This window comes from Centrocercus urophasianus, unplaced genomic scaffold, assembly GCF_019232065.1.
Source record: "Centrocercus urophasianus isolate 14NV4802_14NV808 unplaced genomic scaffold, USGS_Curo_1.0 seq_5, whole genome shotgun sequence".
In the NCBI taxonomy this organism is placed as follows: domain Eukaryota; kingdom Metazoa; phylum Chordata; class Aves; order Galliformes; family Phasianidae; genus Centrocercus; species Centrocercus urophasianus.
In genome coordinates this window covers 8115011-8403368 of record NW_024885088.1, presented here as the reverse complement: position 1 = coordinate 8403368, position 288358 = coordinate 8115011, and the positions used below count along the sequence as shown (strand labels likewise).

At 37.7% G+C, this 288358-nt stretch overlaps 1 protein-coding gene across 7 annotated transcripts; it reads right to left on the bottom strand.

Annotated features, from left to right (window-relative positions):
- Nucleotides 1–105018: 105018 nt before the first annotated feature.
- On the bottom strand, nt 105019–247252 carry CCDC91 (coiled-coil domain containing 91). 7 transcript variants are annotated; one of them, XM_042835008.1, is made up of 15 exons: nt 247206–247225; nt 226927–227092; nt 225638–225687; nt 218934–218995; nt 218214–218292; nt 214813–214982; nt 212501–212689; nt 209878–209982; nt 180257–180334; nt 167621–167728; nt 154328–154420; nt 154080–154148; nt 152460–152636; nt 136707–136820; nt 128059–128676 (listed from the first exon to the last, which is right to left on the bottom strand). In XM_042835008.1, the coding sequence occupies exons 4-15, from the start codon at nt 218961–218963 to the stop codon at nt 128539–128541; spliced, it is 1350 nt and encodes a 449-aa protein (XP_042690942.1). In that variant the 5' UTR covers nt 218964–218995; nt 225638–225687; nt 226927–227092; nt 247206–247225; the 3' UTR covers nt 128059–128538. The 7 variants fall into 7 exon arrangements, with proteins under 7 accessions (XP_042690944.1, XP_042690942.1, XP_042690939.1 ...); XM_042835010.1 differs by lacking the exons at nt 128059–128676; nt 226927–227092 and adding an exon at nt 105019–106504 and having other exon boundaries at nt 247217–247252; XM_042835005.1 differs by lacking the exon at nt 226927–227092 and having other exon boundaries at nt 247217–247252.
- Between the last annotated feature and the right edge of the window lie 41106 nt (nt 247253–288358).

The window sequence follows — 288358 nt, the reverse complement described above, 5'->3', positions numbered from 1 at the left end:
AATTAAGAAAAGAGCTACATTTCAAGCTGTACTGTTTTAGGAAAATTTTGCTTATCAGTATTGTGTTTATCTTATAATCTTTCTTGAAGATACCTACGAGTCTGTGGTTAAAACAGATAGAGATTTCTTTATAGAGTTTCACATATCCTTACGTTACTGACTCAGATTTTTATTTTCTTTTTCTGGGGGTTTGGTTCCTACTTGCATTTTTGAAAACAATGTGCATAGATGTTGTGAAACAGATGTAGGATGAAGGAAAAATCAGACAGGCAGTCACACAACAGTAAAGCATTTCTATCTATTTGCAAGCAAGAGGAATCTGTCTGAAGGCTTCTTTGCAGGTAGCTCATTTGAAAAAGTTGACTTTCTAGTTATTCAGGGGAGAATTAATTCAACACTTCCATGTTTTTTCTGGTTTTGATAATTTTGTTGAAATCTAGAACCTACTTCGGACATTTTAGCTGAATACCGTTTATATAATGGTTTTCCTGCTGAGAAAGCTCAAAGATCTTCTCCCTGTTGATTTGTTAATATTATTAACAGTTCTGAGGAACTGTAGCAAGTCAGCCAGGCTCAAACGAAGCAACTTAGTAATCTTGGAATTTTAATATGCTGTAACTCGTACAAGGTCTATTGGTTAGGGAAACAAATGGTCTGAGGTGAACCTGGTTTTGTAGTTAAACAGGAAAAGCTAACTTCCCTTCTATAAACAGATGGGAAGATGGTCTTTGGAACAGACAAGAGATCAAACAGAGAATGGCTCAATTTAAAGACTTCTAAATAAAACAGAAAGTATGGTCGTGGTGAGAAATGCTTTCTGGTTCCACAGGTACATCTTCACAAGAAATTCCCTGTGTTTTGCTTAGCAAAACATCCATTCAAAGAAAATAAAATTAGAATTCAGTGGTGGCTTCACTGTGCTAGGAATTATTCCCACAGCTGAAGAGGTGAGAAACTTTTAGAATGTAACAAAATGGCATACTTTTATAGAGTTAAAGTAATCCGTGATCATCCTGACATGCCAGATAACACTCTTGCTAAAATCCCAACTCCATATCAGCTAATTATAAGAAGCTGCTCTCTTTTGATTCAAGCCTCAGTGAGCTGTCTCAGCTGCTAGGCATTTGTATGTCTTCCATTTATGCAATATATTAATGCCTTGCCAATTTTTCCGTCATCGCTCTGAAGAAAGAATTTATCATTCCTATTCTGTAGCCGGGAGAAAGGGGAAACCTCTTAAAAGAGAACTGGACCAAACTTTGGGTAGGAACTTTCAGAAGTATCTAGCTTTGAAAGTTAGATAGATAGTCGGGTCCTCTTGGAACTGGTTCTAGAATTGTATGAGAATGATTGATATTAGAAACTATGCTTGAAATAAAATTACTACAGTTGTAGAGGAAGTTTTTAACATGACAAAGCAAAGAAGACAAGAAATCTTCCATGACCCTACTCACTTAGGCCATTATTCTCTGATGACATTATATCTAACAGAAAAGCAGAGCGTTTAGATAGATAATGCATCTGCCTATCTACATCTGCCCATGTCTGTAACCTGGATTTATAATATCTCGTTCAGAAACCCATGAATCTAATACATCACTGCCATACTTCATGAATCTGACATTGTTCGACAAGGAGTTAATAAAACCCAATAAACTCCAATAAATTTGCTTTATTATTGTTTCAAGTTTTCTTCTCCAGATTTTAATGCAATCTGGAGATATGTCAGCCTCTTTTATCCGTTCCACTTAAAGACTAAAAGATATCTAGGATTAGTGGGACACTCCCAGCTAGGTCAGAGCATGTTATTATGCGTCAAAGTCTGAAGCAGCAAGGAGAAGTAATTGCTGAGCTTTGACAGCATCTTCTCTGTGCTCTGGGCGATTGAGGATGTGTATACATGTATTTTTTTTTGTGCATGTCTGTCGTAACTTGCTTCAGGGATTCAACCAACCATTTGTCTGCAGCCTAACTTAATAATAACTAAGACAGCTGAAGAAGGGGGCTGAAGCATAAAGGTAAGGCTGTACAGAGCCTGGAAAGTATAAAACTAGAAGAGAGTGATAGTATTCAATTCAGAAGGGAAAACTGGTGAGGAATTACAGTATTCCTGTCACTAAAGGGACATTTGCAGACTGCTCCGGAAGGAAGTATTGGAATATGAAGTGTATGAAGCCAGTTTAAACAAGTAGCTTGATTCTTTATATAGCTTTATTATAATTATGGAGAGCTGTATTGAAACTTCTTTCTCATGGTCAAGCTATTCTGTTGCAGTTGTGCAATTGCTACATCATCCATCATTTTGTTTCATCATCCAGCCTTTACCCATGGCATATTTGCCAGTCAGTCCACGCTATGGAAAAACATGGGTTAGCATGCAACTCTTACCCTGCACAAAAAAGGCTCTGTGGTTTAGATGTTTTCAAACATACATGAGACATGGATTAAGTATCTTTCATTATTGCTGTTCCACTTGTCTGAGTCTCACACAAGAGCCTTGTAATTCCTCTATCTGTGTTGCAGGCCTTTTTCCATTGAGCAGCAATGCCGCTCTTGGCCCTTTTATAGCTGTTCTGACAGAACCCAGTAACAGTTCCAGGGGACAAGCAGGAAGCATGTGCTTCCTATTTCATGAACATATCCCGGTGAGTATCTTCATGGTCTGGGTGTCCTACACATTTGTTGATTACTGTCTACAACGTCAAAATAAACCAGGATTTTCTGGGAAAGCTTAAAAATCTCTGTGAATACGAAAGTGTAGTTCAGTGGATCTGACCTAGTATTTTGTCTTGACCAGTAGCCAAATTGCATGGCGAAGAATGGGTGTAGCACATATGCAGTCACACTTTCTCAGAACACTTTCCTTGTCTATCTGATTTGTGATGCAGGATCTTCCTTAGGCTAGAGGCAGAGGGGAATGCAGAAGCTCACAGCTGCCAGAAGTGGCAGTGGCACACCACAGCTCCTCAGGCACTCCAATGGAGGTAAGAGAAAACAGATGTCTTCCACTATAGCATGCAAAATAATAAAAATCTGGGGAAGTAAATGAAGGTAAAAGATGTGAGAAATGGTTGAGACTATTTGCGTATCTTATTTTCACCACTAAATATTTAAAATTTTAGCGTATTCATAAGCATAATAAATTCTTTTTTTCCTGTAGCTATTCTGGATTTGTTATCTTTCCTGCATCTTCACACATGAGAGCAAATGTACTCAGATATTTTAATCATACAGATATTATGTGTCATTCTTCCTGCCTAAACGGTGCTTTATCTGCATCATATTTTTCCCTCAATTTGTCGATGTTACAGAAAAGTAAGAAGTTTCTACTAAGTCTTTTGCAAATAACACAGTGTTTCAGATCAAAGGCAAAACAGAGTTACTCAGTGGAATTACAAAATGAAACCTTGCACAGGTTCAAGACTTCTCTAACTGTAAACACTTGACTTCAGAAGTAATAAATGCAGTTATGAAAAAATTCAAATCTAGGTGCTATCGAGATTTCTTGAATGACCCAAGGCAAAACTTTAGCTCTGACTGATGATTTGTGTGAGAAAAGCCTTTTGTGTCCAAAGCTGCATTTATCGCATGTTTATATTCATATAGAGAAAAAGTTAATGTATGAAGCAAAGCTCTTGTAAATTAATGGAAATATCCACACAAACCCAATAAATTTTGCTATTTTCCATCTAACATAGATCTGTAGAATTGTTTCCTTTCTGTGCTAGTTGACTGCATCTTGAGCTCAGAATTTCAGCCACCTGTGGCTAGAAAAAAGCAGAAGAAACTGGGAAATTCTTAACTGCCCCTTAATATTGTCTAGTCTACAGTTTGTTTAGGCAGTTTGTTCTAGTTGTCAGATATCTGCAACAACTTAAATTAAGACTGTGTAGAGACTTTATTTTTCTGTGCTCATGTATTTGTCATTTTGAGAAAGTGGCAGGTGAGTACTGGTGAGAAGAACTAGGTATTCTACAGATATGCTTGATGAGGGGAAATTCTCCTTAGAAGTGTATTGCAGCAACCTGAAACTGAGAATACTTGAGTTGAAACCAGGACTAAGATGATGGTAATCCGTCCTAGTTCAGCAGTCAGTAGTTTTCAGGACCTGGCTGATGCAAAACATGGGGCAAAAGTTTTGTCAAAGTGGGCGGCAGAAAAACTAGTCTAGAGTGCTGAGTCAGATTTAATTTAATTTAATTTAACCCATTACTTTTCTTAAAACACTTGAATATTGCAATAGCTGAAATCAGTAAAAGTAAAAATCAAACTTATTATTTGTTTCTATCTATATTGGCTTCTCTGTGAGGGCTCATTCAACCTCCCTTCATACTCAGTCACTTCCTAGGTACTTTACAACAGCCAGAAATAGATGCAGATGGCAGGTTTAAAGAGGGCAAGGAGAATGACTTCCTATTTCTACTGTTACAAGAACACTTTGAGTCCTACCATTCAGTAAGTAAAATAATATCTAGCAGGATCTTATGTTTCCCAACAAGCAGTCACAGAAACTTGGATATACATAAACAATCACTCCTGCTCTATATGGCGTGGCTTAACTTGATAGAACACTTCAAGATTAGACTGTCTGCCCGGCCAAACTCTCTGTGAGCATCTGGTGGCTGGCTCTCTCCCCAGCTCTTAAGGTTGCAAAGCTCAATAACAGTCAGTCATCACCTTAAACATCTTTTTTCTGTCTTGCAATTCATGGACATAAATATCAAGATAAAATAATGGCTGCATCAGTCTCACTGAATAGTACTCACTGAAAAGGAGTTTTTGTTTACTTAACTTTTTTCTCAGAAAGAAAAAATAAGGAATTAGGAAACATTACATTGAGTAACTGAGGTTTCTTCATCTGTTGTCTTGGCCAGAAATTATGCCCTAAAGCTGCATTTACAATCTATTCAGCCCTTCAATTAAAGCTGTGTAAGGACTTTATTTTTCTCTGCTCATGTCAGCTTGAGAAGAGGCAGGTGAGTACTGGTGAGAAGGAGAAATAGATATCCTCCTTTTGTTTAATTTAGAAATTGAACAAACCACTACCTTGCAGTGTGTTTCATTTCCATAAAATGGTTTGCTGAGACACAGAAAATACAGAGACAACATTATTAAAGTATTCTGTATTATAGACAAAGAATCATTATTTCTAAACTGGGATACATGCAGTTAATCTTCCGTAGTGCAGGTGATTTATTGGTTCCTCCCTCATTCCTAGCTGAATGAGTGAACTATTTTGCTATTAAAATATAAGGGAAAGCTCTCCAAATCTCCTGCACTATTAAAAGCTCTCACTCAGTGATACTGAAAATACCTCGGATTCCTCTTTATACATATAGAGCTCTTTAAATCAAAACTCAGATATTCAATAATGGGTTCTTCATTACAAGCACTAAATCTTACATTGTACTAATTAAACTCTAAGAGTCATACAATCACAGAATCACAGAATCACCAAGGTTGGAAAAGACCTTCAAGATCATTCAGTCCAACCATCTACCTATCACCAATAGTTCTCACTAAACCATGTCCCTCAACACAAAATCCAAAGGTTCCTTGAACACCTCCAGGGTCGGTGATTCCACCACCTCCCTGGGCAGCCCATGCCAGTGCCTGACCACTCTTTCAGAAAAGCAGTATTTCCTAACATCCAGCCTGAATCTCTCCTGGCGCAGCTTGAAGCCATTCCCTCTAGCTCTATCACCAGTTACAAGAGAGAAGAGGCCGACCCCCAGCTCACTACAGCGTCCCTTCAGGTAGTTACAGAGAGCAGTAAGGTCTCTCCTGAGTCTCCTCTTCTCCAGACTGAACATTCACAGCTCCTTCAGCCACTCCTCATATGGCCTGTGCTCCAGACCCCTCACCAGCTTTGTCGCCCTTCTTTGAACCTGCTCCAGGGCCTCAGTGTCTTTCTTGCAGTGAGGGGCCCAAAACTGGACACAGTACTCGAGATACGGCCTCACCAGAGCTGAGTCCAGGGGGACAATCACTGCCCTATTCCTGCTGGCAACACCATTCATGATGCAAGCCAGGATGCCATTGGCCTTGTTGGCCACCCAGGCACACTGCTGGCTCATGTTCAGCCAAGCATCAATCAACACCCGCAGGTCCATTTCCTCTGTGAGGTCTTCCAAACACTCTGCCCCAAGCCTGTAGTGTTGCCTGGGGTTGTTGCAGCCAAAGTGCAGGACCCGGCATTTGGCCTTGTTGAAACTCATCCCATTGGCTTCAGCCCATCCTGTCCAGATCCCTCTGTAGGGCCTTGCTACCCCCAGGCAGATCGACACTTCCAGCCAACTTGGTGTCATCCACAAACTTACTGAGGGAACATTCAATGCCCTCATCCAGGTCATCAGTAAAGATCTTGAAGAGGACAGGCCCCAGCATCGACCCCTGGGGAACGCGACAGGTCGCCAGCTGGATTTATCTCCATTCACTACCACTCTCTGGGTCTGGCCTTCCAGCCAGTCCCTTATCCAGCCAAGAGCATAGCTGTCTTGCTTAAGCATTCTTTGAACTTAACTAGCAGAAAATGGGAGGAATTGTCTTGATGGGCAATCATTTGTTTGACACATTCAAAGTCACATTCAGGGATTAAAAAGAGATACTGTGAACCTTACACTTAAAATATGAAATAACCATGTAATACCAGTTGGAAACATATCTCTGAGACACAACTGTGCTGTGTGAATGGGGAGACAGCAAATAAGTGTATTACTTTCATCATCCCAGCAGCAGTGTCACATGACACGGCTCTCTGGGGATTCAGTACACTAGAACAATTTGCAAAGACCTCTTTAGAGGTAGTCATTGATTTTCCTTCTTTTATTTCTGTGACAGGGAATCAAGGAGGGAGAATAAGGAGGTGGAAATAGCCATAAAATGTGATCTATCATAGAATTTTAGAATTGTAAAATATCCTGAGTTGGAAGGGACCCACAAGGATCAGTGGGTCCAACAACTGTTTAAGTAAAATTAAATTATTCTTTAGGAAAATGCCTAATTTATCATAAGTTCTGTGATATACTAATGCATCTTTTTATAATTCAAGGGTCATGACACACTGCACAGCACAATGAAATCTTTTAAGACTGCTTCCACAATTTAGCAACTCAAAAAATAAATTACTATACATCCTACTGGTAAAACCTTTGTCTCTGTGTATGTTAAAATGTCTGATCTGCCACTGGCACAGATGAAGAGGGTCTGATAGCATCCGCAGAAAGGAGGACACTAATTTTTTCATGCATATCACCACAAGTATTTTTGCCTATCTGTGTGTCCTGTGCTTAAACTCATAGTATTGCATACATTTGTAGCTGGAGATGCTGCTGCTGTAGCAATGGTTCTCCAACCTTCAGCTCACTGGCAAATTCAGAAACAGAGCATCAGCATGAGGTTCTATAGAGCTACTGTATATCAGAAAAACAGTCTTGAGACACCCCAAGGGGCAGTTTTTTAGAGGAACATGGATAATTACTTAGGATATTTAAGAGTAACTTCAAACATTTACTTCTCTTGAGAAAACATTTAAAGTGGCAGTACTTTATACAATTCCTGCAAATGCAAACACACACACAGAGCTTAAAGTTGTTTGCCAAATTTCTGTGAGTTTGGGAGAGTTTTGCTTCTGATCCACATGACAAGCTTTTTCTTTCCATTTTAGATGGAAATGAGTGTACCCTATAGCTATCTTTGTTCAATTGATTTTGATTCACTTCACTGATTTTACCTTGTCTTATCATGAGAGGGCATGTGGTAAAGTCATAAAGATCACTCCAAATAAATGTGATGCATCTGTAATTCTGAGTATGTGTACATGTGCACACAGCCCTTTGCTCCAGACAAAACTCACTGCTCCTTACAAGCCAAACCAGTACTCACTGCACTGTCTTCTCACACATTCCAAGAACTCAGTTTGACATGTTATCAATTCAGTTTCAGTTTTGAAAAACAACAACAACAAAAAACAAACTCAAAACCATTGTATTACACACATTAGTGATGAGTGTCTGTTGAGACAAGACAGCTGATGAGGAAGAATATCATAACCCTTCTATTATGCTCCTTCCCCCCTAGGAAGATCTATTTTTTTTTGTGACTTGGTCTATGAGGAAAGATTTAGGGAGTGTGAGACATGGAAAGTTACATCTCTAATTATCCAGAGGTCAGCCAAATTGTGTGCTTCCATTCCCACCTCTACACCCACTATGCTGTCCTACTGCTGACCTTGAAATGGAAAGACCACCCTCCTTCGAAATGAGATTAAATCCTCAAAACTTGCTCATCGTGGGGCCTCTCCCAAGTGTTCCTGAGGCCAAACACGCCTAATTCAGCAGTAGCTTCATAACTTGGTGAGCTTCTACTCTCTTGTGATCTCGATTGAGATCATTGCATTCATTTCCATTTACTAAGTTGTCTTGCATTTAAATCCATGTTGTCCCAGAGGCAAATGTACGTCTGGGTTTTTCCCACTATGTATGTGCTGCCCTCCTTGCACAGATGAGGGTTCTCTGGAAGCCTTCTCTCATGTTGTTATGCTTTGAATTACAACTTTTTACAAATTTCTCCAGTCTAAAGTTCTCTTTTTTCCATTCTCTCATGCTCTCCCCCCACCTGTGTTTTTTTACTCCATTGCCATCCTCTACCCCTCCAATCTATCTCTGTGTTATTTTTGGCTTGTTCAAGTGCTGCTTAGGAGCTAAGTTAATTTAGGCGCTTGTCAGCTTGCCTGTCAAGTTCTATCAAGTGTAAAAAGAATGGCAAATTAATAAACTCAAAATTACATCTGGCACAAAGCAGACTTTTGTTCTATGTTGTTTATCTGGCAGCAAGTGAAAAAAATACCAATAAAAAGGAAGAAGTACAATCTTTCACACACGCACATGCATACATGCATGTATACATACTTTAAAAGGAAAGCAAATGGCTCAGGTTTACTGTCAGGTAGCCAGCACAGAATTAACTGGTGGTCTCAGGCCAGACCACATGGGGCAGATGTCCACATTACAGAAACCACAAGTAACATTTGCAGGCTTCTTGACAACTGCAGTACAAGGACTCTCTTCCACTCAGGAAGGACAGTTGTTGAGAATTAGAGAACAGGATAGAAAGGAGAATTGAACAAGTGTGTCCAGCTGCGAATAAACTACTAATAAAAGACACATCCTTCACAGAAAGCAGACTGACCAGGACAGTGAATTGGCCATGTCCTCAGAAAGGTATGTTATAGATTCATGAAATCTGGAGTGAGTGCTATTGTACTAGAAAGAAAAACATCAACGAAGCTATAAAATAGAGCTGCTAGTATCCCGGGAATTTTGTTGAGCTTCCTTCCAAAAGTTAAGTTTCACCAGTATATTTAGGTAGCTCAGAAGAACAGAATATATTGGACCTAAATGTAGAAAAGTTCTGTTCATAGTTCCGTTTGAAATTTAGAATTTGTTAGGAATAAGTTAGCTTTGGAAAAGTCAAGAAATTTATCATTTCTTGAAGGAAAAAAAACACAATTATGTGAATGAGAGAAGGGGAAAACCTTTTGTTTTTTATCATTATTATTATTATTTTTATTTTGTAATTTCACTGTGTTTCACAGCACAACCCTTTCTTTCCACTCTAAGAAAACCTAAGTCGTGCCACTCAGGCTTCTTCAGGGCATGGTACTTTTCAGGCTTAAAGAAGCTTTTCCTCAACAAAGGTGATATCAATCTTTCTTTGTTAGCACCTTGTTTTCCTACTTTTGCTCCTGGAATTGAATGGAAAGTTGTATCTTCTCTTACAGCTTTCAACCAAGTCCCCAAAATTACCTTAGCTGAATGTATCCCTCCATCCTAAGGAAAAACCTATGCATTCAGATGAACAAAAAACTTCATTATATTTTTATTGCTGCATTTTGTCTCCCTTTCAGCATCTTTCTAGTTATCTGCAGTAATCCTAGGCAAATTACTTAAAAGTCATGCTGTTGTGGTTTAAGCCAGGGTGTGACTCAGCACCACGTACTCTTTTGCTCACTCCCCGCTTCCCAGTGGGATGGAAAAGGAAACAATAATAAAAAAAGAAGTAGAACTTGTGGATTAATATAAAACCATTTACTAAAATAGAGAAAAAGGATAATAATTATGACCAATATATATCTCTGTATTTAAAGAAATACATATTTCTTTTATATATAGAATTTCTTCATTCTTTATATAAAGAAATACAGGTATATAACAAGTATTGCACAAGGAATGTCTCACTGCCCCCCAACCAATGCCCATCTAGACCCTAAGCAGTGGGAGGAAGAGAGATGAACTCCCCCCCTTCCAATACTCCAAATTCTTGATGGCATAAGGTATGGAATATTCCTTTTACCAGTTTAAGTCAATGGTCCTTATTCTGTTCCCTTCCAGTCCTTTGGACCCTTTGCAGTGGCCTTGGCTCTATACAACACTGATTAAAAGGCAACTATAAAAATTGGTGTGTTATCAACATTGTTTTTCTCCAAACAAACAACAAAAAAAATAGCATCATACCAGACACTCTGAAGAAAACAATTCCATCCCAGCTGAAACTAAGACACACAGACTTGCAAATAAGTGAGAACATCTTAGTGATATCACATCTGATGCATTCAGCTTTTAAGGACTAAACTGCTGAACTGGATCCAAATTCCCAATGTCTGGTGGACTTAAATGAATCCAAGACCAGTGTTTAACACTGAGTAGTTACCGAAAAATTAAGATCCTGGCGTGAGACAGGAGTATATCTCAAAAGTATGATATTAGTAGTGGGTGGCAAAACACATATATAATTAATTCAAAAATCAAACATGCCTTTTAGCACTGTTGAATAACATGTTTGATTATGTATTTTATTTGGGTATTTGAGTATTTATAACTACATAAATCAAGTATATATAATTATTATATAATTACATATTTTGTTTACTAATGTGACAGGGAATTTCCCATAAATTCAGTGCTATGCTTCTGAAGTCACAAGTTTGATAAACATGTGAAAATTCCAACTCCCTCTAGAAGTTTATACATAATGTGCTTGATTTAGACACCAGAGAGACTCACTGGAAATATTACCATTGCATTTAGTGGCAATGGACAGTTGAATACAAACCAGAAAGAATATATACATTTTAGGTCTGTGTATATTAAGCTCTTACTTCTTATTAATATAATCATCAATATCTAAAATCTATTAAGAGCGAAATGGCCAGCAGTAATCCCAACAGTAAACCACAATCTAAGAAAAACTATATTTAAGAAAACATAGTATATTTATGCTTTTATTTTTGTTGTTTGTTTATTATGTGATTATTTTTGTCTAATAGGGTTAAGTAGGGGCTGAAAAGGCCTAAAAATATCATGGGAGTAGTAAGGAGTAGGCCAGGTGGAAGAAATTATTGTCACATTTGAGCAAAAAAATCAAAATAGTGGGGATGTTTAATATGAGAATGTAGAGCACGAAGAATATTCATGAGAAACTAGACTTCATCAGTCTTGCAGTTCATGGACCAACACTTATTTTCAAGCTGTTGGGCCCCAGTTCGTCACTGTATTATGGTGGGTTCTTGGCTTTATGCAACTGAATGACAGTAGTGGAATTGATGGGACTACTTCACTGCTTAAAAACTTGTAACTTTCAAAACTTATAACTTGTAACATAACTTTCAAAAGAACATTGTTAGATTATGGCCATAAATTACCACAGCAATGAGATGCAACCTATTCTACAGATAAAAGATAGTAGTTCAACATGTGTAAACAGGAACAGTAAGTTGCTTTGAATTCCACTCTGATTCATTTTCAGAAGCAAACCTCATCCCTGTGGAGCAATTTAGTTTCCAGTTGGCCTGCTTCTAATTAGTGTAAGAGAATGATGTACAGAAATGACACTCTAATAAAGATGATGGATGATCAATTAAGCGGCTGCAGAAAAGAAAGCTGACTTTTGAAGTTTGACTTAGTAGAAAACAAAGCAAAACAAACAGTAACAACTCACATATAAACAACAAAATAAAAATCAAATTCTGTGAATTCTGCACATAAAGTTTGGGGGACTAGATGTCTTCTAGAGCTGGTGTTTAAGTCAAAGGCTTAGCTTGAAATGTCTTCATCTTCTCTGGAATTTACATTTTGTAAGAGAACAGGGAAAAGGATGAAGACATTTTGAAAGAAGAAAATGACATTTTCTTTAGATAAAGCTTTAGACTAGAGTATTAGTAAGTCTGCAGCTTGTTTATGGTTATACACGGATTTTACAGACCAGGCTGAGTCAGTCTAGTGTGCAAATGACTGGATGACTTTATATACCTACTTCACTTTTGTTTCAATTGCTATTTTCCTTCCGATTGCAACTGATAAAAAGCTTGCAAGTGTTTGCAACACTTTCCAAGCAAACAAGATCAACTAAACAACTGTAACCTGGAATACTTAACACAGCTTTCAGTTCTGCAGTGATCTTGACAATAATTGCTTCATTTTAATCAGTTAGACTTTTGTCTAGAAGGTGGTCCAGTATGCTACTTCGAAAATTGGAGAGTGAAGTAGGGGAGAGGAAGAGATTGAAGTAGATAAGGACAAAAATTTTTCTTAATCAGTCAAATAATAAACATTTCCCTAAATGGGAAATGAGCTACCACAGAAAAGAATAGATTGTTCCACAGTTTTCCATAATATAACCCAAACAAACAATGGATCCCCTGCCCTGTGCTGTATTTATTCTCTGGCTACAGTATACTATAATACTTTAAGGACTTCACTGAGGTTCAAGGATTTTATATATGTTCATATATGGGCTTGATATTTTGTTCTGCAATTGAACTGAAGATGAGGATAACCCTCTCTCCAGTTCCGTTGCTCTTTTTAAACATTATCATTTTACTGAAATAACACAAGATCAATGTCATTACAAGCTCAGGATGCATTTAAGAAGCAAATCTTAAAGCAAATCTCCCCACAGTCAAAGAGAGGACATACAATATGGACAAGAATTATAAAGTTGTATTAAGTATATCTCTGTCAAGAAAATGTTTTAGTCTTTGGTAATCATCAAAGCATAATCATTAAAAAAAAAAAAAAATTAAAAAAACTTCGAATGACTCCATGCATCATTAATGAAAGTTTGGAGCCAAGATATCACAAGCATTTCATAATATTTAGAGATTGCTCTGGAATACAGAAATCAAAAAGAAGCAACTGATTGTTTAGTCTTTCAGTATGCAATTGCTTAGTGTTTGTTGTTGTATTCTGTGTCTTCTAATAAGACACGGAAACATGGATATTTCAACAAATAGGTCTGTCAGGAGTGGACTTTGCTATTAAACAACTTCATATGAAAATCACTGTAGGTGTGTATTTTCACCAACCAGCTTTAGGAGTATATGTGTTATGTTGCTAATTACCAATAAATCTGAAGAAGCTTGTATTTCATCAATGTAAGTTAATTTTGTAATTTTTACTTTTAGCCAGTTTCCTGTGCTGAGATGGAAGAAATGCTCTTTGATAATTCAAAAAAATATTCCTAGAACATTTCTTTTTCTTGAAAGAGACGTTTTTGTCAAAAAAAAGTAAATTTAAACTGAAATTCTTTAATTTTGTAGACAGACACTCATTACTAACTGTCACAACAGTGGACGAAGAATGGTGAAGAAATATACCTACTTTTTTAGGAAGGTTTGGGTTACACCCTTTTACAACTGCCTTGTTCTTCTGTCCAGTCTACTTTGAAGAAGACAATTGGAGTATTTTCCAGGGTAGCTATAGAAAATTTGACTCTGCCCTCCTGAGAAAGTTTATTCCAATAAACCCTCCCACCCAGTTCTGCGGAACCAAAAGGTATGAAAGCATCAGATAAACTCAAAAGCTGTTGAAACAAATATTTCAGTGATTCTTTAAGCTGTATCTTTAAATCTTTGTTGGGTTGTTAATTTTTGATACTTGCATGTGCTTGAGAACAGAATGGAACAAATTCCAATGGTTCAGTAAAATGTTTCTAATCCTAGGTTTCAACTCATTTTCCTTCAAAATATATTGCATGTGTCACTGGATAAGCTGTAGGCACACCATGACTTTGGAAAGTAAATAAGAGAGTTCCACGTTTTCTCATTATCATAAGAACATAAACTCTGCATCTCCTATAATGTCAAAATAATGCAAGACTGTTTGTTACTATTAACAGTGCTCTTAAAGAAGTATTCCTATACGGCTACTATTAAAAATATAGTCTACTTGTTAAAATGTAAAGATTTCCACTCTATTATAGAAAAACTGAAGGCAGGGGTAAAGCCACTGGTTTTCAGAGAGAAGAAATCTGACAATGGAGAGCTCAGCATGTATCAAATTCCTAACTGCCTGTCATGTGGTATTTAAGGTGTCAAGATCACTAGCAGCTGCTTAGGAATTGAACTACTTAGTAGCATGGAAAATGTTTAAGTATTTAAAGTAAAATTATTTGGTTCACATTTTTTAAAGCCTTGATTGATGACTACTGGTAAAAATGTTATGCTCTCAAGAAGGGAGGTGGAAAGGGTCGTAACTTGGTCATCAACCTTTGATGCATCCCAAAAGAGGACATAAAATGGTCTCACACTAGGAACGATCTGTTGTTGTTGGCTATCCTAGTTCCCAGATGTGATTGAAATTGATTCATGCTTTTAGGAGTGAGAATAAAAACATAAATTATAAGTTCCCTAACTATTTGGTGTTTGCTTTTAAAAATTATGAACTATCATGATTTTTTAGTTTGAGATGACACTATTTAGTCTATTTGATAACTTTAAATATTTGTTCTCTCAGTGAGAAAAAATACCATGGAAAATATATTATTTTACATAGTTGTACTTAAATACAAAGCAAAGTAAGACACCACTCTGTCATTCCAGACTCTCTGACACTCCCCATCTACAAGTAATCTGTGGGCAGCAGAGCAGCCAACAATCTAAAGCAGCAAAATATAATCCATCTTTTCCACTAAACCCCAAACTTCCCTAAAGTACTTTACTTTTCCTGTCTCTACTGTGGATAACAGAGAATCTTGTTTTTCACTACTACCTGGTTTCCTTTGGTGTCTTTAAAATAAAAAATAAAAAAAATTAAAGTTCTGTATTAATATGTTATTGACAAAAGATACAAAATTGAGAGTGATAAATGGTTTCACCTATCTACAGAATAGATGTGATCTTGATTTCTCTAGCAAGCTCAATTTTAGTTTTTGCATTTCAAAGTGATCATCTTAAATATCTTGAGCGTACCCTCCTTCTCTCATGATCTTCCACATAACTCTTTTTACCGTTTCAATCTCTTTAGCAAATTTGTCGTGTAAAGGCAAAAACAGCTTTGTCACAGCTGAGCCTAATACTCACATTATGACCTTGCTGCACACATCCCAGAAGATAGTTTTAAATCAGAAGTTTGGTCATTCTTCTTATTCCTCTAGTCAAAGCCATCCATGATGGTGGGTAGAAAGATACTATTCATCTATCTATTCAGATGGAACCAGCTAGAAGCTGCTAATTAACTTATCAGAAACCAAACAAACCAGTCTTCAGACTGTCAGTAGCTTTTGACCAGTCTAAGTAGGTCAAGATTTAAAGCTGAAAAAGTTTCTTCTACTCCCGTATGGAAGTCTTGCTTCACCATCTAGTCTATTTCTAAGCAACAGGATGGCTGTGGCTCTGTGGACTAGTGAAGTGACAGGGGTGAGAGTTTACTTGGGAGAGAAAACTGATTTATCTCAATAGAAGTTTTCAATAGAACTGATTTATCTCAATTAGAAGGTACTACTATCCATTCTGGATGGTAGCCAATCCATTTCTGGATAGATCAATTTTAATATTAGATACATTGACATTAATATGGAGGAAACCATCAAATTTTCAAAGACCTCTTTCTATTTATTTATCAGTATTTGAGAACTGAGCTCAGTGTGACTATCTACACTACATAATACTAGTTCAGAATATTCAGAATGACCTCTCTTCTTTTAAAATTGAGTGAAATCTTTTTAGGAAAATTACAGTTACTATGGGAATGCACTGCTCATTTTGATAAAAAGATTCTATAAATTATACTTAGTACTTGAAATGCTATATTTTAATCAAAAGAATGAACACTCAGATGGATTTACTGAGTCTTTTAGTAACATTCCTGGGCATTAATGTTAGCAGTAAAGTACAGTGTGTTGGAGTTTGCCTTGGAGGCCAAATGATGACATATATTTAGTTGGTTTGTCAGATCTGAAGAGATCAGGAAGGATGTAAAACAAACTACTTTGACATTTTTCATTTGAATCACAGAAAAAAAGCAATATAAAGTTTGTTGCAGTATAATCCAGCAGGCAGTAAAGAACTACATAGTAATTCTCTCATTTGCCATCCGTCCCAGTAGGATGTGGGAGAGAATCAGAAAGAAAGTTGAATGCATGTGTTGAGAAAAAAACTATTTACTAAGACAGAAAAGGAAGAGAATAATAATAGTAATAACAGTCATTACATACAAATATATACATATCTACATGTGGGATGCTCTGAAAATATTGCATCCTATTATGTTGGCCTGTGACCAACACAAGGTGGATGCTGGTGGTATGGCAGTAGAAGTTGAACCTTCCCACCAACGTGCCATTTGCTGCTGTATGATGGTAGCAGAGTGGTGCTCAAACAAAATAGATTCTGACATAGAAGTGTATGTGAAGAAAAAGTTATGTCATTGAATTGCTCCGCATGAAAGAAATTGCTCCCATTGACATTCATCAACACTTGCTAAATGTTTATAGAGACTAAACAGTTGTTAGCACAGTGAGGAGGTGAGTTGTGGCATTTCAGCAGTGGTAATAGAAACATGAAAAACGAATCACATTCTGGGCAGCCATGAAGATTTTTGTGACTGTGGCATGCGGACTGTTGTTCATTGCATAACTGATGGTGCTGACTACATTGAAAGATAGTGTTTCGTAGCTGAGAATTTGCTCTATCAAATAGTGTTATTGTGCTCTTTGTATCTGTTGTGGTTTCCATGGAAATATATATTTCCATGGAAACTGTATTTTCAAAGCAAGAGATGCATAAGGCAATTGCTCACCACTCCTGACCAATGCCCAGTCAGTCAGTCAAAGACAGTCTTTGAGCAGCAGCCACCCCCCAGGCAGCTCCCCTCAGTTTTATAAATGTTTTTTTAGGTCAGCTGTTCTGGTTCTGTCCTTCCTCAGCATCTTGTGTTCCCCCCACTCCCCTTGCTGGCAGGACAGTATAAGAAGCCAAGAAACTGAAAAGTCCTTGGCTCTGTACTGCATTGCTCAGCATCAACTGAAACATTGGTTAGTTATCAACATTATTTTTTTCTCAAAGCCAAAACATAGCATCACACCAGACACTACAAAGAAAAGCAACTCTGAAACCAGGACAATTACGTATGCATTAAATTCATCTTTCACTATCTATGCACTAAAACATCTTTCATTGACCACCTCATCTGCCCAGAAACAATTGCCTCTTTCTGTGTGGGGAAGGGGAACAATTATTTTTTTCTATGCTAGTTGTTCATGATAGTACAAGTGCTGAGAGAACAGTAACTTTGAGATTCAGGTTAGCCATGTGTTTTCCCAAAAAACAATTGCATTCTCAGGGCTTTCAAGATTTTTTTTTAATTCATTGATGTGCATTGGATATTTGAAAGGACGGAAGGGGAGCAGGAAGACTTAATTTGGGTTAGATTTACTGCTGGACTCCATTTGGATATGTTGCCTTTTAGTCTTGCTTCTTTCACTGCTGACATGCTCAAATTAGAGTTTCCTTTGAGGGCTATTTCTTGTTTTGCAGACTTGTGTGCAACATGTAGGAGAATCACAGAGAAGACAAAAAGCTTAAAGTGAAAGAAGCTGCAGAGGTAGTCAGGAAAGTACAGGCTGGAGTGAGTGGTTGGAAAGTCTTGCTTGAGTCACTCATCATCAATGAAACCTGGCCAATCTGAATTCTACCAATCAGTACCTCTACACTGACCTCCGCCCCTGCTGTACTAATCCATTTGCTACCCCCATGTCTTCCTGCTATGCTATTTCACCACTGGAAAGCAAACAAAACAAAGCAGCAAGAATCAATAGCGAAATGAGCAATCTCTCTATGTCTCTGTGTCTGCAAGCATTCATTTTGCTCCCTGGGCAAAGCCAGGTGAACAATGATCCAACAGCCCAAAAAATATCCCAGGAAGGAAGAGTCACAGCAAGAGACAGCAATATGAAAACTGATTGCATGTCTGTGCATTGTCACAACTGTGTTTTCTAGCAGGAAACGATGAGCTCAAACGTGTCCACAAACAAGAGCGCAAAGATACAGCCTGGCAACAATAAACACAAGGAACTCCACTTCATAGCAAGAGTACCAGTAACTTCTGCAGGATTAGGATAATCCTTCAAACAGAAAGGAGAATATTGTAGACAATGTTATCTAAAATTACAGTTGTTTTCAGTCCTTTTTAACTTTCCTATCACTTTTCTGTAGCTTGCCTATTCAAAGAATACAAAGACCTTAAAGTATCAGCTGCAAGTAATTTCTTCATATTAAAAACAAATAGAAATTCTGAAATTAATCCCATAGCAGCACAAGGCTAAGAACTAAGATCTAGTTCAAAGAAGGATATCTATCTACTAATACAGACAGTTCAGCCAAAGTAAATCTTTATTTTCAACAGATGCCACGTGTGGCTTAAATATTCACACACACCCCTGTTAGAATAAATTTTAGAAATGTTCTCCACTCAACAAAACAAATGTAACTTTTGTGAGTTGATCTTAAGAAAAGACTATCATTTTTCTTCCCCAGTTTTATGTTACCCTTTGGCCTTTCAGGGATTAATGTTTTCAGCAAAGGTGGAAACCTCTACTAGATAAACTTTAGTGCCCAGATGAATGCAAAACATGGTATACATCAGCTACACAGTGCCAGCTAACATTTGGAGGTACAGATGAGTAAAGCAATGTGACAGGACCAGACTAATGATTTTGGCGTGTTAACACTTTTTTTTAAATTTTTGTTATTGTTTTGACTTCAAAAGCACCTTAATAGAATGCACAGTGGACAGAGGTTTGATGGAGGAGATAGTTACCTGAAAAATGTAGTGCCCTACTGAATAATCAGAATAATGAGAGTAGGAGAAAACTTAGCCAAATATTGAAGCCCTTCTGCAGTCTCGGATTTATAGATGATTCACTTACAGCCTCAATCTTTAGCACTTGTGCTCTTGGGGTAATCTTAAGCAAGACTGAGAGCAGTTCCTTACAGGCCATCATGGCTACATGAAAATAAAAATAGTAAAAATAAACAAAGCACATCCACACACACACACAAAACAAAATAAAACAAAACAAGACAAAAAACACACCCCAACCTAGATAACCTGAAGAAATAGGCTTAAAACATTAAAAAACAGCTCTGAAGTATATTTTCTATAAATCTAAAGTTCAAAAGCAAGAAATTTTTCTTGCTGGATGGAGCAAAAGAGGAGAGAACATGGGAAAATGTGTATTAAACTCATAAAAGAGGGAGTTGGAACAGAATTCAGTTATATTAAATAAGAGTATCCAAGACTTCCTGTTTATTTTAAACTGCCCTACTAGTTCTGAACTTTCACTTCCAGTGTAGCAACTGCTTGTTGCTTCTTGCTGTTTCACTGCAGATTTAAATGTGTTAGCACCTGTTTGCCATAGGAGGATGAAAAAGGAAATGAAGATCTCATTTAGACATAAAAGACATAAAGAAAGCTGAAAGTAAGATAAAAAAATATATACCTGACTACTGTGAGGGGAGATATTAATTTCAGACATGATGTTTGGAGCTATACTGTTTGAACGACATGGGCTTTGTCATCAATTTTAATCATGTGTACGGAGATGAGAGGATAGATTTCAGAAAAAAATCTTAAAACGAACAAACAAAAAAACAGCAATTTTGATTGACAGCTTTAGCATTGAATGAAAATCTCCAAATCTTCTTTGAGATGGGATGACTGGAAAAAATAAGTATTAATGGAAAACTTAGAATGAAGGACTTTAGGGAAAAGAGGTGGTTGTCATCTATCCGAAACGTCTATCGGGTATTTTGAAAATGCAAGTTTCAGAGTCCCCAAGCAAGACTTCCAAGCCTTTAGACTGGCCCAAGCCACATGAATGTTAGGGAAGTGTACAAAACCACTGCTTTCCTTTGGCTCATTCACCTAGAGTTGTTAGAGTTTCCTGACTAGAGAAAAAGAATCTGCTGCAGGGAATTCAGGACAAATAGTTGTCTGGGATCACTATGACTTTTTTTCCTTTTTTTTGTTTTTTTTTTTATTTTTGTTGTTTCCTAAAGCTGTAATGATGCCCAGTTCATCAAAAAAATAACTGAAGTATTTTAATCAACAGCATTGGATTTCATTGAAGCACAATAGCCAACAGAAAAACACTGTATTTGTTAGAAATGCTTCACAATAATTAGATTCTTTCCCATGACAATAACAAGGAAATTAACATTTAAATAAACTTTTTGCTCATAAAATATCGTCTATCAATCACTCTTCCTGTTTCGTACTTCTGCCTTGCAGAGTTATGAGTCCTCTTCCTCATAAATACGACACAGGATAAGGAAAAGGAGAGAGAAGATAGGCTGTAAGGAAATAAAATATCAAAATCTATGTTTTTACTGAATATACTTATTTGCTGCACTAATGCAGTATTTAGGAAAACAGAGCAGGAGTCTTGAGCATTTAACTTGTTCATAAATTACCATAAGCAAAGCAGTCCATTTTGCTAAACCCATTTTCTTCAATACAGTTCTTATAGCATTCATTCTTCCACTCATCCAAAGTTTAGTGAAAACAGAAAGTAAAAGTCATTATCTACACTTTGAGATTGCTTTTTTGTTTAGTTTTCTGTTTGTGATTCTTTTTCTGGATGGACAAATTGTCTGTATTTTTCCTATCTTCTATTTCTTGTCCACTCCAATCTACTCCATCACCAAAGCTTTCATCTTTTTCTATTTCTTTAACAATCTTCCTTTCCATCTCCCATGCCTTTTCACCTTTTCCTTGCCTTCCTGAGAGTACGTGTCTCCTCCAGGTTGTGCTTCAGGCAGCTCAGAAGTACTTGGGAACTATCCTCCCAAACCCTTTCCAACAAGGTGTTAAACTTGGGCAGCACTTCAGTTTCAAATGTAAAATTCTGCGTCATTCTACCCACTTTTGCCAAAGTGACTGAAAGAAAAAATTTGTTCAGAAAATAAGAGGCAGCACATGATAGCATTTGATTTCTTACTGGGAAATGCACGAACTACATCTGAAACAGAAAGTTACAGAGATGTGGCATCATGTTCTCTATGGAAATCTTATGTTTGCTGAAGGGGAAGTAAAGAAATTGCCAATAGCTCCCCACTGGCTATTGATACACAGTCAAACTTTTCACCCTCACAGTCCCACCACACCTTACTTTAAATCCCAGATCAGATTATTTTTATTTTTATAAAAATAGCTTATGATTTTATTGGGTCTACAACTCAAAGAGATTTTGTTTCCACTAAAAATACATAGCTAAACACAAGTGGGTAGAATTCAAAAGACTGAAGCAGATATATTTATTTGTAATTTATTAAAAATCTCTCAATACAGATAAATGTTCCTGACTTAATACTTTTTTATTGTTTCACCTGCTATACAGCAGGAATTGCAAAGGGGTTATCTAATCTGGCTGGAGCTGCTTGAAGTGTCTGAGGATCCTCTGAGGAAAAACAAACTAAGAAGCCACCCACACTAATAACTCCCAGCTGCCTTCTGAAGGTTGAGGCTCCCCGTATGAGCTTTGGACTCTGGGACCCATACAAGTCACAAGCAAGCTGCTTCCCTTGCGCACATACATTTGCTTGTGTGATCAGAGAAGGAGGCACAGATGCATTCTGCAAGAAGTCCTTATACAGTGCTCTGCGAAACTGTCACTTGAAGCCCTTGCTACATTTCTATTCATGTTTGTTTTTGGATGTTATAACAAATTTTCTTGCTATTCCCCGTGCTGTGAACTTGCTTCTGGATCAGATCACTTGGAGGCCAGAGGAAGTAAATTTAAATATGGTAGATGAAACATCTGCGGTGTTCCCACTTGTTCCAGCAGTCACACACAACAAACAGTGCAATATATGCTGATTCCATCTGAGTAGTGGGCCTTATTTGGAGGTCTTTTCTAATAATCCTGTGTTATGTTCTTGTTTCTTTCTTACAAGCTCTCTTGTTAATCAGTTCCATGTTATTAAAAGATGCTTCCTTTGTGTCTTTTTTGCCTTTCTAAGATATTAGCAAACTTCGTTTTTGCCCTTTCTACGTTCTCTTCATTAGCAAAATCTTTGCTGTAGTTTTCCTAAAGCTGAAGTACTCAGAATGTGATATATTATGTACAGTAGTGGAGTCCTATTTTTAGTATGATATTAAAAGGCGCTGCACACAGCAGTTTTATTTTGTGAACTCTGGCTGTGTAGAAAAAAGATTAATATTTCATTTCATAGTGACCTCTCTATCTGCCACACCAAAACCATCTAGATTTGTTGCCTGCTGGGCATGTATGAAGACTGTGCACTATTTTCATTTCCTAGTTTCAAGTGCCAGCTGTCACTTGATCTTGTGGCTTGCTGAATATTCCTGGCTTTGTCTGAAGAAGAATCTTCCCAGTGGTGAAGAGTGTTTCTCCATTATAGCAAGGAAACTTCAGCAACCAAAGTCATTAGATCTCATTCCACTAAAAAATAAAAATCATCAGTGGAATTCCACGTTACATAGCTCATTCTAGCAAAGCAAGGTTTTTGGCAAACAGACAATAACTCTCTTTTTCTTTTGCACTGAACACTGAACCTATAAATTCTTACTTTAGATAAGTTAGTATCACAGAAAATTATTTCAAACTATGGTACACTTTTTTTTTTCTTCTAACACAATAAATTCTCCAATGAACTTCTGAACCTTTTAACTTTTTTCGACAAAATATCTGTGTTAACAGGAAAAATAAAGTTCCTAAAAAAAGTCTTCCTCTAGGATGGCATTTTTCTCTTGCCAAATAAAACTAATCAAAACTTTTGTTTCTCTAGAAATTTAGCTTCCCAAGAAAAATACACCTGCAGCTATCAGAAGCCTTGCTTGAGCACGCAGACTTTCTTTTTCATGAACAACATTAGAGGGCACTTCTGCATTGCGGTCAGCTTCAGCCAAAGAAAGGGACAAGTCTGATCTTACTGCTTGAATTGTTTTTGAATTCAGTAACAACTTGAAATCTTTTTCAGCCTCATTCAAATTTTTATTCAGATCATTACGCAGGCAGCATCTTAAGTCTTGTTAAAGCTGCTCCTGGAACTGCTGCGGGGCAAGGTGGGCACATGTACTTTCTGCAGAGGTCAGCAGCCTGGGTGGTGGGCCTGGAGCATGGGCTTACCTCCCATCCCATATTCCTGCATCCCCTTACCCTGACGACCCTACCACTGTGCTCACCCAGGGGCTCACCCAGGGCTGGGATGTTGGATTAGAGGGGGCTGTGAGAGCTTTATTGCAGGAAGACGCTATGGGTTTGACAGCTCTATTGATTTTGAGTTTTTCTTCATTTAACGATCTTGCAATTTCAGCTGACAAAAACATGTGGTTATTATATAATCTCTGCTTTCTCTGAAAGAAAAACAAACAGCTTTCCAACCTGACTGATTACAGAAGGCAGCTTGAAAGAGAGATCTAAAACCTTAAATATCAGAAGGTCATTTGGAGGTAAAGTAAAAACTCGATATTTATTTGCTTATTTATTCTAGAAATGCCATGATTTTAAAACTAATTTTCTTATTTTGAGGGTTCTGTCTCACATTTTATGAAAGTTTCAGATTAGAAATGCTGACATAAGCAAACAAGAACTATCACTGTAACTAAATAGCTCTAGTTTATCCAAAAACCTTTATGAAGACATTTCAGTGTGTGATTTTCTTCTATTATAGAATCACAAAATATCCAGAGTTGGAGGAGTTCATCAAGTCCAAATCCTAATGACATGATCTCTTCAAAAGTTATGTAACATTATCAGCAGAGGAGGCTCACCAGGTGTGTTTTCTTATTTTTTGTTCTCCTGGGCCTGGCCAATGCAGTTGAGCTCCTGATCCCAGAACACCACTGAAATGTGATTACAATTTATCCTGTGCCTTTCTCTCCACTAGGAGGCAGGTTTTCACAACACGCTTTAAGAACAATCTTCAAAGTTTGATACTGTACAGATTTAGTAGGCAAAGCCTGCTTGCTTTTTTCAGATTACAGAGCTTTGATTTGAACCACCCCCTTCTCACTTATAACATCAGGGATAGGCTTTAGGAACCTCCAATCTTACCTTGGGGGTAAGGAAGTGAAAAAAGAGCAACAGAGCAGCATTTTGAAAATATCAGTCAATCTGGACTAAGTTTTCCCATAGAAAACTCAAAGTTTTGACCTAAATTTATTTTGTTCAGTCCTATCCAAAACTACACCGCTTTTTTATGAGGAATTATTTGTTCATCATTCAAGCTACACTGAATACTCAACCTTCTATCCAGCTCTGCAGGTAATCTAGTAATCAGGATCCCTCAAAGACTCCCAGATAGACTGTTTTCTTGTGTACTGTTTCATTTGCTGTAGGGGGCTGCATTTCACCTTGCATCACTTGTGCCACAACCATTCCATAAACAGAGTGCAACTTGCTGTAACAACTAGCTGGATCTGGGACTTTTCCTGAACAAATTATCTTGGTGTTTTTCACATTCACCCATACTTATGAGCACCAGAGGGACTGGCTTTGGACAAGCTCAGAAGTGAAGATCAGCTTTGTCGTTGTGTTGTTCAGGCTGAGTGGCACAAGACATATGCTTCTGTGGGAGCATGAACATTTGTGCATCTGTTCATCTCTCCCTCCCATTCAGGAGTCTGTATGCCTCTTGTCTTGGCAGCTCATCTATTCAAGTTTCAGCTACCTGATTCATGCAGTAAAAAGCCTTCCCACAGAAAACGTACTGGATGAACCACTTTGTTTTTCCTAGAGCAGTGCAAACAGTTATTGAAAGGGGAATTTTAGGCAGATTGTGCCTGGTAAGGAAAGCTCGCTAAATAAATATGCAATGTTAATTATTGTTTGCCTATTTCAAGTGAGCACTTCAAAGTGCTCTGCAAACCATTGTTTAAACTGAAATTTAGTACCATGATGTAGTTAAATATTATTAACTCTGCTTTTTTTTACAGGTGGGAGATTATGACAAGGAAGGTGAAATGTACTGCATTAAGTCTGACAGCAGCAGGCCTGAGAGCTGAACCTCTAAGCCTCATCTCACTAGCCCTTGTCCTATTAGACCTTTGTACTGTGAAAAGATGTGGTTACTTCAAAGAGTGTGGTGAGAGGAAGTGAAAATTTGAATGGCAGATCTAGAAACCATGTAAAGGGGGGACCCTTAACATAAGAGGGAACAGCAGGAGAAGTGATTGCCTGGGCTGTACCATAAACATGGCACTGTGTCCCATGTCCCACACTCTTTGGAGAAATTCTTGACTGACAGCAGCCTCTGTGGTTAATTATAACTGTGGATCTAGTCTGTTGCTAACATCCTTAGTGAGAGATTTCATAAATTAGTCCAACCTTCAAGTCAGCTCTACACTTCTGGAAATTTTTTTTGGTTTACGATTTCTCTGAAGTAGCTTTACCCATTCAAGTGTCTCACACAGCTTTTGTCCTCCTGCAGCATTAGACTCTCCTTGCTAGTAAGCAGCTGTACTAAAGTGTCTTGGCTGAACCTTGCACTGTTAGCCAGGAGCTGAGCCTCCCACACCACATATGCTAGTCTAGAGTCACAGCTAGAGGAGGAGTTATCTGAAGTCAGAAGGTGACTCTTTGGAAGGAGGTGCTGACCATCATTTCCCAAAAATGGAACATAGGTATTATGGATGTTTCACCAGCTCCTCATATGATTAATGTTTCATTATCCGCTCTTGACTCCTGCTGGAGACACTATATCTCCTATTAGTCTTATTCTTCTATTCTCTTAGCTGGTCTTCTTCCTTTGTTTAATCACCTTAGGCCTGTTTTCAATGGAAATTCTAAATGAATGAAAGAATAAGTGTGAAAAAAGGCTAAGAGTTCAGAACACCTGAGAAAAGGCTCACTTGAAGTAAATGGTGAAAGGAAGCAGAACTGTGCCATAGTGCTCCTGTATCTGAGACTGGTCAGAAAAGAAACGAAGGGTGGAAGTTGGGCTAACTGGGGAGGCAACTGACAAAGCATTCAAATTTGTATGGTTACATTTGGGAAGGACATTTGCAGAAAAGACAAGTATAAGTGCAAAAACCAGGGGGCAACTTCCTTTTTCAGCAATCTGGCTTTTCCTCTCCTAGCATAGCTTACACAGTCTTGGAAGATACTACTTTTCACTGCTTCTAAAATACATCCAATCATTCTTATCAGTTGTACTTGACAGCCACTCCTGACCTACTTGGCATGAGCTTTGTCAGGTCAGCTCCTTTGTGTGGCTAGCCTGTGAGGCAGCAGTGCAGATGGTTTTTAAGCAGGCTCAACTGGTGGCAGGACTATGCCCAGACACCTAGCAGGTGACCTGTTCCTGCGTCTTGAGGGCTGGGCTGCCTCAGCTCCCTGCCACCATAAGGCAAGGTGATTTTCCTTGCATGTAGAAGCTCTCTGGCTCTTAAATAATGCCCGAGTGATTCTAAATGCCTTTCAAATTCTGCCCTATACTTTGTATGCATGCAGGTGAAGCTGTGCATTTTTTATACACTACATCGGTGTGTACAACTATTTACACGTCATTCATATATGTATGTTGGTAGGATACATGGCACATGTACAGAGGCAGTGAGCCACTAGATGGGGCTGCACGAGGAAAGAGATAAAAGTGAGTCAGAATATAGGCAATTCATCATGATCAAGACGAGTTGTGTGTTTAGTATCCTTGCCTGTGCGGAATCTTTACTGAAAAGATTGACCATAATAGCAGCGTGCAGCACCTGTAACCTCACCACGGGAAGGGAAGCAAATATGCTTTTCAAGCCAAGATGCAGAGTATTTTACCAGGAAAAAAAAAAACATTGTATCCCTTCTATTGTAAACTATGGGTGAATGTGCTTATTATATATTCAGACCATGAGGCAGATGGTAACAAACCACATGCTTGTGGATTATCCCACTTTTTCCACATTTGCATTCTCAAAACCACTTTTGGTGCCCGTGGTTTAACCTCTGTTTCCCTAACTCCTGTTTATGAGTTGAGTGGTCACATGTCATCATGTGGAGTAGGAAAGTGTGTACTGGGAACAAGAAGGTAGAAGTAGTTCCATATGGTGAAAGATCTGACTATGTCGAAGGATTTAAAAAAATACAGAAAGAGGAAAAGGCAAGAGTAAACATTTCAAAGAGACTGAGAATCTAAGAAAATTTGACCTCTTACCAGAGAAACTTGTTTGTATGTGAAAGGGAAACTTCATGATTTTTTGGTGTTTGCATCAGACAGATTTACCTTCCACTGTTCTATGGAAAACTGAGTCTAAAACCTGAGAGATTTCAGTCAGGGTACAGGAGGCCCCTGAGTGAAACTGCCAACTTCTTCTGAAACTGCTGATTACAGTGAAAAAAATACAAACAAACTTTCCTTAGAGAACGTTAAGTCTGCCCATAACAGTGTTAAGAAGTGAAATGAGACTAAGTATGTTGTTCCAGTTTGATGAGACTATTCATCCAGCAAAGTCAGAACCCTTATGCTTTGGGGAAATGTGAACAAAACATAACACACATCCTTTATTCAAAATGAGTGTCAGAGATTAAATCTGTTACAATATTATGTAAGACATGAAATATCGCAAAATTATGGAACAAAAAATAAGAAATGATCTTTCACATTCCATGTTTGTATGAAAATACAACAGCGTGGACAAAACCCCATTGTTGGCCCAATGTGGGTATAGAAGTTATTAATTCAGGTATTTTTGTTTATAAAGATTAAACAAAGAAGGATGAACTGGAATTTAACTCTAAAGAATACTTCTACAGTTTTACCTTCCATGGGTGTCATGTTTAAGTATTTCATAAATGAAAGGATGTTTTACCCAATAAGTCTGTGGTATTTATATATATTTAATTATACAGCATGAAGCAGTTTTGTAAGTCAAGATCTCTAGTTCCTTGAATTCTTTTGAAAATTAAGGGTCTCTGAGAGATTTCTAATAGGGTTCCCAAAATGGAATATATTTCTTGATGTTTAGATTGAAGTTTTGAGAGCCATCTTTGGAATCCTAAGCCAGTAACAGAAAAAGTTTCATCGATTAGTTCAAACTGGCACTTATACTGTTTTTTATTAGTGGTTCTTAGGACTGCAGACTTGAGAGTTTTCAGAAGTCAGGCTAAGAAACCTGCATATCGCTCAAAAGCACTTAGCTCTGCCTTCAGGAGAAGAAGATGATCTTTGACAATGTACCAGATGATGCGTAGAAGCGGGGTTGAAATTCCAGCTTCTCTTTGCCATTAGCAAATTTAAAGCCAGTTGTTTTAGGAATATATCCAGTACACATTTTATCAACAAATTAACTTACTCATAATCACAACTCAGGAAAAAAAAAAAAAAGACATGTAATACGCCATCATTTCAGAAATGGAAGCAGAATGGAGAGGTCTGTAGAAGGGACAGTACAGAGTGATAGACACAGGACAGGACTACCCGGGTGGCAACACCAAGACTGCTTTACTCCCTTGAAAGAGGATTGGATTTCTCACAGAATGTCTGAAACTTTCCCTGAGTCAAGTTTAAACCTGCAAATTGTACAAAAACACTTTCTATCCAGCTAGACATCCTATCACAGACCTGTTCTTTATTCTGTAAAGCTGGTGGTGGGTGGTTTTCAGTTAACTTCCTCCCCACACACACTTACTGCCCTTTTCTGCCAAGTTAGAGAGATGAAAAATCATATATACTTGCATTTACCAAGTGATCTCCAAAGCAACTTAATACTGGTTCAAGTCTTCCTTGTCTTATAAATCTGATTTGTTCTGTAGATTATTTATCTACCACTTCTAGTGTGTCTCCAATAAATTAAAATCTGCTGAAGTGGTAAAATATATGAAAGATATAGTGGATGGTCTGCAGGCTGTACAGTGGAACCATTATTCTAAGAGGAAGTAGGAAAGGCAATCATAAAATTTTGAAAAATTATGCAATAATTTTGTAGTTATTGCCCATCTGTACACATTACAGTGATCTACTTCACAGATATATAAATAGAACTGGCAAGTAAAAGATGTACTTTTTGCCTCCAGTCACGGCACCAGGCTTCAGCAAATGAAATTCAATTAAAGACTTTAGAAAAATATTGTAAGCATTGATCAGCATATGGAATCTAATCAACTCTCTCTCCCAACCCCCTTCTCTTCACTCCTCCATGCTTGCACTCACCCCCATTTAGGACAATTTTGGAAGAAAGATGACAAAATTTAATTGCTTCATTTTCAAGGCAACTCTGATACACTGCATGACTTCATCCTCAGAAGGCAAAAAGTCCCATAAATCACACCTACTGAGTGTGCCCATTAGCGCTCCAGTCTGACAACTTTATGCCTAATACTCTCCAAACAAGGACCACACATAACTGAGACTTTAAAATTGCCTGTGACTCACAGTGGCTTTTATAACATGCACTCAGCTCAAAACGACTTAACTTACATGGTTTTTAATCATATTTAGGCATAGAATACCTTTCTCTAATTCCAGACAGCATGTATTAAAAAGACAAAAAAGCAAGGTACATTCAGCAGAGTTCTTTCTCTTGCAGTTCCCACAGAGAAAAATGTCGGTATAATGGAAAAGCAATTGTTTCATTTTGTAAAGAAAGTGGATCTTTGCTGGTGTGTTTTCCTAAAATTGGAAAAATGGTATTCTGTGTGTTACCATGGAGTGGGATAAAGGGCTAGGAAGTGATTTGTTCGGGGGTCAAATGTATATCTGCATAAATCCAAGGGAGCTGCTAAAGCTGCACTCTTTTCTTGGGAGTCTCGGTATTACAAAGACAAGTTCTGCCTCCAAAAATATTTACACTATCAGGCCCTTGAGCACTGCACTGTAATGATCCCATTTGTGTCAAATATGAACATATACATAATCACACTGACAAGATACTGTGGAGAGCTAGCACCAGCGAGCAGTGAACTCCAGTTCAAGAGCTGATTGATGATCTTCACAGAGTCAGATAAACAGCTGGTATTAAGCGATATATATTCAAAAATATCCTAGACTTTCTGCCCCACGGAGACTGGAAAGTTAGATGCAGAGGCTGCCACTGCAGGCTTCTGCAGGAACAATGGACACAGAAGAAGCTTGGCACTGGATCCAAATATTTTCATGTGCTTTAGACCAGGGGTCCTATTGCTTCTCTCCAACAGTGTGACACGCATCACTACATTTGACTGAGAATCAGTTATTTCTTCACACAATAGCTTTTTTTCCCTGACTTCCCTACGGCTACAAATGCAATGGAGGGAGTAAATCTTACACACTGTCTAATAGACTTTCCTGTATTTAGAAGACAAAACCAAGGGGGTTTATATAATCAGGCTGACAGGCAAACTAACTGAAATTACAATGGTACATTAGAGTACATTCCTTAAGTATTGAAACTGAAGTGAAAAAAATCCCCTCCACTAAAATAAGGGGGGCTAACTAAAATTCACAAAAGCTGAGAAGCACGGTAAGGAAAGCCTGTCCTTGTTTCACCCCTGAGGAAAAGACAAGAACCAGTATATAGAGCAGTATAGAGACAACACTGGCTACTTTTTGGTGGGCCCTATATGAACAGCAGGAATGTTAAGCCTCACAAACCAAACATGAGGTTTGTGAGCATATAATCTCTCCTCCTCCCAGACACGTTAGTCTCTACCTTACATGCTTCCAAGCATCACTTCTTTCTGCCCAGGACCTTCAGCAGCACAAGCCTCAGTCTTGGTTCTGCTTTTCAATATTACAATTAATATCACTCTGCTTACACTTGCCCTCACACAAAGAGGTTTAATTACATCAACTATCCCAAAACAACAGAAAAAAATAAAGTGAACAGAACAGCTCTGGATGCCTGGTTTCCTAAGGATTCATAGAATCCTAAGATGGCTTTGAGTTGGATGAGACCTTTAAGATCACCTAGTTCCAGCCCCCCTGCTAAAGGCAGGGACATCTCCCTCTAGACCAGGTTGTTCCAAGTCCCATCCAGCCTGGCCTTAAATGCTTCTAGGGAGGGGGCATTCACAACCTCACTAGGCAACTTGTTCCAGTGTATCAGCACCCTCACAGGAAAGGATTTTTTCCTAATATCTAGTTTAAATCTACCCTCTTAAAGCCATTTCCCTTCATGCTGTTGCTACCTGCTCTTCTGAAAATTTCCTTCCCAGCTTTCCTGTAGGCCTGGATATGATAAGAAGTTGGAGAAGAAGATCTGCCTAGTATAAATGAAGATCAGGTTCAAGACCACCTACAGAACCTGAAGGATCACAAGTCCATGAACTCAACAAGATCCATCCATGTGTTCTGAGAAACCGCAAAGTTTCTCAGGTACTGGAAATGTTATAAGGTCTCCTTGGAGCCTTCTCCTCTCCAGGCTGAAGAGCCCCAACTCTCTTAGCCTGCCCTCACAGAGGAGGTGCTCTATCCCTCTGATCATTTTCATGGCCCTCCTCTGGATCTGCTCCAACAATTCCATGTCCTTCCTGTGCTGGGGGCTCCAGAACTGGATGCAGTACTCCGGGTGGGGTCTCATAAAAGCAGAGTAGAGGAGCAGAATCACCTCCCTTGACCTGCTGGTCACAATTTTCTTGATGCAACCCAGTATACGATTGGCCTTCTGGGCTGTAAGTGCACAGCGTATTGCTGGTTCACCTTGAACCTTTCATCAACCAATATCTCAAATCCCTCTCCTCAGGGCTGATCTGAAGCTATGCTCTACCCAACCTGTATTTGTACTTGGGATTGCCCCCACCCAGGTGCAGGAACTTGCACTTGGCCTTGTTAAACTTCAGGAGGTTGACACAACCTCTCAAGCCCATCCAGGTCCCTCTAAGAGCATCCCTTCCCTCTAGCATGTCAACTTGCACCACTCAGCTTGGTGTCCATGTACAAACTTGCTGAGGAAGCACTTGATCCCACTGGCCATGTTGCCTACAAAAATCTTAAATAACACCAGCCCCAACACTAATCCTTGAGGAACACCACTTGTCACTGGTCTTCACCAGTTGACTACAACTCTCTGAGTGTGACCATCCAGCCAATTCCTTATCCATCAAATGGCCCATCCATCAGATCCATTTATTTTCAATTTGGTGACCAGGATGTGATGTGGGACAGTGCTTTGTGCAAGTCAAGTTGATGATGTCAATTGCTGTTGCTTTTTCCACTGACACAGTAACTTCATTATAAAAGGCTACCAACTTTGTCAGGAGTGACTTACCCTTGGTGGAGCCATGTTGGTTACCACCAATCACCTCATCTTTATTTTCCATGTGCCTTAATAGGGCCTTCAGGAGGATCTGCTCCATGATCTTGCCAGAAACAGAAGTGAGACCGACTGTCCTGTAGTTCCCTGGATCTTCTTTTTTTCCCTTCTTGAAAATGAGGGTTATGTTTCCCCTTTTCCTGTCAGTGGGAACTTCACCAGACTGCCATGGCCTTTCAAATATGATGAATAGCTGCTTTGCAAATTTACCCACCAGTTCTCTCAGAACCCATGGATGAATCTTGTTGAGTCCCATGGACTTGTGCTCCTTCAGGTTCTGTAGGTGGTCTTGGACCTGATCTTCATTTATATTAGGCAGATCTTCTTCTCCAAGTTCTTATCATATCTATCTGCAACTTGGGTGGTGCAGATAGAGCCATCGCCAGTGAAGATTGATGCAAGGAAGTAATTGAACACCTCAGCCTCCTCCATATCCTTCATCACAAGGTCTCCATTTTCCTTCCAGAGTGGGCCCACATCCTCCCTGACCTTTTTTTTATCACTAATATACCTGTAGAATGTTTTCTTGTTCCCCCTTTATGTCCCTGACTAGATTTAATTCTATCTGGGTTTTAGCTTTCCTTACCTGATCCCTGGCTGCTCAGACAACTCGTTTGTAATCCTTCCAAGTAATTCATTATCGAATCCACTCCCTATAGACTTTCTTTTTGCACAGTGTACAGTTTTATAATTCATTGTTTCAAATAATCTAGACTCAAACATACACTTTAAATCATCATGAAAAATCAACATGTCTAAGCTGATTTTGACATCTTATCTCCTCTCTAGCTACTACTATTTAAAGGACATTTAGTTCTAAGGCCAGTCAGCTTCTAAGCCTCAAAAGCTGATTAGCACTACTGGAATGTATTTTTTTCTATACTGCTATCTTCTGGAGGGGAAGCAACTTGCTATAAAAACGGGAACAGCTACAAAATCTTGGAGATTTTGAAGATGGGAAATAAAAGTTTCTTTGTAAATAAAGAAACAAACTAAATTTGAAAAGCAATGCTGCACATTCTTTATGGGTTGGCATGAGCCTACAGGCTGATGGTTTGGGACACTAAAGCTATGAGTGCACCGCATGAAAGACAAGCCAAATTTCTGATACTGCAGCATAATGGCTAGGGCTATTTAAATATTCTATCTGGTTTTTTTTTGTTGTTGTTTTTTTTTTTTTCAAATGAGTACATGTAAAACACTTTTTCCATCAATGTAAGAGAGGGTATTGTTTAGCTGTTAAACACCAGAGATGGGCAACCTTAGGACACATGGAATAAATAGTGAAGAAAATGGTATAGACACATCCCAAGTATAATCTGAACTACAGTCAGTTCTGCTACATCGAAGATATAAGCTAACTTCTGGGTTTAGAAAAAGAGAAAGGATTTATTCAGTTTAGATTTAGATAGTAACAAGCAGTGAACAGAAGAGTATAAGATATCATGGATGTTCTGAAAAGGGAAAATAGTCACATTCAGGGAAGTTAAAATTGTATGTATACGAGTAGCTGTTACTATTATTTATTGATACAATAGTCAATGGTAATATTTTAAAGTAGAAAAGGTGGATAATCAGTGAATTTTTACACATAAAGAAAATTCAAAACCCAGAAGAAAACATTAAATCATCCTATATGCTGCTGTTAGGCATCACCAAATCCCCTTAAACTAAGACCAGACACTTGAGCTGAAATATTTCTGTTCCCAGGAGATCAGACTGACTAAGACAAGTGGAGAACAGGTGAGTCTGAATAGCCACCATTTCCTGAGGCCCCTGCAACAACAAAGAATCAAGTGCTGAAATTGTATAAAATAGTGTCTGAAGAATTAAGACACATGATAGGAATGCGTTGGTGGATAACTTCTCTTTAAATATTTGGTCTTCAAAAATGTTCAAGTAAAGTGAGCCGGGACACGATATGTATTATAAATTTGTTCTTTACTGAAAACTCTAAGATTATTAGGATTTAGGGAGAGTTTTCAATATAAACATATTCGATAGAGATTTGATGCTGACAATTTTTTGATTGTTTTATCCATAACTTCTGGAAAATGAGAATTCATAATTTAGGAAGAATTTGCTCAACCATGCTTCCAGCTCCACTTCCTACCACTGTTCTTTGAGTACGCTTTTGTATGGGAACTGCTGAGTCACAGCATGAACAACTGATCACATGAGGCAAGCACTAGGTCATCTCCAGGACCACAGGTGAAGGCAATTCAGCTGTGTGACCTGAAGGGGTGGTTCTCTCTGAACTCGCTTAAGGGCTGACTGCCACTAGGGAAAGATCTTTTTCTGGTGATCCCTCTTTTTTGGAGTTTTCCACTGAAGAATTCTTGAATTCTTGAATCTGATAGATTCTTGGATCCGGTTTTTTTGGATTTAATCTTCTTTGATTATCTCTTTTCCATCATGATAATTTTTCCAACTATAACACCTGTAAAGTACCATTTGAACTATGGTATTCTTCCAACTGTGCATTTGTTGACTGTACCGTTTTCCTCTTCCATTAGCCTCAACTTCTATTTTTAACAGTGCCAATTGGAGCTGCGCACTATAATAATCCTTGTATGCAAACTAGGGAAGAAAGAATAAGAAAAGATTGGAAAAGTAGAAATGACTGGGAAAGATTCCAACCCGTACCACAAGCAGGGAAACAAACAAAAGAAGAACTCAAATTTTAGTCCAAAGTAATAAAAAAGAAAAAGAGATCATAAAGAATTATTACCTTTTTTTATCACTGGAGAGGTCTAAGTTTTTCTCAAGTTGCAGTGACTCTACAAATATCACTAGTGGAGTTCTAGGCAGAAAGCTTATCCACACAAAGTGCTCACTGTAGCTGCTCTTCCTCATTGCCTCAAGCCAATGAGAGGTGTTGCTGCTATTGTTGTTTTAATAGAACTTCATAGTAAAGGTGTGCCATGACACTATTTAAGATGGCACTAATATGATTAACTTAAGTCAGGAAGAACTGCCTTTTCCAGAGAATTTTACATATCAAATAAGAATTACACATTCACATTTACATACAAATAAGAATTTCACATCTTTGTATTTTATGCTAAATTTCACTGTAAAATGTTTATCTTGCTCTTAGTCTTGAGGAGGCTTGCCTTTTCCTGATTCTTTTTTTCCCATCTTTCATAGCTCTGGAGAAATCTTGATACTGTTTAAAACTCAAGACACATTGAAAAGGGCTGAACTTTTACCACTGAAGAAAACTTTATTGATAAAACTCAATGCTTTAGAGAGAATTGACATTCTTTATGCAGTAATTTAGAGATAGTAATATCTTTTTATATATAACTTACAATGCCACTCCGTCTCCCGAGATTCTCAACAAGAATGCCTGCAGGGCAAATAATTTTATATGAAGGACATTCAATACCATAAAGGAAACATCTATGCATGTATCTCAGTTTGTTCTCTGTAAGTTTATTACAATTGGCATGTATGCACATCTAAAGGTGTCTAGGTCCCTTAAAAGTTCTGTTCAATGTATAATTTCTCATTTTTTTCCATAAAGTAATGGGTATTAGAATCTTATTTCATCTTTTATCAATGACCCAGAGAAGAAGAGGGAAGGCAGCCTCATCAAGCTGCTGGATGACAGCTGATATATTCATCATACAGAGGGATCTAGAGAAGCTGAAGCAATGTACTGGCAGATTCCTTATGGAATTCATGAAAAACAATTGCAAAGTCCTTTATCCTGCATGTAATTGTAATTTATCCCATGTAATTGTAATGCCTCAGGATTGACTAGACAGATAGAAGTTCTGATGAAAAGAACCATAAATTCACGTGGTACTGATGGACAGAAGACTGAACAGGAAACAGAATTACATCCAATCAGAAAAGAAAGCTAACAATAAAATAGCTGAAACATGAGCATAGCCATTTAATTCGGAGAAGTGAGTGCTTGCTTGGACACATCTGAAGTTCTACGCCCATATTTGTCCTATGTTTCCCTATGCCATCCCTGAATCTCCCAAACCAGGAAGATTGTTATAAACTTGAAGTTATTTGAAGGCCACTAAGTTAGTCACAGAGCTGAGACCAACTAGGGCTATAAGGAGAGACTCAGAAAACATGGTGTATTTAGTTTGGAGATAAGAATCTGGGTTTGGTGATGGGGAGACCTAGTACCTTCCAATATCTGCAAGCTGGATGCATAGCTGTAACCAGAGGGTCAACTCAAAATCTTTTCACTCACAAATTAAGGAAAGGGGAAAGACTATTCTGAGGCTGGAAAAAAAGATAACTTTTTTTTTTTTTTTTTTTCTTCTGTAGTTGAGTCAATGCATCATCTCTGGAAATTAAAGGATTTGCACATAGTAGCTTCCCATCTCTTTGTCTCAGACAGGTTTTGTATTGCTAAGTTGGGAAATTCAAATTCTGGAAAATAGCAAAGCACCCCCCTCCATCATCCTCTACGCCTTCTTTCACTGTCACAACTGGTGAGTGTTTACAAGTGATCGCTCTTCAGAACCTGGTATGAGGCACAGCTGCCTTCTACAGGCAAGGAGCAAAATGCTTTAAGTGTCAGAGTCATATCAATGTAATTTATTATCTGTAAAACTGATGAAGGTTACTATTTTACCAGTTATTTTAAGACCCTTACTATGGTATTCTGGTACTTTCATATCCTTTATCTTTCTTCTTAAACAAACAATCTCAGTACTTAAGATGAATTTACTGCGAAGACTGCCTTGAGGAGAACTGAATTGTTAGTAATAGGGCATCATCAGGAATCTGCATGAGTTTCATATGCAATATTGTAAATTTGTGATGTTTATCCTAGCGCTAAGATGAAGCTCAAAATGAGTACTTAAAGCTGTGCCCATGTAGACATACATAGCAAGAGTAAATGCATCTCAGAAAGAAAAGGACAGTTATGACAAAGTATGTTGCATTTGCCATCAACAACAACCTGAGGTGAACTGGATCTGATTTACTGAATTTTTGTATGCTTTTAATCCAAGAAGGCAGATAAGCCTAAAAATGACAGATAAATGCCAGTTTATGGAAGTCTTTTCCTCCAATCATATGAGTATGACATTTCACTTTGAGAACATAGCTTTAACCAAAGCAAATATTATTCCATACAAGCCTCTCAAAGGTTAGATAATGGTGAGTTATGATTTATTGCTGACCAATTTCAAAATGCAGTTTGGGGAATGTCAGTGCTTTATAATTACTATCAATCTTCAAACAACAAACAAGGTTAGGAACTATCTAGTGAGCAAATAAATCTGATACTGTGTGAGGAACTGTCATGCCACTCCCTGATATTGCTGATATCAGAGGCTAATAATCGTGAGCTAGACTCCTAAGTCTCAGTCTTGCCTGAGTCCAAATCCACTTTCAGAAATTCTTCCAGTATTATGTTTGGGGATCAAATATAGTCCTTTTTCTAATTAAATTTTCAGAATTTATCAAGCTTGATGAAAATTAAGTGCATATTAATCTATTCATATGCAAAAAATAAAGCAGGTATTGATGGAAAATAATACTCTTGCCTTATTCATCTGAAACAGGGACTACAAGTATCTGACCCTCACAAAGGACAGTGCACTGTCTTCAGAGACTGAAGCTCTTCATACTCATTGCATTAAATAAGCAAAACAAATTCCTTATTCTTTCATCTTTTATTCCTTATTTCCTGGTAAATTTTATGTAATTCTGGGATTTTTTTTATAACACATTGTGATTTGAACACTCAGTTTATTAGCAAGTTTTATGTTGATAGAGAGATATTGTCAGTGCAAGTTCAAGTTTGAAAGAAATCTTGGTAAACACAACTTGTGTGTAAAACAACATATATAGTTGGTCTTATGAATAAGGAGATCAAATATTCCATTTCATTTAGAACAACATAACTGCTTTAAAGCATGTCTTTGTTTAGATAGCAACAATTGATGTACTTTGATCTCACACCTCACAGAACCATAGAGCCATAAAATAGTTTGCAAGGGACCTTAAGAATCATCTAGTTCCAACCCCAGTGTCATGGACAGGCTTGCCGAGCATCAGGATCAAGAGATCAAACTGCCCAGGGCCCCCTCAAATCTGGCTTTGAACACATCCAGGAATGGGACATCCACAACTTCTCTGGGTGACCTGTTTCAGTGCCTCATCCCCTCAATGAGTGATAAATTTCTGCCAAATATTTAACCTAAATCTCCCCTCTTATAATGTAAAACCATTCCCCATTTTCCTATCACTATCAGGCTGTGTAAAAAGTCAGTTTCTCTCTTGTTTAAAAACTCCCTTTAAGTACTGGAAGGTCTTGATGAAGTCTCCCTGGAATAGTGTCCTCTCCTAGCTAAACAACCCCAACTCCCTCAACCTCAGTTCAACTCACCTGCTCTCAAAGAATCAGCTCGGGAGCCAGCCTAATCGCAGCACATGTCCGTGAAGGATTAAAAAGAACAGTGGTAACTGAAAAGAAAGCATTTGTAGTAAATGTCTGTCAGAAGTGGAAAAGATACAAATGCTTAGCAGACTGGTGGTCTCTTCTACTCAGTCATATCAGTGAGACTAAGTTCCACATCTGCCCTCCATGGGTAACAGACTTCTTAAATTACGTTTTGCTTTAAGAGGAGGAAAAAAAAAATATCTTTCCCTCCTCATGCAAAACCATGATTTATCTGTCATGTCAGTAGCATCATATTCATAAATATACCACCATGCCTGGTGTTTTCCATTGAAATTGACAAAAGTACCTAGAAAAAATGAAATGAAAATTTCAGGAATTTCCGATTAGACTTAGCAAATTGTGAAAGAATAGTGATAACTGCTATCAGTTTAGAGTTATGTGCTGCCTGGTCCTTCTATTTTACAAAAGAGCTTAGCCATAGAGCATACCTACTTCATTACTTTATTGGCCTGGTCCTGGCCATGGTCTTAATATTTCTGAGGATGTTATTCATAAATGTTCGTTTAATCAAGCTCAGGCACAGAATTTTACTATACAGGTCAAACTAATTGCCAGGATACATGAGATGCCAAACCCTAGAAAGTAAAGCTAAAATCTGCGTGTCCTGGCTTGGGGAGCCACTATGTTTCAAACTTGAAATAAAATTGAGTTTTTACGTTCCTTAAACAGTTGTTTTTTCCAGCCCAACAACTAGAATTCTGTGCTTCTCAAAAAAATTTATACTGCAAATAAGTACGTGTCCTTGATTTTTTAATTCCGCCCCCTCCCCCCCCCCCCCCTTCAAGAAAACCCAACCCAAAACAACGACAAAAAAAAACAGCAAAAACCCCTCTCACTTTAAAGGATTATGCTTTTTATTATTAATGTTTTTATTCTAAAAGAGGAAGGACTAAAGATCTATTCCAAAATTATCATTGTCTAGTGTGCATGGTTACCACACCAAAACACAGGACTGTTTTCTGGGTGAAATTACCTTGGGTGCCAAGACCCACATAGAATGTATGCCAAGGACTCTGAAAATTTTTGTTTTCCCAGCCATCACAAAGAGGAATGGTACTCAACTGGGCAACTGGAAGGGTCCCTGTTGATTATACCCTTGTACTGAAAAAAAGAGAGATTCTTTTCTGATGAAGGGAGAAGAGGAGGCTGAGGGGAGATCGTATTGTTCCCTTCAAATATCTCAAAGGTGACTGCAGTGAGAGTGGGATTGGTCTCTTCTCATTGGTGACAGGATGAGGGGAAATGGCCTCAAGTTGCGGCGGGGAGTTTTACGTAGGATATCAGGAAAAACTTCTTTACAGAAAAGGTTGTTGAGCACTGGAATAGGCTCCCCAGGGAGAAGGCTGAGTCACCATCCCAGGATGTGTTTAAAAACCATTTGGATGTGTTGCTCAGGGACATGATTTAGTGGAGGGGTGTTAGAGTTAGGGTAGTATGGTTAGGTTCTAATTGGACTTGATGACTTTAAGGACTTTTCCAACCTGAGTGATTCTATCATTCTATGATTTTCTTAAGAAGACAGGAAATGTTACTCTTTGGCCATGGAAGTAAACATACATATTTGAGCTTACTACACAAATTGCAATAAACTCAAATAATCAATTACCCTATTTCTGTATTTCAAGATTCCTGAGGATAGTTTACAAAATCTTCATCTCTGTTCTAATTCAAAGCATTTGTGAGCTCATTCAATAAGCTATTACTCGAGTACTATATGAAATGCATGTGTCTTTAAATATCTAATTAGCTGCAGCGCACACTAGAAACTGCACATGTGAATCAAAAGTTGAAACATCATTGATTTTGACAACATGGCTGAAGATTTTTGGAAGGCAGTTCAAAATGCAAATTATAGTAAGAAGAAAGCATTTTCTACAAGGATTCTCCTAAGAAAGCTCTAATATTCCGTAAAAGCATGCAATGAATGAACTGAAATGCACTTTTGGAGCTAAATGACTAGCTATATGAAAGATAAATGTTATTCACTTAGTTCTATAAATCTAAATAAATTTATTATAAAAAATGGGTAAATACGAAAAATACTGGCTTGAGATTGTGGATAAGTGTTCAGACTGTCAATATTTGTCCAAATTATCAGGAACTTTTGGGCATGAAAAGCTGGGTGGGAACTGCATGAACTCAGCAAAGCAAAACAGAAATCTCATGAGAAAAAAGCCAGAAGGATTGCCACGTGTGGTTTTTTGGCAATTTCTCAACCTAGAAGCACACAATAAATGAAAAACAGCAATAACCAATTCCAGATAGTGTTGAGAATTAACTGAAGTCCCAAGAACAAGGCATTTTCTGGGACCCTACACATAGAGAGGGCTTGTGGAATGCCAGCCTCCACCCAGCTGCTCATGAAATTGTACAGGCAGAATGCTGAGTCATGCTGACGGACAGATTTTATTGATTTCAAGCAAGATACAAAAGGATTTGGAGTATGCTGTTAGAGGAGATGAAGCCTGCATCTCCAACAGAATATTCCCTCCAGAGAAGGGCTGGGAGAGATGTACTGTCTCAGCTATTATTACTATATAATATTGATAAAATTATTGAAAGAATAACTCAGAAAAGCTGAATGAAAGGCTGCATGTTGTCTTCCAGAAACCATTGTGCAACACACAAATTTGGAAGATTCTTGCTCAAGAGTAGCTGTTTTTGCTTCCATTTGTAGCTCCTTGAACCAGGACACACTATCTAAGTACACAGATTCAGACCTAAGCACCAAAAGAGTTGCCAACGTTTAAAATGCCCCTGCAGTCTTTGTTTTACGTTGAGTGGAAATGCAAACTCAGCAGAAGGAGTAATGTTTTACTTTGCTGGAGCGGATGGTGCTTTGCCAGCAAGTGACTGCATAATATAAAACATCACATTGTAGCCATCACATAACATGTTACACTGATGTCATGGCTACAAAGAAAGTGACAAACTGCTGCTGTTGGAGAGATACAGGCTTCCTAAACCACCTCTCAGAGACACCTGAGCAGAGGAAGCAAGGAACTTGATTACAAAATGTCCTTTTTTTTTTTTTTTTTTTTTACAAGTAGCCATGTACTGAAGTCACGTCAGCTTTGATGAAGACTTTCAAAGGTTATGTAATATAATTTTTATCCAAAATAAGTAAGTGAGCAAGAACAGTCTGTAATTAGGAGACAAGTCCAAATTCAGGATTTATTTTCAGGCAAAGACTTAATGCCAGCTTTTCAATGTCAATCAAGATCCTCCAAATTAGAAGTGAGTAGGGAATCAACTGGGCTGATCTATGACCAGTGTGAAGTAATTCCCTCCAGCAGACTACAGAGTCCTCCTCTAGATATACTAGATACACTATACTATTTCTATATTTACTTAGGTGTCACCAAGTAATAAAATAAGATAAAAAGTATATAATAAAATAAAATCAAGATTTTCAGTGTCTTCCAATATGAATCTACATCAAATGCCAGAAGGACCACTAATTTTTCAGAATCATTATTTGTCCAACTCTGCTGCTTCTGACAAGGACAGAAAGATGTAAATGTCTAAGTCCTACCCTGCCAGAGTTCAGGGCTGAACTGGTGACAACACAGCTAAGGGTGGACCCCTTTTCCAGATGAAATGTGGGGGGCAGCTCCCATAAAGCCTTGCTGTTGAACAGCGAAGAGAGTAAATTCTTTTCCCATGAAAGACGTTTTTAAGCTGAAATACCAATGCCTGGACCATGCCAAAACTATTGCTTCAGTTTAGAAATCTTTTATTTCAAGCTCATATTTAGACATCCAGTGATTCTACATAACAATCTGAGGTGATTTCATACAGGTCTTCTATTCTCCATACTGATTTGGGAAAAACAATGACACTGATGTTTTGTCCATCAGTATAACTAATGCGTTGATTTATTTTTTATAATGCATTGTAACAGCTAGTGTTATTTCAAACAAAGATTTATTTATCATTTTGGAACTCTAGTAAATCAGATTGAAGAATCTGTACCACACAGGACATCTCTTGTCCTATAGGCATCTAGCACCGATGTGCCTATGGTAGTACTCACAAGCACAGATGTGGCTGTTTCCAAGGAAAATGTAATGGATCTTTCTACCCCCCCACCAAGGTATGATGTTCTGTTTCCCTTGAGGTAAGACAGGTACATTTCCTTCAAATAAATCTAATTGAAGGGAAAAGGGTATTTCACTCCTTGGAATAAGTCTGCCCACACAAATTCCACTATGATTCAATAAAGAGATTCATATAGAGTAAAAATAATAGGGGAAAATAATAGAAATAACAACACTTTTGTTTTTTACACTGTATTACAGCCAATCACAGAAAAAACACAATGTGTTACAAGAGAAGTACGAGTTACAGGGATTTAGTACTTCAGCCAGTAGCATATGTAGTTATTTATACATGAAGATGGATATAATAATTCCTTTGATAGGCTCAAAGTAAAATTATTTCAAATATTGTAAACTCTCAATAGGAAAAGAATCAGGTAAACTGGATTTGGAGAGTAACAGCCGCAGATGAAAGGAGTTTACAAAAGTGACAAACAAAAAGAAGATTACTTACGGAAAATGTAGGGAAGATGAATCCAAAGAAGAGACAAGGGGAACAAAAGTATGGAAGATACAACTTAAAAATAAATTTAAGAAAGAAGCAGAATAAGGAGATGCAAGAAAACATTAAAAAAAAAAAAAAAAAAAAAAAAACAAAAAAAACACAAAGAAAATAGATCAGTGTTTTTATCATCCTAATGGTCAGAGCTAATTATCTTGATGTTAGGACTCCTCATCTTAATTTTACATGAGTCAGTTGTTTGTCTTTTGTATTTGCCTGTATACAGCACTGGGTTAGTGGCATTTCATGATTTGGAAGACACTTGAAAATCTCCAAATTCAGCTGAAGCTGAAGGTGAAGCCTTCTCTCTGCCAGAGTCACCCTGCAATATAGACAAACCTGATCAAAAAACAGTGAGGGATAAGTGTACTACATTAATTTGCTTGCTCAATCTCTCTAACCGAGGTGAGAAGGGGAGAGTAGGTGAGGAAATGCTCGGGACTAGGATAAATTATACTTTTTCTGTCATTCAAGTACACTATGATCTGAAATCAAAAGAGCATTTTTCATTTTCACCCTCTTCCCCAGATGGATAGGCATTTTAGTTTTAAGTGCTCTGTAAGCTGTTGATTTGTCAAAAAATGAGCCTTTTCATACAAAGTTTAGGAAGAGAAGATTTCTCAGACTAATGGTAAAGTTTCTGGACAGGACTAACTTCATGCTATGGCACAGTATCTTTTTGTTTAGATAAATGACGTGGATAGATGGCAGGCTTATCCTCTGATGGGGAATTAACTTGTTATCCTCAAACAAGCAGACTGAGAAAGATCCTGCCCATTCAGGATTATGATGATCAAGACATCTGCCATGCAGAAGCTTTTAGAGTGCAATCAGTATTTCATCTGAAATCTACTTCCTGCTAGATTACTTTATCCCTTTGACATCTAAGTTTTTGTGCTCTCACATGTAAATAAAAAAATAAATAAATAAATAAAAATTGATTTTGTCCCTCTTAGGAATACTTAGGAAATCTCAAGCATATTTCCAGGACAGAAATACCACTTTCTACTTAGTACTTACATTTACTCCTTTCATTATTTTTTCTCACTTTGTTCTGAAACTGGAATATTTCCATTTCCATGGATATGACATGTATTGCTATGACCTTTCCAGACATGATGACCAAGGCTGATTTGCCCTTCTTCATTGTCAGTTGCTGCACCTGGGTGAGTTTTGTACTTCTGCTAAATGCCAAGTCAAAGCTGAAAAACACTGTTATTTCTTCCTCAAGTAGAATAGAGTCAATTACTAGCTCTGCAGAGTAACAAGAAATCAACAAAATTTCTTACAATTATAAGTAGTAATAATTTCACCATTGGAGAAAGCTTTTAGAGCCATGACAGTCCAAATGCAAGATTTCTGGTGCAAATTCAACAGGTATTCACAGTTTGTTTAAATTAAAATCTCTAAAAGTTTTGACACCACTAGGTCTGGGGCATGAGAAAAGCTAAATTACTCGTGTTTTCAAAATATAGGAAGATCATATGAATTTCAGGTTGTCATGGAAGCAGATTGTTGTGCCAGTGGTACTGATGTGGTTGCAGATAATTAATCTAAATAACCCTGATATACTGTTAAAATATTATGTTACCCATGAGGCTTAGAGTGCATAAGATTGACAATTTTGCTCACACTGGGCTGTGTAATTTGATAGCAAAACATATTTCGCTAGTAAACTGGATACAGTAATTTGATTGTGTCACTTGATAGCATTTTAGCAGCTGTGCTCATCCCATCTTATAATAATCCTTCATCTGGACAAACTGAGCTCTATGTGCTGAGGCAAAATACTCGATTAGTATTCATTTAATATTTAATTTAATAGTTTAATTAATTAATTAGTTTAATAGTTTTATTTAATATTATTTATATAGTTTCCCAATAAATATACAGTACTTATAACCTAATTTGTCTTCTTAACTAGGTTGGCAGAATGAGGAGGAAAACAAATTTTCCAAGTTCTGAATACTGACACGAAAAGCCTGACAATCAAAATCCTTCTTTCTACAATATGAAAAATATCTATTTTATATTTAAATAATAGTGGGATAATGACACGAACAAAAAAAGCCACCAAATTCCCAGCTTTGTCAAACAACTTGCCCAATGCAACTGTGCCTGAAGATCTCATTCTTTTCCTTTTTCTCCCTGTTGCATAATATTGCATTTCAAATGCTGACATGTCACTCTTCATTCCAATTTTTGTTTTCTTTATGCAGAATTATAGCATAAATGCTACGTGAAATGAATAGATTTAAGATAAAAGAATTTAAGCTACTTCTTCCTTACTTCATTTTCTTCCTTCTCTTTAGAGTGGAGGATCCAGTAATAAAAATGCAAGCTTGGGATTCAGATCTCATTCCTGATACTTAAGACGTTAGACTAAAGAAAGAAGCACCTACTGATTTTAATAGAGTATTTTAGCTTCTGAGTCTCAGTTTGTTTTTCACTGCTTTCTAAAGAGTTTTGAACAGCAAATATGACTGTGCTTTCTGATGCATTCTGCAGTTTGAACTGAGATTATCACACTCATCTCTCCATCCAAGGATACCTATGACTATTTGCTTTTTTTTTTATTTTTTTTTTTTGCCACATAAGCAGATCAAGGCCCCGCCTGGTGAGTACCAAGGTAACTTATTCCTTCTGATGGCCATGGTACAATTGTCAATTGTAACCTTCTAGCCTGCAAAATAACAAAATTGATCTATGTCTTAATGAGAGGAGGATTAGCCTTGTCTTCAAGAGTCTGCCAATCCTTTCATGGATTTTAACAAACTCCTGAAAGAGTTCTGATGGATTGTAAATAACACGGTCTCAGAAATGGACTTACTTAGGACTCTGTATTAGAATTTTCATTATTTACACACTACAGGTTTTATGGCTTTATGGTAAACTTTTGTTAAAAAGGCTTCGGAGTTTGAAATCAAATTAGAATTTGGGAAATTAAGAGTATTAGAAAGATTTTAGTACAAGCCTTTTCTATGACAGAAAGGTTCTATCTGCTACTCACTGTTCGGTTCTAAATTCTACAGTTGACAACTGGCTGCTTTTTAAGAGAAAATATTGATAAGAACAAAGCATATTTTTGACTGTACTCTGGAATAAATATTGAATGTCTTGCTTTTGTCTATGCTTGCACTGAAATAATCTTGTGTTGCTTGTAGAATTAGGCAAAATTGAGAAATAATGATGAAAAACCCTGAAATGCATCCAGGAAATAAATAGTGAAGCAATACTCACATTATTTTCATTTTTATCTTTCTTGGGAAAGTAGCACACAGTATTGTAGTCTATCATTTCTGTGTATTTTATTTGAGGAAAGGACACTAAGTCTCTAGAATGTAGTGTTTTATAGCCATTTCTCACATGCTTTTTCTACAGAAACATTTAATGTCAGAGTATGAAGATCTGTCTTCGGAATCTGACCCTTATTTGGGCTTTCTACCTCCCTGTTCCCCAAACTCTCAAAGCTCTAATACATAATGCAGCTCTTCAAGGAATATTTTCAGTGATAATCTACCATCATAGATTATTTACAGGAAGAGGAAAAAAATGTATGTTTTAAAATCTTAAGCCTAAATTTTGACATAAACAAAGCCTCATTTACAGAAGGAAAGTAGTTATTGTGACATAAATTATTGTATGACACCATAATAACATAAAATGGACATCGTTCTGAAATGAAATACACTGTATCCCAGAAATAGAATAATTATGTGAAAGAAAGACTTCTAAGCCAGAGTGGCTCAGAAAAAAAACAAACAAACAAACAAACAAACAAAAACACTTTTTTTCTGCTGTTGTTATTTCAGCCAGTATCCTATGAAGATAAAAACTTCCATAAGAAAGAACGATGTCTTTAGTATGCAGTATATCAAAGATCTTTATTTCAGACTTGGACTGATGCCTTGCTGTGTTACAACAGTGTGACTGTGAAGCCTGAGTCTGAATGGTCTAAAAGCTATAAAACAGATTGACAAAAATCTCTGAAGTGAAACCTCTCTGGGGTATGAACTTTGTAATTGTTTAATGTTGCACAGTAGTGGGGAACACAGGCATTCGGATCAGAATAAAAGAGTGGTAATCTAGATCTGAAATAAGTAATATTTATGCAGATAAAAGGATTTGTGTTGGGAGTGGTGATGCCCATTTTTGTTCTTTCACATGAACATCACTGTGAAAAAACTTGCTGCTAGGAATGTTCTCAATAAATTTTAAGACACTGCAAGATAGTATTCATAAGCAGTAAACTCTTAATTCAGAGATGCCAAACGAATTCAGGATGAATTCAAATTTCTCATTTGGCGTAGAACTTCTCTAGGCTATGTAATGTCATGTGACACGCACACAGATAAAACTGAACAACACAGATTGTGTTTTGTCAGGGAGGAACTATCTAACCATTTATGGTTGTGACTTTATAGGCTAACAAAGCATCAAATGAATGGATGAACATTCAGAGTTTCTCATGGATGTACCGTAAACATTAAGAGAGAATAAACTAGTTTATGAGACATTGTTCACAAAAGAATAATAAAACAGTTAACAGAAATAATTTGTTTAAGAAGAAAAAAGTAGTTCTGTGCCAAGGGAAACAAAGAAAGCCCTGTTTCCTGCAGCCTTGTGTCACAGTTGAATTCCTTGCTGTTTCAGAAGGGAGGAGTTCACTTTTATCTACTGCTAGTCTCTGCCTATGCTCAGAATAAGATTTCTTAGTGAAATTGAAAGAGCACTGGCAAAATAATGGGGGAAAAAAAATTCATGCTTTTGACGCTGGACTATAATGCAACCATGAATAGTGCAAAATGTAGGAGAGACCTTGTTTAGGTGACATTCTTTCTATGGAAGCTTACTGCCAAGGTAGACGTTAGTTGCCTTGCATTTGCTTGATTCAGTGTTCATTTGTGCTGACACACAGTAATACATGAACCCCCCACATATTAGTTAAATTTCTTTTTGAGAAGTACAAATCATTCTGAGGAGCTGAACCAAGGTGTAAAAAAATGTGCATTTTAGATAAATTTATGAAGCTGAACTCTGAGCTGGCATGACCTCAAGCCTGGGAATTAGATATTACTGCTTTGGGGAGTCAGAAAGTGTTCATTCTCTGTTGGGTATTTCTAAGCATGTTCCAGGCAATAGAGTCTGTCATTATTATTCATTAGGTTGGTTGCTTCTTGGGAGGGCAGTTAATCCCTCCATATTCTCTTTCTTCCTCTCACCATCCTGTAGAGCTCTCTTCAGCCAGCTGGAATGTTCTGCTTAGGTGTTACCAGAGGAAAAGTCGTGGTATTCGCATACTTTTCTGTAAAAGCACAGGTAAGAGCAGGCATGATTTAAAGGTTGCAGTGTTACAGTTCTTGAGTGGGAGAGATGTGATGGAGTTTTTTTTCTCCTGGAGGTGATTAGAATATTTTCTACCACCTACCAGAGTCATGCTGGCTATCCTTGCCAGACAGGTTTTCTTTAGTATTTGTTTCCATGGTATTTATAAGGCCATCAGAGGCCTGCTAGCTAGCTAGAAAGAAAACTTAAATCACTGTGAATACTCTTAATTCTGGAAATAAATCAAAAGCAGATTTCAGAAAAGAAAAAAAAATAATGGCCGGAGTAACTACTGCCAGGTTCCTGAAGTTGCCCAAGCCTCAATGTCTTTAGTATTTCAGTGTATATTTTAACCACTGGAGGCTCAGCTTTTCAGTTAAAGATCAAAACAACAGCTTCAAATATTTAGCCTGCTTGTAACCAAAATCTTTGCTCATCTCTGGTACCAAATATTGTAAGAGTCTATATGAGACTTCTATCTCTGTTCCTTCAAAGGATTGACTGATGTATGTTAAGTAGCATAACATACAAAGAATATTCCCCATTTGTAGGGACTCAGGGATTCCAGGTTCATTATGAACTTTCCACTCTCCTTGCAAACTGGCCCACTATGCACATGAAATAAATCAGTGTTGCATGAAAAGCAATAGATAGTCTATAGTCTATATTTAATACTCATCATCAAGAGAAAATATTATCTATATAAATGATTACACATTGTCTATTTACTGTAGTTAATGAGGCAGGGAGATTAACGCGTGCCTTGGCACACTTTAAGAAAAACAAGCCTTTTTAGGACCCATATTAATGTGATTATACCATGGAAGATAATAAAATGTAAACAATAGATGTCAGAGTATAGACCAGATAGACAAACTTCCTTTTAGTTCAGTTTTCAAGAGCTTGCTAAAGTTTCTTAATTTTCTATAGAAAATACTGAGCATATATATAGAAAACTACTGAAAAAAAAATAAATTGTGCTTTTGAAAACTGGATTCTAGAAAGCAGAATACTCTGATCATTACTGTATGCAATTCAATGCAAATTTCCTTGTATAGTTACAGCATTCTTTTATTTTCCATGTCTTCTTTATTTACCAGATTTTTCAGAAAGATAGATAATTTGTCTAGAAAAAAGAAAAAATTGTGTACAAACTGAAACACGTACAGCATCCACAGTGTGACTTTAAGTGTAACAACTCAGCAAGGTCAAGGATATATTTTACTTACATTTTAGACCAATTCTCTGCATTAAAAAAGTCTTCTTCTGTGATCTCAACAGATCTTAGATGCATCTTCTTAGCAAAAGTGATGGTTAAATTGGATTTTTACATCAATGCGAATAAGAAAAACAAGCATTAAATGGACTCCTATTTTCCATAGTAGTTTACATTTATATTCTGTCTAGTTATTTTTCTTGATGTTGCCTACAGAGTTTAGGTCCCAAATATTTCATCCTCATTGTTTAAAACCCACAGGTCTCATTTATATAGCAGGTGCAGCAAGGAATTTTAAAGCACTGACTACTTTATCCTCTTTTACTTTCATTTCTGAAATATAAAATCAGATAATACAATTTTCATTTCCATCATAGCCTCTTGAATTTTATGGTTTAAATCACATCTCTTTTAAAACTGCTTAATATTGTAACTCAAAGCTATATATCACTATTCAGTTGGTACAGTAGCTGAGTACATTCAATGCATTAAAATGTTTGCTGATTATTTATAACTTAGTAGTCTAACCTAATGAGAAGCCTCAGGGAAACAGATGTTTTCTTTGAGGAAGAAAGTAAGAATCAGTTCAAGGTTAAGTCTAGTGATGTTAGTTAGTTCTAGTGATGGTCCCAATATGTGTACATAAAATTTCTGATTGTCAACAGCATTATATATAGTTTGCACCAAAAATAAAGCCTCCTATTTGTGTCCACAAAAACTGCAACAGATACAAAGAGCACAATGATGCTATTAGACAGAACAAATTTTTATCTATAAAACACTATTTCTCAACATAGTCACCACCATTAGCTACACATCTTCCCCAGCAATGAACAAGATCCTGCATAATACACTCGTAAAAATCCATATCTGAGGAGGTGACCCACTGTTACTACTGACACTGGTAAAATCCAGCACCCATTGTCTCACTGTGCTCACATCCACTGTCTGGTCTCTATAAACATCAAGTGTTAATGAATGTCAATGGGTAAAATTTTTACTGCATGGAGCAATTTGATAACACACCTTTGTTTCATATACTTCCATGTCAGATGCCATTTTGTCAGATGGCCCCTCTGCTATCATCTCACATAGCAACAAAAATGTAACAGAATACTGGCATGAAGGTTCAACCTCCACTGTCATACCAACATCTGCCTCTGGGGCATTGCGAAGTGATGGAAATCACTAACTGAGTCTATGAGATTCCAAGTAAATAACAGTGGTGCTCCAGCCTTTTTAGCATCCTGGTTAGTGGCAGAGCTCATAGACTCTTGTCATATCTAGTGAAATACTGTGAATTTTACAAGGAAGTGTATGAAATGTGCTTTTTTTTTTTTTTTTTTTGGAGTTTTCTTTCTTTGCATATCACTCTTATAAAAATAAGTAAACAACAAAGCAAACAGAAACATCTGTAATATTTGCATCTGCCTTGCATCTGCTACTGCTTTTCCCTCTTATAAGAATACTTTCCCCCTAATTTCTTCCATCTTTCCAAGAGAGCTGAATAGTTTTTAAATACAAGATAAAAAGGAAGTGGGAGGTGGGGGTGGAGGGGAAAGAAATAGCTGGACAACAAATCTACAAGGTCTGCTCCAAAAATAATGCCTTCTATTTTATTATGTTGGCTCACAATCAACTTCATGAATGTCTTGAACATCTGTTCCAACAGGTCCATGTCTTTCTTGTGCCTCAGAGCTGAATGCAGTGCTCCAGATGGGATCTCATGAGGGCAGATCAGAAGGAGACACCTCCCTTGACCTGAATGTTATGCTTCTACTAATGCACTCCAGGATACAGTGAGCCACAAAGTGCATGCTGCTGCACTCATGTTCAGTTCTTTGTCCACCAGAATCCCCAGTTCCTTCTCTTCAGGGCTTCTCTCAATTCATCACCCAGCCCTAATTCATGATTGGGATTGCTCCAGTTGGGTGCAGAACCTTGTATTTGTTGAACTTCATATGGATATATGCTGGGAAAATCACAGCAAGCTGCAGGAGATCCAGGAATCACCTGGGGTGCATGGATGATAACTTTCCCGTGCAAGTATTTGATAGATCAAAGAGATGAGACACGCTGGTGGCTCTGGTGCTCACCAGTGCAGAGGAGATCATTAAAGGCATTAAGTCTGAGGGCAGCCTAGGCTGCAGCAATCATGCCCTGATTGAGGTTGGGATCTCAAGGAACATGGGCCTGGAAAAGAGTGGGGTCAAGACCTTGAACTTAGGGAGAGCAATCTTCAGGCTGGTTAAGGGATTGTTGGGTGAGATCTCCTGGGAAGCTGTCCTTAGTGGCAAAGGAGTGGAAGAAAGTTGGCTACTCTTCAGGGATGCCTTTCTGAGAGCACAAGAGCTCTCCATCCCTCCAAACAAGAAAGTGGGCAGAGGAGGCAGGGAACTGACAGGACTTGGCAAGTCAGTCTGAGGGAAAAGAAGAGACTGTACTACTGTGGAAACCAGGGCATGTCACCTGGGGAGAAAACAGGGATGCTGTCTGAATTTGCAGAGAGGAGATTACAAAAGCAAAGGCATGGAAAAGAACTGAACTTGGTGAGGGATATAAAAAACAAGAGATTCTATAAGTACATTGGCCAAAAGAGGCAGGCCAAAGAGAGCATACCTCCTTTGGTAAATGAAAAAAAAGAACTAGCTATGATTGATATGGAGAAGGCTGAGGTACTAAATGAGTTTTTTGCCACAGCCTTCACTGGCAGCCAAGATTCTTGTATTTCTCATGTTTCTGAAGCTCACATCCCTGGGCCTCTAGGTGGGAGTTGGGAGTGTAAATTGCCCCTTCTGTAAGGGCAGAGCGAGTCCAAGACCCCTCATGAGACTGAATGTATACAAGTCTATGGGGCCAGATGACATACATTGCATGGTCCTAAAGGATCTGGCTAATGTGGTTGCTGAGCTGCTCTGCATCATATTTGAAAAGTCATGGCAGTTAGGTGAAATGCGCAGGGACTGGAAAAAAGGAAATGTCACTCCCATTTACATGAAAGGGAGGAAAGAGGACCCGGGGAGCAACAGGCCAGTGAGCCTCACCTCTGTGCATGGGAAGATCATGGAACAGATCCTCCTAGAAGACACGTGAATGTCTATGAGGGATAAGCAGGCAAACCGAGACAGCCAGCACAGGGGAAAGTTGTGCCTGATCAATCTGATGGCTTTCTATGATGGAGTGACATCATCAGTGGAAAAAAGCAAGGTGACCAATGTCATCTACCTGGACTCGTACAGGGTCTTTTACTTGGTCTCCCACAACATCCTCATCTCTAAGCTGGAATGATATGGATTTGAGGGATAGACTATTCAGTGGATAAGGAATTGGTTGGAAGGCCATAGACAGAGGGTTGTGTTGAATGGCACTATGTCCAGGTGCAGGCTGGTGACAAGCAGTGTCCTCCAGTGGTCTGTCTTGGGACCAGAGCTCTTCAACATCTTCATCAATGACATCGATGATGGGCTGGAGTGCACCCTCAGCAAGTTTGCTGATGACACCAAGATGAGTGGTGCAGTTGACATGATAGAAAGAAGTAAAGCCATCCAGAGGGCCCTCAACAAACTTGAAACGTGGGCCCGTGTGAACCTAATGAGAGGTTTTGCACTTGGAATGGAGTAATCCTAGATACTGGAAGAAGTCCTTGGGAGTAGCTCTGTGGAGAAGGACCTGGGGTTCCTGGTGGATGAAAAACTAAACATGAGCCAGCAGTGTGCTCTTGCAGCACAGAAGGTCAAGTGTATACTGGGCTCCATCTGAAGAGGGGTGGCCAGCAGGAACAGGGAGGTGATTGTCACTCTCTACTCTGTCTTCAGGAGGCTCCATCTGGAGTACTGCGTCCAGGTTTTGGGCCCCCGGTACAGGAAAGATGTGAAGCTGCTGGAGAGACTCCAGAGGAAGGCCACAGAGATGATCAGAGGGTGGAGCACCACTTCTGCAAAGACAGGCTGAAAGAGTTGGGCTTGTTCAGCCTGAAGAAGAGATGGCTGCAAGGAGACTTCACTGCAACCTTCCAGTATTTAAAAGGGGATTATAAAAAGGAGAATCCTTCTTACTTGGGTAGGCAGTGATAGGACAGGGGGGACGGTTGTGAGTGTCGATTTAGACTGGATGTCAGGGGGAAGTTCTTCACAGAGAGAGTGGTGAGGTGCTGAAACAGGCTGCCCAGGGAGGCTTGTGGATGCTCTGTTCCTGTAGATGTTCAAGACCAGGTTGGATGGGGCCCTGGGCAACCTGGTCTAGTACTAGATCTGTGGCAGAGGGATTGGAACTTGGGGATCCTTGGGGTCCCTTCCAATCCAAGACACTCTATGATTCTGTGATTCTATGATTTTATGATTCATGAGATTCCCATGGACCTGCTCAGGCCCTATAAATTGCAGACTGGAACAGTCCTGGGTGGTTCATCCATATGTTCTGTGAAGCCACCTGAACCCATCTGCCTGTGGAGCTATGTGTTTTCTCCCACTGAGCTACCAACAAGAGGGGACTTGCAAAATCTATCTGATGTGCAGTTTTAATTCTGCTTCTTTCAGTCTCACAGCTTTTTGCAAAGGGAGACATACCACCAACATATTGAGAGCCAGATGACAAGACTTTTTAAGAACTAATGTTGTGTATTGGTCTGGACATCTGACGTGAACTTCCAACTCCTCTGCTTAGCCTTATCATCTCACAAGTCATTTACAGAAGAAGGTTACAGAAGAAGCCTATTTGCTAAGAAGGTAGTTCCTCCTCAGGATACTTGTCTGGTATTGCCTGATGTCTTGTTAAAAACATTTTTTGACCTGAAAATTTTTTCTTTCGCTACATGCTGTTTCAGTGGCCACCTAATGAGTTTAGTAGATCAAGAAAACTAATAACATTAAAATGATGGTTTTCTTGGCAAAACCAGAATAACATAGAAAGGAAGAGTGTTTCTAACAGTAGGAGTAAGACCAAGCTACTCCTGGTGTCTAACAGTTAGTTTAGTAGACCACTAACATTTAATAGAAATGTATCCATAAAATTCAATCCTAATTTCCAGTGTTGTGGGTGAAATGGCAATGGGAATGGACTTTTTATTTAAGTCATGATTTCTGGAATATCTTAGAAATTGGCTATTTTCATATTTTCTTTAATAGATGTGAATTTCATGATGTCAAGACAAGTCTGATTGCTGTGGGGTGATAAAGAAAATCATTTACACAGCACCAAGACATTGGGCTCCTTCAGTGCTCCTTTCCTAATTATTCAAAGGTCTTTTGTTTTACTTTTTAATATACAGATATTTTCAAATTTTATTTTGGAGTGGAAGAAAAGGGAAGAAAATAGATGGCAATGTTCTCTAACTTCAGAGGAAGCTTACTTTATGACTGAACTTTAGTTATTAAATCTTAGAAGTTTTAATCAGGGCAGCATAAAGTGTTTGTAAGAGAGGAGCTCTGACTTACTCACAGTAGTCACTGAAGATCATGACCTTCATCTTGGAAGGACATGAAGGTAGTGAATTGTGCCTGGAATCAGAAATCAAAATTCTAGATTGTAAGTCAAGTTATGTCATAAAGTTATTTATTGAGAAAGAAAGTAGTTGTAATTCCTTCTGATAGGTAAAAACACCTTCATCATCCTACTGCTCAGTTTCTTCCTCTGCTCCTTGTGTCCATCAGCCTGGTTCTGCTTTTTCCACCCACATCTTCCAGTTTCTCTACCTTGCTTCTACTTTTCCTTGTATTTACCTTCTAATCCCTAGTATGATAGATTGCCTAGAGAGCATGTGAAAAAATCATTTCATGTGCTCTCTAGGCAATCTGCCATACTTGTCTTTGTATCTCATTCTTCTTTGTTCTAACCTTAGAAGTGATGGCTGCTGCTGTTGTCCTCAAAAATTCAGCATTACGGACTTAAGAAATAAAAAGATAAGAATTTATTGTAGATATTTAAATACATTAGAATATGGAAATTCACCAGGACACCAATGTTCTATTGCTTTATGTACTGACATATTGAAATATCCTTATTGGTTGGTAAGATTTTTTGTTACAGATACCTTGGCAAAATTTTCAGTGTGAGGATTTTTTAATCCTAGCATAGATTCATATAGGACGTTTGCTCTCTGTATGTCTTCAAAAAAGTAAACTGAGATTGTGTGGTTAAGTGAATGGATTATTTATTTTTCTCTCACTTTCTCATTGTTTAAAATATGAAATCTGGTGAGATTGGCATTGATTTTTTCCAAGCACTCTTTTATTTTGAAGTGGATGCTTAGAGAACCAAAGTCAAGCCTATAGGTGTGCATTCTAGAGAATCTAAGATGATCTACAGGAAAACTGGGGAGGGACTTTTTGTAAGGGCATGTACTGAGGGGAAGTGTATTTAAACTGGAAGAAGGTAGATTCAGACTAGCTATTAGGAAGAAATCCTTTATTGTGAGGATGCACTGAGTCTACAAAAAGGTTGTCCAAAAAGGTTGTGGATGCCCCTTCCCTGGAAGGCCAGGCTCGAAGGGGCTTTGACCAACCTGGTCTACTGCAAGGTGTCCCTGCCTAGAGCAGGGGGGTTGGAACTATGCAATCTTTAAGGTCCTTCCCAACCCAAACCATTCTGTGATTCTATCACCTCCTAGGAATCTGGCTATCATCTACAGACAGCATGTAGCCTCACAATTTTACTACATGTTGGAGAGACGGATTATTCCTGGAATCACCCTTTTCAATCTTCCCACTTCCATTTTCAGTCTTAAGAAACAGAACCATATTTTAACAGCGGAATGTCAACAATGAGAACAGTTGGGATCCTTCTGGCTGGTTTTCAGACAGAAATGAATGAATGGAAGTGGAAAAGAATTTCCCGAGTGAAAAGGAATTAAATCATAGCTGTCAGAAACAGAGTTTGAATTTGAAAATTGGATGTAAGACCTGAGCACCTGCTTTCTCATTAAGAATGGAAGCCAGACAGAAAAGATTCAAGAACCCAGCCGGGAAATCATAATCAATGCAGTATTTTTAAAAATAAGCCTAGGAAGGAAAAACAAAGTACAGCCTTGGCTCAGATGAAATCAAACACTGAGATTCTCCTTATCTTCACTCCTGCAATATTGTTTCTCGCAGACAATTCTAGGACAGTAAGAAATGGAACTGGGCACACTAGGTAAAACTGAGGGAAAACTCAAAAATTCCACTATATTAAAATGATATTACCTGTATGATTCTAGCAGATTTACTACAAATGAAGTTTAATTTTGTTTTCCTTTCCTACAATAAAACTAATGCATTGCTTGGAGAATTCCCTCCTTTTCCTGCAGCTGCTGTGACAAACTAACTTTTTAAAATGAGTTATGTGCCTGGAAGACTTAAAGGGAAGATGTTACAGAGTCACTGCTGCTTTTGGACCTTGCATCTGGTTAAAATAAGTCTGCCTTATTTTATTCACAGTGAAGTAGTTTATTCATTCATAGTAAAGTAGTTTGGTTAAGAAAAGTGTAGGCCTGAATCTTAGCTTAAAAATCAAATTCCATGTTGCTATGGTATCTCTGAATTTCCTGACTGAAGCAAGAAGGTAATGTTCAAGTTTTTCAGATAAATCCCTTTTTTGGAAAGTTCTTTATGTTGAAAAGTCCAGTGAGCATAAGCCACAGTTGTGGCTTAAGCAGGCAGATAAACAGCACATAGCCATTTGCTCACTCTTTCTTGCCCTGCTGAAGGATAGGGGAAATAATTGAAAGATGCAAGAACTTGTGGATTGATATAAAGGATAGTTTAATAGGAAAGGGAAAAGAAAAAAAGGACAGAACGTAAATAAACAAAAAAATCCACACCAACACAACATCAATCCAACAAAAAAGAAAAAAAAAAATAAGTAAAACAAGTATAAACAAGTAATAAATAAAACAATGTAATCTCTCACCATCAGTCAACCCGTAATTAATTGTTCAATCAATCCCTAAGCAATTGCAGTCCTCCCAGCCAACTTCCCCAGTTCTACCGTTCAGCGTGACGCCATGTGATACAGAGTATCCCTCTGGCCAGTCTGGATCAGAGCTCCTGGTTCTACTTTCACCCAACTCCTCATTGGCAGAGCAGTCACAGTGAGAAGCTGAAAATTCTTTAGCTCTGTGTAAGCACTGGTCTGCAATAACTAAAATGTTGTTAACATTATTCTCATTCTAAATACAAAACGTACTAATGTATCCACTACAGTGAAGAAAATTAACTCCAGCATAGCTGAAACCACAACAGCCATACAGTAAGTTTCCCAGACGGTCAGGGTGCTCTCCAATGATTTCTGTGCATATTCTTAGAAATTTGTATTGACTCTGGATGGGATGGAACTCATTTCCTCATAGCATTTCATATAGTGCTCTGTTTTATGTTGGTAGAAAAGAACAGTGTTGCTTACACCTGTGTTTGTGTCCCAGCAAGTAGCATGGTGGTGGGCAAGAGCCTAGGAGAGTGCATAGCCAGTGGTGGCAATTAGAATTGACCAAAGGAATATCCCATACCATATTATGTCACGGTCAGCAATAAATCTTTTAAGTTACTCCAAAGCAGCTGTTGCTGAGAGAGTGGCTGGCAGTGGGATGCTGGTCGTGTATGATTGCTTTTGCACTATTTCTTTCTTCTGTTTTTTCCTACAACCTTACTGAACTGCTCTTAACTTGACCCATGAATTCTTCTTCTTATTTTAGCCCTTCCAGTTCTCTCCTTCACCCAAATGGGGAGATGTGTGTGAGCAGTCAAGTGCAGGCCTACCTGACAGCCAGAGTTAACCCATCAAAAACTGAACATTCATAAAAGATTCTTCTAATGTTACTGAATGTGTTTGGTATGCAAAACCGTGTTTATCTGGCCTCTTATTGATTTAGGAATAGGTTAGATAGTAAACCAATTGTACAAATCACAAGGTGAATAGTGCTTTAGCAGTAGATGGATATTTTTGGCAGAGGTTCATCTGCTGCTGGATTTTTGAGGATGATTAGGAATAATTTCAGGAGATGTCATTAACACTGCTGTTGCTGGACAGCTACATGACTTCAGAGTAGCTCAGGAATTATAATATTCAGTGCAGGCATCTTTCTTTTATCAGAGGCTTAAAACAGAGATAATTCCAGAGCTGAGAAGAGCTGAGCTGGGAAAAGATCTTTCCATTCGAAAGTACATCTTGTTGAATGGGCAGCCTAGTCCTCTTCTTACCTACAGAACTGACAAAGTAGGGACAACACTTGTGTGAATCATCTCTAGTTTCAGCATATTTTACTGGTGACTCGAATGGAGAAGTTTCAAAGATGGTAAGACATTCCCTTTCATCAGAGAGAGACGCCTTTCATTTGCTCTCACCTGAATCAGATTTAAACCAGGAAGCCAAGATGTGACACATTCCTTACATCATGGCCCTTCTCATGGTTTTTTTGATCCCATTTGTTTTTCACCTCTTTCACGCTAGCAACATCAATAATGTATTTCTCTTCTTACATCAGAAATATAGCTTTTTTTTTTTTTTTTTTTTTTTTTTCTTAGAACAGCAAAGAACACGTGCCAGCAGTGGATAAGACACAGGCCAAAGTCCACAGGCTTCTGGCACTGTGTCTCTGCTTCTTACAGCTGAGGAGCAATAATCTGACTCTTCTGAAGTAGCAGGATCTTATACCCTGACAACTGCAGCCTTGTTCTACAGCTCCAAGCCATTCAAACACATGACAAAAATCACAGTCAGCAACATCCATAGTGGATTTTTTTCCCACCTTAGCAGTTCTTTCTCTCCTCTGATGTGGGCTTGGAGATATACTCTGTGGTATCACTGTTATGCTTTTCATTTATTTTTCCACACTTAGCCACACAGAATGAAACACTCCCTTTTAGACACCAGTCCAAATTATTCAAGAATACTTTTGACAGTTGCCAAGTAATTTAGTAGGATACCTTATTAACACCTTCTCAAAACAGACCTGACAACACAGAAGAGTAAAGCTTTCACTCACTTTTAACTATTCTGCACAGGCTGAATTTACCAGTTATTTAATTTCACCAAAGCACCAGTTTTCTTCCTCTTAGTCGGGTGAAGGGACTTCATGATTCTCTGGGTTAGAACACACATACTGCCATTTACAAATTGTTAGTTTTCTACCATTTATCACCACCAAAATCTACACTTCAGCTGATGAGACCTTAATAGAATGTCAAGTGTTTTAAAAGACACACTTATGTTCAGCAAATAACTCACTAAAATCCTTAATGGGTTCTTCAAAAAATATACTACCAAACCTGTCAAACAAAAGTCTTGCTTTCAAGGCCTTACTCGTATCATTGTTATATTTACAGTCCTGCAAATAATGATAATATAAAATCACCTGATTAGTTTGATTCACTTTCTAGGCTAGCCTTCACTTTTTAACCTTGCCTTTCTAGGTTGCAGCTTATTTTGGGAATAAGTTTTCTTGCATCAAGAATATTCTACCAAAAATTATGTGTGATGTTGGCTGGTATTTTTGCAGAAGTGCTCCATGGGTAGACTAGGAAAAGCCTGACATGAATTCAGAATGAAGGTCAAATCACAGAGTGAGGTTCACTTAAATATTAATAAAAAGTGTAATTCCAATTTAAATTCTTACAATTATATAATTAGAGGGAATATAGCCAGGAATGCTTTCAGATATGTGGCCTTCATTTAACGCATGTAGTGGAAACCCTGGGGACACGGGTTTTGATTCAGGAAATTCCCTCAAAGTTTTTTTAAAAGCAGCATCACTTACTTACCTAAAACAATATGTCCCTGTGAAATGCATGGATATTTAATACCTAGGCAGCATACACCATGTGTTCATCATTATGGATAAATACATCTCTCAGCACCAGACATTTTAGGAAGCAGAGTATAAAAGAAAGCCCTAGGCAGCATCAAAAAATCTAAACCAAACCAAAACAAAAAGCAGGAAGGACCTGTCATTGCTGCAGCAATTAACCTCTCTGCCTTATCCCTCAGTCGTAAGCCCCTGCTATAAGTCCAGGAATTAAAAAAAAAAAGCTAGTGATGAGGAGCTGGATCAGGCAAGTTTAGGCTTAATTTTTGTTGTAGTCGTTACTTACTTAGCCAGCCTCTTCCCTGGAGGAAGCTGTCAGAAGTGTCATGGAAGTGCTGGAAGAGCAAGACAGTAGTTTGCTCTCCAGTCTAGGTTGTTACTGCAAAGAGTGTTACAAACACAGTGCAAACCAAAGTGTACAGAACTCCCACGCTACACAAATGATAGCTACAGAGAGACCAGAGACAGGAAATTTCAAATGCTGCAGTTGAACAGATGTGACTGATCTCCAAGATCTGCTATTGACCACTGTCAATAGCAAATTGTCTCCATTGTCTACTCTGTATGGAGCTTAGCTGTTACAAATTACAAGGCTTCTCTTGTTTCACAACTTCAGCAGGGATCTTTTTCTGGGCTGGACGATATAGTTGCATTTGATTAATTCTTGACCTTCAGAAAACAGCTGAGGCAAGATGAAGCAAGAAGTAAGGTTAACAGTGCAGAAGGTGTCACTCTTTCTCTCACTTTTTGTGCCTCAACACCTCTTAGGCATGGCACTCATAGGCCTGGTGCTGTCAGCCTACAAAGCATGATGTTTGACATTTTAAAGTGACACAGAGATCGTGACTACTAGCAGTAGGGCAGTGAAACTGGTGAAGGATGTGGAGCACAAGTCTTACAAGGAGCAGCTGAGGAAATTGGGCTTGTTTAGTTCGGAGAAGAGGAGGCTCAGGGGAGACCTTATCACTCTCTACAACTCTTTGAAAGGAGATTGTGGAGAGATGGGGGTAGGCCTCTTCTCCTAGGTAACTAGGGAAAGAGAAAGAGCTGATGGCCTTCAGTTGTGCCAGGGGAGGTTTTGATTGGATATTAGGAAAAAATTCTTCTCACAAAGAGTAGCAATGTATTGGAATAAGCTGCTGAGGAAAGCAGTGGTGTCACAGTCCCTGGAAGTTTTCGAGAAAATGGTAGATGTGGCACTTAGGGACATGGTTTAGCGGGCATGGTGATGGGTTGACAGTTGGACTGGGTTATCTTAGTGGTCTTTTCCAAACTTAACAATTATATAATTCTAAATTCTGTCTCCCTTTCTAATCTAACCTGCAAATAAAGTCATAATAAGTAATTAGATTACTCCTCTCTTTCAAGAGTTCTGGCAGCCTGAGTGAAAAGGCTTCTTCAAGGGCCACAGTCTGCCAGGAATTTGGCCTCCTTTTCCACTAACTACTGAACTGATAAAAGCCAATTCAGGCCTATTATTCCTTCCTTCAAATTTAATTGGTTCTGTTTCCTTCCTCTGTAAACTGAATATAAAACCTCAACAGCACACTATTTTTAAAAGTAAATTTTTTGGTTTTGCCTTTGGCAAAAGGTAGATCACTCTATCTACAGGCAGCTATCCTAGTCTACAGCTACTAGTCCTTGAAGTCCAACATTAAATGTATTTGCCCTGACATCTAGGCAACGTCACAGATTGCCTCTAACTGGATAAGCTGTTATTTTCTGTATACTTCCAGATGTTGCATTCATATTGACTTCAGTAGACTTCATTAAAACCTACTGTTTTCAGTGATGAAGTGAATGGCTTTAAACTGGAAGAAGGTAGATTCAGACTAGACACTAGGAAGAAATCTTTTACTGTGAGGGTGGTGAGGCTCTGGAACAGGATATAGAGGTCCTGTACCTGGAAGTATTCAAAGCCTGGTTGGATGGGGCCTTGAGCAACCTGCTCTACTGGGAGGTGTCCCTGTGTATAGCAGGGGAGCTGAAACTAAATGATCTTAAATGCTGCTCTCAACCAAAAGCATTCTATGATTCTATGATACTATGAATTCTTTTTCAAATACCTTCTTATCCTTCCTGTATTTGCAAACCTTCATGACTACAAAACAAATATACACCAAGACCCGACACAAGGTGGTAGTGGAGAGAAGGGAAAAAGAAGAGTGAATGTATTTTAAAGTGCTGTAGATGTCAAGTAAGTCATGTGTTTTCCCTGTTGAAGGCCTCCTGTGGATGGCTGAAAACTGAGTCCAGAAGTATGAATAGTGAAAATGTTACATGACTTTTAAAGTACAAGAAAATCTTCAAAATGTTCAACCAGGAAAAAATATATTGATGAAAGGATAGACTGGGTGTCAATGTTCTGAACCATTTCTACTTCTGGAGAAGTAGCTTTGGGCAAGGACGAGAACCATACTCGTAGAGCACTGAGAAATGAAAATTAAATCATTACACAGAAAATTGGTGTAAGTTCTCCATGATACTTTTACTTTCATAAAAGAATGTGGATGAAAAAGGGAGAAACTGAGGATAGAGGTGAGAACATGGAAAGAACATCCTCAGTAGAAGAGGAATATCTCAGCAATGCCTTGAACAACTTTCTCAAACTACTCTGCATCTTGGAAGAGTAACATTGCCTAAAACTGTTAAGCATCACAACTATACATATCCCTATCAGAGAACTCCAAGTATATGTGTGTGAAAGCAGAACTTTTTTATTTATGCCACCAAAGTACAAGTTAGAGAATGAGGATGCTTAAGTCTGAGGATATACTTCATAGGTTTCTAAAAAAATGCAATAGAGGCTGACATCATTCTATGCAAGGTAATGGGAAGGGCTCATTTAATCCCTTGATGAGCATTAACCGATGTTCCTCTAGCAAGGAACAGGCAATGCTGAAGTAACTTATAGCCCTTCTATCCTTCTATTATCAATAAAGAAATGCTGTTAGATGAGGAAGGTGAAAACAGTGGACTTTGCACTTGAATTAGAATACAATGAAGATGATAACAAGTTTAGTTAATGTTCTGAAGTGAATTTAATGCTTTTTAGTTTATCTGATGACTAACTCACTACCTTGGAGTAGGTTCTAAGAAAGCTCTACATCTTGCTTAAACCAGCTATTTCAGTGCAGAACAACTGATCAGATGCTGCTAGAATGGCAGATGGAACCCAGCTTCAGCAAGTAGCTTGAAATATAGGCATAGCACCTGGTAAGTTATCAGTAGATTTCTTAAACAAAGCTAGATTTTTGTTTTTTAGCATTTTTCCCATTTTGTCTTACAACTCTTGCTCTTGCAGAGTCTAAAACTAAAAGGACCAAACACACCAGAATCAGGAGCTATCTTAAACTGAAATAATCAGAAACTGGGAGAGTGTTTGGACAAAATATAGCATAATGTGGTCTCAGCTTGGGTTGACCAGAGTTTAGCATCTGTTTATGGCTGTACTGGAGACTGGGTCATTGCTAGACTGTCTCAGACGACATTCTTACGGTGTTAGGCAAACTTGAAAAGCACCTTGTAAAAGCACCTGGTTGTAAAAACGACAACCAGTTCTATGATTCTATGATTCTTCCATGTTTAATAAATTACAAGATTAGGTCAGTAAAATAAGACATGTACGGATACACTAAAATATCTCAGGCCTTTCTATTTGCCAGTTGAGTTATTTTCTCCCACTATGTAGCTTCTAAACCAGGTGGAAAAAAGTTAATTTCCTAGTTAATAAAATCCTCATTGCTTCTCTTGGGAACTATGTCATATTTAATAGTTCACCATGCCTTGATACACCTTCTTTTTTCTGATATATAGGAATACCAGTTCCTTTCATCCCCTTTATTTAAGAATGATTGTTGTCTGAATTAGTTATTCCTTCTGACTCCTTCTGATTTTGCCCATTACATCTCTCTACAGTAAGAAAACATTGCTAACTTCTATTTATTTATAATATGGTGTAGAACAAAAATAGGATTTTTCATAAATTATATATAGAGTGTGAGCCAAAGGAAGTAACAGAACTCAGTTTCCCAGGTTTCAGACAAGTTTTGAGCTTCAAGTTTACCCATGCTCTGTTGCAAGTGAAGTAGTCAGTTCCATTTCCCTAAAGTCACAGAACCAACAAGGTTAGAAAAGGACTCCAAGGTCTTTTAGTCTAACAGTCCACCTACACCAATATTTTCCCACTATAACATGTTTCTTAGTACAACATCTAAACTCTTGAACGCTTCCAGTGACAATGATTCTACCACTTCCCTGGGTTCCATCACTTGACTAAGCTTTTGGAGAATAGATTTTTCCTAATATCTAGTGTGAATCCCCCCGGGTGCAACTTGAGGCCATTTGCTCCAGTCCTACTGCTAGTTACACAGCAGAAGAGACTGACTCAAGAAACCACTGAAAAGAGTTGGCCATGTCCCTTTGTCTCCTACACTTAAGGTATTTATAAACATTAATAAGATCCCATCTCAGTCTTCCTTTCTCAAGGATGAACAGACCCAGGTCTCTCATCCTTTGCTCATAAGGGAGATGCTCCTGGCTTTGTCGTCTTCTGTGGATATCATGTTAAAAGTCTTGCTGAAGTCCATTACATCCACTGCTCTTTTCTCACCTACTCAGCTGTTCATGACATCGTATAAAGCTAATATTTCCCTTTGGTGAATCCATGTTGGCTACTCCTGATAACTTTCTTGTCTTCCACATTCTTGGAGATGACCTCCAGAATAATTCGTTTTATCAACTTCAAAGGTTATCTTTACTACATAAGCAGGTAATCAAATGCTATTCTACCCTGTACTTCCCCATGTGAGAGACAATATCTTCCTATTAGATCCTCACGTTGTTGAAATTAGAATAAATCCCTGAACACAAGCTTTACTGTCTCAGAAGAAATAAAATCAGTGGTGTGATTTTATGCAGTAACCTTTTTGCTTGGGAAGACTTTTTCTTCAGACTCTTCTGTATTTGTCTGTCAACTGGATTTATTGCAATGGTCATTCTTTAAGAAAGATTTTGAGGGTGACAGGACATTTCTCACTGGATGCACACGAGAATTTTCTCTGTTGGAGTTTTCTCTGGTGGGAAGAAGTTGAGAAAGAGAGATAAGCTTTACTAAGTTGTTAATTTGGTTATAGTGATCTGTGATGGCTGGAACAATTGGTGTGCAGAAAACACTCTTCAAGTGAGATTTTAGTCAGTATGATGGCACTGATTAGTTTAGGACAGACAATTTTTTTAAAATTCAAACATTTGAATATGAAAAGAGCGTTTGATTAAAAACTATCTACTTAAGTAAACCTATGGACTGTGGTTTAGAGCATCCCTCTTGATCTTTTTAGCTTTAGAAAAAAAATAAGTTTTATCACAAGAAACTGAAATGTGAAGATTAAATGACTTTTCCAAAATCATATAGTTTGCAGCAGAACACAGAAATGAATCCACATCTTCTGAATGCTTGGTTATCATCTTAGCCACTCTTCTGCAAAACAAATCTTGTGTTAGAAATTAAACTTCTGCGTTCATTTCAAATCTCACTCAGAATCCAGCTCCATATATATGGCAAGGTTGTTGCAAATTTTCTCCCAAGTCAGAAGAAGACTCAGGAAAAATAAATTAGGTCTTTTTATGTAACTATGTCAAGAGAAAACTTACCAGCCAAACCTTCCAATGAAAGTAGATTTCCCTTGGGTATTCTGATTTACAAAGTCTATCTTCTTTATTTTTGGAGAATAATTGTTGCACCTTCTAAAACAACACTAAATAGCCAATAGCAACAGTGTCTTGTGTGCTTGTAAATGATCCTGGCCAATGAAAGAAAAGAGAAGCTGTTATCAAATTAATGAAGAAGGAAGACAGAAAAACAAAGCAATCAGTACAAACAACAGATTTGGCAAGAAATCATCTGTTGGTTCTACACGAATTAATATTTTTTTCTCTCTTTACAGAGAGAGAAAGTAGACCCTTCTAGATGCTTACTCAGTCTTCCTGAGATAGGTGATGAGTGGTTTTCTAGTAGATCCTGCCTCCACTGCCTCCCTCCACTGATTGTACAGTAGCTTACAGTAGATAGATGACTGATGACTAGTTTTAAGAGAAAACTCAAATATTACATCTCTTAGGTATGTTCTAGTTACAAAGATTTTCCTAAGACATATAGGCAGAGCAGCTAAGGCATCTTCTTATTCCTTTGTCCTGATTTACTCTACATCTACATATATTTCTTAAGATTTACAAAAAAAAAAAAAAAAAAAAAAAAAAAAAATCATGAGGGAATTTCCACAGACTTTAAGCTATGCTGCAGGCAAACATTTTCCTGTACATAAAGATCACTTCTTAAATCTATACACAGCCACAATTCTTGGTAAAAAAGAAATCTTTTGAGCAGCTCGTTTGCATTTCTTCATACAACTCCCAAGAACGCGATCAAAGAATGAAGGCAACTGAAAAACACTGAAGTCAAACTTGAAAGATACTTTGTTGTATAATCTTTCCTCTTCTGAAAATTCCTTCCTACTGTTTGACAATACAGAGAAACATCAAATGTTGCATTCTGTGACAAGGGCAGTGTCCAACTTCTGCTGCCTAAATGTAAAAGAGTTCATTTAAACCACGTTATAAAAATGAAAGAAATCAGAGGCAGTTAACTTCCTTTATCATTCCAATAATTTATTTTATCCTCAGGTCATCTTTTACCCAACAACATCTTTTTGTTGTCCATTTAGGACATTTTTCATTTCAGAACAGGTTTTTTTTTTCCAGCTGAGTGATTGGAGGATTATTTTATCATAGCACTGTCTAAAATCTAACACAACAGTGTCTAGATATTTCTGAGTGATACCTTCAGATTGTTTAGTAAAATCACAGCAGGAAACTAAAAGATCTCCTGAGTTAGAGTTTTTACCTGATATAGAAATCTTTTAAATCAAATTATCATCATATGGTTCAAATATGATGGAAGAAAACTAGGCTGTGAGTGTGACTATATGCAGTTTGTGCACCAACATGCATGTCCACATTAGCAAAAAAATAAGCAGTTTATAAACATCAGGCAAATAAAACAACTTCATAATATCTTTTCCTGAAACACAAGAACCTAACTTTTGCAACATCAAAATCCAGTTAAAGCCTGCTGCAGCCCATTCTGCAGTGCTGAAAGGCACTGAGAAAGAATGGGACTTTTCTAGTTGAAATTCTAAAGAGAATTGAAAAAACTCTGATTCTTTATAAAAAAATGTGCAATTGTATAGTAATGATATTCTCATATTCTTTACTACAAATTGTTTATTTTCCAGTAGCACTGATCTATTTCTTTACAGAGATCTATTTTATTTTGTTTTGTTTTTAATACTGCTAAGATTTTTTTGTTTTGCTTGGTTGTATTTTTTTTAGCTTCCGGTCTTAACAGTACTGGAAGCCCTCAGGCTATCTATGCTGCCTCTGATGACCTCACTAGTCAAAGTGTTGACCACCACACGGGCCCATTGGCAGTGTCAGAACTCATGTCATTGAGCAAAAAACAAATCAGGAATCTTGCTTAAAATAGTAGATGATGACATACAGATTGTCTGGGGTTTCACTTTTAACTGTGTCAACATTGTGCCAGTGAAAGAACCGCAGATGTCTAATTAGTCATGAAGAGATTAGAGCTTTCTGTTGACAATTATTTTCACCTGGACTGTGCCAGAGTACAATTATTTCTACCTGGACTCTGACCTTCCAGATTCATTGTCTAATGCCAATCTGTATTTTACTTTGATCATTTGCTACAGCCTTTGCAACACACCCCAGCCCCAGCTCATATCTTCTGCCTGCTTTTCCTGTCCTAGCCATCTCCCAGACCCCATCTACCTCCTGTAAATTCAGTATAGTGTTCACGCAACTGTATGAAGACACTTATTCCATAATGGGGTCATATGGGGTAAATAACACCCGGTTCTTTTGCTTTTAGCACCATGGATCACTTAGAGACTAAACTGAAATATTGCCGTATTGAAAGGAAGCCAGTTGAAGAGAAATCATATGTGTACAATAAATATAATCTGTCTTTTCTTCATTAGGAAATAAACAGGCTGATATAGTCCTTTTTCAATGAAAATTAAACACATCTACTTTGTTTAGACAATAGATATTCAAATACTGTGCTTAAAGGAAAAGGCATTTTTTACTTGTAGAAACAAACAAAAAACAATGCAGCTGAGAATATTGAGAACATTTCCAAGCCATTAGAAATGCTGTTTTTTTAAGAAAAAATAGGACACCGGGAAATTGCAGAGGATTGATAGAACATAAACATCGATAACAGCTATGAAGTAGGTTGGAGGGATTCATGGCAAGTATGAGAACAGCTTGATGCAGATGCTAGGCAGAGTCACAGACAGGCTGCTATGGGGAACTACACAAAATGAACAAAGAAACTATGATGGCAAGATGAAAGATATGCTATCATAAAAACTTGGGTTTGATTTCTAGATTTTTCCTCTCTTTTAAAGACAACACTTTTGATGGTTAAAGACACTGATGAAGGCATAATATTTTTACTACTATCTAAAGCATTTGGTAGAGTCCTGTATAACTACAATTTTAGCTGAAAAATTAGTAAATAATGGCAGTAAAAGTGAGTATCTGTGCAATTCACATTAAATATATCAAAGGTTAAGTGTTTACCACACTTGACTGTAAAAGTGTGGTAAACTGCATGATGGAGTTCATCATATAGAGTGGATCCACTGCCGTCCAAGGGGTTCGTCTTCCTGGCTGAGAATTTCTTATCACCAAGTTTTCAAAAGACCTCTAACATCATCCAGTCCAACCATCTACCTATCACCAATATTTCCCACTAAACTCTGTTCCTCAGTACAACAACTAAATGTTTCTTGAACACCTCCACCACCGTGGTAGCCTGTTCCAATGTCTGGCCACTCTTTTGGAGAAAAAGCTTCTCCTAATGGTCATCCTGAACCTCCCCTTGTGCTACTTGAGGCCATTACCTCTTGGCCAATTGCTAGTTACGTGGAAGAAGAGGCTGATTCCCATCTTACTACATCCTCTCTTCAGGTGGTTTTAAAGTGCAATAATGTCATCCCTGAGCTCCCTCTTCTCCAGACAAAATTCCAGTTCCCTCAGCCTCCCCTCATAAGACTTGTGGTCCAGTCTTCTCATCAGCTTAATTGCCCTTCTCTGAATGCCTCTCAAGGCCTCAATGTCCATGTATTGAGGGGCCCAAAACACAGTACTCCAGGTGCAGCCTCACCAGTGCTGAGTACAGGGGGATGATCACTTCCTTGCTCCTGCTAGCAACGCTATTTCTGATACAAGCTAGGATGCCATTGGCCTTCTTGGCCACCTGGGCATACTGCTGGCTCATGTTCAGCTGAGCATTGATCAACACTCTCAGGCCTGTTTCTTCTACACAATCATCCAGTCATTCTGCCCCCAGTCTGTAGCATTGCCTGGGATTGTTGTTGTCAAAGTGCAGGATTCAAGAATACTTAGTATTCTTGAAAGTAAAAATACATAAAGATAAACATATATATACATATAGTATATATAAATATATATAATTTTATATATATATGCACATGAATATATAAAGGTCACTTGAAAAGTAATGCCCCCTATTTGTTTCCACAGAAACTGCAACAGATACAAAGAGCAGAGTAACAGTATTTGACAGAGCAAATTCTCAGCTACAAAATGTTTTTCAACAATCACTACCATTAACTATGCATTTTTACCAGCAATGAACAACCTGAATGCTACACTCAAGAAAACCTGCAGCAGTGAATGTGATTCACTGTTTCAGAGCAGCTATGATGGCTTTGTTGCTAAGAAAATGTTGCCCATGTAATCCATCTTTCATCAACTCAAACAGATGGAAATCAAAAGTTGCCAAATTCGGACCATACAGTATGTATGATAGGACAGTCTAGTCAAGATTGGCAATGTGCTCCATGGTCTTCAAACTTGTATGGAGGCTGGCACTATCATTTTGCAAGAAAAAAAAGCTTTTTTTCTTCTTTGTCCTGATTTGAGCCTTCAGCTCAGTTAGTATCATGATGTAGCAAATAGAATTGATGGTTTGTCAATGTTCCAGAAAATCCAGAAGGATTCTATGATTCTAAGTAGAGAAAGAACAGGAATATTATCCCTCTCACATGAAGGAGAGATTTCCTGAAGTCTTCTATCCAATTTCATGTCTATTCTGCAAAAATAATATAGAAAAACTGGAAAGTGTTCTGAAAGATCTAAGAGAATGACTTGAGATTACTAACACACGTCTCAGAGTGTGAGTCTGGTTTAGAAATATCACAGTCTGAAAGTAATTTCATATCAGAGATAGCTTTCTAATCAAATAGAATAAGACAGAACATAAGATTCAGTGACTAGAATATGCAGATAAACAAAACCCAGACTATGGGAAAAACATGCCTCTTTTACCAGGGAGGGAAAGATTCCTCTGAGTTTAAGGTGATTTCTCTCTTAGTTAGAGCTTGCAGCTCATTCAGATCTGTGCACATGGACTCAGACAGCCAGAGATCCAGGCTTGAAGCAGAAATTTCTGGGTGAAATGCGTCAGCTTGCATTATGTGATGGTCAGACTAGATTATAATTGTCCCATGCAGTTCATTGTAGGGGAGTTGGACTAGATGACCTCTACAGATCCCTTCCAACTCACGTGATTCTATGACTTCAGTTTTAGTAACCTATTAAAAATTCATTATTTTTTATTGCAGAAAAAAGGACCAGAGGTCTTCTGTTTGCAGTAGAGAGATGGCCATCCACTGAAGTGCAGTTTGCAGACTGAGAGATATGAAATAGTAAGATGAGGAGGGTGTCCCAGTGGGTTGTTTATACTCAGTATATCTGTGTCTGATCTGAATGAAGTCTTGATGCACACTGAAATTATTCAATAGGCACTTAAATAAGTTAAATACATTCCCTTTCCTTTCCATTTAATCTCCCAAGTCCTAAGGCTTTCATTTATAGTAAAAAAACTTAGCCAGTGAATCTATACTACTCTATAATAAGGACAGCATAATGCTTGTTGAATTTTTGGACTATGTCTTTTAATCACACCTATTTAAGTAAAATTTACATGATCATTATGAACTGCTCTTGTGAATGGCTCTTTATCAGCCTACAGTGATTAGGACATTGTAGATGCCAAGACAAAATTCTGTCAGCACTACAAAAAGCAATTTCATCAGGTTTCTTTTTACACAGACTTGTGGCTTGCACTGGCCCTGCAGCCTGCCAGATTTTTTTAATCTTCCCTAGCCATTCCACATGATGCTTTATTCAGATGGAAATTAAAACAATTTCAAGAATGAATAGTTCTAGCCTGTTTTTAAAAATAGCCGTGCTTTTCAGCGGGGAATGTGATTCCTTATCCATGTGCAACGAAGGTGACCTCCTTGTCAGATCTAGCCTATAATAGGAGATGTCTGCTGCTGTTCTACTTTTACATTGGTTCAAAAATAAACAGCAAGTTCCTCTGGCTGGCCTCTGTCTTTAAATGCAGGCAAGGAACATTCTTTGAAAGGAAGCACTCAACTGTTTGAGGGACCAACTTTAATTGATACATCAATTATGTGTGTTAAGCATTAATGCTTTCCTAATATGTTTATGACTTGCACAACTACGTATAATATCAGTGCACAGTAAACACAGTCGTATACATTTAGGATATCCCACAGATGTGAGTTAAAAGAGAATGTATTTATTTTTGCAAAATTGAATCTTTGTGCTCAGATTTGAAATTTATGTAACGTGCCAGGGATATCACAGTAGATGATATACTTTTCCAAATACAGATGAATGAATCAGATGTGTGTGATATTTTACAGAAAAAAAAAAAAAATCCCAATAAAAAAATGGACTCCATCTTTTAAAAAAAAACAAAACAGAAAAGGGAAAATTCAGGAAGGGAAGTAGAAGATTAACCCCTGTTTTAACTGTCATTAATATCCAGGAGTTAAAAATCTACAGTACAGTGCAGTGCAGACATTGAAAGTATGAGACTTTAGGCAATTAACAGCAATATGCAGCAATGTAATTGCTACATTTACAGCAATGTAAAAGACTTAGATGGTATAAGGCAAAAATGTATAGCAAAACATATTTTCATCGTGAGATTAAGTACAATATTGTTAAAATGAGACTCTAGACCAATATCTTTGATTTTAATATAGCACATACACCAAAGAACCGAGTGAAGTGCAAACACTGGATACACTTCACTTTGTTCCAGCTGGATCACCATGTTGTGACTGATGGATTCAGAGACACAGAATAACACTGCTGATAATGTCTGGGCTGAGAATCCATCATTTTGTTTCAGAAGAGAAACGTCTGAGGAGAGACAGTGCAGTGTCTTTGTGTAATGATCTACTTCTGGCACAAGATATCAGCCGTTCAGCTATGTACAGTATAATGGCCTCCATAACAATGGACAAAGAGAAAAAGTTGCTTGGGAGGCACATCAGGATCTGAAGTCAGAGCAGTACTTCATATATTCCAGCTGTTAGATACTTTGAAACACATGGTAACACTAAAAATGTTTTTATTCCTGTTGTTAGATTGTGTGATAAAATCTCCACACATGTGAAGGTGAACAGAGACAAAGGCAAGTGGGGAAATCCAACTAATACCCTGATATGGACACATCCAGGCCCATAAAAGAAGTCATTAGCCCATCAGTGTCTCATCTCCACAAACATGAAGGAGAAGAGGGGCACAGCTGCACGTGGGAACACCCCAAAAAGATTGAAAGGACTGAGCACAGCCCTGCTGAAAAAGACCCGTGGGTACTAGTGGATGGGAAGCTGGACACAAGTGCTCTTGCAGCTCAGAAAAACAATTGTATCTGGGTCTGCATCAAAAGAAGCATGGCTAGCAGGTCAGGAGAGGTGATCCTGCCCTTGTACTACGTGCTGGTGAGGCCTTACCTGCAGTACTGCATCCAGATGCAGACTTCTCAGTACAGGAGAGATAGAGACCTATTGGATCATGTCCAGAGGAAGGCCACAGAAATGATCCAAGGGATGAAAAACCTCTCCTATGAGGACAGGCCAAAAGAGCTGAGGCTATTCAGCCTGGAGAAGACTGAGAGGTGACCTCATAGTGGCCTTCAAGCATCTAAAGGAGAGCAACAGGAAAGAAGGGGACAGACTCTTCAGCAGGGTCTGCAGTGATAGGAAAAGAGGAAATGGCTTCAAGCTCAAAGAGAGTAGATTAAGGTTAGATATCACCTTCTTTTACACTGAGGGTGTTGAGGCACTGGAACAGATTGCCCAGAGATATGGTTGATGTCCCATCCCAGGAGACTTTCAAGATGAGGCTGGATAAGACCCTGTTCAACCTGATCTAGCTGTAGATGTCCTTGTTCATTGCAGGGGAGCTGGATTAGATGGCCTTCAGAGATCTTTTCCAACTCTAAGGATTCTATAATTCTATGATTCTAAAAACCTGTAGAAATGAGCCCGTACCCTGGCCTTGTCCAGGGCTGTCACGGGAAAGACCAGCCCCATCGTTGAGCATCGATACTCATCTGTATATTTCAGTGGAAACATCTCTCTGGGTCACATCATAGAGTGAGTTTAGTCACTGTCTGAAGGCAAAGCAAGTTACAAATACAAAGGAGGACTATCTTAGGATTGTACAAACTCACAGTAGAATGTTTAATTAAGGAAACGAGAGAAAGGGAGTGGTCAAAGTGGTTTGGATAGGAAGAAGCATGGAAAACAGAAGAAAAAGAAAAGAAAAAGCCTCATGTAACAGCCACATGTCAGTACAATTGTTCAGCCATTCCTTGTATCTAACCATAGAATCATAGAATCATTAATGCTGGAAAAGACCACTGAACTCCTACCATCTACAACCAATATTAGCCACTGAACCCTGTCCCTAAGTACCACATTCACATGTTTCTTGAACATCTCCAGGAATAATGACTCAATCACCTCCTTGGACAGCCTGTTCCAACACTTGACAATCCTATTGGAGAAGAATTTTTTCCTGTTATCCAGCGTGAACCTCTCCTGGCACAACCTGAGGCTATTACTTCCCATCTTATCGTTAGTTACAGGGCGAATCTCTCCTTCACTACAACCTCCTTTTAGGTAGTTGTAAAGAGCTATAAGGTCTCCCCTGAGCCTCCTCTTTCCCAGACTAAACAAGCCCAGTCACCTCAGACCCTCTTCATGAGACTTGTGCTCCAGACCCTTCACCACTGTCACTGTCCTTCACTGAACATAGTCCATGGCCTTGATGTCTTTCTTGTAGTGAGGGGCCCCAAACTGAACACAGTACTCAAGGTGTGGCCTTGCCAGGGCTTAGTACAGAGGGATGATCACCTCCCTGCTTCCTACATTCTGTACAGTTTGTCCTATTTTCTTAATGAAACTCCACTTATATATAACACTCTGTTCTGTGAGCGTGTTTGTATATGGAGGTCCACATGCCAGCCACTTGAGAACAAACCACAGATGAGAAGGCCTGTATACCTGTGGTTCTGGCAGCTGAAACAAGTAAGGGTGTGCATAATCCTGGGTGATTAATAGCTCTCTTAGAAGGGATGGAATTGTTTTTTTTCAGAGTATCTGCTATGATACTATATTTTTTGTTCTTGAAGAAAAACAACATAACACACATGTTTATAGTTGCATGCAAAGCTGTGCTATGCAGAGCCAAGCACATTTGCAGCAAAAGGCCCAAGGAGCTGGGAGGGAACAGAATTAGTACAGCTGACTTAAACTGGCCAAAGGGATATTCCATACCATATGACATCATTGTGGAAAGAGTTTTGAATGGGGTTCATCTGGCTCTCTTCCACTGCCTGGGAGGCTAGCTGGGCATCAGCGGGGAGGTGGAGAGCAATTGCTTATGCATCACCTGTTATAAACATTCATATATATACATACGTAGTCATAAATATTACCCTTTTCCTTTTTTCAATCTTAGTAAGCAGTTTTATCTCAACTCATGAGTTCTATGACACCCTGACTGGAGAGATGGATTTGAAGGGCGAATGACTCAGTGGCTAAGGAATTGGTTGGAAGGTTGCAGCCAGAGGGTTGAGGTCAATGGCTCAATGTGCAGGTGGAGGCTGCTGACAAGCAATATACTACAGGGGTCCATCTTTGAGCTGGTACTTTTTAACATCTTTACCAATGACATAGATGATGGGATTGAGTGCACCCTCAGCAAGTTTGCTGATTATACCAAGCTGAGTGGTGCAGTTGATACAGTAGCAGGAAGGGATGGCATTCAGAGGGATCTTGATAAACTCAAAAGGTGGGCCCTTGAGAATCTAATGAGGTTCAACAGAGCAAAGTGCAAGGTTATGCACTTAGTCGAGGTACTCCCAGATACATGGACAGACTGTGAGAACTCCTAGACAGTAGCACTGCTCAGAAAGACTTAGGAACCCAGGTAGATGAAAACCTTGAGTCAGAAATGTGCACTTACAGCCTGGATGGCCAATGGTATCCTGGGTTCCATCAGAAGAATGGTGGCCATCCCTTTCCTCCCAAGAAGGGTAAGGGAGGTTCCTCTTCACTCTGCCCTTGTGAGGCCCTAGCTGGAGTATATTGTATTCCCCCAACACAGGGAAGATATCAAGGTTTTGAAGAGTGTCCAGACAAGGATCAAGAGATGATCAAAGGGCTGGAGCACCTCTCCTATGGAGACAGGCTGAAGGAACTGTGTCGCAAGACAAAGAGGCTTGAGGTTCAAGATATTGACCCCAATCTCTTTGAATTAAGACCTGGAATGGAGTCAAGGTGTTGATCAAGTAATAGTGTGCTTTTATTTACTAAAAGACAGGTGAGCAAGAGAGGGAAAAAAAAGAAAAGAGAAGAAAAGGAGGGAGAAAGGAAAAAGGAAAGAAAAGCAAGTCATCACTGTGGGTCCTGTGATGGAAGGTCCATACTCCTTTTTCTTCTGGGGTGGTTGAGGATGTGGTGGGGCAAGCACTGCCAGCTGTGTGGTTGGCAGTGCCTCTTATGCCATATGATGGTCCCTTCTGATCGGCCAGGAGTTGTTGCCAGGTGGAGAGAGTATCTAGTATCTTGTGCTGCGTGCATGCTGCGTGCTTCTCCCCTTCGCATGGTGGCTGTGGAGGCTGTGGGTGGGAGATGGGGAGTGACCCAAGACCACCTTAGAAGACAACTAACTTCTGGCTTCTCCGTTGTGTTTCCAAACAACTTGAGTTTGTTCTGCATTTTTCACAGCAGTGTTACAGTTTTTGCACTGAGGCCTTCACAAGATTGGTACAACTTTGTCTCCAGTCAGCAGTTAGCTGCAAGTCTGTCACTTAACCAATCAGAAAGAGAGTGACAATTCACAACGTCACAGTTCTGCAGTGTTGTCGCAGTCTGAGCCAGAAAGAAACACGTCACTTTGCCCCCACAGACCGGGCCAGTTGAGTCTGGAAGAGAAGGCTGTGGTCTTCCAGTGTTTAAAGCAGAATTTATAAATATGAGACAAAATAACTTTTTACAAGGGTAGATAGTAATAGGACAAGGAAGAATTATTTTAAGCTAAAGGAGAGTACATTTAGATTAGGAACCAGGGGAATGTTTTTTACTGAGAGATTGGTGAGGTGCTGGCACAGGCTGCCCAGAGTGGTTCTGGATGCCCCGTCCCTTGAGGTGCTCAAGGCCAGATTGGATGGGACCCTGGGCAATCTGATCTAGTACTTGATCTAGTGGCTGGCAACCCTGCCTCTGGCAGGGGTGTTAGAACTTGATGATCCTTGAGGTCCCCTCCAACACAAGCCATACTATTAATTCCATGATTCTGTACATTATTATTTTTTCTCAGTTCTCTCTGTCATCCCACTGGAAAGCAAGGAGTGAGTGAACAGCTATGTGGTGCTTAGCTACCTGGTGGATTAAACCATAACGACAGCAAACTTGACAAGTTGGATTAGGCAGATAATGGATGAAGTGCAGAAGATAATCAGGGAGAGAGAACATCCTGGAACGGCTTCTGGTGGACTCTGGGTGAGGCAAGTCTAGAGAGAAGCCTGTTAAAGGATGGCCCCATGTACAGAATGGGCAAGAATAACATTCATCTTTTCTCAGAATAGAGATGCAAGAAAACATCCACTGTTTTGAAACCTTTTTTGAAACCACTGTAACGAAAACTTTTGTTGTTACATGCAACATATTTCCTTGGGAAATTCGGAGTCAGTGCATTACTGAGGATAAGCGGTTACTGAACAGCCAAAAATAAAAAGGAAAAGGTAGTAAGTCTGTGGAGTCTCAGTCTTTAAGATGTAAGAGCTGGCCTTTAACTGACTAAAGCCAGGAAAAATATTTTCTTTCTCAGTGTGGTACACCATAATTCTCCATTATGAAAAGTCTTGACTTGCTCTCATGATTACCTGGTACTACAAGGAGTGAAAAGCAAAATCTGCTCTAAGAGTAGCAGGGCCTGTACCTTTCAAAATAGCATTGAAATGTGATATAGATCATGATAGCTCTTCCTTTTCTGGAGCACTGAAGAAATAAAGAACTTGACCATGGACTTCAGTGGAAGACGGTACAGGAAGAGATGCGGATAATTAAACCCTGAACAGTGTGACTACAGATGGATTGTTCAGTAATCTGCTGGCTCTTGGAAGTATGATTGTATGATTTTACAATTAAAAAGTTATAATTTTATATTAAAATATAGTAGTTTTATAATATAAATAAATCCTGGATGCTGAATCCTGAAAATTACCAGGCAATCTGAACATTGTCAAGTTGTACCTAAACTGAAAGAGCTGCATTCTGGTCATGTGTTTGTCTTGAGGTGAACATTCGGTATACCACATTTTAGCAGTTAAAATTGGCATCATCATTCAGACATTTGTACAGAGGGACTGGAAGAGTGAATCCTTCTTTTGCCATGGCCTTCTAGTGTGATCTAGGTTTGATGTTTAATTTCCCTGCACAGTGATTTTCCCATTTATAAAGTGAGAATTTACGCCCCTTCTTTAATCTGTAGAGCTTTTTCTGAACCTTAAAAATGTCATGGTGGTATGTTAAAAGACATGACACTAAGAATGACCAATATGGACAGGTAAAATGACAGTCTACCTAGAAAGCAACTTTTTAGCTAGTGAACTTTGCAGAAGAGATTCTTGGACAGATTGGACAAGACAAAAAAAGAGTTCCCATTGCTGATTATTATTTAGTAGGTTTTCTCACCACTTGTTCCGATTAGGGGTTCTAGCATGTTTCCTATGTTCTCCTTCCCACTTGTTCTGATATTGAAGCCACCATTAGATAGGCATTTTAGAAAGAGAATTCCAAATGTGAATTTTTTCAAAAACTGCAAGATGGGGGATGAAAACAGAGTATTGGCTCCTGATGTGTAAGTTCAACTGGGGATTCAAATTCCACCTAGTTTGGGGTTATGTTATTGTGAGATTCCAGTTCAAGCTCATCTCTCCAGTCATTATTTGGAATTCATGACATTAAAATTCTTTCCACAGGACGAAACGGATGTCATCACAAACACTACATTATGACTTCCCTAGAGGTTGCTGGAGAAGAAACTAGCCCAGAAACAGCAAAGATCTTTAAAAAAAATCATGACCTTTCAGCAACAGAACACATGGGAAAATCTAAGTCTTACAAAACCTCATTTGCTTATGGCTTGGCCCTCTGTGTAAATCTCTGTATAAAGAGAAATTTAGGGTAGGGATTTCTATGCTCCCTCCTTAACTGCAGGCACGTTTTTTACTTAAATATTCCATGCCTGAGATCTTCATGTATCCTAAGCCAGGTATTGATTCCAAAATGTAGGGACTAGTTATGAGACTGTCACTGTGAGAATGACAACCACAGTGACATCTAAATTCTGAATCTAGACATGGAAAAAATAAAGTAGAAACAAAAACAAAGAAAAGAAACATATTCTGTGTTGGAGTCTTTCTAAAAATCATATGCAAGGTTCCAGATGGAGAGAGTTCAGGATGCTGTTCATGCCTAACATGATCAGCAGATAAATGAGTGGCTTGGAGACAGAAGTAAGTGGGCTAGAGAAAGTCCCAGATTGCTAGCTGGGATTTCAGTGAATGTTTGTGGCAAACCATGCCTTAGATCTCTCTCTCTCTCTCTCTCTCTCTCTTATTTTTTTTTCCTCTCCCGTTGCCTAAATGCTGTCTTAGAGGCCATGAATGGAAATATAAGGACCAATCATTTGGGGGCTAGTTGTGATTTCCTAATAGTGATCCCATTTTCCAACCTGTAAGCCATTTCCTTCTCAAGACTTGAACACTATTAGAGCAATATCATGCCTTCAAGACAAGTCAGTCTCAGTTTACCAAAAGATGCATAAGATAAAGACCATTGTGTTAAGAATAGAAAGGGCTATACAAGTATTATTTCACTGAGCTTTACCCTCAACATTTTTCAGTTCTCCTCAGCTTAATCACTCCATGTTGGGGGCTGGGAAAATTCTCCTATGCATCTCTGTGTATCTCCTTCCCACTATTGACTCCCCATTCCTACTGACAGTACCATCATCTTCCTGTCTTCTTGTCCAAGTGGAAATTTTATTTTTCAGTGATCACTTTCTATACATGAACTTCATCCCAGGCTTGTCCAAGTGGTTTAGTCTTTTCCCTTTCACCACTACTGTTACATAAGAAAGCAGTGTTTGCTGCTTCCCTGAAAGACAAACCCTGCAAAATTCCTGAGGTGAACATGTGTGGTCAGGCTTTTGTGGACAGAAGTGGTGGTTTCCTACTCTTGGAGTTGTTGGAGTGTAGAGTAAAAAGGACAAGAAATTTTTATGCTAGGCAAAACATCTCAATTCTTCCGTTGGAATCAAGCACACTGATTCAGAAACAGACCATTTTTTCTTACTTGCTCAGATCCTTTGAGAGGTGACAATGATATCTCTCTTTCTTCCTCTGTTTTCTAGACCACATTCCCTTGCACTACAAAGACTTATCTTACTATCCCTGGTACACAGTCTGTCCTTACTCTAGTGCAGTTTCTCTGCACTAAAGTAAGGTCTGAAAAGAATTATTTGCTGTTCTGATTTGCAACAGAATCTGAACTAATCCAAAAAGTGAGGATTCAATTGGTCTGCAGCTTACTCTTTTTAATCTGCTCAAAAACATATATCAAATGGGAAACACCAGGAAAGGGCAGCTTCCCAGATGTTGGAATGCTTTAGAGCCCTTGGGAAAAAGAGTCATTAAGGCCTAAGTATGAACTGCAGATGTCAGGTTGTTTTATAGGCTGGTTTCAAAGCCCATTAAAGTGAAAGAGAATCTTTACTTTGTCTTTGATGGGTTTTGGATAAGACCTGTGGATATGAAGAAGTCTAAAATCAGGCTGAATAGGATTGACAGGACTAGGGCTAGAAGGAACGGCTTCAAACTGCACCAGGGGAGATTCCGGCTGGATGTCAGGAAATTTTACTTTTCTGAAAGAGTGGTCAGGCAGTGGAATGGGCTGCCCAGAGAGGTGGTGGAGTCACTGTCCCTGGAGGTGTTCAAGGAACATTTGGATTTTGTGCTGAGGCGTATGGGTCAGTGAGAACTATTGGTGGTAGGTGGATGGTTGGACTGGATGATCTTGCATGTTTTTTTCCAACCTTGGTCTTTCTGTGATTGTGTGATTCTGTGACAGAAATTCATTAGAAAATGGTGATAATGGAAAAGAATTTTCAAGCAGAATATTTCTGGAATATTTCTGTATTTATGTATACACTGCAGGTTAATATGTAATACATTTCAGAAAAGTGACCAGCATTCTGCCTCTTGCTGTTCCAGCATATGCTACCAGATGCATAGGGAGAAAAGCCCTTTTCCAATTGAATTTCTCCTTTAGGACAGCTTTATATGCTTGTATATAATATGAAGCAGCATTTTCTATTTCTCTTCAAACTCTGGAGGCTTGGATTTCTCCCAGAAGTTTTGATTAACAGATCAGCCTAAACCAAAGCTGCTTGGGGTCTCCTCTGCCTTCTTGACATGATAATTCTTCCATATGCTATGCCAACTCTGTACCTTTCCCTCTGTAAGACCTGACTGAAATGTTTCAAAGCAAGAATTCCACTACATAAGGGAAAAATTTATTGTTGGGTTGTCTCAGAACTGATCTCCCAACAACATTGGATTAAGGACTGCAGGACACAGAGTGGGTTTTGTTAAAGGTGGTCAGCTCCTGTATGCTCAGGCCCACTTCAGGCTCTTCTCAGGTGGTTCAGGGCCAAACCAGCACAGCCATACTTTCCTGCGTCTAGCATGAATTAAAGTACATTGGCAGTATCACCTTGGGTCTGCATGTTGCTTCTCACCACCAATCAAAAAGCTTAAGAAACCTCTATGTAGCTCAGCTGGTGAATAAATTGAATTCCTGAAAGTGACATGAAAGTTGATAGGACTAGCTTACAGTCTGAGTTGCAATTTAAGCATCCATTAATTAACTGAATCACACCACTCTGTTTTTATTTTTTTTTCTCTATTTTAAGAGACTTGGTGTCCTGATGGCATTGGTCACATCACAGCAAAAATTTTTGGTGTTAAACAGTAAAATTGTAAGATTTCATGTGCACTGTGTGCATGAGTAACTGTTCCTATCTGTACACTGGTGGAATAAAGGACAGAATGGAGACAATCACTCAGCAGGCCAAGGGATAGGCTGTAAGGAAAAAGGTGAGGTATTCAAAGCACGCTGTGGCTGAAGTTTCACACGTAAGGCTTATCCTTAGGCCGCCCAGTGAAACAGTATCCACAGGAGTTGAAAAAAGTTAGGGATTGCTTTACCCTCTTCGACATTCCCAAGTCCATCAGACCAGGTAGAGCGTATCCAAAGGTGCTGAAGGAGCTAGCTGATGTCATTGCAAGGATGAACTTTATAATCTTTGAAAGGCTATAACTATTAAAAAAGGTTCCTGATGTCTGGAAAAAAAAAGAAAAAAAAAAAAAGCAGATGTACTGCTTTCTAAGGGCAAGAAGGATACAGGCAACATTTTGGTCAACATAATCTCAACCCTTGAGAACGCTGAGGAGCAAATCTTAAAAGCCATTTCTAAACACAACAAAGATAAGAAGGTGATTAGGGGGAGTCAGCATAGATTTTTCTAAGGAAAACCATATCCAAACAATTTCAGTGGTATCTATGATGGTGTATATGAAACTGTGGGCAAGAGGAGGGTGGCAGATTTTGAATACCTTGATTTATGTACGGGCTTTGACACAGTCTCCCACAATTTCCTAATCACTATATTGGTGACAGATGTGTTGGATCAGTGGATAGAAAACTGGCTGAACTGTTGGGCTCTAAGAGTTGTGAGAACTACTGCAAAGTCCAGCTAAGTGACCAAAGTGGCAGGAGCAGTCCTTATCCTGGAAGGCAGGATTGCAATTCAAGGGGACTGAAATAGCAGAGATGGTATGAAGAACTGAGCTGACAATAAAACTCATGAGATTCAGAAAGAAAAAGCATAAGCATCTGGGACAGAATAGTCTCTTGAAATAGAATAGTCTCAGATTGATGACTAACTTTTATGAAACAGCTCTGTAGAAAGGCAACTGTAGGTCAGAGTGGGCAGCATTCATTTCCGAGTGTGTGTAATGCTGCTACTGGGCCACACTCTGCTGATGATTTTAGGAGATTCTCACTCCTTTCAGTAATAGTACTGTTCAAATGGCCTGAGAAAAGACTCCAGTTCTCTGTAAATAAAGGAGAAAAATTTGCATGCTTCTTCACTATTTCTTCACTATTGTTAAGGATAAATTTATGATTTTTTTGTCAATACCCACCCGCTTCTGTAAAAAAACCAACACCACAACTACTCGAATATCTCTTCATAGCAATTTTTGACAAATATCTACTATATTTTAAAAGTTGCAACCAAAGACAGTCTCTGAGAGTTACAAATTCTAGGACAAAATCTAGAAACAGAGATTGAACAAAATAGTGAGTGTCTTTAGAAACTGTCTTATAATCTAAGTTCAGCACTGGAAAGTTCAGCTGAAGTATGAAACTGAAAATAAATTTAAACAAAGTAGGTAGATGTTTTGTTAAGCAGTTTTAGGGCAACGTTCCATAACATAAACCTGTCATATTTGCACTTTTTTTCACTGATTGTTCATTTTTACATGAGTAAAAATCCATGTATGGTAGCAGAATATCTTAGAATCAAACTTATTAAATTTTTCCCTGGCAACTTATATTTTCTACTTCTAGAGTTTTCTGATTTCTTCTAAGTGGCACAATTGCCTTCAGTTTTTTTCTATCTCAATATCTTGCATGTAAACTATTTTTTTCTGTGCTTCAGACAGGGATTTTCTCCCTTGACCATGCAGTTTCCTCAACCACTACATCTCTTGCTGAAATTTCTGGACCACTGTCAGCCATTCATTTTCCTCTTCCTTGCAGCATAAGGGCAAGTTAGTTCCATGCACTTCCTATGATCCTTTGAATAAACACTTGCCAATAGTCCGGGAGCCATTGGTCAGAGATCTGAATTATCCTCCGGTCACGAGATCATTGTTTAGATTTCCATCTTAATATCCAACGATAACAATATAAATGCCATAGATAAGATATAGAGGTATCTGTGAAATGCAGCTAAGAAATGTAAGTAAACCTTTACTATTGCTCTCTGGCCTTGCTGGTTTCAAACTTGGTATATCAGACCTTGAAATATTCTCTGAATGACATGCTAGAGCAGTCTCCCTTCATTGCTCCCCTTTGTGAAACAAGATGAAGAGCAATTGCTCTCAGGAAAGCTAAGACCTTCCCATATTACTAGAGAGCCAATCAGAGTTGTTTCTTCAGACTCTTCAGGTGGAGACAGCAGTGGATAGGACAAGAAAGATATTAAAGCACATTGTCTTCCGATTATTCTCAGTGAAGACACAAGCTCAAAAGAATATTTATGCCAGAATAGTCTAAAGGGCTCTGACTGTCATCCAAACTCATTCTTACCTCAGTGTTAGTATCAGTTATAGTGGGGGAGACATAAAGATGCACAGGGGGGACACCTTATTTCCACCTTAATATCTTAAGTTACACAACCCCAGGCAATGCTACAGGCTTGAGGCAGAGTGGTTGGAAGACTGCATAGAGGAAACAGACCTGGGGGTATGGACCAATGTTCCGCTGAACATGAACTTACAGTGTGCACAGGTGGCCAAGAACGCCAGCGCCATCCTGGCTTGTATCAGAAATGGTGTTGGCAGTAGGAGCAGAGAAGTGATCATCCCTCTGTACTCAGCACTGATGAGGTCGTGCCTTGAGTACTGTGTTCACTTTGGGGTCCCTCAATACAAGAAGGACAATGAGGCCATGGAGTGTGTCCCTCTGGAAGGGCAATGAAGTTGATGAGGGAACTGGAGCACAAGTCTTATGAGGAGTGGCTGAAGGAGCTGAGATTGTTTAGTCTGGAGAAGAGGAGGCATGGGTTGATAGTATTGCTTTCTACAACTACCTGAAGGTTAGTGGCAAGATGGGAGTCTTCTCCCATTTAATTAGCAATAAGATTAGAGGGAATAGCCTCAGTTGAGTCAGGGCACACTCAGGTTGGATATTAGGAAATACTTCTTCTATGATGGAGTGGTCGGGCATTGGAATAGGCTGCCCAGGGAGGTGGTAGAGTCACTGTTCCTGGAGGTGTTCAAGAAACATTCAGATGCTGTACTGAGGGACACAGTTTAGTGGGAAATATTCATGATAGCTGGATGTTGGACTGGATTATCTTAGAGGTCTTTTCCAACCTTAGTGATTCTACGATAAGTTAATCCTTAAGAACAGCTTTGTCAACCCATGAACTGTTAACTACGTTGCATATTCTTCCAGAATGTCAGATTCATGCAACCACATTTTCTGATGTTTTTCTCAAAATATATACATCCTGTGATGGTAAGCAATCCTGCAGCATGTGTAGGATACATCTTTCCATCCTGCCTGTTAATGACTCTTGGAAGTATTGTATGTTTCATGAATAAATCTGTAATTTATAGTTACGCCACTGCTTTTAGACAAAAAGGACAATGAGGTAATTGACTTGCACATCATGTAGACCAAGCTAACTGGAATGTAAGCAGCAGAGACATTGGACAAAACTATGGAGCGGAAAAGAGGAATAGGGCATTACTGTAGTGTTAAGATTTGTCTGGTTATATAAACAGAAATAGTGTTGTTTTTTTTTTTAAGAAAAAAATCTGACTTCTCACTTCCTATTTAATACTTCCATTACATAAAGTAAATATGTCAAAACATCTCCAGATTCCTTCATGCTGGAAATCAAGTTATACTTAAACAAAGTTTGTGTGTGTCCTTCTCTGGCAGCTACCAATTAAATGTCAGGATTTTAAATACCACTTTTAGAACCAGCTTTTATATTTTGCCAGATGAGGTCACAACTACTTCCTTTTAATTGCTAGATGTTTTACTAAAATGTAGAAACGGGTAGCATAAGTTTTATGTTGTTTTCTTGTTTGATTTAAAAAGAAATAAGCATGTAGAGAAGAGAGGAAGACAGAAGGACATTGATCATGTGAAAAGAGAGGTTTGCATCCTCTATGCAGCCCCTTCAACAGGAAGCCATTCAATGTTAGATGTTTATGTAGATGTGTTTATGAAAACATTAGGATGTTTTATCACCAAGGACAGCCCTTGCCCCACAATACAGGCTTCACACAAGATCTTCACCCCATAACAAACTTCTCTATAACTCCCAACTACATGTGCAGAGAAGAAGTACTAGAGAAAAGCTGTAACCCTGTTGTGGTAGTAAGCCCTCAGGGTATGGTCCTGGGAAAGTGCTATGGTTGTCATATTTCCCCATCAATGAGGCTGAGGCACCCTATTACTTGCAGAGTAGACAGCAGGAAAGATCTCAGAATTTTCCCACTGATTCTTTCCAGGATCTTTTCACATAAGGATTCTGTTTATTCTCTGGAGTCTCTGTGTAAACCAACACCAACTCATGATCTCTTGTAATACCAGCAGCTCATAACTCCAACAGGACTTGGAATGAGCACAAGGAGAGAGCATTTGCCAGTTGATATCCATATCATAACTCTTACAGACCAGGTTAAGTGCAATATTGGCATCTATTACACCTGTGAAGCTTGTCAGAATCCTTTAAATAATCCAGACCATCAAGATTAGAAAAAAAATAGCATAAAAAAAAATCCTTTTGAGAGGATATATTTTCCACTGGAAAATGAGCTGATTCGTTCCACAGTACTTTATCATCTGAAAATGGCAGTTAAAGTATGTCTGTCAGCAAGTGAATAGAAATAACAATCACTAATGTGGGGACCACGTGATCCAAATCAATCCAACTAGAGCAGATTTTGCGGAATGTTATTGTGCACTTACAAGTTTTCCTATCTGATCTCTTTGCATGTACAGTACACAACTGTCCAAAATCTTTCACAGAATCATAGAAAATCCAGATTTGGAAGGAACTCAGGCCGATCACCAAGTCCAACTTTTGGCTCCACAGAGGACCACCTGAAATTCAAATCTTACGTCTGAGAGCATTGTTCAAATGCTCCTTGAATTCTGGCATGCTTGGGGTGTGTTCATGAGCCTGGGAAGCCTGTTTTAGTGCCCGATCAGGCACTCGTGAAGAACCTTTCTCTAATCCCCAACCTGATCCTCCCCTGACTCAGCACCAAGCTGTTCCCTTCAGTCCAGTCACTGTCACCAGAGAGCAGAGATCAGAACCTTACCCTCCAGTCCCCTTATGAGGAAGCTGTGGGCCAACATGAGCTCTCTCACAGCCCCCACTTCTCTAGACTGAACAAACCAAGTGATCTCAGTTGCTCCTCATCAAGCCTCATCCTCTAGACCCTTCCCCTTCTTTGTAGCTTTCCTTTCAGCACTAATAGTTTTATATCCTTTTTATATCGTGGCACCCAAACTTGCACACAATACTCAAGGTGAAGCCACACCAGGGCAGAGCAGAGTGGGACAATCCCTTCCCTCAAATAGCTGGCAGTGCTGGACCTGATGCACCCCAGGACGTGGTAGATATTATTGTCTGTCAGGGCACACTGTTAACTCAAATTCAACTTCTAATCAAACAGAACTTATAGATACCTTTTTCATGGGGTCCTTCATTCCTTCTGAGTGGTGGTCTTCCAAAGAATGCATTGGAGGAGCTTTCTCAGAAGTCAGAAAAACCAAGTACTATTTGTGTCATAATAGACAGCAATATAGTACTTGTCCTCAGAGTCCTCTGCAAAACTCTACAGCCAGTGAATCTTGTTCCCAGCACTCAACTCCATACTTGGAAGAGGATTCCATGAATCCAAACTTACTCTGAATGCAGAGGTAGTGGACTGCTAGTAGGATTACAAGAGTGAGCTGTTCAGCTATAAAGCCTGTCCAGAAGGCAGTCAGGCATGTAAGTTAGACTTAGAAGGGGGTTTGAGTGTAAGCAGCTGCCAGCAGACTTAGGGTGATACCTTCTGTGCATGTAAAAATGCATCCCAGAGCTTGATCCCTCTCATGCTGCTGGAGCTCAATTCAAATGGACACCTTGCACCAGCACAAGCTCCACTTCACCATCAATCAAGGATTCACTAACCAAAAGGATATGGCAGCTTGGATACTATGGAGTTTTAGGTCAAACACACCAGACTTCCTTCCAACTCCTCTTTGTGGTGGGAGTACATTGGCTGTTAAAGGACCACAGCTGTATGGTCATGTAAAGATCTAGCAAGCGATAAATCATGCTAAGCCTCCTTTGCTTCCAATACGTGCCAGTTTTTTTCCAAAAACTCCACTAAGACATTTTTAAAACTTATGAACCTGGGATTTTCAGAATATCAGGGATTGTCATGTCCAATCCTTCATTTACTAACTTCCTTGACAGCATCTCCCACAGTAGATCTGGATCTCTCACTGACCCTTTCCTGGGACCAGACAGAAGAAACGTTGGTTCTTTCACTTTTTCACAGGTCCTTTGGATATACTGGAAAAGCTCTTTTATTCTGAATATTTCCGCCTTGAATTTGTCTTTCCATTCACATCAGTCCTCATTCAATCTGGCCCCGACTTCATTTTGGAAGCACATGCAGTGACAGGGTGACTGAATGAAACACTCTTGCTCATCTGAACATCTGCTAGATGTGAGCAAAACAACAGAGAAAGTTCAAATTACCTCTCTTAAAAAAATGACAGATATGAGTAAGAGGCATCACTCATGAGACACCTCTGTGGAGTAAACATTTTGGAATAATATTCCAGGCAACAACTACAGAGGCTCTAACAACAGATTGACCAGCCACTTATTACATTTCAAACAAAGTGACTCAAAGGAAAATCTTCCAAACAGGCACCGCTGGGCATTTGACTCCGTCCAAGCAATGCTTAACTATTGCTCTGCCACAAAAAATACATGTTTCTTCTGTAAACCATGTCCTGGTCACTTCTGAATAAAAGCGTAGTGCATCTCACCTTTTTCTCCCCAGTTTTTGGTATTCAGTAGGCACTGAAGGGTGCCGCTGTATCCTCTTAGCATGTGATGCCAAGTTCAAATGAATTATTGAGGTATTTTAAACATTTTCTGTTGGTTTTTTTTTTTTTTTTTTTTTTTTTTTTTTGGCCTCCTTAAATAACAGAAGTTCTCCAAGTTAGCTGAAGGCCTAAAAGCTGGTTTTAATTTAAATATAAATAATATCCTGAGTGACTGTGTGATTTTTGTAAAAATAGATTGTTTTCTGTTCTAAATGTTTCTCTGATCTTAAAGCTGGGAGGGTGGGGAGGGGATAGGATGTCCAAACCTTTTCAGACTGAATGTGGCATTCTGTCTCCAGAGAAGTGATTCATTTCTGAGATACCAACAGTTTATCTGGAAATGTGTTTACCATCCTGTAGTACCAGCACATCTATTCAGAATGTGGTTCAGAAATCATGAGGGGAAATCACACAGTGTTAAAACTTAGCATTCTTGAATGAGCTTCAGCCATAGCTAGTTCAGTAGCACAAAAAGAAATTGTAATGAGTGCAGTTGCAGAAATTTTCCAAATAAATAAAGCAAACAAGCTTCTCCAGAAAGAAAGCCATACTTATAAGATTTATCATAGTCCATAAAAGCAAGATGAACGTGGTCAAATAGAAGTCACAGGCCACCCAAGGATTTCAGTATTCTCTGCATACCTTTGCTCATTCTAACCAGTCTGCAACAACTGGTATGGAGCTCATCCGATGTTAGGAATGTATCCTTCTAGCAACTTCCGAAAATTTCTATTGGCTTAAAGGCTGCTGATGAGATCCAGTGTGGGTTAGTATCAACAGTTTAAAATATAGGATCTTATTTACAGCCTCCTGGCAGCAGATTGATAAAAAAAAAAAACAACTCCAAAATCAGTTTGCTTTGCTGAGGGCCTCCTAAGGTGTACTTTGGAAACAATTCTGTCTGTCTTTCACCACAGTTAAGTCACCCTCTAGTTTGGCATGCCAGTCAGTAGCAGTTAGCAGTGCAGAGCCAACAAGTTTTATGGCTGAGCGGTACCAGACCATACAGCCAACAACAGATGGAAAATATTAAATGTGACGTGACACCTGATGAATGATGATTATGAACAAAAAATAGAATGGGGACAGATGGGTATCTTGACTGCTTTTCACCCTGCTTGCAATATGACGAAGTGACTGGCCTCACTGCTTGAGGGGTGTTTTTAGCAGCAGGACTCCTCCCATTCATCAGGAACCACCCCTTCCTGGGCTCCTTATCAACCAATGCTAGAAAAAGTAGCTCACATCATGGGTCTGATCATCTAGTCACAGGCACCCTGTGCAACCACTGCATCCCAGTCTATAAAACAAATCATCTTCATTGATAGGAAGAACTTTGTATCTTCTGTTCAAAACAGTGGAGCCATTCAATGCACAAAGCAATGAGGAAAGAGAAGTACAGCCTCTGAAGACAGGCTTAAAGCAGACCTCATATACTTTCTTACTAACTTGTCTAGATGTAGTTCTCTTGATCCTTGATCTCTGCACGAGAAGCTTTTTTTCCAGAGACAGTAATTGGGTGTTGAGATTTCAGACTGAAGTCATTTCTTTTCTCTTTACTGCTTCATGTCAAGTGATGAGGTTCAAGTCTCATATATTCCATGCCTGCTCTGACCTCATTCTTACAGATTCTAGGTGTCAGGGAAAGGTATTACTAAAGCTCTTGCTATGGGGTATCTGCTTTTTCTCACTGAGTCAGAGGAGTGACATTTCCAGAATCACAAATTGCTGTGTCAGTGTTGCTGCTCAGCTTTCCAGGCAGCAGAACGATAATGTTCCTCAGACACTGCGTTCTGTGAAAAAGCATTTCAGGAAGGCACAGCAGTCTCAGTGGCTAACACAATACTATAAGCCAGCAAAGTACCTGAAAACCAAACAGCTATGACTGTGTTAGAGATGTTGTGCTCTCCCTTTTGCTGCACAGTTCTAGGAGTTACATGTTGCTATTTGCTAGAAGTACACATGGAACAAAATGGATGTTGGGTTTCTGTAGCAGATTGTGAAGCCAAGCAGAACTGGGCAACGAAGGCAAGTGCTGATTTTGGTTGACTTGACTTCAATTGCTATTTGCCAGCATTAACTTCTCAGCCCTACTGCCTTCACTAGGGCTCATGGATATATGTGCCATTTTAAGGGCTGAGTAAAGCCAAAGGGATACTACTTCAGTATGAATCTGCCTTCAGGCAGAGCTAATTGCAAGATCAGGTCAAAAGAGGGATAGAGTATTTATGTCAGTACAGAAGGATGGAACTTAGGTCCATAAAGCGAGGAAAATTCCAAACACTGCAAGTTATCTTTTAGGAATAGCTTCCTCCTCTACACTAAGAATTTTTCCTTCACAATCTAACACCAAAGAAGCAAAAATACACTTCTGTGGACAGAGATACAGTACTGCTTAAATAGTTTTTTCATCTTGTACTAACTAATTGCACTGCAGACACCATTCCCTTGGTGTTCTGCTAGAGCTGCTGCTCACAAACAAAACTCACTTCAGGGTCTGACCTTCTGCAGGCTTACTAGTTCTGCCAGGATTTTGTTTACACACTTGGCGCATACTTCAATGAGTTATACTGGAGCAGGCAGCTCAAGTAGGTTTTTTTGCTCCTTAAAAACAGAAGCCTACATCTAGACAGAAGCTTCAGTATTATCAGAAACCTTTCTCCCATGCAACCCCAAATCTTATAAAAAAGAATCTGTGCATTATTATAACCATTCCATGTTGTCATAGTTGTATCCCCTAGAAAGTATGAAATGTGCTTTGACATATAATTTACTGTTTTCCTGTGATTCATGAAACCTCTTTTCACATGAATGGTCAGTCACTTCTTGTTTATATATCCCCATGCTACCTAGATACTCTGATGAGGCCAAAAAAAAAAAAAAAGACAAAAACAAATATTTAATTATTATGTCCATATACAACCTACTCCCCAAAACTCCTTAAAAAGAAGACATTGAATTTTTTATCAAATAATTGTTTCTTAAGGGTAAATCAGAAAGTTTTATATTCCCTAACACCGATTAGCAAATTATTTTGCTTTATGCTTGTTTTGTGCTTCATATTTTATAGTGTAAACAAAACAACAAGGAAGTCCAATAAACATCCAGAGATGATGGAGTAAAAGGAATGCTTAAGTGCATTGTTTCTGAAGCGACAGCTTTCTAAACATGCGTTAGTTGATTTCTCAGGGGAGATGGTCACAATGATGCTAACATCATCAGAGTTAGATAGCACATCAGTGTGTTCTCTGAACTCTGTTTCAACTTCTAAATGCTTCAGTGAACCCTCACTTTTACAGAGCAGTAAACTGAGGCACTATTTAATTTGTTTACAATGCTTACTCACTGAGTTAGTGCTCAAGTTACTCTGCAATGAAGTTCTGATCTGCAAAGCTCCTTCTCTGTCTTCCACAACAGCTTCCTAAACAGACAGTATGTGACAGATGGATGCGTATCTGTGGGTGCATATTTGTGTTTCCTGCATTAAATATGAAGGCCACCTTGTGAATTATTTTGACGGTGGATGAAAAAAACCAAACAACTATATTTCTGTTTAACAGCACTGTATCATGGCAATCCAAAAACATGTCAGAAAACACAAGTCATCAGGAACATTTATAGGAAAAAATATACTAGCATATGACCAGCTGTCAGTGTAGACCAGTAGGCTTTGTCCAACAAATGTCAGTGGTCAGAATCAATGCAAAACGAAAAAGAAAAGAAAATTCTTGTTGTTAAGAATACAAGAAGATATAAATCTCCTATTTACAAAAACAGAGAGCAACTTCAGGTTTTTAAGATGAGGGGGAATAAAAAGCTGAGCAGTTTTTACCTCATACAAACATGAGTCAAAACTAAAGCCTCAAAATTTGATCTTATTAAAAAACAGGATTGTGAGGCTTTTGTTTTTCTTGATTTTTTGGCAGAGAGGTTGAGACAGAAGGGAGTGAAACTTTGGCGAGTGGTGGAGTTCGGACAAGGGAGGAGAGAAGAGGACAAGAGAGAGAAAAACAACTGCTTAGAGTCTAGTTTTTTGATTCAAATGCACCTTAGCAGCACTGGTTGGAAAGCAGACTAAAAAGTGGAAAGAATTTCTGGATTCAGATCAAGACAGCAGAAACTTTTTAATCTTTGCCGGGCCATAATCCCTTGAGAAAGCTTGTGAGAATTTGATCCTGCCATTTCCAAACTAGAATCTTAAAACTGTTTTGGACCAGAACTACAGTCAGTTTGAAAATGTTACTCCTTCCTGTGGGAAGAAAGAAAGGGAAAAAAAAGAAAAAAAGAAAAAAAGGATCCAAGAAAACAAAGCAAAACAAAACAAAAGGAAAAAAAAAAATCAGCTAAACCCAAAGTGTATGAACTCATTACAAGCTCAGGAAATCAACTCCATTTAAATCTCTTTTAGAAGCACTCTCCAACTTCAGTCATGCTTGTGGGGAAACAAATGTTACACAGACGTTCACACTTCCCTCCTGGATCCCCTTCAGCTTTAGCTGTACATCTGAATAGTTGATAAGTCTCCTCAACACTTTCTCTCACTACCCATAGTTTTCATTCTTTTCAGAATTCCTTCCTCTTTCAGCTAATGATGCTGGGCTACTTGCTTCATCTTCCTTCTGATCTCCTCAGTACTGCTTCCTTTGGGAAACTCATAGGAGCAGAGCTCCTTGAAATGGCAATAAAAATGACAAGCTACAATGTAAATACTTATTATTTTGCAACGTCTTACATATCAAAGATTCTAGGGTTGGAAAAAAGAGCCTCCATTCTTAATAAACAATTCAGTCTTATTTCAGCATTAAATCTTTATTTTTTTAGTGCACTAAATGAGAATTCTTATAATGTCAATGGATCATTATTCTGACATGATCTAAGATCTCAGAAAGGGGAATGATGAAAACCAGAACATCTACTAGCTTTCCAGACACATAAGTGAAATACACTTAATACATTATGCTTATAAGGTGGGTTAAGACCATTGTGTTGTCTTTGCTTTAATGAACTATTAGATAGTTCATTAGTTAGATCTATGAGGATCCAACATACTTGTAGTATTTACATCTTTCTGTGAACCTGTGATTCACCACTTCTATTTATGTTCTTTATTTTTAATTTTAGTTTAGATATAGCTAGAGGAAGTTTATGTACAGCTTGACAGGAAAAAGAATTATTCTCTTCCATCTTTGGTACCAAGATCATCACTAGCTGTTGGCAATCAGATTTAAAAAGCAGTTGCCAAGATATAAATCACAAGTGCTGCAAATGTGTTTTGACTGCATCAGCTCTGCATGTTTTTATTAAGTTTTATTGTGTATCAAAATTAGGCAAGACAGACTCTCTAATGGGAGGAAACTTTCTCATAAGCAGGATCATTGATGGAATTTTGACACACTAAGCATAGTTGTTCGTGTCCACATTTTTGCCTTATCTGTATTCAAGCTGCCTTGAATTCAAGTCTGTCAGTTTGGTATGTAATAAGCCAAATAATGTGGGAGTGATTAATTTTGGGTCTGCATGACTTTATTCACTGTGGCAGACAAGAACTATTGAGGACTATATGCTTTCTTTAAGCACAGAAACTACTGCAGCAGTAACATAGAGGCACCAGTACACATGAGAACTTGTTGAGGAAAAATTATTCCAATAACTATACATACACATTTTTTCCATGATATTTGTATTATGTATTTCTTAATACAAATATCTTATATAAAAATACAATATACGTATTACATATGGATAACATCAGAGTAAGTGTAATTTAATTCTGATTTTGCTATCAGTTATTTTCAGTCTTCAGAGAAGTCTTGTCACTCATGAAATATGTAGCTCCCAGTCTTTTCTAGACCTTCTCTATTGCTGTTCCGAGCTACAATGAATTTATATTCCAACTTCTACAACATGTTCAAATTAAAAAGTATTTCATCTGCATATTTCTTATTCCTAAATAGATTAACAGATGACATATAATCTTCCAACACGATGCTGGATTTCATTTTGTTTGGCAGACATTTAAGGACCTCTCTCTTGTTTATATAATGTTTTTAATGCTAGTACAAGAGTCGAACAGGAATTTGTTAATAATCCTGATGCACCAGTATCCCCAGTAAGCACCATTCCTCTAGACAAGTTTCCAAAACATGGTGTTAAGGAATCCCTCTTGACATTTCTCAGACTAACATACTTGGATTTAAATATATTAGCACTGAAAGGCTTTTAAGCTTTGCAAAGCATAAGCTGTTCTACTTTATTTTTTGAGTTTTTAGATGTTTTCAATCACAGAACCATAGAATCATAGATTGGTTTGAGTTAGAAGGGACCTTTAAGATCATCTAGCTCCAACCCCCCTGCTATTGGCAGGGACACCTCCCACTAAACCAGGTTGCTCAAAGCCCCATCCAGCCTGGCCTTGAATGCTTCCAGGGAGGAGCATTCTCAATCTCACTGGGCAACCTGTTCCTTCACAGGAAATAATTTTTTCCTAATACCTAGTCTAAATCTCCTCTCTTCCAGTTTAAAGCCATTTCCCTTCATTCTGTCTCTACCTGCCCTTATAAAAAGTCCCTCCCCAGCTTTTTGTAGGCTCTCTTCAGGTTCTAGAAGGTATATGGTATATGGACCTCCAAGAGCCTTCTCTTCTCCAGGCTGAAAAGCCCCACTCTCTCAGCCTGTCCTCACAGGAGAGGTGTTGCAGCTCTGATCGTCTTTGTGGCCCTCCTCTGGACTTGCTGCAGCAGCTTGATGTCCTTCTTGTGCTGGGGGCCCCAGAATGAGACACATTTAGGCTTACATCTAAAACTGTTTTCTGGTAGAAACCACTGCTAAATCTGAGAAGTTCTGAAACAAGCTGCTATCTATCTAAACTACATAGGAAATAGTGAATCTTCCCCTTTCTTTTTTCTTTACTCGCTTTGCAGAGTGTATCAGAGAAGTTTGCAGGTTTAGATGGGTACTTTATTACAGATCCAGAACCTTCTTTCTGCACTTCTCATTTGACTCTGTCATCCCTCTCTATTCTGTGAAATAAGTTCTTTCCTTAATATACTACAAAAATGATAGCATCAAAGAACACCATTTCATCTTTTTTTCTTCATGAAATGCTTGTCAAATCACAGTACTATTATTACTTCTATCCTCCTTCTAGAGACCTTCTGTTGCAAATATTCTTTTCCTCAGTCTCAAAGGAGTACAGAGAGAATACAAGGATTGTTCTGAAAGTAATGCCTTCCATTTTATTATGTTGACAGTTGGCAGCAGAGGGATGGTCTGGCAAAATGGACAACTGACATGGAAGTATGTATGAAGCAAAGCTGTGTCACTGAATTACTCCATGTGGAAAAAATTGCACCTATTGACACTAAATTATTCTTGCTGAACATTTCTGGAGACCAGACAGTGGATGTGAGCACAGTGAGGCAGTGGGATGCTGTCATAGCAGCTGTGAAACTGCGGGTCACCTTCACTGGTGTAGATTTATAAAAGTGCAGCATGCAGGCTCTTGCTCATCACTGGCTTAGCTCATTGTGGTTACTATCGTGAAAAAATGTGTTTTGTAGCTGAGAATTTGCTCTATGAAATAGTGTTATTCTGCTCTTTGTATCTGTTAAATCTGTTAAAGTGGAAACTACAGATGGAGTCCACCTGGGTCAAAGAGGAAAAAGGATTCCAGTCAAGAGTTGGCAGTTTTCATTTAGAAGACTTTAAACTAGGTTTGAAGAGGTAAAGGAGAAAAGCATAGGGGCACATGCCAGGACTTGGAGTGAGACAAATAGCCCAGTTGAAGTGCATCTATATCAATGCATGCATCGTGGTCCACAAAAAGGAGGAACTAGAAGCCATTGTGCACCAGTAAAACTATGACATAAGTTGCCATCACCAAAACGTGGTGGGATCATTCTCCTGGAGTGCTGCATATAAACACTATCAAGTCTTCAAAAGGGATAGGTAAGGAAGGAGAGATGGTAGGGTGGCTCTCTGTTTTAGGGAGTGTTTTGATGATGTAGAGCTCAATGCTAGGAATGATAAGGCCAAGTCTTCATGGGTAAGGATCAGGGGAAAGGCCAACAAGGCTGACATCCTGGTGGAAGTCTCTTATAGGCTGCTCAACTAGGATGAAGAAGCAGACTCTATACACAGCTGTCAGAAGTCATAGAATCGCTAGCCCTTGTTTTCATGAGGGACTTCATCTTACCTGACTTTCACTGGAAATACAATACAGCAAAGAGAAAGCAATCTAGAGAGTTCCTGGAGTGTGTGGAAGATAACTTCCTGACATAGCTGCTATGAGAGTCTACCATGGGAAGCACCCTGCTACACCTGTTACCTACAAACAGAGGATTGGTGGGGCACAAGCTAGTTGAAAACTGTCTTGGGCATAGTTATCACAAAAAGAGTTCTCTATTCCTGATGAAGTTATGAAGGGAGTCAGCAAAACTGGAGTTCTACCTTGGAGTTTTGGGGGGCAGACTTTAAACTGTTTAGGACATTGGTTGGGAGAATCCCTTGGGATTCAGTCCAGAAGGGCAAAGAGGTCGAGTAAGGCTGGGCATTCCTTAAGAATGAAGTCTTATAGGGCACAGGAACGGGCAGAGATGTGTCGACAGGGATGAAGACCAGCCTGGATAAACAGAGTGATGTTGCTCAGACTCTGGGAAAAAACGTGTCTCCAAAGACCCTTTGGAAGAAAAGGTTTGAGAACTCAGGAAGAGTACAAGGATGTTGCTAGGATACACAGAGGGCAATGTAGAAAACTGAAAGTCCAGCAAGAACTTAATCTGGCCACCACCGTTTAAGATAATGAAAAATGCAAGAGGAGATGCAAGGAGAATCTCCATCCTTTATTGGATGCAGCAGTGAATCTTATAACCGAGAATGAGGAAGGGACTGAGGTTTTCAAAGCTTTCTTTGCTTCTGTCTTTAATAGTCAGACCAGTTATCCTTGTGGTACTCAGCCCCCTGAGCTGTAAGACCAGAATGCAGAGCAGAATAAACCTCCCATAATATAGGAGGAAGCAGTTAGCCACCTGTTTCTACATCTAAAGTCTATGGGGATGGATGGGATTCGCCTAAGAGTATTGAGGGAGCTGGTGGAAGTGCTTGCCAAAACATATTTATAAGCAGTTCTGGTCAACCAGGGTGGTTCCAGATGACTAGAGACTTGCTAATGTGACATCTATCTACAAGAATGGTCAGAAGGACAATCCAAGCAACTACAGACCTGTCAGAATGACCTTGTTATTAGGGAAAGCCATGGAGCAAATTGTCTTGAGTGTGATCACACAGTGTATGTAGGACAACAGGAGATTAGGCCTATCTAGCATGGGTTCACGAAAGACATGTCCTGCTTGATCAATCTGATCTTCTTCTATGACTAGGTAACCTGCCTAATGCATTAGGGAAATGCTGTGGATGTAATTTACCTAGACTTCAAAAAAGCCTTGGTCTGTTTACCACAGCATTCTCCTGGAGAAGCTGTCAGTCTATATTTCGGACAGGTGTCCTCTTTGCAGGCTAAAAACTGGCTGAACAGCTGGGCCCAGAGAGTGGTGGTGGATGCAGTTAAATCCAGCTGCCAACTGGCTATGAGTGGTCTATAATGGGGACAGAGCTGTTTAATATCCTTACTGATGATCTGGAAAAGAGGATTGAGTGCCCCTTTAGTAAGTTTGCAAATGACAACAACTTGGGAGAAAGTATCAATCTGCTTGAAGATAAGAAGGCCCTACATCTAGAGGGATCTGGATGGTCTGGATCCATGGGCTGAGCCCAGTTGTGTGAGGTTCAGTGAGACCAAGTGCCAGGTCCTGCACTTTGGTTACAACAACCCCATGCATTGCTACAGGCTTAAGGCACAGCGGCTGGAAAGTTGTGCAGAAGAAAAGGATCTGGGTTGACAGCCAGCTGAACATCAGCCAGCAGTGTGCTCAGGTGGCCAAGACAGCTAGTGGCATCCTGGCTTGTATCACTAATAGTGTAGTCAGCAGGATTAGTGAAGTGGTCATCCATCTCTCTGTTCTCAGCACTGGTGAGTCTGCAACTCAAGTTATGCATTCAGTTTTGGGGCCCCTCACTACAAGAAAGACACTGAGGTCTTGGAGCATGTCACAGGAAGGGCAACAAAGCTGGTGAAGGGTCTGGAACACAAGCCTTATGAGGAACCGTTAAGAGAACTGGCAATGTTTAATCTGGAGAAGAGGAGGCTCAGGGGGGACCTTATCCTCTCTAGGTGAAATAAGATTGTGGAAAGGTGGGGATGGGCCTCTTTTTCTAGGTACTTAGTGATAGGATGAGAGGGAATGGCCTCAAGTTGTATCAGGGGAGGTTCAGGTTGGATATCAGGAAAAATTTCACCTCAGATATAGTGGTAATGCATTGGAACAGGCTCTGCAGGGAAGTGGTGGAGTCACTGTCCCTGAAGTCTTTCAGCAAAAGGACAGATGCAGCACTTATGGACATGGTTTACTGGGTATGGTGGTGAATGGTTGACATGTGGACTAGACTAAGAGGTCGTTTCCAACATTAATGATTCCATGAAATAAATAGGAGGCATTACTTTCAGAGTGACTTATGTAAGTTCCCCTAGCTTACAATTACTCTTTTTGATCCACCATCATTTTCAAAAACATTTGCGAAAATACTGCTTCTTTTGCCCTAGAGTGTGAATCGTGACTAATACACAAAAAACCATAAAGACACAAGAGAGGAAAATTGCATTACAGATTGGTTTCTGAAATAATCATGCTTTCCAATGTCAATGTTAGTGTTTCAGACAGACCAAAAGTGTGTTTATTGTCTTTAGCCAAAGCACCTGCTGAAATTCTTGGATGCTGACACTCCAGGACAGATTTGGACCCATTCTAACAATAATCCAAAACTAAAGCAAAATGTTCTCATTTGTATGACTCTTTGACCCTGAGAAAACTAGTAAGACTCATCCTGTTTCAACTGGGATTTTTTAAATCAAAATACCATCCAGCTGTAAAGTTAGAAGCATAGCATCATAGAATTGTTTGAATTGGCAGGGACCTTTAAAGGTCATCTATTCCAATGACCATTCAGTGAACGAGTAATGAACTCTAGTCTGGTTACACTGAAATGCCACAGATACAGCATTTCAGAAAGACTCGATTTTCTCTATCACGTAAAAGTAGTAACAGAAGGAATATATAACAAGTAGTAACACATTATACTTACCTTCATGTTTTCTACTTCCATCAACCCTCATGACAGAATAGTCTGGTTTATATCTTTGTGATAGTCACTTTGCTGATACACCTCACAGTATGTATTTTTCACAAGGTTTTCAGTAGGGAAAACTGGAGTTGCTATTAGTTCTGATGAATCAAATGAGAAAAAACTTATTTCAAGAAGAATATAGAAATACATTATTTTTAGCAACATTACAGTATTGTGAAATGTAGCCCCTCTCCAAGGTCTCAGCCAGTAGCTCCCACCTCCTTCATACACAACAAACAGAACAAGTGCTGATACTTACTTTAGGAAAAAAGATTGTGAAATATGCTTTTGAAATACATTTCTCAGAACACTTTCAGGCCCACAGAAAGCTGTTTACATTTTATTACTCAGACACAATTGCAAAAAATGTGAGGAAGAACAATATTCTGAGCTGCAAGCAGCCAACAATTCTTGCTGAATTCCTGGGAGCCAGAACTTCACAATCACTCTTTAAATATGTAATCTCTGGTCATGATAAAAGAACTGGAGGTTTAAATAATGGAATTTTTAAAATTATTGTCATAGAAATAGAGCCTGGATATTTATCATGGTAATCAGCTATCTTTCAGAAAATTTATGTAGAAAGATTGATGTGTAGTTCCAGCTGATGACCTAATTTGGTAGCAGTACAAGAACTTCAGTGTTTAAACATCCTTCAGCGTTCACTTAGAAAAAACAAATCTCCTTTCACCAAAGGGCTTCATACCATCATAGTGTAGAGGGGAACTTGCTTTTAAACTCAGAAGTGCAAACCCTCTGAACTTTGTGAAAAGACAAAATATTTTAAATTGATGAAAGAGAATGAATGAAAATAACTATCCATCTGATGGTGATCTTTATCTACTGATACAGACTTGCTACTAAGTCCAGTAAAAAAAAAAAAGAAATTTATAGCATTTTGTTGATAGTTTTATTTCTGGATATGTTTATTAACTAACTTCTACTTTTCTTCCTTTTTGCTAGTTTTTGATGTTGAACTGTTTAAAAATACCATTAGAAAGACAGTAGAAGTTTTTATTCAATAGCACCTTCTTTGTTTATCACATTATTCATGCTGGACAATGGAAAGCATCACAAAAATGCCTAGTTTTAACTTTGAAATGCAAGGAATTGAAGGTGATATAAACAACTTTGAATCTCTGACATATTAAAACAGTTACAATTACTGTGAAAGATATTCTGATCACACTCATCACAGGAGATGACTGTTCAGAAAGATGATAGAAAAAATTTAAAATTTATACTCTACAATAAACGACTTCAAAAGAAAAAAGATCAATCTTTTTTTGGTGTTGCTAAATACTTACTGTCACCAGCACCTACAGATGATTTTAATCTTTCACAACATTACAATATACCTTTATAATGAAATGCTATAATGAAGTGCTTCCCACAGATATGTAATAATCATAATCTACAAACCTGCTTCAGATAGTATAAAACAAGCTTGACCTTTTGCTCTGCATGCAATAGAGCTTGGTGAGGATATTTTTAGCTACTGCATCACCATGACAAGCGAACTGCTTAGGTAATGTCTGCAATGAGAAGTGTACACATCTCTGTCCTTTCCTTTAACTAACAAACCAAACACAAACTCCGATCAACTCCACAAGTTCCTTGGTTTCCCCTTAATGTTCAGCCGTCCAAATATGACCCTGATTCATCAGCATCACTATTAGTTTTATGGAGGCTCTACAAGAAATACTCTAAAATAGACAATTGATTCTTGAAGCCTTAGGACAATGTTTTTGGAAACATCACAGAAAAAGATTTGTTTAGCCTATTCCTGAAGATCCAAATTATACCCATGAATAAGGTGTTTTCCACACTGAGCTTTCTTTGGCATGTTTGAAATCCACTGATGAAACAGGAATGACACAGGAGTTAAGAAGCCTTTCCAGACAATATTCAGAATGGCCATGTAAAAAATTTCAGGACAATCTTGTCAATAAGTTAGTCACTCCTGCATCAGCATTTACAGTACCTAAACCAGTTGAAGTAAATGATGGGAAACAGAAAAATGTCCATTTGATACTGCATCAATACTGTCCATTATCTGAAAGTAAGCATAAATTATATGTGTTGAGTAATTTTTAATCATTGGCTATTACCTGTTATGAAACAAAATGAAATCTCTGCATCCAAGGGGGAGGAAAAATTCTGCAAGCTCAAGTGTGTGGGCATCAATGCAGTGGAAGAGGAGGCTCCACCATTTTATATAGGAACTTCAGTATTGAATAGGAAACAGGCCCTTTAAGGTCATGCCTACACCACTAGTTTCAGACAGTCAGGAACTAACATTGCCATTTACTGAGCTGGCAGGAGATGAGGCAACTTTTGAGCAGAAGCCAGTGTAATGATGCACAAAAAATCTTAAAATGCTAGTGCAAACTCAGCCTTCAAAATGATTACTGCTTTTTCTTTGTTCAGCTGTGTTGTGATACAGTGAAGGAAATAAATGCTTTGTAAAAATGACTTTTATTTAACAAAGTTATTCCTCGAGCAAGGCAAAATTAAAATATTCCTTCACTTACCTCAGATATAGACACTGTACAAAACGAGAGTGGAAAATGACTTCTTTGTTAATTACTTATATATACATAATCTCAGAGCTAAACTATAATTCTGTAAAGGAAGCAGATTGAAAGCCAAAAGAAATGTGCAGAAATACAACACAGATGCATAGGTCTGTATGGTATCAAAATAGTCATTAGCAACATTAAATTATTGGCTAGAAATCTCACTTTTCTGATTTTCCCCGGTCTAGATCATCAAGCGAAAATTATCAAATAGGATGAGCCTGACTGATGCTAATAAAGACACCATTAGATACACTAGATCTATGACTACTGTTTTACTTAGCTTTTAGACACATTCTAATATAATCAGGTTTATAGCTAATTTCTAATATAAAGCCAATAATCATATACATGCATATAGTATGCATATTATACGACTGCAGACTGAAGAGCTTGAGCATTTTAGATTTTGTTGAACCTATGCATGAGTTCTAGGGCTTCTTGCTTCTCCCACTGCACATAATTCTTGTCAAAATTATTTATGTTATCTAGGATACAAAGAATATGGATTATTTATTATAGAAACTTAATTGCACTAGCAGTCATGCCTTGGAGGCAGATAAAGTTTGAACCTTTAGGCTTTCAACTTATCTAAAATGCTATTTTTCAGGATATCATAAATTTATTTATATAATGTGATTAAAAAAAAAATACCTGTGATATCACCTGCCATGAATTAGAATGGTTTTGCAAACTTTCCCCTGACATTCCTCTACCAAAGTTTCCACAAATTATTTTCCTATGATGTCATGGTTTTATGATTTTCGTTATTGGTATTCCACATCACAGCATCATGTAAAGCACTGAGAGTTAAAGAGTCAATGCCCCACTTCCATGGACCGACAATTTTCTGAATATACCTGGCTCTCAGAAGAGAACTACACACTACAGAGGACACTGTGTTCAGAAGGGAAGACAAAGCTGGCAAGTCACAGGACTCACTCTCTCTTGCTGCCTGGCAGTGTATGGGTATGCTCCCCAGCCATCGGTATCGGACACTCTCTCTCTCATTTGATGTATTAGCCTCAATTCCAATTATATATTGCATTATAGTGTGTTATCTTGCATTCTGATATAATATGTAGTAAATTAACTTTCCTCCTCAGATCACTGCCACTGTTCTGTTTTTAGGCCCATCTCCCTACCCTTCCCCCTTTCCTTTTCCATTTCCCAGGGCATGGATCCGTATGTGCCCTGCCCCATTAGTCACAGTACTGGGACAAACTGGCCTGTAAGCCATCAACACTCTCCCTTTTTCTGGGCCAGTGGGCTTGTGGGCCTGTCATGGACACAGACAGATCTAGAGATAACTCAGTGACGCTATGATTAGGCAGAAATAATGAAAACTAAAAATAATCTCTTGTGCATGACAAGGAGGAGATGGAGTTTAACACATAATGAAAAGTTTGTATACTACTTCGCTCTTTTTTTTTCCTGCTGCATATCTGAATTTCTTCTCTGAGACTTGCAGTTTTGAAAGCAGTCAGTGCTCCCAGTCTGATTTTGTATGTCTGTCATCTAATTCTTCATTTTTTCTCACAGGGTAGAGAGAACACCTAAAGCACTAGAAGTGCCAAAGGTAAGGAAAAAAAAAATCCCTGCTGTTCTATGTGATAATCACAATATTCAGGAGTGGAGACTAACACATGATGTTCCACTTGTTCCACTAGGGAAGATAGTTATCAGTAACATCTTACTGACAATAATCATAAGCTTCTCCCACTTCTCCATGACCACATCTTGCTGAAACACAATAAAACTCTTCTGTAGCAAAACTGATGAAGACAAATGGTAAGAACAAAGTGCAAGCAAATTCTACCATACTTTATTCCACCTAGGTAAACAAGATGGTTTGGACTCATCAACACTCAAATATCTTTTGGCTTACCAGATGAAAAGGAAACTGGTCAGTCAATCAAAAAGATCTGGATTTTCATACATTTGGAGGGAGAGATCATTAGCTAATAAAATCTGCATCATTTACTTATTCAGTGAAACCCCACAGCCATACAGAAGGCAAAAACTTTTGTCTGATTACAAAAAGTAAGCACGGAAAAAGATTTAAACAAAAACAAACTGTCTGCAATACACATTTCATATTAACAAACACATAGGAAACTATTTGGAATTTACAGCTATAAGGAAGCAATTTATGAAAAGTGACTGCCAGTGGAAAAACAAAAAAAAAAAGTGGAATAAAAAATCACAACCACCAGAAAATAACAAGAATTGCCCATGGGTCCCCACTGGATGACAAGCTCATCATCAGAGGTATCATTCTCAGTTTATTTATATTTCTAGGCATCATTTCATTCAGAACTTTAAAACTTAAGATTTCGGGTCTACAATCAATAGAGTGTAGGCACGGAGTTTCCCATTCACAGACTTGATCCAAAGCCCATTGTCAGCTGGCATTATTACTACTTCCTTCAATGGGTTTAAAAATGACATCTGAGGTCAGCATGACGCTCTCCTTATTCTGTCAGAAATTCCACTGCAGCAGTGCAGTATGCATATTCACATAATTACGTATATCTTATTCCTGAAACTGAGGTCTCTGAGCTTTGTAAAACAGAATGTATTCTATTTATACATACCAGACATTGGTTACAGTAATGTTTGGAACTATTCTAACATGATGCACTGCATGGTTTTTAATTTTTTTCTGTCAGTAGAGCTGGAGTTGTTTACAAATGTCTGAAGAAATGACTGTCAAAGCTCTTATCTTTCAACACGGATTCTTCCCTTATGCATCCAAAGTGATAAGAGCTAATAAGCTTCTCACACTCCTTTCAGTCAATGCACTTGGGCATATACTTGAGAAATAAAGATAGACTTGTGTGTATATTTAATTTTTTTTCAGTTTCTTTTAAAATTAGAAATACTAAAAAATTACATCAAGATATGATAACACCTTTAAACCAGAAATGAAAGGGAATTTTTTCATCATTGCTGTAGTTGCCTAGAGCTTCAATCACAGGCTACTAGAAAAGACAATAAAATTAAATCGTAAATTAAAACTATTTTTCACGTTAAAAGAAGAAACTGAATACACAGATACTTCTCTCAAGTATAGTTTCAGAGAAATCTTGAACCAATGATACACTCCCAAATGAAGACATTTGCCATTTTTTAAACTGAGATTTGCAAGTTCACAAATCATACTGTATCAGTGGTATAGAGAATGTCAGTCTCTCTTTTCCTGTGTTGCGGTTGGGTCTTCATTTAATAAACTGCTTAATTGTTTCTGTGCACATGAGAGGAAAAGTTCCAAACTAGACAGATTTCTCTGACGAATAACTTGATCAAGCTGTTGAAATAAGGAAAGAAAGAAAGAATAAGAGAACATAGAAATAAATGTTAGGATTTAATTAGCAAAAATTCATACATACTCACCAACAAAAATTCCAACTCCAAATTCAGCTACCACCCACAAAAAGAATTTTTAATACACACAGTTTAGTATCAGCTTTTATACAATTATTTCTTTCCAAAATAAAATGTATGTAGGTCACTTCAAAAGCAATGCCTTCTATTTATTTCCATGGAAACTACAACAGACAGGAAGAACATATAACACTATTTGATAGAGCAAAGTCTCAGCTACAAAACACTATTTTTCAACATACTGACCAACATTAGCTATGCATTTTTGCCTATGATGAACAAGAGCCTGCATGTTGTGCTCATAAAAGTCTGCACCAGCAGATGTGCCCCACTGTCACTGTTGTCACTACTGAAATGTACTACCTACTGTCTCACTGTGCTTACATTCACTGTTTGGTCTCCAGAAATGTTCAACAAGCATCAGCGAATGTTAGTGAGCTCCATTTTTTTCTGCATAGAGGAATTCTCTGAAACACTTTTGCTTCATATGCCATTTTGTCAGACCCCACTTTACTGCCATCTGTCACACAGCAACAAAATGGAAGGGAATACTAGCTGGGGAGGTTCGACCTCTACTGCCATACCACCAACATCTGCCTCTGACATTGTGGGCCAACATAATAAAATAGGAGGTATAACTTTCAGAGCAGCCCTCTTATTTAAATAACAGCTGCTACTGACAAGAAATTGAAAGACTTGGAAACGCTAAACCAAGCTCTAAAGAACCCGTATCTGTATAAAAGACAGTCGAGAACAAAGAACAAAATGGGCACACTGTTGCTGTGATGATGGATTTCTCCTGATATGAAAGGTATCTTGATTCTCTACTCCAAAATATAAAGAACACTTTGTATGAAGAAACTTGCAGATGTTTTTCTGCTTCTGACTTGACCATTCCCTCTGGGGAATGGATAGATACAGTCCAATTCATATAAAATCATATGTTACGTCTTTTGAAAGTTCTCGAGAATCCAATTTCTCTAAATATTATTATGTCATCAAATCCTATTGCTTTTGGTAGATATGTTGGATGAAATTGGAACGTGAAACTGATTTTCAGTGGTTTTCCTTTTATGGCATATTGCATCGTCTTGACTCTCTTACTAAGAGAGTCCTTTATTGAGCTTTGATAAAGAGCTTTGGCTAAGCTCTTTTTTATTATTTTTTTTTTTTTTGCAACTTTTCCTTGCAGATTCTTCAGAAATAGCTACTTCTTTAAAGTAGCTTACCAAATGTGTGTTCTGATATTGTGCTGTTAATTGTATCAAGACAGTGAACTCCAATTATACACTGTAAGTTTATTTCACTCAGAACTAAGTAAATGGTCAATGTGTGCAGCTATTGGCTGCAATATGAATTTATTCAGGCTTGAGATAGACTTTACACTTCATGAATTAATAACAAATTTGAGGAACCTTTGTTGAGGCTCAAGTAGTTAGTTGGAAGTCTCCCTTTGTAAATAAAGCCACTTGATTGTTAAAAGTTTATGTAAGTTCAATAACATAAAAGTTCAGAACTCGTCAGTTAAGCTTCACCTTGAAAGGTACATTTTAAAATTTTTCCATGCTGAAGTAGCTGACTAAACGGTCAGAAAAGACTGAGGATTTTTGCATGACACAAGACAAAACAATAGTGAAATGATACTGATTTTGAAAATAGTGCATTGAAATGGCTGTTCAAAAAGAGAGCATTGCCATTAATGGATAAGTTAACTGGGAAACAGAAAGAAATCCAGTGAAGCTTCATTATGTAATAGATTATTTAATGAAGTGTTTGGAACAGCCAGATTTTTTGAAGACTGCCGCAACATTACTGTGCTGCTCCTTGCATAATATATAATTAAACGAGCAGGTTTATTTAAACCTTGTTTTTCTAAACAGTCGTCCCTTTGTATTTAGAAGGCCCTGTTCACTTCATGGAATGATGTCATTACTTAAGCAAACATTCATGGAAATCTGGTAAATTCAAACTGAATGTGACTCATATGCAGACATAATCAGTATGAATAGCATATTAGGGATGGAGTATTCATATAACCAAATTAAGTTAGCTGTTTTAATCCTGCAGATACTGAAAAATGTACTGCATTGGTCTTGATCTACCACAAGAGAGGAGATTTTCTACATCCTACCAACACTGTATTTAGTATTAATGTTTTCAATCATATTAAATTTATCCAGTTCAGTGCTCCCAATTCTGTATGTCATGACCTAGAAGCATTCACATCCTTCACGTTTTCCCTTTCTAGCATAACTACTCACAAATAGACACATTTTCAGGGCATAAATTCTTAGTTCTTCCTCCACCAACTATTTCTCAAACATCTAAAAATTTCAAATGGCTAAAGTAGAAATGCAGTCAGAACTCTTTAAGTATTTACTATATATCAATTATTTTATCTCTTACTGGTAAATGCTAAAATATTTTACAGAAAACTCAAATTTAGGTTCAGGTATGAAGTTATAAGGACGAAGTTAGGATCTAATCATAGTAAAGATACATTTTATTATTAACCTCACAGTGGCTTAAAGTTCTGTCAGAGATGTAAAGAAAGCAAAATTGTTACATAAAGATCCTTTACTTTTCCCTGTTGTGTAAATATTAAGGTGTTTACATGAATATCTTTGAAAACTATTTGCCAGACAACATTATTTTCCAGTAGCAACAGATTTCAAGCTGTAGAAAATGGCAAATACATTTCTAAAAATGTACACTGAACAATTTATCAGTACTTCAAATGATAATCTGATGATTAGTGTAGCCAAATGCAATTCCACTCACTCTTCTGTCTCTGTAATTCTAAAAGGTTTTAATGTTTACAATGACTTGAGACTAAAAATGAGTGAAGATATTGAGTACTGTTGTTACTTTTTAACTGGAAGTTTTCAAAGTTGATCTCAATCATGCATGTTATAAAAATAAAGAATAAACATGGCATTACTATTTAATAAAGCAGAGCATCTTCTCTTAAACATCATGAAATCAGAAATCAGGTTTTCTCTCCTGCGAATTCTTTATGCAAAACAATGATGCAAAGTACTGAATACATCAATAAATCATTTTAATACATTCATATACTTGTTTTTATTTATCCTTAGAAGAGAATTAAAAACTTCAAATCCTGAAAAGTACCCTTGCCATTCAAAGAAAATCAAGTTCATGAAGAGACAGGAAATTTCAAATGTAAAATCAATACTTCACGTAATTGAAAATACTTAGATTGATGTGTAGCAGAATGTGTTCTGAAGATTGAGCTTGATAGGTCTAGATTAGTGGAGTTGATAAAAAGGCTTTTCACCTATTTCGTGCTTACAAGTAGCTGCTTGTTAGCTGTTGAATAGAATTTAATTCCAAGGTAATTCCTTTAAATTCAATAGTGATTAGCCACAAGGAATTATTTATAGACACTGTTATGATGTCATTACACATATTTTCCAAGTGACTAGTAATATGAACAATCCTACATATTTCACCATCTTCTTGTCCTCCAAGTCCTCCTCAGTAGAAAAAAAGACATTTCAGTACTGTAGGTAAAAGTAATCAAGATGATTTTATTGTATTTCTTGTAAATTTATCTTCTTTTATATTTAATTTGGTGTATAACTATAATTAATCTTGGTTATAATTCCATTTTAACCGAGTTCCTTTGTAAAAGTAACCGAGTTACTTTGAAAAGTATCTCCATGGAGAACACAATATTAGTCAAATGTGTTCATGATGAAAACTGCTTCTCCTAAACTCTTATGTCCTTAAAAATTAAGGACTAAAGGAAAAAAAAAAACTTAAAGACCTACTAGAATCAGAACATTATTTAATGGCTCATTCTACACACTTGATATAATATTAAAAGTACACTAGGTTGTTCATGGAGCAATTGCTCTAGATGTAAAACAACTTCTTTGTTGTTGTCAATCATTGCTGTGATCAAATTAAAACTTAGGTATTTCTGTTCTAATTGTATGTAAATCTGTACCTGTAATTGTATGTAAATCTTTAATAACTTGTAAAAAGTTCACTAAAACATCATATAACATCACTCTGCATTATGAAATACAGACAAAAAAATGGTCTTTCTAAAGAATGACCTGCACTTCAGTCCTAAGTGAATGAAATGACTGCATTTTAAATCTTACATAAATTTTTAACTGCAGTCACTTTTTATGAATAACATAATTCTTTCTGAAACATTGAGTTTTCTTGTGTAATTACAACCTCAGCTTTTGCAGAATTTTCCTGCTCCCATTCACAGTATGGAATAATCCATTCAAATGTACTACTGCAACTTAGTGCAAAAGTCGTTGTATATACTGTGCTGCATATTGGCTTACAAACTCAAGTGTTCAACAGAATATTGCAGTGTAATTATAAGACTCATAGGTGTCTTCTCACAGTCTGATTCGTAGACATTTCTCTTTGAGGAAAAATAAAAAATGAGGGTACAATTTTTGGTACAATTTTTATGATTTATGTTTTGTGGTCTTTTTTCTTTTTTTTTTTCTTTCACAGCTAATCCACACATGAGCCACAGACATGATTCTGAAAAATTCCACAGCTAGAGAAGTTCAGCAATGTAGTCATATTTTCTAATAAAACTATGGTTTCAGAAAGTTTTTGTAGTGAACTAACATGAGCTTCTCTCCATAGATTGAACGGAAGGCTTTAAAAATTTCCCTAGTGCATTAAATATAACACACAAAAAATTACTCAGTGGAACCTGCAAATCTGTGAGTTGGATGAGGAAACAATGAACTAGTTCCTCTCATTCCTTTAAAGGATGAGAAGGAAAACAGATCCATATGGTACATATGGGAAGCAGAGCCTATTTTCAAGTTAATCCCAGGACAGGACATTTTTGTCTGTTCACCTGTGAATTTCTACTATTGATAACACTTACTAAGTATACAAAAATGAGGTTCTTCATGGCTATAATTTATACAGTATCTGCTACTCATTAGAAGGTCATCAGTGTTCAAGACAGAATCTCTAGAAAGAGTCTGAAATGTGAAAATGTTTTTTCTCCTTATAATAAATAATGCTGCAACTTCTAATCCTTAAGGAATTTAGGCTCCAAACTTGATCAGTGAAACCATTAAAATAATCCCATATGTTGGAGACATCTTTAAAACAGATTTGCCTAGTCTGCTGAAAGTGGTGAGAAAACACCCTGTAAACCTCTCAGAATCTCCACTCTCTCCCAGTTGGACATAAGAATGTAAGAAAATGCCAACTTTCCTTCACATAAATAAAAGAAGAAAATTTACTCTCAATCAAGGAATGCATAAAGGAGCTAAAAATCATTGCAGCACCTGCTCAGACTACTGTAAAAGGTGAAAAAAGGGCATTATTTAGGAGAACAAAAATAATAATGGAAATATTCACTTGTAGCTGGGTAGATCTATCTATTGAATAGCTTAGCAACATAGGATTCCTTTACTAAACTATTTACAGGTTATTGCCATATACTAAGTATATAGAGTTACTGTACTGCTACTGTAATTGCTGATGGGTACAGCACTCAGATACAACATACTTAAGACAAACATACGGAAATACATTTAAGCAGTATTTAAGTATCTAGATATATTATACAATCAAATGCCCTTGTATAACCTTAAAGTCTGAGGTCCTGACTCTGCAAACTGATTTCAGATGCCTATAAAATCTTCAATACACTACTGACTCTCCCACTATTAAAGTCACTCATGTGTGTCATGTAGACATGCGCCTCATTTATTTTTAAAGGCTTCCAAAAGAAAAGCTTTTGGAAAAACTTGTTGATTTTGTAGAAAACAAGTGTCTTCCTTACAGCATAATATCCAAAGCATGAAAATGCTCGTTAAGTACGTGAAGTCAGATCTCTTTTTTTATAGTTTTCTATTTTTAAAGCAAAAATATCCCAATGCTGTCATATCCCACTGTTCTTCTCTTGTAGAATTACTGAAGAGCAGCAGAACTGCACAGATCAGTTCCACTAATAAAATAACAAAACAATTAAATTTGGCACCTGTATATTATGTGAAAACCGTATTTATTTCAATTAATGGAAAAGCATAATAGGGAGTTACTTTGAAGGCAAGGCTGCTTTCAATGTTTTATAGACGTGTTTAGTAATGCTCGCTTAGACTGGGCAGGTTTCAAATAAAACCCAACTTCCCACATGTTATGTCACACAGGACCAATTCTTATTTTCCTTTGGGCACTAGATTTTCTTTAATGTGGGGGAAAAAAAATAATTATTTGCAGTGGATACCAATCATCCTCTAGATAACTTTGTCATCCCTGTCAATACTCAGCACCTTAACTCAATTTGATAACTCTGTGAACGTCACTACAACTATGTTACAAATAGAGCTATGAGAGTGAATCTATGCTGTATCCACTCCTGAGCTGCATTTGATTCTATCCAGCATGGAACTCAGCAGTGTCCGCAAAATCTCTGAAAGAAAAATGGTTAGCATTTGTTTCTGCTACATAGTCCCTGATATGTACAGTACCTGCTCAAAATCTTCATCAATGACCTTGATGAGGGGATAGTGGCCACCCTCAACAAGTTTGCTGATGATACGAAGTTGGGAGGATTGGCTGACACGCCTGAAGGCCGTGCTGCCATTCAGTGAGACCTGGACAGGCTGGAGAGCTGGGCAGGTGCAAAGCAGAAGACAATAATGTAACTACAGGCCATCTTCATCAGATCACCTTCTCTGATACGGAAGTAGGAACTGGAAACATATAATAGCACCTAAACCATGGATACCTAAACAATCTGACAGGTTTCTATCCAGGCTTGCCAGATCCTGGGTCCTTACTGTTGTAAGTACCCAAGTTAGTTTTAGGCACTGTAAAATGCTGTTTTAATATGGCTGCTAAAGACTTGCTAGAAACTACACAGGGCTTCTGTGAAACATCATAACCACAGATTATAAGATGTGACGGGATGAAAACATACATACTTGAAGGCAGATCTAAAATTATACCTATATCTAAAATTACCTATATCTAGATCTAAAATTATATTACCATTGTAGATAGATTCTCAAAAAGAAACTCAACAAGGAATCAGGCTGCAGTAAATCTGGTAAATTAATTCAGCAGTAATCACATATGCATTGAAATAAGTAATTATGCATTAAGGTTTAGGGAATAGAAAACTAATTTTCTACTACCCAGACAGGCATTTCTGAGGCCACACTTAAAGGACTTCTTCAGTACTGATTGGATTGCTCATGTTTTCACGGTCAGATCCATTTTACTGAATATTTCCATTTGGAAGTTGAAGCCAAACTTCTGCAGCAAAATTCAGAGCAGCTGCTGCAGAAGCACCTTAAAAAGCTGCTGATGCAACAATGTAATCAAAAAAAAGAAATGATACCATAAAATCTAAAGATGTAAGAGATCTTGGCCAATCTACTGATTTTTGCTGATAATTCCATCTCCTGAGAATTACAATAAAGTTGATCACTGTGGAACGTCTCCCTTGCAGTTTGACAGCCTTGTATATGCCTGCTCAAAAAGATATCACTAGCCATGTTTTTTGCTTCAAGATTCCTAAGGATCCTCTTGTTGCCAATAGAGACTTGTAAAAGGACAAGGAGTTGGCCTATAACAACAAAAACAAAATTGCAGATTATTTTAGTTTCAGTTAATCCAAGTTGATCATATTGACCTGATTAATTTTCCCATCTAGTAAAAACTAAGGTGGATAACATCAACTTCATAAAATTTTTAACTGTTCCTACGCTATCAGTATACCTAACATTGAGAGATTGACTGGTGAAGTAACTCCCTGGCATGCCAGAGAAAAAGGCTATAGGGGGATAGAGATACCCCCTTGAAAATGATGGACCCCCTGCCCTGTCACTGTCTGACACAGGGAGGGCGGGCCTGAGAGATGGGGAGAGTTGGAAGACAGTCCCAGCTTGGACTCACGGGTGAACCCCTTTCCAACCAACCTCGCTTCCCCAGGTGCTCCCTGAGAAATAGGCTTGAGGCACTGGAAATTGAAAGGGAGGTGAGCGAGGAGGTGTGGAAAGGTTTTCCTGAGACATCACTGAGGGCAGGGCAGTCAACTGCATCTCCAGACATCCTCTGCCAAGAAAGAAAGAAGAGTCATTGTTGCAGGTGATTCCTTCCTCATGGGAACAGAGGGCACCATATGCAGACAGGACCTGACTTGCAGGGAAGTGTGCTGCCTCCCTGGGGCATGAGTCAAGGACATAACTCCCAGCTCTGGTTCACCCCTCTCATTACTACCCATTACTGATAGTTCAGGCAGGCAGTAGCTCAGATAAGCCTGCGAATGATCAAAAAAGACTTCAGGGCTTTAGGGCAGTTTGTGAGGGAGCGGGAGCACAACTGATATGTTCTCCTATCACTTCAGGGGCAGTGACGGACACAGAGTGGACTGGGAAAACCCAGGTAATAAATGAGCAGCTGAGAGACTGGTGCTGCCACGGGAACTTTGGGGTTTTTTGACCATGGAGCAATTTACTCAGCACCTGGTCTTAACGGCTGCAGATGGGTCTGCAGATCTTATCTCTAAGATCTAAGAAACAGATCCTAGCCCAACAGCTAGTGGGGCTCACTGAGAAAGCTTTAAACTAGGTAGGAAGGGGGTGCAATGAAACTTCCTAGGGTAGAGTGAGTAGTCTGGAGCTTTATACTTGATCAAATGAGTGAAGACTGTTGAGTGTGATGGGACAGAGAAAGGACTGGGGTTGTTGTCAGGCCAGGAGATTGCGGAGAAAAACCTCTGAACTGTCCTATAGGATTCTGTGGGAACTCCTCAGAGGAGGATATATTGCTGACCCGTTGTCTGAAAACTCCTCATGTCCCTTCAGGAAACAGTGGGGGAAAAATTTCTTCTGGAGATTTGAGGGTCCCTACATAAAGGTGATGTGTCAGAAAGGCCAACAGAAGTGCCTTTACAGTAAAGCAAGCTGCATGGGAAATAAGCATGAGAAGTTGGAAATCATGATGTGCTTGGAAAAATATGATCGGGTTGCTATCATGGAAATATGGTGGAATGACTCACAAAACCAGAATACCACTCTAGAGGGCTATCACCTTTATAGGAGAGAGAGGCTAGGTAGGACGGGTGGAGAGTTGCCCTCTACATTAAAGACTGGATAGACTGTGAGCTCCCTCTAAGAAATGGAGCAGGTTGAGAGCCTGTGGGTTAGAATTAGGGACAGAATTAATAAAGGACATCTGGTAGTAGGGGGTCTACTACAGGCCACCTGATCAAGGGTAGCCTGCTGATGAGCCGTTCTTCATTTAGCTTCAGGAGGTGGCGTGTTTGAAGGCACTACTCCTAATGGGAGATTTCAATCATCTGGATAACTGCAGGGAAAATCACACAGCAAGCTGCAAGAGTTCCAGGAATCATAGAGTCATAGAATGGCCTGAACTGAAAAGGACCATAAAGATCACCTAGTTTCAACCCCCCAGCTGTGGGCAGGGTCACTAACCACTAGCCCAGGCTGCCCAGAGCCACGTTCAGCTGGCTTTCAATGCCTCTGGCAATGGGGCATCCATAAGAATCCACGAGAAATCTCCTGAGTGCGTGGATGATAACTTTCCAGTTCAAGTATTGGATAGACCAACAAGAGGTGAAGTGTGGCTGGATGTGATGCACACCAGTGCAGAGGAGATCATTAAAGGCATTCAGTCTGAAGGCAGCCTAGGCTGCAGCAGTCATGCCCTGATTGAGGTTGGGATCTCAAGGAACATGGGCCTGGAAAAGAGTGGGGTCATGACTCTGAACTTAGGGAGAGCAAATTTCAGGCTGGTTAAGGGATTGTTGGGTGAGATCTCCTGGGAAGCTGTCCATAGAGGCAAAAGAGTGGAAGAAAGTTGGCTACTCTTCAGGGATGACTTTCTGAGAGCACATGAGCTCTCCATCTCTCCAAACAAGAAAGTGGGCAGGGGAAGCAGGAAACTGACAGGACTTGGCAAGTCAGTCTGAGGGAAAAGAAGAGACTGTACTACTGTGGAAACCAGGGCATGTCACCTGGGGAGAAAACAGGGATGCTGTCTGAATTTGCAGAGAGGAGATTACAAAAGCAAAGGCATGGACAAGAACTGAACTTGGTGAGGGATGTTAAAAACAAGAAGAGATTTTATAAGTACATTGGCCAAAAGAGGCAGGCCAAAGAGAGCATACCTCCTTTGGTAAATCAGAAAGGAGAACGAGCTACGACAGATATGGAGAAGGCTGAGGTACTAAATGAATTTTTTGCCACAGCCTTCACTGGCAGTCAGGATTCTTGTATTTCTCACATTCATGGAGACCAGAAAAAAGGAAACATCACTCTCGTTTACATGAAAGGAAGGAAGGAGGACTCAGGGAACAACAGGCCAGTGAGCCTCACCTCTGTGCCGGGAAGATCATGGAACAGATTCTCCTAAAAGATGTGTTAAGGCACATGAGGGATGAGCAGGTGATCCGAGACAGCCAGCAAGGCTTTCTCAAGGGAAGGTTGTGCCTGATCAATCTAATGGCTTTCTATGATGGAGTGACATCATCAGTGGAAAAAGGCAAGGTGACCAATGTCATCTACCTGGACTTGTACAAGGTCTTTGACTTGGTCTCCCACCACGTCCTCATCTCTAAATTGGAACAATATAGATTTGAGGGATAGACTATTCAGTGGATAAGGAATTGGTTGGAAGGCCATAGACAGAGGGTTGTGTTGAATGGCACTATGTCCAGGTGCAGGCTGGTGACAAGCAGTGTCCTCCAGTGGTCTGTCTTGGGACCAGAGCTCTTCAACATTTTCATCAATAACATCGATGATGGGTTGGAGTGCACCCTCAGCAAGTTTGCTGATGACACCAAGATGAGTGGTGCAGTTGACATGGTAGAAAGAAGTGAAGCCATCCAGAGGGCCCTCAACAAACTTGAAACGTGGGCCCGTGTGAACCTAATGAGAGGTTTTGCACTTGGAATGGAGTAATCCTAGATACTGGAAGAAGCCCTTGAGAGTAACCGTGTGGAGAAGGACCTGGGGTTCCTGGTGGATGAAAAACTAAACATGAGCCAGCAGTGTGCTTCTGCAGCACAGAAGGTCAAGTGTATACTGGGCTCCATCTGAAGAGGGGTGGCCAGCAGGAACAGGGAGGTGATTGTCACTCTCTACTCTGTCTTCAGGAGGCCCCATCTGGAGTACTGCGTCCAGGTTTTGGGCCCCCAGTACAGGAAAGATGTGAAGCTGCTGGAGAGACTCCAGAGGAAGGTCACAAAGATGATCAGAGGGTGGAGCACCACTCCTGCAAAGACAGGCTGAAAGAGCTGGGCTTGTTCAGCCTGAAGAAGAGATGGCTGCAAGGAGACTTCACTGCAACCTTCCAGTATTTAAAAGGGAATTATAAAAAGGAGAATCTTTTTTACTTGGGTAGGCAGTGAAAGGACAGGGGGAATGGTTCGAAGCTCAATGAGTGACGGTTTAGATTGGATGTCCGGGGGAAGTTCTTCACAGAGAGAGTGATGAGGTGCTGAAACAGGCTGCCCAGGGAGGCTTGTGGATGCTCTGTCCCTGTAGATGTTCAAGAGCAGGTTGGATGGGGCCCTAGTACTAGATCTAGTACTAGATCTGGACATTGATGCCCCTGCCTGTGGGAGGGAGGCTGGAACGTGATGATTCTTGGGGTCCCTTTCAACTCATGCCATTCTATGATTCCAATTACACATACACAAAAATTCTGAATTAAGAAACACCCATGGAATACAAATAATTGTAGTACAAACTTGTCCACAAAGACACAGATGAGTTCAAAAGAAAAAGGCAACAAATGAATAGTGTATATATTTCATTAAGAATAACTTCACCAAGTACTCTAAACATCCACTTAATTCATTCTAATGAAGTATTAAATGTTTAAACTCCATAATACATTTGTCCTTTGTCATTTTCTCATTAGGATGCTATAATAGGAGTACTTATGTTCATTCACACAAAGATGTACAGCCTTTGTTAGTGGAGTTTTGTTTGTTTTGATTATTTTTATCAGCTATTCTTAGTCAATCTTAAATTCTCTTCTGAAAGCTTAAGGAGAAGAGCCACATGTTGCTCTAAAAATGCCTAATTCTACTTATCTAGTAAAGAATTAATTTTATCTGTACTTAACTTGAAAACTTATTTTGAGTAAGTGTACAGTACACATAAGAAGCAATCTCAAAAGATATGATCTGGTTATAATTCTGATTTCCAAAAATATTATTTTAAAGTCTTGCACAATTATAGTACAAGAAGGATGGATCAGGAGTTACACAGAAGAGCCTCATTTACAGAGGACAGGAGGAATGTAAGGATGCCTCACTTCCTCTCATCACACAGAGCTTTCCTGATAAACAATAGAAAGAAATAAGGAACTCTTATTTTCTTGTCAAATTCTTGCATAATAAAAGGACCATGCATGTCAGACTTTGTGTATTCCTCAGGTATTGCTTAATCACCTAACGACACAGAAAAAAACACTGTCCAGTAATGGATACATCTGGGTGATGTTAATACTGCAAACCTTTGTTCATGTGAACAGAGTACTCCACAGAGAAATTTTAACAATTATGTGATTGCAGACAAAATCCAAAGTTGGTATATATCTTACCATTTGTATATATAATTATTTATGTATGTTGGATTAAAAGCAATATATCTAAGCACTTCTGAAAAATTGTAACAACTGGCCTTCTCACTGTTGAATGTGATAATTCATCCTGACATTTTTTTTTCCTTTTGGCTTAGATATCACAGTTTTTCTCATCTATAACACCACTTGACTTTGGTTTAAACTGGAATTTTGCCTGGATAAAGAATACAGGCATAACTTCGGTCTTTGAAGACTTAGACAGTGAAGCACAAAAGAAAATGTGAAACAGTTTCAACTTAAGGAAAGAATTTCAAACTCTTGTAATTTTACTACAGAATAATTGCAAAATACATACGATAGGTTATGTATTTCAACTAAATCACTTTCATCAACATACATGATTAATCAAGGAGAGTCAAAACTATAATTTTGCTTATTTTATATTTTCCTTTAGATTTTAATGAACATAAGTAAGTGGCAGAGAGTTGTATTTTTCCCCAATGCATTTTTAAACATTTAAACACAGTACTATAATTTCTAGGAAATTAAAAATTCTCTTCATTCATTACTGAGAAGTGGCAGAAAATGTCAGAAATCGCTCTTAAGGAGACTGTCCAATAGGATCAATAGAATGTAATATTCCTACATCATTTTAACATTTAGAAATGATACTTCAAAATATTAGAGAGATCAAAAGTTGAGGAAAAACACACATCTAATTTCTGTACCACATGCAGGACACTGCTTAATCACGTAATTCACAGAAGAGAAAATGGAGAGCAGGTGTACCAACTCATCTTACAGTACAATTTTACATGACCCTTTCTTAATTCTTTGGATTTATACTGCTTTTTGATTTGGGTAAAGGAGCAGTGTGAAAATGCTTCTAGAGCCTCAGTGTAAATGTTTCTTTAATCCTTTTAAAGGCCAAAAAACAGGCCCAGCTGAATGAGCAGGAAACTGAGCTGAAGAACTCTCAATGACCCTATCACACTACTGTCTCTCTTGGCACTGATCTGACGGCCGCAAGTTCATCCTGGGTGGGGCACAGATGTTCAAACATCAGGCTAATTTAAAGCACCAATATGTGAATCCTGGTAACAAATATGTGCCTATCTGATGGTGACATGCTTTGTAGTAACATGAAATTTTGCACTGGTAACTTGTAGCTAAATTATTAAAATAGTTGACACAAAACTATACAAAATATAGATACCAAAATAGATTATGTGATTAAATAGTTTTACATACAAGTTTGTTGTTTACACTGAATTTTGTGCTGCCAAAGCAAATCAATGAATTCAACCTCAAATTATACAGCTTTATTGTTTTTCTTTTAAAGTTGAAAGATAGGGGGATGGAATTTAAAAGAAAAATGTTCAAGGTGATACCAAATTTTAGAACCTAGGAAACTAGTCTGTTAAAACGTGTAACATGTAGGGTTTAGGCTCCCTTTAATGTGGCCTGAGGGAAAACATAAACACTTTTTCTGAAATTCTGAAATTAAACTTTGAGTTTGCCCTCTACAACATTCACAAACAAGAATAACAACTCCGTACTTTGTTCTAAGTCGCATTAAAATAAAGCAAGTTTATTCAAAAAAAAAAAAAAAAAAAATCACTAATTTGAGATTAATAGTTTAGGAGAAACTGATTTACAGACTTTCTCACTTGCCTTTGCCTTCAAATAATAAGCCTTCAGGTGAAAGCTGTGCTTGATTCTTGAAGTCAAGCACTTTTAAAAAGAATGCAAATCAAAATTTTGATAATCACTATCACTGAAAAGCATGATTTTTACATAGACAAAATGAATTCTCTGCTTCTGATGCAAGATTTTGTAAGTGACAAAACAAATGGATTAGTAAATGAAAGTTACCTAACTATAACACAAGTACTTCCTACCCATTCACAGCAATGGGACGTGCTATTACCATAAATCTTAAAAATCATTTTAGACCTAGTTATGCTTAAATTCTGACTCATATTCTCAGCACCTTTTCCCAAATAAACTGCCTACAAGGTGATAATGTGCTGCTGCAGGTGTTGCCTTTTTCTCTCTCCCCTGAGGTTGTAGCAGGAGCCCTCTTCAGTTGCACAATGGAGATGGGCTGACAAAAAATTAAATAAATAAATAAATGAGAAGGATATATAATCTAAATGTATATTTTTTTCTTCACCCTAAGAATCCATATTCTTACAATGTAATTTTTGTGGATTTGAAGTTATATTAAGAATCAAGTTTCAGGAGATTTTGCTTAACAGCAGTGGTTACTGCCAATAGATGTATCACAAAAGTGGATACATCCTGTAGAGAAGCACAGGCAGTAAAGCAAAGATGCAGTCAATGGGAGAAGTTGAAGGAATTCAGTCAAATGTAATTGAAAGAGGTTAACTACACAGCAAATGCCTAGAAAGCAACCATTCAGTCATTTCAGAAACAACAAAATGTAGACAAAACAACAACATAATAGTAGAACTTTATGCCAACTTTTGGTTGGACAGAAAGCCAAAATGCTACAAAAATTTCTTTAATTACTATGTGCCAAAAATATGATAATAAAGCTAAAGACTAATGTATGAGTAAAATGAAAATGATTCCAAACCTCATAACATTTCCTCAGAAGTAGAGACATCGATTACACAGATTTTTCTACAGAGAAAATGTAATTTTCTAAAATAGATATTTAAAAATCTTGAATGTGAGAAAAAAATCACACGTATGTCTGAAAATTGAGTCCAATAGGACATTTCTGATTTTGTAGATTTACTTACAATAATTTTGTTTTCAAATAACTATATCTCAAACTGTCTGATATCCAACCAAAGACATCATCTCTTGTCTGCTGATTTCCCCCTTAACTTGATTCAATTCAAAATAAAGAGTGCTATAAACTACAAAGTAGGCTACCTTTTCCATGCTAAGGTATTTTTCATATTCATACAAATAATGTAAAGAACTATCATTCTAATTGTAGTACTGAATTTTACTAATGGGAAATTATAGTCCAATTTGCTTAAGAAGAACTTAACATGATTTTGTGATGATTTTGATTGATGAATAACAGCAACTATATAGACATATAGGTAAGTCTCACCTGGCTAGCACTCAAAAGTAAATTACAGGCACTTCCTCAGAATTTCAATGACCAGGAGAAACTTCTGACCTTTACTCAACAGGGTAGAAAGCTTAATTCATGTGAACATTTACATTGACATGTAAGCATTCTCCTGTAGTCTTTACCTTGAGTAGTTTAAATGCGAGACATTAGTTTTCACAAAAAAACCATTCTAGGATTTTAAAGAATGATGAATCTTAGACAAACAGACCTTATGGCCAATGCATTTTAGGATAACTTGCACCTTAGGAACTGCTGTAAACATGTACTAAGGGAAACTCTAGTGTTTTCCAAACATACTCAGTCTTCTTCACCAGAGAGTAAAAATATCTCTAGTTCTTCTAGTCGTACCGTAGATACCTAAGCTGACTGTCCTAGCACATATCAGATTTACCAGAAAACTCCCACACATCTTTTTGTCTGGGCAAAACTGTACAGAAAGCATCTTGTCAAGGAAACTACAAAGCACAACTAGGATTCCAGCACCTAAAAGTAATCACAGCACTACCAAGTTAAAGTAATAATTTCTTTACACAATGCCAGAAAAGAAACTTTACAGCTTAGCTTTCATTGTTTTGCAGTAAGATAGATGTGGTTTATACCAGCTTGCCAGTGATTCTTAAATACAAATATAGTACAGTTTCTTAGTTTCTACAACACTGAAAAAAAAAAACAAGCTAATACTAACCCCACCTCCTCCCCCCAAAAAAATCTCATTTTAATATCTCCAATTATTAAGTGTGTATTTACATTTTGGTAAATATTGGTCATAAATACAGCATTTAACTATGTATCTTCTAAAAATTATGAGGCAAAACGTCACAATTCACATAGGAACACACAGCAGTACAGTGAATTTCTCTTACAATGGTTATATCCTTGCTCTCAGCTTCTGCCATGTAAATAGAGATGGGATGGCAGACAAGCGTCTGCAGACTGAACAAATGTAAGTCTGTTATTCAAGTGATTACTCAAGTCCCTTCATGTAAACTTATTTCTTAACCTCTGTAAGCCAAAATACGCCCTTTGAAGTCCACAAAAGCTGCATACATTAAGCAGTTGTCTGATACATGTAATTTGTTTGGTTTCCAGTAAACTTTCCCGAAGGAAGATCAATGCCAAACATTAAAATTTGCTTGCTGTCTATGTGGGGTAGTAGTTTAGCAACACATACAAACACAGAAAATGGTTACTATATGTATTTGCTTCACAAAGTACATCTTTGTCATTTAGAACATTTTTTTCAGTAACGTGTTCAGTACAAATGCTCAGTACAAGAACATTTACTTGGTAGAAAACTCTCTCCCAGCTTGGTTTTCCCTATGTATGTCAACTACAAGAATTCCTTTTTCTCTTTGCACAGCTAGTGGTCACTAAAACTAAGAATTACATAACGGTTTACATAGGTAAAATATTCAAGTACTGCATTTTTTCCTGCTCTAAACATGCAAATGATAACACTGAATGAGAACTTTATGAAGCACTCAATAGCAATAAATAGCAATAAGCAGTAAATTACTTAACTATGAGATTCATAAGTAACTTGAAATTAGTGGCTTACAATAAAAATACTGGAACTGAACAACAGAATAATTTTGTAGCTCCCCTTTTCATAAAACTCACTTGCATTTGAGGAATGTTCAGAGTTGAAAATACCTGGTTATGGACAAAAGACAAATAACATTTAAGTAGATTATGTAGAAGAAATCTGAACACTTTCCATGTCTTTTAAAAAAAAACATGAAGCAAAGAATTTCCTGACTTTTCTAGCAAGAAACAATTGGAAGCAGAGTTTAGTTTGAAGCACAGTAGTGACCAATTAGCTACTTTGATGATTCAAGTTTTTCTAAGACATTCAGATATATATATATATTTTTAATTGAATTCAGATTGACTCAGTTTCTGGACAGCTTACCCAGACATCAGCAGGAAAAACCACACTGCTATCTGAAAATTTTGTATCTACTAATAAGTAAACCCCACAGTGACTAAAAATGAAAAGTGAACTCCAAAACACTTTTGTTTTTCCTCAGTTTGTGTATTTGCTATTTTCTAAACATGGATAAAGGAATTACAAGAGACAAAGCTGCCCCCTCAAAAGAGGGTCAACTTGCACAATTGGTGAGTTAAATTACACCTCTCCCTGCCCTATGCATTCATTGATGAGACGAGTGTTTTAGAAGTTGTGAGGCCTTATTTACTTTGAGGAGGTCACTGGCAGATAGACCAAGATACCCCAAGCCAGTAGGAAGTAAAAGTGATAGTGACTTTCTTGAATTCTGTACAAGAGCAGAAGATATCAGGAAGAATGAAAACTCAGCCTGAACTGTGGGCGCCGTTCTAGTCTGCACTGGTGTCCCCTTTAAACAGACACACACATACTTGCTTAAGTTGATAATACAATGCAAATTGAAATTGAAAACATTTAAGTGATCTGATGTTCCAGCTAGGAGACTAGAAGAACAGCCTTTGAGCAAGTGACTGCATGGAATACCACTCTTCAGACAGAATATTTCTTATTCTTATGGGAGCATAAGTGTTACAGTATTCTCTCAAATCAATCTCCCGCTGCTTAAAAAAATAATTTGAATGCTTTGTTGATGTTCCTTTTTAAGGAAAGCTTGATGCAGCACTGTATGCCTTTGTCTGAGTAAGGCTCTTTTGTGCAACTTATACACCTCAGAAAGGGAAAACTATTTTGTCAGTAGTGTCACTGATCTTCGAATGAAAATAATTTTGAAAGGGAGGGTGTTGGTTTTTTTCTACCCTGAAAAAATCCTCACTATTTTCCACTAATAAAACTGTTGTAAACACATTACAGCTTCATAGTTTGTGGGATCCACAGCATGGGTAGAATGGACAGGGAACCAAACAGGGATTACTACAACAAAGCTCTACTTGCTGCTGCAGTCACTGACCAAAAAAAGAAAGACATACAAGAAGAGAGGTGAGGCCAATAGCTTGGAATAACACCAGCTCCATTTGTTCATCTAGTCTTTCTATGGCTCTGTATTTCACATCAAAAACACAAAGAGTACACGCAGAATCAAAATACTGAATATATAGATAGAAACAGTTGTGATAATTCTACTCAACACTGGTTCATAAAGATGGCCAAAGGTGCTATTTTCTGTTTCAAAGTAAATCTCGTTTACATTGCCTATCAGGATGTATGTTTCATTTAAAATATCTTCCAGGCAAATACAGTATCTAAAAAAAGTTGTCAAACTGATCAGCTTTTGATATAGTTTGCCTTCATCCCTAAAATGCTTACAGAAATGCTTTAAAGTAATATTCGACTCTCCTGGCCTTGGTGATGGGTTGAAGGCAAACTACAAGTTCTTACTTTTAAGTATGAGGTTATAGTTGAATAATTTCATGGAAATAAAGTTTTAATGAAGTACATATATGTATTATTTCATGATATGAAAGCATAATGGATTTATTATGCACTTATTCACCAAGGTTCCAGAGACAGCTAGAAGCAGAAGTATTAAACTAGTATTGAATTAGACTTTAAATCGCAATTTCATTTTTAGCATCTTACTACTTCATGTAAGTTTGTTTTGTTGTATTTTTTCCACCTTTTTAGACACAAAAAATAGCTTTCAAAAATAAGAACTCAAATAAAAAATGTCCATATTTAGTAGTGAGGCAATAAATGATATATGATCCACAAGTAGGTCCTACAAATGTGGTAGCAGCAGCAACTATCAAGGTAAGTGCTTTCTCCTACATTCCCTATGATGTAGCATGCAGACATATTGCCTTGTATTTAAAAAAAAAAAACAAAAAAAAACCAAACAAAAACAGTAAACGGTAGTATTATTTTTAGTTTCTATTCACTTTGTTTATATAACAAAAACAAACGATAGACTGTACTCAACATTTCAGTACAATTTAGACCAATGTCCAACTAGCCCAGAATCAATGTTTACCAGAGGCAAACAGCAACTACCTAGCAAAAAGTAGAGCTGGAAAAGCATGTACTACCTCAGTTACTACCTTAGCCAGAGCAAAATATTTTTAACAGTTCTTGGCAGTACTTCATCCCAATGAATTTCCAGTCAATTTAATACAAAACAAAAAAAAAAGCAAAAAAAAGTTTTAACATCTGCAACATTTGGTGGCAAGGAGTTCCATACTATGGGAAGAACCATGTGCTCCTGCTTATTTTTCAGCTGGTATCTTTAACTGCATTATCTGACAATCTCATAAACATTAGTCTCATATTATAAGTATCATTATTTACAAGGTTTCATGACTAGCTTTCAAAGGCAAGCCTTTATCAGAACGAACTGTTTCATCACAAGACCCTTCTGCAACTACTTAGTTAGAAGATAGCAATTTTGAGGCTTCTGGTAGATAAGGTCACAGACATCTTGGAACTGACATATGTCTAATATACAGCATATAACTAAGAAGACAACCATTTCTGAATGTTTGTATTTTTCCTTATTTTACTAAAGAATCTTTTTTTTTTTTTAACAAATACATTTTAAAAAGTGAAAGAAAATTCAGTCATCCACAAGTATAAAATGTATAACCAAAAATAATCAGATCAAATACAAAATGGTGAGTAAACTCCAGACATGCTCTTGTAATATTTCTTCATAAACATGGAAAAGACAGAAGCATAAAACACATTAAGTGTAGAAATCCAAGAAAATTAAAATTAATGGAAAATATCATATTGTGCTTTTGCAACTGCATAGCATCTATTTGAGAGAAATCCCTTCTCGTGTATTTTAAAAAAATTCAACTGAGAAAAAGTTATAAACCTACTGAAAGTATCAACACTGTTGCAAGAACGTTATCGCTGTATCACCTCCCTATTTTCCTTGTGCCTAAGCATAGCTCCATGAGAATCTGCTCCATGACCTTCCTCAGCACAGAGGAGAATCTAATAGGACAGTAGTTCATGAAATTATCCTTTTTACTCCTAAAAAGAAATGGGTGCAATTCTGCCTTTTTTTCCAGTCACCAGGACTTCACCTGATTGCTACAACTTTTTTAATATCACAGAGAGTAGCTTGGCAACTACATCGATTTCTGAATGTTCAGATTCCTCAGGTGGTCACGAATCTGATCTCTGCTTACAGTAGGAGAGACATTACTTTCCCAGTGGCCTACTACCAAACAGTTGAGGATTGCATGGCTGGTAGTTATCAGAGAAGAACAAGGTAAAAATGTTGTTAAGTACCTCAACCTTCTCCTAGTCTGCTGTTACCAGCCTGCCTATGTCACTCACTAGGGGAGGTGTGCCCTGCTGGACTTTCCTTCTCTGGTTGAGGTGTCTGTAGAAGCCTCTCTTGTTCTTCTTTGGTACTCCCTGCCAAGTTTAGTTCAAGCTGAGCCTTGACCTTCCTCACCACATCCCTCTACAGCCTATCAGCTTCCTTATACTCTTCTGTCATGGTTTTATGTTTTTTGGTTTCCAGTATTCTGCATCATAACATCATGTAGTGCACTGGGAGTTAAAGTGTTAATGCTCCAACTCCAGGTATCTATCCCTATACATTATGGAAATCATGGGATCTGACCCTTCTGGGTGGGGCGGCTCTTACTGCCTTGCAGTGGGTGCTGGAGGGTGCTTTCCTAGCTGTTCTAAGCTGTTTTGACTCGGTCTCAGAAACTCTCTCTCTCCTATCTTACTTGATTTATTAGTCTCAATTTCAATTAGATTGTATTATATTGTGTTATCTTGCATTCCAATATCATAGTTAGTAAAATAAGTTTTCCTCCATAGATCATTGCCACTGCTTTTTTTTTTCCTTCATTCCTTCCCATTTTGTGGGGCCAGAGGGGGGGGAGGCAGGGGCCTACAGCCCCGCCTGTCACGGGCATAGATTGATCTAGTTAACTCCATGACATCTTCCCACAGTACCTGCCCATCTCCACTGCCTGTGCATTTTCTTCTTGCTTTTCAGTTGGACCAGCAGGTCCTGGTCCAGCCCTGTCGGTTTCTTGATAAGGAAAGCTTCCTTAAAGATCTGCCTGTTCTGCTCTGCACTCTTGCTTACGTGGACAGTTTCCCAAGGTGTTTTGTTGACTAACTCCCTGAAGAGCTGAAAGTTAGCATCCTAATTTTACTCTTTTCCTGTCTCATATCCCTCAGATCATGAACTTCACCATAGCATGGTCAATACAGCAAAGACAGTCTCCAATTCTGGTATCACCGATCAATTCATTTGCATTGGTGAACAACAGGTCCAGTGTTGCATCCTCTTCGGTGGGGCCTTCAATTACTTGATTCAGAAAGTTATCCTCAATGCATTCCAAGAGTCTCTTGGATTACCAACAGCTTGCCATGCTACTTTTCCAGCAGATGTCTGGGTGGTTGAAGTCCCTCCCAGCAGGATGAGTGCTTGAAATCGTGACACCTCCTGTAGCTAGAGGGAGAAGGCCTCATCAATAGGCTCTGCTTGAATACACTGATCACAAGGCTCCCTTTGCTGCCTTGGTCTCTGTCACCTATATGCTTTTGACTTGCTCATGACTATTCTTTAAGGACAGCTCTTCACATTGTTTTCCTTTACTGATGTAGACGGCAGCAGCCCCTCCCCTCCTTCCTTACCTGTCCTTTCTGAACAGCTTGTAGCCACCAACAGCCACACTCCAGTCATGGGAATCATCCCAAAAGATTTCAGTGATGGCAATATATCCCAGCTTTCTAGCAGCGCAGTAGCTTCTAGCTCCTCCTTTTGTTTCCCAAGCTGCATGCATTAGTGTGGAGGCACTTCAGCTGGGAAGCCAGTCCTGTCACCTCCTTAAAGGTGAAATGCTTAATTTATTTTAGATATTTCCCTTGATTTTCCCCATTGCCTTCTTCTATTGTCCCATGTCAATTTAAATGATTCAATAGGTACAAAAATAAAGTGAGAAACGAAGTAGGTCAACTACTAAATATAACTATGTCAAGTTTTCTATGACAAGAGGAAATAGAACAAAATATCCAAAACAAAAACAAGTTGCAATTTCGCAAATTATACTACTTACATTTCTTAATAGACAATTAGTATGCTGAAATCAGAGAAAAGTTAAAAACATGGCTCATGGTTAACTTCTAAAATGTAATTTCATTATTTTTCTACTTGAGTATTCCCTGAGAAGTAGCTTTATCCATTAAGTTGGAGACTACAACTGAGACTAAATTATGTTGGAAATTAAAATGTTGGGGAATAAAATGAATTGAAGAAGGGGTTCTACAAATATTTTTCATATTGGCTTTAGTTATTTAGCACTGTTTTCCTAGTGAATAGTGCAGTGTTTATGAAACTAGATCTTTATGGTTCTGGAAAAAATTGATATATGAACAAGATGAATTATTTGTGTTCTACATCTTAGCTGTGAACAATAGCTTATCGATCAAAAGTGCTGTAAGAGAAGTGGTGAATCAAAGTTACCTTACAGAAACCTAGTTGGTTCCTACTGAAAGGTATTTTTTAAACATAAAATAATTAAGACAGAGTAAAGAGGTACATATAGAAATACCAAAAATTGAAGGACATGACTTCATTTATCTTCCATATTAAAAAAATCTAGGTGTGATTGCTAGATACTCAATGGAACACATATTTAAGCTCATACCTGCACATATTTCAGTCTTTAGTTTCCGAAGACAGCAAAACAATATAGCTATTCTAATAGGCCAAAGTTCTCTCAAGCGAAACTACTACAAAATGGACATACTGAAACAAAATTCTAGGCTAATGTATTTTTCAACAGTTTTCTACTTTTGAATGTAGACAGTACATAGTCAGACTCCTCTCTTCCCTGTGGCTGAATTTAGAAAATAAAACTTAAGAATATGTTTTAGGCTCACATGAAAAGTTGAAAAGGCAGCAACGAAGAAATTTGAAAACTATAAAAAAAATCTGCACAAAGATATTTCACATTATTGAAACATTTGACCTAATGTACTTTAAATTACTGCAAGTCACCCTTTCAGAACTCAGTTCAATTATGTATTTGATACTCCTGGAAATAATTATTTTAGAATGCATAACACAAGTACTGTAATCATTAAAAACTCAACCACAGGAATGGAAAAAGAAATTAAGCACAAAGGGAGAACAGTGCATAAATGTCTCACACAAAGTCTTGTATCAACAAGCATAAAGAGAAAATAATCCAAGTAATTATTTAAAATGTCAAGTGTGCCCACAGTCAAAACCCTAGGATGGATAACTGAAAGAGTAAGAATTCCTGTAAAATGACTAGGAAAATTCAGTCAAAAGTCCTGTATTCCATTAGAGGGCAGATATTTTTTAGGCCTTTATATTCACACTAAAATAAAATGGAACTTCTATCATTTATTTTTAAAGGGAGCATAGTGGATAAAGCTCCTTATATAAAAAGGATAACAAAACTCTTCAGTGATTATGAAACAGAATTTTACCTTCAAAAAATCCATATGGAAAAAATAATAAAGTGTTGCACTAATGCGCCACTGCAGAAGAGGTCAAGGCGTTGAATGCCAAAAATCTCACTACTTCTTTACAATATTTTTTATAGTTTCATACAGATGAATAACTAACAGAAAATTATCACTACGGTACTATTTTTTTTTCTTGATACTTTCACTGATACATACAACCGACTACTGGGAATGTAGTAACTGTACTGCTAGGTCTTGATGACCCTTTACTGAAGAAAACTGTGAAAACAGAAGTGGGATGCAGTTATTTGACCTTGTGACCAAATGATTAGACAGAAAAAGTTAAGCAAAAATAAAGCACGCTCTACCAAGAATCAGCCTGACATCAAACATCCCTATTTGAATTATAAATTCATAAGCTGTTTCCTAATACTGACCATGTAATGAACTAGAAAAGAACTGTGGTGTTTCAATATGACATAGTTACTACTATGGAAAGTATTCATATATGATGGCAAAATACTGGTTTGGAAATCCATTCTAGCTTTATCACCAGAAACTGGTTAGAAATACTTTCTTATGTCAATGCAAATACAAAACCAGATATGACCCAGAATGAAGAACCCACACAACTATTACTGCAAGTTTTTAAACAATCTGTGGACTTGTGAAGTATCACATTTTAGTTAGCAATCACTGAATTGTTAAGCTAATTTTTGTGGCGTATCGCTAAGCTATGTACTCTTGCTTCAGTTTTCACTGGTAACTAAGGTCTCTTTTGAATCCTGAGATGCAGCAAGTTTCAGAACATGTAATTTATAACTGTCAGAAAAATGAAGGTTTGAATTTGACGTTAAAACTGATTTAATTAAATCAATTGATTAAATTGATTAAATTGATTTCGTTAATTTAATTTAATTTAAACTGAATAACAGATTTTTTATTTGTTAAGTATGAAATACTGCCAAAAAAGTGATATCCACATGCATTTCAACTATGAAGTACATGTTCCTTGAAATTAATAAATTTAAAAATAATTACAACATTCCTGCATACAAAAAAAATGAACTTTTAATTGAATTCACCAAATTCATATGTATAGTTTGAGACTCACTCTAGTGCTCTAGAGTCTAAAGTTCACAGAACTGAACATTAAAGATACAGCAGTGAACTGAATACACGAATACAAGTTTTTTTTTGCTAACTACTGTAGCACAGTCTTTTTGCTTATAAGTTTAGTGGTGCTAGGATACATAATGAACAGGAAAGAAAACCGAAAAGTTAATAAAAGCTAATTAATTATAATGCTAATAATATATTCAATTCCTACTTTTTTCTCAGTTCTACATGCAGTATTGAGATACTAAGGCCTGAACAAGTAGGCCTCAAACCAAAGTTGACCTCAAGATGACTCTCACAACCAAACATTGGGGATCATCAGTATCTGATCATTAGCAAAATATGCATCTTGGGCAAAATGCCCAAGAGATGTAGCTTAGATAAAGTGTCATGAGTATATATTAACCTTTCCTTGTTTAGAAGCATAGTGTCAAGGCCTTACTGGTACACAAACTTCTTTGGTTCCTCCTTAGGACCCGGCCAGGCTTGAGGTAGATAATGAAAGTAGATGTTTCCGCCTAATTGTCACATAAACATGTTTACTTGACAATACAATAGCTGAACCCTCTTTTAGCAAAGTTAGAGAACTCATCTACAAGTGGACACACTATGTAGGACTTTGCAATTACTAGGAAAGGCTCTCCAAGTCCTCACTGCAACAGGATCTCCCTAGCAAGAGTGCAGTTGGATTATGGTAAAATGTTATGACAACTGATGATGTATCCTTCCTGATCACCATTGCTATCCTCATGAAATAGTGCTTAGGTGCATTGCCTTGCTCTCTTTTATTCTTCTTGTATCATCTCACTTCTTATCTCGTTGCTTTAAACTTAAGAAAAGATAAATATACTTCTTTATCTTGGTCTCTGTGACCTTTGTGCTGACCCTGTCCACTGGCAAAACAAGTATATAAGGCAAGTATACAACAAGTATATAAGCATTTAAGTATATAATTCCTTCAGTAATAAAAAATCACTAAAGGAATGCATAATTTATTTTAAAATATTTATGTGTTACTGCTAGAATCCACCTGGATCTCTACACAGTTTCATCTGCTAGAAACAGAAAATGCTGTGTGACTACCCAGCTACAGTATTTACCCAAATTCCCATAAACTAATTTAGTAGTTTTTGTAAATGAAAACACCAACTATTTCAGTTGAAAGCAGTAAATAAAGTTCATTTATTTCAATCATTTAAGACTTTGGAATTATTTTAATATTGCTTTGCATAGCTTAACTTTAATATTTATTAAGCTTCTCTTCTTGCTTTTTGCCTGCAATTTAATAAAAAAATAATTTCAACTAGTCATGTAAAACATAGCATTCAGAAATTTCCTTTGTGGAACAGAAGGCACCAAACTTCTTGCATACGAAGAAAAATCTGCAATTCCACATTATGAATACAAATAAGACAAAACATGGCCTTTATGAATGGTTTCACTACTTCAAAGTAAAATTAAGAAGCATGGGAACTTAGTACAATCCAATATCAATATTGATTTTGTTTTCAGATACTGCTTTCCTGTTATTTTACAATTTGTTTTCAAGTTTGTTCCTGGTTTGTAAATCAATTCTTATTCCTGTTAATCAGGTGACTTGGATTGTCTCCCTGTAGTATGTCCTACTCTACATTTCCATGAACTGTTGCATATTTTTTAGACTGCACTTTGCTTTCTTTACATCTTGCATCATTGAAAGGAGTCAGAATGTAAACAAAATGCTATGGCGAAGGTGTTGTCCAAGCATTACTTTACACAGGAAGCTAACAAGCTTCTTTTATTCTTCTAACCACAGACTTGGAATACTTATAACGTATCTACAGAATTTAAATCAATCTTGTAATTAATTGCATTGCACGTGGGAGCAAACAACAGATGTGAAAATTCCTTGAAACTGCTTGCCAAAGTCAGCACTTTGGAACAAAGTTATGCTTCTGTTCACTTAATTCATTACTCCAATACTAAAACAAAAAGTGCTCACAGAATGAGCTAAAGTGTCAAATTAAGACCACATAAGAAGCCTTTTCTTATATTCATAGAAAAGTACCACACTAATCAAATTTTTAATCAAAAATTTGTATTAAAAAAATGTATTACAAAAGTAATACAGTTGTACAGGTCTGAGGTAAGTCACCTGCTGTGTCTTTATCTCATAGTCCATGGATGTCAGTTCGGGAGTTGTAATAAAAGGTTATAGTTTACATCCTATTAAACTCCTTGCCATGTTCTCCTAGTAATACGTATACCTATTACATATAGGTATAAAAGGCCTACATACCAACATATAAGTATATACTACTACATCAGCATTTTGCATAACAGACTGAGGAAAAAAGAAACTAACAGCTATTACACCTAGTACCAGGGAACCCTTTCAGATACATTCAATTTGAAAACAAACACCAGAATTTTTAGAAACAATGCAAAAACTGGAAGAGCATTCTCCATTCAATTAGTAACATATGCACAAGGGTCTGAATGGCTGGCCTATGTGATTTACTGCATCTTGGGGGACTCAAAACACTGGAGTCTGTCATAGTTCTCACCATTTTCACAGCAGTCAGAAATGCAAGTCCTGAGGTTATAGGATTATGAGTTTCAAACCACAAAAGACAACATTAGCAAATGAGTTAGTAAATCTTGAGCTTATGTAAGAAAAGACAAATGTGGATGCTCACAGAAAAGTTCTTCTTTATCATTTTTAACCAAAGTGCTTCCCTCTATATCCAAGTCTCATTAATATATGAGGCACTCAATACTGTGTTATATCTATGCACTGGATATAAACTAGAAATAACATTTATTTTTATGATAATTTAAAGTGAAAGTCGTGGCTTGTCATTCAATCCTACTTTAGTGCCTGCCTTCTTTTTTCATCTGTGTTAGAATTCACTGCCCTCTACTCATTTCTGCCTTACTCTAGCAAGACAGTAAATCATAGTTTTGCTTTCAGGACTTCTGTTCAAACAATGACCTACCAATACTACAGAGTCAAACAAAATTTCAGAAAATTAATAAAGATATTTTCTGAACCTAGCATGGGTGTACCTCTGATGAAAAAATAATGTCTGGTTATTGGCTGTAGCAAGTATATTAAAATTTGACTTGGAAAAGTTCTGTAAGGTATCATGAAGGTTTATATAAACCTCTACAAATCTGATAGCTTTTGAAGATTTCTTTCACCAGATATAGCAGTATTATTCTGTATTTCAGCTTTGAAGAACACTTGGGAACAGTAGTAGTTACAAAGTAATTACAAAATAATAATGGGTCAAATTTCCACAAAACATCCTTCATAACTTAGATATGTAGATTCTCACAGCAACATACACATTTTTCTAGTAAAAAATTCTTCCTTGAAAATGCAACAAATAAAAGAAAACTGAAGTATATATATTGAGCTACTGCCAAATTAGTGCTATTAAAAAAACCTGGGATTATATTCGGAGTATTAAAAGATCATAATGAGATCACATTGTCTACTTTTCATTTATTTTCTCAAATGATACATTACCAATTGGATTTTCATTTTCTGTTTTAGTTTGCAATGTCCTTTAATCTTTAAAGGTGAAGAACTGATGACATTCCCCACTTGATTTAGACATTTTGGCTTGAATGCATAGTAAATAGTAACACTATCCTTGCCTTGGGCATTTTACCTTTATGATATTGTTGCTTAATTTTTCATTTCCCCCCTCTTAATGTTTATCTCAAATGAGGTCTAAGAGCAGTGGAGCCAGACTCCGCCCCTTCTAGTCACACAGCTGACCGTGCTCTCAGGGCTGACCGGGTGCTTTCCCCAGGTGCTCAATCAGTGGTTCAGGTCATTACGCAACAGTTCCCATACAATACTGCATTTACCGTTATAAAAATATAAAGTATCTTACGCTATCACAAAATAAGATGAAGTTTCTGGATAAGAATTTGCTCTTTTCTTAAAGTGCTTAACCACTGCTAACCAGGTACAGATATTGTAGTAGCCTTGCTTGAAGGATTCTAAAACTTATTTTCAAAGCAATGATGAAAGGTATGCTACTTTTGTAAAGGCATAGCTGGAACTCTCTAAATAATTCAAGGAAAAAAAAAAATACGAAAGCTACCAGTTTTCACTAAGCTATTTTAAAAAATTCTTTCCACAGGCTGTTTTTTAGTGTAGTTAATAAAGCTTTTTTTTTTTTTTTTTTTTTTAAACTCTGACAGGTACATGGCCTTTGATCAAGGCCTATTTATCATATCTCTTATATAAAATAAAAAAGCTACCATGTGTAAGGATTTGAAGATAAAAATATCCTCCCATCTGATCTTAAATACAGTAATTTTATAGATATTATGCCAGAAAAGCTAACTGTCCTCAGACAGGAAATTTTTTATTGAATAGAAATATGTAGCAATTGAGTAATAAAGGAAAAAACAATTATTGCAATAACTTGATATTCAAGAACTCTATGAAACAAGTGGAAATGCTGTTCCTACTAGATAAATAAAAAACAATTTTGTTTCTTTGAAGATGGTATTTTGTTTCTCTTATTTGTGAAAGCTTCAGAAGGACAAGAAAGATTGACAGCAATCAGAAAATGGAATAAGGGCAAGGAGCTCTAACTGTGGGTGTAGGTGGAAAGAAAACGGAGGTCTCCACTCCTGAAGATAGCAGAAATCTAAGAAATTAAGGACAGATTAATTGTTATAGAATTTCCTAAAGAAAAAAGTAATAAACTAGCTAATTTATTCATTTTATTATTCTGCCTTTTGATTTGCAAAACCCTAAAATTCTATAAATTGACATGTAGAACTATGTTATACTACAAGAAACTGTTAGACAAATTTAAAGATATTACTCCTGATTCTGTTTTTTCGTGAATGTCAAGACAGATTTCAAGATTTTTCACTCCAGGAAATAAAACCCTTTAGCCTCTGGTAACTCACCCTTTTCTGCTCCTTAATATATTCCATTAGTTCCTCTCTTGTCCTTTTAACAGCTTCTTCGATTGCCTTTTCACTTCGTTTTTGCTCCTCCATTAACGCTTTCTTGATAATTTCCTTTGTAAAATGAAAACGTTTAGTGTAAGTATTAAAAATATTTCATAAATGTAACACATCTCACCCTTTTCCTTCCTAGAAGTTTATCATGATCATATTCTGCCCCAAATTAGCATGACCCTAAATCAAATCTGATTTGGTAATAGAAGTACACTGTACTAAGAAAGCCAGGTTCAAATTAAAACACCTCTATCACCTTAACAACATAAGTAATTCGCCCAGGAAACATCTTTCTGAACCAAACAGACTGTCCTAATGCTTAAGTTTCAGCATCCAAATACATAACAATATTAATTAGCTAAGATTTCCATTTTCAAAATTCAGGAACATGAGGTGACAAAAAAGATTCCTGAAACATACAAAAGATTACGTAATAGCCAGTCAAAATAATCAGTGTATGTTAAATGATTTAGATGAAGAAAGAGGGGAAAGGAAAAAGGGAAATAGTGGATTATTTATTTACTTATTTATTTTTAGGACTAATCAGAAGACATCACTGGATTTACCATGAACTGTCTTCATCTCCATCTTCATTCTGGATATTCAAAAGCAGATGCAGCAAAAATAGTAGCAGTGTGCCTTCAGAATGAAGGAGGAGTGGAATGTACTTCTGTTGCTTAATATCACTAGATCTAAGCTTGTTTACCACATACACATTTAGCATGAATACTAAGATTTAATCAAAATTTAATAGCATTTTTTTTTCTTTTGAAGAACACAAAGATATCATATAGCTGATTAGAAATACTACTTTTTTTTTTTTGTGAGAATTTACAGTCCTAGAAATATAGGCATAAAAATTGGCTAAAAACCATGAAAACTGTTTCAAATACTCACAGCAATTACAAAAAAGTATCATCGCACTATTTCCTTCTATGAGCCAAAATTCATATTCCCTGTTACTGCGCCACAGCCATGCATTACAGATCCTTTAAGGCAACTAAGAATCCAGTACGTAATAAAGTAATTGATTATGAAAAAAGATGACTACTGAGGCAATGCTGCAGTACATGGGAAAGAAGAATCTTGATTTCCTTCCTTCACAAAACTAAAAGCAGTGCAGCTAAGGAAAATACTCTGGGGAAAAAAAAAAACAACAATGGTTCAACACACCGTTTTGGTGTATTTATTTATGGATATGTGCAGATTTTTCACTCTGTTTTTTTTTTAAGTTTTAAATACATTTATTTTTAAAATGAAAAATAAGTGCTCAGGAACCATCTTCTTCCTCACTACTGTTTACTGTTTAGACATAGCACTACATAATTAGTAGGTGCTGAAAAGGTTTGTCTGTCCATAAGTTTGCTTGAGTGCAGAATAATGCTGACATTTTATGATACATATCTGAAGTAGTGGAGGTTGGATTTTTTGTTATTTCCTTTTTTGCCAGAACTCTACTGACCAAGGACTACTGATCTAAATGGTGTTCAAAGACCTTTTATTATATGCTACATCAACAGATACGATCCATTATCAAATAAATATTATACCAGAATAGTGCCTACTAAGCAACACGTCTTGTAGACAGAAAGTAAAACTAAAAACAAAAAATCCACATTTTTCATCAATTAAAAAAAAAAAATCAACAATGGAATTTTTTAAAGATTTAATTATAAGCAGACATTCAGGCTTTTGTGAAAATAAGTATTCATTGTTACATAATCGTCAGGCTTAAAAGAAGACAATTAACTTTACTGCAGAACTTTGAGTATTCAAATAAAAATATTCAGTTAAAATATGATATTTATAAAAGGATTATGATTAGCATAAGGACAAATCCATAATTTCACAAGTGTTTGGGAGCTCAGATGACAACCATTTTGTTGCCTTGTTTAATGGTTTAAGGAACATTTGTCAAACTGAGAAGTGACACCATTTTTAAATACAGAATCTCAGAACACTAACATGCATTCTTAGTGCTTTATTATTCTTCGAATAGAATATTTTTGCAGGAACTCAGTTGTACTGAATGCATACACTCCACAGAACAGGTGGAAGGCTAAGGCTTCAGAGGTATCAGATATTTACAAAATTACATAATCCATCTACGCACATCAGAGTGAATTTACCATATAGTTTTAGTGTACAAAATGAATAATATCACTGGATTGGACTAATTGGACTAGATCTTTGAAACTCTTCAGTTGAAGAGTTTCAAGTGAAAAAACTACTATTTCTTACCTCTAGCAATTTATGTCATTTCAAACAAATGTTAATTCAGATTACCAAAGAAAAATCCTGAGACAAAGGCCTCTTTCATTTATGAACTCTAGCAAGACTAGCAGAAAAAGTAGCAGAAAGTTACACATTATAGAAATATGCTGTTCTCATATTCTCATGCCAGCTAAATTAGTCAAAAGTTTCCCAAATACTTTGTTTCATATTAGAATGGAAAACAATGAATTTATTTACTCAATTAAATTCCTAAAGGCAAATTACAAAACTGATACGGTGCCATATATTAAAGCACAGAAAATCCTGTATTAATAAAATGTTTAAAAACAACAAACATATAAATTTTCCTTGAGATCATGCTACTTGATACTTAAAACAAAAGCACTACATGAATAAAGATTCAAATAAAAATACAATCAAATTCCAAGGTTCTACTAAAAATTACTACTAAACGAAACCTACTAGCAATACATTTATTATAGGCTATTTTAACAGTTAATACAAAAAATGAAACTTAAATGACTTGTCTTCCATTTACAACTTCACTTAATTAAGAACAAGCTCTGATGAATACGAAGTTTTGAATAAATACGAAAACAAAGTTGCATAAAGTCCTGTTGAAGTAATAAGCAGAGCATACTATAATTATACTGTCTGTTAGTTGCAGCTCATCACAGCAAACATACATAGGCCTCTGTAAAAACAGTAGGCTGCTCAAAGCTATCAGAAGAGAGATTTGCTGTTGGATTGACAAACAGAAAAAAATTCTTTTGTCCTTTCTGTTTAGTTTTCAGCAGTGGGCTTCAATAATGAAGTTTATTTATAGTTTATTTATTAATGAGAGATATTGAAAATTGGGAAAAAAAGCACATAGGTATTCAGCAAATATTCAACAAAGACAAACGGAGGATATATACTGTCATTAGCAGTATGTGCAATACAAATCCCATCCTTTTTGTAAGATGATGTCAGATAGTGGGCACCAAAGTTGGCAATACACCATTTCTTTCCTCTACCTCAGATGAATACAGCATATATGTTATATATATGTTGTTCAACACATTTGGAGGGGGAGAATTTAAGCATATATGAGTCAAATATGTTTGAAAATATTCGAACAACAAACAAATTATTTCAAACAAATATATTTGAAATAATTCAAGCAACATCCAATCACCTAGCTAACACATATTTTTGCCCTGCCCTTTGAGCTAATCACAGGTATTAGTCTGTCCTACACAATTTTCCACAAAAAGCTCAGTCCAGGCTCTCAAAGCCACCATCTTTCTTCTGTCTTTTTCTGTCAGTTATTACAGTAAATTATCAACATACACAATGATTATTCAAATTCTGACACTGCCTATTACTACTGTTCATCAAAGTCCTAACTGCATGTACATCTTCTCAGTGTATATACTTACTTTATACTCTTATTTGTCCTTTCCTATAATGCTACATCCATCTTCAAAGTTTTTTTTAAATTAGATTTTGATTGCCAAGGTGAAAATCGGCCTGTATTTCATCTTTAAAAGAGTACTGCACTATTTGAGGGTTTTAGTGTTATTTTAATTAATTCAAGAAAATTTGAAAGCCTGGTTTCTCAGAAAAAGGTGAGGGACAAATTGCATTTCAGGTGCGACTCGCTATTTCTTTCTTAATATCTACTCAGACACCACATGACTAATTATAGCCAAAAGCAGCTTTTCTACAGGAGGAATATATATGTATTACGTATCTATACATCAATTAGAAGACTAGAGTAGCTAATAAAAATTAATTTGATAAATCATATTCAAACCTATGTTTGAATATATATGACTTATATATCACAACTGCATCACCAGAGTGTGTACGTGTGCATCTCCGCAGAAAAACAAAAAGAAAAAAATGTAATTTATGTAACAGAGCATGCCAATCAATACTCAAACAAAACAACAACAACAACAAAAAAACAACAACCACCCACCTGGACTTGCAGAGATGGGATCAGGAAAGCCAAGGCGCAGGCAGAACTGAACTTGGCGAGGGACGTGAAAACCAATAGAAGACTTTCTACAGGTACATTGGCCAGAAGAGACAGGCCAAAGCGAGTGTACCTCCTTTGGTAAATGTAAAAGGAGAACTGGCTTCAATGGATGAAGAGAAGGCTGAAGTACTTAATGAGTTCTTTACCTCGGTCTTCAGTGGCAGCCAGGATTGCAGTATTTCTCACGTCCCTGAGCCCTGCACCCCTAAACCTCTAGGTGGGGACCAGGATGGTAAATCCTCCCCCTACTGTAAGACAGAGCAAGTCCAAGAGTGCCTCATGAGACTGAATGTGTACAAGTCTATGGGGTTGGATGGCGTGCATCCCAGGGTTCTGAAGGAGCTGGCTGAGGTGCTTGCTGAGCCACGCTCCATCATATTTGAAAAGTCGTGGCTGTCAGGTGAGGTCTTGGATGACTGGAGGAAGGGTCATGTCACTCCCATTTACAAGAAAGGGAGCAAGGAGGACCCTGGGAACTACAGGCCAGTGAGTCTCACCTCTGTGCCTAGGAAGATCATGGAACAGATCATCCTGGACAACATGCTTGATTACATGAGGAATGTGATCCAAGTGCATGATCCAAGACAGCCGGCACGGCTTCATCCCCATTGCTTGACCAATCTGGTGGCCTTCTATGATGGAGTGACAGCTTTGGTGGACAAGGGAAAGACAACTGATGTTATTTACCTGGACTTGAGCAAGGCCTTTGACATGGTCCCCCACCACATCCTTATCTCCAAATTGGAGGGATGTGGATTTGATGGGTGGACCACTCGATGGATAAGAAACTGGTTGAAAGGCCACAGACAGAGGGTGGTGATTAATGGTTTTATGTCCAGGTGGAAGCCAGTACTTGGGACTGGTCTTGGGACTGGTGCTCTTTAACATCTTTATCAATGACATCGATGATGGAATCATGTGCACCCTCAGCAAGTTTGCTGATGACACTAAGCTGAGTGGTACAGTTGACATGGTAGAAGGAAGGGATCCCATTCAGAGGGTCTTCAACAGGCTTGAAAGGTGGGCCCAGGTGAACCTAATGAGGTTCAACACAGCAACGTTTTTGCACTTGGGCCGGAGGAATCCCAGGCATCCATACAGACTGGGAGGAGCAATCCTTGGGAGCAGCCCTGCGGAGAATGACCTGGGGGTCTTGATGGATGAAAAACTTATCATGAGCCAGGAGTGTGCTCTTGCAGCTCAGAAAGCAGATGGTATCCTGGGCTCCATCAGAAGAGGGGTGGCCAGCAGGGACAGGGAGGTGATTGTCCCCCTCTACTCCGCTTTTGTGAGGCCCCATCTGGAGTACTGCGTCCAGGTCTGGAGCCCCCAGTACAAGAAAGACAGGGAGTTGTTGGAGAGGGTCCAGAGGACAGACACAAAGATGATCAAGGTGCTGGAGCACCCACCCTACGAAGACAGGCTGAGGGAGCTGGGCTTGTTCAGCCTGGAGAAAAGAAGGCTGTGGGGTGATCTAACTGCAGCCTTTCAGTACCTAAAGGGAGCCTATAAACAGAAGAGGAGTCAACTCTCTGAAAAGGTAGATAACAGCAGAACAAGGGGAAATTATTTTAAGTTGAAGGAGGGAAGATTGAGGTTGGATGTCAGAACTTCCATTCTTTACTACAAGAGTGGTGAGGTGCTCAGAACAGGCTGCCCAGAGAGGCTGTGTCCCTAGAGGTGTTCAAAGCCAGATTGGATGGGGCCCTGGGCAGCCTGGTCTAGTATTAAATGGGGAGGTTGGTGGCCCTGCATGTGGCAGGGGGGGTTGGAGATTCATGATTCTTGAGGTCCCTTCCAACCCTGGCCATTCTGTGATTCTGTGATTCTGTGATTCTGTGATATGATTGTTGGCAGATTTATAGGAACATTCTTCTGTTTCCACGCAAGGATGAGGTGGCAGTAATAAATTTTATCTAGGAAATACAACCACAGACTACAATGTCAATGTTTTTTCAGAAAACAGTAACCTTCAAATTATAATGTTTGTGCTTTTAACTAATACTTAGTATTAACTAGTACTTCTGAAGTTGGAAGTGGTTAAAGTCAGCATGCAGTGGACTTCCCCTTTTCCAGACTTTACCAGTATACTGAAAATAAACGGATCTAATAGCTGGAATCTCTCGCCACTCAGTGTTGCTGTGTGCATCCTCATGCTCACAAACTTACAAAACATTTCATTTAAAAAGTTGTTTCCATAAAGACTTGCAAAATCAAAGTTGTCCATAAACATTTGACTCATTATTATTTCTGCAACAAAGTGGAAAATTAAGAAGAAAGAAAAACTGAAACTTTTGTTAAAATACATAGTTCCTTTCTTTCATGTTTTCATAATGAAACTATTCTAACTTCTGGTACTATACATAATTTTAAGAGACAATGACTGTAGATTATTACCTACAAAATTAAATGCCAAATAAATTCAACCTAAAAAAAAGCGCATAAAAATTGCTATTTCATATTCTCTTAAGAGAAATTTAAACACTGCAAGTTCAAAAATACGGCAAAGATAATATAAATTGTACATGAATTCAGAAAAGCAATTTTTTCTCCATCACATTTCATAATATAATTGTCACTATTGTAATAGGGCCAGAGACCATAATATTAAGAAAAATGACTTCTGGCAAAAACCCACAAAATTTTGAACATGAACAGCAATGTCGTGATAGGCCAAGACCGTTGCTGAAAAAGATATTGCTTCTCCTTCCATAACTTAACACTCTCTCAATCAGTCAAATAAAGTCTAACAATTTATTCCTGGAATTGAAACATTAAATGTACCATTGTACTGGCACATTATGAAGCATAGAACAAATGGAGCATTTCACATACTGCCTGCATCTCCAACAGGATTTCCTAAGCTATGCAACAGATAAGAAATGGAAAAAGAAAAATTGATAAATGGATACTATTTTGTATTCTGTATATTTAACTGGCAGTGCACTCAATGTCCTGTATATCATAAATGAGAATTTTCAAATACTATTTCAGGAAGTGAAATTAATATCATTATATAGGTCATTCTCAAGTACAAAAGCATTACAAAACATGTAAAAGCAATGTTAATATCATGGACTTCTTATATGTAAAAAAAAAAAAAAAAAAAAAAAACTTTCAGTAAAAAATATAATTAGAGTGAAAAAATGAAAAGAAAGTTGAAAGTAATCTCTGATGCAGAGATAGAAAGTAGCACATAACCTATTTATCAGAGAAAGACCAATGGAGAGACCAAACTAAAGGGCTAGAAAAAGGCCTTTAAAGTAGTACTCTAAATCTGCAAACAACAATTGAGTCAGGGAAAATAAAGATGTAATATTAAAGGAATAAAGATTGTATCTATGTGGCTAGAAATGTCATATATTGCAGATCTGCTGCATAAATGACCAGCAACATCTAAACAATTATATTTAAAATCAGATCTCAAGCAAAACCAATATACAGTCCAGAAAAACAAGCAACAATGTGCACATTGAAGGTAATAATTAATATTTGGATAGTCAGAAAGAAAACATTAAAATATTTATTCAGTTTAAAGTGATAGTGATGCATTCAAAAGGTGGTACCAAATAGAGATATGTTTTTAGTATAGACAGAAAAAAATGCTCAAAGCAAGCACGTACCAAAAAGTACCTTAGGATTCCAAATTAAATACAAGCCAAGAGACAGCACAGACCAGCTACCTAAACCTGGGAAGGAAACACTTCCCAGTCATACAGAAGAAGCATAAGCGCCAAATATCACAGAAAATAACTGACAATCAACTGCACAACACAGAGGTTCTCATTCCCATTGACTAAGTTACCAGATTGGCTGTTTTGTCAGTGTATTTGGCTTAGGTGGCAAGGTTTAGCATAGCTGTGGGACTGCAAGGGTGGCCTCTGTGAGCAGAGCCCAGTGACTGCCCCGTGCTCGATCTACAGCCAGCTCCAGCTTCAAAAGGGACTCGGCGCTGACCAGAGCTGAGCCATGAGCAACACTGAGTGTGACTCTGGGATAGGAGATTTGAGAAAGAGGAAATCTGCTGTGCAAGGGTAGCTGGTAGAGAGGAATAAGAAATGTAAGACAAAAAGCCCTGCAGACACGGCCAGTGCAGAAGGAGGGCAGGAGGTGCTTCGGGCATGGAACAGCTCTTCTGCAGCCCATTGAGAAGCTATCATTCTGCAGCTAATGGGCACCAAACAGAGCATATTTCTGTATGGGGTAGCAATTGAGGAGCACGTGGTGCAGCAGTGGATGTGGACTAAAGGAAACTGCAGGCCATGGAGAGTCCCTTTAGGAACATGCCTTGGGCCGGAAAGGAGCCTGCACACCTCACTAGATGAGATGTGAGATGTGACATTAATTGGTGAGTGATATCTCTTTCCTTATCTCAAACCTTGAACACTTTTCCACTGTATTTTTTCCACTTCATCTTTTGAAGAGAGGGAGTGAGTGAGGGGTGTGTTGGATTTTAGCTGTCCAACAGGGTGAAACTATCACAATTGCAGGGAAACAAGATGCAAACTTCAGATAATTGGATAACAACTGTATTTAAAAATTGGTGGTGCCAATGAAAAAAATCCTGTAGGTTTGATACTTACAAAAGATGTATTAATGAATCTATACACAAAAATGCCTTGACAATAAATACATAATCACCACATATTTTCTTCAAAATATTTATTATAAAACTCTTGACTCCATGTCATCTACTTATTTGTTTGTGATTATTGTTTTTAAGATTACACAGCTAAGAAAAGAGCATTCTACAGCTAATTAAACTGATTTAAAAAGAAAAACCAGAGTGGGAAATAACTCACATAGGCAAAACAGTTTATTATTTTTTTCCACCCTTCCCAAATACAGAGCAATGAGGAAAAAATATTTAGGCAGAAAACAATTTTCAACTAAAATTTAACAGTCAGGCAGCAGTAGAAAAGTAAGCTAGTTCTCTAAGTATGGATCCAGCACCTCCATGTTTTCATTTATAAAAGACTGGGTGTGGAAATCCTTAAGATATTTTACACAAAATTGATTCTGACTTGCCAAAGCTAAGAACTCCCTTAAGCATACTGTAAGAACTCCTGTAGAGGAAATGGACCTGGGGGTATTGATTGATGCTTGGTTGAACATGAGCCAGCACTGTGCCTGGGTGGCCAACAAGGCCAATGGCATCCCATCTTGCATCAGGAACAGTGTTACCAGCAGGAGCAGGGAAGAGATTGTCCCCCTGTACTCAGCTCTGGTGAGGCTGCACCTCGAGTACTGTGTCCAGTTTTGGGCCTCTCACTGCAAGAAAGACATTGAGGCCCTGGAGCAGGTTCAAAGAAGGGCTACAAAGCTGGTGAGGGGTCTGGAGCACAGGGCTTATGAGGAGCAGCTGAAGGAGCTGGGAATGTTCAGTCTGGGGAAGAGGAGGCTCAGGGGAGACCTCATTGGGAGGTTGTAGTGAGCTGGGGGTCGGCCTCTTCTCTCATGTAACTAGTGATAGAACTAGAGGGAATGGCTTCAAGCTGCACCAGGGGAGATTTAGGCTGGATGTTAGGAAATACTACTTTTCTGAAAGAGTGGTCAGGCACTGGAATGGGCTGCCCAGGGAGGTGGTGGAGTCACCAACCCTGGAGGCGTTCAAGGGACCTTTGGATTTTGTGTTGAGGGACATGGTTTAGGGAGAACTATTGGTGATAGGTGGATGGTTGGACTGAATGATCTTGTAGGTCTTTTCCAAACTTGGTGTTTGTGTGTGATTCTGTGATTCTGTAACTCCCTTTAAGAATATTTAGGAAGTTTTAATAACATATCAGGTAAGCAGCCATTATTTTTTCAGAATTAAGCACTATGTTCTAGACTTCATACTTCTGAGAAATTACATCTAGTATTTTTAAACTTGCTACAAAACATTAAAAACACTTTGAAACCCATACAATGCCAAATAATTTTAATTAATCAAGTTTTTTAAGCCATTTAGATGTTTTCTGTTACAATTGTATTAGTCATTCCAAGATGATAAACCAGAAATAACAGTTCTGCATGTAATAGCTATAAGATATAAGCCCTCCAGTGCATGAGGATACTAGAACTGTATTGTATTGAATTTTTGGAGACTTACTCAGCAAAGACTACTAGGAAGCTCACTTTTTTTTTTTTTTTTTTTCCCTCATAAGCCTTTTAGTTAACTTTTCTTGCGAAAGTATTTTTTCTTTGTTTATCTTGTTACATCTTGCATACCCTAGTTGTGGATTTGCAGAATGCAACATTACAGCCTCAGTTTTTCTACAGCTTACCCATTGGACATAATTTTGCCTTAGTGCTTCTGCTCCCGTCCAAGAAGAACAGATTTTTTGTTAGTTCTTTTAGTAAAATAGCTTTGGGTTGTTGTTTTTTTTTCCTCTAATTATTTGCAGTCTTCTTTAGAGTCTTGCATAAAGCACATGTGGATTATGGCAATTATGAATTCAAGCTCCTTTTCCCCTGAGAATCAGGATAAAATGCAGTAGATTCTATGTGATACTTTAAATACAAGCCTTGAAGTTACGGCATAGAACTGAAAATCTGGGGCTCACTCTTCAGATGCTTGCTATCATTTCAATTTTAAAGATTTTTTTTTAAAACTAAAATTGTCAGGCATAAATTGTCTTTGATGTCTTAATTACATAAATGGGAAGAAAAAAAAATAAAAAATAAGTATTTAGTTTTATGAAATTATAACACTGCATGCAGAGAGCTAAAATAGCTACATACATCTCTCTGCATTATAGTGTTATGTTTGCTCTAGCTAACGGTATATCTACTTTGCATTGACTAGTAACTATACGAGGCTTGCTCCAAAAGTAATGCCTCCTATCTTATTATGCTAGCCCATGGCACCAGAGACAGATGTTAGTGGTATGACAACAGAGGTTGGACTTTCCCACCACTATTCCATTACATATTGTTGTCATGTGAGAGATGAAAGCAGAGGTCAATCTGACAGTATGAAGTCTAATGTGGAAGTACATATGAAGCAAAGGTTTGTAACTGAATTCCTCCATGTGGAAAAAATGGCACTCTCTGACATTTATCAACACTTGCTGAATGGTTATGGAGACCAAACAGTGAGCACAGTGAGGTGGTGGGTGGTGTTTCAGCAGTGGTGACAGTGACAGTGGGTCACTTCCACAGGTGCAGATTCTTATGGGTGCAGCACACAAGCTCTTGTTCATCACCGACGTAAAAGCATAGATAATGGTGGTGACTATGTTGAAAAATAGTGTTTTGTAGCAGAGAATTTGCTCTATCAAATTCTGTTATTGTGCTTTTAAGTTCTGTGGCAATAAACAGGAGGCATTACTTTTGGAGTGACCTACTGTTCAGTTATTTCTATTTTACTGAAATTTTTATTGCTCAATTTGCCCTATCTCCCCAATTTTTCACTCTTTTCTATTACCCAGATTTACTTTTTTTTCCAAAGAGTAAAAGAGGGAAGAAAATAATCTTTAACAGCAGAAAGCACTGTTCATTGTCTTTTCCACTTACATTTATACTAGGTGCTTAAATGCCATTTTGAGTTCTACATGGAAGGGTTCAGCTTTAGCTAAGTTTATAGATCTCTGTATGCACTGGGCAACCTCTGCTAAATCAAAAACAAACAAACAAACAAACAAACAAACTTTAGATAAAATATTCTAGTGGGATAATTTTCTATTTCAGTCATTCCTCATTCCACACAACATTGAGGACTACTTGGCCCATTAAATCCTCTTTGCAGGGAAGTTGCTACTGAAAAAAAACCAATAGAGTATACCAAAATAAAAGATAAAATGCTGGAGACATGCCAATCCACATTTAGCAGGGTAAACATCCTCACCTATAATAACTTTTCAATGTGCTGCAAAAAGATTACGTAGTTACTTTGCAAAAGTACATTTTCTTTAATTAAAAGCTTGCTTATTTCAAGGAGAGCTTATTCTCCCCCATCTAAGCGTCATATTTATGATATCTTCTTGTTTTAATTACTTTTAAAAAAGGAAGCTTTAACTCAGAATTTTTTAAGATTACTTTCACCGTCAGTTTATCTTTACTTTGCATATTTGTTAACAATATTTTTAATATTGATAATGGGTTAATCATGATGGTTATAATTCAATCACAGATTATAATGTGGAAGTTCATCTCAAAGAAGATCATAAAATTTAGCATATGTTCAGACTTTTTCATTCTTCTTTGCTAGATTTACCTATGTGTTTCATGACTGCAAGCCATCCTGCCTCAACTATTTGCAGTAGTGTACATGAGCCTTTCCAGTCTTTCAATTTTGCAGACGTATAGCATTAGCAAAGGAAAATTGCTTCTATTTAATACTATGCTTGACATAATACTTTGTTGTTCAAATCATTAAAATCAATCTCTTAAAATTAATTTGCAGCATGGTAAAATTCAATTGTAATCTAAGTTTCTATGACAAAATTACTAATGAGGTAAAAGAAAGACAATTTTAAACATAAAAATATTGTTTCTATCTCAAACACGTATTTTTCCTGTTTGTGAGAATTCGAAAAGGATACAGAGTTTTTTGAGAACAAGGCTTCTCTTTCTTAGTATTAAGTTCCAAACTTATGCATTGGTTTAAAAGTTAGTTCTATTGTAATAACAGTATTCCCTGTAGTGCTGTTTTTATATGCCTGACAACAAAAGATATTTTGCATGTTCACTTACACGCATCCACACTTGTTTCATTACTTGGTGCTAAACATAATAATATTATCAAATGACAATTCTGAAGCAAGAAGCATAAAGAATTATACAACAAGATATGAGGAATTAAAAGAGGCATTATGTTACCACAGTTTTACATTTAGTTGTCCAAAATATTAGACTATGTCTAATGGCCATTACAGGGCTGACTTGACATGCTGACTATGCTGTCTGAACAACAACTGCAGGTAAGTGAATAGTTTTTATACCTCTTGCAAGAAAAATCTTAAAGAAAAAATGCAAATAAGAAACTAAGTAGAAAGCCCTATAAAACCACTGTGAACTGACAAACTGCTTGACAGTAGTTCCAACCATTTTTCAGCTCTAAATCAAAGTCATTTCTGATAACTTCCAATTGGGCTTATCAGCTTTATACGGCTTTCTTTGTTGCCAGATTGAGAAAATTTTAGTAGCTGTAGAATGTTTATAAGAGGCTTATGGAAGTAAGTAATTTCATAGTAGAAATAAAAAATGAAAATTTATGCAAAGAAAAGCATTCCATATGAAAGTCCATCCTTCCCAAAGAACTTGTATTCTCGCAAAAAACAAAACATCAAATATGTTATACATATTTATATGAGAGAACTCTAGAAATCTCAAGAAAAATCTGCATTTTACTTAAGTGAAAACAAATTAAATGTTTGAAAAAAGGAGCCTAATTCAAACGAGAAATCACAATTTATTGTTAGATAAATTCTTCCTCTTAACATCAAAGTTGTCAGAGCTATTCAGTATTAGAAAAAAAGAATTAATGAATGCTCCATAACTAGATCAAAAGCAAGAAATGTATGGGAGACGTACTAAAAACATTCTCCGATAACGGAGTACTACTCAGCATCGCAGTACATAACTGAATAATCTAACATAATCAACTGCTTGATTAGCTAGCTTCCCAAGCTGAAAAGTCCTCTTGAAGTCCTGAATTTCTTCCTTGGAAAAGCACTGACATCTCAGTATTTAAGATTTTGTCTGAAAATATATTAATCAATACTAAACTACTAATATTATGCTGCCCGTGATTATTTCCAAAGTAATAAGAAACTCCAGTAGTATGTTCCTGGAAAAAAAACACCTACCTTGAGTCACTTGAATATATTTTATGTGCAGCCCAAGTACATAAGAATAGAATCCTGCCTGACCTCATACACTCAACTATGAGACCCATTCCTCGACGAATGTTTAAAACACAAAACCAACCTTAATCTTCTCATTTGACAGACAGCACATTTTGTCCAAGAAGCACAGGTTTCCACAGAAGAACAGAACTATCTGCCTTAGAAATATCACTAAACTGCACATTAATTTAATGACACATTCATTTCTATTTCCTCCTGCTACTAATCTCTTCATGTTCCACATGGTATAAAGCTATCATCTTTCTTCACTGTAGTACGCAACTACGTTACTGTTCTTTCTGCTGTTAATAGCTCCTCTGTACCACTGGTACCAATAGTCATTCAGGGTAGTCTATAAGATTTCTACCGTAGCTAAACCTCGAGTAGTGTTCTTAGCTTAAATTTAGCTTTGAAGTCACTGGATTATCCTTTGATCATGAAAAATTTATCATAGCAATGCTCATCACAGTAAAATTACTACTTTGAAAACTGACATCCTATCAGTTGATATCTTTAAATTCAAGAAAATTAAGCCTGCTACATACAGAACAAAATGATTTTGTTTAGAAATTTACACAACTTCTAATTTACATTTAGAAATGTACACAAAACAGATGCAGATTATAATAATGGGTTTGCATCAAAAAATAACTTTGTAAATTTGGTTAGCTGTGAGATGAATATTTCTTTTAAACACTGGAAAGGGTAATGGCATCTGTTTGCAAGGAGATGGGTTTTAAACATAAATGATATTTTATCCTATTCTTTAAATTTTAAAGCTGCATAGTTGTTTTTGTTTTTGTTTTTGTTTTCTTTTTCTTTTTTTTATTGTTCAGCGTGTTAAAAAACCAGCAACATAAAATTCCAACATTTGAATGAAATACATCTTGAATCTCATAGTGCAAAGAATTTTAAACAACTAGGCCACCAAAAAAAGGAAGGAACCGACTGGTCCTTCAGATATTTTGACCAGTAGAGACTACAAAATTGAACTTTTTTTTTTGGAAGAGCTACTTAATTTGAGATCCCTACTGTCTTGTTAAGTACTGTGCTGGGAATGTTCCTCTTATTACATACAACTATCCCTACAGAAGCATTTGTCTAAGATGCAACTCTAAAAACATTGGTTTGTTAATGTTTTAGGTTTCTGATTGTAATAATCCCCTTTATTTTGTACCTACTCTATATTTTATCTTAGTAAAGCATCCTTTTACTAAGAGAGACAATGGAATTCCAGCATAATAAGGAATAAATGTAACTTTTCTTCCATAGGTATAAAAAGGAAAAAGTTGCATAAATAATGTACAACATAATGCCACTATCTGAACAATTTCTCTTGGGCACTTTTGGAAGTTAGTGAAGAAAACCAGGCATTTACAGTGCACAATTACCTCATTTCAATACACATGCCTCAAAAAGTCACAGGAGCTATGTTCTGAAACTGCCAAATTCTTTCCAGTCTAAATGGAGATAACTTATGAATGCAGTGCATATCAACAAGCAGTGAAAAACAACGTATCATAAGAAAATCTATCATAATTAGAAAGATCTTAAAAATTAAATATAAAACAAACAAAGCAAGTCCATAGAAGAATAAAATATACTAACTTCATTATGTTTTCTTTGCTCTTGCGTTGCTTCCCAAACAGCTTGGGCAATCTTCTTGTTATGTCTCTCATGTTCTGCTTTCCACATATTTCTTTCTTCTTCATGAATCTTTTCCATATTTCTCCTTTCCTCCTCTACAGCTTTCAGAACAACCTCCTGTACTATTTCTTTTTCGGCCTTCAAAACAAACCAAAAAGTAAATGAAGAAAATAGCCAGTGTGGGTGCTGTAAGAACACATTTTACTCTTCCTAATGAGATCAGTGAGCTAACAGGATACGAGAAAAATATTTTTACTTCTGAATTATAAACTTCAATCCATCTTAAAGTGCTACCAATCTTGTACTACCACAGGACAATAACTTAACCGTTACAGAATTAAAAAGCTGGAAGCAAAGATCTTAAATGTCCATTTGGGTATACCATATCATAACTAGCTTGCATTCTGTGATCACAAAAAAAAAATAACATGGAGCAGAAACCACATAAGTGTTGGTGATATTTATTCACACACCACATCATCCCTGGCGATGGCATGGGAGCTGGAACTAGATGATCTTTGAGGTCCCTTCCATCCCAAAGCATTCTGTGATTCTATGATTGTGGGACTTCCTATGGGAGGCTCTAATCTTCAAGAATTTAATGAAGTCCAAGAACAGTATAAACACTACCTTTGGCAAAGTAGCCAATGCATACTTAAAACAAATGTGCCTTCCATCCCCAAACTCTTTAGCTGCACATACTAAAAGAAGTTTAATTCCATCTTTTTTGAATTTTAATAAAAAAATTCAACCATTACATGAAATCATCAGAAGAAACACACTGAATTTGAAGTAAAAGGGACAATGCACAGATCTATACAAGCTGAACCATCCACAAATATATTTATCAGCAAGACGATCTATCATTACACAACATCTACAAATAATGTCATGCTGAAGTTCAAAACAAACACTGGCTGGCAGCTCACTCCTCCTTATTTTAATAAGCTTATAAGTCAGTGCAGTATCCTTGATGATAATACTGCAACAAGTAAAAAAAAAAATTATAAAAGGCCATAAATATTGGGTTCCTCAAATTCATTTATTTAAAAATAAAGCTGTTTTTCTTGTTTTTTTCTACTAGTTTTTTTTACTAGTTTTCTCAGATCATTACAAGCAACTGAAATGTTGTACTGCATTCTGTACCAGAATTAGAAATTACATTGTTTGTTGAAATGTTTGTATTTTCACATGATTTCACTGTCCTGTCCTCAGTGCAAATCACCATTTTTAACAAAAATTAAGTAAGATACAATGCTAACTGTCTTAAGATCAATTGACCTTGCTACCCAGCTCTTCAAGTTGAGAGATACTGATGCTAATTGAAAGACAATAGAAACACATTCAGGTAACATCAACAACTGAACTGCAATTTTCGAACTTCTTGTAATAAACTAGTTCAGAGGTTAGCTTAAATAGAAGACAGCTTACATAGACTATCTCTATGAAAACACACAATAAAATAAATAAAAAAGATCTATTAATTTGCTTATTTCTACGCTCAGATTTTCCTTTAAACACAGATGAGAATATAACATTTGACAAATTTGGTTATGAAATGAGTTGCTAAGCAAGAGATACCTTTGCAGCAGCTGCAATAGCCTCCTTACTTCTTTTCCTTTCTTCATCCAAACATTTGTCCAGCACTTCCTGTAAATATCATGAAAAATTCAACAACAATATTCAATAGAGGAGTGGCTAAAAGTAATTTTAGTCAACTGCTGAAAAGGAAAAATCCATTTTCCTGTCAATAATTGTGACATAATCATTGCCTATGAAATCTATAGTGTGCACTGGAATCATTTTTCTTTTATAAATAAAAGCAATACCTTATGTTTCTGTGACTGTTGCATCAGAGCTTCTTCTATCTTTTCTGACAAGACTGCCTTCTCTGCTTCTAAAATGTCAAGAAGCCTCTGATGCTATTGGGAGAAAATATTTATATTATTTTAACAGCAGTTTGCAAAAAAAACAGACAAAAACAACTCATCCAAGAGACTTAGGGTTGTTGGCTGCTTATAAAACAACTCAAAATTTAGATTTGGTTAAAGGAAATATACAATGCATCTTAAACTAGTTCACTGACAACAGAAACACACAATAAGAAGAAATGCTTTAATTCCCGATTATCTGATATTTCCTCTCAATCTGAACTATACTAGAAAAGAAGTTGAAAAGAACACTATATATAGCAATATTTCTTATAAAATTTATAACAATAATACAAATAATCATACATTTTAAATAGTTCATTTAAACAACTGCATAAATTATATTTATACTACCTCCCAGTTAAACATACAGTAGAACCTGTCTGTATTCACTTTAAGCCCCTTGTGATATCATTCACTTCGAAAGCCAGAAAATTATAGCAATGAGAACACTGTAGAAAGTTTTCTTGTAATCTGAAACATTTTTTCAGGAAGTGAAAGACTATTGAAATGAAGTCCTGGAGCTGTCAGGGTTCATACAGAGGGCTTTAAATTCGGCACGTTGGGTAAAGGTGTAGTACTCCAAAGCAGGCAGCAGTGGCAAGAAACAGGAGGAGCTAGAAACCATCTTGCAGCAGGCAAACTGTGGCTTACTTGCTGATACTGAAACACGGTGGGACTGCTCCCATGACCGGTGTGCTGCAATGGATGGGTATAAGCTCTTCAGAAGGGACAAGCAAAGAAGGAAAGCTCGTGGCACAGCTCTCTATCTTAGTGTTTTGATGTTGTTGAGCGTGGAACTGGGAATGATAAGGTTCAGTCTATACAGGTAAGGATCAGAGGGACAGCCAATAAGGCTGACATTCTGGAAGAGGACTGCTATAGATTGCCTAATGAGGATGAAGAGATGGATGAGGCCTTCTATGAGTAGCTGACAGAAGTAGTGAGATCACTAGCCCTTGTTCTCATGAAGAACTTCCAACTTTCCTGATATATGCTGGAAATGCAATACAGTACAGAAGAAGCAGTCTAGGAGATTTCTAGAGTGTGCCTGGAAGGCAACTTCCTGATGCAGCTGGTAAGAGCCTCCCAGGGGAGGTGCCCTGCTCTAGCAGATCATAGTCCTGCTCTTCACAAAGGATTGTGATGGGGAGGTCAAGAGCTGCCTTGGGCAGAGCAACCATGAAATGGTAGAGTTCTTCATTCTTTGTGAAGTCAGGAGAGGGGTCAACAAAACTACTACCTTGGACTTCTGGAGGTCAGACTTTAAACTGTTCAGGACACTGGTGGGAAGGGTCCTTTGGGATTCATCCTGAAGGATAAGGGGTTTAGTAAGGCTGGACACATGTCAAGAAAGAAGTTTTAGAGGTGCAGGAGCAGGCTGTCCCCCTGTAAGATGAGCCAGCAGATAAGAAAACTGTGAGGACGAACAGGGAACTTCTGAGACTCGAGGAGAAAAAGAGTCTACCTCTACCTCTTACCTTGTGGAAGGCAACTTGAGGAAGTTGCAAGGATATGTAGGGAGAAAATTAGGCAAAAACCAAACTTGAACTCAAGCTGGCTGCTGTAGTAAAAGACAACAAAAAACTCTTTTACAAACATGTTTTCTCTTAACATTAAGTGGAGGGCTAAGGAGAATCTCCAGACTTCACTGGATGCTGTGGGGACCACTGAAGATAAGGAAGAGGCTGCAGTTCTCAATGCCTGCTTTAAATCCGTCCTTAAATGTCAGACCCCCTATCTTCAGAGTACTCCTACCCCCTGACCTGGAAGCTTGGGATGGGGAGCAGAATATACCCCTCATGATTCAGGTGGAAACAGTCAGAGACCTTCTATTCTACCTGGACTGTCACGAGTTCGGGACCAAATGGGATACACCCAAGGGTTCTGAGAGATCTGGCAGAGGTGATTGCCACTTTTCAGCACCTATCAACAGTCCTCGTCAACGAGAGCGGTCCCAGAGGACTGGAGGTTTGACAGCGTGACTGCCATATACAAATATGGTCATAAGGAGGATCTGGAGAACTACAGGCCTATCAACCTTGGTGTCAGGGAAAACTATGTGACAGATTGTCCTGAGTGAGATTACACAGCATGTGTGATCAGCAGGTGATCAGGCCCAGCCAGCATGTATTCATGAAAGGCAAGTCCTGGTTAGCCAACTGATCTTCTGTGATCAAGTGACCCACCTAATAGATGGTTGACATAGTCAACTTATACCTCGAGCAAAACATTTGACACCATCTCTCACAGTATTGTGTTGGGGAAGACAGCAGCCGGTAGCTTGCATAAGTACAAACTTTGCTGGGTGAAGAATGAGTTAGAGGGTCAAGCCCAATGACTGATGGTGAATGGAGTTAAATGCAGCCAGTGACGGGTCACAAGTTGTGTTTTCCAAGGATTGGTATTAGAGCCAGTCCTGTTTAATGTCTTTATTGATGATCTAGATGAGGGCACTGAGTGCACCCTCAGTAAGTTTGCAGATGAAAACAAGCTGGGAGGAAATGTTGATCTGCATGAGGGTAGGAAGATCCTTAGGAGGGATCTGGATAAGCTGGGTCCATGGGCTGAGGCCCCAGCTGTATGAACAAGAAGTGCTAGGTCCAACACTTTGGTCACAACAATTCCATGCAACACTACAGGCTTTAGGCAGAGAGACTGGAAGACTGTGCGTAAGATATGGACCTGGGGGTGTTGGTCATTGCTCAGCTAAACATGAGCCAGCAGTGTGTCCAGGCAGCCAAGAAGGCCAATGCCATCCTGGCTTATATCAGAAATAGTGTATATACCAGAAATCAGCAGGAGCAGAGAGATGATAATCCCCCCATATTCAGATCTGGTGAGGTCACACCTCAACTACTGCGTTCAGCTTGGGGCCCATCCCTAGAAGAAAGACAAAGAGGCCCTTGAGTGTGTCCAGAGAAGGACAACAAAGCTGGTGAGGGGTCTAGAGCACAAGATTTATGAGGAGCGACTGGGATTGCTTATTCTGGAAAAGAGAAGGACCAGGGGAGGACCTTATAGCTCTCTGCAACTACCTGGAAGGTGGTTGTAACGAGGTGGGGGTCAGCCTCTTCTCCTGTGTATCTAGCAACAAGACGGAAGGGAATGGCCACATTCACATCAGATATTAGGAAAAATTTATTCTCTGAAAGAGTGGTCAGGCACTGGAATGGGCTGCCCAGGGTGGTGATTGAATCACTATATCTGAAGGTGTTCAAGAAATGTTTAGATGTTGCACTAAAGGACATAGTTTATTGCGGAAATATTGGTGGTAGGTGGATGGTTTTGATGATCTTGGAGATCTTTTCCGACCTTGGTGATTCTATGATTCTAGAGCAACCCAGTAGTCTACATGTGGTGTTATAATCTTTTACAATTTCTAATCATGATCTATTTATCTATTTTTCAATAAACCAAGTCTGCATTAGAAATAGTGTAGTCACCAGGAGCAGGAACCCTTACTCAGCATCCCCCTGTACTCAGCAGTGGTGAGGCCGCACCTTGAATATTATGTTCAGTTTTGGGCCTCTCACTAAAAACACTGAGGCCCTGGAACGTGTCCAGAGAAGGGCAAAGAAACTGGTGAGGGGTCTGGAGCACAAGTCTTACGAAGAGCAGCTGAGGGAGCTGGGATTGTTTAGTCTGGAGAAGAGGAGGATCAAGGGAGACTTTATTGCACTCTACAACTTCCTGAAGGGAAGTTGGGATGAGGAGGGGTTTGGCCTCTTCTCCCAGGCAACAAATAGGATCCGAGAAAATGGCCACAAGTTGTGCCAGAGGAGATTTAGATCAGAATTAAGGAAAAACTTTCTCTCTGAGAGGGTGGTCAGGCACTAGAACGGCCTGCCCAGGGAGGTGGTGGAGTTGCCGTCCCTTGAAGTGTACAAGAGGCATCTGGATGAGGAGCTACGAGATATGGTTTAGTAGCTTATGGTAGCAATGGTAATGGGAGGACTGTTGGACTAGGTGATCTTGCAGGTTCTTTCCAACCATATGATGCTATGATTCTATGATTCTAAGCATCTGAAATATAGGGGTTTTGTTTGCAAGAACTAAGTTGTTCTCCAAAGCTAAAAAATGTGAAGGTAGATTATTATTGCTTATTGACAATTATTAGCAAATCAGTATACTTGATTAGATTAATATATCAGTTAGATATGGAGTTGATATATTATAACCTTAAAATGTTAACATAAAAAGCGCAACATTTTGCACACTTCAGCACTTTTACACAAATACAAACAATCCTTTCATCAGCATTTCCAAAAAACTGCCATTGATCTTTCATGAATTTTATTATTGTTTAGTTAGAATTACCTCTAACAACAGTTAGAAATACATTTCCAAAATGCAACACTATTTTTGGAAAAAAATTATTGTATTTGTAGAATAGAATAGAAGACCTGTAGGTTACTTAATAAAATAATGTCAAGAAAATTTTGCCAACAAAACATACAGGCTCATCCCAAGTCCTGAAACAATACAGAGATTTGCACTGATACAAAACAGAACACATCTGTACGGACCATGGAAACAACTCATATCTTTTATCCTAGCAGTGGAGTAGAGACATTCATGATTACAGCCTTATGTACAACAGTAACCTCACTTACATAGCATTTTACTTTTTTAGAAGTACTGTAGTAGACTGCAATCCTGAAAATACAGAAATTGGTATTGACTGATTTTTATTATATGAAAATTTCAAATGTTCTAATATTTAATAAAGTTCTGCAGAAAACAAAACAAAACAAAACAAAACCAGAAAACTCCATTGCTGCAACAACAAAGATAAACAACTGCAACAAAATAGGAAAAAGTTACACCAGACAGCCACTGCTTTTGCTCACCGATGAGCACAAAACAAGTTGCCTATTGAGTAAGGTTACAAAAACCATGAAGTCTGCTGTTACTGTCATTTCAAGTATGATCACTTTAATTTGGTTTAGATTCTTGTATTTCCAAGATACATTAGAAAATCTACACGGTGTAGCATTTTGTATTTTGTGGAATCCACAGAAATTTTTTAAGAACTGTATGTGTATAAATACACACTCATGATTTTTCAAGATGTTAAAATTAACTATTTCTAAGTACATCTAGAATGCTATAAGCTAATGAATTCTGGCATATTTCGTTACAACTTCTTTTCATTACAAAGCTTCCCTGTATCTCGAGGGAGTACGAAGATTATAATTTCATTGAGATTATAAACTTTTTTGAATAGCTTGGCAGTCCTTTCCTATTACATTTTTACATTGTACAAATGTACATATGTACATTTTTATTCATGTGGATTAATCCTTCCATAAACAGTTACCTTCACATCTCAATTTTCAGCAGTTCATATACTATCACAAATGTTGCAAAACCTATCCATGCAACCCAGAAAAGCAAATTCTCTTGTACTGCAGAAACATTTTGAATAATTGCTTACTTGGCCTCAAAATTTTTATTTGGACAACTAGATTTTTATTTACTTTTTTTTTTATGAAATGTATCTTCATACACAACCTCTCTGGGCAGCCTATTCCAGCACCTCACCACTATCTTGGTAAAGAACTTCCCCTGATATCCAACCTAAATCTTCTTCTGTTGAGAGCCTTTACACACTCTTGTATTTTTTGACTAACTAGAAGTAATAGAATGTTCTGCATTTGTTTACGGGGCTTGTACAGTTTTGTTCAACTACAGCAAAGTCTTGTTATCTATATAAAGACCATCAGTGTTTGAAAGATCACAGACCTAAATGCCTATAGCTAAGCAAACCTGTCTCATAACCCACTTCTCTCATTTAACATTTAATTCTTTCCACAGGTAATGACATTTTACAATTAGAGGAATAAAGAAAGAGCACAGAAAGGTAAGGCACTGATATGAACTATCTATACAATCTATGGATTTCCAGGCACTGAAAAAGTAACTTTCTTTTAAGTATAATCTGCTTGTCAAGTTTGTGACCTCATGGTAATTGTACTTGTTAACTGTCCATTCTCCAACAACAACAACAAAAATTAATAAAACTGTTCAAGTAACAGTCATCAGTTTCCTGTCAGTGGGCTAATGAGTTCATTGGAAATAGTATCCATACAAAAGCAACCATTTCTATTCCAATTTTTCTAAGAAAATTATGATGGATACTTATTTATGGAGTCTCGTGTTTGGAAAATGTACCTAACCTGTCTAGACTGTAAGACTGTCTATAAAGCTTTTTAATTGGAACCTGAGGTAAGGTTTTTCTTTATCAACAATTCGCGGATCAGAAAATAGGAAAAAAGAAGTCTAAATATGCCTGAATTTTCAATCTAATTATCCATTATTCTAGAAAAATATCATATTAATTCTCCGACTAAATTGCAGAAATAGAAATTGATGAAGGTACAGCTACATATTATCTGAAGGAAGGAATACAGTGGGTGAATTAGTCCCTGTTAGTAGAATATACAAGATTGTTGCACATTGAAACACACTGTTCCTAACAGTCTAAGTTTGCTATGCTAAATATACATATAATGCATGTAAGCTATTTGGCATATTACGGAGAGATACTGAGCCAGCTCTAAAATTTTAAATTCACATACCACTTTGTCTAACTAACTAGCTTAGTCACCTTTCTGTCCTACTTTCTTACAAAGTTATCATTTGCATCTTCTTATTCCTTGGTTGGAGAGTTATTGAGTGCAGAGTGCAAAATACTGATGTGTAAAAATTCTGAAGAGTAAAACTGTAGTGGGTCATGAAGGCCCATAAAACATATAACAGCATTTTCCAACAAAAGAAAAGACTTATATTTCTGAAAAGTGATATTCCAAACTGGATAGATACATGTACTATTACATCTGCCCCATTCTCCAAAAAGCAGTCAGGACAGCAACTTAAAGCAAAGTAACAACTCAAAACAAAAGGCATTCAAAAATAGGTTACATTTTCCACCCTGAAAGAAGTTTTCTAGGCAATGGTTCCAAACGAAAATTGTTTGATGTAGATTCAAATATAAATACAGAGGTCCTGTGGTTTTTCTTGATTCCTGTAAAAAAGAAATTTTAAAAATCTTTTTTTTTTTTCTGAAATGTGAGTCACAGAACACATTGTAAACAGATTTAATCATGGCAGCAAGAGTCAAGGATTTTTGTTATTTTTATATGTTATATTCATTTCTGAAGAGTCATGACATGTTCCTTTAATATATATCTATTGAAGGGTGACACAGTATATATTATGATAAATATGTTGTATGAATGAAATCACAGAATCACAGAATTGTAGGGGTTGGAAGGGACCTCTAGAGATCATTGAGTCCAACCTCCCTGCCAAAGCAGGCATGACTTGTTTGACTTGTTTTACTATTAAAATAATTAATAACTAAATCCAATTTAGTACAGCTATAACCATTACATAGTCCCATTCATCCTAAATTGCAACTTTAAAGAAAAATGGAAAATAGGGTGTCTCGCTTTTACTGGAATGCTTTTTAAAAATGTCAACAGTTCCTTTCTTAGTCCTGTACAGTTTCGTGGAAAAAGATGTGAGAAAAGGATTTCATCCAACAATGTTATAATTATTTTACTATAACTGGTATAATCCAATTTATGCTTCCGCAGATTGGTTATTTTACTGACTACTACTACATAAACTATGAATAGCAGCTAACAAATTTATCTACACTGAACTTGGTGATCTGTGCATCATGATTTGCCCAAATAGAATCACAGAATCATTGAGGTTGGAAAAGACCTCTAAGATCATCTAGTGCAACCTCTGACCAACATGCTCATTAAACCTAAGTGCCAGGTTTACTTCTTTTGAAAACCTCCAGGAATGGGAACTCCAACACTTTCCTGGGCAGCCTGCTCTAATACCTTACTACTGTTCCTGAGTATCCAACCTGACCAATTCAATTATGGAAGGTAACCACTGAAAAACAACATCACAGCACAAAGTTGTGCTATTTGCTGTACCCTGCAGAATGTAATTATATTCATAGAACCATAGAATGGCTTGGATTGGAAGAAACCCCAAGGATCGTCAAGTTCCAACTCCCTTGCTATAGGTAGAGCCACCATCCTCCAGATCTGGTAAAAGAACAAGTTGCCCAGGGCTCCATCCAAAGTAGTCTTGAACACCTACAGGGATGGGGCATTCACAGCCTCTCTGGCCAGCCTGTTCCAGTACCTCACTACTCAGGGAAGAACTTCCCCCTGACATCCAGTCTATACCTTCCCTCCTTGAGCTTAAAGCCATTCCCCCCTGTTCCATCACTATCTGCCTGAGTAAAAAGTTGATACCTCTCCTTTTTATAATCCCCTTTTCAATATTGGAAGGCTGCAGTGAGTACTCCTCACGGCTTTCTCTTCTCCAAGCTGAACAAGCCCAGCTCTTTTCAGCCTGTCTTCGTAGGGAAGGTGCTTCAGTCCCCTGGTCATCTTTGTGGCCCTCCTCTGGACTCTCCAACAGCTTCACATCTTTCCTGTACTGGGGGCCCAAAACCTGGATGCAGTACTCCAGATGGGGCCTCCTGAAGACAGAGTAGAGAGGTACAATCCCCTCCCTGCCCCTGCTGGCCACCCCTCTTCTGATGGAGCCCATGATACCATTGGCCTTCAGAGCTGTAAGCACACACTGCTGGCTCATGTTTAGTGACCCCAAGACTCGCAAGTCCTTCTCTGCAGAGCTACTCTCAAGGATTTCTTCTCCCAGTCTGTACGTATTTGGGATTACCCTGACCCATGTGCAGCACCTTGCACTTTGTTATGCTGAACCTCATTAGGTTCATACAGGCCCACCTTTTGAGTTTGTTGTGGTTTCTCAGGATGGTGCCCTTTCCTTCTAACGTGTCAACTAAACCTGCACCTTTACATATTTTTCTAATTTGTGGAAAAAAAATTCTCACAGTAATGAAATGATGCTTGGAATCTTCCTTTCATAACATCATTCTGAAAAATATATTAAGTATATTAAGGCATAATTTTCTGTATTTCTAAGCTATACTACAAGTGAATGACCAGTTTTTCTCATGAAAAAATTCTAACAGAATTTTTCATCTCATGAAACTGCATTCTAGTGAGGAGTTATAAAAAAACCCACAGTGATAATAAGACTTAATCTCTCATCTCCAATATAACAAAAACTTTTTTGCCTTCATTACATAGGACATGGAACAACCCCCGGCCCTCTAAACCTGGGAAAAATCATCTACAGAAAAAGTTAGCAAGCACTGAAGAAATCAGAATTTAATGGACTGGGCTTTTTAAGAATTCAGTGACTCAAAAATTTGTTCATCTATTTTAACGAGAAACCTTAGCCCACTACTTTTATTTCAGTCTCATGAAGGAATCCAACAGTAAGAAGAAATAACTCACGTTGTGGGAAAAATCCCTTTATCTCCATTTGAGAGAGAGATGACAAAAATACAGAGCTATAACAGAAGGACTTCGTAAAGTTAGCAAAACACGTCCATTGCTACCAATTCAAAACATTATCCTGAGGAAAAAGGCAGTCTTATAAAAAAAATAATAGTTTTCTGCTCCTGTAAAATGGCTAGCTACATTTACCTGCATATTCTTTTATACTTTTCTTCACTTCTGCTAAACTAAGTGCAAATCAAATGTCAAGATCTGGTAATCATAACTAGCTTCTTACATTGACCTTACTATCAGTGGCATCTGAGCATTTGGCAGTGCAAGGTGGAAAATCTGTCTAAAAATTCCAACATCTGTTACATATTTCCACTTCCTCAAATTATAACCTATTATTCCATGGTTGAACTGTATCTTTTTTTGCCAGTATGTCGGCCAAGTGGCTAACAAAGCAGCAAAATGTTTCTAAAAGGAATCTCAGAAACCAGCAAAACATTACTAAAAAGAGAAGTTAAAACAATACAATACAAAGGAAAACTACAATAGTGGTAATAAAACAACTAAGCTTAATACCCAATTCAGCAGTGTGCAGAATAATCTGAATAACTTGATGCACACTGGAGGCTATTATTAATGCAAAACAACAGTATCAAGCTTCAAATTTTTCGCTGCAACTGTGTATTACTGCTTATAAATAGAATAAGAAGCTATTCAGTTGTCTAACATTAAAAACGGTTTTCTCAGAAAGTGTGCATAGGTGGCAATAAAGACTATTAAAATAGACCCCAAACTGCCCTAAGAATACAGAGATAAGAGACCGTAGTAAAAACATGAATGAAAAGTGTTAACTAGCTCTTCTGGTTTTGTGATTCAATTCATTTTGTACACTGTACGAGTTATTCACAATTGCTCCATTGCACCAGGAAAAATAAGTCAAAATGGATTCCTAAAATAAAACCTTCATAAAATCAAAATGTTCACTAATGGAGGATAGCAAAAATCACACAGTATTGGCAAGAATAGATGACTAATTCATAGTAAGAAGTGGAGATTCTGTTACGTAAGCAAAAGTTGGAGAGAAAAAAAATCACACTAAATAGCTGCTTTCATCTGAAACTTCACAAATCCAAGGAAGATCTGAAAACTTGGATTAGCAAGTGCAATATCCAAATAAGACTTTTTGTTGAGACTGACAGTATCTCAGCTAAATTAACAATGCAAAGAGACTGAAAAAAATTACCTTTTAATTAGCTTGAGATAGTGGGCAGATTCAAATAAAGTTGAAAGACTAATAAAGATTTTCATTTTTGTAAAACACCAGTGCAAACAAAAGATCAAAACTGGCATTCATTTTCAGGAGGCAACATCAAATGCATGCTTCAGAAAAACACGAAATTTGTGATTTTCCCACTTAAAGTTGACACTTGCCAATGACATTTCCTCTGTAATCTTCAAACACTATATGTATACAACTGACATGCACTGTTTTCCTAAATGTTTATTATCTAACCAGATTGCTTTTTGGCAAAAATAAGTTCTTACTGTCCTGTTTGCTGACCAATGCCATCACAAATCTTAAAATGCCATGGAAATACTTGCTTTGCTGCTTGATATGTAGATCTGAGAGCACACTCCCTTGGAAAATAAACAGCAACACTTGAGACTGTGCCTCAGGAAGCACCCATCACAGTGTTCATCAGTGAATTTGAGGGAACTGCTTCTTTCAACACATTCTAGCATGGGATTTAAAGTGAGGACCATTAACCTCCACACCTAAGGAATGTGTGATAAAGGACATTATAGACAAGTGACTGACATTAATGAACTAAGAAAAAGGGTAGATGCGTAACTACCCAGCATCTGTTGACAGTAATTGGATAGTAAGTGATGCTGACAACTCATATCTCCAGTAGCTGTTTCAAGAGCAATGGGTAGTCATAACATCTATATAAATGGACTCTTCAATGAAAGACAGTTTAGTACAGTTGGAGAGTGCACTGATCAAACTAACTCAAGCAGATTTTTTAGCAACAGTGCAAACTATCCCAGGAGGTTTTGAAAATGTTAATATCCAAAATCTGAGGCTTTTCCAGACTGAGAGAAGAAAGAATACTATGTAACACACATGTAGAAACTTCAAGCAAATGAAACTAAACTAGAAAACAGACAAGAACTTTCTGACTTTAGAACATGTGGAGAAGGCACCCCTAAGAAGGACCACAACAGAAAATAGCAGGAGTATTTTACCCTGAAGAATTTCTTACAATTTTAGCAAGGTCTTAAAATTGAAGTCCTATGGATACAGAACTGGAAGAGGAGTGCAGAGAAAAAGACTGCTGAAAGAAGATTCAGAACCAAGGATGTTTTTGTCGAGGAGCTGATGGCTCCTCCTGGAGAAGGTGATGATAACGGTAGCTCCAGCTAGTCAGTATGTTGAAAAATCTTGCATGTCAGAATTGAAGATGAATTTGTCTAGGAGGAAACTGAGATATAACTAGACCTTTCATATTTTCCTCTAGACTGAAACATGCAATAGTATGCAAGTATCAGCAGCAGTTATCAGTACTTCTACAGACATACAACATGCATCTCCATTACAGGCATTCTGATAGAAGACAGCTTTAAAATCTGAAACTGAAAGAAACTGAAACAATGACAGGTTTAAAACAAACAAGAGTCATTCTTCCTTACTAAAGGAGGAGAGGTGGGAATGTTAAGGCAAAGAATTAGGAGAAAATATAAGAGTCAATACACTAAGGTAGACAACCTTGACTTTATGGAACTGGAAATAAAACAGCAGAAAATTTAAGAGGGAATTAAGTGTCCTTAAAATTTGAAAGCCAAATATTGCTTTTAAGACAAAAATATTAAAGGAAACCAGAAAAAGAAGTTGTGTTTCAAATTCTTTGAAGTGATATGGATACTCATAATTTTACATATAAATATGTATGCACAATGCCATAACATAGAATGGTAAACAACTTGGTGTATAATCATAAGTAATCATTTCAGTAATCTTAGTAATTTTTGTAATCTTCAGTAAGTGTTAGAACAAAATCATTTGAACAGAAGGAAATGGTAAAAGAAATATACATTTAAGAACCGATCTATTAACAAATAAAAATACAGTAAACATTTTTCAGAACTCTTTCAACAAATTTATAGTCAGAATAAATTCTAGTTTATTAAGTTTGGTAGTTCTATCACAGAGCACTCTCTGCCCTTTTGTCTGCTTGATTAGGCTTCAAAATTCCAGTCATCTATAACAAATAAAGATGGCAAACTTTGACTCAGGTGAATGAAGTTACTTTTAAGTTTGTGAACAAAATCTCTTCAGAGATCCAAGAGTAAGCTGCATTAAATGCAGACATTATTTGAACTGTGAACAGGGCATTATGTCTTATGTACACTGTAACTCCTATGTTGTTGGATTCTACTGAAAACAAACAAACAACAACAAAAAAACAACATCAGTTAACACCTATCTCACTTAGATCCCCAGATAAATTTGAACTTCTTGAACATTTCTGTCCCTGCCTTTTGGTTTGAGATGTAACAGATTATAGGAACAATACTTTTGCTGTTCTTGAATCTGTTCTAAGGAGATTAAAATGTTATAAAATACTTTCAAACACTACAGATGCAGAGTTATCATGCACTTAGCATTTTTGAGTAACTGTGTTTACTCTTACATTGAGGATGCAAAATGAAAGACTGGTCATCCTCTTTGCTCCAAAAGGCACACTTCTTTCAAAAAAAAAAAAAAAAAAAAAAAAAAAAGAGCTGAAACTGAAAGACAATCATAAAAGTTTTTGTAAATGCATATACATACCTGAGCATCAAGAAGCTCTTGACATTTGTAAGAATGTTTTTCAATTGCTAGTATATACTGTTTTTCAGTAGCTGCTTCTTGCTGTTGAACAGTACACTGTAGCAATGACTGCAAAAAAGAAATATAAAAAAATTATATATATATACACTACATATGTATATACACTACATATGTACATATAAATATACACACACATATATATAAAGAGGGATGTATATTATTAACTGCACGTCAACTAGTACTTCTGTATAACCAGAACGCAGAATGCTGTTGTAAATTTTGGAATGTGCAACTATTGAAGTACTTTTCTATGTAACACTACCTTGTTTTCAGTCAGGACTGAAATTTTTTTGGATCTCACATTTCTTATACATAGGCTGCTTAAAAGAAGGCAGCACACAGAAGATAGAGAGGGCAAGTATTTCTGTTAAATATATTCAGAATAGTGAGACCACACAAGAAGAGAAGCACATGAAACCTGCTGAAGAAAAATAAAAAAAAAAAGCCAGACATATTTCACTGGCTGACAGAACTCCACATCCTCTCGGCACAGTGTAAGATTCCATGGGCCAAGCATGATCTTTGCAACCACAAATCAAATAAAAGCAGATGGAAATTTTGTGTAATTTTAAACATAAAAGAACACCCCCCAGGAAACACACACTCAAATGTGTAGCAGTGGAAGTCAGTCAAAGTACAGAGACATTAACAAAAAAATAATAACATCAGGAAATCTGTGTGTGTGCACCTGTGTGCATGTACATTCACGTGCACTTGACTGAACTCTACAGAATTTCCAGCAACAGAATGCAAAATTAAAAACATTTTGCATATATGGAAAAGCAAATCATCATTTGAAAGAACCACACCCTAACTTCCTTATTTTTACTCAGGATATACTCATATGCTACCCAAGTTTTTTCCCCTAATATTATAAAATATTAGTATGACTTTCTGAATATTCATTGGGGTACTTATACACACTAAAGGAAGCTATTTTTAACTGACAGTCAATACAGAGACTTAGCTGAAATTAATGCATAAGTTAAAGAAGACATAGGTGCTACAGAAAACAGATCTTTGGCCCAAATGCAGACAAACAAAAAGGAAAAAAATGTATATCTTTCAAACGATTTTTACTTTAGAGATATATTTATTTCATGGAATACAAAACACACTTGAAAGATATTTTGAAAAGTTTTAGCAAGAAACTCCAAACCAATAAAAACATTTTATTCTCAAAAACCCTGACAATTTTTTTAATCTGTATTTCTACTGATTCGCCTTTGATGCCAAAATCATGTTCTTCAGGATATCAGTAAGACCACAGTACCTTTCAGCAAAAGTTCAGGAAGATCTAAAAGGCAACAAATGGTTGATTATGCTTGACACACATTTTGATTAAAGTGTAAAGCAACATTAGTGGATATTTGCAGAGGACTTAGCTAGTCATAAGTTTACGTTCATGAAAGCAAATTTCTTTCCAACTACATTCAGTTCTTGTATTGGTATAAATTCAGGCATCACAAAAACATAGCTCAGTATAGGAAACTTTATATGCTAAATCCTACTGTGTATAAACTGGAATTGTCACATATTACTGGAAAAATGAAGTTTGTACTTTGCTTGTAGTTTTTTAAGTTTTTTTTTTTCCCCTAAGCTGCTGTGACGATAATTATTTTATATAAATGACTTGAAAGAAGAAAAAGGAATAAAATTCTGTTTACATGGAAAACAGTAACAGAATGGCCATAAAGATGCAATGCCATTTCTCAGTTTATTCTTATTCATGCTAAAGGTTGAGTCACCTTATGGACTTTACTGTGCAAACTTGACTGATAATAATTAAGCCATACCCAGAATGTACAGTTTTTTTCAGAGGAAAAAATTAAATGGCATAAAGAGATCATTAAGATTTTCTAAATTTTTCTTACTATTATTTTCTGTACATAAAATTCCACATTTAGGAATTAAAGCTTCCCTTTTCTCTCATGTACATTACGAATAGAGTTTAAACTGCAACTAAAAGTTGCATGTCTTTGTCTAGTTGTCTGAGTGAGAAGGCACAGACACTGAAATGCCATGATCCTGCATGACATGGCATTTCAGAGATAGCTTTCATGTTGTGCCATAACTGTTCAGAGAAAATCTTTTTTCTATGGAGAAATAGAGCACTCCAGCCAATAGGTCTTAAAATACAGAACAGAATGTTCATTTTGGCCCAAATCTTTTCAAGTCATTTAAAAGAAAATGAGGCAAGTCATACAAAATGCATGTTCTGTATTTAATAAATTATCAGAAAGAAATCAATATTAAAAACAAAATAAAGGACAGATTTAGCATAATTTCCTTTAATTGAAATTTAACAGGCACGCGTTGTCTAGAAAAGTACTATATTCCTTGCTGACACCCTGCATTTGCCTGGCTCCCTCCCATAACACATAGAGAAGAGCATAAAGACGTCAAGACCCAATGTTAAATAAATTAAAAAAAAAAAGCATATAAACAAGCAAACAAACAAACCAGCAGATAAAACAAAAGAAAACAAACAAAAAAAACCACTTAGTGTCTGTCTGATGGGGTAAATATAGCTGAGATTATTTACATCTAAATATATTATATGCAACCTTTCTGATAACAAAATATTTAATTTACTAATGAACAAAACTAATTAATTGATTAGTTTATGTTAAATAATACATTTGGCTATCTGATGATAATAGGTGCCTAACTCTAATAGCTACACACTTCTGTCAGTACAGTACCACTAAACACGTGAACAACTGCTAACTGCTAACAACTGGGCAACTCTTCACCACTGCTGAAACACTACTTTCTTCCTGAATTAATTACATTGTTATTCTGGAGAGCTGATGTTCCATAAATTTGCAGCTCCTGACCTAGCATCAAGCTGCTGTTCTTGAAGTAGTCTTTCAACAGCTCATGGAATGATCACAGCAGAATGTAGCCTATTATATCTGTAGCATGAAGTCAAAGGGTAGGCTTTCCATACGGATGCTCTTGGTGATTCATTTCTACTTCTACATACTGCGTAATGAACTTCCTTGATCCTGCGTAGCAATGGTCACCTTGTGACACTTTCTAGAGAAAGTGTTGACTTCAGATTTTAAGGATTATTAATCAACTAGTCCATGAGAGTTCAACCTTTTGGCTTGCCTGGGCCACAAAGGCTGCTCTGAAAGTAATGCCTCCTAATTGTTTACACAGAAACAACAACAGATACAAAGAGCACAATAACACTATTTAATAGAGTATATTCTCAGCTACAAAATACTATTTTTCAAAATAGTTATCACCATTAGCTATGAATTTTCACCAGTGATGAACAAGAGCCTGCATGCTGTGGTCATAAAAATATGAAACAGCAGGAGTGACACACTGTCACCACTTCTGAAATGCACCACCCACCACCTCACTGTGTTCATATTCACTATTTGGTCTCCATAAATGCTCAGCAAGCATCAGTGAATGTCAACAGGTGCCATTTTCTCCACATGGAGGAATTTAATTCCACTCTTTTGCTTCATATGCACTTCCATGTAAAACACCATTTTGTAAGACTGTTCTGTTGCCATCTGTTGCACAACAACAAAATGTAAAGGAATATTGGCAGGAAGGTTCAATACTTAATGCCATGTCACCAACATCCGCTTCTGATGTTGTGGGCTGACATTGCAAAATAGGAGGCACTACTTTCAGAGCAGCCCTCATAACATGTAGTACATAGGATACGGCAAGGGCAAAGTGCAGTGCTAATCCATGTTACACAAATAATTTTATGTGTTTTGATACATTGACTAAACTTGGTCTTGGGTACAGTGAAGAATATTCAGCCTTGCTTTTTGTTTTCATAAAAGAATTTGAGACTAAGTTTCAAGGCTACTGAAAATATCATTTTTTTCGTTGAATTTGCAACTCCATTTTCAGTCAATGTAAATATAGTACAAGTATACTGCAATTTTTCAAATGGAATGTATAGAGTTACAATCAGATATTCAACTCAAAAAAATCTGACCAGGTCTCTCTACTAGACTTTAATAAGATTAATCTTACCAGAGAAAGAAACCTCTCACTTCACAATCATGCCTTATTCATGTCATTGCTTTCTGTCAGTACAGACATTTGTGAACAACTATTTTCAAGGATGAAATACAGGAAGAAAAAACATTTCACTAAAAATCTCTGATAAACACCTTCAAAACTCACTAGAAATTGCAACTACCTCCATTTACCCAGACTCATGCACTAGTTTCACAAGAACAAGATCAAATATCCCACTTGTTTCATATTTCCTTCTTCACAATATCATATTACTTTTTTTTTTACCATGACTGAAATGGACAAAAAACTCTGAAAGAGAAAACAAAGAAACATCATCTACGTTGACATTATTTTAATAAGTTTGCTTGATCTATAATTTATTTTCAACTTGGCATAATCTTCTTAACTACTTAAAAGTACGACTTAGTTAAGTTTTTAGTTTTTGTATTTGATGAGAAACATCAAATACAACACCAAGTTAGAAAAAAAAAAAACCCACCAAGTTAGACATAATAAGATCTGTAAGTTAAATACATTTTTTTCATGTAAAAGTCTCTTCTAAGAAGAGTTTGGCACTGACTGTGAGCTGAAAATTCTAGAACCTTTACAAATAATGCTGCTATATGAGATAAAAATACATGGCCTCATCAAATGATAAAGAAAAAAAAAAAAAGCCTAACAAAAATAACATACTCTTTTTCTGTTAAGAAAATCAGTCAGATGTTCTGGGTAAGAAAGTCACCGAAAGATGAGCAATATTTCAATATTTCAAACACTAGTCCATGACTGCTAATGTTATCCTTCCAAACTCTCTACATTATTCTCACTAGAAAAGTGAGATTATTGTTATTTTCAATATATATCCCAGTTCATCTGCATGACTATAAAGAGGAAATACTAAGTACTGATGCACACACTGCTCTGAATTACAATACGCATTTTGTATAAATTAAAGCCATGTGGAGAAAACATTTATATGACAAGCTGGCAGCAGAGTTGTTACAGCATTGCTTATTTCGTTCCTCAACCTGTCCACAAAGGTTTTAAAAGCAAACCAACTCCTGGATCAGAGAAAGTACAACTGAAAAAGTTATTAGTAGAAGAAAAAGCTGCCAAATCAACACATCAGTATTTAGCTCTTTTAAATCTAGAACTAATTTCCCAGACTGCACTATTTTAAGATACCCACTGGGTTTTCTTTAGTTTAAAAAAACAAACAAACAACAACAACAACAAAAAAAAACCAAAAAACCACCATCAACAAGATAAAATATTTCGTAATTTTATAATTCATTTTGCTTATTATCCTGAGTTTCAGTACAGGAATTTAAGATAATGCAAATAAGTTATAAGGAACTACCAGCGCTGGATAAAGAAAGCAAATCTTTAGGTCTCGTTCCAATATCTATCAGGTATCAGATGTATTATGGCTTGACATATATTCTAATCTTCATCCTTTCAGAAACAAACAAAAGAAACCATTAGATGCTGTATCATATTACTAGCAGTGAAGTTGTGTATCTGCAATGAGCTTTGCTCCAGGCTGCTTCTTATCTCTGCACTGAGATCATGGCTTGGTCTGAGTTCCAGCATTGTTTTTGTACAATAGGAGCCATACTGTGGGCAGCTGCTTAATATACATATCATGCTTTTTCACTAAAACCAATGGATTTTAACCACAAAGGAAAATTAGGATTCTACACTCCACCTCAGTTCTCATTTTCTTTTCCTAAAGAGCAAGTTTGCTGCTCTTATATCATACACACACGCATATATATGTATATATTTTAAGTTCTAAAATGTTTAAGTTTCTTAAAGAGAGTTCTTGTTATTCTAACACCCGTATGTCTGGAATCTTTAGCAGTAATGCACCTTTACAGTGTGAAAGATTAGAGATAGGAGAATGTGCTAGAACACTGGGTACTCTTATCTTCAGTGGGAAGGAGTTTCAGTGTCTGCAAAATATATGTTTTAAGCATACTATAATGCAGTTTAGATGTAAGAATTAATCTGGGAGAAGTTCTATCTTCTACTTTCTACTTTGCCACTTGGAAATCATTCACATGACTGATGTAGATCATATTCCATCACCAAACTGTTCTACATTTCCAAATAGTTGTTAGTTGTTTCCAGCCATAAGTACATGAACAGCTTTGGGGATGTTTGAAAACAAAACAACAACAAAAAAAAATCACAGAGTTAATGTACAAACAGACAAAGGACTAACATAAACAGCCACATCTAATAAAGTAGACACAGTATAGCTCTGCCAGTAGCATACAAATGATCAAAAATTTTTTTCTTGTACTTCTCCAAGTTCTTTTAGATATAGAGTATGGATTGCTTTCTAAAACAGGACCTCAATTTTTTATTCAAACTAAGACAAAAGTGCAATAATTAGACTTACATTTTTAATATATACACATGTTTAATATAAATCTATTTACCCAACACCAGTGCATACTGCCTTAATTATAGCAACAGTAGAAATCATAACTGTTTACCCAAATTGGGATTTCTTGTACAGACAGAAGCTAAAGTTTACGAAAATCCTTCTTGGTTTACCTAGTCAAAATACCTGTTATCCCCAAATTCAACGCAACCAGAAATAATCTCTGCCAGATCTCTCTCTTCCAATCTCTTTCTTTTGCTATGAGGGAAAAAAAATGGAAAAAAAGCTAGCAGGGGAAAAAAAAAAAAAAAAAAAAAAAAAAAAAAAAAAAATTTTTAATCTCCACCTTCACGCCTTCTAAAAAACATTATTAAAGTAAATCTAATCTCTGCAAAAAAAAAAAAAAAAAAGATTTCTCAGATGTAGTACTATTTAAAAATGTGAAACAAACTCAAATGATAGGCTAAATAAAATGTAATATTTAATTAGTCATGTTGAAACATGAAACACAGAAATTAAATCAAATGAAGCAAATGCAGAAAGGGGAAACTTAGCCTTACTCAGAAAACTAAGTTCATTTTTTAGTTATTTTTCCGTGTTTTTTAATACAAATGTTATGACTATGAAATCTCATCTTAAGATTACAGGAGTTTAGGGCGAATGGTTGAAGGAGTGGGTGTGCAAGTGGTATTTTCCTCTCTCCTTCCTGGGGTACTAAGGGATACGGAGCGGTCTAGGAAAATCCAGGCTTTGAATAAGTTTGAATAAGGCTGAAAGGTTGGGTTCTTTGACCATGGGGCAGTTTATTTGGCACCTGGCCTGACAGCTGCGGGCAGGTCTCACCTTTCTCCAAGGGGATCCTAGCCGAGGAGCTAGCAGGGTTCACTGACAGAGCTTTAAACTAGGTATGGTGCAGTGTGTAGTTCAGAAATTTCAATCAGATTTGACAGGGGAAGTGGGTGGAGGTCAACGGGAGAGAAAAGGGCTTGGGAATGTTGTCACTGTAGGAGATAATGGGGAAAAGCTTCTGAATGTCCTGTAGGATCCTGTGGGAACTCCTCAGAAGAGGGAGGCAATGTTGCTGACTTCCCCCCCCCCCCCATCTGAAACCTTCTCGTGTCTCTCCAGGAAGCAGCAGAGGAGACCTTTTAATGCCAGAAAGCCCTTTATCTTAGGAAGTGGATAGATTGTAAAGAGCTGTGTCTGAGCCATGAACAGGTTGAGAGTTTATGGGTGAAAATGAGGGACTGGTCCAATAAAGGGCATCCAGTGGTTGGGGTCTGCTACAAGCCACCTGATCAGGCAGAGCCTGTTGATGAAGCTTTTTTGCTTCAACTGCGGGAGATGTCAAACTTGTGGGCTCTTGTCCTGCTGGGGGATATCAACCACTGGATATCTGCTGGGATAGCAGCACAGTGGGTGGCAGACAATCCAGATTCCTGGAGTCTGGTGAGGATAACTTCCTGGCCCAGGTATTAGACGGAAAGACCTAAGGTGAAGCCTTAGTGGTGCATACGCATTGGTGCCCACCAATGTGGAGGAAAGCATCAGAGAGGTTAAGACTGGAGGCAGCCTGGGCTGCAGTGATCATGCCCAGGGGGAGTTGGCGATCTGGAGGAATGCAGGCCTGGCAAAAAGTAGCATCAGAACCCTGTGCTTCAGGAGAGCAAACTTCCGGCTGGTCAAGGAACTGCTGGATGGAATTTCCTGGGAAAGTGTCTTTGAGGGCACAGGAACAGAACAGAGCTGGCATCTCTTTAAGGACACACCAGAGATCACAAGAGCTCTCCATCCCACAGCAGAAGAAATTGAGCAGAGGCGGCGGCTAAGCAAGGACCTGCAGCTTCAGCTGAGGGAAAACAGAGATATGTACAGTGGTTGCGTAGCCTGGGAAGAATATAGGGACATCATCCACATGTGTAGAAATAAGATCAGGAAAGCCAAGGCACAGATAAAGCTGAACTTGGCAAGGAACGTGAAAAATAACAAGAAGGGGTTCTACAGGTACATAAGCAGGAGGAGACATATCAAGGAGAGTGTTCCCTCTCTGATAAATGAGGACGGAGAGCTGGCTTTCTCAGACATGGAAAAAGCTGAGGTGCTCAAAAAGTGCTTTGCTTCAGTTTTCACTAGTGGTCAGTCTCCTCCCCATATCCACCAGGACCCTGAAGCTCTAGGTGTGGGTGAGAGGAGCAGATTCCATCCCACTATAACAGTGGAACAAGTCCTAGACCTCTTCAGGAATCTGAATGTATGCAAGTCCATGGGCCTGAATGATATCCATCCTAGGGCTCTGAGCGAGATAGCTGATGTGGCTGCTGAGTTGCTATCCACCATATTTGAAAAATTTAAGGCTGTCCGGTGAAGTCCTCAGTGACTGAAAAAAGGGAAACATTGCTCCCATTTTTAGAAAGGGAGAATAGGCTGGTGAGTGTCACCTCTGTGCCTGAGAAGATCATAGAACAGATCCTCCTAGAAGCTATGTTAAGGCACATACGAGACAAAGAGATGATTCAAGTCAGCCAGCATGGCTTCACCAAGGGAATATTTGCCTGACCAATCTGATGGCCATCTATGATGGAGTGGTGGCATCAGTGGACAGGGGAAGGGCGACGGATGTCATCTACCTGGACTTCTGCAAAGCCTTTGACATGGTCCCTCACCACATCCTTCTCTCTAAATTGGAGAGGCATGGATTTAAGGATGGACTGCTCAGTGGATTAAGAATTGGTTGGCTGGTCGCATCCAAAGGGTTGTGATCAGTGGTTCTGCGTAAGGGTGGAGGCCAGTCACAAGCAGTGTCCTCCAAGGCTCAGTTTTGGGACCAGTGCTCTTCAACATTTTTATAACGACATGATGGAATCGAGTGCACCCTCAGCAAGTTTGCGGATGACACCAAGCTGAGCAGTGCAGTCGATATACTGGAGGGAAGGGAAACCATCCAGAGGGACCTAGACAGGCTGGAGAAGTGGGCCAATGTGAACATTATGAGGTTCCACAAGGCCAAGTGCAAGGTGTTACACTTGGGCTGGGGCAATCCCAGAAGTTTATACAAACTGAGGGAAGAACTCCTTGAGAGCAGCCCTGCAGAGTAGGTCCAGGGAGTCCTGGTGGACAAGAAGCTGGACATAAGCCAGCAGTGTGCTCTTGCAGCCCGGAAGGCCAACTGTGTTCTGGGCTGCATTAAAAAAAGGGGTGGCCAGCAGAGAGAGGGAAGTGATTGTCCCCCTCAACTTGGCTCTTGTGAGGCCCCATCTGGAGTACTGCATCTAGGCCTGGGGCCCCCAGTACAAGAGAGACACAGAGCTCTTGGAACAAGTCCAGAGGAGGGCCACGAAGATGATTACAGGGCTGAAGCACTTTTCCTATGAGGAAAAGTTGAGGAAACAGGGCTTGTTTAGCTTGGAAAAGAGAAGGCTCAGGGAAGAGCTCATTGTGGCCTTCCACTACATGAAGTGAAGGCAGTTATGAGGATGAACAGTGATAGAACAAAGGGGAATGGTTTTAAACTGAGACAGAAGAGATTTAGGTTAGATATTAGGAGGAAGTTTTTCACTTAGAGGGTTGTGAAGCACTGGAACAAGTTGCCCAAGGAGGTTGTGAAAGCCCCAACCCTGGAGGCATTCAAGCCCAGGCTGGATGAGGCTCTGGAGAGCCTGGTCAAGTGGTTGGCGACCCTGCCCATGGCAGGGGGCTTAAAACTAGATGATCTTTGAGTCCTTTTCAACCCAGGCCATTCTATGATGATTAGAATATATTTATATAACTTGAAGACTAACAGTCTATGAGAAATAGCATGCTAAACATTGCTAAGAATCACTGTACTGAATTAAATACCTAATCTTTTGTGCCAAATCATAGAAACTGAAAAATTTAAATCCTTTTTTCAAGACGGTATATTAGAGTTTCACAGTTGCTTTTGACTTGTAAAATAATTCTCAAAAAATTATACGTATGTGTATCATTTTACCCAGCTAAACATGAAGAGATATTCCTTAAATAATTCTTCCTGTCATCCATGCAAAACTCTTTTTTAGCTCACACAAAGGCATTGAAAGGGTGGAAAATGGTATCTATTCATTCACTACAATAGAATAGGTGCATTTCGCAACTTGCTTACATTTTCAGAAATAAAGAGGAAGAAACATAAATGTAGCAAATACCAATAGATCACCAATTTCTTTTTTTCAAACTGTAAGGCCACATGGAAACAGATTTTATACACAGCTAGTCAAAACAGAAATGAAAAATGCTGACAATATGGCACGTGTTCATTGACCCATCCAAAGCAGTCAGCCCGAAGAACATGCTCATTCTTCCCTCCCATAAAAAAAGGCTGACAGAGATGGGCCTATTCGGCCTGGAGAAGACTTGAGGCTCTGAGTGATGTCTATAAATACCTGAAGGGAGAGTGCAAAAAAGACAGAGCCAGGCTCTTTTCAGTGGTGCCCAGTGCAAGGACAAGAGGCAATGAGCACAAACTTGAGCACAGAAGGTTCCCTCTGAACATCAGGAAGCACTTCTGTGCTGTGTGGGTGATGAAGCACTGGCACAGGTTGTCCACAGAGTCTCTCTTCAAAAGTTGCTGGGACACAGGCCTGGGCACCCTGCTTTGGTTGGCCCTGCTTAAGCAGGAGTTGGAGCAGGACAGAGAGTTCTCAGATGGCTGACCTCAGCCATCCTGCAATTTTGTCATTCCATTGTGAGGCAAACCCCAGAAGTGTAAGAGGGAAAAGAAATGCAACATTTCTCTTAAAGTGAAATGAAAAATGTCTGGGGAAATGGTACAACATCACTGTACATGCTTAGCTTCTCTTAGGAATGGAAACTTCAGAAGCTTTTTTCAGAATAAGTTCCCTTTTGATGAAATTAGTATAAATTGTATCAAAGAAAACAGACACATTTCTACAAATAGTTCAGCTACAGTGTTGACTAGAACACTGCTATCAATTAACAGCAAATATATTAAAAGGGAAACTTTTTATAAGTTGTTGCAAACATGTCTATGTATTAGGCTTCAGAAAAGCACAGAGAACCAGACCTCTTTCAAGCAGTTATTCCTAAAAGCATCATCAGGTACCCTACACAGTGGTCCTTTCTCAAGATTGAAACTTGTTAAGCCTAACCTACACATAAGGAAGAGAAACTACAAGGCCCACAAAATCTAATTAAACAAAAAAAAGTTTTTGCATAGCATTTAGTTTCAGATTTTGCAGTAGACTTGAAAGCTGGTACAGATGGCTCTCCTGAAGCTGCAGGTCCTGACACTTCCAGAGAGATAAATACTTTATAAAGTAAGAGATTGATATTTCCTGAAAACAAACAAGTCAGCCTAACCTCCCCAGCAACACTGCAGGTTTCTTGACCAGCAGGATCTACACTTAAGCTTTCAGTTTACTACCTGAATGAAATGATAGTCTCAGTCCCATCCTTTTTTGCTTTGCCAGTTCCAAACCAAATCTCAGTAATGACATTACTAGTTTGGTGCTCCCTACTGACAGCTGTCTCATATTTCCCTTCTCATTTTCAGCAACAACTCTATTTTCCATTTCCTACAATCAGTTTTTTCCAGTCACACCTTGTTTACCTCAATTAAGTCTAATTAGAATCCTTAGTTTTGTGCATTTCTTATTAGTATGTTTTCATAGCAGTACAAAAGATACAGATTGATCCTGTACAATAATGTTGTGTTCCTGTATCTTGCTGGCTCACTGCAAATAGGAACAACATGAAAAGAGTTACAGATTGAACCTTATTTTATCCCGAACTCCTCCTCTTAGTGCCGTGAACATAAATAAATAAAATACTTAAAAAACCTGCTTAATTGCCCTGTGAGGTTATAGTTTGAAGTTTGTCATAGCCAAGGAGGTCCAAAACGTAGATGCACGCTAAAAATCAAAATCAGAGTTTAACACAATTGACTAAGCATTTTTCTTTCATTCCAGATTTAATTTTCACTAATGAAAATGGCTAACATATTTTATCTGAAGTTTCCCCTTTAACTGAAATGCAGGGAGAGAAAACACGCTATGTAAAATTTCAGGCCAAACTTCCAGTCTAAACTGGAAGCAACCAACAAACAGAGGCTGAGCAACCAAAACTAAGTAATAAATAAGACCATCTGTAGTGCGTATTTATTATATAATATGACACTGGAAAATGTGCCATCTTAACTCATTTACCTTGAACTCTTCAACAATAATACTCAAGGCTTCATGTCCAGCTTTTCTCATATCTTCTAACTCCTGCTTATGCTTTTCCTATACAAAAAAAAAAAAAGGAAAGATTATATACAATATAAGCACATAATATTAATTAAGAGAGGAAATGACAACTATTTTCCTCATTTTTTCTATCTTTCATGAAAAAGCATACATCTCTTGGATTTTTTATTATATATGTACTCAAAACGCAAGCTTTTCCAAAAGTTAAACTTAGTTTATTTATTAAATTTACTCTAGTAAAATTCTGAACAGTTCTTTATGGTTTTTTTCTGTTGTTTTGTTTCTCTGATTTTTCTGCTTTCTTGATGCACTTGTGGATGGCTAGACTTCTGAATGACTGTTAGTGAAAAAAACCACAACTATAACTTTAAAACGTTGTGGGAATTTTATTTACTGACTACTTTATTAACCCATTTTAACACTTTTATTATTAGATTTGGCTTTCTCAGAACAGCAATACCTGATATAATTCTTTTTCTAATGTACAGAAACATTAATTTTTCTTTTGCCTTCAAAAAGGCAAAAACACTTGCATGTGGTTTACAGTGTCTGAAATGTGAATACTTCATTAGACTCTCATCAGCATTTCACACTTACAAATGAGCAGCATCATCTTTTCAAATAATAAGTTGGTAAGAAACATGAAAAACTTACCCCTCCTCCCTCATTATCAGTTTCAGTTATCTGTTTTTAAAATCAGCCAGTACACACACACTTATCCACAACGTAATTACTCACCTGCCAATTGATGCCCAGCTAACAAAACAAACGCCTGCCAACCAACAGCCAGCTTGCAATGCAACGTCTCACCACCCACTGACCAATGTCCAGCCAAACCCTAAGCAGCAGCCCACCCCCAAACAATTCCTCACAGTTTGATAGCCTTTCTGCATAACGTCACATGGAATGGAATAATCTCTTGCCTAACTCAAGCTAGCAGCCTTGTTGCCTGGTGCCATGCCATAATGGCAGCTGCTGTTCCACTGAGCGGTCTGGTCAAGTCTTCCGCACACTCCAATCACTCAGAAACAATAGCATACTGATGTGCTATTAATACATTCTCATCAGAAACCACAACAACATCCACCCTTATTCTGTAAAATTCACATCATGCTCAGGTCCAACACTTTCCCATACATCCTGATTAATCACATGGGAATCATTCCAGTAATCTATGGGCAAGCCCTCTGAATTGTTCATTTAGTCCCTGACTTTGGGGTCCATCTATCGTAACAGTCCTTCAGGGCAGGACAGATGATGCATGGTGCTGAATTATTGCATGCTGAAGCCAGTTATGGTTTTGAGAAAAGGGTTAGAATCCATTTTTCTTCGATTTAGTTGATTCTTACTGTACTACTACTGGTTCCTGGCTCTTCTCAACAAACATCAAATTCCTTTAAGGTACATATCAGATTTCACCGTCCTTACATATAACCCACAAGTGAATCCAGGACCATGTGTGCGATTGCCCAGACATGCCCAAGACACTCCTAGCCCATGGGCCACATGTGGCTTGTCCCTGCTCATACTATGGTCCAGCCCCTGATCCATGCCTTTGTGGCAGCAGCTCTTTCCTGCCAACCACCCCACTTTCAGGTGACATAAATACATTACTTGTGAATTTTCAAACTGAACATATAGAACTGCAATCAGAGATTCAACTCAAAGAAAAATCTGATCATCTTTCTCTACTAGACTTTTATAAGACCTATGTGATCAGAGAAAAATGTCCCTTACTAAACTGTTTTCAAGGGTGAAGGACAAGGAGAGAAGAATTTCATCAAAAAATCTCTAATAAGAAAAATACCTGGAGAACTCACTAAGAACTGAAATACTTCCAATGAACCAGATGCATTAGTTTCACAAAAACACAGTTAAATATCTGACTAGTTTTATGTTTTAGTTGCTCTAGTTTTAAATGCTTCCATAAAAATACAAATAAATAAAAAAAGGTTTGTCAGGTATATACTTTAACAATATCGTATATGAGGCTCAAGATGATTCCTCTTCGCTCACTGCGGTCCATGCAAGCCAAAAGGTTGGACAACCATGCCTTTCCCCAGTGCAGAAATAACCCAGACTGTATTGCTTAGTGTGTTTTTTGTGTTCACTGTAACAGGATTTGGATCCTCTATCACTGACTTTGAAACCTTTGGGGATCAAACTTGAGTCTCCCCTGGTGATTTCTGCCAGAAGCTACAAGTGGGGCCATTCTCCCCAGCTGCAGTGTAGTGCACATTTTTTACATCTTGTCCTGTCTGGAGCGGTCCAACGGCTGCAGCATGAACTACCTCCTGTTAAATTTGTTCAAAGGCTTGTTGTAGCTTAGGACTTCATGTAAAATCATTCTTCGTCTGGGTCACTTGAAAGAGACGATTTACAGTCAAACTGTAATCCAGAATATACATTTTCCAAAAACCCACAACACCTAGGAAAGCTTGTGTTTCCCTTTTTCTAGTTGGTGTGGATTAAGTTATTTTGTTGATCAAATCCATAGGGATCTGATTACATCTATCTTGCCATTTTATTCCTAAGAACCGGGTTTCCTGTGCAGGTCCCTTACTTTGCTTCATGTCAAAACCAGCTTTGGAAGGATTTGGTTTATTTTCTCAAAACTTCTGCTGTGTTGCCCCACACTATGATGTCATCAACATACTGCAGGTGTTCAGGAACTTACCCTGTTCCAGTGCAATCTGGATCAGACCATAGCAACTCTGTTTCCACCCCTTGGGTAGTTGACTCCAGGTACTAGACGCCCCTCCAATTGAAACAAAACTGTGCCCTGCATTCTGCTGCCAAAGGGATTGAGAAAAATGCATAGGCAATATCAATTATAGAATACTACTTACTTGCCTTTAGCTCCAGTTCACACTGAAGTTCTAGCATGCCTGGCACAGAAGCACTTAATGGTGGTGTGACTTCATTCAGGCCATGACAGTCCATTGTTAGCCTCACTCTCCACTGGACTTTCGCACTGGCCATACAGTATTGTTAAAGGTGAGCCAGTGTTTGGCTTTGATTACTCTTTGTCTCTCCAGTTGATGAATCAGCATAGGGATGGGAATCAGGTAGTCCCAGTCGGTGCAATACTGCCATCAGTGCACTGTCACTGTAACAATTCGCACCTGCTTCTCACAATCCCTCTGCAAAGTATCCTCTGAAAGACCGGGCAAGTCAAGAACAGCTAATAAATGTCCTCCATCTGCAAGAACTACATACTGAAGGCCAACAGTATCCTTTTGGATTCCTGAAGTATCCTATTCTGAGGTAATCTGTATCAAGGATGCATGCAGTCTCTGAGCTGGACAAAATGGGGTGCTTTTGCCACTCATTCCCAGTTAGGCTTATTTCAGCCTCCAATGCACTTAGTGCTTGAGATCCTGTTACTCCAGAAATACAGATGGGTTCTACTCCCTTATAACTTGATGGCATTAGAGTAAACTGCACTAGCATCCACTAAAGTCTTATACTCTCATGCTTCTAATATGCCAGGCCATAAAATCTATACATTCCAATAAACCCGATTATCTCGTTCCTCCACATGACTAGAAAATAGGGCCCCTCTGGTTCTGGTTATTGTATTCATGAATGCAAACCAAAGACTTGTTACCTGACTCAGAAATAGGATCAAATCACCTTCTTTGTCTAGGAGACTGTGCACTGGAAATTAGAGCAGCCATTTTCCTTGAAGAATCCCCTATTTGAACTGCTCTTCCTCACAACTCTTGTATACCTGCCTCTAGGGTCACGGTGGATTTGATATCCCACTTTCTCATATCCTTTCCATAGTCATGCAGGTAAAACTAGAAGGTGGCATGCGGTATATACCCACTATATCCTCTCCCTTGAGAACAGGAATGCTTAATTCTAATGGCTGAGATACTGGATACCATATAGATAGAGAATAAGAGTTACTGTCTCTGAATTGCTGGAGCTCCCAGGTCTGTTTCTCTACAGATGAGAAAGGGAGATTTCCTTCATATTGTCAAAGTAGATTAGCCACTTCATCTATTGCTGGATTTTCATTATCTTTCCAAACCACTGCTGCCACTGCTTGCATACAAGATGGTGTGCTCTGTACAAATTTCTACCATACAGATCGTGGGAACTTGGTGTTGTCTGTATCTTGGGATAACCGATCACCCTTGAGGTCATACATACCTCCGACACAGCCAATTCCATTATGTGCTGAATAACTTTATCCCGGTGATTCACTTGCCTAGGTAAAGTATCAGGTCTTCTCTGAAGGGACATCTTCCTTTCATGGCTGATAAAAGTCATCTCTGCAGGGTGAAGGCTTGTGTACCTTTTCCCAATTGCTTTCATAGAATCATAGAATGGTTTGGGTTGGAAGAGACCTTTAAGATCATCTAGTTCCAACACCCCTGCTATAGGCAGGAACACCTCCCTCTAAACCAGGTTGCTCAAAGCTCCATCCAGCCAGGCCTGGATGGAGGCCAGGACTGGAACATCAAGAGCCTCTCTGGGCAACCTGTTCAAGTGTCTCACTACCCTCACAGTAAAGAATTTCTTCCTTATATCTAGTTTAATTCTACTCTTTTTCAGATTATAATCTTCTCCCCTTGTCCTGTCACTATGTAGCATTATATCAAGTCTCACCACAGTTTTCTTGTAGGCCTCCTTCAGATACTGGAAGGCTGCTATAAGGTCCCGCAGGAGACTTCTCCAAGCTGAAAAGGCTCAACTCTCTCAGTGTGGTATCATAGCAGAGGTGCTCCAGTCCTCTGATCATCTTTGTGGCCCTCCTCTGGACCTGTTCCTACTATTTCATGTCTTTTTTTGTGTTGGGGGCTCCAGCAAAGAATGCAGTACTCCAGGCAAGGTCTCACAAGACAGAGTAAAGGGGCAGAAGCATTTCCCTTGACCTGCTGGTCACGTTTTAATTGATGCAACCCAGGATACAGTTGGCCTTCTGGGTTGCAAGCACACATTGCCAGCTAATGTTGAGTCTTTCATCAACTGACACTCTCAAATCCTTCTCCTCAGGGCTGCTCTCAAGCCATTCTCCAATCAGTCTTTGTACTTGGCATTGCCCTAACCCAGATACAGGACCTTGTACTTGGCCTTGCTGAACTTCATGAGGCTGGCATAGATCCACCTCTCAGGCCTGTCCAGGTCTCTCTGTATAGCATCCCTTCCCTCTAGCATGTCAATTGCACTACTCAGCTTGGTGTCATCTGCAAACCTGTTGAGGGTACACTCAGCCCCACTGTCCACATCACCTACAAAGATATTAAATAGCACTGGTCCCAGCACTGATTCGTGAGGATCCATTGGATCAACCAGATGAATATATGCTCACCTGGCTGACAGTTTCTTTTTGCATATCTTGCAGCTCATTCTTTGTTAGCGATCGGACAGCTATGAACTCTGAGTCTTCCTCCTCCTGTCCTTGTGATGGCCGTGACTCATCCTCATCTTTTTCTTCCATCCTTGTTTTAATAGTAGATTATGTCCTTACTAAAAAAGCTGACTTTCTGTGAACATTTTTTTCTCTTGTGTATGGGAGTGATTGATACTGGCTCAGATTGGTTCTCTGAACTGCAAGGCCTGTTGCAGGTGTCAAAACAATCACATGGCCTGTTTCATTGCCATCAAATCTAGATATTTCTTGCTCTTTAGGGTGCTGAATAGTGTTGAGCTTGGCTAGGTAGGTGGGCCAGGTCCTGTCAGATTGCAGTGATCTGTGTGTCTTTAGAATTGCTAAGGTAACAGCACAACTTTCCAAATATTTCACTAGTTTTTCAGGATTCTGAAGCTGCTCAGAGGTTAAGCTGCAAAACACTGGGGAAGCCCACTACTCTAGGTATCTGCTCATACCATTCAACACTCCCTGCCACTCACAACTATCCAGTCTCAGGGCTAATCCCTGGGAGATATTTGTAAATAGTAGTTTAATCTTGAACAAAACCTGAAGCATAATGAGTAGACCAGAGTAACATGCTGGTTTGAACATTCTCTCTTGTCTCCCCATAGCCCGGTTCCCTAAGCAAACAAAGTAGAGTCAAATTACTAATAATTTCCAATATAAGGGTCCCAAAATATGAACATGGCTACAATATGAAATAAAAATACCAAATAAGTTTCCTGACCAGCATTACACCATACAGAAAAATATGTGTACCTTATGTAACCTCTGGAAACTGTTAACAGTGACACAGGGAACACACATAGCAAGTAGCTGCATGATCAAAGAAGTAAATAAATAAAACAAAGCATGTTCAATTATGAAAGTCATACATTATCATTGAAAAAAAATTGATCAGTCTATAACTCCATTAAATTTGATTAGAAAATTCTGCTAAGCCATTTGGTTCCATCTTACCAAATAGAATCTGAAATCATAGTTATACATACTAATTATTGACCCAAACATAATTAGATTCAGATTAACTTGAACAGAATTTCTTTTTACAAAGCCCTGCAAGAACAAATGAAATGAACCAGAAAAGCTGAAGATGGAAACATTTTGAAGAGTAAATAACTCCTACTTCCAGTAACAGTACACAGCAATCTCTGTACACATCTGTTGAATTGCACTGACATGCAAACATCAGAAACTAGCTCATCTCAGACATTTCATGCAGAAAGGGCTGAGCTAGTCAAATTTTTACAGCACAATACTACAGAACTGGCATAAAGAAAAAAAATATGATTTAATGCTTAGTTCTGCAAGTCAAATTTAAATTAGTTCACTGTGACAAGTGAACAAAAAGAACAAGTAAGTTGTAACTACTATAGTAGCATAACAAGGATTCAAATATTAGATAAAAAGAAATCTATAGAATGAGGAAGTTCACTTTCAATACTTATTCTAACAGGAAAAATAAAAAAAAAAAAAGAGAGAAAGCATTCCTTATTGAAAAAGACCTTCAAACTAGAATAGTAGGATTCTTAGTGTTCTTACTAGAACAGTAAGATTTCAACTGAAAAATCTGTCTAAAGTACTTTAAATTAACAGTAAAACACAGTGGAACAAGTGCACTCACCAACAAAGTGAGATATTTAGTTCCAATAAAATTTATCATGATCTAAAGGGCTACCTAGGCTATGGGTATACAGAGATCTCTACAGTGGATTCCAAGATTCCACAGCTACAAGGACAATGAAGATTTATCTTTTATTTATTATGGATTACTACATACCTCTGGTAAGTATACTACGATTAAAAGGCAAATATTTACATCAACAACAAGCCATTACAGATATTACCATGAAGCAAATTGATGCATGTAGTAGATACTGAGGGAATAGAACTAAAGAATAGTCACAACAAACAGATTTTAAAAGAAAATTAGTTATAATAAAAAACAGCAAAGATATATAACAAATTCATCAAGTTATCAAAACTACTCTATTAACGTACTTTATTGTAAAGTTACTGGTATTATAACAACAACTACACTTCTGACAGATTAGATTTGTCAAAACTACTTCTGACAGATTATGCAGACAAATATAAATAATAAATATAAATTTAATAAAACTACTAGTATCAACTGCATCAAAGTAATCCCAGATATGTGTGTGGGGGGGGGGGAGTTGAGGGGAGGTATAAGTGCGCAGTGCCAAAAACAGCTTCAAAGGGGCCTAACTAAGAAAACTGACTTCAAAATAGTCTAAGCATGAAAAAGGATCTCAGAAGAAACTGATGCCTGGTACTAAATAAATAACAAAACTGCATTTTGAAGACTACCAGTATCACAGAGTTTGCAATCACATAGGCCTCCACAACAAAGGCTCAGTTTGTCTAGAAAATCTTGAAGAAAAGTTTGCAACATGGGGAATTCTGAGACAAAGGCTCCACTTTGGAAAGAAAATTTTTAGATCAAAAAGCATTCGCTCCTGGTTCACAGGTCAGGTTCCCAACCTAGCAGTTCTCAGCCTGGAAGGTATTTTCTCCCGTGAGTGTTTTAGCAGTTATTTCCTGCTGATTGTGATTCCAGGGCCAAGTCAGAATCACAGAAACGCCAAGGTTGGAAAGGACCTACAATATCATCCAGTCCAACCATCCACCTATCACCAATAGTTCTCACTAAACCCTGTCCCTCAACACAATGTCCAAACATTCCTTGAACACCTCCAGGGTCGGTGACTCCACCACCTCCCTGGGCAGTCCATTCCAGTGCCTGACCACTCTTTCAGGGAAGTAGTATTTCCTAACATTCAGCCTGAATCTCCCGTGGCGCAGCTCGAAGCCATTCCTTCTAGTCACCTTTATGGCTGCTCCCATCATAAATATATTGACCCTTACTAGCACTGCTAGGCAAATCAAGATGCAAAGCACATGCCAAATGGGAAGTGACAAAAGAAGCTAGAGCAGCAACGCCAAGATATACTTAAATGAACATAAAGATTCCATTTAACACATTTTAAGAGTACTGACTTTCTTTACATGCTTCCCAAAGTAAATGAAATTAATTGATATGAAAGAACTAATAGTAAGAAATCAGCTTTGCTTCATTCAGATGTATCAACCAACGTCTATGACAGTTTGCAGAGAGTATTATTTATTACAAGTACAATGATCTCCTACGACCAGGTGACCCATCTAGTGGATGAGGGATAGACTAGGGACATAATCTGCCTAGAATTTAGTAAAACATCTGACACTATCCCACAGCATTCTCCTGGAGATTCTGGCAGCACATGACTTGGATAGGAGGTACTCTTTGCTGGGTAAAAAACATGCTGGACAGCCAGGTCCAGAGACTGGTGAATGCAGTTAAATTCAGCTAACAACTGATCTCTAGGGGTGTTCCTCAAAGAGGAGTACTATGGCCAGTCCTGTTTAACATCTCTATTGATGATCTGGAGGAGGGGACTGAGTGCATCCTCAGTAAGTTTACAGATGACAAGTTGGGAAGAAATGCTGATCTGCTGAAGGGTAGGAAGGCCTTACAGAGGGATCTGGACAGGCTGGATCCATGGGCTGAAGCCACCTGTATGAGGCTCAAGTGCCATAACTGGCATTTTGGTCATAACAACCTTATGCATGGATACAGCTTCGGGCAGAATGGCTGAAAAACTGTGAGTTGAAAAAGGATGCTGATGTTTGCTGACAGACAGCTGAACAGGACCCAGCAGTATGTGAAGGTGGTCAAACAGATAAGTGGCATCCTGACTAGTATCAGAAATACGGTAGTCAGCAGGACTAGGAAGGTGGTCAACCTTCTGTACTCAGCCTTGGTGAAGCAGCATTTTGAGTGCTGTGTTCATTTTGGGGGCTCTCACTACAAAAGAAACTGTGCTTTGGAGCATGCCCTAGGAAAGACAGCAAAGATGGTGAAGATCTGGAGCACAAGTTATGAGGGGAAGCTGAGGGACTGTTCAGTCTGAAGAAGAGGCTCAGGGGAGACCTTACTGCTCTCTACAACTATCTGAAAGGAAGTTGTAGTGAAGTTGAGGGTTGGCTTCTTCTACCAGGTAGCTAGCAATAGGATGAGAGGGAATGGCCTCAAGCTGCTCCAGAGGAAGTTCAGGTTATTATGAAAAAATTTCTTCTCAGATATAGTAGTAATGCATTGGAACAGGCTGCCCATGGAAGCAGTGGAGTCACCATCCTTGGAGATTTTCAAGAAGAGTGTAGATGTTGCACTGAGTGATGCGAATTAGTAGGCATAGTGGTGAGGGGTTCATGATTATAATAGATGATTTTAATGGTCTTTTCCAATTGTTATGATTCTATGTGCAAGCCCGTTGCTGACTGCTAGCTCCTGTAAGGCTATGTATCTCCAGAACTATTTGCAAGTCCAAGTCAATACCTTCAAAAGTGATAGTCTCTCTTTCCTCCTAATTTCTGTAGTAATTTAAAACAGCAAACTGTAGACCCCCAGATACAAATAAATTACAAGGTGTTTTCCTATTTTCCACATACAGTTTTTCTGTATACTATTAAATCACTAAGAATCGTCATATTAGACTCAATTACTCCTTTATGTCTTTTCCTTTTTCACAACAGTTATCAACTCTATTTTTCTTCCTAAGTATCGATTTTAAAACTAACAAGTAATATTTAATGTCATGATTCTGTTAATATTTCTATAACTCAAATATAGGGAAAAAAATCTTTTGAACACAATAGAACAAAATCACAACAAAATTGAGTTAAACATGATGAGAATAAATCCATAATGTCTAATTATATACACACTAGAGTGTGCTATTGTATATAAGATAAAGATTGCTTGATTAAATAATGTAAGCTTTCCTAAAGAAAGATACAAGATTGCCTTCAGGTCTACAAGATCTTCACTTTGATCACATTGTCAGGATGCTAGTGAAAGAAGCAGCTAGAAGCCTAACAATAATAAGAACAAATACTGTTACTGGAAGGAAAAAAAAAACACATTTCAGATTCCATTATATAACCAACAGAACATGTAGTAGGCACAATTTAAAGCTCACCACAGGAATCAAAGAGATACTATATTTTATACAAAAAACATTGCTACCTGGCAGATACAATGACAGAACTCTTTGAAGTAAATAATGGAGCAAGTTACCGAGCAAATTTTCATGAGCAATTGCCTATTATAGTGGTGAAGGCATTTGCTACTTACTTAAAACTGGGCTGAGCTAGAGATGAGTGATTATTAATGGACCAGTCTTCTGGGAGACAATATGAATTATTATATGTGAAAGACTATGTAAAAGGAATAGTATGCAAGTGCCTGTACATACTCAAAACTGAAAATTGTAGTCCCCCAAGAAACTGCAAAAACTCTTCAAGCATGTGCCATATATACTGAAAATTTTTTACATTTAAGACATGAATATTGTGTGAAAAAACAACTACAGTTTATATCTGCTCATATATTCTACAGGAGAGAGATTGTCCACTGAGGATGTTAACTGAGAAAAGACCTAAGAAAGAAGCAGAATTTATTAAACAATCTGTAAACTACATGTTCTTAGCATTAATAACTATTTTGTTGGCAAAACTGTATGACACAGTAAATGGCAAAATACAATTGGTTCAGGAAGCCTTTCTGACTGCCATAAGGCTTCTAAAATACAATATAGGTAGATAATTCTTAGGAATAGAGCTAGAGCTGTGCGAGGGCATCTTATGCCAATGATGTTTTGGTAATTCCCCATATAATCAAGATGATGGGACTTAATACCAAGGGAAAGCCAAGGAGAAAGAGCACACAAGACAACAAACCCAGGAATACTGTCAGAAGAAAATGCTGGTTAAGCTGGACAGTACAAAGAAAAGGCTGAGGTACTTAACACCACCTTTGCCTCAGTTATCACTAGTAAGGTTGGCCATGCATGCATAAAGCATGGAAACAGAAAATAGGGAGCATATAAAGGGCAGAATCAAGGACAGATAACCTGGAAGGAATACATCAATACTGTCTGAAATTAGGAAAGCCAAAACTAAACTGGAATTGAATCTAACAAGGGGTATCAAAGACAGGAATATCTCTTGCAAGTATAGATGCTGCCCCAATAATAATGCTTCTTACTTATTTCAATGGAAACTACAACAGATACAAAGAGCACAATAACACTATTTAATAGAGAAAATTCTCAGCTACAAAACACTATTTTTCAACATAGTCATCAACATTACCTATGCATTTTCACCAACAAAGAAAAACAGTTTGCACACTGTGCTTGTCAAAATCTGCACGGCCATCCAAAACGTGGCTTGTCTTTCACATCACTGTTATCACTGCTGAAATGCACCTGCTGAAGGAGATGATGTCACACAGGACATGGAAAAGGCAGAGGTACTAAGAGCCTTACTTTACTTGTAAGACCAGCCTTAAGGAATCCCCAAGAGGAAAGTCTGCAGTGGAGAAAGGAAGTCTCATCTCAGAGGAAGGGGATCGAACCAGGGAATTCTTCAGTAAACTGGACATACATGAACCCTAACTCGAGGTACTCAAAAGTGTTAAGGGAATAGGACAGCACCACAGTCATCTCAATATAAAGTTCAGAAAGTGAATACTACTTCTCCTGCCAATCTTAACTCTTTTTCCATCATGAAATGTTTTTAGTGTTCCAAATCTATTTACAAATCAGACATGCTCTCTGAAAACCAGCCAGACAACAGCTGTGCAGCAAAACTGCTCCAACACAAAGTGCCTGCCATATTTATTAAGTGCTGCAAGACCCTCCATCCTGCTAATCCCCAACGTCTTTCCACAATTTATTTCAGTAAGAATAATACTGTCTAATCAAATGTCTACTTAATTGCCCAGACAAATACCATTATTCAAAAGAATGAGCTAAAGACAACACTGAATGAAGATCAATTTCTACCATGAAAGTTAGAAGACAACAATATATAGAGAGAGTTGCTTCTAGAGATCTCAAATACTATCTGTAGAAAAAAAAATGCAGATTATCTCCTCCGTTCTTTTTGTTAAGAAATGAATGCATTAGAGATTTGATATTGAACTACACCAATTCTCTAGCATCCTCAAAAACAAAACTTGTGTAAAAATCTGAGGACAGCTGACAGCTGACAGCTGATGGGCAAGTCAAACAAATTAACAGAACTTGCAGATCAACCAAGAGACAATCATCTTTTCATCAAGCTGTTGCATTTGTTCCATTAGAAAGGTGACAAGAATTGTGTAGATCAGAAGACAAAATGAAGAACAGCTTGGGAATCTAAGCATTGATTCAAGGAGTTTGGGATAATGTCAAGAAGACAGCAAGGCTTTGTAAAGACTTGTTCAGCTCATGATTTGCAAGATAAGATAAGCTTCTCTTAACACTATAGTTCAAAAGAGGAAAGGGTCGAGAAATGAAATAGAACACTCAACACTTAGATTGGACTGCCCAAACCAGAATGCAAACTGCATCTACAATTAACTCCAACATTTAACCTTGCACACAGTTAATTGCTAGCAAAATATCAACTCTGAGATTTAAGTCGTTAGTTATTTGCTATACATACCTAACAAATTCCTAAATAACCAAAGCCATGTAGGAAAAAAAGACAAAATACAAGTTACACCTTCACAAGAGACAACAAGAAGTAAATTGAAAAAGCAGAATTAATCTATTTTAAAATACAGAAAGAGTACTTCAGAAACCAAAGAAAAGCGTTTGTTACTTAACTTCAGTAAAATCCAATGTGGAAGGAAGCATCTCTTACAGTCCCAAAAAAGAACTCCAAGCCACAGATTCACAGATTTTACAATAAGTCCCTCTTGTTTTTTGTTGTGTAACTCTGTGAACTACTCTTGCAGTTCTACATTCTGAATTACTGTGTTTCATTTACTGTAAAATCTCACAGAACATAAATACATCACATTGTATGTGTTCCTATTTTAACAAGACAAACGTTTCCAAAGACCAAAAGTGTTACATTTTATGCAACTGAAATTTAAGTTTACAGTAACTGATATTCTGATTAGTATAAAATTTCAAATACTGAATTAATCAGATTTTTGGTTCAGACATTCCTGGCCCTGCCCATAATTACTAATGTCTGTTTTCTGGCAATGAGCTAGGTCAGACTGGAGTAAAATATTCCAAATAATTTAGTCCAGGGAGTATCCCCTGGATTTCAGTTATGACCTTCCTGAATCGGAATAGACATTTATTTTTCTTGGTTTATGATCAAAGTATTAAATCACAACATCACACGATCATTCCGGTTGGAAAGGATCTCTTGAGGTCATCAAGTTGATCTTCCTACTGAAAGCAGCATAAACACTGACTGCAAACTACTTTGTTCAGTTGGACCTTGAAAATGTCCAAGGATGGAAGTTCTACATCACTGGTTAAAATATTCTAATGCTTACCTTCATCACATTTTTTTTTTCCTTACACCAAGTTCTAACTTCCTATATTTTTATTTACAAACATTATCACTCACCCACCTGCTGTGTGCCTTAGTAGAATCTGTCTTGCTTCACCCTTCTGACATCACAGCTGTTGGACATCTGTGGCAACCCCCAGGGGGGTTAGAAATAGACAATCCTTAAGGTCCCTTCCAATCCAAGCCACACTATGACTCTACAATCTGCCAGAAGGCTTCCTCTAAGCCCTCCCTTCTCCACCTTGAGGTCAACATAAAGCATTCACTGCATTCCCCTCATTCACAATCCAGTTCGTTCATCACAGAAGGCAATCCAGGTTGATCAGGCACAAATACCTTTTGATAAACCTATACTGGCTATTCCCAGTCACTTTCTTCATGTGCCCCAAATGGCTGCCAATGGCATTTCTTCCATGCATTTCCCAAGGTCCAAAAGGCTGGTAAACCAGTACATTTGTAAACCATCCTTTTAATCTTCCTCCAGTAATCAGACTTTCCTAAGGATCTTCCCAGATGATATAGATCTTCCCAGAGTGACATCAGTCAGGTTATGGCCTACACCAAATTCTGCTCTCAAATTCTATGGGCTGTCCTCTCAAATACTCTGTATTCTGAGCTGCTAATTCTTATAAATGACAACCTCACCTCCTCTTCTAGACTGCCTTTCTAATGAGCTAATATTCACTATCCATAACATAGATCTAGCCACATGAAGAATCCCAAAACACCACAGTTATTTAAACATTAGTTTAACCGCTGTATACAGCTCCTCTTGCATGTTTCTTAGGTTGCATGTACTTGCATATGGCCATTCAGCATGGATCCCTGAAAACTGATTTAATTCTCATGTTGCTTGATGAGCGGAAGTCTGGTTATTCAGTTATCTCTTTTACCACTTCTCAACAGTGAACAGCTATAATCCCATTTAAAAATATATAGCGATGCTGAACTCAGATGGGAAAGCAATACATAAAACATCCACGAAGGAACAGCAGTATTCAGTTCTTAAACCCGTTTTTAGGAAATTTGGCTTATTTAGTGATGGCTACAGTTACCTCTAGTTCCTTTATCATCAATTAAGTTTGAGTATTTGGAGAAGAAAAAAAAAAACAACACATTATTTGGAGCCTAACACATAAACCTGGACACCTGAAGAGTATTCCTATGTGAAAACTGTAAAATGTACTCACTTATATTTTTTGGTTGTGACCTGATAGAAACAGACACAAGTCTATAGGGAATCCTCTATTATACTTTCTGTGAAACACTAACATAATTAAGCAAAAACAAAACTCCTTTCTCAAGAGAATTTTCTCCCTTTCCCCAAGGAAGAGGGGAAATAGAGCTTGATTTTAATCTTTCTCCTATTAAATGGATGATATATTTAATCTATTTTCTTCCTCTAAGGAAAGTCTTTAAATAATCAAAAATAAAATTTTAGTTAAACAAGAACATATCAGATATATCAAATATTGTATATTCTGAAAAAGACAGCAATTATCAATACTGCATTAAGTTACTCACAGATAGCCAAAAGCTATTACAATGTTAGCTTTTTAAAAACACACAGACCTGTGACATTTTAACAATGACATATTATTAAACTATATGGTCTAGGCCATCTTATGCTCAGTACTGGGGCCACTCCTATTTCACATCTTTATTAATGATCTTGATGAGGGGATTGAATGTAGCCTTAGTAAGTTTGCAGATGACACCAAGTTGGGAGAGAATGCTGATTAGTCAGAGGGTAGAAAGGCACAGGGACCTGAACAGACTGGATCAAGCCAAGGCAAACCGTATGAGTTTCAATAGCGACAAGTGTCGGTCCTTTTACGGATAGACTTTCTTAAAGAAAGATCTGAAAGAAAACCGCCAACAAATTTTCCTCCTGTACCAACAAAGACAGGCAAAGTGACATAAACAGAATTCATGTGAGTACAATCTAATTTGTCTTTCCTTTTCTCACCATCTTCCACTGAAAAATGTGCTTTCCTCAAAGACTTGTGTACACATAACTGAGACAGTAAATGACTTTTTCATTTCTGTACCTAGCATTCCCTCACTCTTCAGATCATTATTACTTTGCCATTATATTTCTTCTATGTTATACACTTTCATCTCACACTCTTCTTTCCTGTAACCATAACAAATCCACGCTTTAGCTCTGAAATTCTTCATTTGGAAAACAATAACCATCTTCATAGTTCAACTTAATCTAATGCACTTTCAGAAAAGTAAAGTAAAATTAAAAAAAACGAAAAGTAAAAGAAATCACACTATTTCCAAGTGAAATCAAGAGGACAAAATGGACAAAAGAGCATCAGTGAGAGTCCTCCTTCTGCTAAAAAGTGACAAGGAGAGGCACAGAGATTTTAATTTGGATGCACATATCACTTCCTCTACTTCTACAAACTAAGACCATACATATGTTGTCTTTGTGAACTCAAGAATACCTCAGTTCCCTTCTACAAGTCAGCTAGGGGGGATGAAGAAACAAGCTCATGATTTACTCTCTGTACAAAGATGAAACAAAACGTACATAGGCTTTTAAAGACTGTAGCACTGGGACTGAATTTTATTTAAAGCTTTAGCATACTATATGCTTGAAACATATAGGGGGGCACAGACTGCTTACAGTAAGGCTCTTGGCTAGAAGTATTTCAGAAAGTGTAAGTAAATACTTTTAAAATACAGCCATCCTCAACTGGATGTATGCAGAATAACTAAGCACATGTAAAGCTACTTAAAAGATTTGAGACCATATTTAAAAACCTGAACAGTCGCAAATATATATTACATATATTTATACATATAAAAATCAAATTGAAAATTGTTTCTTCCCTCAAAAATACTACTGGGTATCTATTGTGCAATGAAAGATTAATCAGCTATGTCAGTGATTGGTATCTATCAAGATAATGTATCTGGTGATGACAGAATAGGAATGTGTTGACAGTTTTTGAAATACCATTGTAGGAATTACAACATCTAAAAGGACTAAGGGCTGCTATTTTTATTTAATAAACATTTTGCTCTCAAAAGAATTTGCAAGTAAAGACAGAGTACTTTGATATAAGAAGAGGGGCAAATGTGACTAGACTGTTGAGAGTTTTTGCATTTTTTCATGAAATATATTCAGAATTTTTTTTTCTTTTTTTACAGGATAGCTACCATATTCTCTTCCTCCAAGTGAAATGTTCACTGCATTTCTGACTAAATCCCATATAGGTCTAAATAATTTCTCTTAGACAACATAGTCACAGTAAATGATAACAATATCGAACACAAAAAAATATGTTAGAAAGGAAGAAGGAAGGAAAAAGAGCCAAATCTCTCCGGAAGCAGGTAATTTCACTGTATTCTAGTAAAGAATTTCTTGCATGCTCAATCTGAATAATTTATCATAAGTCACTCCAAAAAAAAAAAAAAAAAAAAAAAGACAGTTTAAACGAAAATTGAAACTGCTACATAAAAGTAAAAAAGTATTATATGAACTTGACTTGTTAGTTACACAGTAAATAACCTCTAATGCTCCAGTATATGAATTTTAGATTGAAATATATTAAGATGCATTCTGTGACTCTTCTGAACTTACTGAAAAGCTATGCGGCAAATATGAAGATTTAGCAATTAAAGGGAAAGGAAGGAACAGTCATTCAAAGTTGTTTCCAAACTATCATTCTAAAATTTGTTACGCATCTTCATTTCTCCAACTATGTAAGCATGAAAAACCAAAATGCTGTTAAAAGTATTTAACAAGTTTGACTAAGTTCTCTGCAAACAGACAGCTCTGGTGGAGTCGCATTCCAGATTGAAGCAAGGAATCGCCTACGCAAGGAAACAATTCCTCTCAGCAAGCAGCTGCTGCTGCCATTGCCTTCCCCATGGTAATAGCTCTGACATGGCTGGGCGGAGACAGGAGCAGTGGCTTCTACAGGAGCAACACAAACAGAATGTGGTATGTCACTGAAAGCATGGTGCAACAGTCTGTGCAGGCAGAGTGAGCACCCCTCTCCAGTTGGAGGTCTGGCTCACTGATTGGCTGCCTCCCACACAAATAATCTAATCATTTCCACTAAGCAGAAAGCCCTTGCAAAAAAAATGCAGCTACTCAGATCATGTGCCTGTTCAGGTCTCTGGCTGCAGGGAGTGCCTGAGCCTGCTGCTGACACCAGAAGATGGCAAAGACACCACCTGTGTGAGGTGTGAGCAGTCAGATGATCTGCTCAGCCTCCTGGCAGAGCTCAAAGAGGAGATGGAAAGATGAAGGAGTATCAAGAAGCACAAGCAGGAAATAGACTGGAGGAGCAACTCCCTGTCATAGGTATGAGAAAGGTGGGTATCACCTTGACTGAGTGATACACCCCAAGCAGTGGTGGATCCCCTGCCCTGTTGCTGCCAGGAAGGGAGAGAAGACCTAAGAGATGCAGAGGAATAAAAACAGGTCCCCACTCAACATTTCAAGAACCTTTATGTTAACGCACACTTTTTGGGAAGCAAACAGCAGGAGTTAGAAGTCATCATGCTATAAGAAAACTGTGATGTAGTTGCTGTCAATGAACCCCTGTAAGATGATTCCCATGACTGGAATGTAGCTACTGACAGCTACAAGTTGCTCAGAAGGAACACACAAGGAAAGAGGGGAGAAGGCATTACCCTCTACATCAGGGAAAAAGCAGTGTGAGGAGCTGTCTGTGAAGAGCCAAGAGCAAGTTCAAAGTCTGTGGTGGAGAGTTAGAGACAGGCAAAGGGAGCTCTGTGGCTGGGGTCTACTATATTACAGGCCACTTGATCAAGCAGAGACTGGTAATGAATCCTTCTTCCTCCATCTGCAAGAGGTGTCATCTTTGCAGGCTCTCATCCTGCTGAGGAACCACCCTGACATCATCTGAAAAAGTAGCACAGTGAACTGCAGGCAATCCAGGAGGCTCCTGGAATGCATTAAGGATAATTTCCTGAGATAGGTAATAGACAGTCCTGCCAGGGAGGATGCACTGTTGGACCTACTGCTCATCAATGCAAGTGAACTGAGTGGTGACATCAGGATTGGAGACTGCCAGGACCGTACTGAAAATGCAGTTTGTGCTCTTGAAGAATATCGGACATACGAAAGTAAAATCAGGAAGCTTGCTTCTAGGAATGCCAAATTCCGACTCTTCAGGGAGGTTGGTCAACAAAACCCCCTGGGAATCTGTCCTTAAGAGCAAGGGAGTAAAGTAGAGCTGGCAGATCTTTAAGGAAGCTTTCCTTAGGACCCAAGAGCTCTTCATCCCTAGGAGTAGGAAGTCAGGAAAGGAAGGCAAAAGACCAACATGGAGGAAATGGGACCTACTTGTCCTCTGGTTTGACCAATAGAAAATGCACAGGTAATGGTAGCAGGAACAGGTAATCTGGGAGGAGTACAGGAATACTGCCAAGCTGTGTAGGAATGAGGTTAGAAGGGCCAAGACCATCTGGAACTGGACTTGGAAAGAGGTGCAAAGGATAAGAAAGGGTTAATAGATATATCTTTTTGGAAAAGGAAAGTCAGGAGGGTGTAATACTCACAGTAAGCAATACAGGCAGACTAGTAAAAACAGACAAGCAGAAGGCAGAGGTACTTAACTTTTTTTTTCCCCCTCAGTCTTCACTAGTGACTGCTCTACACATAGCCATCAAGTAAATGGCTAAAAAGGTGGGAACTGGGGGAACGATGCCCTTCTTGCTGTAAATGAAGATCAGATTTGCGACTGCCTGAGGAACCTGAATGTCCATAAGTCTACAGGTCCTGATGAGATGCATCAAAGTACTGAGGTAACTGGCTAACAGTCACAAAGCCACTCTCAGTGATTTTTGAAAAGTCATGGTGGTCAGAAGTCCCTGGTGACTGGAAAAAGAAGGGTAGAAAGGATTACCCAGGAAACTACCAACCTGTCAACCTCACCTCTGTGCCAGGGAGATCATGGAGCAGATCCTCCTGGAAGCTACACTAAAGCACATGGAAGAGAGGGAGGTGGTATGGGATAATCATGGCTTCACCAATGGGAGATCGTGCCTAACCACATTGCTTTGTATGATGGTGTTAACTGTGTCAGCCAACAAGGGAAGAGACTCTGATGTCTTCAATCTGGACGTCAGTAACAGCCTTTAACACAGTCCTCCGCAACATCCTTTTCTCCAAAGTGGGAAATTATGGATTTGATGGGTGAACTCTTCAGAGGATGAGGAACTGGTTATGAGATGGAACCCAGATAGCGGTAGTCAGTAGCTCAATCTCTGAATGGAGATCAGTGATGAGTGGTGTCCCTCAGGGGGTCAGTACTGGGATCACTTTAACATCTTCATCAATGGCGTCAACACTGGGATTGAGTGCACTCTCAGCAAGTTTGTGGATGACACCAAGCTGTGTTGTATGGTTGACATGCTGGAGGGAGAGGATGCCATCTGGACAGATCTAGATAGGCTTGGGCAAACAAAGCCAAGTGCAAGGTCTTGCACCTGGGACATGGCAATCCCTGCTATCTTGATGGATGGCAAATAAGCCATCAATGTGCCCCTGCAGCGCAGAAAGCCAACTGTATCCTGGGCTGCATCAAAAGCAGCATAGCCAGAAGGTCAAGAGAGGTGATCCTACCCCTCTATTCTGTGCTGATGAGGTCTTACCTGGAGTACTGTCCAGATGCGGAGCCCTCCGTGTAGGAGAGATGTGAACCTATTAGAGTTATTCAAATGAGAGACGGTCAAGTATTCACAATTATATTAATACTGTCTGATACTTCGCATTGAGTACAAACAGGACTCAAACTGACAGAGTTCTAGAGTTGCTAGTTTTGTTTTTTGTTGCTCTCTTTTATGTTTTGACAGAAAAAAAAAAGATTTGTTATTTACATATATTAACAGTATTATATAGACTTGATGATCTTGAAGGTCTTTTCCAACATGAGCAATATAGATCTATGATCTATAAATTATATGTGGCCCAGGACTATTTATCTTCACTCAGTGCAGCCCAGGCAAACCAAAAGGTTGGACACTCATCATCCAGTCCAACCTTCAAGCCATTACCATCACGCCCAGTAAACCATGTCCCTAAGTACCACACCTACATGTTCCTTGAACACTTCCAGGATTGGTGAGTCCACCACCTCCCTGAGGCGCTTATTCCAATATCTCACCACTGTAAGAAATTTTTGTTCCTAACCTCAAACCTGAACATCCCATGGTACAACTTAGAGCCATTACCTCTCATCCTATCAACATTTAACTGGTAGAAGAGACCAACTCCCACTCACTACAACCTCCTTTCAGGTAGTTGTAGAGAGCAGTAAGGTTTCCTCAAGCCTTCTCTTCTCCAGATTAAACAATCCCAGTTCCCTCAGCCTCTTTTCATAAAATTTGTGCTCCAGATCCTCCACCAGCTTTGTTGCCCTTCCTAGGACATACTCCAACACCTCAATGTCTTTCCCATATTGAGAGACTCGAAATCAAATGCAGTACTTGTGGTACAGCCTCATCAGGGCTAAATACAGTCCTGCTGACTACCCTGTTTCTGACATAAGCCAGGATGCCATCAACCGTTTTGGCCATCTTGGCATACTACTGGCTCCTATTCAGCTGGCTGTCAGCTAACATCCCCAGATCCTTTTTCCAGCTACTCTGCCTCAAGCCTGTAGCAATGCATAAGGTTGTCAATACCACAGTGCTGGGCATGGCAATGGGCCTTGTCAAGCTTCATACAATTGGCCTCAGCCCATGAATCCAACCTGTCTAGATCCCTTTGCAGGGTCTTCCTACCCTCCTGCAGATCAACACTTCTTCCTAGCTTGGTGTCATCTGTAACTTACTGAGGACTGCTCTGAAAGTAATGCTTCCCATTTTATTATGTTGACCCATGATATCAGAGGTGGATGTTGGTAGTGTGTAGCAGTAGAAGTCAAACCTTTCCAATAATATTCTGTTACATTCTGTTGCCACGCAACACATGGAAGCAGAGGGACAGTGACAGAATGGCATCTGACATGGAAGTGTCTGTGAAGAAAAGATTTGTCACTGAATTCCTCCAAGGGGAGAGAACTACACCTACTGACATTTACTGATGCTTGCTGAATGTTTGTGGAGACCAAACAGTAGATGTGAGCACAGCAAGGCAGAAATTGCATGTTTCAGCAGTGGTGACAGCAACAGTAGGTCACCTCCACTGGTGCAGATTTTTAGAAACACAGCCTACAGGCTCTTATTCATCACTCGTGAAAATGCCAACAATAATGGTGGTCATTGTGTTGAAAGCCAGCGTTTTGTAACTGAGAATTTGCTCTATCACATGGTGTTACTGTGCTCTTGTATCTGTTGAAGTTTCTGTGGAAATAAAGAGGAGGTATTACTTTCAGAGTGACCTATGTACAAAAACATTAATATTTTCAAATTTGGGATATTTATGAAGAATGTCATGTAAATTAGATACTCAATTTCCATCTAAAATCGAAGGTATATTATATTAAAATTGCCTAAGTTAATTCTAGTGGCTCAACACAGCTAGTGTGCAAGTACAGAAATATTTATGTTTAATAATACAGAAATAGAAAAGACAGCAAAATTGTATGGTATTTTCCATGTGTACATGATGTAGGTATGCCAGTCATCCCTAAACCTCCAGAGCCAGCTCAAGAAGAGTAACTCTGTTTTACAGCTTAACTTCCCAGTAACAGAAGAATCTGTATATTCAGAATTCAGCTGTCCAGTTTAATTACAGCTCAGAGTATTTTCTATCCTCCTTTTCTAATATGAACTGAAGTTAAGGTGGAGTTATTTAAAACTGAATGAAACTTTAACACAAAACAGGCTACAGTTATGCTTTTTTTGCTTTTTAGCATTATTATACACTGTCATAGAAGCACAGAATATTCCAAGTTGGAAGAGACCCATAAGGATTATCAAGTCCAACTCCTGTCCACACAGGACCACCCAAAAATGAGACCATATGTGTGAGAGCATTGTCCAGATGCTTGTTTAACTCTGGCAAACTCCGTGCAATTATCATTTCCCTTGGGAGCTTGTTACATTGTCTGACAACCCTCTCAGTAAAGAACCTTTTCCTGATATCCAACTTGAACCTTCGTTGTTGCAGCTTCATGCCATTCCCTCAGGTGCTATTGCTGGGTCACCAGAGGATCAGCACCTGCCCCTCTGTTCATCCTCATGAGGAAGCCATAGCCACAGTGGGGTCTCCCATCAGTCTCTTATTCTCTAGGCTGTACAAACCAAGAGACTTTATCTGCTCCTCACACATCTTCCCCTCTAGACCCTTCACCAACCAAAGCAAGACTTTTGATAGATCTTCACATCTTTGCAGGCCTCCTTTGGATACTCTCCAATAGTTTTATATCCTTTTTGTACTGTGGTGTACAAAACTGCACACAGTACTCAAGGTGAGGCCATACCAGTACAGCATAAATTAGGACAATTACTTCCCTTGACTGACTAGCAATGCTATACTTGATGCACCTCAGGATACAATTGGTCTTCCTGTATGCCTGGGCACACTGTCTACTCATGTTGAACTTATTGTCACTCAAGATCCCCAAACCTCTTTCAGAGGGGAAGAAAGTGGTTGTTAAATTTCATGCAGTTGGTGATTGGCCAGTTCTCTAATTTGTCTAAATCTCTCTGCAAGGCCTCTCCATTCTAGATAGAGTCAACTGCTCCTCCCAATTTAGTACTGTCAGCAGACTTCATTTAAAATAACTTCCAGTCCTACATCCAAGTCATTTACTAAAAGATTATATAGAACTAGCCCTCAAATGGAGTCGTGGGGAACCCCACTAGTGACCAGCTGCTAACCATTTACTATGCATCTTTGGGTCTAAACCATCAACCAATTGCTCACCCAGCACATTAGATTTTTGTCTAGCCGTATGCCTTTTGTCCAGAAGGATACTGTGAGAAACAGTAATGAAAGTTTTACTGAAATCCAAGGGGATAACATCAACTGGCTTCCTTTGGTTAAATAGATGGGTGACCTTGCTATAATACAAAATTAACTTAATTGAACAGGACCTTCCCCTCATGAACCCATGATACCTGGATAACTTGATAACTGGAACGTTTGCCAGCTTCCAGTCAAATGGGATCTATCCACATTCCCAAGACTGTTGAAAAATAATTGAGAGAGGTCTCACGCTGACACTGGCCAGCTCTCCGATTACCCTGGGATGAATCCCATTGGGTGAATCCCATAGATTTATACACATGCACACGGAGCAGTAAATCCCACACAAGTTCAGTGTTGTCTGGGAATTGTTTGTTACCTCAGTCACAGTCTAACTCAGGCCATCTGGAGTGCCAGAGCCCATCATCAGTGTTGAAGACAAAGGTGAAGAAGTCATTAAACATCTCTACTTCGTCTATGTCTCTATTTGTAAGATTACTGTTTTCATCAAGTAAAGAAGCCATGCTCTCTTTGGTCCTCATTTTGTTGTTAACAAATTCAAAAATAAAACCTTATTACTGTTCCCCACAGTACTGGATAGCTTATTTTCTCCTTCGCACTTATTTTCTCCTTATAACTGTGAAGAGAATCCCTGCAGCCTTCCCCATTTTGCCTGACCTTGCTTCCAGCAGCCACACGCTTTTTTTCCTCCACCTAAGCTCTGAAAGAAGATACCTGTTTAGCCAAACTGTCCTTCTGCCCTCCCTGTTTGACTTCTAGCATTTTGGAATTGCCTGTGTCTGTCCTCTCAAGAGCAGAAAGTGGAATTTAAAAAGTGACCAGCACTGATGGAGCCCAATGCTTCCAAAATTAGTTTCCCAGGGGATCTTATTAACAACTTCCCTGAATAGCCTGAAATCTACTCTCCCTATATCCAGCACTGAGGTTTTGGTGGCAGTTTTCCTCCTATCACTTACTTTAAATACAACCACTTCATGGCCACTATGGCCAAGATGGCCACCAATCGGTCTTTCACTAAATGGTGTTTAAGGTACCTTCTAATCTAAGTCATTCTAAGTCTGTACTATTTTTTCCCTCATAATATTAGGCTTTATAATTTAAATGACAGCTATAATGGAAACTCAATGAAAAGAATCCCAAAAATCAACAGCTTCAGAAATAAGCAGATGAAACATCATCTAATAAAAACGACTGTACTTATATTACCATGCAGTTTAATTCCAGCTAAGAATTAATGCACAATCTTTGCCTAATTATGTACTAATTTGTCAACATTTTCTTCAGCATAAGCTTTCTTACCTTTCTAAAACGTTACTTAAATAAGCTTTCTACCTGATCTGCTTCTTTACACACAAGACCATTACTCAAAATGAAATAGTAGTATTGAACTAGTTAATTTTTTAATCATGATTTTTTACAGCAGCAGAAATATTATTAAACTGAAGTCACTGTCGCAATAAAAATTGCAGAGATGTTCCCTAAACAAAAATGGGGAACAGAAACAAAAGATTTCAAACAAAAACATTTTCAGTCCGTTCAAAAAAAAACTATGGATTTATTAAGTTAAAAGAATAGAAGTTAGTTGCCAAAAGAAAGCATATTTCAAAAAGAAAGATCACACTATATCAAGTACATTGTGCTGTGAAAAAAAAAAAAAAAGAGCCTGCTTGATTTCCAGAAACTGTTGACGATGGGAAAAAATGTGCATAACCACAACTGGAGTTTTCCAACTGCAATGCTGTACTCAAAACTGTGTGGTAAATTAAAGAAATAGGAGAGGAAAAATATGATCCAGTTCTTAGTGAATCATCAAAAACTGCTGTCTGCCACTAGACCAAAGATCGTAAGTCTTATCAGCTAAACAATCTATCCAAATAATTAAGTTCCCACTTAGAAGGCTAGAACTCAAGCACTATTTTCTCTTCTCGAACCAAGTGTTCCTTTTATGATTTGTAAGTTAGAGAATGCCACTTACTAACAGAATTATTAAGACAAAACAGATAATCTGCATCGAAAAACAGAATATGGATAATAAAAACTGAGAGATTCTTTTAATCTAAAGTATCATATTAAAGCTCAAGTGAACCACTACGTACTACATTAACCTTATTAACACCTTTCTGATTTTCCTGTTCACATGACAGATTTGAAATGTATTATAAAGACTTTCAGTATACATTGTGAATCTACTAGAATTACTTTTATGTTTGCATACACATTTTCCAGGTATTTATAAAGAAACCTGCAATAATAAAAACTCATCTCCCAAAAACCTGCTTATATCCTTGTCACTCCCTATGACATCTGAAAAGCTGTGGCAATCAGGTGAAACCCCTGGTGACTGGAAAAAAAGGTAACACCATACCCATTTTTAAAAAGAGCAAAAAAGATGACCCCTAGAACTGCCAACCTATCAGTCTCATCTCTGTGCCAGGGATGATAACGGAGCAGATCCTTCTGGAAGCTATGCTAAGGCACATGGAAGGCAGGGACATGATACAGAAGAACTAGTATGTCTTCACCAAGGGCAAATCCCCCTCAACCAATCTAGTCACCTTCTATGATGGTGTCACTCAATCAATGGACAAGGGAAGAGCTACTGATATCATCTATCTGGATTTCAATAAGGCTTTTGACACAGTATCCTTCTCTCCAAACTGGAAAGAAATGGATTTGATAAGCAGACTGTTCAATAGACAAAGAGCTGGCTGCAGGATTGAGTCCAGAGAGTGGTGGTCAGTGGCTTAATATCTGGATAGAGAACAGTGATGAGCGGTGTCCTCTATGGATCAGTGCTGGAGCCGAAATTCTTATAATCATCAATGACATTGACTGCAAGTTTGCTGATAACACACCAAGCTGTGGAGTGCAGTTGACACACCAGAGGGATGGGATGCCATTCAGAGGGACCTAGAAGGCTTGAGCAGTGGGCCCAGGTGAACCTCATGAAGTTCAACAAATCTAAGTGCAAGGTCTTGCACCTGGGTCAATGCAACCCTCACTACCAACACAAACTGGGGGGATATAAAGACTGAGCTCAGCCCTGCCGAAAAAAGACTTGGGGATACTGGTGAATGGGAAGCCAGGCATGAGCCAGCAATGTGCCCTTGCATCCTGGACTGCCTTCAAAAAAAGATAGGCCAGTAAGGCAAGGGAGGTGTTCCAGCTGCTCTACTATTCAGTGGTCAGGCCCCACCAGGAGTACCGCATCCAGATGTGGAGTCCTCAGTACAGGAGAGACATGGACCTATTGGAGCACATTAAAATGATGCGTAGAATGGAACAGCTCTCCTACGAGGACAAGCTGAGCGAGCTGTGGCTGTACAGCCTGGAGAAGAGAAATCTGAAAGAAGACCTGATAGCAGCCTTTCAGTATCTAAAGGGAAAAATACAGGAAAGAAGGAACAGACTCCTTGGCAGGGTCTGTGGCAATAGAACAGGGGGAACTGGCTTCAAGCTCAAAGAAGGTAGATTTAAGTTAGATATAAGGAAAAAGTCTTTTACAGTGAGAGTGGTGAAGCACTGGAACAAGTTACCTAGTGTTGTGGTTGATGCCCCATCCCTGGGCACTTTCAAGGTAAGGCTGGATAAGGCCCTGGGCAAACTGATCTAGCTGTGATGTCCCTGTTCTCTGCAGAGAGTTAGACTAGATGGCATTTAAAGGTCCCCTCGAACTCTAAGGATTTGATGATTCTATCTTCCTATTCAATTGCTTTCATATGGTACAGATAGCTGCAAGATAGTTCTAAACTATGACTACAATTACTAGTTTTTCTTTAATGAATATCTGCAATTGAAGAAAAACATGATCAAGTGACTAATGAACTTCAAAGCTTCAAACATCCATTATCTATAGAACTAAAAAGAGTTCAGAGAATGAAGTGGAAAAACTTATTGAACAAAAAAGTCTGTATTCCGGTTCTGCTACTTATCTTAAAACTGTAAAACTCCGTATTTACATCTTGGTATTTTGTGTTCTCTGAGAAACACAAATGCATTTAAAAAAAAAAGTCATGGGAGCTTCCCGTATTTTCATAGAACATGAAATGACAAGATGACTGACAAAGCTTCTCACAAAAACCTAGTATTTTATATTTATTTGCAAGAGAGAAGGCAAAAATATGTGTCTAAGTTAAGACCCTTTCTAACAACATTAAAGCTTACCTTTAAGTCCTACCCCCACACTTCTGCCACTGTATAGAAGCAGTCTATGATTGGAAAGTCTTTAAAACAAAAAGCAACACCTCAATCAGTGGGGCAGTAGGGAAAACTTAAGCTGAGACTAATACTGGAAAATATCCCCCGTGATCGTTCAATGAAATCACTCCAATGCAGACCTGAAAAGCCAATAAAACCTATGAAATCACAAGAAAAATAACTGGCTAAGTTGTCAAACTCAGACTAATGAAATCTTCTCAGAACTAAATAAAACAAACTCACAATGACAATAATAATAATAGAGTCTCATCTAAACATTACCTACTTTAAAGATCTGACTACCTGTTTGGCTCTATTACCTCCCAACCAGCCTTTGCAAATACGAAATATATTGAAACTTCTGTCATCTGTGATTAACAGTCAGTTAATTTAGGAAGTATAAAACAGCATGAAGTAATGCCTTTCAGATGTATTACATGCCAGATCTATCATATACAACAATTGTTACCATCAAATGCTAGAATAAACATATACAAAGAATTAAGTCACAGAATCATAGAATGGATTGGTTGGAAGGGACCTTTAAGATCATCTAGTTCCAACCCCCCTGCTATAGGCAGGAACACCTCCCTCTAGACCAGGTTGCTCAAAGCTCCATCCAGCCTGGCCTTAAATGCCTCCAGGGTGGGAGTATCCACAGCCTCACGGTGTAACCTGTTCTAGTGTCTCACCACCCTCAGAGTAAAGAATTTCTTCCTAATATCTAGTCTAAAACTATATTCTTCCAGTTTAAAACCACTTCCCTTCATCCTGTTGATGCATGCCCTTCTAAAATGTCCCTCCCAGTTTTTCTGTAGGCTCTCTTCAGGTACTGGGAGGTCACTATAAGGTTTCTCCACAGCCTTCTCCAGGCTGTAGAGCCCCAACTCTCTCCGTCTGTCCCTGTAGGGCAGGTGCTCCAGCCCTGTGACCACCTTCGTGGCACTTTTCTGGACCAACTCCGCATGTCCTTCCTGTGCTAGAGGCCCCAAAACTGGATGCAATACTCCAGGTCTCCAAGTTTATGCACATTCATAGCACAGAACTCAAGAATAATTTCAGTTAAAAGTCTTAACCTGAAAACTCACACAACTATCCCAGAATCAACACTACACTCCGATTTTCAAGTCAATAGAACTAATAACTGGCTGTTTCTACCATTAAAAAAAAATGTTCACTGACATCTGTACTCCGTATCAGACAAACTTGCACAGTGTGTGCCACAGATAATGTCCTTTGTGTCGTACAAGCCAAAGAAGACAGAAACAATTGGCATTACAAGCAGTACAAGCTTCAAGAAATTAATTTTATCTTGCAGCTTTTAGAAGCGCGACTCACTTTTGTTCTCTAATTTGATTTGACCATATCCAGAAGACAAAATACATGAGTTTTTCTAACAAGTAAAAGGTTATGACTTTTTATCTGTTGCTCTTGAAAACAATAGAGAAATGGACAGATACTTGATGCATGATGCAGACTGTTAAACCTGCTAATGTAAAAATCAGGTTTTGATTTGAAGGCCCTAAAAATTCGTCAAATTTTGGAGCAGGCCTGTAGATACTGAGAGGATTTGTACAACATAAACACACTTCATACAGAACACTTGAAAATGCAAGCATACTGCAAGAAATGAAATGAAATTACCTGAAGTATCTTGTAATGATCTTGATGTGAAATAGCTTTTTCTTTTTTCTCCTTCAAGAAATTCATTTCTTGAACACTATGTTTTTCCAGTAAATATTCTAATTCCTGTAAAGATTACAAAATATAATAAAAGCAGTAAAAATGTTTGTGAGCTGTGAAAATACAGATTTAGGTCATTGTTCCAACTAGCTTCAGTTCTGAAGACAATAACATTTTGTATCATAACATCAGAAGATACTTAAAGTCAAGTATTTCCATATTTCAAGTGGTTTCTGTCTTTCTACAGTTGAAAACCTTAAGTACTTTTAGAAAATGGTTTACTAAAAGGCACCTCCATCTCCAAAATCACTAGAACCTTAATGTAACCAACTCCCAACATGATCCAAATAAATGGAAGGAAAATGGCACTACTGACTACTAATTTCCAAAATTATTTGCTGTACAAAAAGCTAAAGCTTTTTGTAGCTGTTGCTGCTACCAAATGCTTCTCTATAAGTAAGCTGTGGACACCTTTCAGTTGCTCAAGAACAACTATTTTCTCAACCACTGAAGAAGCCAATTTAGAAACAAATGAGCAGCCAAACCACTGGATAGCTATTAAAAAAAAAAAAAAAGTGCCACTGAGAAAGTCAAAAGGAGGACAAAAGGAGCAGGTAGGCTTAGCTCATTCCTGGATGAAATAAGGACAGCATCTGAGATTCAGAGTCTGATTTCAAGCGTAGAGAAACAGACTTTGCAACACTTCTGTATGTATAGCAGGCATGTCCAACCCACAGCCCACGGGCCACATATAGCCTGGCCCAAACTCGTTCTGTGGCCTGCTCCCTCCTCCCTGACACCATCATGGTGGTGGCTCTTCCCCACTGTGTGGCCCAGCCTAGCCCCAGGTGTACGCCCATCACTCAGTCACAATCACACAATCAGTGTGCAGTGGGCACTTTTGAAGCTCAAATCAGCACAAGGTGGGGTGGAGGAAGACAGTGGAGTGCATAGTGCAGCATTAAGGCAAAGAATTATATGCATTTTGGTAATTGGCTATATGCAGCCCTTTGAACAGTGAACAATATGCAACCTTGATTTCTATTCTGACAAAGGAATTTGTCAAAAGGTTTAAAGATTGCTTAGAAAAATCACCATCTTTTTTCATATATTTACAACTACATTTTCAGTTGACGTAAATGCATTACTTGCAAGTTTTCAAATAGAATATACGGAGTTGCAATCAGACATTCAACTCGAAGAAAAATCTGATAATGTCTCTCTACTAGAATTTAATAAGACCTTTCTGATGAGAGAAAAATATCCCTTGCTTCACAATCACACCTTATTCATGCCATCACTTTTTTTTTTGGCAGTACGTGTATTTATGAACAGCTGTTTTTAAGGGTAAAGGACAAGAGTGAAACTCTTTGATGAACAAACACCTTGAGACCTCACTAAGAAGTGCAAACACTTTCAATGCCAGTGAACAAGGTTTGTTAGTTATATAATGTTGTTAAAGTGGCCCAAGATAATTCCTCATCACTCAATGAGGCCCAGAGATGACAAGAGGTTGGACAACCTTATATAAAATAATACTATATAAAAATTTATATATAACATAAATATTATATAATATTATATACGTATTAATATAATATAATATAAATATTATATATAAATATATATAAAATTATATAACAAATAGTGTTTATTTTTTTGTATGTCTCTCTTATGTGTACTCACGCTATTCTTACTTCCCTTTTGGTATGCTCTTAACTTCCAGGAATATCAATTCACAGTAGATCTTCCCAATCCTGTCTTAATTACTCATTTCCACCTTCATTTTTATTTCCAACAAATCACTCCCTTCTTCCCTAGCACACCTTGGTTCCTATTGATGGATAGTATTAAGTATACAACAAATTTAACTTTCTTGTGGTAAGAGATTTGGTCTGAGTTAATGTCTCGAAAACTAGGCAGGAAAAGAAGATGTTGCAGTCACCTGCAGGATCACCTGTGACAGACTGAGGCGTTGCCCAGCCTCTCCCCTGGAAGGTCCTAGAACAACAGACTGAGTATATGTGAACCATGTAATAAAACGTATAAACACCACTGGATGACCACAACTGTCAGCAGAGACCATAGCTGGATCCACTTTTTCTCCTTTTCACTTTACTTTCACTGTTGTAATTCTGTTGAGTCGTAAGCAAATTTGTGATTTATCTCAAGTAATAGTCATTAGTCCTGGTTACCAGAGAATTAAAAAGGTAATCTCACCCTAGCCCACCAAGAGGATAGGACACTTACTCTCTAGCGTGACCTTTGATTTACTCAGATACACAACAACTGTACAACACTCAGTGTGGAAGCAACAGGAATTTAATTACCACATCTCCCAAGAGAAATTTAAAAAAAAAAAAAAGCATTATATTTGTATAGACAGCCAAAGGCACTTCCAACTTCATAGACCACACACACTCCCACAACATTGTTAAGACTTCGTACCATATGATTTTACACTGTGACATTTTGTCTTTCTAAAAACTGGCTCAATTTGGTTATTTTCTCTTAGAGAGCTTTGTAAATGTAAGATTTATTTATTTGTTTGTTTGTTTGTTTGTTACAAAAAAAAGAAACATACCTTTTTAATTTTTAATTTTTCTTCTTCAGCAGCACAAAGATTGATTTCTAGATTTGCTAGAGTTTGTTGAAGGCAGCTCTTTGATTCATTTGTTCTCTGTGTCTGAGCATCATCCGTAGCAATGGATGATGTGACTAAAGACTTATCTTCTGTTAAATTCAAAGAGGCAACTGGAATATCTACTTGAATCTAATTTAGAAGGAAAACAAAATGGTAAAAGAGATAGCAAAGAGAATTTAATATTCCAGTCAAGTTAAATTTCATTTCCAATTGAAATTACATATCTTAATAAATGTAAACAAAGAGGTTATTTATTTGTAATCATACTTTGTTGACATCATACACATGAGAGGGTGCATGGATAATGTGCTAGCCAAAAAGGAAGCTCCAACAATGGCACAGTAGCTAGAAATTCTACACGCATTCAGATCAATTCTTCACATCTCCATTTCTTTTTCAAGAAATACTTTGTAGAATGCTTTTAAGAAGGAGGCTGACATCAGATACTTCCGTTCTGAATGAGGTCAAAATACTAAAAATATGTGAAAAGGGGACAAGAGTGAAACAAAAATCATTGGTCTCAAAGCATCAGGCTTGCAGAGAAAAACTCTCCATGGATTAGTCACTCCTTGTTTTTCATCCAATGAAGAATACAAACAGTAGCCATAGAAAGTGAAGTGATTAAATAGATTTTAATTAAAATCAGAATACATTTTTTTAGCCAAAATAAAAATACTGAGAGTACACCAACAGAGTAAGAGTAACTGAGACGTCTTCAACAGTTAGCTAATGCTATTTCTGTAAACCGCACAAGTGCAAGAACTGAAACAGAGGCCTCTTGAATGTACTACGTAAGACAGAGAGTACATTAACGATACCATACTTTCAGCAAAGCATAAAAATAAATTAGGCAAAATTTTAAATGTTTCATGGTACAACTAACAGAAGATACACCTTCATTTTTTTTTCCCAATTGAAAAAAAACCACCGAACACCTTACTTGTTTGTATAGCTGCAGAGGAATTTCAAAGGAAAAAGCTAGTACATTAACTTCAGCTACCTTTTGTTTTCTAACAACTTTTTGAAAGCTAACAGCACTTGAGATTTAGTTGGGGTAGCAAAGGAACATCTCAGTATGTTTTTTAGGAGAGGACTGAATGGTATGATGTAGTCCATTCCCCTAACACATTTTATTAAAGCAATCACTAAAGTAATCAACCGACTTTTTCATTACTAGATTCAATGAAAAACAAGCAAAAATAGCAGAGACCTTGACTGTACAAGAATGTGTAAGAATCCAGAATATACAACAGGCAGAAAGAAATCTGCAGTTTGTTCTCTCAATTCACTTTCTGTCAGAAACAAAGAGGATCTAGATTTGGCCTGGAACCCCCAAAATAAGGACAAGGACCTGTTATCCAAAGTCAAGAGAAGGCCAAAACCATGATGAAAGGGCTGGAGCACCTCTCCAATGGAGTCAGGCTGAGAGAACTGAGCTTGTGCAGGCTGGAGAAAAGAAGGATCCAATGAGACAGCCTGGAAGTATTTAATGGGGACCTACAGGAAAGATGGGGAGGGACTCTTTTAACAAGAAGTGTAGTGATAGGACAAGGGGTAATAGTTTCAAACTAGAATGAATTATTTACTCAGAGGGTGGTGGAGCACTGGCACATGACGCCCAGAGAAGCTATGAATATACCTCACCCCTTGGAAGTGTTCAAGGCCGGGATGTATGGGGTTTGGGCAACCTGATCCAGTGGGAAGTGTTCCTGCCCAGGTTGGGTAGGGCTGAAATTAGATGATCTTTAAGGTCCCTTCCAAACCAAATAATTCTGTCACTCTTTGATTCTCTGAATTTAAGAGAAAAAAATAAAATTCATTCTAATTAAGGGGAAAAATAAATATTAATTCTCTAACTGTAATATCACTTAAGAATTAAACAGAAGTATATCTTTACAGATTTAACAGTAATATATATATGCACACACATATATATATATGTACAGAAATTTTTGCAATCAGTTCCTATTTTCATTTCTAGTACTATAAACAGGCCTTTAATATACCTATCAATCTTGCAGTCCATACCAAACCAGTATGAAATCTCCAAATTGGAAGACTTACACACTATTCTCCTATGTCCCAAACTCCTACGGAATCAAAAGTTTACTTGAGAATCTAAATCACAAAAATCAAAGGGCCAGCATTTGCTCTTAAAGCACAAACTAAATTTGTATAGAAAAAATGTAATGCTCAGGTATTTAATACATCAAGTTACCCTGTTGAAATACAGATTGCGATTGCTGTTTTACCTGTTCTTCAAGAACAGCTGAGTTTATCACATTGTTGGCTGTTTGAATAGATGTTGCCACATTATCACTTGATGAAGTGAATGAGTCAGAAGGATCCAGGAAGGATGAAGGCACACAGTGCTCCAGAAGAACATCAGGAGAAACATTCTGAGCTATATGGACTTCAAACTCTAATGCAAGAAATAGAAACAGAAAAACAACAAACAACTTGAAGATGCATTCAAAAATTATGTTTCTGAAATCTAAAATTTCACAATAGCAAAAAGTTTAAGGATTCATAGTCAAATAAGACTATGTAACTTTCACAAACTAATTGTGCTGAAATGTAACTCCATACAAAGTTTGTTTATTTTTAAGTACTACCATGTTAACAACATGCAAATTTATACAGTCACACTAAATTTAGACTTGTAATTTACAAAGAGGTTTCAGGAGGCAACTGCCATCCTTACCTATTGTCTCTTCTCAGAGCATTTTAGTTTTAGCATGATCTCAAATCACTTTAATTCAACTGTAAAAACATATTTGCTAGTTCTTAACTTTCATAAATTTTTACCAAGACACTTGATAAAAGCAAGTATTCATTTTAGAACAGATAAAAAAAATAACAATATAGTTATCTTTTGATAACAAGTTGGTAATTTTACAGCTAGTAAAGCAAAAATGTAATTAAATATTGGTGCGAGTTCTTTCATAGCAATTGCCATTTATGCTGCAAGAAAAGGAAGAGAGGATATTTACCAACCCTGCACTACAGAAACTGGAGTGCTTTTACGACAGATTCAGATACACACTAAGTAAAAAGAAATCCTTGCTTACTTTCTTAATTTAACAACAAAATCCTATGATCTTTCATTTTCACAATTCTGCCCATACACGATGTTTCTGTGATTAAAACTGTTAGCACAAACACAAAAACCTAGTGCAACACTGATTCCCAAGTTGTTACCATCCATACTTTGGTTATGATTACTAGAATACAGCCACTGTTCAAACAAATAATTTATCACAAAAGTAAAAAACATGAGACTGGGACACATAAGACAGTTTTTCAAATTACACAGTGTTTTCTTTTTTTGTGGAACTTTTATAATCAAGTTGAGCTTTCAGTGACTTTAAATAATAAAAGTTTCAAATTTTGAGGAGAAAGAAAAAAAAAACAAAAAATAAATTCAAAATATTCTCAATTCCTCAACTGTCAAAACAAAGCCTGGAAAACAAGGAGCAACAAATGATACCCACTCTGAACACTACGGTTTCAACTAAAACACATGATCCACGTGATCTTGCAGAAGACAAGGAATAAAGGAAAAAGGACAAGGAAAAACCTCTGAGGTATTTTTTTTTTTTCCCTCCCAACAAAGCTTTTGCTTTCAGCAGCGTGGACTCATCATTCTAGGAAAACCTAATTAATATTAGCTATGTCTGTAATTCAAATTCAAGCTCTCAACATTTTTTTTTTTTTTTTTTTTTTTGTATTTAACAGGTGATATGAAATTGAATTAGTATTTTAGTTCAGCTTAAAACATCCTTATGAAGATCACCCTTCAATCCTGAATAATATTATGCTTATGTTTCTTAAATTATTATGCTTATGTTTTGTACTCCTAGATTGTGAGTGTCTTGCTGTGTTTTCTCTCCAAGAGATCCTGAAGTGTTTAACATCCCTCAGAGGGCTGAAGTAAGCTGAAGAAGGCTTCAGTTACAGCAGGCAAAAGCAGCAATGTCAGCTGTTTTGGTCTGCCCATTAATCCAGACTCATAAATTCATGACTGACTGCCTACCCCAAAACAGAGTTCTGTGCCTTCCAGCTACTCTCTTACAGAAAAGGATACTCCCTGCCCCAGCTTTCGATTCTTAAAGGGCCTACCCTTCATCCATTCCAACATTTTAGTCATTCGAGCTATCTCCATTTTGTCTGTGATCCCAATGAGATCACAGTTCTGCACACAGCCTTCTAATTGCTCCAGTTCGATCATCACATACTGTGTTTCAGTGTAGCAGACACTTCAGAGAGGCCCCGTTAGTACTGATTTCTCGAAATAGAAATGAGAGCTCTGCTAATAACTACACGCATTATGTGTGCATACCTGGGGTGATCCCAGTTCAACATCTTTTCTATTTCCATCTACTCAGACCCTTTGCTTGTCACTCTGTTCACCATTTCCTCACATAGTCACTCCTCCCCATCTCCTAGTTTAAAATTTCATGAACTTGTTTTGCTTTTATTTTTTTCAGGTTCACATATTACTGTTAACAAACATGAAAAAGAATTTACGCCATATCGGTTCAGAATACAGCCTGCATTACAGATTAAAACTAAACTTTCACTTACATCATCTGATAATTCACCTGCATACAGGTACAAACAGGGTTTTTCTTTCAGAGTAACAAAATTAAGACTTACAAAAGGAAAACAGATTGGTTCCTAACAGTCTACATGCATTGCTCTGAGAGTAATAAGCCTTATTTGTGTTCATGGAAATTGCAACAGATACAAAGAGCACTGTTTGATGGAACTAACAAACTTTGTAACTGTTTCTCAGCTGTTTCACCAACATTAGATACATGTTTTCGTCAACGATGAACAACAGCCTGTACAAAGAGTCTGTACACTGTGTTTATAAAAATCTACATGGCTGTCCAGAAGGTGGTTTATCTTTCACATTGCTGTCATAACAGCTGAAATGCACCATCCACCTCTGAAACCCACCACTCATCACCTCACTGTGCTAACATCCACTGTTTGGCCTCCATAAACATTCAGCAAACATCAATGAATGCCAGTGGGTGCCATTTTTCTGCATGGAGGAATTCAGTGACACAGCTTTGCTTCATACGCACTACCACATCAAACATCATTTCGTCAGACTGATCCTCTGCTGTCACCTGTTGCATGGCAGAAAAATGTAATGGAATACTGGTGGGAAGGTTAAATATCTACTACCATACCACCAACATCTGCCTCTGACATTGTGAGCCAATATAATAAAATGGGAGGCATTACATTTAGATCAGCCTTCATTCTCAGCCCTTGCAACAAACCCTCCATACTCAAAATTGAGAGTTTTCTTTTAGTAAAGCAGTTCCTTTTTTTGTTTTGTTGTTGTTGTTGTTGTTGCTTTAAATCCATGATTGACTTAAGGGCCAATCAGAATTTTAATTGGATAAACTATACTTATCTTTCTCACTTGTATTCCTCAATAAAGTGCAACTTTGAGAAGTACAACTTCTGAAAATAATTACTCAGAAACATTCTTATGCCAATCTTTCACTCTCATCCACTATTTTATTGCATATATACACTCATGCACTAGCACTTACAATGAACAGAGAACAGTAATACATTATTAACAATTTCAACCCTGGGCTTTCTATTTATTGTTTTTCAAAATCAATACCTGTAGGAAATGCTGCCCATGGAATAGCAGGAGATGTAGTCTGCTTGTCACCATTTCCACACTCATAGCTCTCTGCTGCCTACAAACACAGAAAAAAAAAATTATACGTTTTATAAAATGCTATACATATAAAAAAAGTTTAAACTTATTTACCAAAGTTTTCATATAGTAGACAGGAAAGTAAGTTTCTAAGCAATTTATCTAATTGCACTGAGCATGCATCTTACTGTCAGAAAACTATAGAGTTGAATCAAATATAAATAATCTATGGAGCACGTACAAGGAGAGCGTGTTAGAACTAGAGAACTAAAAACTCTCAGTCAGCAACATAAAAATGTCTGAGCAATGAAGCAATATAAATGTAGTAGTATAATAGAGCAGATACATGGTATGTATAGAAGTATGAGAGACATGTTTATCGTTGAACAAATATGAGCTGTGTTTAACAAACAGAAATTTAGTTTAAGAAGATTGATGATACTTGAGAATACACTGCTTAGGAAGTTAAAGATTAAATAAAATCTATTTGTCATCCCTGACTTCAGTACAACTCCAGAATAAAATATTAGTTTGCATTACTAAAGTATGTAACTATTAATTTGACATTTTCATGAAGTTAACAAAATTAACAGAAGCACAGGTGTAATATATTTCTTGAAAATAATACTGTCAGAACTGTTTTCACATAAACAGTTAGGTTTCAAAATTAAATCAACATACCTCAAATCCCCCAAAATCATCATCATCCATTTTTCAACAAGTACTACAGTATGGTAGAAATCCTGATTTAAAAACAAAACCAAAATCACCAATTATTTACATCCTGTTTACAACGCAATACACTGCAGGAAAATGAATACACTTCATTGGTCAGTTTCATAAGACAAATGTCTCGCAATCAACTAATTTTATGATCAACTAGGAGTCAAAAGAAAGAAACCTGACTCCTATATTGTTATGTATAATAACTCAGTTAATATACTGTACTGTTATGTATAATAACTCAGTTAAATGACAGATGGATAAATACTTGGATATAAATTCCTAGCTTATCTACTGTGCTCTTCCTAACCTTATCACCTTCACATTCAGAAAAGAGGATTCAGTCATTCAATGCTCAACTCCAACTCCACAAGCCATCTGCAATCACCCCAATGTACAAATTACACAAGACATCAAGAGTCCTATAAAAAAGAAATTTAAAAAAATTCACAATGAGGTTACAAGGGCTACAGCTGCAAATTTCCTTTAAGAAGCAAATTTTTATTGATACAAGTAAAAAAAAGTTTGAACTTTTAAAGTTGAAATATGAAAATCTTCAAGAGAAAAGATAAGCGCAATACTGAACTTCTCAAAATAAGACAGTAACAAATGCTTTTTAAGATGGAAAAATGGGAAAAATTAATTTTAAAGTTATGTCTATTGCTCTGAAACATAGCAGTCAATTCTCTACTAACAGCAACACAATCCAGTTTATCTGAATATTAAAAAAAAAAAAAAAACAATTTCAGACCATTAGATTCTGAAATAAATTATTTTCTTAATAATGAACACAACTCAATTTAATGATACAGAAAAATATGCAGTATAATTTACAGCTCTGTGATCAGGAATTAAAATATAAAAAACTGTCTACTCTTAAGTTGCTTTTCCAAATCAGTACTGTAATTAAATCAAATATGTTTCCTGCTTTTCCTATTTATTCTTAGCTGTCAGCACAAACTGCAGTTCAGAAAAATCTTGCAGTGAATTTCTGGAAATCTTTTTGCTACCACAGAGGTCCTTCTCTAGGTTTCATGCAGGGGTTGATTTAGATTTTACAAACTGATCAGCATTTTTGAGTTGTAGCCCTAAATTCTGTGGTATTTTGAAATATTTATAGTTAAGCTGACATTCCTTTTACAAAACTGCAAGATAAGTTGGGTTACTTTCATTAGCAACGTAAGATATACATGGCTGTTCATGGAAGGGTATTATACAGTGAAAAAAAAACTCACCATGATATGCAAATGAAGGATACAAAAAGACTTTTTTTTTAATGTCAAAACACTTGCAAAGTTAATTGACTTCAGTTTATAGGATGGTGAAACTTAATACTACAAAAGCACATCTTCAGAAACAGAAGAATTCAAAAGGTTTGGAGGACATCTCCAGATTTCTGTCAAATTGGATACGTTCAGTTTATATCCTCTGCTGAAAAACACTACCAGGAAAAGCTTAAATAAACATCTTCCGAACTTTAACATATTTATTTCCAAGTTCTTATTGATAAATTTCAATTAAATCACTATTGAAATGTAAGTAGATCTGGTTGAACTAAAAAAGAACATGATCCAATATTTACTTTTGATTTTCAGAACTACACATCTTTTAGGGACTGCAAATGTTTAGTTTGCTTCTGAGGGAGAAGGTGATTGGGTATTTTTCCAGTCAGCGTTAATCTTAATTGGTCCAACATTCATGCATTCTGTTAACATTCAGAACTTTAATATGCTACTGAAAAATATGAAATATGCAAAGATAAATCACAGCAACAAAAGAGAAATTGGAACAGCACTGCAAAATCAAGGCAGCCATGTATAAATGAGAAAGTGAACATACAGTAATAAGTGGCATTCCAAGACAAGTTGGCAACTATAAAATTTAACCTGATCTGATCTTTAATCTGAGGTACGGAAAGGAATCTGAAAATTCTGGATGAATTATTTTTACTATAGAAGGCTGCTATGTTAAATGAGCCCTCCTCTTGATTTAAAAAGAGCTTCATTGTGGAAAAGAATGTAAATTTCTACATACATAAAATCATAAGAACACTCAATAATTGCATTCTGTTTAATTTGAATTAAAATGTACAATAGTAATAGTTTTTTTGGCATTAATGATTATTGAAGTACTTCTAGTTTCATTTAACCCTGCATACAGCCTGATCTACTTTGCAACAGAAATTTTTTTTAATATACTTAACACAGTTGATTCAGCTAACAAAAATGTTTCTGTGAAAAGGTGAAACAGCTTTTTTAACTCTTACTTTTATTGATGTGCTTGGAAAAGTCCAAACTAAGTGCTGTAGAATAAACTCAGTCTAAAAACATGTTCCTGAAATATATCTAATACTTTCAGTGTGTGACATACTTTCAGAAGGATTGTGAGGCCCCGCTTTCACGGTCTGTATTCGTACTGAAAATCAAGATCAAGCGAGCTTTTGCCCTTCTGCTTCAGTGTGGCTTAGTACCTTAACAAGGGCTTATAAAGCTACGTAATAGCAAAGTTCTAAACCTATTCAAAGAAACAGCATTCTTGTAGCAATCAAAGCTAAAAATCTTAAGAAAGGCAAAAGATATTTTATCTACACTATGCATGTCATGGCTTCAGGTGCGATAGGCTATACTAGAAGTTACTTCAAAGTACCACATTCCAAATAGCAGATTTTCTCACCACAGAGCAAGAGATACTCTCTTTTTCTCAGAACCAGTTGTTAAATCTCAACGGGATAAAATACATTCCACATTTAGTACCATGTTTTATAACACTAACTGGAAGAAATTCAGAGAAATTTTGGAAAGGCACACTGAATTAGAGAAGTCGGGCTGAGGGAAGACAAACAAGAATCTATAAAATATGAAAGATAATATTCAAAGAACAACACCGATCAATTAATTTAATTTATCATCACATTCACCACTTCTGTGCAGTAAGAACAGATGTCTCTGTAGGAAAAACATGTATTAAACATTAGCAAGAATTTCCAAAAAGGCAACAACAAACCACAACAAGAACACTTCTAAGAACTTAGAGATACATAAAATAGAATTAAGTCACTTTTCACACACACACTTATTCTTATTGGGTCCACCATCTTTACATTACGTTTTACATATAGTATTCATAATTTTGAGATCATCATCAGACTTGTCTTGACTTAACACTACCTTGCTTCACAAATTTTAGCAGGCATTTCTTGGCTGTTTGGCTAGCACAATTTTGAATCGTGCCTCATATAATCTAAACGGAACACAGGAAAAAAACTCCCAAAGAAATCCAAGAAGTATCAACGGTGTTTTCCACGTCCAACTGCTAATCCACTGATTTCCAAGTCTTCAGAGATTCCATATGAATTGTAGTCTAAATGGTCAATTGGCTAGGAAGGATCCCTTGCTATACAGAAAATGCATTAATACGCTTAAAGGCACCTCTGCTTTTGAAAAAAAGGCTAAGCTTCTGGTCTGTAAAAAAAGAAACACTAGCCTGCCTACATATTTTGTTTAATGAAGACAAAAAAAAAAATGAAAAATCAGAATGTAACTGCAAATTTAGCAGGTATATGAGTAAGCAATGTATAGACCAAGCCCTAATGAACTTGGACAAAAAACATTTCAGAAATTCAGTGGTTGACAAGTTCACTTTTGTTAAAGTCTTAGTATAAGAATTATTATTACAAGACACTGTCTTTCCAAACGCATATTACTTCTTGCATAAAACTTTTCTTTCCTTATAGACTGGGAACAATATTTCACAGAATCATAGAATCATTTGAATTGAAAGAGACCTTTAAATGTCACCTAGTCCAACTCCCCTGCAACTGGAGGGGCATCTACTGCTAGATCAAGTTGCTCTGAGTCCCCTACATACAGTCTAATCTCGAACATCCCCAAGGACGGGCCTTCCATCACCTCTCTGGGCAACCTGTTCCAGAGCTTCATTATCTTTATTGATAAGAACTTCTTGCCCGTTATCATCTCCCTGTCTTCCAAGTGTCTTAGCACGGCTTCCAGAAAGATACGCTCAACGACCTTCCCTGGCACTGTGGTGAGGCTTACAGATTGGTAGTTCCCCGAGTCATTCTTTCTACCCTTCTAAAAAATGAGTGTGACATTGTCTTTTCCCCAGTCACCAGGGACCTCACTTGACTGCCACAACTACCACTGAGAGTGGTCTGGCAACTACCTCAGCCAATTCCCTCAGGACTCTGGGATGCATCTCATCAGAATCCATAGATTTATGGATGTTTAAGTTCCTTAATTGGTTGCAAACTTGATCTTTGCTCTCAGCAGGAGAGACATCACTTCCAGAGTTCCCACCTTTTGAATGATCCACTCAGGGAGTATATGAAGAGCAGCTGCCAGTGAAGACTAAGGCAAAAAAAGGTTTTGTGGCATCAGAATTGAAAAGATTACATTAAGTGCTGACAACCACAGAACAATTAAAAAAAAAGACAATAAACCAAACCAAACAACAAACCTGAAACAACAACACACAGTCTTACCATGACTAAATGTGATCTCTCAAAACATGCCTGTTACTGGAATTAAGTACCTGTAAAATTAGGTAATAAGGAATCAACCTCCAAAATGCAGACTCACAGAAATTATGGTTGGAAAAGACACAGGAGGTAACCCATGCAATTTCCAAAACATTAGTTCTCCAGACAGTCACGTCCTACAAGGGCTTCAGAAATTACTCCCAGAGTCACACTTCTGTGAAAAGAAAGCTTTTCAAGGATTACAGAGATGTAAGCCCCTGCATTTTCATTAAATAGTGGATTTTATTATCAAGTTTGTATGAAGCAAATCATACAATAATTCAGACCAGAAGGGATCTCAGCAGGTCATCTAGTCCAACTGCTTGCAAAAAAGCATGGTCAACAATGATAAGTTTGCTCAGGACATTCTCTACGACTGCTAACAATGCATGATGCAAGTATTCAAATTTGAAGGGTCTGTAACACAAGTGTTACAAGGAGTAGCCGAGAGAACTGGGACTGCAGGAAGCTCAGAGGACACCTTATTGCTCCCTACAGCTAGCTGAAAGGAGGATGCAGCAAGGCAGGAGTTAGCCTCTTTTCCCAGATAACTAGCAATAGAACAAGAGTATTGGCTTTAAGTTGTGCCAGGGGATCTTCAGGTGGGATATTAGGAAATACTACCTCTCACAGTGCTAAGGTATTGTAACAGGCTGCCCGGGAGGGTGGTTTCACTTTCCCTGGAGGGACAGAAAGAAAAGGGTAGATGTGGCACTGAGTGACATGGTTTAGTGGGTATGGTGATAATAGATTGATGGCTGGTCTAGATAACCTTAGTGGTTCTCCAACTTTAATGGTTCTATGATTCTATGAAATACAGACGTGTACATATCTGAAATGCTCACAGGCACACAAAACACAGCCACAGCACTCAATCATCAGCTTAACACTCATCATGAGAACTTGGTGAAATCAAAGTCATGTTTTTATACACAGGAAGATGTGTAGACTTTCACAAAGAATAAGACAGAAAGAAAAAAAAGTAATATGGGAGAAAAAGCCCCCTCCTTCCCAGTCCAACTGTTTGGAGGAGAAGGAATGTTGTAATCCCTCCATAAATCCTGGTATTCTTCAAATCCAGAAATCAAGATTAGTAGAGATTCAAATGTTGAATTTAAAAATTTTTCATTTGTCTAACTCTATAAGAATTCAAATGAATCGAGTCCTGATCTTTAAGTCAAATTTAAATTTGCTTTGATAACAGAAACAACTAATTTTGCCAGGTACATTCTACGAGCCACCATTAACTGGGCCATAATTTTGAGAAAGCAGCTCTCTTAGTTGCATAATTTTGTACACTTCAAAGGAACAACTTAGAAAGCATGCAACTTTTAGTGTTGCTTTTTTTTTTTGGAACTTCCAATTCTGAAATTCGCCTTGCAGCAATGTTGTTTGTCATGAAAAGCTTTTGCAAACTTTAAAATCACCTAACCAGATACAGTAAAAATGAACTGGAAAAAATTCCTACAAAGATAAAATGTACATTCTGCATTAAAATTTTAGTATTTATCACTTGTTTCTGGGAAGTAAAGTATGTATGTGACCAGAGGCAAACTTCAACGAGACCATGAGGAATAACAATTTGGGAAATTTTACTGCATTCCAAATATAGTAAACGCAGTGTTTAAGGAATGAGAATCTTTATCAAAAATTACACTGGACTTCCCTGAGAAATTAACAGTTCAAGACTAAAGCATAACTAATAAATTAGTAATATGATAGGAAATTAGGATGATTATTTCATCTGATATTCTCAAAATGCTTCTACAATTAGGTACTTCAATTTCAGTACTCATTAATCAATCTTGGATAAGCTAGAGTTTTTTTTATGAGCTCTATAGACTGCTGGCTAGAACATTAGGATGATATTTTAAAAAGAAATACAAGTTTTTGTAATTTCAGAGAACAAAGTGTCCAAACAAACCTAGAAATTCAATTAAGTTTTCTACTGTTAAGAATGCAGGGGGTCTTATTGTTCTCAGATAAAACCAGCACATTAAGGAATGTGACAGTAACAGGCAAACATTAATCTGCATCAAATAACATATGCAAAGTATTTGTTAATCTATTCCAAGAGCAAATTTAAGATTCATAACAAACAGCCAATAACAAAAAAACATTATACCTCCTAGGTCTTTTAGTCGGGAGTCAAGCCCTGAACAAAAGGTGCAGAGCCTGTAAGAAACAAGAGTCTACGTTATATGTGTGATGTGATTATTTCATATCTAGCTTCATAACTCATTTTGAAATAACACTACTTTTGAACAACTCAGTGCAGTATGTAATAAAATAGAAGATGCAGAAGTTGCATTTACATCAGTTTCATGTAACAAGAACATCTTGTGTAATCTTGAGGACTTCTATAACTATCTTTCACAATTTTACTTTAAGAAACATTTTCAGAACAATGAAGCACAGCATAGGATTAAACACTAAAATATACACCTTTATAAGCATAATAAGGGTGGACAAAAATCTTAGTAACTATATACAATCATTAACTGAACAAAAACTTTTTTTACTCTTTCCTTGGATATAGTTCTTATTAAAGAAATTAAAATAAAACTTTTATTCATGAATCATATTCGACTCAGTTCTGTGGCATCACTCTGAGTACTCTCTGCACTTCTGGTCCCCACAATACAAAAAAGACTGTTGAAGTTCTTGAAAGCACCCAAAGGAGAGCATCAAAGCTGGTAAGAGGGTTACCAGCATGTATGTCCTTGAGGAGACGCTGAGGATACTTGGGCTGTTCAGTCTGGAGAAGCTGAAAGAAGATCTCATTGCTTGCTGCAGCTTCCCTGACTGGAGAAAGCAGAGGTACCAGGCAACTCCTACTCCTGAGAACTGATGGCCACATGTGTGGGAATAGCACAAAACTGTTCCAGGAGAGACTCAGACCAGGCATTAGGAAAAATGCCTTTACTGTGGAGGCGGTAAACTATTGGAATAGGCTTGCTAGTGAAGTGTTGATGTACCATGCCACTTAGCTTTCAGGAGGCATTTAGATAACGCCCTCATTAATATGCTTTAACTTTTGGTTAGCCATAAAGTGGTCAGGAAACTGGACTTTTCTTTGTAGGTCTTTCTAAAATCAACTGGGAGCAAAAGGAAATTACTAGCGGGGGTAAACAACTTTCCCTAGATGCCCAACTGTATATGTAAAACTAAATACAAAGCTACCCAAAAAGCTACTGTAAATGTGAAACTACCACATATGTGGTGTGCATTTAAGTACAGGAAAGACCAAATATAAATTGAAACTGAAGCATTTTCTCATTTTCTCCTGGATCAATAAGAAGGTGTCAACTCTAGGCCAATGTCTAAAATAATACTCTATTTGTGATTCAGAAATAGTTGCAAAGCTTTACTTCAGAGTATTTCCTGAGTTAGAGATCTACCACACAGATGTACCATTTTTGACTCTGTATTAGACCACAATCCATGAACCACATGGGAACTCCTTGCCCAATCTTAAGTACTCAGGATTATATCATACCACAGTGATACTTCAAATTAAGAGGTTGAATGAAGAGAAGGTCTGTATAGTTTGGCTTCTAAATGCCTTTGTCACCGAGATCTACGTCAGGAAAAAAACAGAAAACAAAACAAAAAAAAAAAACATAACTCACTAACAAGACAAGGACAGACTTAACTCCAGAGGGTTACCTCCTGACAAAAGCAATTTTAGTGACCATATTTACTTAATCACTGAGGATTTTACCTGCCGTGAGTCTTGGTCAGCTATTCCCAACTTTAAGAACTTAGTGCTTTAAAAACAAACAAGCAAAAAAACCCATTTCATTGCAGGTATCTGGATACAAATGAAGACCATTTTAACTCCAGAGAAAGGATCTGTATAGTACTGCCATTCATCTCAACAAATAATGGTAACTTTCTCAGAATACTGAATTCTAACCATTCAAGACGTTATAGAAAGGCCTTCAAAGGTTTCCAGTCTTCACCATGATCAGTTTCTGTGACCAGACCACAAACTTTGGTTTTATCATAAAATAATCAACCACTTGAATAATTTTTAAAACTATTTAATGTCCCCTATAAGCCTTCTGCACCACAAACATCTTTTAACTTCAAAAGACACAGAATTTATAAAATATACACAAACTTCTGTGTTAAGTTCAGTAAAGCTGATACAATGAAAATATGTTGTGTTTTCTGAAAGAAAGGAACGCTAACACCAGCACAAGACATTGTTAGAATTAAAGAGCATTTCTGTTTTTCACAGCCAGGCATATACCTGTAATTAATCAAGTCCAGACCAACGATCTGTAACCTTGCTTCAGATGACTGACAATTTGAATCCTGGAAATATGTCTGTATTCTATAAATAGCTAAGAAAAGCTTGACTTGTCTACCTTTAACTAGGTAGCACAGATCAGTCAGTAATCGCCCTGTAAACACTTGAGCAAAAGTGAGCACACTAGGTTCTAATGACTCACACTCAAACCATACTAGGGACCGTAAAATTTTACAGAGTTCTCTTAGAGATGGACTGGTATCAGACTTACACAGGAACAGGACAAGATGCACAGGAGAAATGCTGGAATAGTGAAAATTCTGACCTACTATTGCAATGGGTAGCCCATAAACAGTGTTGGCTCTTCATTCCTTGACATACTCAGAATTGAACAAGTCTCTGAACAACCTACGCTTTGTCCTCCTTTAAGCAAAGTTTTGGACTAGGAAACCTCTACTTCCATGTATGATCTAAGAATCAATACTTTCAGTTTTATTAAGAACAGTACAGCTAGGAAATGTATTGAATCACAGAAGCAAAGGCTGTAAAAAATAAAAATTAAAATTAAAAGAGATCATTCTCCAGTTAAATTATACTAATAACAACCAATATCTGTTCAAGAGCATTTTAGAATTGGGTTTGTTAATGACAAGTGAACAAACATCCAGAGAAGAATGGAAGGGAAAGTATATCTAGAAGTCTCCACAGACACAGCGGGGGCCACAAACAGCAAAATCCAAGTGAAATATTTTTATCGTGACTTCATAAAACAGTCTTGAGTAAATCTCTTAAAACAAAGATATTTCCTGAGGAAGGATGAGGTGATGCTAGCATGAAAAAATGTTTTACAAGTAAAAGTGCGTAACGAATATTTGTTATCTGGAGGTAATAGAAGACTTGGTTTATTGATTAATTTGCTCAAAATCTTTCAATTTGAACTGTGATTAGTTCAAAACTCTCAAAAAAGTTCATTAACTTGCACAATTCAACTGTGAACAAGGAAGCACATCTACAAATAGCAATTCTTTTTTTTTTAATTATTATTTTTTTAAAGTTCACATTTCATAACAATTTGGCTCGAAAAAAACCTAATTTTAAGATTCAGCAATCTCTATCTATGTTTTACTCTTGGTCTTCACAGACACAGTGCTTTGTTATTTCATGTTTCTCCTAAAAGAAGAGCTGTATTTCAAAACCAGACAGTAAAGAGTTCATGCAATTGGACACTTCGACTGTACGTTTACTTTTTGTAAATTGCTTACTCAGGTGACACAACTTTTTTACTTGGAAGGAAATAAATAACTGGTACTAAAGCATCTACAGTTAAGGATTTTGGAATACAAGGACACACAGGTTCTTCCATAACCTAAGACAAACCTAAGAAATTGAGGCTTTGAAAGTACAATAGAATGGTCATATTTCAAAGGCATTTCTACTTAAGTTATTAAGTTTCAACAACTTAATTGAAATAGTTAAAACAATAGAGGAGCTTAACAACCAGCCTACCTGAATGCCATCATATATTTTTACTATCAGAAAATGTATTTTTACAAGAACTTAAAAAGAAGAGTCTTATGATGAAGTGAGAAGCTTTCCAAGCATAAAAACTCTAAAATATCAACACAAGAGAACTTTGACACTGATTTAAATATCTAAAAATATAGTTTTTCACACAGTCTCAGTAACAGAGCATCACAGAAAAAATTTACTATGCCAGCATCCCAAACTAAAACATAGGCTATGAATATACATACATACTCAAAAGAACATGGGGTAGCTTGAACAAACTAATAATATTAATTCAAAGTGGAGATCTCTTCAAATTAAATAATAAGATAGGAGAATTTGAGATTTTTTTTTGCTTTTTCTTACTTTTTATTTTTAAACTAGTGCTATGGGAAAAAAAAAAATCATCTAAAAATGTGAGCTTCAAAATTAAATAGATCCCCTTGATTTGTATTTAAAAATGAAGCTTTTCATCAAAACATGGAACAGTAAAGATCAAAATAAAGAACACTTTTAAATATAGTAGTTAAACATTACGAAAGAAATAGTGTTTTTCCTTATTTTTCCTATGTTTCAGAAGAAAAGGCTCTGGGGGTACTTCAATTACTTCCAGTAACTGAAGAGAGCCTACAGGAAAGCTGGGTTGGGATTTTTTAGAAGGGCATACAGTGAAAGGAAAGGGGGAAAGGGTTTTAAACCAAAAGAAGGTAGGTTTAGATGAGATATTAGGAAAAAATTCTTTACAGTGAAGGCGGTGAGACACTTGAACTGGTTATCCAGAGAGGCTGCGTATGGCCCCTTCTTAGAAGCATTCAAAGCCAGGCTGTATGGGGCTTTGAGTAATTCGGTCTAGAGGGAGGTGTCCCTGCCTATAGCAGGTGGAGTTGGGACTAGATGATCTTAAAGGTCCCATCTAGCCCAAACCTGATTCTATGAAGACTGAGATGACAGAAATTCAGGTTTTGAAGAGTGAACTATATGCAGTCTCGTATCTTTTAACTTCATTATTTACTGGGCAATTACACTGGTTTAGTCTACCAACTCACCAACGAAGCCAACTTTTGTTTCACTGAAGTCAGCAGGAAAAATTCCGACTACTTGAAGAACTGCAATTCATACTCTACACTTACACTCTATAATATCAAAAACAAATGCATTTCACAACTTGAAACTTCAGACTGTTTCTGTGGGTGTTTTTTTGCAGATTTTAGCAAAAGCATTATTGTAAATAAACAAATTCATATTTGAGAACATGATATTTCTCAAAAAAAAACATAAAAATCAGAGCTATTTCCTTTCTCTCCTTAGAAATTGACATAATTAAACATACCTTCATTTTTTAATGTAAATTGTCATTTATCATCTAGCCTTCTAACCTGGAAACTGTAATCAGATCACAGTGTATTTTACATTAAAAGAAAGGTAATATATCTGAATAATTTAAACATAGCTGCTACCTGCTGAAGAGTCTCCAAAATAAAAGCACATTATATTTTTGCAATATTCTTCTTAATTTAAAAAAAAAGAAAAATTGCTAATTGAAAAAATAAACGTCTCGAATCCATCTTAAACACACTGCAATACATTAAGCAGACTGACAGATCAATATCTTTAAAATTGTAAAAACAATTTGAAACTGTGAGTTTACAGTTTTACCTTGGCCTCTTTCAAATGTGACTGATTTTTAAAACTGTGCTCTAAAAGTATTAAAAAAATACATTTTTTATGCTTCCTATGGCAATTAAGAAAAAAAAAAAAAACTATAACTGCATCTTAGCCTGTGTATAAATTCACCTTACCACTGGGGCAATGTGTGTTGAGGAGGAGTTGGAGAGGAGGGGGTTGAAATGGGTTCTCTTCAAGGAGACAGACAATTTAAATGGAACTGTTTCCAAAATTAAATGTAACTTGTCTCTGTTTCTGAAATTTTCAAGCATATTAATTCCTGTATTTTCTCCTTTCAAAGGAAATGGTTCTTGAACTAGTACTGCTTTTTTTTCCATTCCAGCAAAGAATAAGTCAGGCCTCTATGTACCTTACAAGCAGTTCAGACATGCATTTATCAATTCATCAAATCTCATGCACCTGAAAAATCAGTAAAGTCACATAAAAATATTACAAACTTTTTAAGCATTCATTAACAAGAGAAAACTACTCACAAAAATCCTAAAACAGATTATTTATCTTTTAGTAATAAAATGAACCTGATCCTAGACTACCAATACCTCGTCTTGTTATTCACCACCCAGCAATTCTTATTCAATTTCCGTATGGATTTTCTAGGTTGACAGTAATTTTTAAACACAAGTATTTATACTGACAATTTCTGAGAAGCTTTCTGCAGTTATTTTAACAGTCATTAGTTCTAACCATGTCAGCAAGAACTCATCCAGAAGAAAAAAGATTCACATCAAACTTTTTAAAGTTTCCCACATAACAGACAGAAAAAGGACAAAAACTTGAGCCCCCATCAGCAGACAGCATAACAAGCCACAAATTTTCACTGAAAACCAGCCCTTCAAATCAGACACAATTCTTCTTCAATTTGTAATCTGTCAGAACAAAACGCTGATTTTTCACTCAAGCAGCTTACAGAACTGAAGGCAAGTCAACTACAGCATGTATGTTACATGCAAAAGTCTTCAGAAATTCTACATTACTTCCATTTTGAAAATTGCACGCATATGAAGTTCTGTTTAAAGCTTAACTGGCAAGCTAAAATATTATGTACTGAAATATTTTGCTTTCCATCTATAACTATACTGGATTCCTATCCTCAGAGACAGGATTCCCAGTTTACTTCTCTCTGTACATACACACTGACCTCAAATACTGTAGCCTAGGAAAGTATTGTTAAAAAAAAAAAAAAAAAAAAAAAGCCAATTAAAAGAAGCTGACTTTAGGTCTCAGAAATTTTTAAAAAAAGAAAAAACAGAAGAAATACTGTACTATCTATACTATACTATACAATAAACAAAAAAATTACGTAAGAGAAAATTTAGGTATGTAGTGTATTTAGTACTAAAATTTAAAGTCATGCAATTCCAATCCTTCATTCTAGTCCCACCACAAAATAAATGAAATCAATTCTAGTAGCGCATTTTGGCTAAGTATTTAATGAGGAAATGCTTAACTGGAAAGAGCAACAGAGGGACTGTTCCCCAGACAGAGGGACTGCCCAGAACTGCAGCGGTTCAAGTCTCTGGCTGCAGGGAGTGCCTGAGTCTGCTGCTGCCGGGGGGCGATGGGAGGGATGCCACCTGTGTGAGGTGCGAGTAGGTGGATGAGCTGCTCAACCTTGTGGTGGAGCTTAGGGAAGAGGTGGAGAGGTTAAGATCCATTAGAGACTGTGAGAGGGAGATAGACTGGTGGTGTAACTCTCCGCAAGAAACAAGCAGAGATTGCAACCCCCAGCCTGTAGTGGACTCTCTCCCTTGCCGTACTCAAACTGAGAGAGCTGACTTGAGAGAAGAGGAATGGCAGCAGGTCCCACCTCAGTGACGCAGGCGGTGCCCTTCCCGACCTACCTCGGTTCCTCAGGTGCTTCTAAGTAATAGGTTTGGAACCCTGGAACTGGAGGGTGAGGAGGCTGAGAATGAGGTGGTGGAACAGCCTCTGAGATTTCCTAAGGAGAGGCGGTCAGCTCCATGCTTGAAGACCGCCTCTTCGGTAAAGAAAGAAGGGTGATAGTTGTAGGTGATTCCCTTCTAAAAGGAACTGAGGGCCCGATATGTCGATCTGACCCCACCCAGAGGGAAGTGTGCTGCCTCCCTAGGGCACAGGTCAGGGACATCTCTAGAAAGCTGCCTGGGCTTATTCACCCATCTGACTACTACCCCTTATTGGTAGTTCAGGTTGGCAGTGATGATGCTGCCAAGAGAAGCCTAAGGGCTATCAAGAATGACTTCAAAGGTCTGGGGAGGGTACTGGATGGTGCGGGAGTGCAGGTGGTCTTCTCTTCCATCCCTTCAGTGACGGGGAAGGACACCGAGAGGATCAAAAAAACCCTCCTCATCAATAAATGGCTTAGAGGCTGGTGCAGGCACAAGAACTTGGGTTTTTTTGACCATGGGGCAATTTACTCGGCTCCTGTCATGACAGCTGCAGATGGAGCTCACCTGTCTGCAAGGGGTAAAAGTAGCCTAGCCCAGGAGCTGGTGGGCCTCATTGAAAGGTCTTTAAACTAGGTAACAAGGGGGAAGGGGACAAAATGAGGGCTGCTGAGGTTCAGGTAGTTCGAGGTTCAAAAGTGAACTTGATGGGTGATGAGGGTGGAGTTCGAAGGGATGGAGTGTGGCAGGGGAATGCTGCTTCCCTGAAGTGTCTATACACTAATGCGCGCAGTATGGGAAATAAACAGGAAGAGCTGGAGATCTGCATGTGGTCGCACGGCTACCATCTAATTGTGATCACGGAGACGTGGTGGGACAGCTCGCATGACTGGAATGTTGTCATGGAGGGCTATGTGCTTTTTAGGAAAGATTGGCCGGCGAGGCGGGGTGGTGGAGTTGCTCTTTGTGTGAGAGAGCAGCTAGAATGTATTGAACTCCACCCGGGGAGAGCAGTGTAGCAGTGGAGAGCTTGTGGGTAAGAATCAAGGAGCGGGCTGGTATGGCTGACACTGTTGTGGGTGTGTGCTACAGGCCCCCTGATCAGGAGGAGGAGGTTGATGAGGCCTTCCACAAGCAATTGGAAGCAGCGTCAAGATCCCAGGCGCTGGTGCTTACGGGGGACTTCAATTACCCAGATATTTGCTGGAAAAGCAATGTGGCCAAGCATGTGCGGTCCAGACAGTTCCTGCAATGTGTTGATGACAACTTCCTGATGCAGGTGGTTGAGGAATCGACGAGGAGAGGGGTACTGCTGGATCTTATTCTCACTAATAGAGAAGGGCTTGTCAGGGAAGTAAAGGTCAGGGGCAGCTTGGGTTGTAGTGACCACGAGATGGTGGAGTTCAAGATCCTGTGTGGAAGAAGTAAAGCAAAAAGTAGGATTGCTACCCTGGACTTCAGGAGAGCCAACTTCGATCTCTTCCGGGACCTACTTGGAACTATCCCATGGGCTAGGGTGTTCGAAGGGAAGGGGGCCTGTGAGAGCTGGTCGGCATTTAAGCAGCTCTTCTTCCAAGCTCAGGATTGGTGCGTCCCTGTGAGGAAGAAATCGGGAAAGGGTGGCAGAAGACCTGTGTGGATGAGCAAGGAGCTCATGCGCAAACTCAAAGGGAAGAAGAAGGCCCATGAAATGTGGAAAAAGGGTCTGACTACTTGGGAAGAATATAGAAATGTTGTCAGGGCCTGCAGGGATGCGAGAAGGAAGGCTAAAGCCCACCTGGAATTAAATCTGGCGAAGGGGATAAAGGATAATAAAAAAGGCTTTTTTAAGTCCGTTAACAGTAAAAGGAAGACTAGGGAGAATGTGGCTTCCCTGCTAAGTGACGGGGGTGTTCTGGTAACGGGGGGATGCTGAGAAGGCGGAGATACTGAATGCCTTCTTTGTTTCTGACTTCAGTGAAAAAGCTCCCCCTCGGGAATCCGAGACCCTGGAGGTTAGTGAGAAGATCTGGGGAATGGAAGACCTCCCTACAGTCAGGGAAGAGGTAGTCCGAGAGCGCCTAGACAACACCAATGTTCACAAATCCGTGGGACCCAATGGGATGCATCCACAGGAGCTGAGGGAGCTGGCAGAGGTGATTGCTGAATCGCTTTCTGTCATCTTTGAGAGGTCTTGGAGGACGGGGGAGGTGCCTGAAGACTGGAGGATAACCAGTGTCACTCCGGTCTTCAAAAAGGGCAAGAAGGAAGATCCAGGCAATTATAGGCCAGTCAGCCTCACCTCTGTCCCTGGAAAGGTGATGGAACAGCTTGTGCTGGATGTCATCTCCAGACAACTGGAAGAAAAGGAGGTTATCAAGAGTAGTCAGCACGGGTTCACCAGGGGGAGGTCATGCTTGACCAATCTGGTAGCCTTCTATGATGCTGTCTCTGGCTGGGTGGATGGGGGGAGAGCAGTGGATATAGTCTACCTTGATTTCAGCAAGGCATTTGATACTGTCCCTCATCCTTATAACATCCTTATAACAAAGCTGAGGAAGTGTGGGATAGATGAGTGGACAGTGAGGTGGGCTGAGAACTGGCTGACTGGCAGAGCGCAGAGGGTCGTTGTTGGCAGTGCAGAGTCTGGTTGGAGGCCTGTAACTAGCGGTGTTCCTCAGGGGTCTGTGCTGGGTCCAGTCTTGTTCAACATCTTCATCAGTGACCTTGATGAGGGGATAATGGCCACCCTCAGCAAGTTTGCTGATGATACGAAGTTGGGAGGATTGAATGACACGCCTGAAAGCTGTGCTGCCATTCAGCGAGACCTGGACAGGCTGGAGAGCTGGGCAGAAAAAAACCGGATGAGGTTTAACAAAAGTGTAGAGTGTTGCATCTGGAGAGGAATAATTCCATGCACCAGTACAGGTTGGGGGATGAGCTGCTGGAGGGGAGCTCTGTGGAGAGGGACCTGGGTGTCCTGGTGGACGACAGGTTGGCCATGAGCCAGCAGTGTGCCCTTGTGGCCAAGAGGGCCAATGGCATCCCGGGGTGCATTAAAAAGAGCGTGGCCAGCAGGTCGAGGTGATCCTCCCCCTCTACTCTGCCCTGGTAAGGCCTCATGTGGAGTACTGTGTTCAGTTCTGGGCTCCCCAGTACAAAAAAGAGAGGGATCTCTTGGAAAGAGTCCAGCGGAGGGCCACGAAGATGGTGAAGGGCCTGGAGCATCTCTCCTATGAGGAAAGGCTGAGTGATCTGGGTCTGTTCAGCCTTGAGAAAAAAAGACTGAGAGGGGGCCTGATCCAGGTCTATAAGTATCTAAGGTGTGGGGGGCAGAATGGTGAGGCCGGACTCTTTTCAGTGGTGAATGGTGACAAGACAAGGGGAAACGGACGGAAAATGCAGCATAGGAAGTTCCGCACAAATGTGCACAAGAACTTCTTTACAGTTCCAGTGCTCCGTCACCTCACAGGCTGCCCAGGAGGTCATGGAGTCTCTTTCTCTGGAGATGTTCAAGACCTGCCTGGATGCCTACCTGTGCGACCTACTGTAGGGAACCTGCTTTGGCAGTGGGGTTGGACTCCATGATCTCTGGAGGTCCCTTCCAACCTCTACAATTCTGTGATTCTGTAACAGTTTGGCAACTGTACACAGAAATTTAGACATCTTTTACCTACATTCATCTTATTCAAAAATCTTGAAAAGGAACAAAATGAATTTAAAATCAGTGTGTACCACATCATATTTATTTGCAAGCTAGCAGAACTTGAGAAGCTACAGCCTTTATTGAAAGTTCTTTAAGCAACAGAAGCTTTACACAGTACTGAATAATAGGTGTCAAATAAATCACTCTATAACCGATATTTTTCTAAATTGATATATATATTTCTTGGTGTCCCCTATTCTATGAATATTTTAGCTGCCATTACAGTAATGAAAGAGGTTTTGTTCTTATTCTTCTTCATACAGTTCTTTAAGTTCAAAACCAGTTTACAGAGAAACTACTGTTATGCCACCTGGATTGTCACAAGTCCCCAGGAAAAGTTGGGCTTCACCTGAGGGACATGGTAGGAGTGACTGCCAAGACACTCTTCATTATTTATCGGCAGTCATGGTCAACTGAGGACATCCTGGATGAGTGGAGACTTATTATTAATATGACTCCCAAATACAAGAAAGGTTGTAAGGAGGACCTGGGGAATTACAGGCCTGTCAGCCAGAATTCAGCATTGGGGTATCTTTGCTGGGTAAAAAAAAAAAATGGCTGGACAGACAGGCTCAGAGAGTGGTGGTAAACAGTTAAATCCAGCTGGTGACTGGTTCAGGGGGCAGACTGAGCCCTATCTAATATCTTTACTGATGATCTCGACAGAGGATTGAATGTACCCTCAGGAAGTTTGCAGATGACACCAAGTTGGGAGGAAGTGTTGATCTGCATGGCAGTAGGAAGGCCCTGCAGAGCTACGTGGACAAGCTGGATCCATGGGCTGAGGCTGACTTTATGAGCTTTTACAAGATCAAATGCCAGATCCTGCACTTTGGTCACAACCCCAGAAAACACTACAGGCTTGAGGCACAGTGCCTGGAAAGCTGTGGGGTATAAAAGAATCTGGGGGCATTAGTTAACAGCTAACTGAATATGAACCAGCAGTGTACCCAGGTAGCCATGAAGGCCAATGGAATCCAAGCTTGTATCAGAAGTAGCACGGTCATCAGGACCAGGGAAGCTGTCATCCCTCTGTCCTTGGCACTGGTGAGGCTACACCTCGAGTACAGTTTTGTGCCCCTTATTGCTATAAAGATATTGAGGCCCTAGAGCATATCCCAAGAAGGGCAATAAAGCTGGTGAAAGATCTGGAACACAAGTCTTATGATGAGTGGTGGAGAGAACTGGGACTGTTTAGTCTGGGGAAGAGAAGGCTCAAGGGAAACCTTACTGCTCTCTACCTGAAAGGAGGTTGTGTGAGTGTGGGCCTCTTTTCCCAGACAGCTAGCAATAGGGCAAAAGGTAATATCTTTGAGTTGTCCCAGGAGAGGTTCAAGTTGGATATTAAGAAAACTTTATTCTCAGGATGAGTGGTGAGGTATTGGAACAGGCTGCCCAGGATGGTAGTGGAGTCACTGTCCCTGGAGATGTTCAAGACACATGCAGATGTGGCACTGAGCGACGTGGGTCAGTGTGTATGGTGGTGATGAGTTGACGGTTGGACTAGATGACCTTAGTGTTCTTTTCCAGCCTTAATGATTTTACCATTGTACATCTTAAGATTTAATATAAAGTAGGCTCTTGTATCAGCAGTATGGTCCAACACCACCCTATTTACCAGTCAGTCAGTTCCATGCAAGAAATTACACTGCAGTAAAAACTAAAGACATTATAATCAAGAACAAGCACAGGAAGTAAGTAGCATGTTGGGTTTTCTGGATCTCAAAGATCTGAAAATAAATTACTTGACAGGACACATACTACTCTTCTGCTTTCTGATATAGGAGTGAATCTGTCATTTGTCTTTAACTTGTCAACGAAACCAGTAACTATTTACCCAGATATCAACACTACTTCAAAAGTAAACTGGTAGCATGTAATGTAAGTCAATACTCAAAGCATTTCACTTTTGTTTTAGCAGTTTTGTATCTCAATCTGGCTTAGCTTGCCACTATCACTACAAGCTGAGCTAAAGGACTCATTGTCATGTCACTAAAGAACTTCTAGGTACAAACCACCTTGGAAGACTTTCCTAAACATTAACAGAAAAGCACAGCCACGCCTACGCGTCCTGATGGAAAAAGTTTCCCTTTATGGCCTAGAAGCAGATTAACTAGCAACAAACCAGCGCTATTCTGTGTCACCTATTTGAATTAAGAATTAGTTTCCTCCCTCAGCTACTTGTAACAGCCTGGAATCACAAACCAATTTTCAAGTCTTTGAAACTATTTTGAATCTCCAATTCCACCTTCAGGCCACATAGGCAGCCTTGCCCATATAATCAATGCCATCTAGCGCTATTATTACCTCTTCTCTTATATACATTAATTCACATAGATATGCTTCTTTAACAAACAAACTTACTTTTCTCATCTAGATGGTACTCTGAATATAAATCTCATCAATTATTACATCAGGTGATGTCTTCTAAGAAATACCTAAACTTCAGTGCTTGTCCCTTAACACCTAAAAACTATAAATCATGTGTGTCTTTTAAGCACAAACTACACCTGTTTAATAGCACAGCTTTCATTTAACTTTCACTGGAGGCTGATCAGACAACATCTACAGGAAACAGCTGATGAAACATGATACACACTAACTCAAATTAGTTATGCTGCTTTTCATAGGCTATTAGCAACCTTATTTTGCAGGTAACACATCTGACAATCAAAAGCAGGACAATACATGCATGCACTGTGCAGCTCAACAATCACTCAGTCACGCATATTAGATCAGCAACCTTTTCATTCCTTGCTCAAGACTACATTTTCAGTACTGTGTTCAGGTTTGGGCCCCTCACTACAGGAAAGACACTGGGGACCTGGAGCACGTTCAGAGAAGGGCAACAAAGTTGGTGAGGAGTATGGAGCACAAGTCTTATGAGGAACAACTGAAGGAACTGGGATTGTTTAGATGGTGCTCAGGTGGCACCATCTCACTCTCCACAACTACAATGGGAGGTTGTGATAAGGTGGGAGTCAGCCTCTTTGCCCATATAAGTACCAACTGAACTGGAGGGAATCTCCTGGCACTCAACTTGTGCCAGGAGAGATTCAGGTTGGACATAAAGAAAAAATTAATCTCCAAAAGAGTTTTTAGGTGCTGGAACAAGCTGCCTAGGGAGGTAGGGGAATCATTGTCTCTGGAGGTGTTTAAGAACCATTTGGATGTTGTACTGAGAAACAGGCTTAGTGGGGAAATAGTGGTGATGGCTGAATGGTTGGACTGGATGATCTTGGGCAACTTTTCCAACTTTGGTGATTTTGTGATTCTATGATTTCAAAGGGATACCAGCTGCCCTCTTAGTTTTCTCTGATCTCAGAAGACTACACAGCGTACTTCTTTCTTATCTCAAGCTGTATGGGAACAACATTTTGGGAACAATCTTCCCCACCTCCCCCTTCACTCCCCCCCTCCCCCGCCCAAAAAAAAAAAGTAATAATTCCTTGTGTCCTCCTTTTTGTTGTTGTTAGAACATATAAGCAACCAAATCTGTTCAGTCCTACATGAGGCGCAGCCAGTTCCTCACCAAAACAGGACCATCATGGGTCACCACAGATCAAATCCTTTCCATTTGCTTACTGCAACTCATACAGTAATTTTAAATGTGATGTGGAGAGGAAATAAAACTTTGAAAGAAATCAGGTGAAAACACTGCCTTTTTAAAATCCAGACATTTCAAACAAGAGCTGCTTTACCAAACAAAGCAAAAGATATTCATACAAGAAGAAAGACACCATTCTCAACAACAGACAACTCATTTTGGAAATCTCACTATAATATACTACTACAAAATAACAATAAAGTTATTCATTTCACTCAACTAAAAAAAAATCATATTTGGAGAATAGGAAGAGATTTAGATGAATAAGTTTATTAAAAGTTATTCAAGTCTATGGAGGAATTGATTCAAGGAATGTTGAAATTATTGTTACCATTTTAAAATAGACTGCAGTTTAAAAATACATACAGATTAATACTATATACAGAATATTAAACAGAACAGTCAGGAACATCTTTGTAAATTAACATAATCCTTTGTCTTTATGTATTATTTCTTAGCAGAATAGGGGAAAAACTATCTTCTAGCAAAACATTTCTAGAACTACTTACTTAAAAATCCTCTGATATTAGTATTCTGTTTTCTAGCAATTTACATTTCAAAACGTCTGCCATTTTTTAACATTGAGAATATTTTAATAATAATATTTTAATAATAAATAATTTTTATGTAAAAAATTAACAACCATCAGAAATTATAACAAAAAAACATTCAACCTCTCAAAAAGCCTTGAGTTTCTTAATCATTTTTCTGAACAGGATATGGACAAGTGGAGTTACTACATCACACTACAATGCTTTCCAACACCTCTACAGATTTTAAAAGGTAAATCTTAGTCCATATTCTGCAAACGCTTTTCTAAGATAAGTGTTCTCAAAAGAATTAATGAAAATGCCAATTATTAGCTTATTCATAACCTTACGGGTTTTTTTTGTTTTGTTTTGTTTTTTGTTTTTTTTTGTTTGTTTGTTTGTTTGTGTTTTACATGCAATTAAAAAATTAAAATAACAGATAGAATTAAAAATATTTTCGTACTTCCTGAAATCACTATTAACAGCATTAATGAAATCAAAAATTTACAAAGCTTTTCACAGGAAGCAGTAACAAAAGGTACACATTCTACCAAAACAATCTGAAAATAGTACTCCACCATTCTTTCTTACATAACAACTACTGACATTGTGGGACAAAATCTATTTTGAAAATGGAGTCAGCTCACCTCAATTAGCACAGGGGTAAGAATATACTGAAACACTTTTTTTTTTTTTCTTTCCAGTTTCTCTAATGTTTTGTCAAAGAACATTGAAACAACTGGGACAAACTTACAGAGTTTCATCACAGAGTGCTGTCATGTTACCCTGAAGTTACAGTTCCTCTTACATGCTGATCTAAAGCCAGAAGAAACCTCACCTGTTTACGCTTCCAAAAATCTTAACCTTTGTTGAACATTAAGGAAGATGTGTCCCATGAAATTATGAGGACCATCAGAAAATTCAGAAGCCCAGTTCCTCCCGCACTATGCGCACCTGTACACCATAATCCGTAAGAATATACTACACTCAGTGAAAGCACAGGGCAATCTCAGCATAATTTCCACTACTTTAAGTATGTTCTTCCCAGAATAACAGTACTACTACCATATACCTTTGCAACCAGGCTTAGCAGCTAACTCCTGCCAGAGAAACCTTTACATTTTAGAAAGCCCCAAACAGTATAAGGAAAACATGTATCCCAACTTCAGCAAGGATTAGTGATGAGACTTTCCAAGAAAGCAACACTTATTCTGGATACATATAGATGAAGCATTTCTAACTTACAGGTTAATTCTAACCTTACTGACAGTACACAAAACAACACATGCAAAAGACAGTCTCTATGACAGTTATTTTCTAGGAACATCCATAGCTTATAGCAAATACTTGTCACACCCATCAGCTCACGTTTAGTATCCTCACCGAGAGTTGCATATCTTCTCTCAAGTGCTCAGCATACTCATTTGAAGTAAGTATGAAATCTATAGTAGAAATTTTAAGTCATGCTGTTCTTCTGAAATTCTGGCATCCCCCCCACCAGTGATACTGCCTATGTCTAGAAATACTCAATGCTGTTTTAGTCCCAGGAAGTGTCACATGTGCAAGGAGAGGACAGAACTTACAGTCCATAAAAGTCAGGACCAAAGTCCTACAACTACATTACTAAGAGGGCTGTTTCCTATTTTATTATGTTGTCCCACAGCAACACAGACAGATATCAGTGGTGGTATGCATGTAGACGTTGAACTTTCCATTTCTATATTCCATTGTTGATTTGTGTTTGTTTTTTTTGTTTGTTTTTGTTTTGTTTTTTAAACCACATAACAGATAGCAGCAGAGGGGCAGTCTGACATAGAAGTGCATATGAAGCAAAGGTGTGCCATTAAATTCCATTAAGTCCCTTTTGAAGTTATTGGCTGATGTAAAAGCAATAGTTCACTAACACATTCTGGGTCAGTCTCAAAATTAGCAGTTTTCCCAGTTGGAATAATTTTTGAATGTTTTGTGCTCTCTAATATAAGCTCAAGAACCTTGTATTCTTTGTTTACAAATAAATTAGTTTTTAACACTATCAGTCTTCAGTGCTAATTTCTAATTGTATTTACAGACTACAAGCAATAAGGTCTCCAGTACAAGTTGTTTTCCTTTATACTTCAAAGGGAAGATAAATAGAAGAATCACAATTTGGAAACATCCTTGCTACCAGCATAACTATTTTAATTATGTTTTCCTAAAGAAAAGCAAAAACTAACAATAAAACAAAAAACCCACCACACTGTAGCAGAATCAAATAAGATTAGTTTACAACTGTGCACAAAGAATTTCCACCTTTTCCAGAAGATCTGTACTAAAGTAAAAGTACTAACATTCCCAAGAGCTTAAAGGTAAGAGAATTGGACAAGGCCCAACTTATATTCCGCTGTATCTGAAAACTTACCTAATTAATATTAAAGTGTTAGGATGTCATATGGTGTCAGAAAATAGCTAAAAGATTAAAATTTGGTTATTTGATCAAGAAAGCACTGAATAAATGAAAACTATACCTTAGAAGTGTTATTGAAGCTACATAGTAGTGTTACCCTATAATAATAATACTGTCTCAGTGTTCCATAAACTAGCTGAGATCAGATTTTTTCATTCTAAACAAGCACAATGATTTGAGCAAGTGTGTTTTTGTTACATGAAATTTAGAACTTCATGAAAATGTAATAGAAGATTTATTTCATAAAGACTAAAGTTAGCCACTTAAACTATAGTCATTTCCATATTCTTAGCAGCAATACATATAAACAATGAATTGTGATCACTTCAATGACAAGTAATAAAAACTAAACTGATTTTTCTTCAAAATGTTCAGCACATAGCAGTGAGTATAAAAATGTGCTCGAACTTATACAGGCATTAGAAATATGTTTTTCTTTCTAAGAATCCAGATTCTAAGAACTTTTATAATTATCATGTCCATTCCTGTTTCAAAGGCTAGAAAAGTTTACTAGACAATACCTGTAACAACACCATCAACATGAAACATTAGCTTTATATACGCAAACAAGCTAAGACTGATACATCCCACAACCAGCTTATGAAAAACTTGAGAAGAGTTTTATAACAACACCAGCCTTATAATCTATTTGGGGATGGTCATTGTGACTTGAAAAAGTAAATGTAAATCAATGAAGTTCATTTACTTAGTTTTACTTCACAAGGTTGCTTAAAAAAAAAAAAAAAAAAAGTTCATGGATAACTTGATTCTATTGCTACAAACATAGTCTACATACCCTAAGACCAAATTTTCCTTTTTAAGACTTCACTGAAGCAATGAGTAGAAGCCTGAAAATTCATTTCATTCATTCCAAAAATAAGCCTGTCAGCTGAACAATATAAAGGGCAAAAGCCAGCTATCTTTTCATAAAAGCAAAATTCATTCCAAACTCTTTAGGAGAAAAGAATACAATTCTCACTGTATGCTAAGAAATTCTACATTTCGTGTTATTCTACATTAAGAAATTTACAAATAATTTAACTCCTTTATCTTAAAATTGCACCACTTCTGGAGACTCAAGTCTGGAAAGTGGGTACCATTGCTTCAGCAATATACAGGGAATAAAGGAAAGAGATTACGGCTGCAGCAGGCATTATCAAAAATGCTAAAGCCTAAAACTATTTCTTTTTATTAGTACAAATGATGGTTATTTGCACATTAAACATAAATTTTATAAAAGAGAAAAATAACTCTTGCCTTCAATTCTGATGCATTCTTATGATAAATATGTAAGTAAAAGAGATTAAATGTAACAAGAGTTACACTGCCTGAAAACCCACTTGCAGCACATTCTAGATAGTCTATTAATTACAGTATACTTAAAGGCAGATTTAATTTGCAGGACTTAAAATTTACTGTCTTCAACCCTAAGCCCCCATACTAGTGAAAAAGCTCTAGGCAAAAGAAAAAAAAAAAGCTGAAAAAATAATCGTCTGGTTTAACAAGAGGTTTTTCTCCTCCATTATTACTGACCAAATTACTTTTATTTAAGTAGAAAGATCTGTCTTACACAGGCATTTAGAGGAATCCAAAGTTGCACAGATTGACAGTAGTAGATTACAGAACACAAGCATACCAGATCATTGCAGAATGAAACAACCACCTTATGGATCTATGTGGACTCAAATAGCACGAGAAAGAAAGGTATTGAGAGCTCTGAAGACTGACAGAAAACTTGTTTCCATCATACCACAAAGTTTTCCCATTTGGTGTTGCAAGCCTTCCTGGAAGTTGGCTTTCAGGAAGCCAGGAGGTGCCAAGCCAACTGCTCAGACATGCATCATACTTAGGTGTCTTAGCAGTTCTATAAACATTTGGAGAACGCCAGTTATTGCCATTAGGACTGCTATCCATTTGTTCCTCTGGATCAGAAGCACTCATTACAGCATAATTGTATTTTGGCACTCAGAAATCTATGTAGGTATCATCCTGCACAACAGGCTTACACCATATAAGCTGTTAACAGTCTAGAGAACATTTTTCATCACTGACCTCTAGCTGTGGCACTATCACCTGATTCTGTCACAAGAAATATAAAGGAGCTGATCTACAGCATTCAAAGACAACCAGACAACAACTGAGGAGTAACTGAGTACGGAAGTGCTTAAACTGCACTCCAGGTTCTAGTAAAGACCAATCAGCATCTCAAAAATCAATGTGAACATCACAGATATGAACAGATCACCAAGTATAATCAGTTTCCAGTTGTTGCTATATCCAGGTAGAAACAAACAGGAGGGAATCCTTCAACTTAATTATAGCAATGGTCAGAATAAGGATTTTGAAGAAAACATATTAAAAAGCGACTATTTTCATGTCCACTGTCTCAACCTGGTGTGGAGAAAATCCACACACCTCTTCAGGTGAGCTACAATAACATATAACCTCAGCTTCAAGGTAGAATAAATCAGTCTAGTGCGTTATGATGTCCCAACACGATCTCTGCTAATAGTAGAAGGCATTACTGAGACTATGCACAAATGCATGTAAGTTGGTCTCCCACACTTCATGGCTTTCTTTTCAGAATAGTGTAAAATAAATGTGCATCATATTTTCAAGCATGTTTTTAAGAGGTTCCAAGAAAGGCTGTATTCTATTAATTGTGCATTCAGGCATCTCACTTGAACACTGCTGTGATTTTTTTTTTCCCACTCCTTTCAAGTGCTCTCAGTACAAAGGTCACTACTGCACTTGTTAGAAGATATCATCTATCCTGCAAACACCCCTTGAAAATGATCAGCAGTCTACTTCATGTATTAGTGGCAGAAAAATTGACATCCTAAAAAGAAAAAAAAAACATGAAATGCCAGCACACTTGCAGCGACACTTACTCAGACACCTAAACTAGGCATACGGAGTCAGAACAAAACAATGCAATGAAGAAACATACGTAGTAGAGCAAAATACAAAGAGCAAAAGAAAACAAAATAGCTACAAAGAAATGAGAGGTTATACAACTCTGCAACAAGAATTCTTCAAGTACCATGACAGAAAAAAACAGTCAAAGTGTCTGCTAAATTGCTGCAATAAAATGGCAAGAAAAACACCCATAATGTGCAGTTGATGGGCAAAATTAATTACTCAGACAGCAAAGGATAATTGCTTCTGGAATAAATTATAGCCTGCTGAGAAGAGCTAAATCTGCATATGGAGCTCACAAAGGAACCATCCCAGAGCAAAAGGTAAAACTCAGATGCTGAGATACCAACTGGAAAACAGTCAGATCTATTATAAAAATGACAAGTCTAGAGTACTAAAATGCCTAAAGACTAGATTTATAGAAAAGTTTTTAGATGCACAAGGATTCAGATAGCTATTCAGAAATACTTTGATGCCTAACACCCTTTACATAAACAGATATTAAGTACATAGACAGCACTGAAAATCTTACTAGATGTTTCCCCACTATGTAAGATTTATGATAGCATCAGAAACCTTGGTCACAAACACCCCTCCCTCAGAAGCAAATGGACAGAGGCCATTTCCAAATTACCAGGTTAGAGAACTACCTACAAGACTCTCCTTTCCACTGCCATCAGTTTTCTACTGCAGAGATTGAAGGCAACCGCTCCACTGAAGTACTGTTATAACCCTATATGAGGATTCCATAGCCACATGCTCACAGAGCACAGCCACCACCAGTGTTATGACAGGTGCACAAGTGGGCACAGCCCTCGGGCAGCACGGAGAAGCAACCAGTCTGCAGCACAGCAAATAAAGGTAGGCCTTAGGAAATAAGCATCTTCAGCAGCACCTACAGCAGCTCTCACGGTTCCACTACCCTAGGCAGTAGCTAAACAGCCAGGGAAGAAGGTGAGGGAGGTGGAATTAATGGCTGCTCCTTTCTGTTAGCCTCAGCCAACGCGAGCAAGCTGCCCTCAGAGCAGAGCTTCCACATCCCGCCTCAGACGTTTCAGAGGCCGCCCCCGTCAGATACCGGCAGCTCTTAGGGTCGCTGACATCCCTAACGCTCCCGCGCAGAGCGTGCACACAAAGTCAGTCACACCACTCTCTACTCGTAAAATCCATCCCCCTTACACCAGCCCCACACACCGCGGCCTCACCCGGATGCGGATTTCACGCTCGCCCCCGGCCCGCCTCTCCAGCCCGCCCCCTTCTCCGCATCGCGCACATAAGCGCGCGTGCTCGGCGCCGACGGTCTGTGATTGGGTGCCGGTGCGAGCACGCAGGGAAGTCAGCGCACTGCCGGGGCGGGACACGGCGGCTATAAAGGGCGCGATGGGCCGTGAGATTAGCTGTGTGCGTGGTGGTCCTTTGCCGGTGTGCGTATGTGGTGTAGAAATATGCTTGTGCTGGGAACTGTGCTCACAGGGTATTCCTGGCTCCCGGATGTATTCTTTACTCTTGGCTTTTGATTCTTTAGTTGCAGCATGTTTGCTTACCCTGTGAGGTGATCTCAAGTTTTAGTACCAAGTTAGTATCGGTTGTCTTCAACAGAATAAATCAGCAGTTTTAAGGATTTTTGTTGTCTGCATTAGTTAATCTTCCAATATTATTCCAATATTATTCCAATATATATATATTATATATATAATATGTAATATTATCTTCCAGTATTGTCCCAGCTAAAGATCAATGCAAATGTAAATCGAATTGTAGAGTTTGTTCATGAAAGTAGGAGAGAAAAATTCATAAAAGAACCTTTTCATAGAATTATAGGATCATAGAATTCTTGGGGTTGGAAGGGATCTCTGAGGGCTATCTAGTCTAACTCCCCTGCAATGAACAGGGACACCACAGCTGGAGCTGAATAGTCTATACTAGTATTTGGGTGTTCAAGAAGTTCTTGAGTAGTCATCTTACTGATTTCTACAGCACTAAATGTGCAAAATCAGGTTCCTAGGGCTTCAGGACATTCTTTCTGAAATGGTGTTCAAATATGCTCTTTTTGGGACAGAACACCTACTCATACTTTCTCAGTAAATTGAAAATCGCACTTTTTTGATTGTCAAGGTATTATTCTCTTTGTATGTATTAATGCAAAATTCCATTAATGGCTTTTATGCAGAAAAGCTTAGATATTCTATCTTGCCTCTCTGTGACATGTTCCTTTTCATTTTTAGTATTTGCCATACTGTTTTTGAATGTTCTGGACAAAAAGCAAAGAGATGTTAGCTCTTACCAAGTCAAATTAGTTAATTGCATTTTCCCTGTGTTTTTATAGTAAAGCTGTATCTTTTGGGTTGTGAGAATTAATGTATAATATACCTTATACTTTTTATGTAAGGGAAAAAATCCCTTCAAAATTAGCCTATTTTATCTACTTTGAAAATTTGTACAAGTGCTAATTGTATTTTTATCGTTATTACTTTTTCCAAGTTTAAAAAATAGTGAACATTAGCAGATGTCTCTTATATTTTCAGTATCAGTGTTTATTAGAAGAGAAAAAAATCAAATTTATTTTGATTTTCTATTATTATTAGGATTAAAGCAATTATTAATATTAGATAATCACAGAATTGTAGGAGTTGGAAGGGACATCCAGAGATCATCTATGCCAACCCCCTGCTAAAACTAGATCTCTAAAGCAGGTTGCACAGGAAAGCATTCAGGCAGGTTTTGAGTATCTTCATAGAAGGAGACCACACAGCCTCCTTGGCAGCCTGTTCCAGTGCTCTGTTGTCACTTTCACAGTAAAGAAGTTTTTTCTCATGTTCTCTTGGAACTTCCTGTGTTCCAGTTTGTACGTGTTGCTCCTTGTCCTACCACTAGGCACTGCTGAAAAAGCTACCCGCATCCACTTCTGCCCTTCACATATTTAATTTTTTTAACTTATAAATAGTTATAAGCATGATAAGATCCTCTTTCAGCTTTCTCTTTTGCAGGCTGAACAAATGCAGGTCTCTCAGCCTTTTCTCATACAGGAGATGCTTCAGGCCCTTCAGCTGGAACCTTTCACTGGACTCTCTCTAGAAATTTCCTGTCTTTCTTGAACTGAAGAACTCAGAACTGCACCCAGTATTCCAGATGTGGCCTCACCTAGACAGAGCAGAGGGGGAGGATCATCTCCTTTGACGTGCTGGCCACTGGAAGTATACACCACTGGAAGATGGAAGGCAAAATTATTACAGCCAGAGTTAGGCTTCTCGAGGCCTTGAACAGAGGCCAAGGCAAGTCTTCTCTGCTTACACTGCAATTATTTTATTTTCACCATTGGTTTCTGTGATGTCAGACTCAAGCAGTTGCTTTTAAAGAAGACTGGAAAAGATCAGGAACCTCTCAAAGAAAGGGAAATAAATGGTGTTTGGCAAAAGAAGTTTTTGTCCTTCTAGTTCTACCTTTCTTTATATTCCTCATCACGTGAATATAAACTCACTGTTGCAAAGCTTACTAGCTACGTACAGGCATTTGAAACAGGATGGTTTGTTAGCCTTCATAATTCATTTATTGTTGGCTGACTGAGAGTCTGAAAATTTATCTTCCATTCCGGCATGGACCATGATCTGGTGTGTATACCAGATTACTTACACACTTCTGCTAATTAGCTCCCAGTATTTCTTCGCTGTTTTGAGGAGAAATTGTGTTGTCAGCACAGTATTTTTCAATAATGTTTTAATGGTCTAAAATGTATCAATTAAACATGACATTTACTGAATTTTCTCAGTGCTGAGATAATGACGCCACTCGTGCCATTTTCTAAGTAACTGAAGAAGATAACTAAAATAAGATTTTAATTTCATTAGGTAGATGCTCATTAAGATCATGGTATCTTGTGGAGTTCCTAAAAGCTTACAATGCAAATAGTGCCTAATATTCTGAGACTGTTTTAATTTCCATAAAACTTGAGTATTCATAGTAAACTATATTAATCTAGAAAACAAATTAATAAACTATTGAATTCGTCTTTCCTTGATTTAAAATGCTCAATGGTTTCTTCAAACAGTATGCAAGTCTTCTATTCTTAATTTATGTATCATTATCGCAGAAGAAGAAAGCATTCCCAGTACTCTAAAACAGCTCAAAAAGTAAATCAAATATTGAAGTGTTGTTTTTTTTCATGTACAATAATGTTTACACTATACAAAAATCAATTTCAATATCAATTCTGTGCAGTTTAGCTTAGTGTAACACAAGCCTCTGTATTTTATTGTTTGTTGGATTGTTGTTGTTGTTTTTTTTTTTCCCACCCCAAGTTAAGTGGGAAAGTCCTTTAAGTCTATAATTTTCCAAATGCCTGTATTTTATGGTTTTCATGGGGTCTGATGTGGTTTTGTTCTGATTATCCTCTTCCTTGCTGTGTTGCCACACTAGCCATGGAAATACACTGCTATTGGTGAATTTATTTCAGCCTTTAATTCAGCTGACCTGTTCCAAGTTAATTTTAAAAATCTCCTGAGATATTAATGTCCTGTATAGTTTAAGAATGTTTCCTACCCTAATGTACTCCAAGGAAATAGAACAGTTTTTTTCTTGGTATGTAACTCTACCATTTGTTGGATATCCTAATTCAGACAGATCTTCAGCAAAATTTGTTGACATTCTTCAAAAGCTCTGGGAAACTAACAGACTACGAGACAAAAATGAAATGAGAAACTTGAGTTGCCTCACTTTCAGACTCACTCACTAAGCCTGAACAGAATAACATAGTAAATCTAAATTAATCAAGGAAAGAAGAAACTGGAAACGAAATACATTGCAAGCTATATACTTATTAAAACTTTTTAAACTAATAAAAATATAGGAGCTATACAGGAGGCTTATATTTTCAACTGATTGAAGATAGCAGTTATTAAAAGACTGGTTGTATTTGATATCTGTTTTCAACTTCAAACTGCATTTCCCCCTAGAGTTTTATGAAATATGAAATGTTTCTACAAATGTGCTACATGTAGGATGGATTTTTTAGGGGGGTGAAGGGGGGAGGTTGTTTTGTTTTATTTTTGTTTTGGAGGGTGGGGTAAATATTTATCCATACTGTGTTGTAAATCGTCTTTTTGAATTTAGAGTTGGTGATCTATTTTTCAACTACCTTTTTCCAAGTTTATGTGTATGTTAAAAGCCTTCATATATGCAGCAGTGCTATGCTGGAGACTTCTTTGTGAAATCCTTTAAAGTATTGAAGACAGATTTTTGATTCTCATACTGGTCTTTTAAAATCACTTTTTGCCTACATTTGTGAGAGCAATTTATGTTCAGTACTCTCAGTTGAAGTGATATTTTCCTACTGTATTTTATTTTCCCTCATTTAATGTTAAAATGAATAAATATTTGAGTTCATACAGATTCTAGAGAAAACAATGTTGCACAAAGAAATCACCTAGTTAATCATGGTAAACTGCACAAGTGCTGGGAGTTTGTTTAAGCTCTGAGGGAAATGTCCAAGTCATTTTTAAAGCCATTACAACCATTCTTGCAAGCATTTTAAACCAGTCAGATATTGTCAACAAGAACTATGTCTGTGTTCATCTGATGGTGGCTAATGTACATACATCTTTCTAGGATTTAAAAGAGTGAACAAACAAGAACTACAAATTTTCTCCACACCAAGTTCAAGAACGCTGAACTGTGTCCAAAACAAATAGTTTCTGAGGACAAAATTGTAGCCGTTTGAAAATAATTCTGTTTTTCCACTTGGATTTCTTCGAACATCAGTATTCAAAACATCTATGGGTCATTCCGAAACATCATTTCATTTCTAAAATAATCAGTACCATCTCAACAACATTGCTAAAATTTATAAAGTTAAGCACTAAACCCTGATTTCTTGAAGTCAATCTTTTTGAAGGTAAATTCAATCATACAGTAGTCTTCTGAAGGTTTTTATGTCACCTTCCTAACGTTTTGCTTTGTGGTTGGTTTCATACGTTTATTTCAGTATTTAATAAACACATGCAAAAGGAGACAGATTTTTAAGTACTACTGGATTTATCTCATTAATTAGGTCTTGTAGAGGCTTCTCTAGGAACTGGACAGCAGTTAAATAATGATTTATTTAGTGATACTGAATTACTGAATCATTTCCTTCTAGTATCTCTACGCAGGCCACCAATATTTGAAAGGTAGGGCTTTACCTTGGCTGATAACCAGAGCTTTAAAATAGACATGATGGGGGAAGAGTGTGTACTTCCAAGTAACAGAGAAGAGCCAGATAATACTAGATGGTCTAGAATGCCCTCTTCCTTGCTTTTCTCTTCTGACCAATACACCTGTAGAACCGTTGTTATTTTTCACATCCCTCACCAAATTCAATTCCATCTCTGTTTTTGCTTCCCCGATCCCATCTCTGCATGTCTGAATAGCATCCCTGTATTCTTCCCAGGACACTCATCCCTGCTTCTGCTATCTGTGTATTTTCTTCTTATCTAATGGTTTAACTATCAGGTCCTTGTTCACTCATGCTGGTTTCCTGCCTCTGATTTCTTGTGCTGTGGGATAGAAAGCTCTAGTGATCTCAGAAAGATGTCCTTAAGGAGCTGTCAGTTCTGTTCTGTTTGTATGTCCATAAGGATGTTTTCCCGGGAGACCTCATCCCATAAGTCCTTAAACAGGTGGAATTTCTCTCCTCTGAATTTCAGGGACTGATTTTTGCTTGGGCCGTGTTCCTTGAGATCACAAACTCAGATGGGGCATGGTTCCTACAGTCCAAACTGCCTCCAATTTTAACTTCTTGAATGAGCTCTTCTTCATTTGTGAACTCTTGGTCCAGTAATACTTCACTGCTGTTTGATTTGTCCAATACCAGGATCAGGAATTTATCCTCGACAGAGTCTTGGAGTTTCCTGGATTTCTTGCTGCCCATCGCGTTTTTTTTTTTGTTTTTTTTGTTTTTTTGCCAACAGACAACTGGATGGTTGAAATCCCCCATCATGATGAGAGCTTTCAAGAATAACACCACTTGTAGCAGAAGCAAGAATGCCTTGTCAACAAGCTCCCCTTAATTGGGCACCATGGAATAGATCGCAACCACCACCAGATATTATTAACTTATCCAGTCCCTAATTTTTACCCAGAAACTCTCAGCCTGATTATGGCTGTTTTTAGAGGCTGCTCTTCACAGTGTCTCCTCTTCTTAACATAGAGAGTAACTCCCCACATTTCCTGTTCTGCCTATCCCTTCTAAAGATCTTACAGCCCAGTGATAGTATTCCCATTGTGAAATAAACTTCCTTTTTGCGAGCATCCTATTCTCTAGACCAAATAACCCCAATTCCTTCAGCCAGTCCTCACATATCCTGCATTCTCATCCCTTCACCAGCTTTGTTGGTTTTCTCTGAATATGTTCCAGGAATTCGGTATCTTTCTTGTAGTGAATGACCCAAAACCGAGCATAGTATTAAGCACCAAAACTTGTTTGGCCTCACTATTTTGATTCACAAGGCAACAATCACTTTACTTGTCCTGCTGTCCACACTATTTCTGATGCAGGTCAACATGCTCTTGATCTTCTTGACCACCTGGGCACGCTTCTGGCTCATGTTTGGCCAGTTGCCAACCATCACTTCCAGGTCCTTTTCCACCATGCAGTTTTCTAACCACTCCTTCTCCCATCTTTTACCACTGCATGAAGTTATTGTGACACAAGTGCAGCACCTAGCACTTAGCCTCATTGAATGCCATACACTTGGATGCAACCCATCAATCGAGACTATCCAGATCCTTCTGCAAAGCCTTCCTACCCTCAAATAGATCATCACCCCTAACAACTTGGTGTTATCTGCAGTCTTACCAAGGGTACACTTAATCCTCTCATCAATATTTATAGTAAAGATATTAAGCAAAACTGGTCCCAGTACTGAGCCCTGCGGAGCACTAACTACCATCTAGATTTAACTCCATTCACAACAACACTTTGGGCCCAGCCATCCAGCCAGTTTTCTACTTGACAAACAGTACATCCATCCAAGCCATGAACGCCAGTTTCTCCAGGAGAATGGTAAAGAAAACATTATCAAATGCCTTGCTGAAGTCTGAATAAACAACATCCCAGCCTTTTCTTTGTCCACTGGGGAGGTCATCTTGCAGGTCATCGTAGGAAGATATCAAGTTAGTCATCCACTACTTGTCCTGTACATGCTGTGTTGATGGCAGTCAAAATAACCCCCCCATAATCTTCCGTGGCACCTAAGTCAGACTGGCAGGCCTTTTATAACCACCAGCTTTATAGTCTCAAAGAGCAGAAATCAGACAAGCTGTTAAAACAGATGCATCAGAGGAGATAAAATTCATAAAGCAACTGAGGTAGAGCACTGCAGCAAGCATAATGAACTGAACTGCATTCTCAGTTCTAAGACCAATACAATCTACTAGTTACCAAGGAGAACAAAGAGAGACCCATCTGAAACGTCTTTTGTCAAATCACAGTAATTTTACAGGATTACCACATAACCAAAGATTTTTCCATCTGTGGTTATTGTGGAATGTTCTTCCTACTGAAGTATAGAGAAGCAAGATAGGACAGAAGCAGCAGGAAGGGAGAGAGGATATTGCTGCGCAGGGATCAGAGAGAAAGGCAAGTGGAACATTGTTCAAGGACAGTACTCACTTTCTGAAACAGCGAAATTGATTGGCAACATCTATGCAGTTTTCTTCATACTACACAACAGTTGGAATCTAGGGGCAAACTTGTTTGCTGTGCTTTTCCCCCGTTATTTCTCATACACATATGGAACAGCAGCTCCTCAATTTTCCTTGGGTTTCATGATTCTTTCAAATGCTTACAGCTCATTTAGGATCTGTGCTCTTTTCTGTTGTTTGATTTCACTCTTAATCAGCATTTTTTATCTCCATAACCAGATATTTCCAGAGAAGTATGCTTCTGTATTGGCTAGCTAATAAACTATATAAATGCATGAGGCACAAGTAATAGCAAAAACACTGACACCCTCCAGAATTCTAGAATGCTAAAGCAGGCTGAGAACCTCAGTAAGACTCTCCTTGTGTTCGCATAAATATTGAAGTGCTTCTGTATCTTGTACAAAACCACATCTAAGGCTACCCAATGTCAGATTGCTTCAAGGGAGTCAGTGCTCTTAACTTTAGTGCTAGTATATGCAAGACACTTCTAGAATACTAATACTTCTGTCAACAATCATTCTGCCAACATTTGCAGATTGTATATTAACTGGCTGAAATACTGATCCTTTTGGCATCCTGTTCAGTAGTCATGGTACTTTATATTTAAACACATTTAGATTCACCACATTCCTATTTGGATCACTGATGTCCACAATTTCTTTCTTCCTGCACCCTCTCTGAGATAGAATTTTAGAGTTCTTATGTCAACAAAAAGCAGTCCTTTCCTAGGGACAGAAGTCGTTATGATCTTCCATACAAACGTCTGAGACCCTATTCATATGTTTTAGGCCCTAATGAGTCTCATGGAACATATTTCAAGATATGGAGTTTGCATCCAACACCTGATCATGATTATGTGTCTTCCATTTCCTCATGTATCTAAGGATGCCATAGGTGTGTCCACATTAGTATTTTAGTTTAGATCAGGTATGTGCTTTTGAAGTGAATCTCTCAATTGTCTTCACTTAAAAAAAGCTTCAGATCACGGAATAGTCTTGGAATACATGAGCTAAATTCCTTTTGAAAGGAACTAAATTGGAAGATACTGTCAGGAGTGCACATAATATACACCAGCTGTTAAGGGGTGTTCAATCTATAAGACCATATATAGCTAGTCCAAAATAAAATCCCTGAAATATCAGCACTAACGGATGTGGTTTTGCCAAACCGCACTTCTATGGATGTTGCAGATAGGTCCTTAAACAGCTCGACAAAATATCTTTGCAACTTGTGCTGAGAATTTTCAGAAAGTGATTTAAAGATTATAGCAGAGTTTATGACTGATAGTTTTAAATCCTTTCAAGATCTTCTGAGTTTTTTTTTTTCTCAAGATGTCTAATATTTGATAGGGACTATAAACAGCTTGATAGTAGTTGTCTGAAAGGAATAGAATAATAATTAATAAAACCAATAACATATTTTTGCATCTCTTACTTCTTGACATAAGTCTTCAATAAGTAGGTTATTGTGAAATAGAAGGCCAATCATACTGGGCTGCATTATCAAGAATATAGCCAGCAGACTGATAGAGACTTTTATACAATTTTGATTGAATTAATTCAGATTAATGAAATAATTGGAAAGTTTCATATAATAGTGAACTCCAACAATAACAAGATTAAGATATCTGCCACTACTGACATTCAGTAGATACTTTTCTTTTAATAACAAATATGAGCTAAGTAAGGCCAACCCTGAAGTTTTCTTCATTTCCTCAAATCAAATTCACCTTTTTTATTGCAGTTGTGGATGGAAGATTTCTTCTTCCAATGCCCCTAAGCGAGTAATAGAGCATAGTTGTTTTGTAGCCTATAGCTGAGATGAAAACAGAACTTAAGTACAACAGAATCAGATCTTGTAACACATAATCACCACAGATATTTAGTTACTATCAAATGTCTGTGTATTGCTAAAAGAAGGGGATTTTTACTCATTTGTTATAGTGAGAATGAATGAATGACTCTATTGTTAACTAGTATCAGATTGCAAGAAGTATTTGCATTTGTATGAAGAAATTTCAAGCTGAAAAGTCTCTGTTCAATCTTGTCCACAGCTGTACGCACATACTTTCTAAAATCAGCAAGTGTTGGCTAGCATTTTAACAGATAAATGACACATACAAAAGTGTCTGGGGGCAAGACTGACCTCACACGCTGTAAGACTTGCCACTACCTACATTTCCACATTCCATAGGTATGGAGTGGATAAATCTAATTTGAACTAACAAATAAGTATATGTTAAAATTCTAATAACTTTATTAGCATTTTTCTATACTGTATAACTTCTTTTGTTTAAAACAAAATTTCATTCCTATTTTTATTAATTCTTTATTCCCCGTTGACTGATTTATTTTAATTTTCTGGTACATGTCAAGAAAATTAACAAAAACATGTGAGAGGAATTTTCGTCAGATAGTTTTAATACTTTTATTTTCTGTAATATGGTATCTGTTCTCCTGTACTTTACCCTTCCAATATGTTCAAATTTTGATTGTTCCTCAGAGATCTTACAGATCTGGACAAGTACAACCTCTGAAAGTGTGTAAAGGCTGCCTTACTATCTTATCTTTATATTCATCCTAGGGTTAAGCAGTTAGAGAATTTTCACTGTAAGAGATTGGATTTCCTGTATGTGCTGTACTTTTTCATGACAGACCCTCCACCTATCCTCCACCTAACATTGCAAATTTACTACACTATGCCTGCGTAGTCAGCCAGATTTTATAGAGGTGATATACAACTTTTTCAGTAATAGTCTGCAACTGGAATATGTATACACATCTGTGGGAAGGGAATTTCCAAAATCAGTTTCCTGGCTGGCAGGCTAAGGCCCCTGCCCAATGGCCTCACACATTGAATGTATAATGACAGCTGTGGCCTAACTTGCCTATTTCACTTGCAGTTGTGAAACTGAATCAAAAGTGTTCAAGGATTACATCACATAGATCACATCCAGCCTATTCCTCATGAAACAGGCTAGTGTGTCCCTGCAGGGCTGGTTGAGATTTTGTATGTTTGCCGACAAATTCTTCATTTTTCAAACATCTAGTTGTATTCTCCTGTTGCATCCAGCTCAGAGTCATATTCCCTCTGTGGCCTTCCTTCTGTGTTGGTTAACTGGCTAGAGGAAAAGACTTTCTTCCTTTAACTATTTCCAGACATTCTACTTTTCACTTAGGCCCATATAGATCCCTTCTGCATATATTATTATTTACTAACCCATTTCATGTAGTGGGTTAGTGCATCATCTTCCACCTCATTGTGCTAGCATACATGGTTTGGTCTCCATAAACATTCAGCAAGTGTCAGTGAGTATCAGTGGATGCCATTTTTTCTGTGTGGAGGAATTCAAATATCCTTTTGCTTCACACACACTTCCATGTCAGACACCATTTTGTCAGACCACTCCTCTGCTGCCATCAGTCACATGGCAGCAAAATATAAGGGAATATTGGAGGGAAGGTTCTATGGGTGTTGATGACATGGCAGTAGAGATTGAACCTTCCCATCAATATTCCATTGCATTTTCTTGCCATACAACAGATGGCAGCAGAGAGGCAGTCTGACAAAGTGTTGTCTAGCATAGAAATATGTATGAAACAAAGGTGTGTAATTGAATTCCTCCATGCAGAAAAAATGGCACCCACTGACATTCATTGGTGCTTGCTGAATGTTTATGGAGACCAAACTGTATGCTAGTGTACTACTGGTGCACTTCAGCAGCAGTGACAAAATATGAAAAACAAGCCACATTCTGGATGGCCAGGCAGATTTTTACATGTGCAGCATTGCTTGCAAAAATGCATAGCTAATTGTGGTAGTTATGTCAAAAAATCATGTTTTATGGCTCAGAATTTGTTCTATCAAGTAGTGTTGTAGTTTCCATGGAAATAAATAGCTGACATTACTTTCAGAGAGAATGAAAGTAATTTTTTTTTTGAAGGGAAGTGAAAGGCCATTACAGTACAGAAGCATTCTTGTACTAATAATGCATTTAACATTCATATGTATGTAATTAATTTCCTTGATTGCTTGTGTAAGTCTTTCAGGGAGTATTAAAAGAGAAAAAGACTATGAAAGCATGGTTATGAATCATTACATTTGACCACTAAGATTTCAAGTTCATTTTAGAAGCACAATAAATTTCATTCATATTTAGATATGGCACAGTTAGCTGTTTATTTCCCTTGGAAAACAAAATAATCAGGCTTTTTAAAAATGCTGTAAAAACAAATGTGATTTGCATTTTCCTTTTCTGTACAATCTTTCATAGTTTTGTTATCAAATTCCATGTATTTTTGATGTGTGAAGAAACAACTTTTGGCAACGAATTTCTGCAAAAATAAACACTGATAGATTTAGTTTGCCACAGAACTATCTAGTTTGCCCATCTTGTTATCATGTAGAAGATGTGTTTGAATGGATTCTACAGAGCTCAAGAATGCAAGATTTGTCTGCAATAGTTTAGGTTTTAATTGAACTATATACATGAACTGCATGAACTCTAGCACTTGAAAACTTCTGAGAAAAAGCTATCAGTAAGTACTATTGGACTGTAAGTATTTGTAGGTTCTAAGGATATTGCTTCAAAGCTGTCATTTTCTAAGCATACCAGTATTTCACTTCTGTTTTAGAAACCAACAGGATGCTATCTAAGAGTGTTTAGCCAGCTGAAAGCTATCAGAGTTTTCCTCCAAACAAACACTGTTTGAATTAATACATTATTTCCTGATGAGTTACACTGGCAAGGTATACAGTAACATGGTTTAGAAAAATAAATCCCAATAAAATGAAAACAGAAGCAGCAGAAAATCTGTTTGAGTCTTGTATGAACACTATGTGGACTTTATTCTGTATGTTAAATAACAGAACATTAAAAGGAGAAAAGGTTGATACAGAATTTAAAATGGTGGAAGCAGCCATTAAGTATTAAGCAAGTATAGAAGTCAACATTTAATAGCATGTCAATTAAACTTCTTTGCCTATCATACAGGCATTATCCAGTCCTGTTAATAGTACTAGCAACTGTTTAAACATACTTCCTTCATATGTAGGACGTGATCCAAAATCCAGCAATGTCAATGATCTAGGTATCAGTTCTGTGATTTCTAAACAGACAAATGTGAAGGTTTGGAGCAGCTGGGAGTATTAGCTGCTGATCAGGAATGAATGATTGAAAATCTTGTTGAAAAAGGAAATCAAGTATTGTTGGCTTAATGTAGTTTCTCTATTCCTGAGTCTTCCAGTTTAATTTGATACATGGTAATCTCTGATAAACCACTTGTTGATCAGAAAATATTCATGCTAGTACATTTGAGATATGAATTAAGTAGGATTATGATAATAACAGGAAATTGCTTAGATACAGATTGCAGATTTTTTCTTCAATAAAGTTCACCACGACAGAATCTGATCCTTTTTAAAACTGTTCTCAAAACCTCCTGCAAGTTAAGAAATTGCAGTCAGTAATTTTCAGATGAAGAGTTAAGATTCCTATATACTAGAATGCTGACTTGTTAGGTTTTAGCATAACTGAAGAATGAGTTTACAAATCTACATTTCCTTTCATGTATTTATTCTATGCACAGATGGATTCCTTAGTAAAACTTTAACCTCTGATCATGTGTGTTTTGTTGAAAATAATTCATTGCTGTGGTCAGATATGGACATGGTCTACACATTAGCTCAGACAGGAGTATTCACATGTGAGTTTAAGGGAGAACAACAATCAAAATGGTAGTTCTACTAGATTTTTTTTTATCTATATGTTAGTGCACGATGTGTGAGAGGTGAAAAATATGAGTTCTTTTCTTTTGGAAAGTAACTTTAATGTGGAAGAGATAAACTAAATGAGAATTTTCACTGTACTTAGCTAATATTCTGTTTGCTTGTAAACTCACACTGATACTAACCATTAATTTGTAAATCATATACAAATATACAATTATGAAAGGTTCACTGAAAGTCATTTACTTTCTCAGAAAGTCAGTGATCATTTCTTCTCAAGAAAATAATATTTTTTAGTATTTTTCATTTGACATTACCTGTAAACCAATGGTTAAGCATCTTTAGCAATGGAAATACATCAGTGTTCAGTCACCAATAAATACATAAAAAGCATTTGTCCAGACCAAGGCACAGCATGGTCTTCAGAAGTATTTCACACTTGGATTCTGTAGAGTAGACCAAAAGGTTTTCCTCTTCTCCATTTCTCTACTAATCACATTCATTTCATTGACACAACAGAAAAAAATACAGATGCACTCTCAAAATGATCTGTAAGAAACCATCTATTGAAAGAGAGAAGGAAAGAGAGAAGAAGAAAAAGTACTGATACTGGCTCTGGTACTTATCTGGATCCTGAAAATGGTAGATGGCAAGCTGAATGTGCCAGCAATGTACCCTTGCAGCCCAGAATGCCAACCATATCCTGGACTGCATCAAAAGAAGTGTGGCCAGAATGTCTAGCAGGTGATCCTGCATCTTTACTCTGCACTGGTAAGACCTCACCTGGAGTACTGTGTTCAGATGTGGTGTCCTCAGGACATGAGAGACACTGATCTTTTGCAATATATCCAGAGGAAAGCCACAAAAATGATCCAAGGGATGGAACGTTCTGTGTGAGGATAGGCTGAGAGAGCTGTGGCTGTTCACAAAGGAGAAGTCCTTCGGGAGACCTGTAAGTGACCTTTCAGTATCTAAAGGGATTATATAAGAAAAAAGGGGACAGGCTCCCTTCCAATTACTATGGTTCTGCGACTCTTTAGCCGGGTCTATTGTGATATATAATGGGAAAATGCCTTCAAACTCAAAGAGGGGGAGACTTCTGACTGGATATAAGGAAGGTATTTTTTACAATAAGGGTGGTATGGCACTGAAACAGATTACCTGGAGAGGCAGTGGAAGCCCCATGCGTGGAGACATTCAAGGTCAGGATGGATCAGGCTCTGAGCAACCTGATCTAACTGTAGATTTCCTTGTCCATTGCAGGGGAGTTGGACTAGATGACTGTTAAGGGTCTCTTCCAATTAAAAAAAAATCTATGATTCTATGATTCTAAATTAAAAATTGTCTGGTAACTAATTGCAAACTGTTTATCAAGCATGAGTTGTTTGTAAAATCTCCTTTCATTCTGGCTCTTCTTTCGCTTTTTCCAGTGATTTTTTGAGAGATCTAGATAAGTACTATTTAAATTTCTAACATAGAATTATAGCATTGCTATGCTATAGGTTGGAAAAGATCTTAAGGCTCATCAAGTCCAACCGCATAGCAGATCATTTCATACTGTTTCACATTATATGAACTTAGGTAGTGAAAAATCAATTCTAAGACTAGTGCAATTTCTGAAGATTTTTAGAAATAGAATCATGTTTTTTCTTTTAACTCTCGGTTGCATAAAGTCTTACATGATCAAACTTGTTCAGTTTACCTCAGATCATCTAGTCTCTGTTCATTTATACAACGCATTCAGGAAGTGACAAATCTGTACTTACCTCTTTGTATCAGGTTAACTTTAGGTTTATAATAGCTGATTCATGTCATTATAGGAAATACAGCTGAGACAGCTTATTCAGGAACAATGAAATATATTCTCACCTTATAATGACAGTGGAAAAAAATACTAAAAAAAAATTAAAAAAAGAAAAGAAAAAAAAGGATAGAAAGGATGATTAAATGTTTAGATAATTAAATATTGTGCTCATTAAGTGTAATGAACATTGCTAAGTTCAAAACGATATGCAGTTTCATCAGCTGTAAGCCAAAACTGTATTATTACCTGCTAGCTTCCTTGTATTAGTCCAAAATTTCAGAGCAGATCATCAAAACTATATATTCAATAGAGACTTTAATCCTGATGAAAATTACCATGCTGCGCTAGTCAGCAATTATAAATCTAGTTCTCCAATATTTTGGAAACCAACGTTGAAGGGATGTAACAGTTTTATAAAAATTAGTACATTGCCCCTTAAGTGGTGAAATGAAAACTGGAGGTTCTCATTCTCTCTATATGGTTTTGTTGACCCAAAGGAAGAGAAAAAAAAAAAAAAAAAAAAAAAAAAAACCTGCATTGTATCTTCCCTCTTTTTTTCCCACATGGAGTTGGAATATGAAAATGTTTTTGCACTTTCCATTGCCTGAAGATTCTCATACCGTTACAGAGGCCAGAAGTTTTTTGTGTCATAAGTATCTTTAACATTTGTTTTTAATAAGACTTACAGGAAAGCAGAAGACAAAAATTTTGAAGTATCTGAATATTCCTGCCATATATCATACAAATAAAAGTCTAGTTCCAAATCTCATTCAAAATTTCACTCCTGTAGCAGCCAGTTAAATATTACTTCTACCTTTCAGTGTAAGTCAGTGGAAGAGAAAATGGGTCATTCCGAAGCTGAAGCATGCTATTAGAGGATACTCTGAGGTTAATCTTCTGTCTTTCAAGAAGGAATTAATTTGAGTCTTTTCACTGACACTGTATTTGGTGTCTTGGCACAGAGAAAGACCACAAGAAACTAGTCACTCAGAACTCACTACTGATAGTATCTTACAGCAAAATCTGATTTCTTATATTCAAGTTAGGAGTCATTCAACAGGCAAGGAACAGCAGGGGCTGTGACTGCTACTGAGAAGAGCCACTCTTTTGGCTTACTGTGTTTTGTAGGAATTTGGATTGTAAACTGCATAATTCACTTTTAATTAACCCAGTCTCAAAGTACAAGAAACAGGAAACAGGAAAAATGTCAAGGTAATCCTTCAAGCACAGTACAAATAGCACATTCAGTAGCTTCTTCTACATGATAGGAGAACAGCTGATATCTAATGTAAGCACATATTTGCTAACATGAGAAATAGTGTAACAATGAAGGATTTAGTGGTTTTACAATTCAGTGATCACCCCCAATCAGGCCATCATCAGTTTAATCCCAGTTGCAATGGATGAATCAGCAAGATTTCATCCTTCTTCAGTTTCCCCTGATTTTTGGCAAGATACTACTGCACTGATTGTTAGAAGAGTGATAGAAGTATGATACCATCCTGGAAACAATACGTGAATCATATTACTCCCACTCACCCAGTAATCTCACACACCGAACAGGGAAGGAGACAAGACATATCTCCAGTGTCATTGTTTATCACAGTGCCTAAAGGAGAAGGAAGAAAATTTCTCACACGACACTCTGGAAAAAGCAAATTAGGAGAGAAAGTGGCGATTCAAAGGTAATAATCACTGCTATGTGATGTGAAAGCTTGGAAGAGAAGTCATGACACATTTTCGTATCAGTGGAAGCACTGCAATTTCAGTTCCATAACCATGTAAGTAGAAAGACTGAGGAGGGCCAAGGAGCTCAGAGATAACTAAATCTTCAAGAACTATTTCTATCACATGTGCCTGTGCGATTGTAATGAAACGCAGAATATTATTATCAGTTGATAATCAAGTCAGTCAGCATCAAATGGCATTGCTCTTTGTTACCAAACCAGCTATTACATATATCCCACACAGATGGAGTTAAAAGGTTTAAAAGATCATGTAGGATTGCAAAATCATCCAGAATTCAAAGTTAGGAATGTGACAATTGTGGTTTACCTTTTCTGGATTTTTTGAGATTGTGTTATTAGAGACCATATTATTTTTTCAATTTCTCCAGGGAAATCTCTGCCCCATTGGATACACCATGTGAACAATCTTCAGTTAACAAACACATCCTTTTTAATGCAGGCTTCTCAGCCTGTGGTACAGAAGCAGAACTGTCCTTTACTCTCTGGCTTTTTCATTGATATTCATGTCTACAGTTTATGAATGCATCACAAATGTTAGTGATACTATTTCAAAAAAATAATTTCAGAGAACACTGTATTATAGTTAGGCAACAGAAATATAAAGATAGTGAGGACAAAAGTTTTCACCAATCGTGAGTCATACTTTATATACCTTGAAGCAGATCTTTTCAGAATGTATGGAATTATCTATCATTTCATGTGGTCAAAGCACAATTCCCTTACATATCAAACAGTGCTCTGAGTTGTAGCCATTTCTGTAAATCAGGTCTAAAGCAGACACCTAGAAAATTGAGCATGTTCTTACTGATTCTCTAGGAAAAGACTGGTTCAAGTTATTGATCTGTTCTCACTTACAGAGTAGTGGAGTCCAGAATGGAATCCTATGGGTCAGGATCTGTTAGTTGTGAAGAACATTCTTTCTCTTACTTTGTATTCACAGCCTTATGACTTCTTTTGTCTTGGACTTCTGCTACAGCTAAGATTTCCTTCATTGTACTGAAAAAATTGGGATCTTGTTTATAAATTACTCTGTGACCATGTAGTTAAAAGAAGATATTATGCCTGTATGTGTGGTCAAACTAAGGTTGCATAAAAAATTCTAGTTTTGAATTTCAAAGCTATTAACATTTGACTTAATGAACCATAATTCCTAATTCTAATGTAATGTTTTGTGTTTTTATTTTCCATATTTTAAGACATGAATTGGAAAGAGAAAGGTGCTATATTCTGGCAAAATGTGAAATGTCAGCATCAAAATCCACTCCACCTCATTGTCCTATGTATGCTGACACTGACTGATTGTATAGAAACTGACCATTGTCTAGGTAAATCAGCACAACCATAAATAATACATTTTTATAGCAAAGGAATAACATGAGACCAGTAATTTTTACTTCCATTCAGAACTGCATTCTCCATTTCTAGTCCCAGTCTCTTTATCTTCTCCTGGAATTCTTTATTCTGAACTTAGTTTCTTTGTATGGCTACTGAAAGATTTAGCTGATATTCACCTGACAGTTGCCTTGTTGTCTTTCCTTTCACTCTTGCTTGTCTGCCTGCTGCAGTCTGGGAGCAAAGTCCTCCTGCTATGTACTTTCATTGTAAATGCAGGCAGCTACAGTTCCAAGTTGACACAAATGGCTTCCTAGCAATTGCTTCTCTGGACTTCACCAATGTATCCCAGTATCTCTTCCCTTCAAAGATCAACTCAATTCTTCTTCCTGCTCCAAGCTTTTACAATTTTGTCCCTGTTCCTCTCCGCCAGATGTATTCAAACATCCTCCGGTCTTCTGTCTGTTTTTCCTTCCTTAAAGGAGAAAATATTTCCAAACATCTTACTCTCTCTCTTCAGGTATCTGAACCTGATTTGTGTGACTAGTGGTCCCAGGACATTACAAAAATCTGGCCATTGGTTTACTTTCCAGTGCAACTCATATATATATTCCAGAAGATCTGTAAATAGATAATCTTAGAGTTTTATTATTACCATTATTCATTTTCATCATCTGCTTTCTCGTTTTACTACATTTCAGCACTGTGAAGCAGATTATATAATGTAATAAGAATGCATTCTCAATTAGATATAATCTGCATAGATAAAGAAAAGCTTGATTTCTGCCTCATGCTATAAGTTAGAGCAAAGCTGGTTCTATTAGTTCTTCAAGTCTCCACCCTGTATCATTTTACTGCAAAGAGAATAAGATGTTACATTCTGAATAATGGTGTGCCACATTGGAGTCAATGGCATATTTTGCTGTTATGCGATTATGTTTATACAGAGGTGGAAAGAACTCCCACACACAAAACCCGGTGATTAATTATTGTGGGTGCTTGATGGTATTTTATGCAGACTTTTAGAAACAAGGAAGCTATGCCGCCCCATGGTAAATCTTTATTCATTACAAAATAATACATTGTCCTAGCTCTAGAGCCTAAATAGTTTTTAATCACAGTTTCATTCAATAAGTTAAACACAAAGGTAACGTTGGACTCTATTATTAGGAGCATTAGTTATTTTGTTTACACCAACTTCAACACAGTTTAACTGAACAGTTCTTCTTACTTGATTTCCTTTGATTATTAATGGAATGTAGTGGCAATCATTAGTTTTGAAATGCTATATATTGTTAAATTGCTACATGTTATTGGGCTTCAGTGGTACTCAGTTTCTTTTGAGCAGCAGAAGTGCTTCAGTAGCTGATTCTCTGCAACAAGAAGGCCTTCTGAAGAAAGCTGAGGATAATGGAAAGCAGTGTCAGAGGTAATTGACACTTTCCCTACCTCCCTGTCTCCCTACCGAGGAACCAGCCAGCTCATCCCAGGAATGGTGGGAAAGTGCACTGATTTACTGTACATCCTGGTCAGGCCTGGTCAGAGCGAGTTCAGCAGTACCCTACCCCTTCCTTTATTCACTGTAATATTTTGTTCATTTTTTATTTTCCACAAAGCAGATGTTTTTATTAAGTCTTCCACAGTGTCACACAGGTCATTTTCTTGGGTGGTTACTGTTTATTCTAAATCCAACAATGTGTATTAGTAATATCCTTCAAACACACCTTATTTTGATCTTTCCATTATGCACTTCCTCTGCCATTGTGCTGCCTAATTACCTAAGTTTATCTTGACTAACTAAAATTATTGCTCACTTAAATAAATAGTTCCTCATTAATAAAATAGTTCCATAGCAAATTTGTCATCACACTGTTTAAGCCCTTCCTAAAACATTAATAAATGCAGGGAAGTTCTTAAAGTCTTACAGTGTTCTCCTACTAACCACCGCCATGTTGAAAACTGACCATTCTGTATTTTCTTAGCCATCTGGTGATCCACAAAACAACTGCACCTGCCTCTTGACAACTTGATAGTTTCATTCCTAGCCTCTTGTAAGGAATGCAGTCAATAGCACTTTTATAAGTCCAAATAAAGTGTATCAACTAAAATATCCTTGTTCAAAATCCATCTGACTTCTCTCAAGTGCTTTCTCAGAACTCCCAAAATGCACAAATTTAATTCAGAAAAAAATTTTGGGACGCTAGTAAGTTGCACTTATTTCCTTTTAGTAGTTGGCAATAACTGTACTGATGCAATGTTTGGCCTTTGCCACATGTATTCATGTCAGAAAAATTAATAACATTAATTGTTGCTTTAGAATCCCACTGAACCCTGACCAGTTTCTGGGATTGAAGGGAAGATAAAAACCCTTGCTGCACACTTGGCCTATCTGGGATTGGTTTGTCCAGAAGTTCTGGGTGGTAGCAGCAGTGGAGCTGATGGGCTGGAGGTTAACGAACACTTTTAGCAATTGGATGAGGTCAAAGCTCTGTGTGAAGTGAGTCCTACTACATCCCACAGAGTCTACCTTCCTGCTGCCAGAAAGACTTTAACTGATTCTGTGGAAATCCTCTCACAGCTGACCTAGCCTCTCTGCTGCCAGTTTTGTATGTCTGGGGGCTGGGAAATATTGTTGGCAGGGAGAAGACAGAGAACATAATGAAGGTAGTTAAAAGAAAGCATGATCACAAAGGGCTGATTATTTTAATGGATTTTGTAAATTAACTGCTGGTGGGAACAGGGGAAGGTAACCTGATCTTCCAAAAGGTGTAATGCTAGAAAAGTTTGATGGTAGGTTCTTAACTGCTGAGAGACAGATTACTCTTTATGGAGAACTCATTTTCCTTCCTACATCATTCAGCTATTTCCAGTCTTTTAGCTTCCAGTACATTGCACATCTCAACTCCAAAGTCTGTCTAGCATTGTACCAGCATTGTATTAAAATGGTCTGAAGAAACAGTCAATTTTTTTCTCATAAAATTTCAATGTCATTCATCAGTATGCACATTTGCTCAATAACTTTGCTAGCTATACTTACTTTATAAGTAAATCACATAGAGAATAACCTAATGTCATACAAATAATTACCAGTACATCATATATTTACTGCCAGTTCACAGTAACCATTTTTTTTTCCCCAGAAAATGTGAGAGTTACTGTGCTGTTTAATTAAGTCCAAACTTCTGAGGAAATGATAAAATATCTCTCTCTTGTCTTGGCAGAGCAGGATAGCAACACTGCCATTTTTTTTTGAGCAACAATCTAGAAATGTTTTAAACCAAAGTGTACAATCAAACCAATTTAAGGTGATAACTGGCAAGACTGAAAATCTTTTCATATGCCTGTAGTTTTGATCATATCAAGAAACATCTGCCTCTCACATTTCATGTGCTCACTATTCATGTTATGTAAATCTCCCTGAAAAGGGAAAACAGTCTTTTATTTTGTGTAAATCCAGATGATACACCAGTCAAGCTTCGTCTCCTTTGATTTCATCTAGGTCATCACTGAGTTACTTGTGGAAGCTGTTTAATACATGTGAGCCTAGCCTCTGCTATGCTGAGGGAAGCTGCACTATTAATTTATTTTGAGAATGCTTTTGGCAGGGGAACAGACTTTGAATCTGATCTTTTACAGTGATATCCAGAAGGAGCAATCCCTCTGAAGTTGTTAGTGTCAAAGCAAAGTGAATGAAAACTACTGTAGAATACAGGTGTTGACTCAGTGGCCTTTTTTATTTTTTGAATAAGGCATCTGTAGCTTAGTCATTGAGAAGCAGAATACATTAGCATTTGTTGTAATTTTTGTTGCCTCATGTTACACAGCAACAAAAATGCGTGTAGTTCTTACAGCTAGATAGTTTAAAATTAGCTTGGGAACACCTATGTAATTTGTAATCAATGACTACAGAGGATTGATGACTCTCCTTTCTCTTTTATTTTTGTTTAGCACAGTCTTCTTTCAAACAACACACAGATAGCACCTGAAAGTACAGTATCTGTTCCAAAAGAAATTCTAGACTCACTTTTTTCCTCATCTTCTTCCAAAAGAAAAAAGAATGCATATTTTTTTTACTGTGTTATGGCCTTATGTAGGACACCACCCACAGCCTCACCCTTTTTTCCCCTTCCATGAATAATCTTTTCAGAGGGCAGGGAGGGGATGGGATGGGACAAGGTGGGATGGGAAAAAAAGCGTTTCTTTCATGTTTTCTAGCAATGTTTTTGTCTATGACTATTTCCTTCTCAAGTTCTTACTCACTGTTTCTGAAATTTCCCGGTACTTTAACAATAGTATTGTTGCTACAGCTGCACTGATTGTATTTCCCTACATTCTCTCATTTTTGAGCTTGAAATGAGCCTGGTTTGTTTTTATACATGGTAACTTGGAACAGCCTATAACAACATTACAGAAAACCTTGACAATATAATTGCAATATGTGCACACACTATTTTCTCTGCTTCTTCTCTCTGACCAAAAATCTAATTTGTCAGGGATTTTTTGTTGTTGTTCTTATTTGTTTCATTTTTAATACTGCACCTGTGTTCCAGTTAGGAATGTTACAAAATGTAGGTCTTTAATAAGCATTTTAAAAAAGCGTCAGTAAAAGCTGAAGTACTTCATTTGAACAGCCATGTATCTCCAGTGTTTGTTTTTGTTGGGGCTTTTTTTGGTGTTGTTATCGGTGGTGGTTTTTTGTTATTGTTTTTAATCTCCTAATCAAGACTCCCATTTAAAATAAAATTAAAATATCAATTTTTAAAGTAATCAAAAGATGTAACATACTTTATTACTTTTATTCTGTTTTCAGACATCTTGAACTTTTCTCAACCAATACTCAAAATAAAGATTAGATTCTTACATATGCTAAAACCTGAAAGAGAACTTTTGCAATGCAAAGGATCACACCAGTGCAAGTTTCATCCCCACTCTGCTTAAGTTCATGCTTTGAACTTCAGAGCATGTTTGCTTTTGCTGGAACACCACTTAACATTCAAGAAAATAATCTCAGTAGAAAGATGCTGTATATTAAATACGTCAGTTTAAAAAGCCCTTCATTTTCTGGAGTATCAATCACCTGGAAACAAATAGGTGTATGTAATGCATGGGTACTGAAATCAGCAGTTCCCCAGCATAAAATTGCGGGTTATGGGACATTTGTTTAGACACATTAGGTAATGCTACATTACTGTCTCAAATTTAGATTGCATCAGATACCTAGGCAAGTCTTGACATACTTATATACTTTTCATTGTTTCCAGGTCTGATTAGTGCTGACAAAAGATGGCTCACTGACAGGACACAGAAATCCTCTTAACATGCAAAACCCAGACAGGATGAACTGTGGAACTGAAGTCACCAGTCTCCTTTCCTGCTTATCTGCACAAATACTCACAAATATTTTTAAGATATTGTGGTGCAGTGTGTGAATGATAGTGTTCATGTTCTGGATGCCTGTGGCAAGTAAGCCACTGAGGCAGGTCCTCACAACCTGTGACAGATGTTTTCCTTAATTATTCCATTAATTATTTAATTCCTCATGTTCTACATAATCCATCCCAATTACAATATTTTTCCTAGTGTGTGAGATATAAATAAGGCAATTAATAAATTCAGCTTTGGCACCATTTGGTTCTGTAGAAGTTTCACATACAACTTCTAGTGAATAAGATTTGTATCATTCATGGTCTCTTTTTCTGATATCCCAGCATATATTTAACCAATAAGATGCAGGAGGCAGCATGCTCAGATTCCTAACATATTAGAGAAGAAAGTAAAGTTAAAATCCAGAAGGTGAGTTTTTTGCAGCTCCCTGGTAATTGCTTTTTGGCAAATTGGGCTTGAAAGGAGAGCCAAAAAGCCCTTAGAACCAATTCTGAGAACATTATTTGTTTCAAGTTTAATCAGTGCTCTCATCATCATATGCTGTTATGCATTGTCTTGCAGATGCAGAAAAACCTTAGCATAATTAAAAAGCAGGGTTGTCTGTACAGGCCACAAAAAATTTGTCTCTCAAGTAAGTGGATGGTTAAAAAATTCCACATCTGATGTTGAAAGAAAGTGTTTGCACCAAATGAATTAGACAGGTCATCAGTCAAGGCTGTTTAATACTAGCCCAAAAAACATCCTTGCAATAAATAGGCAAATTGGACATTACTTTAAGTTAGCTTTTGCTTTAAGCGTACAAGTTTTATCTTCCTAAGGGAGTCTGTTACAACTTGTGCATCTGTTTCAGATGATATTTTCACTATATTTTATGAACACATAAGTCTCTGATTACATTACAGTAGCAAGCTACTGGATGCACGTCTATAAAAAAAGCCATGCTAGTGACTGCAATCTGAGCCCAAAAAGTTGTAAACTTTGTGAAATTTTGAGCTGTAACTCATACAAATTGCTCAGATTTTTTTTAAAATCAATAGCTTTCTCTTAATGGCATAAAAATTTACAGCTTTCCTCTGAGCAAACTAATATTTTTACTCAATTATTAAAAATTCTGAGAGTCACATGCGTTAAATTTGACTTGTAATTTGAATATCAACCAATAGTCCTGAGATTTGAGCATAACCTCATCTCTATCACGAACTCTGAGCAATTAATTTCCATATTTTTCTTGTTAATCCCTATTTTTGTGAACATGTCTGCTTTCTGGTTTCATCTAATATTAGAAGCAGAAATACAGAAATATCTCAAAGACAGTCATACAGGTTTGTTTGGAAATAATTATGCAAAAATTATTTTCCACTAAAATTTCACATCTGCATTCCCAAGAAATTTGAGAAATTTGTACTTCTTAAATTATATTCCTTAGCTATTAACCTGTCTAATACTTACCAATTGTGATAATATATGAGAATCATGCAGTAGAATAAATGTTCTTACAGAGCTTAATATTATAGGTCAAGGAGCAGGAAAGATCTTTACTAATTATTCATTCTTCCTTTTCTAGACTATGTTCTATAAACCTTATGCTAAGAAGTCCAGCAAACTACTACAAAATAAAATATAGCTCAGTGTGAATAAAAGGGCATTAGGAAGTTTCTCATTTCCACTGCTCTTTAAGGGGAATTCCAACTCTTCAGTTCATTGGGAGTTAGATATCTCGGTACTCCCCAGCATGTCTCTATGAATATTTGGGTAACTAAACAACTTTAAAGAAGGCTAATGGAAATCTTAGGGTTTGGTGTGGTATATATTTTTGCCATGTACTCAGGCAAAAACTCATGCATACAGAACAAGGAAGAAATGTCTTCTGTACTCCATATCAATGCTGAATCATTTTGATCCACAGCACAAGATGGCTCTTTTGCTCACAGAAGTGACTTGGTTAGAGTAATATCCTCCCCTTCACATTAAAAATATCTATCAACAAAAAAAAAATTTACCTAATATGTCACTTGACAGTCAAGCCAAGGCATTCCATGTGTACTTTTTTCCCCAGTGAAAATGGATTCTGAGTTACTTGATAATTACCTCTCCTTACATTGCTTTGGCACACTGTCTATAATAAATGTATGGGTTTTTTTCTCCATAAAATACATTAATGCATTTTAAATCCCTTTTACTTATAGCTTTAAAAATTGCATAACGATTTGGCTTTGAAATGCTGCAAGCTAGTGCTTTGAACATATTAGTGCTTTACCTTGGAACCTGAAAGTATCCTTAGGAAAGACTATTGTGCAGTCTGCGTTCTTGCATTCCTGCAATTACTGTATATTATATTTAATTGGAAAGAATCAATCTACATCTTATTTTTTTAAAAAAGACGTAACCAACTTTGCCAGATTTTTTTCTTTTTTTAAAGAACAGATGCAGACAGGTTGTAATTACTTTTGTAAATTGTTTGTAATGGCATTTTTGTTAAAAGAAAGTTTTCAATTTCCCAGGTCTGTGAAATGTGGAAATTTCTAGAAAAAAAAAAAAAATCAGTCTTAAGAAATATGTGTAATCGATAGTTTAAGACTCCTGCTTTGCAAACATAGCAAGCATGTGACATTCATATAACTTAACAAAGAAGAATTAAAGTGGAATATTCCTGTATCAGAGAGGATGATTATGTTTTGAAGAAGTTTGTGCAGAAAAGAGAAATATCTGTCCTGATTCTGTTGTATGTTTTTGGAATGATACTCTAGCTGTTGTTGCCAGCCTTTGGGAAGTTTGAGAGTCATCTTAATCAGCACTCTTCTGTACTTCACTACTCAGGCATCCAGTCTATGGTAGAAGACTGTTCTGACTCCATCGTTTCATCATTAGAATTCACCTTTGCCAGATTTTCTCCTATCAAACTATCTGTGTTCTATTTTACACTAAAGGGAGACAAAAGCCAGGGATGAATCTAGTCACTAGAAATCTATCTTATTAATCTCTAGCCTGTTTAAACAGGAATCTGCTTTCCAATAACCTTACCACTAGGTTTGCTTTTTTTCATGTTACCTTTCTCCCCTGTAGCAAAGAACAGACTAGAATTTACGCATACCACAGAGGTAGGTCTCTCAGAGCAGCTTGTGATACGCAAAATGAAAAAATAATCTTTAGAGCATGCCTATTTTGGGAGAAAAGAATCATCAATCTGTTATCATTATCAAAAACCTCAGAACCCATTGGTGTTTTGATATCTACATTTTTCTTTATGAAAATCAATTTGACTGAAAATCCCGCTTTTCTCCTATCCTTCCTTTTTTATTATGAAAGAATAGAAGGGCATCAAGGGTGGTCAGACATGGTAGTGATTATATTTTTACGTGCCATCAACAAAAATCAGCTCTTTTTTTCTGGAAAGAGAAAGTCTGAAAGTAGGAACAGTCAAGAAAACTCCTATGCTTTCTGTAATACTGAAAATATCCTTAGACCCCCCTACTGGAGCCAAAATGAATATGAAGAAAAAGCTTTACTCATCGCAAACATTGCCAAACTATCTGCAGCCCAGCAGAGAGCTAGCTCACCATCAGTGAGTACTTAACTACTTAAAGCACTAGTTGCCATTATACATGAATACAACTTAGCAAATCAGCTTAATTATTTTTTCCCTTACTAAAGAAATGTATTTTTAGCACAATGATTCTCTCTGAGAATTTTGTGGCACCCACTTCAAGAGAGTTTGGTAAGAAAAATATCCCCTGACAGATGAGATGAAACTTGAACTTATTCTTATACAGATCCTTTATATCCCTTTCCACTCCATATCTGATTTAGATTTCCCCTTGGCCACATCAGGCAGTCATAAGATGAAAAGAGAAACAAGGTTATATCTCTTTCACTAACTATTTGTCTAGTCTAACTGGCTACCCTAATGAAAAGGATGCCTTGAGGAGCAGCCAGGAACACGCCTTCTCTGGGTCCTGGCTGCTTTAGAGCCATATGAATACACCAGATCCAGCCAGCCCATGCCTGCTGGCAAATGAACGTACTGGTTTATTTATACATGGAATGAAGAAAGCAGTTTCATATATTTCGCACAATTTCTTTTGGACATACCCGAGGGAAAGATTTCAGGTAGAAAATACTGCATAGGAGATTTTAGCTTGAGGAAGGCTTGGAAATTGTTGTTAATATAAACTACAAGCAATGCAGTGCAATGATTTCAGAGGGTTGTTTCTTTCTTTTTAACATGCAGATCTAATTCAGATATGTTTATGGTAGTGATGTGGTATGACAACTGGATAAAAGACTCATCTTTCTTTCCACAACACCTGGCACAGATCAGGTTTTCAATAATTCCTGCTCCAATACTGTCAAGACTGGACTCATCTTCAAAGTTTTCATTAAGCCCTTGTTTCCCTTCATTATGATCATGGAATATGTTACTTGCTGTATCTCAATTTTGTAGCAGAAAGCATGAAATTGGAACAGTAGAAAATGAAGTGATATAGTATCAGAGTAAAGACTAAATGGAGAGGGAATGTTACATGCAGAAAACATTCACAGAAGAGTGCAGAGACTTTGGAATAACAAGAAATGTTTTTAAACTAGTTTGAAATATTCAAATACATAACAAAATATATTCTAATAATTAGCCAAAGGTAAACATACCTATTCAGGGAAAAAAAAAAAAAAAAAAAAAAAAAAAAAAGAAAGGAAAAATAAGTACATATCAATAACACAAGGGTGAGTGAGTAATTTATAGTTGTCATGCTGTATACCTTAAGTAACATTAAATTTGTATTAAGTAGTTCTAGTTTATAACCCACTGCAATTTTCTCCTTTGTTTTGGAAGAGGTGAGTGTTTTATGCCCACCCATCACCTAGGATTTAAATGCTTTTGGACAGCTGAAAAAGCAATTATGAAGTCCTTTATAAAATTCAGTTTTTTTGACACTTATTTGGAGTCCTAATGTAATCTAAAATTCTTTTTTAAGGTACAAATTTTACTATTCCCACACAACTTTTCAATTAGAATCAACATCTCTTTCCAGACCTAGCCTCCTTTTGGCTCAGATATCTCAAAGTTTGCTTCTGAAAGCTTAGGTGATACAAGAAATAGTACTTCCAACTATTTAACTTTTGGACTAACCCCAAGTAGCAAAGAAATAAAACTACCACTTGGAATACTGATGAAATTTAGGGTGGGAGCACTGCTATGGAGTTATTATCAGATTTTGTTCTTAAGTCTGCATGCAGTAAACATTGTAATGTTTATATACTTTTAAACAGAATAAAATCAGAAATAAACTATTAAAAAAAAAAAAGCGTTCATGTTACTCAAAGCATCTCAAACATGAGGGATTAGAAAATAATAGTAGACTTGCTCATATTAGGGCTGAATGTACATATAAACCATAGTATCTCTGTGAGGAAACAGACTTTCTGTCTGCTATTATTGCATGTCTAATTAAGTACAGACTTTTGGCTACCAAAACATTTTTCCAGAACTATCAAGATGTAGAACCTAAACAAGTGAAATAAAGCCATGAATGGATAAATACTGTTGCACTGTCTGACAGTAAACCTTGGAAACCTCTGCATGGAGGTCAGCCCAGCTCTTCCATATTAGCTGTTTTTCAGCTACTCTAACAACCTCTTACTTGACTGTCCTGGGAATACCATCTCTAAACAAGAGTTACTTTCACTTTCATGTACTCAAGAAGATCAATTGAATGCATCTTTTGAGTTTACCAAAGTCTCATTTAAAAATGTATATTTGTACCAAGCAGACAGTCAGTCAAGTGTCTCTCAGTCCACCCACCTGCTAAAAAGACAGAAGGATTAAAAAGTGGCAGAGTGAATGAACAAAAAATCAGGATCTGTAGTACTGAAGGCTGAGGGGCTGCTCCCTAGCTAAGCGTCCATGACGGCAAGTACCCTCATTTTTTCTCTTTCATGGACTGACGTCACATAACAGGCTGTACCCTGTGACTCTGACAAAGAGCCATCAGCGAGTACAGCGTTGCCTGGTAGAGCCACCTGTGATCCTGTTCATTTTTGACAGTGAGACTTTGCACACTGTATTCATGCACGATTTCCGGACACATATTTTGATCCATAGGCAATGCAGATCAAATAATTTACAACACAATTTTCTGCAAGTCTTATCTTCACTTATGCTTTGCCTATGGCCCTTTAGGCATATCTGATTTACAGATGAAGCTGGAAGAGTTTTTGTGGAGATTTTCAGTGAAGAGGAAATGGTAGAGATTCTGTATGGAAATGCGGGAAGCAGGGTGCTGCTGAAAGGGCATGTTATGTACTAAGAACTGACATATATTGAAGGAAACAATTTATGTACATTTTAATGGTACTATAAAATTCTAAACACAAGCTACTGGCAACTTACCTATTGTATTTTCATAGAACTAGAGTACTCACACAACGTGCAGTAAATCCCTTTCCTGGCTGACAAGTAAGCACCTTAATTCCACAAAATATTTTGAAATGCTCTTTGTGCCGTCTTCCTCAATCTCTCACTGTACAACAAGGAGAGCCTAAGGTAACAAAAATGCTGATTAGGTCTCCAGAAGTTGATTACCACCATTGGCAGATGAGAGTACTTCTTATGGAAGTAAATGAAGGAGTAAAATGGCTCAGAAAACTGATCCATACCTTTTTCAGAAACTAAAAAGAAGCCAAGGCAAAAAAACTTGAAGTTCTGGAAATGGCAGTGGAAAGCCCAGTCTTACAAGATTCTCACTGAGGTTTCCACAAGGAAGAGGCTTATTGTAATAGATGGACTTGATTTTGCAGAGGGATGTCTGAAATGAAATAGGCAGAACCTCAGACAGGAGACATAGTTCTCTAAACCACATGACATAATGACTATTAGGATAGTTTATGCAAATTGGCAAGCCAGGGAGATACTTAGTGATTACATTGAGAAGAATTCCAAGTGTGCCATTATAAGAAATGAAATTATAGTAGCAACTTGCAGTGCTGTAAAAATCTTGTTTTCTTGCTAGTTAGCCTTGATGTCCTTGTAGACCTTGATTGATGTCCTTGTAGACCTTGCTACGGTTTTGTTCTATTGCACAGTTTCTCATATGTCAGTGACTATTATTGTTCATTAATGAAATATAACAATAAATAGCTGCTTCTAAACTCTTCATTTCCAAACTGTTACCCTAGATTATTGTGTTCTTTAGAATGAGGTAATTTCTCATTTTTACATGGCTTTCACAATTAGATAGAGAACAAGTTTCAATGAAATTTTAGATGAAAGCTTTTCTTGCTTGTTCTGTGATGGACTGAGCACTTCATCACATCTCAAACTCTCAGTCTTCATGAATAAGAAAGTGGTAAATAAATACCTGCTCATGAAGTTTGGATTTCCTCTGTATCCAGAAGACACCAGCAAAACAGTCAAAAATATCGAGCTCATTGAACTTTTAATACATGTGTCCAGTACAAGTGTGAAATTAGATGGAAGATTAGTTTTATTAATCTTGTAAATGCAGAAAAAAGAGAAGAGTATTCTCACATCCTCTTATTTCTGAACAACAGGCCCAAAGTGAATTTTTAATACAAAGGTACTAAATCATGCTTTTCAATGTTTTTTCTATCTTGACATTATATATCACTGTAAACATTTACATTTACATATACATATATTGAATCCTTCTCCAATATCCCTATCAAGTAAGGCTCCTAGCAAGCTTAAAGGAACATGCAGAATACTAGGGAAACTGTGTAGGCTAAATCCCTAAAACAATAGCTAGAAAGAAGGGCGGTCCTCTGAGTTCAGTTTTCACTTCTTCCATTTAGTCATTTGATGATCTTGGACAAGTAATATGACCTTCTGGCATTTTGATGAAGCCAACTGTAAAGTAGTGTAAAAACCTAGCATGGGAGATTACATGTTGCAATACACAAAAAAACCCACAGAGTTTGATAGAAGCCCCAAAATGCATTCTATGCTCATCAGAAATGTCCTAGATAAAGCAATGCACTAATAAGTGTTTGTTTGTGTATGTAGAGATCAAACTTGGAAGAACAGTTATTCTTTGAAGGTATTTGCCAAAACTTACTGAGCTACTTCCTGCAGTGCTACTTTTCTAGAGTTCTTCCCTGCCAGACTGAGTTATAAGCACAATTTAAAAAATAATAATATTAAAAAGATATATGTATCTGCCACCAGACTTTCAGCTGATTCCAATTTTTCAAAGCTTGGGAATCAGAATAGCTATTTCAGAGGACGGGTTCTGATCCTAGTCTGCAGGCAAAGTTTTGACGTTTGAGGAGTCCCTCTGTTTTGACTTTGTTTTGTTTTGTTTTTTGTTTTATAATGTCTGTGAGGTGAGTCCAAGGCCAGACTGATGTTTGCATCAGGAAAACGGAAAGATGAAGAGAGAAAGAATGGCCTCAGCCCTAAAATAGCACACTGTAAAGGGTGTTTTACTTGGAGCTTTCTTTCGGCTGACATCAGTCAGGGAAAAAAAAAAAAAAAGATTTTAGTTCAAAAGTGTAAAACTAAAACAGAGCATTTAAGGTCAGATATAACACTCAAATGATGTTCCACCTGAAAGAGAAGCTTAATGTTTTTTTCGATTTCAGAAACGTTGGGTTTATTTTGCTGTCATTGACCATGGATAAGAAAATGAAGACACACAATATAACACATACGCAAAAAAAATAAAAGTAACAGATGAGCAAACCGCAGCTGCTGGATTCTTTTGTTCATTATGAGTTTGAAATTGCAGGAAAATACAGTTTTGAAGAGTGGATGTGAAGCTAAACTGCTAATAATTTCTGATGTTCAAATCCAGTGCCAATGGGAATTGTCTGGTAAGGCAAATAATTCTTTCGCATAATGTATAGAGAACAGATCATTCTCTTTTATTTTATTTTACTTTTTTTCCTCCAAAAGCTAGTTTAACTGATGAAGTTTCTTATACCATGACTTACAAACCAAAGTAAGTTTTTGTTATGTGCTTTCAGCAAGCAAGAGAACATAGCAAGTGTAGAAGCTACATAGTTAGAGCTATACTCTTCAGTGAGAAATAGTCTTGTCCAAATCAATGCTTGTAATGATGCATCTTACATATACACTCTTCTCAGAAAATTCAGTGAAATTACCTTGTCAACCTGACCAGGCAACTCCCTTCTTCTGACAAATTCAGATTTATGTTTTGTTGGCAGTTTGGCAGTGATTGGCAATTTGCATGTGAAACATCACATAAATGTTAGTACTGAACATGCTCCCTCAGAGCACTTGGATGTGCAGGGAAACAATGCCAGCATCAAGTACGTTAAGGGAAGAATGCAAGTAGGCCAAGTGTTGATACCACTTAGTGATGAATTTGGAGGATTTGTTATTTATTCATTCCAGTTGTTTATGCTTTTATGCAAGAAGAGATCATTTTCAACCCTAAATTTCTTCATAGACGTATCCCAGCAGTATAAGTATGCCGGAACTAGTGCTCTCAAAACAATATCAGATGAGCACCTTCTTATAAAAACGAATACTAATTCTACGCTACTTATAAATGGGGGAAAAAAAAAGTGGTAAAGGAAAGGAAAAACAAGGCTTTTCTTCAGGCAGGTTTGCACATGCTTAGCCTGCTTTTCTGTTCTGGTTTTATGGCAGGAAAAAAAATACTGAAACATAAAGCATTGTGGGTTGTATGGAAAATTTGACTCAGATCAAATGCCTGGCCAACACCACAAAATGGACTGTAGACAAATCTGATAATTAGAAAAAGCAGTGAATAGCAAAATATTTTTGACTCATGCTATATCAGACAGACTCAGAAAATCCTCAGAGGCAACAAAACCGGATTTCATTCCCCACAGCTTATTACAGCTTCATGCTACAGTTCTGCCACTGGTTTCAGAGGTATTCTACTGGTATAATACTGAAGCAGGGAAATAAATCCTGTTCACCTTATTCTTTTATGACCATTCACTTTCACAGATACTTACTCAAGCTTCACAAACAATCAGATAAACCAGGAGTGACTGCATTTACATCAGTTCTGCACAACTACATCAGAGGTATAGTAAACATCATGACCATCTCACAAAGGATACCATATACGGCTAAGTATTTCCAGTGCCTGTTTTTCATCTACAGCAGCCTCTGCCACTGCCAAAAGGCAAGCAGGTTGTAAAGGCTGGAAGGTAAAGTGATAAGTGCTGGAAAGGAGAAAACTCTCGCCAGAAAGTAATCAAATAAGAGCATGGAGACGATAATAATAACATTTGTGTAAGAGCCTTTTGTTACTGGATTTCTCCAATGCACTGAAGCTGTTCTCAGGGACCCAATCCACTGGAGGCTCTTAGAGGTTGTTCTAGTGTCAGTACTGTAGCAGCTTCAGATGGTGTATACAACATATAATATATTTTGATTCTGTACTCCCATAGTGGTGTGGTTGACACAGTGAAAGGAAAGGATGCCATTCAGAGGGACCTCAACAGACTTGAAACGTGGGCCCAGGTGAATCTAATGAGGTTCAACACAGCAATGTGCAAGGTTTTGCACTTGGGCAGGAGGAATCCCAGGCATCCATACAGACTGGTAGAAGCAGATCTTGAGAGCAGCCCTGCAGAGAAGGACCTGGGGGTCTTGATGGATGAAAAACTTAACATGAACCAGCAGTATGCTCTTGCAGCTTGGAAAGCAAATGGTATCCTGGGCTCCATCAGAAGAGGGGTGGCCAGCAGGGACAGGCAGGTGATTGTTCCCCTCTACTCTGCTCTTGTGAGGCCCCACCTGGAGTACTGCGTCCAGGTCTGGAGCCCCCAGTACAAAAACAACAGTGGGCTGTTAGAGAGAGTCAAGAAGAGGGCCACAAAGATTATCAGAGGGCTGAAGCACCTCCCCTACAAAGACAGACTGAGGGAGCTGGGCTTGTTATCTCTGGATAAGAGAAGGCTGCAGGGTGACATCATTGCAGCCTTTCAGTACCTAAAGAGAGCCTGTAAACAGGAGGGGAGTAACTCCCTGAAAGGGTAGATAACAGCAGGAAAAGGGGAAAAGATTTTAAGTTGAAGGAGGGAAGATTAAGGTTGGATGTCAGGGGGAAGTTCTTTACTATGAGAGTGGTGAGGTGCTGGAATAGGCTGCCCAGAGAGGCTGTGGATGCCCTGTCCCTGGAAGTGTTCAAGGCCTAGATGGGGCCCTGACAGCCTGGTCCAGTGTTAAATGTGGAGATTGGTGGTGCTGCCTGTGGTGGGAAAGTTGGAGCTTCATGATCCTTGAGGTTCATTCCAATCCGGGCCATTCTGTGATTCTGTGTTTCTGTGGTTCTTTCAAGACTTCAATTCAGAGCATGTTGTCTACAGTCAACCAGTGTTATTTCCATCTGATCTAACCTGAAGTAGGCACCTATATCAGGTTATGTAATAGCTGAATAGTTTCCATTTAAATACAAACAAACAAACAAACAAATAAAAGTGTTTTTCATCAGCTGATATCAGAAATGTATTTTTATTTCTATTTCTGATTTTTCTCAGTTACATAACAAAGATGTTGTCAGTTATTTGGTTGTGTCTCAGCTAATATTTTAGTTAATGACTCTGCTCTAACAGATTATTGAAAATTGACTAAATTTTAATGTGTACAAGCAAATCATGATCGTGCACTTATATTCTCTGGTGGATAAGTGTGGGCATAGTGGTGCACCTCAAGATTTAGGGATCTTTTGTACATGTTCTCCTATACAAGTAGAGCTGAAATTGAAAGCATTTCACTACTATCAGACTGCCCATGTTTAAAAATCAAAAGACATCATGGAAAGGATATGATTTTGAATTAGCGTTCTGTTGAAAGTGCAATTTTATCTACTGACAGCTTGACTGCATAGATACTCCATGCAGGTGAAAGGGAGCCAGTTCAAGTGATGGAGGTTTGGGTTCCAGCTCACTGTGGGCTGCTCATATACGGTCTCAGTAGAAGGCTACACTTATTCTCAGTGTAAGTGTTTATTTTTTTAATGTAATCATACACACACACATTTCTATATAAAAATTATATACATACACAATATAAAAAATCTGATTTTCATTCATGCATGAAGTACATCTTACAAAAACAGGGAAATTACAGAGCAATAACTTTTATTCTGCCAACGTCTGATGTGTAGAACTATTACAGAGCTAGAAATAAAGGTAGTCCAAGATTTAGACATCTATTTAAACAAACTGACTGTGCTATTAAATGAACAAAGCTGTTTAACTTCATTCTGATTTGGATCAGAATGTAAATTTGAAAATTCGGTATGAAAGAGAAACAAATAACAGAAGAGATATTGGAAAAAGTAAAGTATAAAGTCTGAAAACACTCTCTGAATGAAAGCAGTCCAGATTTATGTTCTTCATGTAACTTCCAAAAAACTCATTGAAGTCACTGAAATGATGGGAGTTTTTTCACTTAAGTCACTGAAATTTGGATAAAACACATAACACTCTATTAGCTTCTATAAAATGCTTTAAAAATAAATGAGGTAAGGAAAATTGTTAGTTACTGAGCTTTTTTTGCTTTTCTGTTTTAGTGTCAGAAGTGAGGAATGAATTTCTATGTCAAGAAGTGTTTTATTAACATATGTGAGGAGTAGATGGAAGCAATGGTTTTAAAAAGCAGGGACATTATACTGTTCTGGAATCAGGGATTACAGTACAGAAAGTAGTCTCCTTCTAACTGGGTGGTCGAATTGTAGGAAATTTTATAAATGAGAGTAGAAAAACTAGGCTAATTTCCACTGATGATTTGGTTCTATGGCATCTTTCAGGAGATTAGGATCTTATAAAAGAGAAAAAAAAAAATGCAAACATTACTGTACTATTCAGACTCTTGAAATATTACTGCCTTTTACCTTTAGGTTTTGTATTTTGCAGATCTGCAGCTACTGATATGTTAAAGATAAAAACAGGAAGGGAAAAAAAATACAGCTTTTGTAGACCCCTTATCCTCAGAAATCCACTTCTTTCTGGTATGTATCTGCATGCCAAAATGGCAATGATAACTGTAAAAGAGTTCTCAACCTAGTTTTAAAGGTAGTAAAGAGGTTAGCGGAAATACTGAGACTTTTTCTCATTCTGTTTTGTTTCCTCACTTCTTAAACTGAAACCTTTTAACCTCAACACAGCTTCAAGTATGTGTCAGCTGCAGAAGTACTTCATCTAGTCTGTGTGCACTCTATTTCAGTTAATGAATAGATACATGACAGTATTAATCTGCACACTAGGTACTTCTTAATACTGATCACAGAGACTGAAAAGCTCTGCTCGTAATAACCGTAACAGTAATTCCTTTGAATAAACTAAGAAAACTAAAATCAGTACTCTAAATATATATTCTATGATGGATGCTCCAAAAGTAAGTGTCCTATGTTACTATATTGGCCCATGATGTCAGAGGTGGATGTTGGTGGTATGGAAGTAGAGGTAGAATCTTCCTACAAGTATTCCATTACATTTTTTTGCTGTATGACAGATGACAGCAGAGGGGCAATCTGACAAAATGGCATCTGATATAGAATCATAGAATCACCAAGGTTAGAAAAAACCTGCAAGATCATCTAGTCCAACTGACCACCTGTCACTAATATTTCCCAACTAAATCACATCCCTTAATACAACATTTAAGCGTCTCCTGGATACCTTCAGGGATGGTGACTCAAATTCCTAGGTGGGCATGGAAGAGTGTATGAAGCAAAGCTGTGAAACTGAAAATGCGGAAAAAATGGCATCCATTGATATTCATTAATACTTGCTGAATGTTTAGGGAGACCAAACAGTGAATATTAGTATAGCGAGGTGGTGCATGGTTCATTTCAGCAATGGTGGCAGTAATGTGAAAGACAAGCCATGTTCTGAATGACCATGCACAGCTGTCACACCACAAAATGAATAGCATCTTGATCAGCTCATCTGCATGAATTAGTGGTGACTATGTTGAAGGATAGTAGTGGTCTTCTCATCAATCCTCCAGATTAGGGGAATAGGGAGGGAAAGGACTGACAGAATTTTAAAAAATCAACAAATGACTAAGGAAGTGGTGTTGGGAACAGGGCTTTGACTACTTCTGTCATGGAAATAATTTTGAAAAAACTGGTCTTCTGGGGGAGGATGGAGTTTATCTGTCAGACAAGGAGAAGACTATCTTTGACAGCAAGCTTTCCAATGAAATCATAAGGGCTTTTAAACTAGAATTGCCAAAGGAGGGGATCCTCAAACCATCCGACTTCATGGCCATGGAATATGATCACAGACCAGTAAGACAGCACTTAAGGTAAATCATCCTCAATGGGAGCCCAATTCAAGTGCCTGTACACCAATTCATGTAGCATGGGGAACAAGCAGGAGAAGTTGCAAGCATGTGTATGCCCACAGGACTATGATGTCACTGGCTTTACTGAGACATGGGGGATGATTCTCATGACTAGAATGTAGGAATAGATGGTTATAAAATCTTTTGGAAAGACAGGCAGGGAAGAAGAGGAGGAGCTGTTGCCCCCACCCTGGCAGGGGACTACCTGGAGTCTATGGAGCTCCACCTGGGATAGCTGAAAGACAGGTTATGGCTTATTGTTAAAGGAAAGGCAGGAGAAGGAGACATCATAATGGGGGTCTGCTACAGGCCGCCTGATCAGGAAGACCAGGTGGTCAAGCACAGATATAGGTTTAAATTTTAATCCTCAAATGGCTTTGCTAGAGCATCATAATTTTAACTGACAGATACACTTGATTTCACAGAAGAGTCAAATACCACCCATATCTTCTCAGGTGGTCCTTTCTTGCATTATAAAGCAAAACCACGCAAAAACCATATACCTATTTTACTCGTGTTGCTACTTTTTTGCTGCACTTTTTTTAATGCTTGCTGTCATTTGGATTGTGATTCTGTGACCTATGTAAAATGAATTGTTCCATGTTCCGTGTGCCCAGCTGTTGCTTGCCTAATCTCAACAGAGCTTTGAGTTATCCTGAATACCTGTCATCCTAGATCATCTTAGAGGAAATGGGGTTATGAAGTACACAAGAGCTTTGCATGAAGGTGTGTGTTTTCCTAGAAATTTTTGAAATGCATAGGAACCCTGACATCTGGTTCTACAAAGCCCAGCTCCTCTGGAAATTGAACAAGTACAAACGCCAGAAGTTATGGAAATGATAGCACACATCTATCCAAATAGTTAAAACTAATGGTAGAAGTTTTTTTGCCCTTCCTATGTTTTGTTTGTGTACCAGATATTTGCAAAAAGGCTAAACAAAAAGCTATTAATAGAATCATAGAATCATTTGAGTTGGAAGGGACCTTTAAAGGTCATTTAATCCCACTGCCCTGAAATGAACAGGAACAGGACTGCTCCGCAGTCTTTCCTTGAACAGATGCGGGGCTGACAGGTCAGTAGTTCCCTGGGTCATCTTTTCTACCTTTCTTAAAAATGAGTGTGACATTGCCTTTTTTCTAGTTAGAAGGTACTTCACCTGACTACCATGATTCGATATTTCAAAATGTCTTTGAGAGTGGATTTTTAACTACATCAGCCAATTCTCTCAGGACTCTGGCATCCATCTCATCACAACGCACAAGACTTATGGATGTTGAGGTTATTCAGGCTGTTGCGAACTTGCTCTTTGCTTACAGCATTGTGAACATTACCTTATCAGTCCCTACCTTCTGAACGATCTGCTCGAGATGTATGTGAAGAGCAGTTGCCAGACAATCCTTTTCCATTGTTTGTGACCACTTGGCAAAGACGTTATCAGTAGCATTTAGAGTTCAAGCTCATGTATTTGTGCGTTAATTTAAGGAAATTCTTACAACTGACATCCTGCAACATTTTGTCTCTTTTACTGATACAATACTACAGCCCATGGGTATCCAACCTTTTGGCTTGCCTAGGCTTCGTGAAGTGGAAAGGAATGTCCTGGCCTCTTCATATATATAATATAGTTAACACATATAAGTAACAAAACTTCTAATACATATATATTTTTTACCAAAAGACAAAAGAAACAGAGCAGCAAAACATAGAACTAGAGGGATATTCAATCCTGTTTCTGTGAAACTCACTAGACTAAAGCATCATCCTGGTTTGATGGCAATTCTTAGTGAGTTGTCAAGGTGTTCTTCAGGTATTTTTGATGAATTTTTACTATTCCTGTCCTTTATCCTTGAAAATATTCATTCAAAAATATGCGTACTGCCAAAAAGCAATGACATGAATAAGGCATGATTGTGAAGAGAGAGATATTTTGCTCTGGTAAGATAGGGGTTATATAAGTGTGGTAAATAGACACGATTGAAGTTTTGAGTTGAATGTCTGATTGCAACCCTACACATTCCATTTAAAAATTCACAGGTAATATATTTATACTGACTGAAAATGAAATCACAAATGTACCAAAATCACAAATATACCAATATACTGATAATTTTTTCATCAATCTTGAAACTTGTTCTCACATGTTCCTTTATCAAAACAGAAGCAAAAAACTTTTCACTATGTATCAGTTTTATTGTGCACTGATCATTTTTTGAGTTATTTCATTTACCTACCTGGTTATTCACATTACTCTACAACATCCTCACAGTTAACTTCCATTTTGTGTTTTCAGTTATACTTCGAGGTCAGAGTCCAATTTATTAGCTTGCTCTAAAAATAAATTGAAAACATTTGGAGGCTGGAGCCTTTCAAATTTGTGCTCCATGATTATGGAATCAACTTCTTATTCATATTCAGAAATCAGAATCTGATTTGATTTTTGAATCAAAACTGAAAAGGAATGTGTTTGATGCTGGATTTAATTATGCCAGATACATGAAATTTACTAGGATATTCTTCTGACCAATGCTCTAGAAAAACTACGAAAGGTAATTACTTTATTTTTGTGATTAGTTGATTGTCAGACCTTTGAAAATACAGAGCAATCCAGAAATATCAAGGTTTATTTGCATAAGGCTAAATTTATGTGGAAGGAGGTAGAGAAATGAGGTATAAGAATCCTGATGCATAAAAATTGCATGAAATATAGCCCCTTAGTACATAGATGGAAAAGTCTCTGTAATCCTAGGTCATTCTGACACAAAATCAGAGTGTCTGTACAAATAAAACCAATATATCAAACCTTAGCAAAATCTTGCCCTAGATTCTTATCATGTTTGCTACCTTCACCCCTACTGACTTCTACTCTCAGAAGATTTCCTGCCTTCTTGTTTTTCTCCTTAATTGTCCTGTTTTTCTGTTGGTACAGAAATTTAATATTATTTCCATTGCTACAGAACTGAATATTATTGAGCTTCTGTAAAGTCTTGCATCTGAATCTAATCCACTCAAGCACTGACTTCCAATTTTGGGATAATTTTTTCATTTTAGAAGTTAGTGTACAAGATATTATTGTTAACCATTTCGGGGTTGGTTTTTTTTGTTGTTGTTGTTTTCTTTTGTTTTGGCTTGTTTTTTTTGAGAATAATTCCATCCTCAGGAGTTGATAATCCTCAGTGTGGGAGTTGGTGAGCCTTCAGAGGGACAGAAAAGAGAAAGAACAGTGTCACTTGCATGACCTCATTGCATTGGAAAGAAACAGGGTTTTAAAATGAATGTCCAAAGGCTAATTAAAATGGATCAGGTAATGATAATTATGTGATTATATGAAAGGGAATCCCCAACCCAGCACTGCAATTGCAGCGA

What these genes read in the sequence shown, in the direction of transcription:
- CCDC91 (XM_042835005.1), bottom strand. Translation starts at nt 218,963, where the DNA reads ATGGATGATGATGATTTTGGGGGATTTGAG. An exon ending in CAGCTGTTCTTGAAGAACAG is followed by an intron (nt 212,690 to 214,812) that starts GTAAAACAGCAA and finishes CTTCTAAATTAG; the next exon opens with ATTCAAGTAGATATTCCAGT. An exon ending in AACAGTCACAGAAACATAAG is followed by an intron (nt 154,149 to 154,327) that starts GTATTGCTTTTA and finishes TGATATTTACAG; the next exon opens with GAAGTGCTGGACAAATGTTT.